Genomic DNA, 215,438 nt, shown 5'->3' with positions numbered 1-215,438 from the left:
TCCTCTCTAACCTTTGTCAAAAATGATGATTTCATGATTACACACAAAGCAAGCTGTCTACCCATACAAATGCAAAATTGCTTAAAAAAAAACGGTTTAAAATCATCATTATTAGGTCTAATCATGGTTATTATAAATTTCCCAAAATGATATCATGTACATGTGCTTGCAGAAAATGTTGTGATACCCCACTCAGTCCAAACACTTTGAGTTTAATGAGCCAGGCAGTGTGTGTGTTGGCGTACATGTGGGGAAGAGAGCGAATGTTCAGGGGAGCTGTGTAAACACAAAGTACTAAGCTACCCCAAGAGTCTACTTTCTCCGTGAAGTTAAGAGTGAGTGCACGTGTTTAATACAATTTCAAACAAAATGCAAATGCCATTAAACAAATGGGCTTGCGGTAAATTACCCAGGAATTTAATATTCGCCAAGCCTATGATATAGGACGTGTTGTTACGAGACAGTGGGCTGAAGTATCCGTCATGAGCTGAGCTTTTCATCCAGCCTGCTCTCTGGAGGATATTTGTAATTAGCATCATTTGCCTAATACTTCAGGTTAATTAGAATATTTAATTGAATAGCTCTAATCTTCGGAGATGACTATATTATAATCAAATTAGCACCACCACTAGGCTGGCTATTGAATGTGGCAGACTGCCTGGCTCCTGCTCTCTTATCTGCTCCATCTCCATAGAGCATTCTCACATACTTAATGGTCCATTTGAACCATGCTATCAACATTTGATTATTCCTGAACAACAAAGCCAGCCACAACCAGTAGGCATAAAAGAAAGGATGATAAAGAAACGCGCTATGGCTCCCATATGGCAGGTTGGGGAGCGCTCGCTCTGTGTGAAGCAGCAGCCCGAGCCAGGCGGCAGGGCCTGCGAGGCCATCAGGGAAGGGAGTCGAGTCAACTCTTACTTCCCTCCATCCGCTCCTCATCTACTGTGCCAAGTGTTTTCCAAGATAAGCAGATGAGGAGACATATGCTTGAGAGGCTTCTGGAGAACTATTGAGAGACTTTTAGTAGTTAAACCAGATGAAAGGCGGTCTGGAAGGCTGCGCTATTCACGCTACTGCGTACAGTAACTGTGCGTTTCAGGCGGGGATTGTGTTTGAATTGCAGACTATGCAACCAGAAATTCTTTTTTGAATGTATCCAAAACAAACTGCACCAAGAGCCGATATAGGCTCAGTGGCAGTGATGACTGTAAATCAGCCATCCTCAGTTTGCATCAACCTCCAAGTAGCAGGCTTGCACGCAACGATTCTCGCTCACTGGGTGAAAAACAAACTAAAGAAAAGCTAAATATTACAGTGTGTTCAACTGCAACAAACAGATGGCAGCTAAATTAAAAGAAATCACGTATACATTATCTTCCCTTTATTGCTTTGTTCTAATTGAGACCATTATAACTCCTACCTTTCTACTTTATAATGAAGTGAATGAATTTATTTCGGGTGGAACGTGTTGAAAATGTACTTGCCAGTATTTTGTGTCGAGTGTCTGAAGTGATCATTTTTGACAGTGCCATATGTTCCAATGGCAATATTTCTTATTGGTTGAGTTTTATTACATAATTTTATTTGTCCCTGTGCTGATTTCTTTATATATCTGCAAATGAACTCTTGTTGCAAATAGGTAGCCATATGCCACGAGGATACAGAGAAGAGGATAAAAAATATTCCTTAGGCCTTCTGCTAATTTGTTTTTTTTTTTTTTGTCTCGCTGTATTACATCTGAATCTGCATCTTGGCTATATAAAATGATAATGAATAGAAGTGTCATTAATTCAACCCCACCTTCAGTAGAGTCACTGAACAATTGCCACAAGGAGGAATGAAACCATAATTGTGTCGCAAGCCTTTTCACACACTGTTGGATCCAAGTGACAAAAAACAAATGCCACACCTTTTTATAGGGCATGCGTTTTCATTTATTTTTTACTATCACCTCTCCAGTTTTATCTCCTTTCCAGTTTATGTTGTGATTCAAGTTTACTCACCTATTCTACAGCTTGCATGTGTAACATTTTGTATAACATTTGGTAAACATGCATAATCAACTGAGATCCGCAAGTATTTTTTTTTTATTTTCAAATTTGAAATCATTTTAATGAATAATGATATCATGTTGGAATATGAATATTTTTATAGGACATAGCAAATGTAGTTAGCCGGTTTCATCAAGCAGTTTTGTTTATTTGTTTGCGTGTAAACATATGTAGAATTTAAGTGGGACAATTCTGAATTTGACTGCTATTGGTGATATCTAGGTTGATAGTCCAGATATTGGGATACAAATGTACCATATGTATGTGTATACATAGATGAATATATGTTTGTGTGTGTATGTAGGTAGATGGGACTGTACATGTGGTCAAGATGCTTATATATATATATATATATATATATTACAATATAGTACCAAAATTTATAAAGAAAGAGGAAATTCCAGCCTTTAATTCAAGTGTATACAATTAGTGGGGAAAAAAACCTGCATTAAGAAATAATTATTTTTCATTTAATCATGTGTGTCTCAATTATTAGCACCGCTGATGTTAACACTTTGTTATACCAGAGACTACAGAAAGAGGGATCTTTGACAAGTCCTCTTTGCACAATCTCTTTAAATCATCCAGCGATGAGGGTCCTCGCCTTTGCTCTCTCCTCTTAAACTCACTCCACAGGTTTTTAATGGAGTTGAAATCTGGGGACTGCGATGGCTATGTAAACGTGAAAATATATTCTCAGTCGCAGTAATTTCAAAGTTTAAAAGTGGCTGGTGGCGTGCAGCACATCTTGGCTGTAAACTCTTTCTGACTATTTTTCCTGTTGACATTATAAACCCTCTCATTCTCACACCTTTTATATTCTTCCCTCCGGGTGGAAATGTCTAAAACATACACATGAGCTTAGCATGCTTCCTTAATTATTCTTCATAATTACAATGTTGGTTGCAGAGTGGTAATCTTTCCCACAAAAATGCTATGTTCTCACATACATTTCATTTTTACAATATCTGTGTGTGATTAAAGATGATTAAAGTGCGCACCAATATTTAACTAGCAACAGTTTTATATGGAAATATGGTATTTAAAGTTGAGAGGTCGACATCAAAAGCGGTTTGATGCCACATGTTTTTATATTAAAAACCAAATAGCGTGGCAATTTAGCAGCTCCAAGAGTGTTGGTATGAAGTAGAAAATTCAGAACTTTATGTTGGTGGAAATCAACCCTTAAAGGCCCCATGTGTCTAATTCAAGGTGTGCATGCTTCAAGCTATACAATTTAAGTGACTTTAAAAGTTAGTTGAGAACTCCTCTTCCATAGAGAGGTGTGAAAAAGAGCCCTTTGTTACATTATATATATATATATATTTATATATATATATATATATATATATATATATATATAAATGAAGTCTACTTTGTGATGTCCGAATCAGTCAGACCCCAGTGTATGGTCAAAGACTCTTTGATGCTGGGTTTGATGGAGTATGTCAGTCCAATCAGCCCGGCTTCCAGAGTCTGATTGGGTCTGCCAGCCTCAGAGGCGGCCTCGATATTAGCTTTACAGCCAAGCTGACAGCCAGCATAGAGCGCAGCGATACGACACACAACAAAAAAGCCGACACACTGAGGGAATGTGCTTTGTCTGGGCCAGTGTAAAAGATAGAGGACTTAAAAATAGGAGAAAGTGGTTTTCAAGAGCTGAATGTAAGCTGGAGTGAAATAATAAAAAAAAACAAAAACACAATTTACCTCTTTGTCCATCCTCTGTACTTCAATATGCTCCGGTACAGCTTCAATTTACTACCACAATAAAAGACATTATACAGTTTCATGCATATCATAAACTGTGCTGGGGTTAATGTGTTGCAACACCATTACCAGTCTGTCTGTAGGACTCAAAGAGAAGTTTTGTTTAGTTTTTTTTTGAGAGCATGTCTCTTGTGGTAGGTGGAGATTCGGAGGCTTGGAAAAGTTCTGGGGAAAAATTTCTCCAAGGTTTATGAGCCATAGCTGATGAGTAGATGACCCAAGTTAATTATTATTGAATTTGTTTTCCCTGCTTCACTGATACTTACCTATACTCGGTCCTCTCATTAAAGCAAAGGATGTGGCTTTTATTGGGAGAAAAGCTTTATTTATGGACATGAAAATATATACAGCTGTCATGAGTTTATTTATATATATATATATATATATATATATATATATATATATATATATATATATATATATATATATATATATGTGTACTTCTATGTGATTAAACACTTCATGGCCCTGAAAACAACACTTCAAGATGTAATTAATTGAAGTTATAGTTATTTAAATCAAATGCCATGCTCTCAGATAGACTAGGAATAAATATGAAAAAATACTATTATTCTTTAATTTACGCCGTGGAAGCACATGGCAATTTATGACTATAAATTTTCATCACGTGTTTTACAATTGTATAACATCACCTATCAAAAACCAAAAGTGGCGCCAGCTTCATAGCGTGCTTTTGAGGCTCTCTTTCAATTGTTGTGAGCGTGAAACATTTTATCAGTTAAACAGAAATGCAGAATTCCAAACTGAATTTCCACCCAAATTTGCGTTCATATGTATAAAACACGCACGGATTTATTAGCTGGTCAGAATTAAAAAAGGTGATTTGGGTGATTATAAAATTATGCAAATCTTGGCCAGTGGAAGTGTAACATAACACTGGTCTTAATTATTTCTTATACATTTTATGTACTAATTAATGCAAATTGGAAATGACCAAACATTTTATTTTAGTCTGAACATATACAAAACAAATGAACACATTCTAAAAATTAAGAGCTGCATTATGCACAGTTTAATTCCAGTAATGGTCATTCTCTGCCATTGAAAAACAGCGCTTCGATTAATGTACCAAAATCAAATTAATGGGCAGGCATGGTCTTAGTTTGAATCTAAAAATCACTTTAACTTAACCTTTTTTGTCAGGAATATTCATTGTTGTTGGCACCAAATAAGTGGCGGAGAATGGTTGGATGGTTCATTTTTGTAGTTCGCGAAATGTGGACTTGATTTAATCATCGCTAACCACAGATTGAAAGGGGATGTGACCTTTAACTTGAGCAAACCCATCGCCAGGCTTCAATCTTAAAGGGCCAAATGAAATGCATGGGTGGCAACAATTATTATTAATAGACACTATTTACTTTGGCCCATATTTTTAATAATCCAATACCTACTCTCTGCTACTCTATTTGTACAGTAGTCTTGCGATTTCAGTAACTTTTTACATTGACTAGCTTTGCAAAAATAATCCTCAAAATTCTCTTTATTATTTAAACAACAATAAAGAAAACATTATTTGGTTATAGTTATGTCGTTAGATTGGCTAGAATGTCACATTCACCTGCCTGAGCTTTTGCCATACGTATTGGACTGAACAATTTGCAGTGCACTATTCTGTCTTCAAAAAACGAGCGTCTCGCCGCCACCTTCCATGTGTCCTCCAAACATCTTGGCCCATGTTTTTCTCACATCTAAACATTATTCCGCCTTTGCTCTGAGACAATATGTGGGTGCGTTTGTCACTGGTTATCAGGAGGATGATGTATAGTCTAGCCTGCAGAGAAACATGTGTTGCGCTTTAATCTCAAGTGCATAGGCCAGTATTCATGGCCAGCAGCTGGAGAAAATCACAGGAGACGAAGAGTCCATCGTAGAAAAAGGAGACATACAGCCTGCCTGCCTGGCAGATGCTGGTCCTTGTTATCAGTCCTACCGAAGTGTTATTTATGTGCCACTTACAAACATACTCACACCCCCACCCCAAAAAAAAATAAAATAAAATACACATCTCATTTCCCCACACTGACACATTCATATGACTAGATACCTGGTTTTTCGTTCAGGGTCAAAGGTTCTTGACTTTAATAAAATGTTATGTCGTTGTAAAAGCTTTGCACTATAATTGAGGTTAAATATGCACAGCTTTATAGAATACCCAAAGTCAATTCAACTGTGGCATAAATTATTTGTCCTGTGTCTGGTTCATACAACAAATACATTTCACAGAATAAACTGTCGAATGAAAAAAAAAAAAGTGGAAGCTAACTTTTTTAGATTTCAACTATAGTCGTCTCTATATTTACAATTATAACAAATGACTTTCGAGTCATATAATAGTTGCGGTTATCATTGTTGACTTGATAAATTATCTCGCGTCAACCTATTTCTAAATCTGGACCCTGTGTTCCCTAGACAATGTACCCTCAACTGATGTTTGGGGACACCGACTTCTATTTCTTTATGAGCATTTAATTAGTATCATGCTGGCAGGATTGCAGCAATAGGCATGTTAGTATGGACACGATGAAATTGTTAATTATGTTTAAACATAAATGAATGCATTCACCACAATTATGACAACTAATACTAGGACTGGGTTTAAAAATATGGTTATATCGATTTGAATCGATTTTTCTTTTCCTAGCCCGATATTAAGTCATAAAACCATATATTGATACTTTTAATAATGTCTTTTTCCACATAAATTAACAAAACCACGCATCACGTGAGATCTTGTCACTGGGCCAAAATAGTGTATCAAAACAAAATGGCGGAAGTATTAAGTCAACACCAACAAGCATGAAGGCAGATGTATTTATTGTTTTGATCAGGTCATGTTAAATAAAACGTACATGATTAATGTAATGTAATGGAATGTTGCTTTAAATTCTCATTTACACCAAGCAATTTGTACTAATAGCATGCATTGGTTAATCTGAGAATGCCTTCCATATGAAAGTAAAATTGGTACTATGTGAAATCCTTGATTAAATCAAAAATCCATTCATGTGAATGGAAAATTGAACTGAATCGGACACTTGCGTATAGAATTAAATCGATTTTGGAAATTTGAATCAATATCCAGCCTTAACTAATACATGATCTGCATCAAAAAGTTCACTAAAGAATATTTAATCTTAATTTTGATTCACTCTCTTGGAGAAATGTTAATTTACTTGCGATCAAACTTTAATACAGTATAATTTTTTGCGTTGGAGCAAATTACTCTACTGTCACAATACAACTCACCTAAATGATATTATGCAATGTAACACGTTGATCAGCAATATTTGATTGTCCTTTTGATTTCTTCTCACCATTTCGGGAATTCCATTTTGTTTAACACTCTGCATATTATTGTTTTTAACTTGCAATGTCATCTAACACTGGTGCATCACACTGAGAGGACCTTTTGAAGAAATGTTGATGCAACTTGATCATTGGATCTCATTATATCGATCTTGAAGTAAAATAACTAATACTATTTGTTGGAGAAATGTAATCTGTATTTTGCTGGTCAGGGAAAGTTAATTAGTCGTAGCCTGCCTCTCCAGTGGCTTCTTGTCTCAGAAGGAGGAAAACATCTGCTCTCATCTCAGCCCGACCCATACATAGTTTGTTTTACACCCCCTTTTTTTTTACGCTGGCGCTATCTTATTGGCAAGCACCTACTGTGATATTTATGTCACATATTTAATATGGACATGGGAATGATTATCAAATCCATAGTTGCCAAGAGAGTCCAATCGTCCTTAAATAATGGATGAGCAAAGATGCGACTCAATTTGCGAGCCTGCACAGAAAGACGGGGCAAGCGCCGTCATCGACCCCCTCACCTACACCATCACTTTCTCTCTCTCCGGAACGTCATTATCCTGGTCGATTTTTTTCCGGCCCTCGCTTGACACTATTCAATGTAATCATCCTTCAATAAAAGAAGAAAAAAAAACTGCTTGTAATAAAAGGAACAACCCAGTTCAATACGCCGAATATGGAGAAGGATGACCCTGTGCTTGGAGACAACATATAAATGGACCTCTTCATCAAAGCGGATAGCCAACCGGTGCTTAAACAGGAGTTCGACCATGGCTAGAGTTATCATTACTGTTACCTTTTGTATCATTGGTGTTTGTGCTGTGTGAATATGAGGAAGAATGATGGAAGCATTAATGAATCAATGGGCTAATGAAGCAGGCATTGTGGTAGTTTATTGAAATCCACGGTCATAAATTGAAGACTTCTGCAAGCATTTCTGTGATGGCGTGGGTGCTTGCACCGCCCCCAAAAGACTACAAATTATTATTAACATAATTTTAAAAATGACTGACTTGTATATATATATATAAGATTTCCCATAGTGCACTGCTCTCACCCTCTCAGTACACACGGGGACGTGTGCATTTAATTTCTACATCCATTCCTTCATTTCCACCGCAGTTAAATAACGAACAGGACACTGCACCATTCCCTCTTATCTCACAATCAATTGTTCTACTGTCGTGTGAAGCATACATTGACACGCTCCATTCAGGAAGGCTAAACATGGACAGAGTTTACAAGCCCCTTAAATTAGACTCTTTTGCGCATTTCAGAAGGTCAGGTGACTAGACTTTTTCCCGTTTTATCAAATGACATGTTTTCCATTATTTATGAGTAGATAATGTGGGACCTATGTGTTAAAATAAAAGTATCAAACTATGTCACAAATCTCTATTCAAAGATATGTTCTGTTTTCATATGTAGGTGGTTTGAAAATGTATATTGCATATCTACATCATGTAACTTATGATTTCAGGTTTTGGACAGGTGAGATTACTGGTCTGGCTGCCGTGTGCATGTCTGATGTTGCTCACAGTGGTCCAAGCGATGCTCAGGGAGTTTGAATACAGTTCTAGTTATATTTTAATAAGATGTATGTGCATGTAGTGTCGTTACAAGGTGAGGATAAAAACATGTCGCCTCTTCAGCAACATACAAACTAATCTAAAGGCACGATGTGTGGACTAAGGATGGTGCGAGGGTCAAATTAACTGTCAGGGTAATTTTGTAAGGACGACATGCAGAGCTGCTGATTATCCCTGAGCTGGCATCATTTTTGTTTATCAAAAAATGTTAATTGCCTGTTTTTACGAGTGGGAAGATTAAAAGTTAATAGAAGAGACTAAATAAACACAATGCAATTGCACAAGGCTGTAGAAGATGGTAATTAATTTGTGGCCACCCCTGAGCTAATTAGCTAATATAAAGCAGGAAAAAAGAAGTTAATGAGGCTTAATGTAACTGATACTCTGAAAAGTTTAGACTAATGGATTTATGAATGCATGAGAAATCAACTGCAGGCTCGTGCCAACTTTCACGTTGTGCGGCCCTGCTCCGTGATGGGAATCGTTGTTGGGGTTCTTCAACTTGATCACCTTGAATGTGCAAGTTTAGGAGTGCTATAGTGTTTTGTTTTTAAATGTCATAGCTCTGTTAGATTCAGAAGTACTGCCTCCATGCCGAGTCAGAGATGGTGGACCATAGGAGGGCTCCTACCCTTCAAGCAGAGTGTTTTTTTTGTTTTTTTGTTTTGTTTTGCTTTGTTTTAATCTTTAGGTTGTAGCTGGTTTGAGGCTCCAGCAGGAGGATATAAATTGGGAGGTCCAAGGAGGTCATTCTGCCTCAGATATAAGAAGCACGGAACATAACCTTCTAGTAGTCTCATGTGGGGGTACTTATATGGTGAAGATGGTCCAGTGGGGCTGTCAAGAGCAAATGCGCTTTAAAGCTTTCACAGTCTGTGTTGGCTCAGTGGCATGCGTCTTCTTGCATGTTTCATCTCCATTACCTCACTCTATTCACATGAGAAGTTCATTTTAAGAGACACCTTATCATTGGACTTATTACTGTGACAATGCAGATGACATTACTTACACTCAATCGGGCCACAATGACATTTACTGTTGACACTCTGGGCAAAGGTTCGTGGGTAATTTGAAAAAAATTATAGGGGCGTGATGAATCCAGCGGGAGGTAATCAGGTAATTGCAGCTTTCATAAATGTAATTTATCAGGTGGTCAAAGGCCAGCGTCGGTAGATGGCCAGCTTGCTTTGTGCCTCCTAAAACTGACCTGCAAAGCTTTCACCTTGTGACCTATGACTTTATGAGCTCTACGGAGGGATAAGGGGTGCTAAGACAAAAATACACGGATTACATAAATCAACTAAAAGTGATGATTTCAAATACTTTACTTTCTCGTTGATGGTATACAGATGATTTATCAGCTTTCCTATTAACTTGTGTCAAAGGGTATGCTGTGGTGTTGCAAATTGAGATCGGATGGATGAGTGACTATGATATGTAACCAGCATACCACAAATGTATACAGCACGGTTTTTGCTTTTCAAATGACTAACAACACAACATTGTTTTAGTCATTCAACAAAAACACTAACATTTGGCAAAATATTTACATCTGGAAGACACATGGTTACAATAATTGTTAATAAATACATGTAAATGATATTCAGTTTGTCCATGTTGTCCATATTTAAGTGTGCCTGGAGACAAGGAACAGGCAGCTCCAATTGGTCCAATGCGCTGCTGCTCCCCTCCAAACTGGAGCTCGTACACTCAAAAAAATAACTCATTGGATGAACACAATTACATTTCCATCCATTAATTTTTTGTAGCCCCAATTCAAACTAAAGACCTTCTTGTAAAATGACTTGACTTGGCCGAACTCATCTTTATCAAATACAGCCAAAATAAATAGAATACTGCCTTGTAATATGATTTAATTGAGTTGGTCACACTCATTTTAATCAAATAAAGCTATAATAAAATAAGTATGGTAACCGGCCTAAACTGATTTACATTTGTTCAACTCAAACTAAAACAGTTGGTCTGAAGCATTTTTTTTAATTTGACCCCCCATTACAGGCACAGATTACTTTTTATTCAAAACAGAAATTTATTTAAACATACAAATATACAAGCACTTACATACATATTTGAGTCCAGCCACAGCTTTAAGATGCGCAGCGCAAGTGGTTAACTTCATTCTTGACCGGTTCTGATTGTGTAGGGCTCAGTATTATTATATTTATGAAAACTGCTTGATTTTCTGCTGCTGTCCCTTTGTAGTCAGTTGTTGTCCATCCAAGTTCATAATGACCTTCCGGAAAAACTCACATCGTTGAATTTTTCAGGAAAGACAGAAAAGGCCAGATCAAGGGCATAAAAGATCCCAAACAGCGTGTTGGACCGCAGAGTGACACCTTCGACATTATTGAAGACTTTTAAGCCCTCAATCGCAACTCTCACGTCCTCTGACTGCATGTCCATCTCTTTGGCTTGCCTTTAGTCCCCATGACTCTGGTGGCGAAGTCCTCCACTGCAGAGGACTGACCAACACAGAAAAAAAAGTTTAATTAAAACACTAAACAAACATAAAATGATTTGGAAGATGTACAGTTTCCACATACACCAATTTAGAGCAACATAGCTACAGAAAAGAAATAAAAGAGCTGAGCTCCTCCAACTACACACCAGCCTGTTATGGAGGTCGATTTCATGATCTGTGTTTTTGTTGTTGACGTTTTTCTTTTTTTTTCATGTTTGATTAGAGCTGAAATTCACTTATTATTTTTTTTTTTTTCCAATTTGTCAAGACCATTGCTGCGGGACAGTTGTTGCAGTATACCACATACCGTACTTTCACGTCCATACGGCCCACCTGAAAGTCCTACATTTTCTACGACTGCGCTTGTCAAACGCTTAATGAGAGCCTGTGGTCAATGTTCACTGCGCCCGAAAGTATGAAAGGGATCATCCGGCACTGATGGTCCATTTTTCACCAACAAACTCAGTTTATGCTTTTTTTTTATCAGGACAATTATATTATCTTGGATTTTCAATTTTAACAATTTATTTTGGAGAAATCAGGAAATAACTGATCCCTGTAAAAACCCCTCATTGGAAATGAGCAATATGGCCACGCCCCACTCCCCTCCTTCCATATCTTGGTTGAAGTCACGACAGGGACAGGACACTATTTGTCCGTTCAAAAACATTGTAACTGCTTTGCAGTCATCATGAAAATGTAGCGGAATGATGTAACTCTTTGATGTTATTATTTGTGGTCAAACATTGGCGCGTATTTTAGTACAATTATATTTCTCTTGAACTGTGTTTCCTTAACGTCATAACTTGTTTTTCCACATATTGGCTGTCTGTGATTTTGGCATGTCTCACACAGTGTTCTGCTCACTTCAGTGTGGGTAATAAGTGCTTCAATGATATTAAATGTAATATTTTTACATGGAGTTCCTGCGCACATTTTTTTTTTTACATGACTCATTTTGATGGTTCAGAATTGATTTTTAAGATCGTGTGGAAGGTTTTGCACATGCCCCTGAAAATGGTGTCCAATGTATCATTTTCTGGTAAGTGCCTTATAAGAAGTCCACTGATGTTGTCAGTGATATTACAACCATCATTATGTCATTCGTTAAAGAAGGTTGAAATGGTGGATAATATTGTATGGTTTGTGATTTTTATGAAATTATGAGTCTAGCTTGCAGTTTTCAAGCTTGGTAAAAATGTCCGCCTTGTTAAAGTCCATACTATCAGTAAGCTCACATGTGTGTTAGAGAACTTGACCAATATGCATTTATAACAGCATAATCTCTACTTAATACAATGAGGAAGTTCAATGGCTCAAAGGCCACATATGGTGATATTGACTCAGCTCACATTAATAACAAGCATTTTAGACCTTAAATTGACAGCTTCATATAAACTAACACGCATCATATGGGCAAAATGAAACCAGTGGCTCAGTGGGTAAATAAATTGAAGAATTTCTATCCTCGGTAACCGTCTGCGGTGGACAGTGAGAGCGTCGCAAAGGCTTTCATTATATGTCACGTTGTGATTTCATACAGGCCTCCTACACAAGACTGAAACATGATAGGTCAAACACAGGTCTAAATGCCTTTTCCAGTTTTCTTATTTTTCCATTTCAACATATCCGCCTGGTGTCCACGCTCTCTCGCTTCTGTAATAGAACACTATTCCAGAAGCATTTCTCTGTCAGGCGGTGTCAAGAGGTCATCACTGATGTCACTGTCAAAGTAACCAGTGGCAAATAGGTCCTGACATGTACTCTCCAATGAGAGAATGAGAGTGGACAGCTCCTCTGGCTCAGCCAATTGATAAGCTATAGAAGCACATATGTGAGGCTTGGAGCATTGTGGCCACTTCTCCTGCCTTACAAAGTATTGCAATTAGGTTTTAAGAACAACTGGAGGATTGTCTGGACTACACTCAAACTAATAATACGTGTGGGTATACTGTATGTCTTTTTTTTTTTACATTCACTTTTGAATCTTTCGTCATTCAAGTAGTTGATTGTGCACACGCATTCTCGCCATATCACGCCGGTCAGTTTCAGTCGCTCTCGTAGCCCCCTCCTCATCGAAGCGATGCAGTGTCAGAGCGAGACAAATTCCTTTTGTTTAATGTCAGTTGCATGTCATGTAATGTGGCGTTTGCAATGCATGTCGGGTTCTGATTTCTACGCCTGTTTTGTTTTGTATGACCTCCCAGCATGACAGCGTCATGCTCATCTGTCTCCTGTCACGACAGAATTTCAATTTATTAGCATTGGTATGAGATTAGAAGAAAATTAGGACATAAAACCTTACCAGTCATATCAATCTGATCTTTTACTGAGAGCCCCAATTTTTGTTCCTGCACTAGCCCCCATCCATGTCTCTACTTGACTTCCTCTCCCTCTTTCTTCCTCTCCACACCAGTAAGTCTGACAAAGGATGACTGAATGAGCAGGAGACTGGCGTTTTCTGATAGAGTTACACCCCACAAATGGAGTCAATCAAGGACCGGGTGAGGAAAAAAATTCATTTTCTGGCCCTGGTGTCAGTATGATTGTCAGGCCTCCATGACAACAAATCCATAGCACTAAAAAGAAAAAAAAATGTGTTGGGGAAGGATGGGGCTTCAGTATTAAAAAAAAGCACAAAAAAAAGCATGGAGGAGTTAAAGAAGAACTGAGAGGCCAGACACAGTGTGAAAGAGAAATCCTTGGAGTGTATTCACAGTCAATCAGAGCACTTACCTCTCTGCTGTACATAACACTATTTCATAGCAATTATTACCCCCAGTGAGCAGGTGACAGCGCCGTGCAAATGTCTCGTAATCCTGAAATAACGGATTGGGAGGGAAACCTTGCAGTGAATTGTGACAAAGTAACCCAACGCGAACGACTGTACTTAGAAACGTGAGAGTAGTTTGTCTTCATGCCTATGGTAGCGCTCTAAGTTGATTTGATGCAAGGGTTTTAGTCCATCAGTGCCAACATTCTGATCTAGGCTGTTTCGTGCCATTCAAGTTCTAAATTGGAAAAACTGCTGTAGGGTGTCAACTGACTGTTTGCTGTATATCATTCAACACATGTCAGTGTAGTATAATATTGTGCAAAACGTAATTTTTTTCAGTGGTTCAATTCAAAAAGTTCAACTCGTACATAATACAGAGTCACTGCAATGATTGAAATATCACACGGCTATATTTTATTTTATTTCTTTTTTTACATTTTATATCATTTTGATGATTAAAAAGAAAATCCCAAATTTACCATCTGAGTATTTTAGAATATCACTTGTGCGACATTTAACTTGGCCCATCAGGGGTGGCCGCATCGGGTCAACTTCTCAGATTTGCACCGGTTGGGAATTGCACCTAGACCGTCTGCACGAAAGGCAGCCACATGTACCATAACAATACTAAGCTAATTTAAATGATTTTATTCTGAAATGATTCAATGATGAACATTTTTTATATATATGTTGAATGAAAGAATATGAGTTTAACTCTTACAGTTGAATTGCTGACATTTTAGTAATATTCCAAACTACTGAGATGCACCTGTTTGGTGCTTTCCTTTCACACTTAAATAACTATTTATTACCAGCTGTCACTTGTTGATATTGTGACACAGACCTTGTCAAATGTCAATGAAATTAAATGTCATATGCTGCAAGTGAGTATATCTCTGGCGGCATAAAATTGAGTGTTGCTCTAAATCAGTCACTGCAGGAGGTCATCACCCTCTGAGTGCTATTCTATTTGCATCTTGTTGCCTTAAAATCCCCCCTCTAGTGCTAAAGCAAAAGCACATACATAAAGATACACACTTTGCTGGACTCGTTTTCCCACTCAACCTCAATCCTCTCAGCTTCTCTGATTCTTTTGTTCTTTCATCTGAAATGTTCTGCTTGTTACATTTCTTGTATGTCAATGTGAGACATGGTCGTGCTGGAGCAGGATGTCAACTTAATGCAACTCCAGGGTTAAGAAAACATTTTGCGCTGACTGATAGCCTGTCACCCCTCACACAAAAAGTTTAGAAATTTGATCCACCTGTCATCTCGCCAGTGATTATGAATCCCTTCCTCTAGCGACGAGAAAGCCCATTCAAATGCACTCGAGCCTGGCCTCCCTCCGCATTTGTTACATGGATGAGAAAGCAAACGTTAAATCACTCCAAATGAGGAAGCAAAAGAATCCGGCTCATCTTAATGTAAACAACTGGCCCCAGTGGCGATCCCACCAAAATAGAGTTTGAGGTCTAACTTGTTTTTAAGTAGAAACTAAAACTTTTATTCCATTTACTTGTGTAAAATGAAGCAGGAATAGGATTATGGCGATGACACTAAAGAATACTTTCGAATTTCTTTTCTCGAAAAAAACAAACAAACAATGAAAACGTGAGCAACTTCCATGTAGCTTGAGTGTTTGCTTTCTCCCCTTTTCATCTCGTGAAGTTGAGAAAGCAAACAAAAAGAGAGTTTCTTTCTCTTTAACCTCACAGCGAACTATAGATGACCTTCAGAGTCAAATGTATTAGCTTTGGGGTGGTCAGACTAAAGATCTCCGTGTGGGTGTGTGTGGGGGGGGGTTTGTGTGTGTGTGGGTGCGTTTGTGAGCTGGGGGGTGCGAGAAGAGAGTTAGAGAGAGGGGATTTTTCATGTTATCCATTACAGTTGTTTGGGTTAGAGGGGTTAACTCAATGAGGCTAAATAAGTTAGTACTGTGAATCACGGCAACAGTCTTGTGCATTCACTTATACAAATGACATCCTTCAAAAGAGCTTTCCCAAACGTTACCCATTGTACTTTCCCGCTACTTCTGTTCCTGAGAAGTTAAGACCGATTTATTAAAGCTTTTCTGTGTTTTATTGTGTTGCCATGGAAGATGGGACTTCAGCTGCTCAAGGTGCTTTGGAGTTTTGAGAGCCCTGGCCTGGTTGCCCTCATTTATTTTTCTGATTGTGATATATGTTGTTGATATATGTTCTAGATTGATTTTGTTTGAGTAAGATCACGTCCTTAAAAACTTGTCTGCTATTTAAAAAAGAAAAATAGTCATGAAATGTGGTCTTTGTCCACATGTTCAAAAAAACACTATGCACTGAAAATTGTACAAGAGGGTTTGAGCAAATTTTATTCAATAAAGAAACAAAAATCACTCACAGAAGACTTTTTTTTTTACATAGCACATTTTATACACAAGCCAAAAAAATGCCTTCCCTTACTCAAAAACTCTTCTTGTAAAATATACTTCTATTAATTTTTGAGTGAAAAAAAAAATCAAGTAATTATTACTACCCTTTTTTTTTTACAGTATGGAAACATTTTCCAGAATTCTGTTGTCAGCCATTTTGTGTATACGGTGAAAGCCGAGTTAATTTGGCTTGTTGTGTGAAATGTGTGACATTATTACATGTACCTCAACTTTATTTAACAATACTGTTATTGATGGCACATGACAACATACATACGTATTGATGCCTATGCGATTTAAAACATGTAATTGCAATTAAATCAATGATTATTCACCTGCAATATCTATACATCTCACAAACAAGCTAGCGAAATAGGTAATAAGACGTACAAAGCCCGCTTGTCACATAGAGCGGCTCCTCACATGATGCCACCAGCACCCGGTCCGCAAAAGTTATGGAGTTGTATGAACCGGTCTATGAAAATGTTGGAGACCACTGTTAGAAGGAAAATTATACATTACAACCGAGTTGAGTAAGATTGTTGCGGTCATGAACATTTTTCCAAATTATCTCTGCCAAGCAGCTAATTTTTCTGTGGTTATTGGTTCTTAATTGGCATCAGAGTCATTCAAAAACAGAAAAAAAGGGCTGTTTGACCCAGCCCTAATATTGAATGAAATTTTACGTACTGTGCAAGTGATCATCATTTGGGGGCTTGTGAGCAAACAACGGGCTCTTCTATCAAGTAGCCATGACAACACACTAACAGAAGGACCCTCATTAGCAAATAATTCATTTGGAAGCTGTGAGACGCCATTATCATGAACCCACAACAGATCTTCCAACTTTTTGTTAATGCACATTCTGCAGATTGGTGGACTTTTTTTTGGACTTGATTACAAGGGCAAAAAGACAAAAGTGATATATTCCTATCATGATGACTTATTGGTGTATCTACCACAGTCATTAAATTCTTAAATTCCCACGTCATCCTACTGCATATAAATACAAATATATATATATATATATATATATATATATATATATATATATATATATATATATATATATATATATATATATATATATAAATCTAATCCATCTGAAAAAGTAACTCTGGATGATTACTGCTTCAGCTTCTACCAATTATCTAGAACTAGTCACAGACACAGTATATTCTTACCCATAAATAGCTGAATGAGAAATTAATTCTCTGGCAAATGGGAATACATCAATTTTAGCCCTCTTTTGACATTCTGCATACTTCTCCATAGCTAAGAGTGCTCAAGCACTGCAGCTTCCATTGGGAAATCGTAAAATGTAAGAGATCAGGTAGAAACCGCAGAGAAGGTGGGATAAAATGCCAAACTAGTCCCTTTTAACTTTTTAAAGACTTTTTCAGCATTTGTTCTGCACACTTACCTACGCAAACTCCAAGGGGCCTCAGTGACTGGGGTCCCATTTCAAGCCCAGCGTGGAGCCGGAGAGCTCCTCAGCTGTAAAATGAGAGCGCCGGAGCGCAGTGTGAAAATGGATTAGCCTTGCTGAGATAAGGGGAGCCCTCAGCGAGCACTGCACTCTTTCGATGGGGAAAAAGAACTGCTGTACAAATTGTTTTTGGTACATTAAGTACCTGTTACTTTATTTCACAGATGGAAAACAATAACACAGGCTCTGGGAATGGAACCACGGCTGTATTGAGGAATGTGAAAGGTTCACCCACCCCCACCTCTCTAGAGTTTGCCCCTTTTTTCTTAATATGCAAAGTGATTTTTGTGAGCGCTTGTGACTGAGAGAATTCAACAGATTGACAAACATAACATATGATGATAAATGACAGACAGCCAGGTTGGCTGCCAACAGGCTACTGAGGGAAATCATACCAAATATCCATGTTAATAGGAGTAAAGCAAAAAAAAAAAAAAGGTGAACGGTTCCACTCAGCAAACTGTGCAGGGATTTTTCATTAATAGCGCCGCTGCTGCGCCAGGCCCCCTAAATTAAATGAGTGTGTCAGATCCTGGATGATTTATTCATTTGGACTGATCTAACAGCTCTGTGGAACAGCTATGACACCCTGACACGTCAACAATGTATATGAAAAATGAGCCAATACCACACCACTAAATTTAAGACTTTCAAAGCCAAATGCACGCATAGTATCTAAAACTCTGAGATAGCTACACCCATAATGAAAATAAAGTGGGGTAACTCACAGTTTTACCTAAATCATTTTGTGTTTATATAAAACGAGTGATGGAGATAGATTGGTCCAAGTGGACTCTGCACTGCTTTATTTTACTAGTTTTTTTTTTTGTTTTGTTTTTTGTCATTGCATGAAGAGAATGTCACATTGCAGCTATATGAGAGTCTAGGACATTCTGCTGAAATTAAACTCCACAGGTCGTTCTGAGTCAGTTTTTAAACAGATCAATGAGACAAATAAAATAAAAATCGGTATGTATTTTTTCCACCACCTACATGCACAAAGAAGCTTTTGGAGGCCGTGTAGTGCCTGAAACTAAAGTCAGCATTTCTTCAGTGAACATGTGACACGAGCTGTGTTTATAATAATGTTGTGTGGAAGGCAATTGGCTGTGCTCACTTGTTTGGTGAAGTGATAAAAACCAACAATTGTGGGCTAAAGCATTTTTTGCTTTTCTTCGTATTGTCCTCTTAGCTTCTCATTCTATGTCTGATGAAAAACTGCACTCAGTGTTCCTCAGAGCTCAGCAGATTTAGAGGAAACAATTACCAGTCCGGTGATCTCTGCTTCTCCAGCCCCACCGATAAACGCCGAGTGCCCTAAGGTATGGTCAGAAAATGATACAGTTTTAAACGGGTCAAATTTCATTGCTTCTTCCCCCCCACCACCTCCCACTCATTCTCCCCATTCCCCTTCGCACCCTCTGAGGTTTTATTTCACAAAAGTCTGGACGCATTTTTTTGTCGATGAAGGCAAAAAAAAAAAAAGAGAGAGAGGGAGAGAGACAATAAAGAATATGAAAAGCCCATTTTCACAGAACATTAGACATCAGAAAATAACCCAAAGCTATGATTGGATATATCAAAAGTGACAAGTAAAAGTTGATTGCTACGTGGCCGCTGATTGAGCTATATTTCATTTGAAGAGCACAGCATCGTTGGAGACTTCACATTGTAAGAAACCAACTGCAGAGCATCTTAATACAGACATCAAGTAAATAGAGAAGAAACAATCCAATTTGTTTTAGAGTGTAACTTGTATTTGTACATAAGGTAGATTCATGTTTTCACATTTAACATAGATGGTGAAAGCATTTTCGGGTGCATAAACAGTTTTTGTCAGATACATTTTTTTATAATGTTCTTATTATTTTTTTAATACACTTGATTACATTTTATTCTATAAGATTGAAATGTTGGCAATGAGTGACATACCTTGTGTATTAAATGTGTGTGAGTTAAACCTGTCCTTTAGAGCAGCCAACCCATTTATTAATATAACAAAGTATACTGATATGACATATGATTTTGCTTATGTATAAATATGACTATTTACTTTCATTCCCAAAAGAAAGACCGATTGGCGGCGCTATAGCGAATAGTTAAAGATAAGCAGTGATGTCAAGAAGCAAAAATAGTGGCTTGGATAGAGAGGTGCTCTGTGTAGGTTTTCGAGTTTCTGTTTGGATGTGTCACATTTACTTATGATGGACACCCAGTGATATGATCATTTATTTGTGTCTTTATCTCCCACAAGTGAGCGGGAGAGACAGGGAAAAAAAGGAGATGAAAAATAGGAGAGATGCTGACAAGGAATGAAACGCTTGAGCTGTAGAAAAGGCCAAGTGGAGCGAAAGCAGCGCAGGCTGGGAGTGATTGAATGATCCCATTCTGGGTTCTTTGTTAGACACTAGGCAGCGATGTATGAAGATTGATACACAAGTGCTCCGCTCGCTTTGTTGGATCATCAAACGGATTGATATTATACTCCAGCCAAGGATGAAGACAAAGTAAGTGTTATCATACTCAATACTGGGGCTTGTCAGAGGCGGGAAATCATCCCGTGCCACTGGTTATGGGAACATTTTGCAGACTGTCATGTGAATTTATCTGCGAGATGAGGAGCTTCGGTGGCAGCGTGCAACTGATGGCGGAGGCCTATGCTGGCCTGTAAAGATCTTAGCTAAAGATTGAATTACAACATCATGCAATGAAGCACATTCATTTCATCACTATCATGTTTGTCCCCCTTAGACAGTAAACCAGATCTTATCAAGTCTACATTTATTGTCCCTCAAATAACAGTATTACATTGATATCATTATTTAGATAATACACAATATGTGTGTGTGTATCATGTTTTTTTTTTTTTTTTTCAAAAGCAAGAAAAAAAGGCGGTTGTAGTACTGGGAAAAAATCTGGATGAAAAATGCCATTATTAAAATTTAGCAGAGCAGGGCACTTGACCCTTTTTTGCCAGTCAGCGCAGTTCCGGCCTCGACTCTCCGGCCTTTTTCATAAACATTTTCGCTCCGTTCTGCCGCCCCCCAAAAAAACGGTGCCGCAGCAGGAGAGGTGATAAAGGCAGAGGTTTATTTAAACATCATTAGCAGGCTAATTTATTGTTCAAATCCGTGTATCTTATTATGGGCTTATTACTTTCCTGCTTCTTCTTTCTTCTTCTCAATCAATGGACCCAACGCAAGTAAATACACACAATTAGTGTTATGGGGATTGTACTATTGCCCCCATCTCTTGTAATGGTATATCCCAGTAGCAGGCTTGAGGGGCGGTTACATGATGTCAGAATAAGGAAATAAAGCATGCTTGAATACAGACTGCGGTTTCTTCATACACAAAAAGTTGGTAGTGGTGCTTTTGATGTGTTTTGAGGCAATTTTTATCGTTTGCCCATTTCGCGAGTAGGTTTATCACACGCACGAGGGCCGATTCGTAGGGCTGGACGAAAATCAACCTCCGGCCTTTGTTAATCAAACCCTTTTTAAATTTGTCACAATTTAAAATTCGTCACTATTTTACTTTGACATCAGCATAATTCATTGTTGGTCTGTCTGCAGTGAAACTTTACAGGACAGTTCTGGCAGCCAATTCAGATGTTGACCAAAAGCAATGTAACGAAAAAAATCAATTGGCTGTTTTGCAACCCAGTATTAAGTACATATGTAGGAGAAAATTGTCGTTGTTTTTGAAAGTCCAAATCATCATGAGGTGGACAAGCGTGTTGTTGGAATTTGGTAATAACATGAAATAATGTATATATATATATATGTATACAGTATATCAATGAAAATGTATATTTTATTGCTGAGTTCATTCAAAATGCATATTTTTTTTTTAAATTGGATTAAACTGTCAGGAAATTCTCACAAAAAGTCTGTCAGTCATACAAGAGCAAGACAATCTTCTCTGCATGGCATGCCATCGTTTCTTCGATTACATCATTGGTTTTACTATCTATATGCGCACAAGCTGAAAAAAAACACACACATACTCCAACAACAAGGATACTTGAACCACAAGGTGTTTGCTGTGATTTGGCCTTGTTAAGCCGTTAACCCAGAACATAGAGGATTGCTTTTGTTGGAACGTGTGTGCGTGTGTGTGTTTGTAGTAGGTTTGTGTAGCTGATGAGAAAAAGAGGAGGGATGTCCTAGCTCTGAGTTAAGGGGTCTATCAAGGGACAAACTTCTGTGGCACCACAAAGCCACATGATCCATCTCCCTTTTTAGCTGGTGTCAAGACCATTTTATGTGATGATGATTTGATGCTTGGACAACGGGTCTACTTCGCCTCAGACTGAGCTATGATAGAAAGCGTTGGGAACACTGAGCAGCGCAGAGAATAGAAGTGTCCTTCGACTCATTGTCACACAATGACAAATCCCAATCTACATTTTTTTTTGTCTTTCTCTTTTTTTTAGGTTGGCATGTTCTCTTTCTAATAACTAAAATATAAATATATAGTAACAATACTACCCATGAAATAAAGACTGCTGATTGGCTAGTGACCAGTCCAGATACCCCGCACCTTTGCCTGAAATGAGCTGGGATAGGCTCCAATACATCTGCAAGTTTCATGAGGATAATACTATTTTTTCCACCTTTGTGATATATTAATCTAATTTCTTCTTACTATAATTATTATTCATTTTTTCTTATTCTGCTGTTGTGACTGGGTACTCTTTGGTGGACTGGACAATTGATATCGTCTCAGTTTGAAGGAAGTAACGAGAGTTTTACACTAAATTATTTTGTCAAATGGCCGGGAGATATTTTATCCTATGAAAGAATAATACACAACCATCTCCTCCTCAGGCTGATCACCAGAGGTGGGCATTTTGCTTAATTTTTCTGGTCATTTTTTTGTGACGAACGGCATTGCCGTTCATCTGTCTGTAACTTTTTAAACGGTGTCCCGCCATTCGTCAATCGTCAGCAAAATGGCTAAGTGACGTAGGTCAGTCAGACCGATTGCCCACCTCTGCTGATCACCACCCTAGTGGCGATATCATTGTGTTGTTCACAGCACATTAAAAAAAGCAAAAAAAAGACACAAAAAATGTACTAATTCTTGGGGAAAAAAACACCAAATGTATCGCTTCAACAGGGCTCGTGCTCACCTTGGGGTCCAGGAATGTCAAAACATGAGTCAAAAGCAACAAAAAATACATGTTCATTCCAAGTGGGTCACAAGATAAAGGGAAAATAAAAATGCTTTCCAACTGCACAACATTCATTGGCAACAACTGGTGCATCCGCAAAGCAGCAGACGTTGCCACAACAATCTTCCACAACACTAACTGCACCCAGCATTGTTACCTTTTAAATTCTTGACTTCATCTTTCTTTTTGTTTTGCACGGCGCTAAAACACGGCAAGGGGGTGCTGTAGCCCCAAAAGAAATCAGTGCAGACCTGGTAAAGCCCCTGTAGTATTGTATTTTGATTTTTTTTGTATTCATGTAAAACATTTTCAAACGATAACAAGTTCATAAGTAGCCATTCTGATCCAATTCCCTGCTTCTTTTTTGTGCCGCACCTGTACTTACTTCATTTATGCAGTATATCATGCTTTTACTGAAAAAATGACAACCGTTTATGAAACAAGTGAAGTCATTAAAATCACATATAATTGATTAAGTCCTCCTTGAAGGGATGATTGCTGTTTTTTCAGCTTTTTGCGATAACACCAAAAAGAATGAATGTACATTTTTAATTGTATTTGCTTCTAAATGCACAACATTTAATGAAAAGTAAGAGATGCACAAGAATTCCTGGAGAAGAATAAAGTGGTTGAGTGACTGTCGTTTGACACGACTGCCGCAGAAATTTGACCGTTTTTTAAATTTTTTTATAAAAAAAATGCCCCTCAACATTTAAATGTACTAAACACAAGTGCTGTCATAGTAATAATTCAGACACAGAGATGATTGATTTGTGGCACTCTCATGTCATCTTTAATTGTTGACTCAATGCAATTATGAAATGGAAGAGCGAACATCATATTTCTCCAAACATTTTTCCTTCTTCACTCCTGTGTTTTTCTCCTCACTTTACATATCTATGATTCTCTTGGTCTCTTCAAAGAGATCTATGGTGGAAGGAACTTTACTGTACGTAATCAAGGATGTTGCAAATGAAGAAGTGTGACTTGGCCGCTGACTTGCCACTATGTCATGCAGTGATTACAAATAGTCTTAGCTAATTACATGTTTTATTTTTAATGTTAGATGTTTGTTGTTTGACCTTGATAAAATTGTTGAGTGTGTGTTTTACTTAATTGTTGTTTATCATTTTGTACCCGAAGTTGTTTTGTGTGTGAACATCGGGGCTCCACTGTTTATAAAATGTTAATTAATAATGAAGGGTATCATATTCTCCTTCTGATGCAAGGGATGTCAGCCTTTGCACAACATATTGGCAGACAAAACACACGCAGTTATCATAGTTATATCGTTGTCCAAATACATGGTGCTTACAAACAGTCTATGCTGTGTTTGTGTGGCCGTGCAATTGTGTAATAACTCTTTCCCCCATACTAGAGCGAGGGAGTATGTGTTTAAATGAGAGGGTTCTGCTACATTAGCTTCATAACACTATAATCCTCTCTCCATAAAACATTACATGCACTGCAACATTTCTGATTTATGAGGGGTAGAGAATCAATGGGGAAAAAATTAATGCTCGCAAAAACGTCCCTGGGACAATATTGAGCCGATTATAATTGTGATTCCTTTCAAGTGGCTGTTAGCCAGATGATGAATGTTAGCCAACCTTCCACTCTGCCGAGCACTGGAGAAAGTCTTTAATATGACAATTAAGTGTCTTTCTCGTGTATTTTATTGCATCATTCTCACATCTTATATATATTTCTTGTTTTCATCCTATCATACCTATCCAATTCTGCTTTTACCTTCAGCTGGGGTTTTATTTTCATATCGCTCCATATCCCTGCAGCTTTTTACACGGATTAAATGGAACTCCAGTTTACTCCATCTCGCAGCACTTACTTATGTTTTATGACACACAATAAATCAGTTTTATGCTGTTATTGATTCGCACCACATGTTATTACCCTCTTGTTTAAATCGACACAACCCATTTTGCCTTTTGCTCTGTAATTCTTACCACTCTTGTCTTTCCATGACCTTGTGCGGATAACCAAGACACTCAAAGGACTAAATGGGGGGTATACATAGAGGAGGAGTAAATGCGTTTGTGTGCGTGTGTGTGTGAGTACGTGGGCATGCGTGTGTGCGTGTGCGTGCGGATGGTATGATAAACACTGACTTTGCAGCCATGTTCACAGCTTTGCAAGAGTGACCTGGCAACTGCTGGCATATGAAGGGTGGTCAAACTATACGGCAGTTTAAGTTACTGTATTCAGCCCAAGCCTAGTGCAAAGCAGAATCAAACTGTAGGCATGAATGGAGTTTTCTTATTGGTATTTTCACAGATGAGCACTGATCGAAACCGGTCGTTTGCGAGGTTGTGGGAGTGAAATAAACACGCAGTAATCCTTCCAGAAAATAAAAGTGCAAAATACATTTATAAGGAACTGCAAGCAGACTTCCACAGGATGATCATGTGAAGTTGGCCAGGGGGCTTACAGATCACCTCTGCAAAGTGGACAGCGGGGGCCAGCCTTCCAAACTGATCTATTATGTCTCTGCGTGTGACGACCCACCCCCAAAAGTTGTACCGGAGGAGAGTGATTCCAAAAATATGATAATGATATTTATGTTAATGCATTGAATGAATTGACTTCTCCAATGATCCAGAGTGTTTGATGCACTCTGTTGTCATATTTACAAATGAAATATGATGACTCCCCCCAAACATGAACGCAGAGCTCAGAATCTGTCTGAGCAAATCCACCAAAATTGCATTACACAACCTGCGCCACAACTTAGACCTGATTTCAGATGGGCTAAAACTGAGTCTACTTTCACCTTTTAAATTGCGAGATGCACTCGGTGCATGTAAAAGAAAACGCTCATAGTCGTAAATTGTTAACATGGTGCCAAATTACCCAAAACGTTGAATTAGACTTACACAGCCATGAAAATCAAGATGCGCACTGTCAATGAAAATAGGGTCTTACGTCTCCATTGTTATGTGCCTCTTATCAATGCCGCTATGCAACAGACAGGAAGTCTATCTGTAAATGTAAAAATAAGGACAACTGCATGTAAATCTTACTGAAGTAGTCAATTTAAATAACAACATGTTCATGTTAATTAATCAGAAAAGTCATATTTGATTTACCACCTAAAACTGCGATGTTTGGGTATCTTTAACAGTTTTTATGCTTTTATGCTAAAATTTACAGGGTATCTGTAATGATTACTACATTTAATGTAATTACTTACAGGAATATTTTGGCCACCCAGTTGCCATATTTGTAACTTAAAGTTCACTATTTTTTTAATAATGGAGTGGTACAAACTGCTGACTGTTCAGCCGGTGTGGGATCACAGTATGCCTCCAAGACTGGTGGCGAGACAATCTGAGACTGTCTGGGTCACATCAAGTATTTCCCAAAAAAGGTTCAAATATAAAAAAAAAATAAAAAATTAAAATAGTACAATCCAAATCCAACCTTTCTTAGTAACAGTTTAGAATATTACGGGAACCGCACTAACATTTGATAAGTATGGGGGCTCAGAATATCATCCAATGGGCTACAAATAGCCTCTGGGCCACGAGTTTGAGACCCTTGGTCAACAGTATTTGTGCCCTGTCAACCAGTTCATGGCCCTGTTCAGGCGTCACCAACTCCAGTCCTTAATGGCCCCTAATCGGTATTTTTTTAATGTCTCCCTTCTCCAACACACCTTATGTAAATGATCTGGATCCTCACAGCGCTTCTTGAGGACCGGAGTTGGTGAACCCTGGTCTGGTTTATTTCAATCTACCGTCAGAACAGAACAGGTTGTTGGAAATAGATGGACTTTGCCAATCCAAAGCAAATCTTTTTTCCTTTTCCAGCCAACTAAAATAATTTTATTTTCTTTGTGAATTTGTCTTGTGTGTGTATTATGCTTGAAATAATAATTTTCTTAAGTTGCTTTCATTAAAAATGTTCAAATAAAAGAAAACATACTTTGGAGGGATTTCTGATTCACCTTCATCATTATAAGTGACGCTACTCCTGGCATGTGTGTTTATTCACAAGAGTGTCTGCAAACTGTGCCAACATGACTGAAGGACAAAATTGTATTTTATTCTGTTACAAGATGCATCTGCAATTCACTAAAACATAAGTGCAGATAATCAGCTAACAATGAAATAATGAACAGTTATAGCTAACCAAACCAGTGATAATTACATAAAAAAAAGATGAACATCAATAAACAGGAATCCTGCTTTACAGAAGACTAATGCACTACATTGCTTGAAGGAAAACGACATAACTGGTAAGCGCAGGGGTTAAATGCAAAGAGAGCTGGCTTGATCGCAATCAATTTGTCCCTCCGTCTGTTGGCAGGTGCCCAGGCTTTGAGTCCCATAGCCCAGAGTTGGCTCCAACAGGGCTGCCGGCAACAAGCAGCATCAATGTGAGCATTTAGAGAGAGATGTGTGCAGATGCAGCAGGAAGGTCAGGCCATTGTGAGGCCCTCTCGCCTCTCTCTTCAAGCCTCTAAGATGCTGTCCACATCAAAGTTGTTTTTGCCCCCGCAATCGGAAATCCCGGTTTGGCAAGGAGGTAATGCCCTGATAAAAGAATGAGGTCCTTGACCCATCATGGGGACTTGTGAGTACTTAAGAAGATTAATTATTGCATGGCTTTAACCCTCAATAATATTTAAATATTAAATGAGAACATGACAAGATTATTTCACTTTTTATAGCCCGGCTGATTTTTACTGTAATATTATATTAAACTATATTGTTTTGCAATTATTTTTAAGGTTTTGAATATTATTGAATATTGAAAAGTAAATAACAAATATTATATTATCGGGGGTTGTGTTGGTGACCTCTGATCTGTTGCACTCGCTCCATCCACCTGACCAGAGAGTGATCAATTTTTACCATGTGCAAATGACACACACTCGCACACGCAGGCACACCCCCACACACACATGTACACACGGAAACAGTCAGTGCCAATTTAAGAAGGAATGCATGTCTGCAGTCCCAACCTTGGACTCAGGGAACTCAACTGGCTACTGCCATGAATGACAGTTAGTGTAGCACGAGTGATAACCGATACCCAGAAAAGGTTCACTCTAAGGATTAATTCTATTTTTTTTTGTCCACATGTGACTTGTATCATTTTTTGTTAATGTGAACATTACAATTTAATTTTTTTTTAGAACCCAACCGAGACAGCATAGGTGCTCAAGTCGGTCCCATCCGACACAAAGGTCATCTGAAGTTGACAAATGTTATAATTGTTCAACAAAACACAAACTGGAAATAGAAATGAGAAGAAAACGGTCAGTTAAGTGTAGTTATGTTTGGGTTTTGTTTTAGAATCCATACAAATATGGGGTGGAGTCAGCTCAAGCACATAATCCTTGAAATTGCCACATATGCATCAGGACTGAAACCGAAACCGTGCCATTCAACAACATTTTTTACATTGACATGTTTTGTGTACATTGCATGGACGCATTCCGTTCACATCAGAAGTAACATTTGTTTTTGAAATGTGAATGATTACATAAAAAGACTGTATTCCACAAAAAAAATAAACAAAATACTATTGGCATCGTGCCTTGCATGGTGAACATGGGCACATGCTGACACTCTGAAACTTTTAGTGTTTTGAAATTAAATTATGACCAATTTTGGGGATATTGAGGTCTTTTGGTTCAGAAGGAGGTGTTGAACAGAAGTTAAAACTGCTCAGAAAAAGAACCATTGTTTTATTTGTAATCATGACACATCACAGATTTTGAGCTGGTGACTCACTGCAGTCACTGATAGTGTAGTGGTACACTCGCCTGAGTTGTGTGCAGGCAGCGTGGGTTCAGTTCCCACTCAGTGACGGTGTCTATGTCTACCCTGTGACTGGCTGGCGACCAGTTCAGGGTGTACTGCGCCTTTCGCCCGTAGTCGTCTGGGATAGGCTCCAGAACCCTCCCGCGTCCCTGTACAGGATAAGCGGTGTGGATAATGACATGACTCACTGCATTGCAGTCAAACTGCCTCCTTTCAAAGGAAGTTGGTTTTGATTAGATTTTTTTTTTTTGGGTGCGGGAGGGGGGGTTTCTGATGTGTGTCTACTTCAAAGCAAATCTAATGTATTTTGGGTTATGTAGTGATTAATAAGAGTCATTCTGAATAGTTCTGAGGTCATTGTTGTAAAAAGTAAGTCTAAATGGCAAGGACAGTGATTGGGCTATCTGGAGCAATACTCGGAATAATTACATCATCTATATGTGCAATAACTCTACATGTTGTAGATTTGTGTTCAATATTTAAGGACTACTGTTTGTATTGAATTCATTTAAATTTAGGTAAAATGTTATTTAACTTAAGTGCAATAAGACAACACCAGCCAAACCAGACACACACACATCATGAATAAGCACCGTGCTAAAGTTCACAATAATGCTGCAGTATTTTAATATTGGTCATGGTGGTGTTACTTCGAAAGCCGAGTATTTTTTTAGGAGTTACTTGGTGTAAACAGTTTGAACGTGAACTCTGGGTCTGTTTGCTGTTTGCAGAACTTACCCTATTACATGAATACAGGCACTGCGCCAGGATTTTTTCTCTCCGGGGCTAAGGGGGGCCTTGACCGATATGTGGGGGGCCTGAGAACAAAGAATAGATTTGCATGACTTCACTTACTTGAGAGGTTCTTTCGTTTTTCAGTAAAAATATGACACCACAAGCATGTTCACATGGAATCGTGGAACTACCAATGTTTAGTAAAATTTTTTGACTAGCAAACTCGTTCAAATGTATTTCCAAAGTATGTCCAGATACATTGATAGAATGCAGGCTGAATGCTAAAAACATGTAGTTTTGTGTTTTTAATTTCTTTTTTAAAGAATTTTAGCATTTGTTCTACATTATACCAATATGTTTGAAAATTAAGTAAGTAAGCATTATTAGTAAAATTGATGGTTTTATTATTACATATGTCTGCAGTGCCTACGTGAGTTTGGGGTTCTTAAGATTGCCGCTAATTTTATTTTCACTTTTAATTCTTGAATATTTTTTATTGCTGAAGTTCAGCTCCACACTTCCACTCATCTTTCAGTATAAGGTATCTTGAAATCTAGTGGAAGACAAAATGTGTGTAAATGGGATTATTTACTTTGCAAGTAGATTTGTGAATCCTAATTGTTTTATTTTCGGCACAAAAAATTCAGGTTAAGGGGTACTGAGCTCAGAGTAAGAAAAAAAAAGTTCATTGGAAGCCCTGCAGTTGTGGAATTTTTCTGTGACGACCCCTCTCTTCAACATGAGAGGAAAAGGCTGACATATTGACCGTTTCTGTCAAAATGAAATTGGCAATGGCCTTACAAAGAACGCATTGATCACCTGACACTCATACAGAAATAACAGCATTGTTATTTTGTCATTGATATTTGTGTTATATTTGATGTTGGTAAAATGTGTGAGGCAACGTGGTAAATCTCTATAGCCAGCAAATGAACATATCATTGATAATTGAATGCCTTCAGAGTGTGGTACCCACATACATTTTTTGCAGAACTAAAACACTAAATAATCAGAATTCTTTCTACTTTGAATTTGGAAAAAGAAATAATAAAGGGACTCATTCTTTAAAGACCCTCTCCACATTTCTAAACAAGAATTGCTCACATTGTTGGTCGGATAATAAAACAAAAGCAATTGAAACGGTGCCTTGCAGATGGTTCAATTCCTCCTCTGTTTGGCTTTTTTCAGCTCATGTGGAAAAGCATTTGAAATTATGATGTAGATTGACGTGCAGCAGCTGTCCCCTCTCCTGGGTCCTGTCCGTCACCTCACCGGTCACCGTTGACAGGACTATGATGGATTAGGAATTGTCATCCAGGACGTTTGTCACTTGTTTACAAGTCAGTCATCCCTCATCTCTCACCACAGGCCTTATAATCTGGCCGACACTCCTCCAACACCACCCCCTTCCCCAACACTGCTGCCAGACACGCTACACAAGACAACACCATACATTACAACTGTTTTTCCCCTCCTTCTAACCTCTCTCTCTTTCTCTCTCTCTCTCTTTCTCTGACGCCCCCTCAATCCCCCCCCCCCCCCCCCGCTCCACCCCTACCCACATCCCTGGGCTGAACACAGTCAACACATTTAATGCATTAATATATGTGTTGTGTTCGCCAATCTCCTGGGGACCGGGGCGATGTCTTCTCCTGTCAACCTCTACCCCTGAGAACTGACTTTGTTTTATACAAACATCCCAGAGGGAGTAGGAGGGAGGCTCAGGTCTAACCTGCATTCTGTTATTTGAACAATAGCTTTTTTAAATCTGTTGCCCAAAACTATAGGAGATACAAGCACCACGCAAATTTGTGTTGTGAAATAGACATAGAAAACTAAAAATAGTCAGTAGCATATAGCATACATAGATACACACACAGTACGTAAAAGAATGAGATCCAAATACAAGCAGCTTTAGTATATAAACACTATGACTTTACCTTCAGTTACATTCATTCATTCATATATATATACATATATACACACACACACGCACATATATATGTATATGTGACTTGTCTTGTAGGCTCTATCGTGTAAAGACTGGGTGCCTCCACTAAATACAGATGAATATCTGGCCATTGGACATTGGGGCACTTTGAAACATGAAACATTTTCATCTCACTCTGTAATCCCATAGGGATCAGAAAGTTACTCTCAATCTGAACATGTGATTTTTTAAAAGTATTTTTCACAATACTTTCCAGTTAATGCGCGTAAGAACTCATTCTCATACCCTGCCATTTGTTTACAAACTTGGAAAGCGGTCTATACGAGCCCAAAAGGAGCATGCAGAAAAAGCAGAATGCTGAGTGAGGAAATTGGCTTAGCTAGTAAGTTTATGACATGTGACTTGATTACAGCTGTTGAATCAAGATTACAATAGTATTTTGCATTAGCCCAAGTTTTAGCAAAATGCTCGCCCCCTCAATTGATTGACTGGTGATCGCCATTCATGTTTTTTTGTCATTATTGTCAGTTATAAATATGTAAATATGTTATATTTAACATTACTGTATAATCTTTAACTCGCTGATTGCTGATCATATATATATATATATATATATATATATATATATATATATATATATATATATGTACACACACACACACACACCCACACGTTATAAACAATGGAGAAACTTAGATCAAAGTGTTGCAACTCTTTCTACAATTAGACTTCGTTGTATCCTGCTGCGGAATTGGGTGAGTTTATTTCCCAATGCAGGCATAGTCCAAGCTGGAAAATGTACTAACCAACCTGTCTTTGCTCGGACTCAACGACGCCAGCTGTGATCACACAGAGAGAATGAGGGGATGCCATCTACCTTGTACTGCTGGGACGCTTCACACATTCCCACTGTGGCCCTTGAGAGGGGCCATAATATTCTCCTATCTGCGTTAATGGCTCCCTCTGTGGATGCTGAGATAGCAGACGTTGAGAGTGGGAGGTGGGGGGAAGGTAAGTATTTGGCATGCTGAATCCAATAAAGAGCATATTGTAATTAAATTGAAAATTTCTGAAGACTCCCTTGTTGGTAGCTTAACCGCTGCTGTGAGAGCAATCATAATTGGCTCTCAAAACATGCATAATTGCCTTCAGATGGCATTCTTTTACAGTTGACACTGTTGATGCAGTGGAGGGGCAATTAGCAAGATGAATACAAGGCTCATTTCACAATAGTTTTTTAATTGAAATATTTTAAATGGGAACGGAATTTACATGAATGCTTTAAGATAATCATCTGACCTGGGAGTTGTTGAATCGGCGCTCTACATCGGTGACTTTTGTTGCTGTGGGGGGAGAGCGGCATCAATAAGGTAAAAAGAACAAAAATGGTTTGAGGCTTTTTCAGGGAAATCCAGTATTTCTGCATTGATATTATCGTACAAACTTTTTTTCCTTCATTACCTCTGTCCAAGGAAATAAATGTGGTTTTGTGCATTTTATCCAGGGACTGTGTGTGTATCTGTCTATCAAATTAGACTAAAACCATACCGCTTTTCACAAAACTTTCAGATGTCACTAAGTATAAACTTTGACCAAGGTCACGCTCTACATTGGTTAGCATGTGATCTAACCCTTCACACCTATATTTAGTATTTAATAGTTGCGTCTTTGGCTCATGCTTTTTCCTCTTTAAAATTAATTATATTTGGTGAAATCAGGCAATGTATTGATTTTCAATGCATAAATCTGTCTTCAAACGATGAAGGCTGTTGCAAGTCTCAAGCAGTTTCATGAAGAACAGAAGTACTTTTAATGTTTTAATGTCCACACGTTTGTTCATCCATTCACTTTCCTTTTTGAAGTGGTAAGTTCTATTAAAAAAATATTTCCTAACCTCAGCGGACCATTGTTGGCTGAGAAAACTGCTTAAAAGAATGACGGCTGCAATCTTTGCCTCCTTTGCACAAAGACTATCAGTGGTTTCATAATTGCCGAGGTAAAAACCATGCACTTTCCCTCTGTCTTTAATGTATTGCTCCCTTCAACATTATCTTATATTTAGGTATAAACATACACACGGTGTAGCCGATAATATGCAATTAAAAACAAAGATCATTAAAAAGTTATTGGTGTCTGCCTAATTACTATAACTTTACCTCCTTTATAATGAGCGTATATGGGTATTGATTTGAAGCAAATCTCCCTTTCCTCCTGGAACATGCAGGTAGTTACTTTGTGTTAAATCATTAATATAGTAATGATTTTTCCAGAACACTCTCAATTAAGAGCAGAACAGAAAATGACCCAGGGGATTTGAAGCTCATGCTTTTCTGTGATGTTCTAAATATATGCTGCCTTCTCTCACAAGAGAATATGGATATGGCCATTGTGCATTTCTGAATCCTGTGTGACTTTTATTCCTGATATATATATACACGTATTTTCGCAGTCATAAGGCGCACTTTAAAGTCACAAAAATTCCCCTTAACAAACAAAGCGCCCTGTCAGTCGATGCGTCCATTAAATGGACAAAGTACCACTCACGTCCATCAGCCCTTGTCATCACCGAGCTGTTGGAAGTGCATGTTAGCACACCCTGCTGGGCAAAGAGTGAGTTGTTCATGCTTACAATCGACCGTGACAAATACACTATCTGACTATAATGTTTGGGTGATGGTGTTGGAAAAAGCTGGACAAAGGGCAGCTGTCCACAATGTTTTAGTCTGTCTTATCATTTATGTTATTGCAAGCAAGAAACGTCCCAGGTTTAGACAACAGACAAAAAGTCCAAAGCATAACAGCACATCTCTTTAAACAGCCATGCAAATCTCTCTAAACAGCTATGGGATTGTGGGTCTCTGCTCCCAGAATGCATTGCTTGAATTAGCTAAGGCTGAGTGGCTTTTGTGTTATTTTCATTTTATTTGGGTATATTGATGGCATGAGAGATACATGTTTGTGTTAATCTTATTTCTATGTTTCATTGTTTGCTTGTATGATGAGTTTTTTAAATTTTTTTTTAAACCGTGACTCTAAGGAGTGTGGTAAGCAGCCAAGTCCCTCCCCTGACGTTGCTTTGTAGGCTATTGCCAATGCACCTAATATTGGCCTGAGCAATTGTCAATGTCAGCTATTGTCAATAGAGATTTGGCGTCTGCTGCAACAATGGGGTGATTGCTTATGTTATTGGGGCATAGTAGGCTGCTATCGGCTGTGTCAGTGTGGGCAGCTCTGCCAAGTTCATGCTATGCTAACAGCAGCTGTGCTATCGTCTTGTCAGGCGGTGCGTCCAGTATATGTTACAAAGACAGAAATAGCGCCCTCAACAGGTGTTGCGCCCTTTGACACGGCGCGTCTTTTGGGTGCGAAAATACGGTATATATATATATATACACACACATTATAAGAACCGCTTATCCTCACAAGGTTTATCATACTAGTCATCGCAACAAATGCGTGACTTATTGTTTGATTAGCATCCATCTTAATTTTGCCGCAATAATGATTTGAGCACCAAAAGATGCAAGCCATTTGAAACTTTTAAAACTTTTCTGTAGTTAGAAGCAGAGGTTTCGTCCAACCGGAACTCATTTGCTGCCGGGTGCATTCAAAAATTCTCACTGATGCCCTAACACCACCCTGAGCGTGTTCAGATAGGCAGAGCTCGCACCCCTCCCATTAATTTCATAACGCAGCCCATGTGATTAACCAATCAGCAACTCATGCATGAATTGTTTCTGTCTGTACTGCCCGACGCACTCCTTTATAGGGACACTATGAATAATGGCCCATTTGAACAACACTCTAAATTCCTGAAAGTTCGGATCGCTTCAGCACGGTGAATCTGCATTATAAGTCATGACACGTGGTCACTCTGATTGGCTGTTTGCTAGCGAATCAACGCATGGGGCAAGAACAGGAAGTGACAAATGCGGATAAACTGTTAGCGTTGGAAAGCCTTAAGAATTTCACATTTGCAGCCTTAATTTTTTTACAAGTACAAAGTGAGGGTTGAAGATGTAAGTATGATACTGTGTCAGGTGGGTGAAAGTTTGCTTCAGGTGGGAGTGCATTGTGTGCAAAAAATTCATTGCTTATGTTTTTATATTCTGCCCACAAAAATAGCTTTCCGGCTGGCTTTTCCTAAGCATGAGGAATAGTGACTACCGCCGCCGATGGTATGGCTAGACAGTCGGGCCGAGGTTGGTCACAGTTGGCGTCGGATTGGTCTATCTTGGCCTATCTTTGCCTTGAACACTACTATCCTCTGTTTCAGCTTTTGTCAAATAAATGTCACGACAAAATGTTTTTTTCTTTTTTATGATGGATTGTGAATCCATGACGGTGATGTAGCAACAAGTAATATGGAAAAAGGCGAGACTATTGCCATACTCAACACTTCCTCAATTGGGGATGTATAATGATATTGTAAGGCAACATTTTTATTAGCATTTATTCATAGAACACAAATCAGCAAGTAGTAGGACGATTTGGAGCATTAAACGAGAACATGAGACCATTTGTATTTTTAATGCTTCCTTCTCTTTTGGTTTCCATGTCAAGCAGTGTTTGCACTCTGCATGTGTGCGTTCTCTCCATCTTCTCCAGTTCCTCCCAAATCCTAACACCATGTAGATGTTGTGACTCTACAGAAGCATTGACATGAGGTTAATTTTGTAACTCTTTAATTATTTCCCCACATGCAGCTGATAGTCATCAAAATGATCCAAGTGCATGCAAGCAAAACACTTGAGCTACTCGTGAACCAGGGTGAAACAATAGTTTAAGCCGTTTGCAAATAATTCTTCCATTTGGATGTAGGTGTGAATGTTTGTCTTTGTGTCAAGCCTGTGATTGACTGGTCATCAGTTGAGGTTCCATGCAGTCTCTCACCCCAAGTCAGATGGGGTATGCACAAGCCCATCTGTGACCCTGAGAAGCATAAGCAGAATAGAAAATGGATGGATTGGTGAACATTGTTAGTTTTTGTAATTCAAATCTTAACAATGTGTGATCTCTGGTCTGCCATCCAAAACCCTCGTTCCCAAATTGAAAACAAAAGCGTTCAACAATGCATAATTTGATCAATCTCAACGATAAATCCAAATTCCAACACACACAAAAGAAGCTATAAATTTTCCCCCTATGAGCCTTAGATATAATTTTCCTCGGAGGCTACACCAACGTACTTGTTGCGCTACAAACACCATGTGTTTCTTCCAGGAGTGTTCTGGGCACTGCCATCCCACAATGCATTGTGTCCATGCCAGGAGCCGGTGCCAGTTGCCACCCCTATAGCACCGAATATTTGTCCTGACCCCTTTATTCATTTCTTTGAGCCTTTCTGGGGCCCCAGTGCAAAACACATAGCATACAGGGTTCAAGTGGTGATATACAAAACCCGTGTCTCTCATTTTCCTTTCACTCAGGCTCGCAACCTTCAGGAGGACCAGGAGGGGCTTCAACAAAGACCTTTGCAAATGGGCGTAGATTCACTATACTCGCCGTTACCCCCAGTTTACAACGGCTTCCTTTTGAAATGCTTGACATTTTACTCCCTTTTTGTAGATATAGTTGTCTGGTACAGTGCGTCATCTTTGTTTGACTTCATCACATGCAAAGAGCCATTTAATGTCATTGCCAAGGTAACCAGTGAGTTTTTGCGAACAATGCACCAAACAGCCAGTTTGTCAATGGAATGTGCTAAGTGTCAATATAAATCTATCAGAGCCCGCTGGCTCCCATTCAGAAGATTATTTTTCATATGTATATGAGAAGTTTCGTTGTATGACTTTCTCACACATTTTGGACAGCCAGTGACAAACAGGAATAGGTCTTTTCGGAGGACCGGAGTGTGAAGTGGTGTTTTATGGGGTGTGGGTTAGAATCTGGTTAAAAGGGCAGACGCTATTACAGTAAAGTGCTCAATTGTGGGCGCTCCTGCATTTAGCTTTGGGTTTAGGATTGGTGGCATATAAATAAGTACTTCATCCCACGGATAATATTCACACAACAAATATCAAAACGTACAGAAATACCAAAGGTCTGGTCCGATCTGTGACCTGTAATGATTTTTAACTTGAGGGTCTGTCACATGAACGTGAGATTCCTTGGAGCAGACAGATCTGATAGCTGAAGACATCTGTCACAGCAGGGCCTTTATGCTCATGTGACATTATCAAAATGCTCGTATGACAGCACACCAATTATGAATCCTGACCAGAAAACATTGCGCACCTGACTTGACCTTTTACTGAAAACCTACATTCCTCCGATTAATGTCCCGTCTTGTGACATTTTTTTTCTTGTCTTATTCAAAATGTTTTCCTCCCTTTTCCCATTCCAAGGTAAATCTCTTTCAGTAGATGTTTTGTCATGGCTCGTGAATGTTTGTGATGCACTTGTGTTATTTATTGTCTGCTGACAGGGTCATGAATTCTGAGTCAAAGTGAAACTCATATTGTTATCAAAGGCATAAAACTCCTATCACTTTAGGTGTCACAGCGGATACAAGAAAATGAAACAGGTACTCATAAAGGCAGGGGGGGAATCATAAATCAGCGGAGGGACTCGTGCAAGGAGATGCTTGATTAAAAAAAGGAGAATTAGGTATTTTTGTAAAAGTGGCAAATAACATTGATCTATGCCCCTGTCAGTGGTGTGGCTTGACACTGTTGTTTATTCTTGATGTGTATTTATGGTATATCAATCTCTCTGTGTTGCTGACAGAACAATATGAGTGAGCACAGAGCCGCTTCTCCATGGCCTCCCATGACTCTATTGATGGAAAAAGGACATACGCAGGGTCACAGTTTGCCTCCTATCACATTCCCCGCAATTGAAACACATTTCTTAAATGCATCACTGTTTTCTAGGGTGAACCAACAGAATCAGACTGCTGTTTTCCAACACTGCCTTCGGCATTATGTCGTAATTTGAGGTCAGTCAGAGGTGAGACACTCCATGATACTGATATGTGACTGTAAGCTAGATTCAACCCAATTATGAATCGAAACCCCATCCACAAAATCATTTGAAGAATGAACCGCACTGTGACGAATTTAATGTCGCCTTTTATTTGAAGATTATTGCACGGCTAACCTTGCACAGTTGTACTTTGTAATTGCTATTCACGTGTATCGACACGGAAAGGATTTGAGCAAAAAAAACATGCTGTGAATTACACTGTGGTTAAAATGACCATTTTTTCATTGTATGGTTGGAAAAACTGTTAAGGAAATGTTTTAGATGTTTTCTAAAAATAAATAAATCAATAAATATATAAATAAATAAAAACAGTGCATCCCTCTTTGGATGTATGATTTTAGTCATGTTCCTCACTATTATTCTGAGGTGTCTGCATGGCTGATGGGATCACTGAACTCTGGAGAGTGGGGTGACGACCTTCCACCTCATCCATCACCCGGTGATGGACATGGGAAGCGGGTCTCTGACAGGTTGGTGGGTGGAGGTAGGCGGGTTGGATGGTAAAAATGGGGTTAAGGATAGGGTCGGAGAGGGACCTTGGTCACTCTCATGCTTGAAGAAATGAGGGTAGTATGTCCTGGCGCGAAGTTAGTTATGATTTTAGAAAAAAGACTTAAAAAACATGATTTTCCTGTTTACATCTTTTATGTGTGACCACAACAACAACAATATCTTTTCAGATATTTTCCATTAAAACATTGATTCAACTGACAATTATTTCATTCAATTCAAACAGTCAAGAAGGGAGACCACAAAGGCTATGTTGCAGGTCAATTCACTTTTTTTTTTTTTTGCTGCAAGGCGAACAGTAAAATTCTTTTTTTTTTTTTTTCAAATCTGACCCTGTATGCGTATAGAAATATGTTTCCGATGCGTCTGCAGTTTGAACGCTCAGGTCACGCCCTTCGGTATGGATCACGGAGGTTAATTTCTCCATAATATTTCTACCTCCTCCCGCCTCACTCCTCTGTCAATCTGAGATGAGCCACCTAGACACAGGACCGTATTTAACTTCCATAACCTAGTGGCATGTGACGTGCTTTTTGCTCATGCGTGTCACATTATGAATATGTTCCATTCACATGAAGTCATATGTGTTGTAATGTGAATAAGTACATAAAAAGATTAGCTTGAACAAAAAAATCTGAATTTGCAGTGTGAACATTATCTTAGTGTGGCCTAACAAGTCTCCAAAAGCCACTTGCATCTTTAAACCCATTGAAATGGCGACGCTTATCATCAATCATTACTTGACAGGATTTTGTGCCCCGTATTTTTGTTACATATGATGCACGAGTGACAGTAAATTGTAGGTACTGTACATGCTGTGCAAACAATGGAAATCAAACCTCCTGCTGACAAAGCAGTTATTGAGTGACACCCCACCATGAAGCAACAACGGTTTACTCAGACTCACACTCACGCACTCATGTGTGACATGAGTTCAATGTTGTTCGACCTCGGCTTTCCAAGTGCCTGTCTACACTATCAAGCAATACGTTGTGCATGACTTTGTAAATCAGATGTTCCTCCGTCTGGCCTCAACGCAATCTTGTCTAGACACCTCTGGCTTCCTGCTGCATACTTATATTGCGCACATCATGTAAAAACTTTTTGGGGAAGTTCAGACATGACTCCTTCCTCTCTGCTGACACACACTAGCTTCTGAATAGTGAAACCAGGAACTAAATATGGGTGACCTGCTCGATTCACTCTCACTCATAGTTCTGAGATTTAAGTTTTTCCTGGAGTGGATATAATTACTGTTGTAATCCGAATTTTAGTGGTTTGGCAGATGTTTTTGCTGAAATTTAAGACCAGCTTCTACCATGTTGTATCGGCACAGGAAGAGTGACACAAATATGCTGAATTTGAAGACAAGGTTTGAGCGGGCAGATTCTGAGCCGTGCCGAGATGTGTGGTGGATGTCGGATTTCATTCATAAAAATGACAACACCGCGTATCAAACACACTGAATCATTGCAGAAATAATTGAATGCATTATTATTATTATCAGCATCATCTTTATTATATATTGTTAAAATAATTCAATATACAGTAGCACAGCTATGGTGGACAGGGTGGGCTCGGGCTGGTCATGGATGGACAATACAGGTGGAAGGTAGTGTCCAAGTGCCTACTTCACAGTTCTTTGAGCTCCCTGTCCAACTAAACATTTGCATGTGGAGGTCTAGCCCACCCTCGCACAGATTTACACAGTTCATGCACTGGTCATGAAAGTAGATCCTGTGATGTAAATTAGGGCTGTCAAAATTAAAGCATTAACTCAGGTGATTAATCCAAAACATTTTAACTCAGTTAAATATGTTAACACAGTTTGATTTACTTAAAAAACTATTTACATACTTTGCAAATATTGTGCCACATTAGCTGTCTTTAGCACATCTCAGAACAAAACACTGTGTTTAAGTTACCACTGTAACCTTGCAAATCAACACTGCTGGAGTGTGGCGCTGGTGGGCAGTTTTGAGAAATGTTTTGAAAATAAATGTCTGCAAAGATGTCTCCATTTAGATCGTATTCCAGAATCCAAGAAAGATATTAGAACAGTCTTTGAATTAAATATACTTCATATTTGGTGATTTTGCATCAATTCCAAGATATTATTCAAGTAAATATCTCTTATAAGCTTCGCAAAAAATAGTAGTTGAAAAATGTGATTAATCACAATTAATCATGCAATTTTTTGTGATTAATTAGTGAAAAAATTATCACTTGACAGCACTAATACATATATATATATATATATATATAATAATAATAATAATATTCCCTTTATTAGTCCCACAATGGGGAAATTCGAGATTCGAACCCAGGCCTCCTGGGGAGACTGGGTCCTGAACGCGGCGCCTTAGACCACTCGGCCATCCTGGCAGCCACAATATTGCTCCCCTTCCCCTTCAATAACTAATAATGGACCCTCTTTAATGATTGATGTCACATAATTAAGGGTTGGGAGTGGCAGTAGTCAAAGAATACCAGGAGTGGGGTTCGAACCCACGAGGACTAGCATCCATTGGATCTTAAGCCCAACGCCTTAACCACTCGGCCATCCTGGTGTACAAAAAATTATAATAATATTCCCTTTATTAGTCCCACAATGGGGAAATTCGAGATTCAAACCCAAGCCTCCTGGGGAGACTGGGTCCAGAACGCAGCGCCTTAGACCACTCGGCCATCCTGGCAGCCAACATACATATATATATATCAATATATATCTATATATATATATAGATATATAGATATATAGCTTTCATCCCTGAAAGATACAACTTTTGGATTTGGCATCAATGCAAACAAACTGTAGTGTTGTACTGTACTGCAAGCTGTCATCTATCTCGATTCACACCCTCATTCTCATCCTGTAAACAAGGATAGACTGTTGTTCATGTTGTAAAGAAAACAACAGCAAAATGACGGATTGACACAGATACGTTATAATCTTCAGCAAGATTTACTCTGCTTCATGTGTTGTTGCAGACTCCTTCCAAAATATTTGCTCTTATACATGTAGCTGTACTTGCTTCCATTACATAGAGCAGGTCCATGTAATCATCTACACACCGATCAGTCACACAGTTGGACATATGTATGGTGCTTTCGATGCAATAGCATGTTGCCCTTGCTTGTCATTTGCCAGCCAGGACCTCAGTGGAATGGGTGTTTTGTGAAATGACAGGACCTACCAACAAATTGCATCAATTCTGCTTCTGTGGCCGAGGACAATGGGCCACCATATGCCAATGTGGGGAAATGAATGGAGCTCATTTGTACTGGCACCCAGAGTCCCTGCTCCACTCGACCCAGTTGGGGCCACTGTGGCACTGAGGATGACACAGACAGACGAGGCCACCATCTTGAATTTGGTATTTGGTTTGCACAATGTTATTAAAAAAAAAAGTTAACAGATGCATACGATATATATGTGTATAGAGTATCACAGAAAAATGAAAATGTATCTTTCTGTAAAATCAACCTTTCATGTAAGTTCATTCATTCTTTTGTTTGTGTGTATGTACGACTGGGATGATAGCAGATGATTAAGGAGTGGCTGCTCTGTTGACATGAGATACTAATGAGGATGAAATGAGAAGGTCAGGGCTCATCTCCAGGAGGGGGACACTGCATACCCCCACCATTATCCATGCAACCTCTCCACCCATACCACCACCTCCCTCTTCCTTCTCTTACCCCCTACTTTCCTCCTTCCTCAGGATAGAGAGTTAATCCTCCTCTTCATCAGACAAGACCAATACACACAAACACACCTCTGTCGACATTCATGCAGCGACAAACATGAATATACTGAGCCGCCTCTGATCTTGTACTGTGCAGCTTCATAATGGTGGTAATTAGCAGCTCAACAAGGCTCGCTCAGCATTATGATTAGTGTCTCTTTATGAGTGTATCAGTCTTACCTCTGTTGCAGATGAAGTCAGACTAGTGGTAGCTGACGTCAAACATTTAATCAATGGATATTGTTTCACATTGCTTGCAAAATCTTTTTCTAACTGTACAGCAAAAAGTGAGGGGTGTGACTGATAAGCCCAAAATAGAGAATCATAAAGTTTCACATCAAATTTATACAATGTATTACATGTGCTGTATCAGAGATGGGCATTTAGTCCCAGTGACGGAATGGTCCGCCTGTCTGTCCAGTACCCATCCCATTTTGGGGATGGAGGATGGATGAGAAGTATTTTAAAAAAGACAGATTAACCAAGGCCAGAAGTGAGTTTTCTTCCATCCCTTTAAAGTATTTGTCCAGCCAAGATGGCCCATTTTTTCACTAACAAACTCAGTTTCTATATTTTTTGATCAGGAAATTCTAATAATTTTTTTTTGTTTTTTTCATCCAATAATTTTGGAGAAATTAGAAAATAAGTGACAACATGAAAAACGCCTACTTTTAATGAGGATTATGGCCATGTCCCTCTCAGCTCTCCCCATGTTCCACTTGAGTCATTGACGGGACCGATTACAAACTCTCCATTGGAAATAATTGTACTTTGCTTACAACGTCAAAAAACGGTGATCAATCGGCACCAAAATTCATGTGGACATCCCAACCCTTGACCACTTCAACATATCAAAAGGATTGACCTCTCCGTGATTTATTTATATGAGAATGAGTATCTGGCGAAGTGAGCAGATGTACATAGATGTCAGTCGGCGTCTGCCTCCTGCGAGTTGACACAATTTTAGCGCAGCTAAATGTCCAAAATATGACCGGTCAGGGTTCGTGTGCGCATTCATGCTCTCGTCCGCTTCAGCTTCAGCAAGTGGAGAATTGATCAGCACGGTATTTTGTGGTGGTGATCACATGAGCTCAGGTTTGATGTCAATAAATCCAAACTATTCTGCAGAACGCTTTTATACATTCACAGATTGAAGTGGATAAGTGTAGAAATGTGCATTTTCATTTTAGCGCCGATCGGTCGCCGTTTTAAACAACAGAACTGACAATATTAAGTCGCTTGCCTCCCTGCCGTGACGTAGACAGCTGAGACTGTAAAAAAATAAATAACTGAGAAAGTTAGCCTATCGTCATGCACGACCACATATATAAATATATCATCTGAGCCTCAGTAGATGTACTTTGTCCAAGTTTTGAATGAAGACAAATGTGATAGTTGTCCAGTGATGCAGCAAAGCGACCTGTTCGAGTGCAGGGGAGCTGTTATTAATGGAGGTGTGTGTGGGTCTCTATCAGCATAGTGAACTGCTGACCCCGACAAGAGGAAGGAAGTGCTGGGCCAGCTGCACGCCATTTTTCATCTCTTGGTTAGATCTCAAAAGAAGGGGGCATAGGGTAGGTGGGGGGAGGAGCGGGAGAGGTAGGGAAAGTGGCGCAGGGACTAGAGGTGCAAATAAAAAAAGGAGTTAGTCCTATCAAGGCTGGTGAAGTGTTGGTGGCCTCCTCAACCAGTGTCCTTGTGTGTCTGCTTCACCTCTTTAATCAAAGGTTGATGTGTATCTCACATGCACGATGAGAGAGGTACAAACAAACACACGCACACACCTACACACACTATACATTTTGTCATTTTCACAGAGGTTCACGGGGAGATAGAAATGATGGTTTACCCCTTAGAAGACACATTCACCAAAAAACATGAACAATTTAAAATCGTTATGAAGCAAATGACGATATTTTGCGTAACTTTCACAACACTACAAAACACACACTGACACACATCCAAAATAGATACAGAAACATAGCCTGTCGTAATCATTTTAATTCACTGTGAATGTGTTGGCCTTCTCTGTCTGATCCCCAGCAAGTGAGCCAGAGGAAAAATGAGCCTGCCAGTGGTTAATTGAGCATACAGATTCCTAATGTGTCAGGTGGTGGCCTTGCAGATGAGCAATGGCACTTTTTCTCAATGCATCTTCCTTTGTTTCCTCTTTAAGGCTAATGAAGTCGGCCTTCCAGTTACCACCTGGACAAGAGTCTTTGCCACTAGAGACACTTCCGTGTCACCATTCACAAAGTCCACAACAAGTCATCGTTTTGCCAAGCAACAATGCATGCATGTATGTCTCATAGAGAGACATTGATTACACACTTTGCAAAAGACAATGCATGCACAGGGATTAGATTATTAGGTGGACACTCATGAAAACCACTTTGTCTGAGCCAATGTTTACAGCATATAAAGCCCCAGACCTGTTTATTTTCACTGTCTTAAAACAGCAAGTATCCATTATCCAAAGATTTTTTTTGGCGTCTCAGTTGTCTTTGTTTTTTTTTCTTCGTGCCTTTAGGTCACAAACTAATGAGCTTAGCACTGAGGAAACATGGAAGCGATTAGATGGGTTGGGTTGATGAACTGAGTGATGACATTGTACATGCATTTATTAAAACAGAAACAAGACCTAGGACATGAGACTAACTGGATTACACAGGTTTCTATTATATTCATGTAGTTTATAACTTGTTAATGTGGTTCATTGTTATTTGGCAAAGATCTAAATTTTCTTCTGATGGACTCCTTTGTGTCTTTTTTCCCTGACATCACAGGAAAAGAAGTTCGTTCAAGGTGCTCTATCACCATATGTTTGCTCATTGGGGACTGAAGCAGGCAAGAGCTGGACTCTTTGACCTTCACCCAGGTCGAGCAATGAACACTCCAGGCTCTGCTCACTTGGGTTCATGCCAGGTGAACACAGTAGTCGACCATCTCAACTAAGCAATAAGAGCCCAGTGCACATTTTGGTGACACCAATAAATAGGGACCAGACAACATGAGTTTTAGTAATTGAATACAATTCATTACAATTTTAGGAATCTGAATCTAAGGAGCTTGAATCTTTCATCAATGTGGAGACAATTCAACACACAATGGAGGTGATGTGTACATTCGCCAAAAAGTAGCAGAAATATATCACGCCCTCTCCTTGTGTCTAAATTAAGACTCGCCAACACGCCAAATGTGGGTTGAAATTCATTTTGATGGGTGTTGATAAAAACTTGCATAGCCAGTTTGGCCGGTGATAGATGATGATGCAATCGTATCAGTAAGATTTTTCAGTCGGTTTGAACCAGTGAACCAGCTCAAAGCGTATTTCCAAAGGCACTCATTGTTTTTGTACTCTTCTTCATCATCTCATCATTATCTGAGCTCTCCATTTAGATACTCCTCCCTGTAGTGCCTCTAGTGGTGGAACCAATACACCACAATATTGTAATATAAAACATTCTCTGTATATTTATATAATTTAATGTTTAGTTTTTTTTTAATTGCAGGTAGATTATTTTGACTTGGTCGCCGTAAAAGTAGTTTACATGCTGAAATGTATGAACACCATTGCTTTATACTACGTTTTGTTCTCGGTTATTTGTACCCCTGGCAGTGACTCCCACATTTCCAATAAATACTGCGCCGTAATACTATGTAAGGACATCGAATATGAGCATTGGCTGCTTGAATGCCAGTATTTCAACCAGATATTGCAACCAGGAACAAAACTATGCTTGTGGAAATGTTGATTGGTTGATTCCTTTAAAATGTCACCAAGCAGCTACACAATTATTAATTAATTAAGTCACATTATTATTTACATTATGTGTCTTGGTCTCATTTTTGTACATAATAAAAATAATAGCATCTTTAAAAGGGATGTGTAGACTTTCATATCTGCTTTATTTAGATGTTCCTGTGTTGAAATTTCTCTTTCACCACTTTAAAACAGCCATAAAATAGCTGCTGCTGCCGACACATAGACCCCCGCCTGCTACACGCACACTCACGCACACACACACACACTCCACGGTCCCTGATTTTGGATTGATAGATGGTTGGGAAAAGAAGGGGGCTGAAATACATAATCTCCTGAAAAGAATGAGGCCCTCTGGGATTTTCTCAAAAGTGGCCCCACTCTGCACTGTGGCTGAGGAGGGAGAGAAGGCGAGCACTGGTTTATGTGGGAGGGACCTAAAACAGAGCTACTTCACACTGTAACCTGAGCTTGAATGAGACCAATCTGTCAAATAATTAGCTGTTGCCCAGCACAAAGGTTTTATTTGCAGGAATTTAATCTGGGCAGGATTGAATAATATGCCTGTGTATTGTGTGGGGTCATGGGAACGTCATCTCTTACTGGTGGGCCATAAAAGATGGCTAAATGATAATGAGAAAAGGCTCGAGTGACTCTTGTATTGGTTTCCAGCTTCCTCCCCCTCCCTCATTTACCCACAGTCACTCTGTCCTCTTTTCCCTGCTCATCTTATTCCACAACAGCATATTGATGCTAAGATTATACGTTATGATTATTAAATCTAAATCACACTGCAGAGAAATTAAAAAGTTATTTTATCAGCCATTTTTTCGCCAATATATATATATATTTTTTTTATTTCAATGCTATATTTACGATTGAAGAGTATATTGTAACATTGATAAATTATGTGAAATCAAAATGTAAAGGAACTAAAATGGTATATTAGTACTAGTTCTATACCTTATAAACGCCCACAAAAATAACTAATTAATTAATTATAATTGAATAAATCAACTAATAATTAAGTCAACCATTATTACCAAACTGCTAAGTCCAAGAAAATAACGTAACCATATGCTTTCCTATTTTAAACCCACTTGCTCAGTTGTCTTTTTTGTATGTTGACCCTTAACCCCTGAGAGCAGCCAACCAGGAAGTGCATAGTGTTAAAAGGGATTGATTAGTCTGTGGTCTATAGATGATTGTTTATATCATTCCATAGTACCGGTTTGACCCCTAGTGACCTCTCTTTGGGCCAATCTGCTGAAAACCATGACCTGCATCCATTTGCAACAGCACTAATTAGCTTTGACAGGGTCTCCGTTTGCATCTGGGTTGTAAAATGAAGCCCTGCAGTGCCCTGATTGAGGGAAGACTTGGCCCAGCGACTCCACCATTTGCCTAACATTTCCTCCTGCCGAATGTCAAACACATTAAACTTAATGTACCAGCAAATCTTACTCAATTATTTGTATGTTGTTGAGGTATGTGTGAGTATATGTTTATGTGTGCGCCTGGTAAATGCTGGTCATATGTCAGTGTATGTTCAGCTGTCTGAGCACATTGATGCATGTTTGTGTTTACATGTGAGACTTTGCAATTTTACCGGTAGATCCACGTGGGGTAAATGCGTTCATCCACCAACACATTGCACAGGGATGAGGAAAGTTGTTTTTAAGTAGAATAATTGGATTATTGCTTCCTGTGATCTCGCTAATTATAATGAAAGCAAGCTTACAATTTCCCAATTATTATTCTATGCCGACTCCACTCCTCCTCTAATAAAGAGAAGCACTGATGCAAAACAAAATGCCACAACTCCATTTCCTGCCTATGCCTTAGAGCCATTTAGAGATCAGGGGACTATACACCCCTCAAATATCTCTGCCCCACACTCTCATAACAGACACAGGACACTCATAACATTACATACAATTGCATGCAGAAGAATTTCAGTCATTTTTAAATAGTGAGTAAAGTTAAAATTTATAATAGCTTTTGTTTACATAACGACAGCATTGGGAAAATGGCATATTCCACTCAAAAGTGGAATAAAATAAAACAATTTACCATTCATTGAAAGTGATGCTCAATTTTCATCTACGGCTGTAGCAGTGACCCCAAAACGACAATCTTGTTTTCATCAGTCCACAATCCATTGCAAATTGTAATTTCTTCAGCACATTTTTTTCTCCAGCAACGGGACTTTGCATTGGCTTCTTGTTGAAAGCTTGAATTCTTGTCAAGTGTCATTCAATCATCCTGGGCTGACAGAATGATGCAACGAAGATGTGAAGCACTTCTGAAACTTAATGGCTGAACTTAAATATTAACTGAGAAATTCACAGAAACGCGAACTCAAACATGGTAAAACTGACCATAAGATATAGCATATTTTAGTGCTCTGTTCTTTACTGCATCAAATCAACACAAGTCACAAATTGTGCTAGCAAATCATTAATATGTCCTCCCCACTCAGCTCCCCCTCCATCAGGCACACACTTGACTCTATGTATCAGTCACTTATTCACCTCTCATGCCTGGACTGTCAGTCTTTCAACAAATTCCCTGTATCACAGTACATCTGACAGTATTTCATCTTGGATTTGAGGATAAGTGAGAGGATTTCAGTTCAAGCTCAGAGCTTAGCATGAAAATGCCGCCTAGAGTGAAAAGCTGAGGATTTACACAATGTGGCATCCCCCCACCTCACACAGACCGTTTTTTTTTTTTTTCCTTCCGAATGGTACTCCCTCACTGCTTCTTTCTCTCCTTCCCTCTTTGCGGCGTTTTGTTGATTTAGCTGTGAGTGGCTGCCTAACACAACATTGGCCAACTCCTCAAGGAGCTAAATACCGCTAACCCCATTGCAGAGTTATTCTATCACTGGACTCCAAGGGGAGCACAAAAAGGATGTATTTTAATTAAACAAAACCCAGGGGCTTCAGCATTACTGTAACCTTACTGAGGTCAAGACGTTGAGGTGGAGAAAAAAAAGAACAAATGGGAATGTGATACAGAGAAGTTACAAAGTCCGCCTGAATTGTGTATACAATATACTCACGTTCACAAGATTACATAACAGTGGATATTGTTCTCTGCCATGATTTGACACTTATGATATCATCTCCAAGATCTTTTCTTGTATTGAAGATACATAAAGCATGCAGCGGAGCCTGTGATTTCTATGAATAGTGCATATTTGTCCAGCTCCATTCAAATTAAATTAACTGAACATTAAAGAGCTTTTTTTTTTTTTTTACAAGGCAACAGTAATCCAAAATAGTTCTCAGCTGGTCAATGCATGCATCCTAAACTTCTTTAAATGTATACAACAACAAAACCAGCTTTCAGAAAATCAGAAAGCCTAATTTCTAATCGTAACATTAATTTTGCAAATGTTTATGTGATGCATTTTTTTTAAATAAGTACAATTTGAACACAGTTTATTATTATTACTGTATATTATTATATATGCCATAATACACAATGAGCTCAAACAATAAGGAGAACATAGAAATGTTTTCATCTGGTCTGAAGACTACTCAACTTTCTGTCGCCAAATTGCCAGGTGCCCTGGAGGAGTGTTATGAAAAAAAAAAAAGAAATGCCCTCTGCCTTCCAGATTGTCCAACGAGATGTAGCACAGTCTGCAAAATTGCCAAACAGTAAACTAAGCTTGCCATGGAATGCAAATGGAAATGGAAATGCAACAGTTTTTAAGTCAAGTGCATGTGCAGTGCTCTACAGAAAGTGCTCTTTATTTCTATGAATCTCTGCCAGCGTTTACATTTTCAAATGATCATTTATACAAAATCTATCCATTTCAACATCTAATCCTCACTACGGTCGCAAATTTATACAACATTGCTTGAAAATTGTAATGTCTCATCACCTTTAGAACACGCCCGCGGGTTACTTATGTGGGGCGAACTGGTGCCCGGGGAAACTATGTTGGTGACCACAGTACAATAATATCGGCACAATCTTCACATATATACAATACAACATACCCACATAATTTAAATTGCGACCTTTTTATTGGATTCATTTGTTGAACATAGCATATTACTGACAAAACTGACCACCTACTATTCATTTTTTTACGTCTTAGATTAACACATTATATTCATGGTATTCTGTTAAATTATCAACATGCATTTACCATCTCATCACATCTTATACCTCATAAATTCCCTGTGATTGTTTTTGATAATGCTTTTTTTGCACGTTTATACTATGATGGTATGGTGAACGGTTGGTTGGTCTTACAGTGAACGGGCAGTTTTACCGATATAGAATGTAGCATACGTACTACAGCAGGCATGCCTAATTGAGTCTAACAACAGGTGAAGGGCTTGGGCTGACTCCCCCACAATAACACACTCAACTCGCTCTCTCTCTCACAAACGCACACACTTTCTAGAGCGTGGGTTAACCCTGGAACTAAAAAATAAAAGCAATACATTGAGAGCATGAGCGGAATCCAGAATGCCAGTTGCTGGTAGGAAAGATGGATTGCTTGAATTCTCCACCAATCACCAAACAACACATCGGCTGCAGCATTGATTGATGAAGTATTTAAGTCGTCAATCTCCTATCACCTTCTTTTCTTCTCTTTCTTTCACACAAATGGCTGCAGAAAAGCCATGCCGTGTCTGCAGATTGGAAGAACTCTGACCCAGCGGACACTTGAGTGATGTCCATCTTTTCTGTTTTGAGGATCGAAATGAGAAGCGTTGCTCTCAAGTTTAGTCATGTAAAAAAAAAAAACATAGTTGAAACAGTCTAAATTTTTAACCTGTTGACCACACGCGAGGTGAACACCCATGTGGTTTATAGGTTTGAGTATATGTATCCATTTCAACCCACGGAGTCCAACATAACAGGTCTCCTTGCATATAACTCAGCCCAATAATATTGATTGGAAATCATGATTAACAATAATGATATTGATAAAAATGGAACGTTAGCCCTCACCTCTGACCTTATTTGTAGACCTTTTTGTACTCGATGATGTATTCAATATCATAATCATGCTTGAGTACACTTTGCTTCAAAACAATCGATTTGTGTGTGCAAATAAGCATAGAAAGAGTGAGAGAGAGAAAGAGAAAAAAAGTCACACCTGCATTATATTGTGTTGACAGTGCATTGGAGAGCAAACACATCACCAGGCTTTTGGAGTTATGGAGATACCATTGATCTAGCAGTTAACACATTTTCCCGCATTGGTACAGCAGAAAGCCCCTTCCCCCGCCCACCTCATCCATTGTGTCCCTCTACTAATATGATACCCCCCGAAGGTTCTCCAAAGACCTCATTTCTAATCAATGCATGTGGTTGGTGGGATCATCCTGTCTCTGCAAATTAATGACTTCACTTTTTTTCCTGTGGTCTCATTCTATCGATTTGTTTTATTAGCCCATTGATCTCTATGCACCCACCATCACCCTGCAGCTCTCAAGCCAACACTCTGCTTCCTATTTGTTAACTGTATAGAGCAGATTATCTGAAAAACGGTATGCACTTTTCTTTGTAAACTGAAAGGTGTTACATGCCTGTTATGAGATTTAATCTGATGTCTTTTATCATGTCCATTTTGATCATAGTCACAGCATGACCTTCTTTTGACTCATGATTAAGGAAAGGACTTCAACCAAATATCCAGATTTTTTCCATGTTCATTTCTCCTCGAATTGTCATGGTTTTATCCATACCGACATTCAACTGGCCAGACCTCGGTGGTCTTATTACCAGCCATATCTAACTCTCTCCCCTTTAATTCCCTTTGAGATGTGAACAAAAGGATAGGAAGTGCTTTCCTCTGACAAGTCAGACTTCACTTCACAAGAGGAATTACTGCTTTTCATTTTCTGTCACTGGAGCGTTTTAGTGAGGTGCCCCACTACTAGCGTAACGATGAACTTTCTCACTTGTTTATGACTTGAACCATGCACAAAGGCTTGATTCACAGTGGTTGAATATGAAAGAAAAAGCTGGCATGTGTGCAAACATGTCATATTATTCATGCAGAAATAAGCACAAATAATTAACGTGGATACCTTGTTGAAAAACAACATGTACAGCTACAAGTGCAATAGAAACATGAAACGATTCGTAAAGACAACAACAATTTTAAATTCAGTCTGCCTGTGTTATCCCTCCCTAAAACTCCAAAAACATATGGATCAGCCATAATTTAAATTTCATTATGTGTTATTCATTTTACTTTCTCAGGGTGTTGTTATTTTGATCCTGACACATATACACGTTTTGTTGATACCCTTCTGTTTAGGAAAGAAAACCGCAATGGCCACTGAAATAACTTGAAATTGACAACACTGGATTGTCCTATAATGCATATTGACAAGCCACAATGCTTCTGGGGGATTGTACTTTGGATAGATGAGACAAAACGGAGTTTTTTTTGGCATGTGGCAACAGCTACATGTCTACAGATGCAGAATTGCAGCATACAAATGAAAAAAAAACTAACTGTAACTACTATGAAACACTGAGTGATCTGTGCTGAGTGCAATGAACTCTAAAGACTAACTGGAGTGAAATGCGCTGCCCATTGAGAAAAAAACATCTCAGTCATGGCCACAGGTCATGGGTCCTCCAAAAAGGATAACAATTTGTTACACAAAGCTAAAAAAAAAACAAGAATGACTTTTTCGCTGAGCCCTGATCTACAGGACATCCTATCAAGCAAAATCTGTGGAAGGAGCTGAAACATGCAGTTCAGAGAAGTCGCATGTCAAACTTGAGACAACTGGAGCAGCTTGCTCACAAGGAGTGCCCTGTCTAAAGATAGAATACAATTTTACAATACAATTTTATTTATATAACGCACAACAGCTGGAGCTGTAACAAAGCACTGACCGTATGCCGTCATATGAATTAGCAGATAATTAGAAGACAAATTAAAACACATAAACACATTTACAATAGATAACAGAATAATAGCAGAACAGCGACTGTCTCATGTTGAGTCGAAAGCTAAAAAATAAAAATGTGTCTTCTAACGGGTTGTAAAAATGGACAGAGAGGGGGTTTGCCTCACATTTACTGGGAGCTCATTCCGTAGGGAAGGACCGGCAATATAAAAGGCACGATCCGCCTAGTCCTCGGCACCTCCAGCAGCATTTGGTCCACAGACCTGAGGCCGCTGGCAGGTGCGTAGTGGTGGAGGAACTCAGAGAGGTACGCTGGGACGATGCCATTTAAAGATTTGAAGATGAACAGAAGTATCTTAAAGCGAACTCTAAAGTGCACTGGGAGCTAGTGAAGAGAGGCCAAGATTGGGGTTATATGATGCGTCTTCCGAGCGCCAGTTCAGAGGCAGCATTTTGGACCTTTTGGAGTCGCTTGAGTGAGGACTGGCTGACTCCAAAGTAGAGTGCATGACAGTAATCTAGCCTAGATGGTATCATTGAAATGATAGAAATATTATACAGTGTTTGTCAAAAGGTTGTGTGACAAACATAAACAAAAAGTTTAGAGTACCATCCTTTTTGTCTAGGGCAATTTCTGTTAGTCTGTTTTTTTTGTTTGTTTTTTCATTCATAATAATTATCTCATCTTATGAACCCTCTTTAAGATCATTTATAGTACATGGAAGTACCTCAAGAACTGACAAAGTTATAGCAATTGTGATATTTCCAGGTTGAAATCCCTAAGTTTGAGAAAAATGCGTTTTGGTAAGTTTTGCTAAATACATAGTTCCAAAGGGTCATAGCAACCGATACCTTCAGAAAAATACATAAATAGTGTGTTAATTTTTGTTGCAGCCTTGACAAGAAATTGATTTGTTATTTTATCATGGATATCAGACCTCAAATGCATTTGGGCACATAAAGAAAGCATAAAGGTTTTGATGGTTCAACAGAGTTTTTGTGCATTCCATATAATACATAAGCAACACATCGACACGTTGTACATTTTTATACATTCACTTTATACATTAATTTTTACATTCAGTATTTTCAAGTCACCAACATGCACTTTGGGCGCTGGTGGGCAAATGAGATGTTTTTTGGAAGGACCAATGGTGATCATCTTTTTATGTGCAAGTCTAATATTGTTGACATTTGATTTTAATTTGATCCCACTTGAAAGGGCCTGATGTGGAAATTTGTGGTGATAGTTATAACTCTGCTACACAGATGGTTCATATGTGACAAGAGTGAAATGGTAAACGAGCTGTCACTTGTATAGCGCTTTTCTACCTTCTGTACTCAAAGCGCTTCACACTCATGTGCCTACTACTAATGACGCAGCATAAGAAGCAAGTGGGGGTTCAGTATCTTGCCCAAGGACATTTCAACATGGTCACAACGGCCGGGATCAAATCTCATGTTTGGGAGATGACCACTCTACCACTGAGCCATGCCACCCTAAAATGACATGACTGACGTGGCGTGTCATATTTAGTAGACGTTGCTAGAAATCAGGACATCGATAAGTGACCAAAACATTCAACAGCCATCTCAAACCCTTTCTACTTATCCTGATTCACTTTTTGTCAAATCTCATCGCTCCTGGAAGGAATTTCTGGTGGGAGGCGCTCACATGTAAACAGAGGAGCAACCACAGACCAATGGAAATTGCAATTGGGATAAAATTGATGAGTCTTGAATAGAACGCCAAGTATGAGCTTGTTAAAAGTTTTTTCACATTCTAAAACCAACACAATCTAACATGAACATTATGTTCCAATGAGCGCACTGACCTTCAGCTGCATTTTAAGCAACCATGGATTCACCCAGTGAGGTTTAACTCCCATGATTACATTGCTCTGTGACTTTAGTGTCTCAGACAATGCAGAAACGTAAAAAAAAAAAACCCCAAAGAAAGCGATCACAGAACTGAATATTAACTCTATATTTGTGTTCAGGTCCCTTGATGACATTCACTTCTGTTCTAAGGTAGCCGTTGTTTTTAGGCAGCCCAGTCTTCACATCTTTACTTATTTCTTTTGTGTTTGAATCTTAACATTGATTTTAATCTGAACATTGACCACGCCACTTCCACACTATTTCGTGGTGAAGGGCCACATTATGTTTTATTTTTTTACTTTTATCGGTTGATATGTACATTTATATAAATCATTTGTGAAACAACACATGGTGTTCTGAGACTGCAGGAAACCGCCAGATTATACAGGAAGTGGACCCCAGAGACCTGTGAAGATTTGAGGGATGCTTCCAATGTACTAACTGAACATATTCTTGAACATGCAGGATTTGGGAGTCGACTATGTTATAAACCTCTGCTCACAGGTGGTGGCTCCTGAAAAAAATGTATGTTTTTTTTTTTTACCAACAAGACCTCGATCACAACAGCCTTAAGCACCAATTTATCTTGAAAGGGCATTAGCCCCTCCAGAAATCTGTCTAGACCCCTTTCTGTCCCGTCAGCAATTTATTCTTTTTCCAAAAACATAAAATATTAAGTTCACAAGTAGGTAGTCATTCTGTTCCTGTGCAATTCCTGTTTCCGTGTTTGTGGTTTGCAGCTGTCGCCCCTGTGTGTTTATGAGGGCATGGAGGGGCGGTGTGAGTCTTTCAGTTACTTGCGCATAGTGTTAGATCAGTTAGCTTACTGTCCATCTCAGCAATGGACCACTTTGTACTAAAATTTAAAAGATAAATTGAAAAAATTCCCCCCAAAAATCTACCACTCCCAAAGTGGGGCAAAGAAAAAGGGTTATTGGAAAAATTATTCAGGTCCAACTCCTGAAGGCGCACCAGCCGCAGCTCGTAAGTGTGGAGGCTTCAAATCCGATTGCAACAAGCATTCGCAAATAAGAACAGCAGCAAACAACGAGGATATGAGGGCGTACAATTTGAGGATGTGTCACACTGAGCCGTGCGCATGGAAAGATGGTCTCTACTTCTGTGCAGAGTCATAGCTTATATTCAACGTTCTACAGCACACACCAAGTGTGTATCAAACAAAAAACAGAGAACCTTTCCAGTTTGTGAAGTCATGAAAATTATAGCCCTGGAGTGAGTAGAGGAATTCTGGATTATATTGAGACCAAGTTTGCAGGTCCCTACAAATTGGCTAAAAACAAATAAGTTAATGATGCACAAACTTATCACATATATGCAAACACTTTGACTCCAATTTTAACTTTAGGCCTGCTGGGGAATAAAAATAGACATTGAGGTGTGAATCTCTACTTAAGAAAATGTTACCATCTGCTTTGCTGTTGCTCATTTTTTGAAACAAGCCCAGCAACATGCAGACTGTTTAGTCGGAGCGGGTCACAAATATGTATCTGTATGCAATTAATGTGCAAAATACCTGTATTTTATTTTTGGCAACTGTGTGTGTTGTTGTCGTTGTTTTAGGATAAATGCAGTAATTCATAAAATACTCACCTCCTTAACATATCATGTAATACTTGTCTTGGAACCTTGTGGTTTGACACAAAGATACTGTATTTTACATTTGCCCCAAAATACTACATTTCAGCAAAAATGTGCTTTCTAACCCAAAATGAAGAATGTGAACATTCACTGGATATGGTGTTTATGCAATATATCACCCAGCTCTGTGTCCATGATCAAAGAGCATCAGCACCCCTAACATCTCTTTGAAAAAAAATCTGATGTTTGTCCAGCTTGTGGGAATTCCAGCCTCTGTTGTCATGACGGGCTCCGTTGTTGTCCCATCCTACCAGACTCCTTTGCATAAGTGACCTCGCACACAGATAGACATTATATTACACACTTTACGTAAATTCTTCCACAATTAACTGGTAAATGTGAAAAATAACTTGGTGAGGCCACAAATTCAGTAGTTCTGAATTTTCATAAACACTTTTTCTTAGTCTGAAAAACATAATAAAACATTCACTCAGCTGAAATTATTAATTTATATCGCATATCAGCAATTTTTTAAGGTAAATTTGTGAAGAGATTTTGGTAGCTTGCTATCATGCTGAGTTTCTTTGGTGGTCACTCTCGGATATGTGTGCACTATTCATATGTGTGTCTGGATTTTTCTAATGCAGGGTTAACTGGATCTTACCAAATACTGCAGGATACGGTTGCTTTGTTTTAAAGATGTTTAGGTGAAAAATGTTTTTACCATGTGGCTCCATCAAGCAGTTTTTGTTTTGCTTAAAAACAGCAAGAATGTGTCAGCATGGGTACATTTAAAGGGTAGAAATCAGGCATGAGGCACTTGAGTCAGACATGAGTTGACATTTTTAGGACTTGCCATAAATTTAAGAAAGACTTGACTTGGTATCCAAGAGATTCAACTGGACTTACATTTGAACGACATGACTTGACAAGTCATCTTTATAGTTAGTCGTTCGTCATCGTTTAGAGTTGGAAATGGGCATTTTAACAGTTTGTCTTCAGGAAGAAAGAAAAAAAAGAAAGAAACCGCTACTGCCCTACGTTTAGTGAAATTGAAATCTGATTGTTTCAAAAAATAATAATAACAGCCATTGCTAATTGTGTGTATGTCATGGTTCAGCACTCCGGATTCTGAAGGCTTTGGCGAGATTACATTGAGATGTCAACCACAGAGATTGAAACCGGTTGGACAAAAAAAATATCTAAAATACAAGCTGGGAAGCCAGGACACATGCCTAAATGACATTAACAGATTGTTGGAACAACATTAATACAATTCCATGTCATAATGTCCGCGCTTGTTCGGTGTTGAGGCCCGCAATTATGTTTAGGTGCAGTTGTGACTGTGAATGGTTGTTTACCTATATATGCCGTGTAATTGACTGGCAACCAATATAGGCTGTTCCTCACATTTTGTTGATTTGCAAATACTCTGCGATAGGCTCCAGCTCACCTGTGATCCTAATGAGGCTAATAGAAAATGGATGGATGGAAACAAGGGAAGCTGATCTACCATGTAAGATTGTACTATACTGTGGTCCATAAGAGTTTATTAGGTATCGGGTTGGGGTGAACAAATATGATTATAGAGGAAAAAAAAAAAAAGCGAGAGACAATATTTTAGGTAGGAGTGTTCTGAGCTTTGTCTGCCAATCGAAAACAAGATACAGTCAAAAATAAGACAAGGGCATGGTATTGCTCACATATGATACACAGTGAGGTGAAGCAAACAATCACACCATTCATTGAATAATGAAAGATTGGATTTGGTAAGGAACACCTTTCAAGCAATTTGATCTGTGATAATAGAGATACAACATTTTCAGCCAGAAATGTATAGTCTTAGGCTAGCAACACAACATTAAGTCAGTCAAAAAATAAATGATTATGTTACTGAAAACAACAATCACTAAAGTTGGATGGAAAAAAGTGTCAATTATTGTTCAAGTTAAAAAGCTTATTCTACTTGATGAATGTAAAACAATTGATGGGTGATCAATTCAGGTTGAATACCACCTTGACCAAAAGTCAGTTGGGATCGGTTCAAGCTCAGCTGTGGCCCCCAGCAGGATAAATGAATGAATAAATTAACCTACTAGAAATGGATGGGTTAGTGGCCAAATCCCATGTACTGGAGCCGTGTCGCTTTTGTCAAAACGACCAAAGGACAACACAGCTTATCAGAGGGTTGAAACACTTCACAACACTGAATCCTTTTGGGGCTTCTGGCACCATTTCCCAGCCCTTTCATCTGGCTCCCTGATGGTCCAGCTATTACTGTACTACTACCCCAGTGTTTGAGAAGATACTCCGTGGATGTATAGGCCCAGAGGCTGCTGAAATCTGGGAACACTGGCACACTCAAATAGCATTGGCCAATTAGATGTACAGTCCAGAACAAATGTGGCAAACATTAGACACAACAAGGCTCTTCACGTATGAATAAGTTAGTGCTTAGAAAGCTACAAACATTTGTTTAGATGCAAGTTAAAAACGAATTATTCTAAAGGCATCAAACGTCTGAGTTGTAAATTGTTAGACTAAATTGCTTGATTAGTATTTGCAAAAAATGAATAAAATAAATAATTTAAGCAATTTGAGCATTTTATTAGATTTTGTTTTTGTCAGTTAACTCCAATTTGTGTTATCTTATTTGTAGAAAATTAAATGCAAAACGAGAAGTGAAACGTGCATTAGCATGTTTTAGTAAAAGAGAAATGGTAACAAAAATAAATGCAAAGCGATTCCAATATTTCCAGGAGAGAAAAAAAAAACAGACGCACTATTTAAGAACTTTTTTTATCATGTTATGATTCGAAACGCAACTTGAATGCTTGTACTGTGACATGTGCCACGTGGAGTTTTCTCAGTTGTGAGAAACATGACAGAGGCGGTTTCTCATGTAAGGGGAACACGATGAGAGGCCCCATTCTACTTTTGTGGTGAAAGGTGACATAACCCATAATTCCACTCTAACCACAATGTTCTTTGATCAGATGTTCCTCTGTGATACTGGGAAAGAGTTTCACATGACATAAAGGAAACCAATGATGAAGCATAGATTTCTAGAGCATTAATTTTGTAATTATAAAATAAAAAAATAACATTTATGTGATTGTCCGATTGAAAAACACAAAAAAAATGCAAAGGTAATACACATTTTATTGTTAAATGTGTTTTGCTGCCCTAATGACCTGTCGACGAGCGGTCGGCCTGTTATTGGTTGAAGTTTAAAGAGATGGCCTTTAGTGTGCCAGGTACATAAATAAGGATAATTATAGAAGGGAAATGTTCCAAACATTCATTGAAAGCCTATCAAATTACAATGAAGCCAAAATGAAAAACAGTTCATTGCAGGGAAGTATAAGTGATAATATGAAAAAGCGAGCAGCAAAAAAAGTATAGATGCTGCTTATATCTTTCAGGACAATAAAAAACCAGAGTACACATTAGCATAAATAGAAACACAAATGCCGGGAAAAAGGCGACGAGGAACAAGACACAAAATAACATTGTCAACAGGACCCCTAGTGAGGAATTCCTATTTCATATATTTAATTATCCCTGTCAGATAGAAAAGAAGTGAGACAAAGCTGTCTTTGTTCTCCCTCTTCATCCCCCGCATGTCTGCCAATTAATTTCAGCATGTGAATATGACTAATTGTCTCTTTGCAGCCACATAAATAATCATTTTGGTCCATGCTGAAGAGGGGGTGGTATGTTGATGTGCCAATTTATGATATTTTAGCACAATGGATTGAGCGCAATTCAAGTGATCATGTTAGCAGAGTGATGCAACCTCTTTGTAGGCATTGCCCTCTGCCCCAGTCTTGCAGTGAACATAATGCTGCTGTACTTTCCCCTCTTTTGTAAACAAGACCATTTGGAAATGTTCTTTGTTTGGAGTGCTGATATTAGCATCATAATTAGACAGAGAGATTTCAGCAATGACATGTAATGCATATTCATGTTTTTTGGATGCCGATCAATAGAATGAAACCCAAAGTGTTCCTAAACCTTAACCCAACTCTGCAGATTTCTTCAGATCATGCACAAAGTTATGTTGTTTTAATGAAGGGCTCTTGGACGTAAAAATGGTAGGGGCAAATAAGCACTTCTTCTACTTTTCATCTCAACAAACATCTTTAGAACATAAGAGAATTGCACTGAGGCTTGATTGATTGATTATATATATGAATTTAATGATTGCATACTTAATTAGTTTCCTATTCACTTCAAGAGGCCTTGTGTTCCCCCTTTGTTTGGAGGAAGGTTGAACATATGCACTCCGACTGAAAAGATGTTACTTTTATTTATTGACATGGGAATAACAAGTCCTTAAGAAAGCATAGTGCTAAAGTGATGTTGTTTATTTGAATAATTTCAGCAGAATATTGGCCAAGCCTTAACACAATGGGCTCTATGTTCTTAGAAGGCGCAGCTGTGCTTGAGCGTAAAAACTCGCTTATCCTGATTTCCGTGCCGATACACGTCTTGATTCGCTTGTCTGGGAATTTGGTTCATTTCTCTGCGCCATGATGGGTGACTCCTTTGACATGTGCCCAGCACACCTGACAGTTTGGTGGCTGAAACTTTCATCCAAACACAACTCTTGACGCAGGGAGTGTAATACTCACGCTGCAGGCAAACTGAGCTCTGTCTGGTCTCTATCAGCATATTTCGTAAATATGACAACAGTGTGCACTGAAACATCTGAATTGTTTTTGAAATCAGTGATAGAGTGCTAGGGTGGGTGCACGCAAGATACATACGATCAGAATAGAAAGTGTCCTCCGAGTGCCCACCGCACAGATCTGTGATCGCCATTGTCAACTTTATATAAAAATCGCCCGTGGAGGTCTGGCTCACAGTCTCTTGTGAACGTAATTTGCACACCTCATCCTGCCATAGGAATTGGGTTAAATTAGTTTATTCTTTTGCAGTGTCAAGAACTATTAGCGGGCCTCTTGCATGCGCGACTTAAAGGGAATGAGACGAGCCGCTTCAATTCGTGGCAAATCAAGTCTTCTATGTTCGCACTCACAAGAGTCTAATACTCGTTCTTTTTAAGATGTACCACACAGCACCCGTTTAAATGGGTGTACCAAAATAACAAAAGTTGGTCTACGCAACTCCTGCTTAGATTTACACTTCGCCTCATGCCAGACTTACACTGGGCACGGAAATAGAACCCAATCATCTAAATAAATTGCAGCATAGCTTCACAATCACTTATCTAATAACTGGAAAAATTTTGTTGTTGTTATCATTGTTGTTAATTTCATCAAATTATAACACCAGGTCAGGAACAGGAAGAACACAAAATTTCACATTTGATCCCCCCCCAAAAAAAATAAATAATAATAATTTACATTTAAAAACAACATGCATTTTCCTTTCCCAATAGTTTCCACATCGGCATGTAAATTTAAGCAGTACGTCACAAGCATTGTTCCCTCTATAGTGAGGCCAACTAGAACTTCCTGCATGACTCAGAGAGATGAACCAAATTCCCAAAACAAGTGCAGAAAGGCTTGAGCTTGCACGAAATATATGATATGCCCATTTTTATGCTTGAACGCATAATAAAGAACCCATGGAGTCAATATGTCACTTTTATCAAGTCACTAATTCTCGCTTGGAAATTAGTGTGCAGATTTGTGTATGTGGAGCATGCAGCAAACTCATCGCCAAGCGCATTTGCTTCCTTACACACGCACACCAGTTGTCGGGGATGATTAGCAATTAGAGGAACTACGCACCATTATGGACAGTGGTTATTTCGTTTTTCACTTGGACATGTCACATTCTTGCGAAAAAATGTGTACCATTGTCTTCTCCCAATAATCCCAACAATTCTCATTTCTATACCCGAATCTCTCCTTATAATAATTTTACACTTCGTAAAGCTTGCTTCTTGGGGGCCAGAAACTGAGACATGCTAGAATGAATAGGAAATGCTGCTTAAATCCAAGAGTTTTCAAAACTTTCCATCCACGTACATTTGCATTTTTCTCAACAGTCAAGTGTCCAGAAAACACCACAACAAAAGGAGTAAAAAAAATCAATTTGCATTTGGTGTATAAATAGTTCCAGGACAAGGGCTGTTAAGTTTGAAATTAACATGTAAACAGTTGGAAAGTCTGCCCTGCTACCCCCTATCCCTTGCCATAGCCCCCCTCCCCGCCCCTCTCCTGAATCCCTTTTAGTGCCTTGATAAATATACATAAAGCCTCACACAAAGACGGTCTTGTTTCCTTTGGATGGGATACTTTTTAATGGAGACATATATTTCCAGGATTATATCAGCATTCACTTGCAAATTTCTAGTTTTAATACTCCAGTTGAGTCAGTCTATGAATAAGCGTATCATTTGAATGCAGGGAACACCTGGTCCTGAGGGCTGGGCTATGAGAGGGCTTCAAGCTGACCTGGTGACAGTGCCAAGACTTCACTTGTTCCCAGCCATTCACATTCTCCCCGACATAGTCCCATGCTGCAGACTGTCTACATGTAACTATGCTGCCATTTGGCACAGCAGAATGGGAGGATGCGTCGATTGCACAAGAAGGACAAGATACAAATAGCAATTAAAAAGCAAATTTGATACTTTTCAATATATGCGAGCCAAGATCAGGTTGGTATTGTATGGAAAATAATTTCTGCATAAAAAACGTTGGTCTACATTTGTTTATGTCTTACAGGTTAAGTGAAATAAACTCCTAGTGTTTTACTGTAACTAGGAAAACAATTAAGTTGCTGAGAGTTTTTTTTTTTTTTTACTTACTTGGCTGCAGCAGAAGACCGGGGAGGGGAGAAAGAGTTGTACTATTTGGAAGCTGAGGAGGAGAGAGGAAGGGGCACATGGTCTATTCGTATGCACCCCACATCCACTCGACACACAATCAGGCCTGTATTGCGTTTTGCAAATTTATACCCAGGATGTTGGTTTAGAGTGTTTCCCTGGAAAAAAAAGAGAAGGACTTTTTTTTTTCAAGTGTCTGCTTTCATGACCAAGAGTGATTGAGGCACACAAACAAACCTTTGTTCAGAAGCTCACAGATGCAAAGCATGAGCGCGGACTTTTTGTGTTCCAACCCAGCTCGCATTTGCACTTTTTTATAATGCTCTGAAATCAAAAGAGGAGAAATCAGAAAATAAAAATTGTTACACATTTACACAGGAATTTGGATCATTACAAATCTTGTGCCCCAGGTTTCCCAGAAAATGATTTTACAAGCGTATACACAAAAATAAGTTTAGCATCCATTTACTGTCATTAGATACTCTTCTGTGAGGGTCATTTCATGCATGAAGACCATGGTTTTTTTCAATGGATCAAGTGGGCAACAGTGAAGTCAAGCATGAGGTCCTTGCAGTAAGTTACTTTCCGAATGCGACGCCAAGTGTGCTCAAGTAAATGGGAGATGGACTGTGGTAGGGTTCTTTAAAAATCCAATTTTTTCCTGCAGCAAATTGTCATTTTAGTTGAGCCATATTGTCAAAAGTGTACAAAAAATAATTGTTATCAAGTTGAAAAACCTTTCAAACAATTGGAATAAAAACGCCAAGATTCACCAAATCAACACGTTTGTCTAAATTTTGTAAGTAAAAGGGGTAATCCACGGTAATTTGAATTGTCCTGCAGTATAATCCAACAATTTGTTTATGTCATTCCTAATTTATAATTACTTTCATGATTAGAGCACTTGACACTTGGAAGGGAAAATGCACAGGCAATCTCATTTTCATAAATCTGCCATCTCAAGCAATAGGTTGAGGGGGCGCAGACTGAGAGCGAAAAAGGAAAGGAGGTGGAGGAATTATGGGACTCATATGTGTGTGATTGGCAGTTCCCTTGGCTCTCGGGGTGAGAGAGTTCAGAGAAAAGCCGATTATTCCTCTCCCTCAGGTCAAACCTTCATAAATAAACAGGGGGACCGCCTGAGGCTCAGTGTTTTAGTATGATTAGCATATCATACAAGCTATCGACAAGACACTTATCATATTACAGCACGGCAAGCCGCAGAGCACACAGAGGTTACATGTACAGGGCAGCTGAGCATACATCTCTGTTCATTAGAAAGGTCCTCGGGGAGAGAATAAATCATATCAGCGCGTGGCGATGCCAGTGCAAGCGTTTGATTCCAACTCCATAATGGATGTTAACAAGGGCCTTTCATAAACTGCAGTGGCGGTAAATTGGCTTTGTGGCTTGTATATTTTCACTTGGATTCAATGTGTTTCATTACTATCCCCCCTCCCCAAGAAAAAAAAGTCACAACTTTTCTATTTCCAAAGCGGAAAAATAATTCTTTCTGATATTTGACCAGACTTGGGAAAGTCATATTCAATCTCTTAACTTCTTTTGGGGGTTTGGGTTAATAAAAAAGCAGAAAAATGCCACCCTAGAAGGGATTCTACAAAACACTGAAATGAAATAACGAGGAAATCATCCCGGTCTGGCACACGCAATCTACGGTGGATGATGAAATGAGTCAAAAGTTACAATTCCTTTCCATGCTGCGTCGTATAACTGCTTGATGTAGTGGCAGTCGTCCCAAATCTCTGACACGCTGCTCAGATTTCAATTTGGGCAAACTTCTCCCCTTGGCTCATCTCACCAAGAACCACAATTAGTAGCTAGCCACTCTGACCAAGGAGAAAGAGCAAATGACATCCACACCTAAGCCCTCCTAAGCCAGAAGAGCCAGGGTACCGAGCAGCCGCAATGATGCCGCTTGCAATCAAGCATGGCCTCTTTAGGGGGGTCATATGCTGGAGAGGGATGGTCTGCACTAACTGGTTTGAGCAGTTTATTACCCCTTGAGAGCCAGAGCTGTAAGAGGTAAGCCAAGATAAGTTTATAATGCAAGAGCTGGATTTTTTTAGATTCATATTTTTCTTACCTTGTTCTCAGTGTGGGAGCCCAAAGCAGGCATGAGACTTGAGGTAATGTCATCTAATGTCATACTGACAGGCGAGCCATCCTAAATGGAAGGCAAAGGTTCAAATTGATGTAAATAGAGTTTGTGTGTACAGCATCACCCATCATTCCGATTCTCCATCACTCCAATGCAGGTTTCCCATTGCCCCTTTTGATGCCATTCAGCAAGCCCCCACCTCACTTTGACACCAACCCCCGTGTTTCCCCCTCCCGTCGATGCAAATTAGAACTTCACACGTAGTGACAATCTGCCGGGTACTCTGTGATTTTACACGACCAATTAAGGCCCACTTGGCAGTTGTGTGAACAGTTTCATTAGAGGAGATAATATTGCAAAGTGAAATGATAAGCAATCATTATGATTAATGCAGAGACATTACATTGGCCGTTAATGAGGTGTAAATGATCTCATTATTTTTGAAAGAGTACAGATTAGATTAAAGCGGAGTGGACAGCACTCCTCTGTGTTCAGACAAGTTAGTGTTAATTAGGCCCAATCTCCAGAAGCAAATGAGCCGCAACCCTTTGGTAAACAATTAGGCTTCCATTGCCCATGGCAAGATGGCCAAGGATAGGCAAGCGAATAGATAGATGACTGGAGAGACGGATGTTGAGGGAGTATTCAAATCTAAATCTGTGTCATTGTTACAAAATCTCATCCAGAGTTAGACAAATGATATGGGTGATGAGCTTCAATGATTCAATAATTTTCAAAACCGTGCTGTTCTGTTAAAATACACTCCTTATTTGAAGAGAAATTCATTGCCAAAACAAACCATTTCTTAAATCTAAATAATATTCAATCAGCACATCCATATGAAAATAAAAATAACAATGCAGTTGTCACATATGGAAGATTTTTAGCCTTCAGATACACTTTCATTATACAGCTCTTAATCACAGAAGAGTCTCAAAGGGCTTCACAAGCCCACGGTTGACAAATATTAACGGCATCCACTGATCCATCCACCCCACAGAAAGGGCAAGAGAAAACTCAAAAAAGAAGAGCCTGACTGGGCATGTTGATTCTAGCAAAGTCTTTCTAGCAAAAATGTTATTGGATGTACATGCTAAACTGGCCAAGCAAATCTGAGGCAACATGAATGATATCTCGTGAATATTTTGACACAACCAACCAGTCAGTGGATTGTCCAGCACATAGACTGGCCAATGACAATAATGAGATTTCGACCAATGACAATGGAGAGAAAGCAAATTTGTCAGCAGGTGCAAACTGTTGTCTTTATTTTGACTTTATTAATAAAATACTTTCAAGAGCTGTATTTTTAGTTGACTTTAGAGTGAACAAGATGTGTTTTGGAATATTATTTATAGAAATACATCATTTTTTTTTTTGTGTGTTTTTTTTTTTTTTTTATGGTGACGACGTTTCTTAGATTAATCCTGCTATAGCTTTTTATATGGACCCCAAAAAATGTTTAATAGATTGCTGATTTTCCGTAAACAGAGCTGGATACACATTAAATTTGCATGACTGCCTTGGAAGATTTTTTTTCTTCTTTTTTTGGGGGGGGGGCTACCCAAAACAAATCGCGACGTCTTATAGCTTTGATTCATATTCCTGTATCTAATCTGCAGACACATTGAACTAACATCTGTGGGAAATGTTTGCCTGTGACAACATTGATTTTTACTTGCACTTGCTTTGTCAGAAAAGATATGTTAAGGTTATTCAAGAAAGAGTGATGCTGTAATCCTTCTGCCATAGGAGTTTATGCTTTAGAAGCATAAGGCCCTTATCAGTGATTGATAATGCTTAACTCAAAAACATATAGAAGCATTAGGAATGTCAATATTTTGCTGTCGACTGAAGGTGACCCCTGGTTCCTCTGTTTGCTGTGTGTGCACAGAGGGCTTTGATGGTAAATTTGTAAGGGTGGTTATGTGGGGAGGCTATTATGGATTTGCTATCTAGCCTCAAGTGTTTGCGGCTGATTATGTGATTAAATCAATAATAATTTCTGTTTGGGCTCCTTTGCTCCTCTGCTTCATCTTCCTTTTCCTGTGTAGTTGAGCAGAACGGTGGGTGGGAACGCACAGACACACAATACATGCACCAGTCATTGCATTATTATTTTATTTATTAAAAACTTTACCGAAGGGATACTTAAAAAAATAGGCCAAAATGACATTGACATATTTAAATAATTGATTTAATTTGAAAAGCGGAATTAAATCCATCCGTGACTATTAGTGTAGTTGTACATAATTGGCCTGACTTGTGGAGGGAGCGAGCTTCAGTTCAGCTTCAGTGTGAATGTGAGAATGAATAGTCTATCTCTATACCTGCCCTGCAACTGACGAGTCCAGGGAATCGTTCGCCTTTTGTCCAAAGTCAACTGGGATAGAATTAGCACACAGCACCAAGAAATTGATGGATAGATAACATCCAACAAATTTGGAAAACTCCAAGTTTCCCACACCTTATCTTGTTATCCTAACCTCTTTCTTTATTCATTCCAACATCTTTCTGCTCGCTTCATACTTGGTTTGGTGCCAAATTGTGCCAGCCATTGAGCTGCACATGCTTGCCTCTCCTGTTGGATGTTATGTCTAGACTGCAGGAAATGCAACATTACATTTGTTTACAACCAACAGGAACTAGAAGCAGTAGTTGTTACGAGATTAAAGGGTGCTACCCAGCGAGAAAATGTGTGCGGCTCAACCCCCTGGCTTTGTCGACAATTGAGCCAATAAAGGAGAAGCAAAATGGAGAAACGGCGCAGAACTGCTGTTGCTATCTGTTGGATGAACACAACACAGCGTTGCCGACCAAGATTGTAGGTGCTGAATGAAAGTCAGAAGTTGTGTGTTTTTATCTTCACTCGTGGTGGCAGTAATTTCACCGTGTGACTATCACATACACTTAGTTTGTCTGTGGCCGTGTGTGTTGAGTGATTGTGTGTGGCTGTGTTAACTCAGAATCCCTCAGTAGCCTCTTAAATCTATGCCCAATAAAAATCAGTGCAGGCTTGAAAACAAAACTCAGGGAAACATCTGTAAAACATTGATTTTGCAGATTGCAAACCAGCTGCATGGCTAATGAGAAAAGAAATCATTTATGATTAATTAACCCAAAAACTGGTGAATCTACGATGCCGCGAGGGAGATGACAAGTGCTGCAGGCTCGATCACACAGGAGGAGGAGGAGGAGGACATGCCGCCTGCCAGCTTGCTCAAGCAGGGAAGGAGAAGCAAGGGGAATGCTACTGGAAGAAACGTGGCTCCTATTATGGAGATCAAAAAGAGGTTCAATATTTTCCACTCAGTGATAGAAGCCTGTTGACCCTTGGAATGTTGGTGAAACGTTGAACATTACAATGTTTAAATTGTAGTTGTTCTGTCTACTACAAAAGGGCAGCCTGGTTTGTGTGACCATGCAGCAGCATTAAAAGCTATGTACGATAAGACAGGACAAAAACTTTGGTACGCTTCACAATTTCTTTAACTGAAAATAGAAAAAGTTCTTACACTACACTTAGTGGAAAATGATCTTTGGCTCATCGCCCTCGTATGTGGGGTAAGCGGTTGTGCCTGAGGAGAGTTTGTGCAAACTTGTCTTTGCACTAAAATAATATTTATTTCAAAAAATAATTTTGTATGGCAACATTTTCCATTGCCAATGTACTTTTGTTAGCTTGATATCATTAGCTTGTATGAACATGTTACCATTGTTGATTTGTAAATGTGACTTTACATCACTGATGAACGTGAGAGAAGAGTTCCTGACTAAAGCTCCAAAATGACCAAGCTGCCTGTTGGGAACCGTGTCATTTTCCTTGTCTTTCTTGGAAGAATTCCCTTGTAGAGAAAGCATTTCTGACCGACTCAACATATTTATAATTATGTTCAATCATATTTAAATACGTTTAAATGTACTCGCAAAGACAATTAAATGTACTTGTAGGCTAAATGCTAAACACAAAAATCGAATATTGGCCTCCATTAGAGAAAAATGTTTGCAAATTAAGTAAGTCAGCATTGATTTTTTTTCATTTGATTGATTATGATGATAATTTATTATTACGTCTGCAGTGCTTTGCAAGTATGTTTGAATATATTTAAACACATTCAAACGTACTTGCAAATACGTTTAAATGTTTTAACACGGATTGGCAGGTCCACGCGTCAATGCTTTACTTTAGTCTTTGATAATTATTACATATTTTAGATCATAATAAACCAATAATGATAAACCAATTTCGACAAACTCTTTTGGTGGATGGGAAAGGGACAAAACAAGAACAATACATTTCAGTGTCTGGATTTTCTGGAAAAACATCCGGAACCTTAAGTCATCAATGCAAATTTGGTCAATTATCATAATTTCTCAGAAAAAAGAAACCTCTTGAATATTTTAATGAACGTGCACAATTATGTTGTTGTGACTTTTGACTTGTCCTCTCCGGGGTAACCGCAGGAACTCGCGTGCACAGATTTTACTTCGGGACACAATTTATTCATTCATTTTTAAATCCAGGCTTGGAACCAATCATGACTGGCAGTTGGGGTAAAAGGCAGCGAATCGAACCTTTGCATTTACACTTACACATCCAGTGGTATGGTAAAAATATTGTTTTTGTAGTTGTGGGGGAACATTTGGACGGTGGTCACAATTTATAGCCAATCAGCTTGCTCAAACTCATAGATAAACCAGGAGTGTGTGTCTCCACGCACACACACGCACACACGCAAGAAGGAGCTGAAGTGCACTCACAACCCAGCTGTCTCTTCAAGGCTTTTAAATTCTTGTTTTTCCATGTGTTTTATTTGTTCTCCAATAGTAGAGTAGAAGCCATAGTTAGAATGGAATCATAGTGCTTATGCATCCCAAATCTGTTTGAAATGTGTCCCTATCCTCGGAGTACCTTTTTATTTTTTTCATCAGGCATTGCCATCTTCACTATTCAACGGTCGAATCCTCCTCCTGCTGTCTGATAGTTAAACAGCAGATTATTGTTGAAAAAAGTGAAATTGCGACTAATTCACAACCTTCCATCCCATCCCAGAAGGCAATGTGGCACTATCTCGTCATTATCAATAGCGAGTGACTGATGAATAACAAAAAAGAGAAAAAGTTACATTCTGATTCTTTTTCTTTCTTTTTTTTAATCAGCAGTTACTTGAGTATTTTCCGGCTGGTTATAGCCCCAGCCTTTATGTTATTGTACCGCGCAATAAAAAAGTAAAATAAAATGAAAATATATTCTCGTCAGGTGCTAAATGTAACCTTTGTAGCAAACAGTCACTTTAATGCAAACATCTTACCATATCTATAACGTACTTAATCCTCAACCAGTCAGTAGCCAAATTCATTCATTATGACAACAGACTTTTCAAATGAGCAACGTAATACCCAAACACCATCAATGTGCAAGAGTCCGTTCCATGTCAGAGAGCCGTTTCATTGTTTTTTATGTTATATTCTTCTTTACACTGACAGACTTTGGTATTATCTTCCTTAAGCATTCACAGGGCACAAACACACATAAAGTCTGCTGACAGAGACTACAACATGCGCCCTTGCCTCCCTCATAAACTGTTCGCTTTCAGAGGAACTGCCCGTGATCTACACACAAATATATTAAACATCATAAATCAGCTTCATAAAGGATGCCTGGGAGATTCAGTGTCTTTTTGAAAAATAAAACAGCAGAGCGAAAGCTAAATCCTTGTGATTAATGCGTGCCTGAACACTCACATAGCCATGGTAACCGGCGCAGTTTGCCATGCCATTTAAAGGATCCAAGCACTGACATAAACGTACCAGTATTTAAGTCTAGTACTTTTTTTTCAATTTAAAGAGAATATAATGCCTCAACATGCCATCCGGTAATTGACCATATTCCAATGAACATAATGCGAGAAAATGTTTGACAAAAATTAAGTTGTAACTTAGCGATGATGAGTAACACATCCATCACAGTTTCATACAAAAAATTAAATAATACTAGGTGCAATTGTACAATATATCAAGCCCCCTGACCCAAAAAAAACCCCCAGCAAAATCATGTTTTTAGTAATTTACTTATGAGAGTGATAAAACAAAGGAATTTATTCCCAAACAATAACAAGGGTAAGCTCCAAATACAAAAATCAACAAAATCCTATTAAAAAAAATCAAAACTCGAAGTAACAAAAAAAAAAAAAGAGGCGGAAACATGACACTCAAGACGAAAGCGAGGTTAGTTTCATAAACACAAGATATATTTTCAGTTGGTTCTCATCTTATTTTTTTAAACATTTTCGTCATTGTTTTATTTTGTTATGAGCATCAAGCAGGTGGACAATTGAATGTTTTGGATGTCGTATTGATGCTGAATTGACATCAGATGCCCACTGGGATTTAAAGCTAAAGCTGCTACTGCTCTAGAATTCCAAGCTTTCAGTGCAGTATCCTCCAAAGGAAGAATAAGACTCATTTGCGCAAAGAGTTTCTTTCGCAATGGTCCAGGTGGATGGAGATAGTCGATGTCCCAATATGGGTAAATATCAAGATTTCTTTTGTGTTTGCAAAAACCACTTTGAGCAATTCAACACAGAGACATCATCAAAATAGTCTTGCAGGATTGTGCAGAAAAAGAGCATCACTTTAAAAGACCTTCACGTGATAGATTTTCTTATGACAATTAGGATTGTTTTTTTTTTTACTGAGGTTTGGTGTGATAATATTTGAAAAACGTTCAGCAATAACAATGAAAGTCACTACATTATAATTAAATAAGCATTTATTTAATTTCATTAACATAATTATGTTGGCAAATTTAGGAATTTGTTATTCTGTTGTATGTCAGATTTATTTGGTGCAACTCCAAATTTTGAGAGTCACGAGTACTTTCCTCCAAACTTTGCTGCATCATAAAGTCAGTGTTTGCTTTCAGAAAAAAAATATCAAAATCAGTGACTTATTTTTATCCTTTTCTCTTGTCTTTGTTTTGATCGAGTGTACAGGTAATCAAGATACATTTACTTTTGAGCTTTACGTACATTACTGTTTCCTGAAAAGCCAAAAGGTCTTGACTGCATGCCACCGACCTCAATTAAAGGAAGAGTGAAGAAGTGAGCATTGATTTAAAGAAAAAAAACAGCATTTCAAACAACACCCCAGAGAACAGAGTCCTGCTCTCAGAGTGATGACATTAATTCTTAAGGGAAATTCATGTTAGTTGGTGTCTAGACATTTTATTACTTAGCCAGAGCACCAAAGAATGTCTTCTCTTTCAAAGACTGCAGAATCTTAAAGGCATGCCGATGCCCAAATGTCATCTGCCACTCACAGAATTAAATAGTAACATTTGTTACAGTGATTCTTTGCTGAATTCTTAACAATCATAGTTATTATTTTTTTTCATGTTTGTCTTTACCACGAAGGCTGAAAAATACAAAAATCAGCTTTCCTTCGCTCGGCCAACTTAACTGTGACTAAATTAGGCAGCATACTTTGAGAATATAAAATAAAAACAGAACCAGGTTGGCATTACTGGTAGCGCTCGAGAATGGTTTAAATCCTATTTGACCAGCAGGACCTTTTGTGATCGCCTAGGTTGCTCTGAGTCCCACTCTGCCCCTTCGTCGTATGGTGTTCCCCAAGGTTCGTTTTCGGCGCCTTGCTGTTTTCTTTATACTCGCTGTCCATAGGTTCCATCTTACGAAAACACGGAATTTCTTGCTCATCTATTAACTGGAGCTCAGATGACGGATCACATCAACCAAATCTTGGCCTCTCTTTACTGGTTCTCCTTTCGAGTTTGCTTTAACTTCTTAACTTTAACTTGCTTAACAAATAAATATATTAAGTACAGTTGAGTACAACTTATATGACATAATAGAGGACTTTAAATGCAGTCACCAACTCCTTTCGTCCATCCATTTTTTGATGAAAAATCTAAATTGCAATTGACTGTGCTTACAAGATCACAGTAGGTGTTTATTTGAAAAAGTATGAGAACATAAATAGTTAAAATGGACAAAAAGACAAAAAGGGACTCAACTTATTCCCATCAAGGTTTTATGATTCAGAGACTGACCATGTCGTAGCTCGTCGTTTTTGTTTCCTGGCCTTCTGTTTGTTTTTGCCTCTGATGTCGTGTTGATATTTTTATTCACGGTTTTCACCAGCTTTGTTGAGTTTAAACGTTGTTACATTTCTTGCATATACATCCATCCATCTTCTGTACCGCTTCTCCTCACTAGGGTCGCGGGGGGTGCTGGAGCCTATCCCAGCTATCTTCGGGCAGTAGGCGGGGGACACCCTGAACTGGTTGCCAGCCAATTGCAGGGCACACAGAGACGAACAACCATCCGCGCTCACACTCATATCTAGGGGCAATTTAGAGTGTTCAATCGGCCTGCCATGCATGTTATTGGAATGTGGGAGGAAACCGGAGTACCCGGAGGAAACCCACGCAGGCACGGGGAGAACATGCAAACTCCACACAGGAAGGCCGAAGCCGGGATCGAACCCACGACCGCTGATGTCTCCTACTGTGAGGCCATCGTGCTAACCAGTCGGCCACCGTGCCGCCCACATTTCTTGCATAGTTTTTCCTCCCCACAAATGAGGGCCAGAATGCCAACCCACTAGGAAATCGCACGGTTGTCCAAATTACCCACTCCGAGCCTGCTTCAGGCGAAAGGTGGCCAACACAATTGACTGGCCACCAATCTACCACACAGCACAAACAGAGACAGACTCACATTCACTCTGTCAATGGGAACCTAGTATATGCTGCCAACACCGAAGTCCGGCGAGTGAACCACAACACCAACATGAACTAGAAACCATCGTGCTTAACTAAGTAAATACGGTATACTCATTAATAATTAACAAATAACTGGATTTTCTCACAAAAATGTCATTAGTCACCACGCGGACTGTATGACTACAAATTAAAAAGTTTGGGAAACAAAGTGACTCACTGAATGCATTTGCAATCATTTATCTTAGACAACAGAAGAGATGCGCACACACATGTTGATTTGCAAGGGCCCTTGTGAGCGTGTCATGTTTTTGCAGAAAATTATAGGTTTTTCAACAATTCCTCAGTCAGAATCCCATTTGGAGGTGGATTTATTTGAAAATCACAATTATTGTGTTCATTCTCTATTTTAATGGGCACCCCTGCCGCTTTGATGAAGGCACTTGTCTATTCATAAATGTATTACTGCTGGGTATCATCAACTTTTCGTTAGTGGTGCAAAATGGCTTATTGACGTGACATTATTTGACACTTTTGTTTTTAAGCCAAATACAAACATCCATATGCCTGAAACAACAAAACCTTTTTCACTGCTTTTTGTGTTGATCTAACTGAAAGGCTTTTGTTTACCACAAAATAAAGAGAAATGGGGGCTGAATTCAAGAAAATAATGATAATAAGAAAAAATAAAAACACTTTGTTACAATGGTTAATTTTAGACAGTACCCTGCAAATATATATCAGTTCTTTGTCAAGCTTAATAACATAAAAGCCTAGAGAAAGCATGCATATGATTATATGTCAGACATGATGCTTACACTGATGGCGGTTGAAGCAGGAAAGTCAGACAGTTTGCACAGATGCGGCCATCCTTGGTCAACATTGGGGGAAAAAAAAAAAAAGGAAAAATGAGCATGTGCCTCTGTGTCAAGTGATTCCTTGGCCTGAGAATGCAGACACAGATAAAGGGGGCGCATGTAAAAGTGTTTAAGTAGGCAGAAGCAGTAAAGGAGGAGAAAGCAGAGTCACTATTCACCACTTGTGTAATCCTTCTGCCTTGTTGAACTTTATTAAATTCTGCCATTTCTTTCTGTTTGCTTCCTTTTGTCTGCTTGTTCTCATGCGGAACACATACTTTTTCTCGCTTTCTTTTAAAGAGGTGTGGTTGAGGGTGCTCAAGCGGAAAGAATGTGTGGGTAATAATCATACAACAGTGAACAGTTCAAATCCAACTGAAAATCACTATTGGCAATTTGAAGGAGGGTATGCGTACCCACACAATGGCTGTAGCTCTATATTCTGATGAACAATGGAGGTTGTCATCTTATTGCCTGAAGTCCAAACCACACATGTTGAACCTCTGTCCACGAAGGTAGGTTGCGTTGAGGTTTCCAAACCAATGACTGCAATCATGACACACTTTTTGGAAATTTCACAATACATAAAAAATAATTGTGATAAAGATATCCATAAAAGAATAAAATGTTAATTGACATCAAAATATGCAAATAAAAGAGGAAAGTGTTATAAATATGCATGAATATTAATAACTGTTTAAGTTCAGTGTGATAACAGTCTAGAGGCAGAAGTTGCAGCACTGTAATTAGGATGTGCTCACACTGGGCCATCGGTGCGGTGCTTGATATAAAATTACAGTAATACATTTGCCGATCCTGCTGTTTCATGATAACCACCAGTTTCACAGTAATATAAATAAACAGAAAGACAAAAGAATTCAAGGTGAATGACTCCACAAAGTCCACACCACACCTTGTCATGCATACGGAACATACATTTACAAAATTCATATATTGTGCTAGCTCCCCTTTGTAGATATAAATTATAGTATGAATGCCATCTGGCACAATGGAAATAAACAGAATGAGTGCAAATTAAGGCTGTCGTTACCTTTGGAGATTAATTTGCATGTTATAAAGACATTAACTGAGTTTTATTTACTTCCTGTGGCAGTTGACCGCTGCTTACTTTTGCAGCCAAACGTAGAGCAGAGTCACTAGCGCAAAAAAAGACAGACGGACGTTTCCATTGTTTTACTTTAAAAAGTTGCTTGACGGGTCACTGGAATCAATCATATCAAAAATGATTTGCGCAATTCAAATTCAAAGCCAATACCAAATTAGTTCATATAAAAATACAATATTAGTTGTACGCCTGGCCCATCGTTCAACAGTTTCACACCCAAAGTGCAACACTGTTTAAACTTTATTTTACTTAAACAGCATTTGACCATTAAAGTAGGGAAAAGGAAGGAGAATTTTGCACCAACAAGTGCTGCATGCGAGCCCTTTATTTGTTGCACAGTACAAACAAGATAACAAATTGCAGATAAAAAGTATTTGGTCTCTAATACTGGTTGAGAAGGTTACTATGGCAGATACTCTACTTGAATTCTTGTCATAAATGTTTTCATTATCGCTGACTTTTTGTGAATGTGGTAACAGAGATGGCATCCTGATTTAAGACTTTCATTATGTTGAAGCAAAAGCAAACTCAGATGAAATGATCCCTTGGGTGCTAGCTTTTTCTTAATTTTGGCCATTGGTTTGGAAAAAAAAAAAAGAAAGCATATTTTCTGGTAAATGTAGCCCGCACGCTACCTGCTGTGCAGATTTAAGTTCACCAATTGAGTAAAATAACCACGGATTGGCAAAGCGTAAAGACATTTGCGTCAGAAGCCTGATTGGTGGAAAGTAGTGAAATGTTCCTAATTTTTGGCATCAACTTCTTCAACGCCGATCTAGAGCCGTGTTTCCCAGCTTTTATTACGTCAAGGCACATATTTCACATTGGAAAATTTTCCCGACATGCCACTTAAAACGATTCCCCAAAAGTGGTCAAACAGGTTAATTATGTATCTTCTGTCATCTAGTCAAAGTGAAATTGATTCTTCTGCCTAGGGACCCTGCCAGGGATTTTGATGCTCTTTTACATAAAACTATGCATTTTATTGATATTTTTGACTATTCCCATATTTATGAAAACAATATGACTACTTGTTAGCCAAAATACTAGAAATATAATGAAATTCACGTTGATTCGATTATTTGCTGCAAGACTATATCCCAAATCAATCTTTCTTTAATTTTAAAATCCTCAAGAAAAATTACCATAAAATCAAAACATAAATACTAAATAACCCCTTTCATTAAAATGAGAAGTAATCATAATCTGTGGAGAAACAAATAAAATCTCTGCCAACACCAGCAAAAACAAAATGGCCAATTGCCTTTTATGATTGAATGCAATTTGAACATTATCATCTATAGAACAAGAATCAACAAGCTGTTGCTCCAGAACCTTCCATCACATGAACCACTAACACACCTTGCATATGTAAGAACTGGGTGAGATATTGTCAACCCTTGGCTTCTTTCTCCTGCGTAAGCTTCTTCGCTTTTTGTTTTTGGCTACCGGACTTAAAGGAGTATCTTGCCATCTCCGCCTCCACTCACTGTCTCTCACCACGTGAAAAGCTGTCGTTCTCTGCAGGGTGGAGCTAGTGGACTAAACCATTTTATATACATATATATATATATATATATATATATATATATATATATATATATATATATATTTACCGTTGCCAATAATGCATTGTAAATTAAATATATGGGTAATTGTACGTTTTTACTGTGCGTCATTTTATTTGGTCAAGAATATAATTTTATTTGGGGCCCATCTGGGCCCCTGTCGATCATTTGACCCTAGAATCCTTCTCCTTATTCCCTGCTTTTCGGCGCCCCTGGTTCTGCCCATTACTGTACGTGGTGGTCTTAAATCAAATAACATTTTTTTTTGTAGAAAGTTAAATAAATTTGGTTCAAATAAAAAACATTGGATAATTTTCCGCAGCACATCTGATGATCTCTCATGGCACACTCATCTAAGGAACACTGATCTAAAGAGCAATGTCAGTCAGTTCTCAGTTTAATATAAATTTCATCATAAAATAACGATAATGGATTATAATTTAGTTGCATTTATGTAAATATTTACAGATTATTGTTATTAATTTATACTCTGTAATGGTTCTGAAACAACATTGTAGTATTTACTTGTATGCTAGAAACAGAAGAAATGGGGGTTACAGTTTGTTGTCAGTTATCTGCAAATTCATTAAGAAGGTATGATAAGAAGTTAATTAATAGAAGTCATGTTTAACCAACTTTTCTTCAGACACGATTTGCATATTCGAGTGAATGTAAACATGTCAACACTTATTCTTTGAAATTAACCACAGCATATTAACATGAGAATACCACGTATAATATCTTCTACTTTGTGATTGATTGCATATTTTTTAATTTGGTCTCAGAACGATCAAAGTACACAAACTTCACCTATAGGGATGTTGAGTATATTGTATCTATTTTATTTTATTTTTGTGCACTTCGGCCTTGAAGAAGTATCTTTGCAATCGGCCATTCATCACAGCCGTTCTAAAGCCAGCCTAATGGATATGAAAGTGCGATCAATTGGCCAGAAAAGGGAGATTAAAGAGGGATGAGTCACCTTATTCCTCCTTCTTGACAACCATGGCATGCCTTGCAGCCTCTCGAGAAAGGTCGCTGATTGATACCTATCTTTCAGCAGTTCAGCTTTAATCTGACATTGCATGTGATTTGTTATAATATCCGCAAGACGTTGATTAGCCCCACTGACATGCTTGCCCTTTCTCACCTGTGCAGCAGAGTATGTAAAAGAGAAACAAAAGTCATTAGCTATTGATGACGTTGTCAAAAATCAAGCAGAAATCTGGCTAAAAAAAAATGGATGTTTGGGAATTTGGGACACTGCATTACAAATCACCGGGTGTTCCGGCCGACCAAGGGCGTTTTCTGTTACACACGCCCGGCGAACGTGAACCTTTTCTGATGGACAGTAGACCAGACTACAGAACAGGTGCAATCAGGACTAAGTTGTGGCATAGGTGTTGTAAGATGATTTTGGTGGATTTGATCCAGACGCAGTCAAACATCATCATGTGTCAATTCATTTAATGCATTATTATTTTTATTCTTCTTATTGTCACTTTGGATATATTTTTAAAAGCACCATCATGAAGCAGAACACCTAGTGTATGTGTATGTCGGGTGGGGGGTTGTCCACTTGGTAGGTGTCCCATGTACCTCCCCCGCTTTGATTTACCTGGAATAAAGTCGGCTCTGTTCATTCCCACAACGGTGCACATGCCCATTTCTAACTACGACCGTCTGCAAAAATGCCAAAAGAAATAAAACCCTAGAGGTTGTCCCCCTCTCTCTCTCTCTCTCTCTGTGCCGTCCAAACAAACAGGGTTGAGACAGAGTGCCATCACTGACCTTTGTTCTAAGAAGCTGTCTAATCTATTATCACTTAATTAGCAAAAGCGGGGAGATTCTAACAGTGCTAATGGAAGACAACTTACAGGTGCTAATTAAAAACAAACAAAGAAAACAATTATGTCACTTTATGTCTATTAATATTCATACGGCATTCATTTTCAGAACCTTGGTATTTTCAGAGACATGTTGACGATATTTCCCCTATTGTGCTATATCGTACATGCTGTGAATGACTAGTTCTGGCAGTTTTAAAGTGTAAGAGCTCGGTAGCATAAACGTTTTCCTCTCTGGCTGATGGCTTTTCCCCACTCAAGGCTACAAGGTTTATGCAGACAGTGATTAACCACTGCTTTACAGGATACACAAACCTGCCATGTGTGCCCTTGAGGTGGCAAATACATTCATTTCCTCTTTGACTGTGACTGTTAAAAGCACCAAGCTGCTCTCCAAAACTGTGTTTCATGTCATATAATCTAGTGAGCATTTGATAGATAGCAGGTGGTTGTCTTTGCAACACCAGTGGGAAAATGTCACAATTATAATGATCTTATTTTGGAGCCATATTGGTTTATAATGAACAAATTGTGGCGAGCAGCAGTTTCTGCAATCAGCAGCATTTGCTCAACAAGTCTGAGGTAGCAGATTTATTCTGAAAACGAAAAATGCAATCTCTGTCCTGCTGAAAGCATATTACTACTTGTGCACCATTGAATCCGATCATAAAAAAATGGTTTAACATAATTATTATTATTATTTCATCTGAATAAGACCACTAGTGTCCCAGAACACATTGTGTTTATCCTTAGAGGTTGCGTTTTACTGCATGGTCCCACTGGGACATGACTGGGAATGTGGCGAGTTAAGACATGAATAAACATTGTGCAATCATTTTGTCTAACTATTTGCAGCGAAAAGAACAAATGATACAACAATAAACAGAATTTTCTTCTCGTATGATGCATTGAACCCAGTGGCTGATGAACTCAGCTTCAGGTTATGCCCCCTTAACAACATCAAAGCGCCTCTTGTGCAGCCAGTGTGTGGTCTGCCTCAGCAGGAAACAAATTAGCTTTCTTGACCTTGGCCCAGGTCCTCCTTCTACCCTTCACCAGCCCCCGCCCCCCTCACCCCCTTCTTCTCTGGCCTTCATCCGGCCACTTTAAGGGTCAGCTGAATGACAAGTCACCTCTGTTCTCCTCCACAGTGGGGATATATTCAAACAAGAGAGCACATATAGGCCTGATGTGCATTGTGGGAATTAAACTTTATGAGATCTATTCTGATTTGACGTCAACTGGAAGTGGTGAGAATGAATACCAGTCATATAATTGTTTTATAATGGCAAGGGGGGGACAACAGTAATTGTGGGAACTGAAAATACTTCAAGTGGGAAAAGATGTTTATCATTTTAGAGAAAAACAAGCTGAGGAGAAATCTCTAAACTCCTGAAAGGAGACAGCTAGATTAGATGGGAAGACTTTTGCAACCTCAGTCCTAAAATAAAGATTGCTGTTGCACTCACAGATGTACGCACACACGCACTTTTCAAACAAACTTTGAGTTTTGTCTCGGCTTCCATATCACGCACATTAGTACAGCCTTGAATGGTGCGTGGGTGTCATTCCTTACAATAATAGCGGTGGATTTCAGAAAGAATGCTAGTTTTGTTGTCATAGCGAGGCAATTGTGTTTTTTTTTTTTTGTATATTGTATAAAGTCAACAGAAAAATCTAATTCTCCCAGAGGATCTGAAAGCACGTTTGTGGCCATGAGTGTTATACGTGGGCGCTAAACAAAGATAGTGTGCTGTCGTGTGGGAAGTACCTGCACTTTATTAACGGCCATACTCTGCACTGATCTCTGAGGGCTCCTTAATCTTGTGGCGAGCTTCCTCCAACATATACATCATAATGTGAGCCATACAGCATCAATAATGCCGCTAAGGGCTTTTATGTCTTCATGCTGGCTCACAGCGCTTATTGAGTTCCGTGTGAAGTAAACACGTCTTCAACACACTTATTCCTTTCTCTCAATCAAAAGGTAAACCCAAAACTCTACTAAAATGACGCTAGTAATAACATTGAACATGACAAGTTGTTGATAACTAACTGAGACCACATGAGCGGTTTAAAATGTCTCTGTGGTAGCACAGGGAACACAAACTTGTGGCTCTTGTTGTTTCGTCTAAACCTATGCCAGAGATTATTTATTTTACGGTATGATTCAGCTGCTGTTCTGGGAATGGTTGACAAAACATATATACAGTAAAATGACTCAGGGGCATGGCTTTGGTAGTGTACCAAATTGACCATATCCTTATGACTAAACGCTAGCTTAAGCCAAGGCAATTTCCTCTCCTTTTCCTGCAGGCAACCATGTAAAAATGATTACAGAGTGAGCATTGAGTAAGGTTCAACAAATATGACTTCCTGACAACTTGCACTCCTGCATAATATTTTTTTTATTATTACACTTGCATTGCATTTGATTTGTAGGATTTCTTTTTATTCAAGCCCATATACTGTACTGTATGTCCAAGGCCAAGTCATGACATTCCATATTGTCAGACCTACATTATAGTGCGTCACTTCTATCCCTGGAAATTTGCTTCAATGTGATTTTTGATTCAACATGTTATATTGTTTCACATCCATCCATCAGTCTATTTTCTGTTTTATTTTATGTGTATATTTAAGTTCACAGGGGAACTGGATCTTATTCCAACTGACTCTTGTCTCCAGTACAATATCTGACTGAGAAACGACAATTAACTATCACATTCGCACCAAAGGGTGCATTTGAGTTTTTAATTAACCTAACATGCATGTTTTTAGATGTACCCATAGGCAAACGCCAGATATAAAAGACTGATCAGAAATTTGAACCCACTATATTTAACAGAGAAGCAATTTTACTTGGCACTGCCCACGTGCTCGATTCATTTTTCATAGATTTCATCTCATTTCCTTGATAATTTGAGCAATTTGAAGTGCATTGGCTTCCCTTTAGAAAAACTGATGGAGCCAGTAGCTCTTTTTTTTTTATTGTAGATGTATGTATGCCTTTTTTGAAAACAGCTTTCTAGATGGCATTTTCATTTTGGTTAAAAAAGATTAAACAATGTTTTTAGCACATATGTAAAAAACATTTCAATTCAAAACTAAATTTTTCAGTATTTTACTGTTTTTGTAAGGACATTTCCAAATCAATAATAAATGTTCATAATAACACCAGCATGAAGTGTGTGTGCAAGTGTTTGCTTGTTAGTGTGCAGACCTAAAAAAAAAACTGAGGTCTCGTGGTCAAGCAGACTCCAAAGCCCAGACGGTAGGAAGTGAAAGTGCGACCCAGCCACAATATAGTCCAGATCTGCGGTTTTCTGCATCACAGAGCAATCGCTCTTCTCATTTTACTCATAAAGTAAAGCAGAAATAAACGCAAGCCCTATATCATTCATGCTCTGAGTGAAAGCAGCTGGCTGGAAATGACACAAAGTTGCAAAAGACAATAAGAACATGTTTGCAACATTCTAAGGCATTCTAGTCATTCAGCATAATATGGAGACTTCTAATCAGATATGAATTTGTTAGAAAAAATATAAAATAAAAAACACATTTTATAGACTTTTGCTTTTTCTTTCATTACCAGCATGGACATACATTGACCTAATACAAATTCTCTCAATTTAAGCGGACATATTACATGTTTATACAAAAGTAGTTAGGTGTCTAAGGTGCCTGCCCACCCATCAAGTGTGAAAATAAACTACTAAGTGAATCTTTTAACAATTTTGAAAATGTGTTTGAGAGCGAGTTGTTTTGCAATTTTGCTAGTTAATAACAATAATAATAATAATAATAATGTCACTGATGTTGTAGTGGTGCACTCGCCTGAGTTATGTGCAGGCAGCGTGGGTTCAGTTCCCACTCAGTGGCGGTGTCATGTTATTACAGTAAGACAACTGCAAACAGTTTTCTGTTTAAAACAGGGGTCTCAAACTAAATTTACCTGGGGGCCACTAGAGGCAGACTCTGGGTGAGGCTGGGTTTTCCGCAAGAAAAAAATAAAATCTAATCTTCTCAAATGTCTTTTAAAAATAAATAAGGAATTAATAAGAAAATAAATAAGGAATTAATAAGAACATTAATCAGTAATAAATAATAATAATAATAATGAGTCAAATGTCTGTATTAACAGTTCTTTAATCTTCTTCTGAACATGAATTGTCCTGAACATGAGTGGAACATTCATCAATCAAACCCCTACTAAAACATAGGAAAAAAATTACAATCCTACCCTCGTTTTAAAGCTGAAGATGTGCCCAACAATAATCCGCGGTTCAATTTTATCCACTGTGACCAGGTAATCCTACATTTTATAATTAGTCCCGTCTGTGCTAGTGCTGATGCAAAGCTCCGTCAGACTGCACATCCTGTTCGCGCATGGGTCTCCTGTCAATCAAATCAAAATCTTGTCAAATAGCAGAGATCCTAAGCATAAACCATAGTTCTGGGATGAGTAGGCCTACTTCTGTAGTTATAAAGCTTTAATTACATTGTAATTAAAGCTTTATAACTACAGACTGGCACTTTACACTGTTTCATATCAAATTCGCGGGCCGCACGAACATTAAACTTCCATAATAAGGCGGGGGCCGCAAACTATCATCCCGCGGGCCGCAAATGGCCCGCGGGCCGCGAGTTTGAGACCACTAGTTTAAAATTTTGAGAACGATGCATAATATTTCCTTCAACTGAACAATAAGCAATCTTATGCTCAACATTTTGACCTTTTATCCCCTTGTAAATACTTCTCAAGTCATTGAAGGTCATAAATTAGAAAAGCATGTAGTGTAAATTGAAGAACTCCGAACTATTTGTTCGATGTTTTGGGGGGGACAAATGATAATTATCAACATTGACACTGTTTAAATTGATCTGAGTTGTATTTTTTCATAGTTTGTTTGTTTTTAATTTATTAAAGAAGCAATTTGATTTTAGAGTCAGTGAGGTAGAAATGAAAAATAGAAACACTTTGGGTGAGGTGATTTTGAGTAGCCTACCTGTATATTCTCCTCAGTTTTTGCCATCGAAAGATAACAGTGAAAAATACAAATAAACAAAAGGGAGCCAGCTATTGAAGAAAAGTATCAAAGCAACTTCACCCTGAAATAGTTACTTTAAAATAGGTTGTTTTGTACCAGCTTGCCCATCCAATTTTAATTAGTGGTTGGAAGAGATCTTTTATTTTATTTATATATTTTTCTTTTTTTCATCAAATTGTCACTTATCTCGCTTTCCTGATCTACACACAAAAACACTCGTTTCAGCAATGACCTGAAATTCTATCGTGCAAAAAACAAGGACAAAAAGCTGTTATGGAATACAACAACAATTTGTCTTTTACACACATTATCAAAAAGCAATGAGACAAAACCGTTGTCCCATTTCATTACATTTTTGATTGCATTTCCTGGGGGTAAAGGTAATAATTAATTTGGCTCAGGGTAACATACAATGGGGGACCGGGACTCATCCTCAACAAGCATGTCCCGAAATGTTAAAATGGTATTCTGCCTTTAATATTGAAAAAGCTATTTCATTGATGCCTTGGTAACTCTTGCAAAATATATGGAGGGACAGAGAATGTGACTAATTAATCACAAAACTGAAATCAAGCCTTATTTTAATTTTTTTTGGAAAGAAATACAATTCTGATACATCACAATATCTTAGTGTCTGATTTCAGATGGTTATTAACGTTTCTGTCTTCCGCCCTCAAGATGGAATGTGGAAGTCTTTATTTGAGCAATTTGAGAATACATTAAAAACATGAACGTGCTGATCAAATAGCCATGATAAACTAAAACTACTGATGTGTGGTTAAGCAATTAAATGTATTTCTATGTACTCCTGCTGCTGCATAAGAAAAGAAACTTGTTATATCGCTCCCCTTTAGTTTTGTGTGTGAGCTGTAGTGCTTATTCTGTCTCTCCCGCTTCGGGACTGCCTCTCTTCCATTGTTAGTCACCTTGTTTATTGGCTGCAGCAGCTGCGGCATACTGGACATCATCTGAAACTGCAAACGACAGGATGCAATAAGCTGGAGAATAGCAGCAATCTGAGGGAAGTTCTCCATTCACCAGAGCTCTCTAACTTTCTGTCTTCTTATCCTGAGAAGAAAATACAAAAATCAATATGGGCTCACAGGTCTTGATAAAAGTGGAGTGCCGAGAGAGCTACAATTCTGAATATAGTAAATTTTGGTCGCCTATATGAACGAACAAGTCTGTCTTCACAACCGTCCATCATCCTACAACAATAACGGACTTTTTCATGTTACATAACTTTCTTTTTTTGTCACTTGAGGTTCATAATGTTACAGGTTTGCTTTGCTAAATTCAGAAGTACTCAGTCAATTTAGACAACAGGGGGTATTTCAATTTTTATAACAAAAACAAACAAACAAAAATTTAATGAGAATGAAGGTAATAGAAATAATTTCTTCCACCATCAAACTTTCATTATAACAAAACATGTAACAACAGTAGAGGTATTTTGAAGAACAATTTCAACATTCTTAATAGTTACATACTAAATATACTAAAAAAATGAAAACGTTCATCACAGTGAAAATGACTTGTGTTACTGATGTGCTGTACACATCATAAATGATCACGCATGAGATTTAAAAACAACACAACACTAGCTTCCTTTCAATAACAAGAGTTTTGTTTTTTTCTGGATTGGAGGACAGGAGTAATATTTTCTCTCTTACTTGCTGAGGCTGATCCATCTTTGACACAAAAAGCCATAGGAAAAGCAAAACACAAGTCTCACACTTTTATTTGCTGCAATTATGCAAGAAGCCACACTTGAAGGTAACTCAACATTTCACAAAATTGCATATTTGTATATATGCATAATGTACATGCTTACATACATACAGTACCATCGATAGATACAAACATAAAAGGCCTGATGCTAAAACCTTATAAATGCCCTAACGTATATCGGAAGTTTGACTTTCGAAACACCACAATCCCTATTCTACATTTTACATCTGCCTTTCACAACATTTAACAAACAAATGATTTAACTCATTTGAGCAATTCTTAACTGGTTTACACAAATGTTATAAACCTTCTGCCCTAAGTTTCTTTTCAACTGTATTTTTGATGAGGTCTTCACCTATCGCGTGCCCAACCTCACACACTCTAATACAATTACAGTAATGCCAGCAGCAGCTGACCCACTCAGCTAACACAGCCCATGCCAGCCCCACATTGGGCCTCTTGGCACGTCTTGAACCTCGGGGATTAATTGGGATTGGCAGATGAAGTCCCGAATCATGGTGTGTGAGCGTTACCACAGAGTGGAAGTGATACATTGACCCAAGACAAACAATCGCATTTTGGTGATGGCAATGTGAGGAGGAAGAAACTGTTCAAATTAATAGGATATGTTTTTTTAAGATCTGGGACGTATTAATCAATTACAAAAATAAGTATGGAAAAGCAATTAATCCCACTTTTGTTTTTTGCACATGGATCGAGTTTTCTGTCTTTTTAGTATTTTGCTTGACTTTCCAGAGGAAGAGTTGGGCGTAACGGGGCGTTTGCGCCATTATTGGATGTCAGTAGTCTTTTTCTGGCAAATCCTTGCGGCATTGCTCATTTGCATCAAAATCAGGGCGATCTGAGCGCAGTATGGTCGATTGCTTAAGATTGCGGGAGCAGAAATAAAAAGCCGGGCATGACATCGGCAGGTAAATTAATTCGCCCAACCATGTGATGTCAGCATGTGGAAATATCCTGACCCTCCTGATCAAGCATCTGTGTGTGTCACACACCCCGACAGTAGTGACAGGTGCGCTGTTGAAATATTTTTAAGATGATAATGGTTAAAATCCATTCAATCAATTGATTTCTACACTGATAAAGAAGGATTCCCCAGGCTGAGGTCATCAATTGGACCAACTGTGCTACAAGTTAGTCTTGCTTTTCCCAAGTCCAAAATCTACAGTGGTCAACTTTTTGTAAATTAATTGTAGATGAGCTGGGGGGCACAGTAAGGCGTAGTGCCTCTACCAAATTCACAAACACGCTGAACTATACCACTGGCCCGGCACAATTTGCAGACTACTTTCTATTACCAAATTGTCGAATGAGTCGGGGGCGGCACAAGTCCGTGCGCCAGTATGGCGCAACATGACTCCAAACACGGTAGACAAGACTTGCGCCAGCACAATAAAGAAGTTCTGCCCGTTTATTTTACGGGCGCCAGTCAACCAAAAATAAGCCCAGTGTAATTTTTTTGGCCCTAATTCCTGGTAGACCAAAAATACAATTCATGAAGTGCATTAAGTGATGTCAGCGCACCAGAAACACATGATGCAAGCAGCAAGACTGCATTTATTGGCTGGGTGGATGGAATGTTAATCATTTTAAAATGTCCAATAGAAGCATGAAGAAAAGCATTTTTTTTGTTTGTGTGTGAAAATCGTGCAACCAATACGTTGCTTTACTGTAATACTTTAATTCAAAATAAATTAGAGCAAACACCAACAACAGCGCTAATATTAAGAGTTAGCCATTCTGGTGAGAGCAAGACTGGTTTGTCCCAGTAATTGGTTTAAAGAAGATAAGATAAATGTTGAGGTAGTAGGAGGCGAATGAGGTTAATACAATTTTGCAAAAACTGTGACTGCGGAGACTGCTATGATCGAACAAAAAAATTTATACAACTTTTATGTCAATTCATACAACTCTGTAGTCAATACAAAGTTCTTGAGTTCATAGAAAGATAGACCTTTAAAATCGCCAACATGAATGTGTGATTTTGAGCCCCCATATTGTCAGTTCATTACAAACTTTGCCAAAAACATATAAATAAAGTGCATTGTAACCTTTTTTCTTTTTTTTTAAAATATTCATCCATCTATCCATCAGAACTATTTATCCTCACTTGGGTCCAGGATGCGGTAGAGCCTATGCCAGCTGTCATTTATGAATACATTTCAGACGTAATTGAGTTGAAAACATGAAAACACATAGATTGTAATATTTGGACTGTGTTAAATTTAGACACATTTTAAAGCCTAACAGTTTTATTAAGTTCTGCATCCAACCAAATTCACAAAGATCCACCATAAACCTAAAAATTCTTTTTTATTTTGCTCAACCACCAGTGAGGTCTAATTACTCTTTTGATCACATCAGTCATTCATCACCAATTACAATTAAAAACAAATAGAAATCTGTTTAAAGCAAGAGTTGGGAATGTTTTTTTTTCTGCTCAACCTCCATTTGTGTAGGGAAATTCGTGTTTTGCGGGCACCGTGCTATATAAAAGAATTATTTAAATACATCAGTTCAGCGAGGGCGGCACGGTGGACCGACTGGTTAGCACTATGGCCTCACAGTGAGAGACAACATGGGTCGTGGGTTCAATCCTGGCTCCGGCCATCCTGTGTGGACTTCGCATGTTTGCCTATTCCAGTTGACAATGCGCACTCGGAACCGACCCACAGCCGTCCTACGTGGGCCGACATGCCTCCCGAGTGCACTGCTTTATTGATGTGACGAAGCAATTTGACGGTCTTATCCGTACGGAATAATACAAAGACTTGTAATTTTGTGACTACTTTTGAGAGATGTGCTCAGCATTTAGAGAAAGAAAATGGCTCTTTCAAGGAATGAACGAATTGTTTTGAGAATGTACAAACTGTTTTGGAAATGTCACTTCTGATCTGAGAAATGTACCACAGTGACTGAGACTTTAAAAGAAAATAAAAAAACAGAATGATGACAACTGATGCAAAAAAAAATAGAGAAAATTGTGTGTGCGTGTTTGTGTAGGTGTGTGCGTGGGTGTGTGTGTGCATGTCAGTGTGTGTACTAGCGTGCATGTGTCAAGATCAGCTTAAACAAAACTCACCACCTGGGCTGGCCCTTATTGTGGCCTAATATCCCTTTGACCTGGGTTAGACACCCAGACAACCTTGAGACATTTAATATCATCTGTAACACGGCCAGTAGGTTCCATTGCGCTCTGGCTTTTTAGATAGATAGATAGATATTGGATAGATAGATAGATATTAATGTAATATCAATAATGATGAATGATATTAAACATCTTCATACAAATCAGCCATCGACTGAACTGCGCCTGTCTGTTTCAATGTGCATATATTTTAATCTCATTTGAAACCAAAAAGATTACAATTACAAAGGGCAAGAGTCAATCCAATTGGAAAACAGTTGGCAGTCTCGTGTTTAAAACCTTAAGAAAAGATTACAGATGGGCCATCGCGTGCATATTCCGAATGCAATGACTTAAAAGCATCACTCTGGAACTATTTGCCTAAGTGTTTCTGTCAGAGGTACACAACGGCCAATTAATTGCAGGTCTTTACAATATGGTGCTGAGCAGTTCAGGGAATCAGCCATAAACCCCCTAAAGACGAGCTACAGTGCAGGCGAGCAACCTTTAAACACAAGTGTGAAGATTAGGATTAGTCTGCTTAAACGTCAGATAAACAATCAGATGAGTGGCAAAACAAACATGAAAACACTGTTAGATATTACATTATATTAATGCTAGTTAAAAATGAATAGTGCTTCTTTTGTGAGAGTTCTTGTAATTTATAACCACCCGGCAAACGACTTTTACGTGGCTAGGTGTGCACAGTTTACAGCAGTCGCTCCTGAAGCATTGCAAATCCCTATCACACATGATCGATGAGTGTGTTGCCATGTAAACACACACGTATGCGCCACCACCACTACACGCACACGCACGCGCACGCAGACACACACGAGTGAGCTTCATTTTGAAAGGGTCCTTAATCACACCTACAATATTGACTGATCAATGACAGATATGAGAAACAGCTAAGGAATTCTAACAGAACTATGTTGCCTTTATTTCGGTCCATTTTTATCACGGATTATATTTCACTCATTGTTAAGAGGCACAATGTGCCACTGAGGTATTAATTAAAATACTAAATATTGATCGATACCTTATCAGGGCAAAGCAGTAGGTCCTCAGGCTATTGATCCAGCCTGTGATTTATTATCATATTTAAGAAAAATCATTTTGTGTGATTATACAGAGTAATTGATTTCCAGCAAGGGGTGTAATTCTTTCTCTTTGTTTGTTTTTTTTGGTCTTTTTTTTTTTTAATTGTGCTTGTGATGTTTGGGTGGAGTAAATTGCATTCGGAGATCACTGATATCCTTGGTCTTGGTCTGCCTTAGGCCCCCTTCCATCCTTGCCCCAGCCAATGACGGGGGCCGGTTCTTGTGCAAACGAACGATACTGCTCTTGTCACTGGGAATAATGGGTTCTGGGATTACCTCTTTAATCACAACAAAGATTAACAGATGGCATGAGAACAGTTATTAGCAAACATCTTGCACTCATCAAATCAATAGGAAGATTTGTAATCAGGATGTCGGTGCAAGCAAAAAAGGGAGTCAGGCTTCTCAAAGTGAAAGATACTGGCAATCAGAGGTTTCTGTGTCACAATTACCTCTCCTCAAAATACTTGTAGGTGCTCTTCCGTCGCTATTTGGCAGTGCTCCAAAACACACAACAGACTGGAAGCGACGTAAGACATTAACGAGGCAAAACACATCGCGTGTCGCATTGATCAGGTGTTAGGTTGGTGTAACATGTTAGCGGGTTTCCAAAACAAGTCACGGTGGGAGCAAAGTATTTGCGTTTGGTTGGATGCATAGAAAACCTATGGTCTTATCATATTACTGTAATTGTAAAAAAATTCAAAGTAATATTAATCATTTTAATTGTTAACATCCGCACAGATGCCATTGCACTGGAACACCTGTTGCCTTTATTCTTCTCAGTGTTTCATAGCAATTTTCAGTATCTACACAAACACAATTGCGATTGTAATTAAAATAGTAATTTCTATTTTATTATTTTTGAATGATTTTTCTTTCAGATGAATAATGTGATTTTTTTGGGGTTTCATTTCTTTCAACACACAGGGGCTCTATTTTCCTGAGCGCCACCAATCCAGTATGTCGCATAGCACAAATCTGCACGGAGTTATAATAGAACGAACGCTGATAATAAAAAGGGAGTTTGCACAAACTTGTGGACGTGAACTCCATTCGCCACCAATCAAAGCAATCCCTCTCACTCTCTTTAAATGTGGTGCATATGTGTACAGAAAAGGACGCAGCTATCCATTCGTGACTGGAGTTGTCACTGCACTTGGCCGGTGAGGCAACAGACACATGACTGGGTCCCATCATTAAATATAGAATGAGCTGGTAAAAACTGGTGGTGGCTTAGATATGTCCGTGGACCTCATTCACGTGGCTCCAGTTTTGGCTGTATGCTAGACAGTATGGGGATGATTTACAAACTATAGTATATGATACTAAGAACAAAATATTCACAGAATTTGTTTTCACATTGATTCAGAGGGTTTGATAACAAGATTATTTTAGTGATTGAAAACTAATGAAATAACTGAAACTAAAATAATTTTTAAAAAATCAATAGAATAAAGACAAAATGCTTTTAAAAGGATACAGACTAACTGAAACAGCATTTTACGTTTATAAAACTACAATTTTAGTGAAATTGTCCAATTTATTTAAAACATGTTCTTGTACAGTAGGGTTGATGTCAGATATATTTATTAGTGTATTACTGCACGGCCGATAGCTGGAAGAAGAGTAGGTTGGACAGTTGTCTCGGAGTTGTAGTATTCTGAATGTTTGTCGCACAATGATCTCATCAAGCAGCAGCCAATGAAAAAACAGCCAGCAGATGATGTCGCTCCAGTGAGACAATTTTGTGTGCAGCGTTGGATGCAATTGCTCCACTGCTTTTGTCATTTAACTCAGCCCGAAATGCAACGCTAGATAAAAACGGCCTTCCTTTTTGTTTTATATATGAAAAAAATTATCCAGTATACAAAAAAAGTACACTGCACTGTTAAACGGTAGCATGTATTATCAAAATGTTTGTGTTTTATTTGCACACAATTAAAACACCAATTTATTTAAAAACTAATATGAAAAGCAATTAAACAAAACTACTAAAAACTAACAAGGCTGTCCTGAAAACTATTAACATGATTTAACATAAAAATCACTTTTTAATATGGGGGTAAAATGACTTTATATAATGCTTCAAATAAAATGTCATGTACACAAAAGTTAAATGATAAAAATTATAAAAATTATTTGAAAAGATTGAATGCAAGTATATTGCATTTAAGTAAAAGACAACATAACTGCACTTAACAAATGGACTGTAATGCTTTAAAATAAAATTTAAAAAATTAAGTCATTGTAAAATTATGTACAGTTAAAAAAATTTATTCACCATTTTCTTGTTCAGGCTTAACCAGAAGGTCCTTGAGAATCACTCATCTAACCAATGTAATGAGTGTGTCCTGCAAATTTGGAATACTTTTTAGCAACTCAAAAGTGTATTGTAAAATCACAGTACAACTACATCAATGCAAAGATGTTGCAATATAGCTGTTGAACTGTCTCTCATTAGATTGTTCTGGTGTCTTCTGATCACGATGGTGAACTGAAAGCATATCCCAAATATTCTCTTTTGAGCCTAGACGTAAAGCATAAATACAAAATAAGTTCTTGAATATCAGTATGGCTTCAAACACATCAAACAAGACCCACAAAAATGTATTTTAAACAACTGCTCGTCATCTTGCCCATACCAAGACACACAGCAACAATACACACAATTGGACTATTCGGTAGCAGCAACCGATTAAACTGTCATTAAATAAGAAACAAGATTCAACATAGAGATTATAAAATGCATGCCCTGTAAGAGTTCAACACTGTCACTGAGCTATGCACTTACCGGGATTAAGAAAGCCAAACAGTGCCAAAAACAATGACAGTATAAAGTAACTGATGCTGTTTAAAAATGCAAAAGCTTCTATTGAACAGACAGTGTGATACACATATCAGAGGGCCACAGAAGCCTGCAGTCCACTCTTGTAACTGCTTTCAAGAACACTCACAATACACACGGAGAGCTTTATGCATGTACTATATATGCATATGATGTTCAACTCCAGTGTGAACATCGTTTCATCTGTGTTTTTGCAGCATACTCATATCAATCACATGATGGCAGTTAGATACAGGTAGACACGCTCCCCTCCCCAGACACACACAACTATGGACACACACGCAGTCACTTGTCTAGTGGCTAATATCTTTCCAAGGTCAAAGCAGACAAGGAATTCCAATGAGATTAAGTGTCATCAGTGTGGCTTTAGTCCTTTTCTTCTCATTGCTCTTGGAAATGGCGTTAAAGCTGCAGATGACCGAGGCCTTGGAGAAGTAAAACATTTACTTCACACATAAGGGAGCAAGTTGCACATGTATTTAATAGAGACTATCCAATTCAAACATTAAACTGTTATAACTATTCTAAGGGAGTATAAAATGTCTTCACGGCATATTGAGCATATCAATGATTTTTTTTTTTTTTGTAGAGTTACTATTTAGAAAACCGACGGGGTCAGCCAATTAGTCAAGTTGTTATACATATTCTTCTTAATATTTCTGTCAAAAGCCAGCTTTTCACCAAAAACTACTCAAGGTCTTCCTTTTTTCTTTCAAAATATACAAGTACACAAAAGATAAATGATACTGTGAGTTGGCACTGGATAAATGATTTGAGGCCACTGCCTGATGCTGACAGCTTATTTAGAGATCATTACAGAATTTGAGACGGTCCGGATGATCACCTTATTGCTAAGTAGCAGGCTTGTCAGTGTGTCAGGCAGCATTTGGTGCACTGCATTTCACACTAAATTTGACACCTGGGCCTTTGGTGGCAACAATGAGGATTTTTGTCATCGCCTCTCAAGTGCCAGCTCCATGTCCAATTACACTCTGGCTTCTAACTTAATTACAGTAGGAGAAGAAATGGGTTGATTCAATTCATTTCAATTAGTTCAGATTGGACCAGTCAGATCAAATGTTGCTCATCTCAAGGTAGGTGCTATTCGTCACATTTTATTTCCACAGAAAAAATAAGTGTTCAAAATCCACAGAGGAGACACCAGCAGATGATCTTTGACACATTTACAGTCCACAACCTTCAGCGCATTCTCACAGACAATTGATTCAACTGGTAAAGTAATGCTAATTCATCTTGTCCTCCATAAGCAAAAATATATAGGCTGGTTCCAGTTCCCATATGTCATAAACCAAACAGCCCACTACAATCTTTATAAAGATAAGGACTCCATAATACATTTGTAAATTAAACATTTTTTAAACATATGTGGTCTTGAGGCTGACTGGTTACCACGATGGCCTCACAGTGCGGAGGTCGTTGGTTCGATTCCGGCTCCGGCCTTCTTCCGTGGAGTTTGCATTATCTCCCCGTACCTATGTGGGTTTCCTCTGGGTACTACGGTTTCGTCCCACATTCCAAAAACATGCATGGCAGATTGATTGGACACTCTAAGTTGCCCCTAGGTATGAGTGTGAGCGCGGATGGTTGTTTTCCATGCCTGCCCTGTGATTGGCTGACACCCAGTTCAGGGTGTACCCCGCCTACTGTTAGCTGGGATAGGCTCCAGCACCCCCCGCCATTCTTGTGAGTGGTACAGATAATGGATGGATGAATATGGTCTTGAATGAGTTGCATATTTTGTGTATGAAAAACGGCGGGACACTAGCCATCAAGGAAGGCCAGATACCAATAAAACTACAGAAAACTCTCTTACTGTCCAATGTGCTTATTTTACTTCCATTTTTTTCTTATCACAGCATTGCCATTAATTCAACATGTATTATTATTATTTTGCAATAATCCAAGATGGATGGATGGGTTACAACTCTATTAGGCCATTACAACCCCCCTGACATAATTTGCAACCTTCTAAATACTTGTTACTCATCAAATTTAACCTTAAAATGCAAAATGAAGAATAAATACCAAGGTGCATCCTGTGAGAGGAACGTGATCTACAAGCAGACAATTACGACGGAATGTTGGCTAATAACTACGTTAAAGTTTTCATTTCTTATCTTAAAATTGGCATCCCTTAGCAAGAATCCTGTAGTGCTCCTTAGCAAAAGGTGCAATCTGGTGGTTTAATGTGCGTTTTTAAGCCTTTGTTGTTGTAGTGCAAAGCAAAATCTACTTTGCTCTTGTTGCAGCTTATTCTTCTTTGTTGTCCTCTTTTTCTTCCATCTTCGCTCTCCTTTTAAACCCATGAAAAAGAACCTCTGTCGTCAGACGTAATCATGGCTTAACTTTCGCTTTGCACAAAAACATCAAGAAGGACCTTTGGATAAAACACAATGCGGGATTCTAGTTAAGGTAAGATGTTTAAATACAAACTTTAACAAACAATTAACATTTTATTTGCCAATGTTTCGTCACCCTTGTCCTGCTGAGCGAGCCGTGCTTGTCGGGTAGCTGAGTGCGCTTTATTCACAGCTTCTGAACACATCTGTTAACTATTCGCTTATCCGGATTCACTCTGACCGTGGTGAGTTTCCAAACGGAACGTTGTTCAAATGTGCCGTTCGTCTATTAACATGGACGAGACTCGCAGATAAAACGACAGAAGATGCGGGGATGATACACAGCCAATCAGCAAACAGGATACATCCGCTCGTGCTCTCATTGGTCTTTGAAACAATGCGTCCTTCCGCAATATTATTGATTTTTTTTTCTTTATATATATATATATATATATATATATATATATATATATATATATATATATATATATATATATATATATATATATATATATATATAAAAGCAAGCCAAGACAGAAGAAGTGACTAATCATTTGTCACACACAAGCAGGTACACTCATAGCAGAGCCTCGCAAAAAAACAAAATTTCAAATTGTTGACCACATTTGGTGTTTTTAATAACACTCCCAGGAATAAGGTGCTTTTCTGGCAAGAGCAAGGTCAACGTGAGGCCCCCACATGCGCATGCCAACGAGTGTGTGCCAAATGATTGGCACCTCATAAGTAACACCTTCAGGAAGTGATTGGTTGTTTTTCCTCAGGCGCTGTGGTTTCCTTTAAATCCAATAAGAGGCACGAGATGGGGCCAGCTGATTTTTTTCTGTTATTTATCATGTTCTACTGTCTAGTCATAATGTTTGAACGAGCATGAAAAATGTGTTGTTTTTTTAATTGCTAATCCCCCCTTTAGTGCATAAATGCCACTGGATTAATGTACACCAATGAGACAGTTAATAATAGGTTGTCTGATCATTTCAAGTAAAATGTGCTCTCAAGGTTTTAAAATGTAATGAATGCTTTTCAAAAAATGGATGACATAAAGAGGTATATAAATATTTTCTAAACTCAGCTTTTAAAATCTGCCCAGTGGTTAAAAAAAATATATAATTCATCAGAAGCACTGTCACGTTGATTCCAAAGCAGACTCTGCTCTCTGATTGGTGCAGGTTGACTCAGCACAGTTTGGACTGGCCATAGGCTGCGACAGTGTTGTGTATGCGCGTGTGCGTGCGTGTGCGCATTTGAGTGTGTCATGGCACAAAATGCAAATACGTCTCATACGCGTGCATGCGAGTGTTAAACTTTTATGTTCACTGCCTCGGCAATCTCTGACAATTGTATTAAAGAAATAATAAGAGAAGGCAATCTATCATTTACCTTTGCTGTCTTCGTCACTGTCCCGGCCTCCAACCTCGGTCTGTATCCTCAGTGGAGGAGAGACAAGCTGACGCAAACTGCTGCGAGGAAGAGAAAAGAGGCTATTGAAGAGAAGTGAGTCGGTGCATTCTGAGCTGCTGAGAGAGCGTCTGAACAACCAAAGCAGACCGTTTTACCGAACTCAAGGCATCCAAAGAGGGTGAAATGGGTAAAATGTTTGTTTGGGTGATTTCTTTTGCTCCCTCTCTCTCCTTCGACTCCGACATCCTACTTTCTAACCCCCACCTCACCGGAGTGCAGTCTGCGTGATGGGGCTCTGAAATGCGGCATTCTACTATAAGGTTTAGAATATGAAATGCTGCGTAAACCAAAAATATATAAATTTTACCCGTTTTATTTCATGTGTGATTATTCAAGATACAACCAGTAACATACTACGCTGCACGGCTTGGAGAAAAAAAAAAAGAATGTTCTCAAACATTCTCTTCCAAACCATGTGCATCCCAATCCCCCAGCGCATCTTTCCGACCCTCCTCTCCCGCTCCTTCTCTGTTGGTACACGTGCGCGTGCGTGTGGCCCACCCCGAGATTAAAAGGCACCTCGTCTTGAATGGCAACGCACACGTTTCCCCTCTACTTTCATCATCAGCAGACTCACGATTAGGCCACGGAGAAGATTGTAAAGGCGCACTTAGGAAGTGAAAAAAGAGAGAAAAGGGATCTTCATTCCTCCCGCCTTTGTGATGATATTGATGATGATGATGGCCAAGTGGACAGTTTGATTTTTGTGTGCCGAGCTAGTTATATAGAATCAATATTATATCAAGGGGGTAACTTTGGTGATAAAGGACTTCAGCCACTCCGGCTATTCATCATAAGTCTGTAGCAAGCAGATAGGTCAAAAGAAATTATATTGCTCTAAAGAGTGTGTCTCCTTATCTCTCGGTAGCAGGGGAGAGGAGGACAAGCCGATCGATACAGTAGCCGCCGTGGACTCTTTGCAATTATCAATAGCTGATTTTGTCTTCCAGGGGCTGCATCTATTAATACCAGATAATAACGGGCTTTTGGACAGAACTTCTACAGGGATGATCGAATGAGTGGAGAAAGAAAAGTTTGTTCCGGACGACCTTGTTGCCAGCAGATTTGTCTCTCGTATGAGTTGGAGACAGGAGAAGTCAAACAAACAAGTGGGGTGGGGGTGGCGCAGCTGAACCCTCTCAATGAAAACGCTCACGTTGTGTGAGTTGTTGAGAATGCCCAAATAAAATGCCAAAACGTCTGATATCAATGACAATAATAATTAAGGTAATAGTGTGTTAAGTTACTTTTGACACCCCGCCCACGCTAAATACGTTATAACAGCAAATTTATTTCTTCTTAAATACATGGATTTTTTTGGGCGTGGGGGGCTCGATTGTTTTTTCCGTCTCTGCTGTTATTTACATTTAATATTTCAAATTCATATTTCGTCCAAATCATTCATCGCTAGGCCTATCCTTTTTCAAGAAATAAAAAAGCATGCATAACGTAACTCAAATGTGAAAATAATGTTTCTTTTAATGCAATTATTTTAACTACACAATCCGCGTAAACTGATAAGCGTATATTTGTCCGCTAATCAGTCATATACATGTGATGAACCGTCAGAAATGATCACATCATCTCATCCCTAATAAAGAAAAAAAAAATCAAAGTCAATCTCCAATTCGTATGACAGCCCGCCAGGCGTTGACTGGTAGATGTGTCGGGGGCGTCATGAGATGGGAGGTCAAATCAAATGTGGGTGTTGACACGGGAGGGTGAGGACGGTCCATTCAACAGCAACGTGGTGGTACATCCTAGCGGCGGCGGGAAGCAATGGGCTGAGCCTGCTGCCTTGGTGGGGGTTAAACACTCACTCTCGCCGCTAGTCCCCACTCACACGGAGCCCGCCCGCGCGACCCTCCGCAAGACCGGTGGGCCGCTCCGAGGCAACTTTTGAACGGGCCTCGACGCGGAAGTCTCCGACGGTGACGCTTTTATCTAGGGGAGAAAAGTAGAGGCCCGGCAAATTAAAGAGACGACTTAAATTTTTTGAGGAGCGAAAAAAGGATCCAAAAGACCTGGCGAGGAGAAGGAGGAGGGTGCGCTGTCTTCGAAAGCATTCAGATCAAACTTACGCTGTTTTTTAAAAATTGTTTTTATTGCTGGGACGGAAGCGTTTTGATCACTCTCAAGGGAGCGTCGTGGGACTTTTTTTTTTAAATCGGAAACTTTGGAGAGCTCTGGTAATAACTTGTCGCTCTTGTCAATAACTTTACACGCTTATAAGCATGTGTCCCAATATTAAGTCGCTTGAAATGAGAAGTTCTAGCAGCGCACAAAAAACAACTTGCTAAGAGGAAAAAGTTCGAGAACATAGTCCAACAAAAACAAGTGCGAACCAAAGATGTCAGTGATGCAGATGAAGAAAACATCTTGAAGGAGCATTGAGTCCGTGCGCTTCGAGGAAAGAAGACGAGGAAGAACAGTCCCTGCACAAGACCCCCCGCCCCTCTTCCATCCCAAAGTGCTGGGCATAACAAGAGATTTGTGTGTTGTGTTGTGTTGCTGAGGGGGAGGTAAAGAGAAAAGAGACGGATAAAGTCCGAGAGTGAGTCGGCTAATTGCTCTGTCGCTCCCTCATTAGCATATCCAATGCGCGTCCTCTGGACTCAAGCCAATCCTCCCCACCTTCACACGGTGCCACTCATCTTCAAGCATTTTTCACTATCATAATTATTATACCGACATGCGCAATCCCACGCACAGTCGCGACAGCGAGAGCGGCTAATTCCACTGTTTGCCTCTGCACTCTGCCTGCACACTCTTTTTGGAGAAGAACTTTGGCGAGTCGACCAGTGCGCACTGCGCTGATGTGGTTGAGCCGCGCTCACACGACCTGCCCCGGAGCACCACAGCAGAAAGCAGTGGCGGAACCAGCGCCGCTACGGACGCCAGTCCCAGAGCCACAACCAGAACCAGAACCAGAATCAGCATGTCCCGGCGCAAGCAAGCCAAGCCGCAGCACCTCAAGTCGGAAGAGGACGCTCCAATGAGTGGGATCATTTCTCAACATGGTGAGTCCAAACTGTGCCTCCCCAGTCCAATAGTGTTTCTCTGCGTGTTGGCGTGTGAGTGTGCATTCCCCCCAACTCTCATCTTGTTTAAAATATTTTTTTTCTGGATGTGCTGAGAGAAACCATTCAGAAAAAGTCTATAATTAGTATGTTTCCAAGTTGAAACCCTTTCTCCGAGGTGACGTAACGAGCGTCGCGCGTCGGAACTTCGTATTTTATTTCGCTTAAAATAATGTCACTATGTATTATTTGTACGATGTTTTGAGATTATTTCAGAAATAATACAGTTATGGAAACAGCTTGCATTACAACAGGCCTTTTTAAAGGCCTGTAGGAAATGCAATATTGATAAAACACCTTTTTGTTATTTCGCCGAACTATTGTAATATTAGTATTGTAATATTATTTGAGTGGAAACGTGTCATTTTTTTTAGATAATGAATTGATGGTATATAAGTGCGCATTATTATAAACGTGCATATGACTAATGGCAACGTATTTGTGACACATTTTTGCGCATCAATTATTATTACTATTATTGTTATGATTTTTTCAAAGCAAATTCTAATAAAATCAACATTTAATAATTACTCTATAAAACCGTTATAGCTGCTGTGTTGCATGAGCGAGTGTGTTCTCCCTCTGCGCCTCTCAGTCTTCACAAGGACCACACACACAAAAAAAACGCTAATTCCGGTGCAGGTTGAAGGCTTGTTTTGTCATGTAAATGTTTTTTGTTTACCCCCCTCACACAAATTTAGCACACTTGATTTGTCGTCTTTTCTCTCACTATGTCGGCATTACAGATTGACACAGCTTGCCATGTGGGGGGGAAATTGACAATCATGTTTTAAAAGAACAGTAAAACACGCCAATAAAAAATAGAAGTTCTACCTTTTAAATGATTACTGAGGAAAAATCATCCACATTTACATGAAAATGTATTAAAACATAAAATTTAATACATATATTATTGAATGATGATAAATGTAGACCATTATGGTGTATAACTATTTTTTCATTATATTACTACAAGAATATTCGTTTATTTAATGAAGCTGAAAAAAACAAATCCACCTAAAAATGATATCAATCTCGAACTAATAATCAAGTTTGCAAATTTTAACTGAAGTATTTGAAAATTTTCACCATTTTAAAGTGTTGCACCCTTTCACACTCTCAATTTGCAGCCTTTTTAATGTAAAATGTGTCATTATGTAGCTGCTCTCTTTTGCACGTGCGTGTGTTTTCTGTGTGTGTTTGGGGTGTGTGTGTGTGTGTTTATTTTGTGGTTGTGGTCACACTGCTGTACTCCCTTGTGTGTGATTTATACTTTTGATTTCAGAATATTTTATTTACCCAAACATTGCTTCACCTTTAATATGCAAATGATGGCCCTTGAATGTCTTAGATACTCAAGGACTAGAAAGTTAATATAACGTTGTGTTTTTAATATAGTCCTTGAATATTTTCATTGCAGATATTATAGACAAATTCCATCTCCCTTTCGTGAAAAATTATGTCTCTTACTGGATGGTTCTGCGCATTAACATTCTGGTACTACATTGAAGTGCATCTGTGGTTGTAAAAGGACACACACGCACACACATAGCCTACACATACGCACACCAATAGTGTCTTCCATTGTTTTTAAGACTGCAACTGGCAGTGGAATGTTCCTCACTATCCTTATTTGAGTGCTAAATAGGCCCTCTTGTTTTTATGCAAGGCCGAAATTTCAGATAAACAATCCCCAACTTTTTTTTTTTTTTTAAGCTACCTGCTAGGTGACACGTCACTTTCGCGGCATGAAGCATGCTCACACTCATGAACTGCGGCCTGTTCATGCAGCAACATTGATTGCGAGCTTGGGAAATCTTTGAATAACTTTGAAATAAATCTCTTTAAGTCAAGCATCCGATTTAATGTTTTGTTGTTTTGCCCACGGAGACCAAGACTTCAAGTAGAGAACGAACCTACACTTGAACGTTGTTTGCTGTTTTATTTAGGATTGTCAATTTGACGTCACCTTTGTTATTTATGACTTGGGTAATCATGGCAACAATAATGATCAAGTTCCATCTATCCCATGTGTGGCATATCATGTGCCCCTCGGGCCTTCTGGACATTTGCCCCACCCCAGGGGTTTTGGGGGTTGTGTGTATGTGTTTGGATCGGGGGCGGGGGCCTTGGGTGTTTAGGAGTACTTTTAAAAAGCTTGCTGACTTAACCTTTGTCCAGCCTAGTTGAGCAGGTCCTGCAGCTCGGTGTCAAGATCCTTAAACAATTAGAACATGGATGCCGTTGACCTTGGCTGCGCAGCCTGCTGGCGTCCGAGAAAGTGTGAACAGTGACAGGCTCTTCATCTTGTCGCCACTTCCTGTGCAGACAGCGGATTTGAAAACGTGCGCGTGCATGTGCATGTGTGAGGGCTGAGGACACGCACGTTGCATGCAAACACACGTTGACCCCTCTTGTTTGAAAACTTGTGGATGTGATAGCTTCCATGAAGTTAAACACGGCTACAACATTCAGGTAACATATAGCGAATGAAGGCGCTGAAACGCCCTCTGAAAAATCACGTTGCACTCACCGTTGTGTGTGCATTCTTGCACAGCAACACATTCCATTGAATACTTTCCAAATTCTGCGACAAAAAAAATCTAATAATTCAATTAAAATAAAATGGAAAAACATTTTGTAATTTATGAAATATTTAAGAAGTGCTCGGATGCAATCAGTATAATGTAGTGAGGAGACCCCTGCTGACAGTGTTAGCATGCATGCCCCCCTACCCCTCCCCTTCCCTGCAGTGAGGCTTTGTTTGGCTTTTGTTTTAATCCCCTCTCACCGATGGGTGCAGGCTGGTGGACCACCCACACAGAGTGCAATAATGTCTTCAAGAAGGCACTTAAATATGACTCACTTTAATACAGCTCTGTTTTAATTACCTTTCTAGACTGAGAACACGTACAGTATTAATGCATCAAATGTAGCAGGAGTAAGTTTTTTTAATATACACTTGCTTGTTTCTTCATCCTTTTATTTAGATTTTGCTTGTTGATGACACTTTGTAAGGATTTGGAAGTGGTAACGTTCTCAAAAAGCTTCGTCCGAATCATTTGAGATGTTTTTGGGCCTGTAGACGAGGATCAGCCATGATCATTGCTTCTTCCTCATCTCAAACCTTTTTGTTTCTGAGAGACAGAAGAGAGCTGTTGGATGCTGTGTTGCAAATGCTTCCATAAACAAATCGTTCATGTTTTGACTGCGCCGCATCTGTAGTCTATATGACAAAGGCCTCTCTGTTAGTGCAGATATGACTGTACCACGCTGCAGTCGAGCTGACCAGGCGAATGGTACACACTTGAGCCTCTGCAGGTCGTCATGCGAGATGCTTTGTATGTGTCGATAAAGCCAAGAGGTCATTGGACTCGACGTGTAAGTCCAGAAATAATAAAGCAATAGGGATTTAGCAAAGCTACCTTTTGCAAAAAAAAAAAAAGGAAATTTTCACAACTATATTTTAAAAATGAATCAAGATAATGTAATTTTCAAGAAAATAATCCAAAATCTACAATATGTTCATTTATTTATTTTATTATCTTAATTTATTTTTGTAATGAAAAATGTCTGCCCATGCAGACCTCATTTTGAAAGTTAGCTATGCTGGCCTCCACTCACTTGACAACAACCAACGCTGATGCGCGTCTTTAATGCCACTTATCTATCCTCAGGTGCTTTCGACTAATGCGTTTGAAATGGGAAAAAGGGGAGCGTCGCGTTTATGAATAATTGAAAATTACAATTATTTCCCTGTGGCTTTTCCTAAATTTAAACCAAAAACCTTCATAAAGAAGAAGCCAACATGTAAATAGTTTGACACGATACATTTAGAGCACAGAATATTACTTTAATGAGCAGCAAACCTAACCAGTATAGTTTTTTTTTTGTGTGTATTCATTACGTGAGTCTGGATGCTTAAGAATGGTATCGTTTGTAATTGTTCAATATGCCAATGCTCCATTCAGTGCACAGCACTGTGGTTTTCACAGAATCAGTGGAAAGCATGAATACCTCATCTGATATGTCAGATTAGTGGTTTCAGTAAGCATGCCAAAGATTGTTGGTCATGATAGCAGACACACATATTCAATGTCCACAATCACACTATTGACTGTGTTCTGTTTAATATTTGCATGGGAGTAAATGAAGACTCTTAACATTTCAATGAAAAATGTATCGCAACCCCCCAGCCCTATCTTTTTCATGCTATAGGAAATTCAATACATTAACACACAGATGTGCACATGCCGTCATGCACGCACAGTCACAACATCTTACCTTTGCATTGTGAGCCAAGATGGCAAATTGAACCTTCTTTCTCAGAGAGCTTTCATCATTTCCAGTTGACGCACAAAGCTGGTGACTTTTGTGATATGCAGAATTTCTAAACCTCATTGAAATGCTAACATGGTGGGGACAGATAAAACACCCTTGCATGACAACAATTATAGCAAGCCTCATGTTTTTTTTCCTTTAATTTTAATTTTTTACAGTGATGGTGAAAGTTTGGTAATTTGCATTCATGTAAGTTGTGTGTGATACAGTACGAGGAATGCGTTGGGGTGCGCGTGTGTGTGTGTGTGTGCGCGTATGTTTGTGTGAGAGAGGTAACAGGCATACAAAGGTTTCCACTTGTAATTGCATGAAAGAGTAAAATAGATTGACAGTAATACCATTCTAATAACTAATCATCTAAACACAATGCCTACTCATTTGTGTTGACCTTTCAGCCCTCAATTATGGAAATGAATTCCTTGTCCGCTGAGGGGCTAAGGAGATTTTCAACCTGCTACCATGTGTCGCTGTCGTTCCTACTTACTTGTCCCTTTTTACTTGTTGATTTTTGCTTTGAATTACAAAATGTTCTTTGTTGCAAGTAAATACTTGAAAAAAATGTTTTTCGTTTTCTAAAATTTGGAAAACCTCGCTACAAGAAAAAAAAACTGGGATAGACCTTTGAAAATGTGGTGCACAGTTGATAAAATATGTGTTTATTTTTTTTGTCATTTAAGTGTTTGATTTATTATATTTACAAATTATTACTACAAGCATAGATAAATGTCAATTAATCTCATACCAAGTGAAAAGAGCAGCCCCTGACATTTTATAATTCTGTTTAAGTTATAAGTTTGAAATACGTACACTTTCTCAGAACACAAATTGCAGTTGTGAGTGTGTTTGATCAAAGACTTCATGTCTTCCTTTGCATATCCCACTCCACAATAACTTCATTTGTCGGCTACAGTGTGCAGACAGCAACATTATTTCTGACTAAAAGCATGGAATTTGTAACTGCTATAGTAAATAGAATATATAAATATAGTATATACAATTTAGTTCAAGTGCACTTTTCAAACAACCCCACTAAATTGTAAAAAGTTTTTAAAGTTTTTACAATTTAGTGTTAGTGTCTTATTTGTTAAATTGTTTTAAAATTATGTGACATGACATACATGAATACAAACTGAACCTACAATATTAGACAATTGAACAAAACATAATTTTAAAACAATTTAACAAATAAGACACGAACAAATAAGTGCAAAGTCTCGTGCTCTGCTGAAAGCCACAAAATAAATATAGGTTTCAAAGCGGGCTTAAGAAGTGTACAGTGAGGATGACTGGCGAATGTGAACATGACTCTATAGAACACATACAAAAAAAAAACTTTCAAAATGCAACAGCTGCCTTTAAGCACAATAAAGGGATTTCTATTCTATTTCTATAATGCAGCAGTTGATAAAAACAGCAAACATTGGAGCTACGTTAAAATATAAACCGATCACAATAATGGGTACAGTATAATACAAAAGGTTGAGGTGTTAAATGGGTCAGTGTTCTAAGCATGAATTGGCTTGTTGGACTCGGCTGGTCGCATGAGGAGGAGGAAGTGGCTTGCTGTAACTGTGATTAAACATGTGTAACTAATCAGAGACTTTGCTGCCTTCACACTAGCATGTAATTTGTTGAGTCTGGTTTAGTGAGCATGGGAGAGCAAGCAAGAGAGAGTGACAAAACTACTACGAATGACTTACAAAAAAGCAAATTTGTGGTTTTCCTTTTGTCTATTATTTCAAGGTTGGCTTCATTTAATTGTTAGTACTTTCTATTTTGAAGTACTTTGGCCAAAAACATTGCTCTGCAATACACGATAAACAGGCCTAGGCATTTGAAATTCAGCAGGCTGATATCAGAGGGGAATCCTAATAGGGCCGTCAAAGTCCTGATTTGTACCCAACAGACAAGGCAGCTGTGAATTGTATGAAATATTGGAAATCGATGGGCTCTATGGAATTTCATTAAGCGGCAGTATCCACAATTGATAGGCCCTCATAATTTGATGGATTGCACAAAGAAAATTATGTGCCGGCTCTAGAGACAGGGTGTGAATGCACAAACCCGCCTTGACAATTGGTGAACCGGGTCAATGTGTGGGGAGTAAAAAATATATACATGTATGTATTGATTTTTTTATGTTAAAAGAGAGAGAGACAATCTAAGGTTAAATCTTTTCAGCACTACTCTGCAAAATATATATGGTTTGTTGATTGATTTGTTATTCATGAATTCTTCTTTTTTTCCCCTTCCCCCCGCTTCTGGATCCCCTTTAAAACCCCTGACCTCCTACCTTCAGCTCGAGGTGATGTGCTGGATGATGCTGACAGCGGGAATGAGAGCCGCAGTGGCAGTGAAGAGACTCATGTGTGTGAAAAGTGTTGTGCTGAGTTCTTCAAGTGGGCAGATTTCTGCGAACATTTAACAAGCTGCACCAAGAACCCACTAGTGCTAATTGTAAATGACAATGAGGAAACGCCTATTCCCTCCCAGGAGTACCCAGAACCTTCCCCTGTACCCAGTTGCCCAAGTGAGCAAGCTGACAGCGATGATGCCAGGGATGGCAACCGCACACCTGCTAGTGAGGGAGATGAAGTCCCAGAGATAACCACGTCAAATGGGGTCAGGATCCTAGAAAAGGAGGATGAGGAGATGGAGGTGGAGCTCTCCTCTGAAAAAAACATGGATCTTGAAGAAAGAGATGGGGCATCACCTGAAGCAGATGGCTCCGTACCTCAGCTTGATGATGTTAGCCCCCCGAGCATTACGAGCTATACCATGCCAAGCACTAACGTTACCCTTGAAACTCTGCATGGCACCCGGGTAGCGGTTGCCCAGTTTTCTCAAAGTATTAAGGCAGCGGCAGGCAGCGGAGTTTCCACCATGGCTATCCCTATGATTTTGGATCAGCTGATGGCCCTTCAACAGCAGCAAATACACCAGCTGCAGTTGATAGAACAAATACGAAGTCAAGTGGCTCTGATGAACAGACAGTCTGCTTCACAGCCTGCACTTAACCACCCCAACACAGTGACTGGAAACCCCGGGCCGGTTTCTGCTTGTGCCCCCTCAGTTGCAAGTCAACTTCAGCTCCACAACTTTATCACTCCTACTGTCCATCAGCTGCCTGTTAGATTGCCGGCTTCTCTCAGCAGCCAAGGTTCTTCACCTCTGACCTCTGCAATAGACGGGACTCACTCTCAACCATCAAGTAGAAGTCAGCCATCTAATTCTTCAGTGCCCAATACGTCCTCCAGTAGTTCAATGTTTCCCCCACCCAGTGCCTCTGGATTGTCGGCTCTTCTTCCCTCCTGCTCAGCATCAGTCACCAACATAAGCATGAGCAATAGTGTGACAGGAAACGGTGGAATCAGTAGCAGTTCCACTCATCCCAGGAACGCCAACACCCCGCCATCGCTCAGTCACAACAGCCTTCTGAACTCAGCTTCTAATCTACCGCTGATACCTCACAGCTCATCAAGCAGCGTTATATTCCCAAACCCGTTGGCTAGCATAGCAGCTACAGCCAATGCACTTGACCCTCTATCTGCTCTGATGAAACACCGCAAGGGGAAGCCCCCGAATGTGTCTGTTTTTGACACTAAGCCAAGTTCTGAAGACCCTTTTTTCAAGCACAAGTGTAGGTTCTGTGCCAAGGTATTTGGCAGTGACAGTGCACTTCAAATCCACCTGCGTTCCCACACTGGAGAGAGACCCTACAAATGCAACATATGTGGTAACCGATTCTCTACCAAGGGAAATCTGAAAGTCCACTTCCAGAGGCACAAAGAAAAATACCCTCAGATACAAATGAACCCCTACCCAGTTCCTGAGTACCTAGACAATGTACCTACAAGCTCAGGTATTCCATATGGTATGTCTTTGCCACCGGAAAAGCCCGTTACCACATGGCTTGACAGTAAACCTGTACTCCCTACTGTTCCCACCTCAGTTGGGCTACAACTACCTCCCACCTTACCAAGTATGGTGGGCGGGTTTGGCGATTCTGCGAGCCTCACTCCCCTGAATAGGTCACCTCAAAGGCCATCACCACCATCAAGCGAGTGTGCGTCTTTGTCTCCTAATATTGTAATTGACTCTGGTATTACCACCACTTCAACTTCGCCCAAACCCGCCCCAGGGAGCGATGTACCTCCTGTCCTGAAGCCTGAAGGCATTCTCCTGCCCCCAACCTGCCCCAGTCGGCCAGGGGAAAACACCATTACCACAACAACCGTATCTCATGTGGTTCTTTCCACTAACGTCACCTCCACAACAATGTCAACTGGTTCCCAGGGTTCTGAACCCATCAACAGCCCAAACTCTTCTTCAAACCCAGTATCCCACCCTGTTCTCCCCATGCTCTCTGATCAATTTAAGGCCAAATTTCCCTTTGGAGGCCTCCTAGACTCTATGCAAACTTCAGAGACATCAAAGTTGCAACAGCTTGTTGAAAACATTGACAAGAAAATGAGTGACCCCAACCAGTGTGTCATTTGCCATCGTGTTTTGAGCTGTCAGAGTGCTCTCAAGATGCACTACCGCATCCACACTGGCGAGCGACCTTTTAAATGCAAGATATGTGGGCGGGCATTCACCACCAAGGGTAATCTCAAAACACATTTTGGTGTCCATCGCTCCAAACCCCCACTACGAGTCCAGCACTCATGTCCTATATGTCAGAAAAAGTTCACCAACGCCGTTGTTCTGCAACAGCATATCCGTATGCACATGGGAGGCCAGATCCCAAACACCCCAGTCACTGACAGCCTTCAGGAAATGGACACAGACCTGTCATTTGATGAAAAGAGCATAGATGCAATGAGCAATTATGATGACGATCTTCTGGATGAAATGGAGCAGGCTATAGATGATGACGATTTAAAAGAAGGTGAAATGGACCCATTAAAACCTTATTCACCTGGAAGCTCTCCACCTATTTCCATAATGTCTAGTATTGCTGCTATGGAAAACCAGATGAAGATGATTGACTCCACCGCAAAAATGACCAGTTCATTTAATCAAAAGCCGAGTCAGAATTTCTGCAGCTATGGAAGCGAGAATGAGTGTTTTCCTACTGATTCCCTATCTGCAGCTGGGGATGCAGAATCACAAAGCTTGGGGAGCCCTGCGCTGTCAGAGTCCTCTGGTTCTTTGCAACATTTGTCCCCAGCTCACAGCCACTATGAGAACCAGCAATCCAAGTCCCCAGCTACTCTCAATAATCACAGCACTGCCATGGTAGTAGAGGAGAGTCAAGAGAACAATGCATCGGGCTTGGCAACTGTGAAGTCGGAAAAATCTGAAAATCCATCTCCACTTCCTGCAACAGAAAGCAATGGGGCCCTGGACCTAACTGCCATTCAACCGAGCAGACACTTTATCAAGGAGGAGAGCCACTTCAGTATGCTGTTTCTAAATAGAGATCGAGGTATGTACGAGTACATTTGAAAAATGAATACTCTTTCGATTTAATCAAGTATTCTTTTATCACATTTTAGTGTCATCATACAGCGTTTAATGAATAGTAATGTCTGAAACAATTGACAATTCTGTTTAATACAAATATATTTTAAAGTTTCAAATCAGACAGGGAAAAGTGTGATGAATATATTCACACAGTTACATTTAAACAATAATTTGGTGAACCCTTTTATTAAAATTTGGACTTTTTTCCATTAGGTCTAAACACGCCTAACTTGGCAAGCACCGCATCAAATATGATCAAAATGGAAATGAATGGGCACAGAAAGTCAATGTCTTTGAGCGACAATTCCCACCTACCTGTGGGCATTCAGGTCCCCGGTGCTGCAGCTCCCCAAGCCACTCTGAGCCCTAGCACCAACCCCTTGTTGGCTCCCCCACCCCCACGACGTACACCAAAGCAGCACAACTGCCACTCTTGTGGGAAGAATTTCTCTTCTGCCAGTGCTCTGCAAATCCACGAGCGCACGCACACTGGAGAAAAACCTTTTGCCTGCTCCATCTGTGGAAGGGCCTTCACCACGAAAGGCAATCTAAAGGTATGGAACAAATACTACTGGTGGACTATCGTCGTAAGGTTTTAGGATTGATGTTATGACACAAAGATCAAACAATTGAAATGCTGGGCATCAGACATTTTCTACTTGAACCACAACGACAAAATGAAAAGAATTAACTTAAGTAAAATATCCATTGCTTGTTGCCAACTGTTTTCCATGACTCTGTGTCTGAAAGGTTGCTAGTGCTTTATGACCATCATAATTAATTGTGATGTGGTCTACTTTGTGTTTACTTATTTTAGGTCCACATGGGAACACACATGTGGAACAATGCACCAGCACGCAGAGGGCGGAGACTATCTGTGGAAAATCCCATGGCCCTACTAGGTGGGGATGCAATGAAGTTCAGCGAAATGTTCCAAAAGGACCTGACAGCTCGGGCCATGAACGTTGACCCCGGTTTTTGGAACCAATACGCAGCTGCTATCACCAATGGCTTGGCCATGAAGAACAATGAGATCTCTGTGATCCAAAATGGAGGTATCACCCAGTTACCCGTCAGCCTCGGTGGTCCAGGAATAACTTCACTGCGAGCCATGCCTAGTGCAATGGACCGGCTGCACACAGGCAGCAGCCCACCCATGACCGCAATTGAGAAAGCTACGCTCGAGGTCGGGGCAAGCCGTCCCTTCTCCAGGTATATGGAGGAAAACAAAGAGATTGGGATCAACTAAAGAAAGACAACTGTCTTGAAGCTAAGACTAAAAGTCTAACATGGAAAGAAACTGCTGATCCAGTCTAAAACTCATGTTACTATACATATATATATATATATATATATATATATATATATATATATATATATATATATATATATATATATATATATATATATACATACATATATATATATATATTATGTACAGATGAAGTATTTTTTTGCTTTTGGAAATATTGTATTTAGTGCTGATTAGAGGCTTTTTGCCTTCCACCCATTCCCTGTTCACTTGATATCAAGGAAGATGCTTCGTCTCTTGTTTGGGAATACAGAATGTTGTCTTGCAAGATTTGCATGATACTTACAGTTTTTATCTGTATGTTTGACTGCTTTTATGAATTGTTTTGAAAACTGGGATTTTGTCTTATTTACAATGGGCAAACATCTCGGTCAGGACTAAAATAGGAAAGAATGAATGTTTGTTCATAGGCATTCATTCAACCTTCTTTACGAGTGCTCTTTTCGATTGAAAAAGACTGCAGTATAGTGGTTCTGTGCTCGCCTGATATTTTGTTTCTCATGAACTAGAAAACTTGAAAAAAAAAGGTTTTAACTATTTTAATCTTTACAGTTAGTCTCCAAGCATTGTCTTATAATATTGTCCTGTGTCTTTAGTATTTATGATATTGAAAAAAAAAAGAAGCGGGTATACAAAAATATATTTAATGGCCCACACATTTTATCGATTTCATTGTTTTTATTTTCAAATCTACTGGCTTCACTTTCAATAAAAAAAACAGTAAGTCTTTTGAGTTTATCAACTGATAATATGCTGAGGTTTTTTTTTTTGTTTTTTTTTGGGATATCTGGTAAGACTGTATCTCAATAAATGGAGGTGATGTTATAAGAGGCTGGACAAGTCCAAAGCTGCTATGACCTCAGCCCTTCTTTTAACCTTTGTAAAAAAGAAAGAAAAAAAAAAAGAAATGATCCTTTTGAAGAAATATCTATGTATAGAAATGCAACAAATCTAAAACAGGTATGCATACAGTATTTTGTATCACATAAAGATAGACATCATGAGTTGAAAAGTATTTGTCATGTTTGTGAATGCACTTTTTAAAAATAAGACGTTTTGTCTGTGATAATGTTAACCTTTTGACTGAGCTATCATACGTGCTGTTTTCATTGTTTTCGGCTTACCACTCCTACAATTTGCAGTTGATTATTGCATCAGTGCTACTCTCTGGAGTGCAAACCCATAAATCAATCAAAATCTTCGTAAATAAAATAATGACCACAACGGTGTCTTTTGACTTATGTTCCTCCTCTGCATCATAGTGCCTGTTTGAATTGGATTTTGTCAAAATAAAAGGCATAGTGAGTGTTTTTAAAATGGTAAATATATTACATGTGCTTACTGGCTGAATAATTGTGTGTGGTTTAAATATTATGTATTTGTTCGTTTTTGCGCTTGATGATTTTTTTGGGACTACATCAAGGTAAGGACAAAACAAGACAACAATAATGGGTGTGTACGTGTTGTATCTACCTAGATATACAGAAGTCAAGAAGTGTCTTACTGGTCAGAGAGAGAGAGAGAGTAGGGTATTTTTACAAATTGACGGGAAATCATGTAACACATGATTAATAGGAATACCTAGTAAAAATGAAGATTGAAGACTTGTAAGACCGTTCGGAAAAAAAATTGTGTTGACAATGGTGTTCATGCAGCAAAGTGCACAAATTACCACTGAATTTGTTTCCTATGAAATTGTCTTGTGTGCATTTATGTCTGCGTGTGTGTATGAGTGTCTGTGTGTACACATGGGCCCCGCATATGGGGGTGTGTCTGTATGTGTGTGTTAGAACGATGATGAATTCCTCCCTGTGGGGTGTGCTTCGGGAGTTCGGAGTACCAAGCCCACTAATACGGGCTGTTCGTTCCCTGTACCACCAATGTCAGCGTTTGGTCCGCATTGTTGGCAGTAAGTCGGATTTGTTTCCAGTGAGGGTTGGACGCCAAGATTGCCCTTTGTCACCGATTCTGTTCATAACTTTTATGGACAGAATTTCTACGCGCAGCCGAGGCAATGAGGGTGTCTGGTTGGGAGGCCTCAGTATTGCATCTCTGCTTTTTGCAGATAATGTGGTACTGTTGGATTCCTCAAGCTGTGATCTTCAACTCTCACTGGAGCGGATCGCAGCCGAGAGTGTAGCGATTGGTATAAAGATCCATCCATTATCTGTACTGCTTGTCTTCACGAGGGTCGTGAGGGGTCCTGGAGCCAGGTATCCCAGCTCTCTTCGGGCAGTAGGCGTGGTACACCATGAAGTGGCTGCCAGCCAATCGCAGGGCACACATAGATGTAAAAGGTGAAGCTCTTGATTTACGTTCCAACGCTCACCTTTTGTCACAAGCTGTAGGACAAGACTGAACAAGATCTTGGTTACAAGTGGCTGAAATGAGTATCCTCCGCAGGGTGTCTGGGCTCTCCCTTAGAGATAGAGTGAGAAGCTCAGTCATCCAAGAGGGACTCAGAGTCGAGCCGCTGCTGCTGAGGAGCCAGATAAGGTGGCTCGGGCATCTGAATTGGATGCCTCCTGGTTGCCTCCCAGGTGAGGTGTCCCTCCGGCAGGATGTCCCGAGGACATCTTAGGACACGCTGGGGAGACTATGTCTCCGGATGGCTTGGGAACGCCTTCTTATCCCTCCGGAAAAGCTCGGAGACGTGGCTGGGGAATGGGAAGTCTGGGCTTCCTTGCTGAAGCTGCTGCCTCCGTGGGCCGACTGCGGATAAGCGGCAGATAATGGACGGCTGGGCTTCCTCTCTGCGTTACATTTAATACATGGTGCACATATGTTGTGTGTAAGAAACAAGACACTTTAAAGCCCTTATCTTCTTTGAATCACACATTTACAGTTGCATTACTTTTTAGCATAATAAATGCTCATAAATACTGAGAATGCATTCATAATTTATGTCAAGAGATCTGTCTGATCTCTGATTACATAACAGAAATGAAGTTCAGGTGACACTGAGTATTTTAACTTCCACCTTCTTCTGTGAATTCCTAAGTGAACACCTCAAGTCATCTAATGTTACTTTTTGTGTTTGTGTGTTTTTAAAGTTGTGAAATATCAAGGCTGCATAATATCGTCTTCAAAGCTAGTTAATCATTTATGCTATTAGCGTGTTTTTATGCTGCCCATTTGCTAAATCTGTATGCGTGTAAGTTTGCCATTATGTAAACGTTTTGTCTATTGGCAATTACTGAAAAAGTCAATAAGGAACAGTCCGGTCATCGTGCAATTTCCAGCATTTGGTTAGTCAATGTGAAGAAGAAATAAAAGTGCAAATATAAATGGCATCTGATTTCCTAAAAAAGATTAAACCCGACTAAGTTTCAAAAGAATGACATACACTGTACGTGGCCACGGATCCGGACCGCGGGATGGTTCGGACCGGACCCATGGCCAATCTATTATGAATTTTTTTCAGGGCGCATTCGCAAACGTTGGCGCTGCAATTCTAGTAAATACGGCAAAGGTGTCACTGATTTGAGACAATCAAATCTTTTGTTTACGATCCACTGCCAATTGCGCAGCAGACCCGAAGAGAGTGCTGCTGACAGTATGCCGTGCTAAAAAGTTAGCGAGGTCGATGCATCTTGTTTTCAATGAATGGACGGAGAAATTTAGTTTCATTCTGGCTGCAGCCGATTCAAAACCAGTGTGCATCATATGCTCCGAAACCGTCGCAACCTTTCGAAGCGCCACTACGAAACAAAGCACCGCCCTTTTGTGCAAAGTTATCCGCTGAAGTTTGAGGTGAGCGCACGCAAAAATATTGAACTTCGAGTGCAGTATAACAGATGTTTACATTTTCGTTTACAGCCCAGCGGCATGCAAACGAATGTTCACTAAAAGTATCATGGATTTTGGGGAAACATAAGAAAACATTCAGTGATGGGGAAGTTGTGAAGGAGTGCTTAAATGTTGTTGCACAAACATTATTTAAAGGAAAACACACAGGCCAGATGTGTGAAATAATCTACCAAATCCCAATGGCCCTGACTCCGTTCCAACCCAGAATTAAGTCACTGGCAGGGCAGTCACAAACTCATTTTTCTCATTAAGAGATGTAAAAAAAATATTAAAAAAAAAAAAAGGTCATGTCAAAGCTCATTTTGAATTAGTTTTTCATGAGGACAGCCATTTTTATTGATTGTGTACTGAACATGTTGACCTGGTTTACTTGGATAATTAGGCTTTCCGTTTTTTTTAGGCTGATAACTCTTTGATTTAAAAAAAAAAAAAAGGTAAAGGATGTTAACTCAATGCTTAGCACTTGTTATATTTCTGCAGGAGATATTTTAATGTTTTTTTCTGGAAGTGGCACCCTTAAATTCCTGGAGCCACATTTTCTTGAATGTGAAATAAACACCTTACATTTGTTTGACTGGCAAATGTGTTTAATGGGAACATTGCTAAATATTTCGTATACAAGTGTGCTCTGTTGAAAATGACTAAATATTGAAATTATATAAAAATGTGAACATAGGCTAGACATTTCTGGAAGTTGGACTTTGGTTCGGACCTTTTAATTGGAAGAAATTTTCGTCGTGGACCTCTGTGACTTTTAATTGAATGCCTCTGACATATGCTGTACACTAGACTTTTCATTTTGTAATTGTATACCAATCTACCTTGCTATAAAAATACCAGATGCCATCGTTAAGTATTCCCATAATTTAGTTATCACTGCTACCGTCAGGTTTCACATTCTTCCTGGGAGAAAGGAAGAAAAAAAAAAGAGACATTAACAATGCAATGGCTGACAATGCAGTCAGCACGAGGGCATCAAATGTGACGTCTATCTCAACTCTACATCCATAAAACAACAGATTAGCACAAAAATCTCTGTGCATCAGGTCAGGCATATGATAATTAGTCTCTGAAAATATTAGAACAAAACTCGCAATAATTTGGATTATAGCTACTCATGTGGCAAGATTGCCTTTGCCATTCTATCAGGAATTGAACAAACAAAAAAAAGAATAATTGTCACACATAGTCTGAAAATATTAAACCAAAGCTAGTCACATCGGAAGCTTGGATATGCATATGCGAGACAATGCTTTTGAAAGGCATTTTTTTTCCTTTGGTGTTTTTTTTTTTTGACAATTATTTGAATCTATATTTCAATACAGTTCTTCAGTAGTCATATCCTTACTGTAACCATGGATAATTTTGCTGATGACGGACCAGTCTGTGATTGTGAGCTCCCAAGGCAGAAATGTTAATACCGTATATGTGTCGCCTTTTAGAGGCCCATTGTTTGACACTGCCCTGTCAGCTAATAGCACTGGCTCAGTCTCTGGGATTGTCAAGTAATGAAGAAATTTCATACTGACTGTTTTTCTCCATTCAGCTCATATTTGAGAGGAAACTAAATACATTCCACCCATTCTTCAACTCATGTGCTTGCATTTAGCGGATGGAGACAGCCAGTATACGTTTATGTACAGACTTTTGTCTCACAAACTAAATGGCGATTCTTCTCAAATTTATCATATAATTTAATGGACTGGAGATGCACAATGATACTTCATAAAAGAGTGCTGTTGAGGCCATAAGTGATTTCTATTACGAGGCCTTCAAATTCACATGGGTTAGAATAAAGAACCTTTTCATAACAAAAGTTTGTATTTATTCATAATTTCTCCATTTCCATTTTAAAGAATGAATAAAGAATGTGCAATTAACCGAGTGGATAAAATCATATTTGAAATCGTCATTAATCATAAAATCATGATTCATCATAATGTAATGTCTTTTCTAATGCGTGTGTGTTCTCACGTGAATCCCTGTCGCATTTGGGCATGGCACAGTGTGAACAGACGAGCTAGGGCTGAGACAGTGCTTTCGGCTGTCCAGGCTGTTTGTTTAATGCCCTGCCGACTGAGAAAGTCTCTCTGAAACAGGTGCAGTAAATATCCCCATTGATCCAGAGGCAGGGGGCCCTATGATGATGTAGTGGCAAAGAGCCACAGGAGTAAATCTACCCGACAGTAATCCAATCCCATTCTCAAGGCTCTGGGATCTGAGATAGGTGCTTTAAATCCAAAAGTGTGTCTTTTTGCAGAATTTCCCTTCATGTTAGTGCTGCTTCTCCCGTGTTGTACCTCATGCCTCAGCTCTAGAGTCAATAGCTTGCTGAGGCGCTTCGGGAGCTATTCTTTAGACTGGTTTTAATTCGAAAGTCTATGATGAGGATGCTGCAAATTCAGCCTCATGTTGATCGTGCTGTTAAACTCCACACCAAACTAAAACCTGCTCATCTAAAAACAATGCAGTGAGCTCCTCGTGAAATGAATAGTTTGCAACGTGCACATTTTGTTTTATATATTTATGGAATACTGAAAAACATGTGCGGCACGGTGGTCTACAGGTTAGCACAATGGCCTCACAGTGCTGAGGTCGCGGGTTTGATTCCAGCTCCGACCTTCCTGTGTGGAGTTTGCATGTTCTCCCCGTGCCTGCGTGGGTTTTCCCCAGGTACTCCAGTTCACTCCCACATTCCAAAAACATGCATGCAAATATATGTTTCGATTCCCAATGATTTTCTCCAAAAGTCTCCAATGAAGTGTGAAAGCTGTTACAACTTTTGTTTGTCTGTGATCATTCTAGTTGATTTGATGGGCAAAAGCCTTCGCTTACCAGACAAAACTGCCATCAGGTGGGAGACTAATCATTAACACAGCAAAGTGATTCATATTCCATAGTTACCATACATAGTAATTCAGTGCCAAATCAGTCACTGAACATAAATAATGAAGGGGAGTCAAATGCAAATAACGAATTATACTACCTTATGAAAGTATAAAGTAACAACAATAAACCTTTGCAGCTCAGTGGGATAGGCGTTTTGTCCGAATTTCCAGAAAAAGACTATATTTGGTCCCAGTAAACAGGTCCTGGGTTGAGGAGGACACAAATGCAGGGAAGCTAGGCGGGAGTAACTTAAAGGGGTATCTAATGGAAAGAAGAAAAAAAGGCAAACAAGGAACTGGATTGAACAAAAATATCAAAGTGCAAAACAACATGGATCGAAGTTACAAACAAACATTACAAAATAACTTGTACCAAACAATGACTAAAAATACAACAATAACGTAGATCACATGTGGGCAAACTAAGGCCCGGGGGCCACATGCGGCCCGTTAAATGTTTTAATCCGGCCCGCTGAACTTGAAAAAAAATTCAATGAATAAACCTTGTTAATGTTTTATTTTCTAAATATTGTGGTTTTTCAAAGACATATATATTGTTTTAATGCTTTTGTTCACTTTCATTTAAAATTACATTTATTTTTTTTCTCCAATGAGGCGAGGTTACCAAAACACTCCATCCATCTGCTCCTGGTCCGGCCCCTCTGTCAAATTTTAGAACCCATTGTGGCCCGCCAATCAAAAAGCTTGCCCACCCCTGACGTACAGTGTGAACACTTCGAAAACGCTGAGGAATGGACGACAGCCACTTGACAGCAAACAATTAACCAATAAGTACTGAAAGCAATCAGGGAACTAAATACAAACAAATTGACAATACAACGAGGAACACCTCGACAAGACACACAGGGTTGGATGGCGCCGATTGGCTAACACTAGGGGCTGGGACAACAAGCACAGGTGGACACAATAATCTTAATGGCACAGACAATGAAACAGAATGCCAAACATGAATCGAAAGTCAAAACCAAAATCAACAAACACGGACCATGACAAAACCGAGTAACATTTGAGCGTAAAATATTCAGCGTAAAATTTACTATTCAATATTTTTTTCTGTTTACTGTGGGCAAATCTAGTATTTTTCAAACGCATGCTACGAAATTTACTGCATATCAAGCACGTGGCCCCAGGTGACTACCTGCCTTCCCTGCCCACTCCATGGAGTATTTGGTTAGGATAATCTTTTAGGAACATCCGGTTTTGATGAGAAATGGAAAAGAAATACTCCATATATCAATTTGTATGTATCCTGCTTTAGCTGAAGTCTCACAGGATGAGTTGAGGTCTTGCAAGAAATGTAGGAGCGCTTTGTGCTACTTTTGAGGAGTACCTTTCCAGAAAATGTTGGATTAATTACCACCTCAGGGTTATTTAACTGTAGCAGTCGCAATGTATTTTCTTCAAGTTCCACAGCTAGGTCTTTTATCAAAATATTATACCTCCGAATTGTGTCTATTGCATTTTTTATGCAATGGGCCCTATTTTTATAGACAGAAGCATATGCGCTGACATAAAAAAAGGTTTATCATCAAGTTTTAATTCTAGTTTGTGAATCAGGTAGACCACACTATGCCTTGAAAAGCGTTCCAGCGTATTGTATTGCAAGGCCCCTGGACTTCTGGCAATTTGGTGACAGAAAGTAGACTTGGTTTTAGACTACCCATAAACAGGTCTAATTATTGGCAGAGGTGGTGTAACGCAATTTTGTTAGACAGATTCTGAGCTCTGTGGATGTGGGGGAGGGGCGTGTCATGGTAGATCATTCCTCAATATGACAACAGCGTGCAACAATCCATCTGAATCATTGTAGAAATCAAGCAATTGAGCAAATTCTTATTCTAATTTTCTGAACTTTTGGCACAACTATGGATGGTTGTCACAGGGGCTGACACAAGGCATAATTGGGGGTGCAAGTCAGTCTCCAATTGCCCATTTCACATGCGCAGCTGACTATATCATCTGACAGGGGAGAGCTTGCATTTTACCAATGCAAACGTAATTAGCGCGCCAAAAAAAAAAAAAAAAATAACTCAATCCATGCGCACAGTTCGACATGAACTGGGCAGGAAAATAGGGTCCAAATATCATCATTTCAAATAAGGACACATTCAAACTTACCACAGTTTTGCAATTATGTGAAAGGAAGGGAACTCCTCTTCATAGGCACTGACCACTTCATGAAGTTTAACTATTCAGTAAGGGGTGCAATGAAGGACACATTGTTGGCATGCTGGTTGAGGAATAGAAGCAAGGTTGAGTTTATCTTGTGTCCATAAAATGAGAGAAAGGTTACCCAAGGAAAGTGGGGGTGCTTTGGTAAATCAATAAATGCATGGAAGATAGCGGTGGTCTACCTGAAGAAGAACAAGTCATCAATTAAACAAACTTGGCAAACAGGACCAATTCATCAGAGCGTGGCATGGATCAGCTATTGGGTTCAGCCTGACGTGACAAATGTTGGACCTCCTCTGTGTGCCCAAGGTTGCAAATCGATAGAGATCATCATTGTGATGTGGCCTTTTATCTCACAACCTGCTCCTCCAAGCCTTATATCATTCCCTGCAAAGAGATCTGAAAAGATGGGCAGAGCTTAGAGGGGTGTTTTAGTCTCACATCATATTGGCATTAATTGTTTAAACTGTTACCTTGGATTTTTGTTGATGATTTTTTCCCCTATGCATTCCCCGTTTTTGAGTTTCATAGTGCTTTCATTCTGTTATTAGTCAGTCATGCCTGTACTCTTGTTAACATGTTATTGCCCGCGGTCGAATTGAATCCTCTTAACACGTGCTCACTCCCACTCCGAGGTACTAATTCAAAAGTGTCAAATCACTTGGAGAAAAGCCTCCTGGCTGGCTGGTATTGATCTGTGTCATTATGAAATTTCATGCCAATAAGCAGTCATGACTTTCCGTAACAGTGCAGTGATTAGGAGCCTCTTCACTCACATGGAGAACCTTCCTATTATAACAGGCTATTATGAGAAATTCTACTTTTCCAACTAAATTAAAGAAATATAAACATTGCTTTATTCTACTCTAATAGACACTTTAAAAAAAAAAAAAAACGTCATGCACCTTTTGATTTACTGATGCTCAAGTGCTTACCAGATGGCAATGTGCTAACAGACATACAAAAAAACAATACTGACAAATCTGTGATCAGTGAAAAAAAGCAAAGCAAAGCAAGCTTTGGATAATAATTTTGCGGCTTGTTGCATTTTATCCTACATTCCACATTTGCAAATGATCAAATCTGTTCACTTCTTGTACTTGCTGAAATTGTACACCTGGACAGAGGTATAAAATATGCATGTGGAAAGTCCACTCATCACTTACATGCTTTTCACCTATTACAGTTCACAGAAATTGAAGTTATCACAACTGCCTCAGGTTGGAAAAATCTGATCTGAGAAAGTTGTTATTTTCTGTTCATTTTAGTCAAGCTCACAGCTTTAGTGTCAATGGCGTGACTTTATCATAACTAGCTTCTGTAAATACCAATTATGTGAATCATGATTGCACTACATATGGATATTATTTGGTCTCTAAATATTTACAATTAAATATATGAAAGAAAATTTGTATTTATTTGTTCATTTGTGTAATTAATTATTTGTTTTTCAAGGGGCCTTGTCATTCCAAATCAACTTTTTGAGCTTTGTTAAAATGCTAATTTCTCACCAAAAACACCCCACAAAGTGGCGTTTTCATCCGTTCACCCATTTCCTAGAGTTCATGCTTACTCCAGCTCCCTAAACACGTGCACCGCCTAATTCAAGAAAACGACTGGGTCCTCACTTTTCTACATCACAGTGAAGCTCCAGACCCATGCCAAATAAACACACACCAACTTTCTCAAACAGCCACCGGTATGCCTGACAAGTGTCTCTGGGAAAGAGGCACTATGAGCCAAGGTGTCGGCTTTGCCAGCGACAGACCATTCAGAAGCTGTTTGTCTGATCGTTATTTCTGTGCCAGCACAGGAGAGCATTCGTCAGTGCTTTCGTCGGCCTACAAATTAATTTCAGTATTTCAGGCCCGCCCAGTTGGTCGAGTCAGCCAAACAACATCGAGAACAGAATAAGTGGCATTACGTCCCACGCAGGTGCCACACACTCTACACGCAGTCAAATGAATGAAAAAATAAATCAGTCTTGTATACCTTTCAGCCCCACAGACCTTGGTGACACGTGTCCCATATTGTTTTTATTTCACTGATTGGCGACTGTGTGTGACGTGAAAATTATGTTCTCGAAGCCGACTGGCTGCCGCTGACAAGGGCCTGAAATACTAACGGGAATTACTGATAGACTGACGATGCCCACCTCTGTTTGTCTGTACAAATGTGGAAATTAAACCATAAAGCTGGCGCAATTACTACAATTAAACCTGCTGGACAGGCCAGGGCTTGATTTAAATCAAACCGCTAGCTAAATTGTGACATTATATTAACAATAACGCACTAACGTGAGCTTCGTCAGATTTATTTTGCTGTATTAAAAAATAAACTTGTTTGTTACACACATTACCATGTGCATGGATGAATAGCATATCTATGTTGGATAAAGCCACTTGACTCTGGATTGAGGATGTAAAGCTCCACAATATATCATATATTACTATTTACTGTTATGAGGGCGGTCCGTGGGATCGGCTTGGACATCCTGTTCACTATACCCAACTATCTTGGCTGATTTGCAACAAATGCAGGTTGAAGAATAGAATGTGCTCCCACTGTAGTGAGTGACCATGCTGGTGACCAGCATAAGAAGAAGATGCCAGGCTGATGCGGTTATGTATTCGATGGCAATCATACTCTGCTTTGCTGCTCATCTCACAAAAGGCTGTTCCTTACAATTGTGGCACTATCCGTCCATCCATTATCTGTACCGTTTCTCCTTACAAGGGTTGCGGACGGTGCTGAGGCCTATCCCAGCTATCTTCGGCAGTCGGCCTGAGACTCCCTGAACTGGTTGCCAGCCAATCACAGGGCACACACAGACAAACAACCACACAGGGAGAACATGCAAACTCCACACATGAAGGAATCAAACCCACAACCTCTGCACTGTGAGGCCAACGTGTGGAACTATTTAAAAGTGAAATAAACAATAATATGTTTTATTGTCAAGAAGCACCATTCCAACATGAAATTAGGCAGCAAATACAAATGTCTTAAATTGTCATAAGTTTAGATATGATTTTCACAGCATACGAGAGCAAAATAACTGTGATTTCTGTTTACAGTGGGTGGGAATTTTGACGTGCAGCATGGCTAAATCGCAAAAACAATCCAAAACCATTTAAATAAGAAAAAGCACCACTTGGGTCTCTTGAGTCATCAAATATTTAGATGTTTGCCTAAATGTATGCAATTCACGCTGATGTATGGAATTTGAAGATTTCAATTGTCACAGTTGGTGACTGACATGATGAGAGGATCAATGCAAAATCCGTCCTGCCAAGCAATAATCCATCCGAACTGATCACGCTTAAAATTACCTAAGGTTATTGATCACCTGTGCAGACCCAGAAGAGCTCGCGAGCAGTTTTTCCAATCATAATCAAGATGCTTCCCCCTCAAATCCATGTCATATTGTCTATATTTTACCCATGAATTATTTACCTTTAATAAATCTAGTGTGTTTAAGGTATTCCACTTTACTATGTAGACAGAAGTATACATTCCCAATTAGTACAACAATCTGAATTTCTTATGTATGGCAAACCTTAATCTTAATACTTCCTTAAAGGTCTTTTTGTCATGACCCGTTTCTGTCATGCCATGTTGTGTTTGTTTTCTCAGCTGAGTGGGGGCGTTTCCTCCAGCGATTGTCTCGTGCCATGTCATCAGGAGCGGAGAGACGCGCCCACCAGCTCCACACCTGACTCTCATTCACCTACTGATTACACACTACTTAAGCCACCAACACTGACAAGTCAGCGTCGGATTATTATCCCACATTGCTCATGTTCCGCGTATCGATAGTGTTCTTGCTTCGTGTGTTGTGTTCAGCGTTTTGTTCTTTTCGTCTCTAGCTATTGCTCGGTTAGTTTCTGTTCTCTTTTCACTCATTGGTCCTCTTCTTGCCCTTTTGCGGTAAGCCATTTTTCGTTATTTGTTTCCGTGCCTTTTGCAAGCGTTTTTCGTTCCGTCGTGATTCCTTTTTCCTGGTGTGAGTTATTCCACCAGCGCTTTGTGTTAATCGTTTTCATCGACGGTTGTAATTATAGATATAACCTTATACATAGATACCTCTATACCTAGATTTATATTTGGATAACTGAATATTCAGTGTAATAATAAATATCTTTGTAAACCATCTTTTCCTGTGTCTGCATTTTAAGAGTCCAGCCACAATTTTCCAGCGATCGCTGGAAAAGCCTCACACTTTTGGATTATTGTGTGATTAGAATTTCCTGGATACAGCATGACTTGGCCCAATGCACAAAGTGACATCCAAAGACAGGCTTTGGTGAGTTAGATATGGAAATAGTTGCATAATGGACTGACTACAACTTAATCTAATACTTGGACAAACTCAAACAGTGATTGTGAGCCAACAGCCCCTATTTTTGTAATATCCAGCAATGAATCGTATCATGCCAAAGAAAGTATCTTTGTGAAGTTCCATATAATTGCATTCAATTTCGGTGACTTGAGTGGGTTTTGGGTGGAGGATGCATTCATGATCAGAGAAGTGTCTAACACTTAGATTCTGCAAGTCACTCATGAATAATGCAACAATTGGTTTCCATGTCAAAAGATCCCAAATGAAAGATACACTTACTGATGAAGGCTCATATTTTACAAACCTAAAATAAACTTCTAAAATCTTGCTAATAATTTGAAATATCCCACAACCTTGTTTAGGATTTCTGAAATTCATCTCAAGTCTCAAGAGTGAATCTGTCAATTTTTATTCTCACTCATTGATGGCTTTACGATGAGTATGTCCAACAACGATAAATATTTTCTCCCGATGACCTGCAGTATATTCGTTCTCCGTTAGATGAGTAAACTCCCTCTTGTCTCCTACACTCTAACTGAATTAATTATTAAAGACTTATTTAGCAGTGTCCGTGTTCCTAAAGGTTAAAAAGTTAATTAAAAATAAACTATAACCAAAAGCACCCATCCTCATTTATTAAATCGTAATTCCAATAGAAATGAGTTTTGTGCAGCAAATCACCTAAAAATATGTTGTTCATCAGTCTCAAAAGATGAAGTAAAAGTAATACAAATACTCTGCCTGCTTCTCTAGTTCAGCTTGCTAGAGCGGATTTTATAGCAAATACGTCAACACCCATCCACTTCTCCACTCTCCCAGATGTTGTTTAGGCACAAAAATCTATAATGACTATGACAGCCACAGTATCTTTTTCACAACAGTCTGCTCATGTCAATCAGCAAGATGCTGATAAACATCTGTATTTTAATTAAATGTGTGCAAACTGCCCTTACTTCACACAAATGGCTTTGATGTATAACCATTTGAAATCATATCAGATGCTGCACGGCGCAGAAACAGCCAATCAACAGAGATGATTTCATAAAGAGGGCTCTTGGGTTACAGCGTCAAATATAAGTCACTCTGATCCCATATTTTTGGACTTCGTTCATTTGAGCTAGGGCTAGAAAGAGGGTACTTGTGACAAACATTATTACCATGGCTGACAAACCATTCTTGCTTGGCTTTTTGTGTCTTGGCAGCTTTACTTGAGATCATGGTTTGATATCCCAGGTTCATTTGTTCATTTAATGCTCGCATGAACAAGAATATATAAACGATGAATAGCTTAGTATGACTTTGAGCTGTCATGGAAATGTGTTTTGATGCATTTCAAGGGCACAGACACAATACAAACGTGGCTTTGGTTGACTATTTGTAATGATTAAAATTATTGAATATTATAGCATGATAACAAAGCGGTTAGCACATCCATCTCACAGACCTGAGGTTCAGTGTATGATTGTAGGCTCTGGGTAGTTTGTGTGGAGTTTGCAAGTTCTCCCCATGTTTGCATGGGTTTCCCATGATACTCTGGCTGCATCCCACATTCCAAAAACATGCTAACTAAACACTCTAAATTGCTTTGAGTGTCTGTACAGTATGTGCTCTGTGATTGGCTGGTCATCAGCCAGGGTGTTTAACACAACTCTCTCAAATTATATTGGGGTAGACTCCACTTCACTATTCACTACCCTCATTTTTGTCATTCTCACACTCCGTTTAGCAATTTGGTTTTAGCTAGGAGTACAGATGACTAAACTGGTAGTACAGATTACTAAATTGAGGGTACATATTAGTAAATTGAAGAGATACATTACCAATTAATATTATTTTTCACATATCTGGCACCAGTGGTCTCCATAGAAACATGTTTTATATGTGCAGTTTTTCTAATACCAGCAACTCACCAAGCAAAACTTAGACACTCCTTACGTTTCATGAACAAAAATGTTTGGCTATTGTATAATTAGATATCTGATCTTACCACCTACACTTAACATAGCCACTACACAGCAGATTGATGAGAAGGCTTTTGAATGTGTGCATTTACTGTGGTTTTGTGATGTACTAAATAGGAAATTCAGCTTGACCCTTTGCAGTTTTTATTTCCGTGACACTCTCAGATATACTGACCTATAATTGCCATGTGACATTTGATGGAAGTAAGCTTAGTTATGCAAATAGGAAAGTAAACATAAAGAAGCTCGCTTTTTTTTTTTACTGTAACTGGTGCCTATAAATCCTTTCTTTCTTAGCCACATCCTGTTTTCTAGATGACTGATGTATGACATGTGAAATACCTTAAACTGCGAAAACAAATCCCATAAAAAACTATTTCTTGAAACACTTCAAGAAAGTTTGTGAGCCATGGGAGTAGCAGTATACTATATCCCTGTTTTGTAAAGTATGACCTGTGGATATTATATAAAAAATTCAACTGTCCATCATCATGGCTATCTTGCCATCTTAAGTGGCTGTATGCTGATACCACACAGGCTTGAGTTTCAGGACAATGCAATTCAATACAGGCAACAGAAACTCTCATCAGTCCTGTCATTTTGTCTCTTCCCTTTTCAAATCTCTTGCAACAGGTTTCCAAAGGAGGCCAAGACTGTTCTCATCAAGGAGCTATGTGCAACAAAATGTACCTAACGACCACCAAGTTTATGGTGGTTTCTCATAAATATTTAACTCAAAGTCAAACGCATATGATGTGCCCTAATTTTGATGTTTTCTTTAGATTTACATTTAAGTTACGCCCCCCCCCCCCTCCACATACTGCATATGTAGAAAAGCTGACTTTTAATAAAAATTACAATAAATTGGGAGGAAATCCAATGTCATGATGGGAAATTTTAATGAGTCCTTTGTATGTGATCAGCTGGGTTGTAACAGGATCCATGTCTGATATTCTCAGACTTTGTAGTAGAATTATTAAAAGCTCATCCTCTTAATGCATTCATGATTTCCCCTTCCACTCAGAGACATTCAAGCAACTTAACTACTTTGTTTTATTTTTATTATTATGAAGGTATGTTGAAAGTGAATAGACCAGTTTATGATGAGCCAGTTTGAGTTGTGATGGTTAAATGAACCTTCTCATTGCAGTCAGGCACACGAAATGCTCCGCTCGATCTGTCAAAGTTAGGCATGAGTATTATGTATATGAGACCTAATTGTGAGTTGTTAGTGATACTAATTATATTATGGTGGTCATCAGTTGCAAAAATGATCTCAAAGTGGAGGTATTTTTGATACTAAGTGGATTTTGTCTCTTTGTGCAAAGGAGTAAGTCCCCTCAAGCCTGGACTAATTACATCTATAATCAAATGCATTTTGTGCCCCCTTGTTAATGACATTGATCTTTAGGAATATCCAAGCCTATATTCGGTGAGATTATTGGATAAAGTGCAGGGCGAAGTCCGTGTGACCTCAGTAGGAAGACGTCGTTTCAGACATAAGTAGGTATTAAATGGATATAATTGACAGTGACCCTTTCTGGCACCCGGCAGTGCTGAGGCCTCTGGTCCATGGATCATACAGCAGAGAGGCCAAATTTGCATGAGCTAGAAATGGCATAAGGAAAATGAAGAAAAGGCAAATGAACAGGGAAATGGATCAATGTTGAGCCGGCAGGCTTATACCTAATAGGGGCCACAGGAGCAGTGGTCTGAGATTCAATGATGAAATAAAAGTAAATCACGTGACAGGATTTGGAAACTTTAGCTCAATTTGGGAAGCCATGAATTATATTGGTATTCTTTATTTTCTTTAATGTTTGTATGAGGAGCTATGGATGCATTTGAAGAGTCCATTAGTATTTTTTTCATATTGACAATTAAAAGATCATGAACTTATCACACTAATAAAAAATTATAACGTTGACAGGTGATTTTGGGGTAAGGTAAGGTAACCTTTCACCTTATGATTTTAATAATGCCTACTGCAAAATTCTAGCAATTGTTATGCCAAGCCATGAGCTTTGTTTATAAATGCATTTAAGTAGGGAGCTCCATTACATTGACACATTTATCCGGTGATTGCTCCACCCATGCACTGCACCGGTGGGTCTCATTGTGGTGTGTCGCCAGTTTGGATTTGTGCTCAACTGCTGGCATGATGAGGGTAATTGGAGTGTTGATCTAGTGAATCAGTGCCAGCCTGAGTGGGTAGATTGCATATGACGATCATGTTCTGACCAGATGGCAACTTGGCACCAGAGCTTGACTGGGTGTGTTACAAATGTTTAAATGCACATTTATGGGCTCATGTATGCATAGTGTATGTATGCATCTACTTGGGGTGGCCAAAGGTGTATGATTAGCGAATAAACAGAATTGTAAAATAAACTAACTGTCAACATTACTATACAGCTGGGTGGAATACAATGTAGAAAATATTTTACACGCAAAATATTTGCGGTATGTTATAATCATACAATTTTTGTATATCTTCAATGTTTTGCTAGGTGTCAAATACTGGTTCTGAAGTCTTTGCTAGTAAATACGTGACAAAGCTTTTTCTTTCTTTATTTATTTTCAACCCAAACATGCTTTACACTTCACAGCTTTTGGGCAAGCAATTTTGCAAGAAGGCAGCATGCAGATAACAATTGAATTTTGAAATGCATTGTCCATTGTCTGCCTCACAGTTCAGAGGTGTAGGGTTCGGTCCCGGGCTCCGGCCTTCTTTTGTGGAGTTTGCATGTTCTCTCCATGCCTGCGTAGGTTTTCTCCGGATACTCTGGTTTCTTCCCACATTCCAAAAACATGCATGATTTAGTTTAATTGAACATTCTAAATTGTCCCTAGGTGTGAGTATGAGCATGGGTAGTTGTTTGTCTATTTGTGCCCTGCGATATGCTCGCAACCAGTTCAAGGTGAACCTCGCCCACTGCCCGAAGACAGCTGGGATAGGCTCCAGCACGCCTGCGATCCTCGTAAGGATAACTGGATCGGAAAATGGATGGATGGATTGTCCATTGGGGCAGTATAAAAGAATGATTGAGGATGTCACTGAAGGCCAATGCTTAGGCAACAAAACCAATGAAAATCAATGATAATACAAGAGTCTGTTTGTGGTTGGTGCCTGTGAAACCTGTAATAAATAATTAAATACATTCAAATTCAGTGTTGCGTTTAACCAGATACCGTATTAGCACTACATCATAATAATGTTAGTATTTACAAAATCAACAATAATCACATCCTTAGGACATATCAGGGATGGACGTAAGTGCCAAGTTGTAAAATTCCCAAGTTTTTCTGGTTAAGTCGCCTCAAACAGTTTCAAGCAAATCCCTTTTTTTTTTTTTTTACATAAACACTTGACTCAATGCATGTGATGTTACAAAAACTGTAATCACAATAACAATGTTGAGTCTTCAAATATATATATGTATATAAAAAAAAATCACAGTTTTAGTTTTCTATCACAGTCTAAATCAGCATCAAATAATTAAGTACCTTGGTCTTTTCTTTTTGGTCTAGTTTCTGGTCAAGTTTTGACAAAAGTGTCAGTTCAATATAATTCCTGAAAGCTGAGCACAGCTTCGCTTATGGTGAGTTGAACATTTTGGGTTTTACAGCCCATGCTTGCAACTCCACATTATTTCATGGCTTAGATCAGTGGTTCTCAACCTTTTTTCAATGATGTAACGCCTGTGAATTGTTTTTCAGCTAAGTGCCCTCTAACCCAAAAAGACTGAATACAGCGTGCAGTTCCATCAGTGTCTGATTTCTTAAACTTTGGAGCTTCATGTGTTCTGGTATTGCTATAAATATTCAGAAATTAAGAGATATAACTACAAAAAAAGAATGAAAAGAAAAAAACTGAGCAATAATCACGAGCACAACAATGTTATGTTCCACCACATGAGAAAACAACTTTTTTAGTGTGAATTCTGTGAGGGCTTTTCTGGAAACACAAATGATTAGTAAGCTTGTGTTTCTACGAAAGAATCAGTAGAACATTGCAATGTTACACTCGAGTCACACGCATGCTTGCACACTTGTAGTTGTTTGTAGGGTAATTATAATTAATAAATCCATTCATTCTCCCAAAATAATATTATTAATGTATTCATATTTATCATCAATAATAATATAATTGTGCTCCTTCATGCATTTGATGTGTCCCACTAAAGACTGAGGTCTGGGGACGAGGCGCTTGAGTGCAAATATATTTATCTTTTTGACTGTCGTCATATGACTCCCCCACCTGGGACTATTTCAAATTGTTACAACAGTAAAACAGTACCGACAAGAGTTGAGCACTAATTATCTATCAAAGCAGTGACCCAGCAGGAGGCCACCACGGAGAGGTCCAACTTCTGTTCTTGTCTAAAATACAAGCCGCTTGTAAATGTATTACTTTCGAAAATGATAAATGACCCCAGCAAAATTTTGCACATGAGGCCGGATAAGTTTATCTTTAGGGCACGTGCATCTGCCAACCGTGCTTGCAAGAAACTTTAATCTTTCCGCTCAGAATCTCACTTCCTATTTCTGCACAGGAGGCTTGATGAGAGGCAGACCAGGGGTGTTTTTGACACCCGTCAGGAAATGGTCACAGTGAGTGAATGGTTCTTTTGCCAAAAAGCCCGTCTACTGTGGTTCCTGTTGGCTGTTTCTTCAGCCTTCGCTACCTAATTAAAGGACTACACAAAGGTGACATAGGACCTTTCCGAGTTAACTAGCCATACAGCTACCGTCAGGGGTGGCCCGACCAGGCCAACACTGGCAATTGCCTGAGACCCTGAGATTTCCATGGGGGGCACAAACATCTCATAAATCTGATTAATAAAGTTATCTTCAATTTAAAGCAATTGCTATGAGGAAAGGACCGAGGAGAGAAATAACATTAATACAAATGTTTAATTAAACAATCGAAGAGGAGCAGGGTGAAGTAGTTTTCAATCAGCGTTCCTGCCCGGAGCATAAAATGTGATGCACCCTGCCACAGCTGACAGCAAACCAGAGGTAAACAAACACTGCTATCAAGTACAGAGAGGAACAAAGAGGCTTTACATAGGTTGGCCTACTACTGCAATGGAACAGATTGTGCAGGATTGAATCAGCCACATGAGTTAAAAGAGGAAGCTGGTAAGACGCTGCTTTATGATCAAGAGGCTGGTTAAGTGTGGGAGATTGTTCACCGTCGCTGGCTGAGTTACACACAGTGAGTCATGTCCGTTGAATTGACTATTGAGTGTACGGATTCCTAACATAGATTGTTGAATTCAGCATATTTATAAATGTATGACATTAGTTGCAATTTAAATGGTATATGGAAAGATGATTTTTTTGATTGAATAATTCACTTGACTCAATATAACTTTCATGAAAATGTTCACATAAAAGGGCAGACCATCTGAATTATTGAATGTACAGTAAAATTAAAAAGGTAAAAAGCGCAGTAACTCTCAGTAATTTCAAATTAGAGTATGTATAAATGTGTGCATTGCCGTACCATATTTTCTTGTGTTTTTTTTTTTTTCCCGTGATTTTTTCACCCAGTCCTAAAACTAGAGGTAAAACTACGTAATAATTCAAATGCACTCAAAGCACTAAATCCTTTATGTCCAGTAAGTATCGTGATGAAAGAAAATTATGTCACACTATACTGATTGCCAAAATAGAAGAAGAAAACGGAAACGATGCTTGGTCATTTAGTGCCAGCCAAATTAATTGTTCGGAGAATGAAGTGGAGAAGCTACACTAGGACTACATTTAAATGCAGTAAATAACACGTGTAGACTGCTCGTATTCTGGTTTTTAAAGGCCATATAAATGTGCGCCAAAACTGGAATACAGTAATATCGCGGTTAATGGGGACCGAGACCACCCGCGAAAACTGAAAATCCGCGAAGTAGCGGCGCACCTTCAAAAAAAATAAAATAAAATACTTATATATACTTCGCACCTATACATATATATATATATATGTATATATATATATATAGGTGCGAAGTAGTGGCGCACCTTCAAAAATGCTTAAAAAAAAAAATATATATATATATATATGGGTAGAGAGAGAGAGTGAAATTCATGTTATAACAAAAAAAAAAAAATTATTATTAAAACTTATTTTTTTTATTCCCCAGCCATTATTTTCGTATTTATTCAATCACTTCTTTTTGTATTTATTTAATTACTTCAACTTTTACCTGCTGGTACGCCGTCCGGTGTGCCCTGTGAATGTTATGATCCTCCAGCTCTGCTGGAGGATTGAGCAGGACTCTCCAAACGCAGACACGGGAAAAAAGGTGGTGATACAAAGATATTTATTATAATCACAATATAGTCAGTGTAATCAGCGCGTCTCGCAGCAGCTGACGGCATGGCGCGAGACGATCGCTGGAGGAACGCCCACACAGCTGAAAAAACAAAAACACACGCGGCATGACAGGCACGGATCATGACAGTGAAATGAAAGGTGGCATTCTTCATTTATTCATTCATAACTGACAGCCTCACGCTACACTCGTGCCCCGGGCGGAAGAGGTGCTCCTATTCGGCTTAACTGTGACACAAGCCCGCCCTCCTCCCCCGGAGCTTCCATTCGGTTAAACTTAGGGGCCGCTTGGAACCGCCCGTGCCCGGGGAGGTGCTCCTCTTCGGCTTACTGTGACGCGAGCATGCCCTCCTCCTCCGGAGCTTCTATTCGGTTAAACTTAGGGACCGCTTGACACCGCCCGTGCCCGGGGAAGGTGCTCCTCTACGGCTTAACTGCCACGCACGCCGGCTGGAGCTCTGGTACGGTCCGAACCGCGCGAAACGTCGCCACCAATCGTGTCCGGGGGAACGTGCTCTTCTTCGTCCACTCTCCTCTTCGGCGCACGCCGGCCGTCTAACCGCTCCAGCGCCCCCTCGTGCCGCTCGGCGAAACTACAATGCCCCCGAATATTTTTTAGACCCGCGAAGCACTGAACCCGCGAAAGGTGAACCGCGAAGTAGCGGGGTATTACTGTATGCTAAATATACCCCTGGGTTACCTCTTTTCTAACACGAATACTACGTCATATCACGATCAGGCTACCTTCTTCAAATGGGGCATTCATTTATGTTCCGCACATGCTCTTCCTCCATCCGCAAGGAATCTTCGGCTTTGTGGTACAGGAAGTACTTATCGTCGTAGCAAGCCCAACTTAAATACATCGTAATCTTTGCGGTCTTTTCACATTTTCTGTCTCCATGGAAAAACTGTCAGAGTGCATAATAAACACATATATGTGCATATAAATCCGTACGTCTGGTGCGTAACTCGCCAAAAATCTCAGCAGAACTAAACAATCATGACTAAAAGCAGAGATGCACTCAGCAGCACACTTATGGAACGAGGAGGAAACCGACTGCTTTATTAATGTCGTTAATTAAATGAATATAATGTGTTTTATTGATGGTAGAAAGCAACAAGCAGAAATGACGTCTATTTGCGACATGACGTTTTCCGTGCATTGCCATTTAAAAAGGGTTATCCAAATGCGGGGGCAGTTGCTTTAGCAGGAAGCCCAGAGTTACCTCTCGCCAGCCACTTCTCCCAGCTCTTGCTGGGGTATCCCAAGACGTTCCCCGGCCAGCCGGGAGACATAGTATCTCCAGCAGGTACTGGGTTGTTACCGGGGCCCCTGCCAGTGGGACATGTCCAGAACAGGGAGGCGTCCAGGAGGCATCCTAACCAGAAGCCTGGGTCACTTCATCTGGCTCCTCACTACATGGAGAAGCGTCAGCTCAACTCTAAGTCCCTCCCAAAGAACCGAACTTCTCATCCTGTCTCTAAGGAAGAGCCCAGAAACCCTGCGGAGGAAACCTATTTCGGCCGCTTGGATCTGAGATTGCATTCTTTCATTTATGACCACAGCTTGTGACAATAGGTGAGTATAGGAACGTAGATCAACCAGTAAATCGAGAAATAGCGGTTAGAGGGAGAGCTCCCTCTTTATCAGGACTGACTGATAAAGAGTTTGCATCACTGCAGACGTTGCACCGATCCGCCTGTCGATGTCCCGCTCAATCCTACCCTCACTCGTGCACAAGACCCCAAGATTCTTTAACCCCTCCACTTGGGGCAAGAGCTCCTCCCCGAACGGGATAGGACACGCCACCCTTTTAGAATTGAGAACCGTGGTGTCAGATTTGGAGGAGCTCCCAACCACTTTCCACTCAGTTGTGAACTGCTGCAGTAAAAGTTGGAGATCGCGGGATGAAGAAGCCAAAAGTACCACATGATCTGCAAAAAGCAGAGATGCAACACTGATGCAATACATCAACGCCTCTGCTGTGCCTAGAAATTGTGTTCATAAAGTTTTTGAACTGTGATAAAGGGCAGGCTTGGTGGAGTCCAACTCTCAATAGAAACTAATTAAATTTACTGCCGGCAATGCGAACCAAACTCTGAACTCGGTGGTATAGGGATCGAACAACCCGCATCGAGCGAATGAGGAGTGTGGTCGACTGATCCCTCCGTAGTTGTGACACACCCTCCAGTCCCCCTACTTAAAAAGAGGGACCACCATCCCGGTCTGCCAATCCCGAGGCACTGTCCCTAATGTCCATGTGACGTTGCAGAGGTCTGTCCCCCAGAACAGCCCCAAAACATTCAGAGCCTTGAGGAAATCTGGGCGGATCTCATTCACCCCCATGCCACAGAGGAGCTTTTTAACCACCTTGGTGACTTCAAACCCATAGATAGGAGAGCCCACCTCAGAGTCTCCAAACTCTGCATCCTCTCAGGAAGGCGTATTGGTGGATAACAGATGGTGAACCAGAATTTTCTCAAAGCCGCCCTTATGTCAGTTTCCATGGCCTCGTCAAACTTCTTCAATGGGTTTTTGCCTTTTTGGAAAAAAATCAGCGCTGTCATTGGAAGAAGGGCTTGATGGTGCAATGATAAGCCTTTGTAATGACTACTGGAGAAGAACAATGGCTTCTGTGAATCATATAACCTGGGATGTAATTCATGCTTGCAACTGTGGATACAGTATGTACCAAATCACAAGAGAACAATTTGTATTGTGTCGAAATAAAGATTTGGCGTGTGGCAACACCGTTAATGAAATCCAAATAGATCCTTCTTTATTTTCACATAAACAGACATTGCCTGCTTTATAATGGTCATGCCAGAAGCTCGTCATGAAAAGTTTCTTCCAGATGATGTTGCAGTTTCATTCCATCAGCAAATTGTAATTTGCCTGATCGCTGAGGCGATTCTCACCGGTCAAATTATATTAGGTACCCCTACACAATGTCATCAATGCAGGAGCTGTATCAAAATGTTCTGCTATTACCATGATGGTGGTGCAGTGTTTTTGACACTGTCAGGGTGAGACCTGGGGGTTGGGAGGTGGTTGGTCTTAGCTGGTTAACGTGAGTAATAATTAAACAACATGGTTATAATTAAGGCTGCGTTTTGCAATCGTGTAAAAGACTGGACTCACATGAAGGTGTTTCCAATACTTTTTGAGCTGCATGATACAATACGGTTTTCTACCAGTGTAAATGATAATAACAAAAAAAAACATGCATTATAATAATAATAAATAAATAAACATGCATTTTGACACTATCAAAGCGTGAATTTCAACTCCGAAAAGACAGAACCACCCATTCCACTCAATTACCGTGAATTATTATTGTTAATTATTCTTGATGTACTCTATATGAACCCCATTTGACTACTGTATACTTCAGCATGACTCTGACATTTCCTTCATTTGAAAAATAATTTGTTAGTTGTCAAGTCATTGATTAGATTAGCGAGGCATGGCATCATATACCTGACATCAGCAAAGCGCAAGATGGAAGGTAGCAATTATTAATTTAAAAAAATTGATTGTGTCTTTCTGCTGTGTTTGGCCACAAAGAAAGGAAAATGATAAATCTCCACAGCTCAACCCTACTGCTCCTCCCATCCGATTAAAAATGTATAAGATATATTGAATAAGTGTGGGAAACCCAAAATATGTGGCGTCTGATCTGATAGGGATTAAAAGTGTCATTGTGATTGTCAATAAGGGTCGGTGGTGACACGGCAGTATCACATTGACTCCTGCGTATTAATACTCAATGTCCTATTGGGCCATCAGCTGATTGTTTGCAATGTAAATGATGGTGCTGATGGCTCCGGTGACTGATGGCTTGAATTCCAATTAATCAATTGCTTCATCAGTTTCCCTAATTCAGATCAAATATCTCCTGAGTGCACACTCTTCTTTCAGTGGTATTAGAGGAAATAAATGCTCTCTAAGTAATTTTCATCAATCTCGTGTACATGCCAATATCCCTCACGGGCCCGGTCCACAAAGCAGACTTAATGTCTTAAGGGTGTGTTTGTGTGACTGTGCGACGAGGAGAGGGATTTGTATATGCAGGACTAATATGAGCATCGGAATACATTTGTGCTGTGTAGAGGGAAAAAAAGTGTTAGTTATGTTAATCTATTCCTTAGGTAATTACGGCCCTTATAAAGGTCGGATGGCCACACGGCAGATGTTTCAAGTCATGTGTCACACATGCTTCTTTTGTTTTCACTACATTAAATATTGTATTCAACTACCTTCACCAATTACAATTTGATGTGGTGCAGGTCTGTCCCATCTAGCCCACCGGTAGTAGCAATACATATTTGTATAATTGTATTTAATTTAATTCAGAATATTATTTTTTTCATTTATTTTCCTACTGTGAAAACAATACATTGCAATGAGGTACTGTATCACGACTAACTACAACCTCAATTCATATAATGTTAATTTGGTGTTATTCTTTTGCAAAACTCCAAAGTAATAAAGGAATTGAGGACCACAACACTTATAAGCACATGATAGCAAATGGGAAAAAAAAATAATGCTAAAACTGTATGTATTGAAAGCCGTATAGGAAGGACATCAGAGGTAAGGAATAGCAAACCTTGAATCAATTTGTTTTATTCGTCAAAGAAAAAAAAAAGTACTTCTAGATAATACAAGGCGTCTCTGACACATTCAATCAAAAGTAAACATTGTCACAAACGGATATTTAACAAAAGTTCCCCAAATATGAATCAAGGAAATTAAATATGAATTAATTATTTTGCCGATACTCTGTTATTATAATGTTCTAAACTCCTGTTTCCATGCCAGTGTTTTTTTGAGCTTCCAAATGCCTCCAGTGGAGTTGCAATACCGGAGGTCTACATGGTTGTAGCACACCTTCCCATAACTGTCATGTTGTTCTTTTTAACGCGAAGATTACAAAGACATTGAAACTATGAGAACTACCAGAGCTGTCATTTTGACGGACTGATCTCTGGCAATGATGTCATTGACTAAACGTATTACTTGCTGCTTGAGTGTCTTACAAAGGTATTTATTTTATTGAAATTCTGTTGTGAGTATCTTTGAATGTGAATTATGTCATAAAACTGAATGAGAAACAGTTGATGCCGCGCTTATGGTCCCCTGGTCACTTTTGCTCTTGCGCCGCGTGTGGCTCAGCTGTTATAAAATACAGCTGGTTTTCTGCCAAAGGAAAGGAAACACGTGATGCAAAAGATTTTATTGCACTTCAAGTCAAAGAAGAGCAAGTGAATGGGCACACAATACAACTTCATCCCAAGCGACCCCCCGCAACGCTTTTTTTCTATGTGGGATTATGTCAACAAGCACCACATAAGATCATTCTTTTATTGATTTGGACTTTCTGGCATGTCCAGGGGGACTTTTTTGCATGTCTCAGCTGATAATTCATCCTCAGACTCATCAATATTTTGAACCAGATGTAATGCCTCCTTTATTCTTTAAGATTTTTTATTTTTTTTTTTTAACATCATGGTGACCAACAATGAAGCCGCTGGTTGCTATGGACATTCGGCAGCGCTGTCCCAGCACAATGTGCTTAAGATTAAGTAGGGACGTCAAATTGACGGGCACGCCGTAGTTAAGGAGTAATGGCTTTTAGATTAATACCATAAAATTGTACCATGGGAATAAAATACATATAGAATTAGGCAAAGTCAAGAGGCCAGGAGCATCGTTGCTCTAATAATAATAATTACACATGAACGTTTGAAAACTGTCAAAAAAATGCTCTCCTGTTCAGTGAATCCTGTGTTAAAACTGGTTGAGATCACTTGTGCTTTTTTATTCAAGTACTACTGTACTCATTTTACCTCAATTGTTTCTAGACAATAACTCAACAAAATGCCATTGCTATACCGTTTGGTCGTTATAGTGTCAACTGGAGACTATCCCAGCTCACTTTTGCTGAGAGGCTTATTAGTAAACAGTAGATTTATCCATTATATGGGCCATTTCTAATTATTATCGTTGCTAAGTCAACATTACATTTTTCTGCGTTGGATCTCATTAGAAAAGGGCACGTGTAAATGTGTAAGTGTTTGGTAAGAGTAAGTTGAAGTAACCCTTTTCTTTGACTGGTCTTTGCACCAGGCAGTTATGACGGGTCATTAGATCCCAATGAAAAGCAACTGCATTGAACGATCATGATGTGAGCCTTGCCAATTGTGCAAAATCAAATCAACTATTCATAGGGAGGCTGTAATAGGATATCGGCTGACAGATTTAATAATTTAGTTTTACTGAGACTTAACTGGTATTAGTTTGTAGCTAATGGTTGACTTTGTAAAAAATTAATCATAGACAATGCGTGCGTGAGAAGAGACACATAATTATGCCTACTTCATTTACGTTAGCCGCCCTGCGCAATTTAAAAGAGACTTCAAGAGTGATCAACTAAGTGTACAGAAGCAAAGGGTACTGTAATTTGATTTATGAATTTGATCCCACCCCCTAATTTAATTCATCAATATTTCAGCAGGGCAATTATGCATTGTGCTAAAGCTCTTCAGCGCTCCATTATTCATCCTGAATATCTTTGTCAGAGGGTGTGTAATGGCATTGCTAAATATTCTATAATGGCTAGACAAGGACTTGTCCTCACAGTCATTATTGGTACTTCTATGCAGGTTAAACATCTTTTTTTTTTTCTTCTTTTTTTTAATAATCACTGCTGACAGCAGCAGAGCACAAGGGCAATGAAAGCATACGTTCTACTGACCTATGCCTTCCTCACAGTCCTCTAAATGTGCATCATTAGTATTAGCAGTACAAATATGAACCATCTCTAAATGAATGCCATGTGTTACTGTATTTAAGTATGGACTGCATCTTTGTTTCGTGATCATTCATACATTTGATGGTTTAATCTGTATTCTATTAATCAAATAAATACCACCCTCGGGACATAAATTATACAGTTGATGTGCATTATTCAGTCTCACATGCTAAAATAATATGAATAGATGGTTCAAATGACATTTTCAGGCAAAGAGAAACAGTGTAAGTAGATCTTAACAAGGCGAAGCAACGCATTTCCTCCCAACCACCTTTTCTGTTCCTCCACAAATGCTTACCGGTCGTGAACTACATCGATCTGGGTATAATTCTCTATGAAATTGATGGACGAGGGCATCCACTGACAGAAAGGGTAAGGACCACTTTGAGATGTCCCCTGTGAATAAGTATGATGGAAAATAGATTGTTGAAGAAGATTTATGTTTGTTCCCCACTGCCACAAGAGTAAGACTCCCCCCCCAAACTCTGATTCTGTCTACTCACTTCACTTCTGACCAATCAAACGCCATTGTGGGCTCATAAAAGTCAGCACTTCAATTCAGACGCCAACTTTGTGGGGAAGACACCGATAGATTTATCACGATGCTTGTTCTTGTTATGATTTGGGTTGAGAGTTTACTCCGGCACTCTGAAATTTGCGTTTTGGTGTTATTTTTGTTTTGCTATGTGAGTTTTGCATTCCTGAGTTTCCTGTTTGTGCCTAGCCTGCCCCTCATGCATTTGTCACCCCTGTATCAATCAGCTCTCTTCAGACATTTGTGTGTTTTCCATTTGTACCCCCTTGTCTTGTCGGTCTGTTTTTCTAGTGTCTTGTTTCTGTTCCATCCCTGTTTGTTGTCCATTGCGTTTTTTGTTGTTGGTCATTTCAGTTTCTCAGTCAGGGACAGATCTAATAGTGATATTTTGGTCCTGTTAAGTAACTCTGCTTCACATTTTCAAATGAAATGAATTATTATTATTTTTTTTTTAATTAACGCTACATTTCTACCTGCTTCCCTGCACTTGGGTCCATCTGCCTTTTGTCTGCACTCCTCCACAACGAACCACCACATGATCAAAAGACATATTTTTTAAACCTCCTACATGAGTCTGAGTCAGTCTCTGATCGGCATTTCTCTGGTGTATCCTAGTCTAGTTCATCTCAATTTTTGAGGAATTTGCTTTTCCTACCTGTCTTTAACTCAGGCATCCTGTTTAACCATTTACCTGTGTATGGGACCTCTGTGTGGTGACCAACAAAGGTCCTTGAGTAAATGTAGTTGTTCAGTTGCACCTATTCCCAACTCACCTCACTCCATTCATGTTTTGTCATTCCACACCTGTCTTTTCTTCATTTCGTTTTGTGACTGTCACTTTACATTTCATGATGCAAGAATTTTCACCTTTTCCCTCCTAATGCATCTTTTCAAGTGGCTACAGTGTCTGTGCCTTCCGCTATTGTGACAGATTGATGTAGGCATTGGTTTGGGTTCGGATCTTTGGCAGCTCAAGGCTCTATTTCTGGCTCTTTGTCTGGAGTCTCTACACCTTTTCTTGTTTCAACTGGGTTGGTGCACACGCTGGAGAAGTTATTTAACCCTTCTTCTGCAGCGCACATGCCGCCTTCCGTTCCTGCTCTGGTGGCGCACATCCTGCCTCAACAAGCCCCATATGCTTCGCGTCCTGTCAAGCGTCCCAGATGCCCACCTTACTTGCCCATGGGTGTCTTTCTCCTGACCTTCTGGTCGCCATTCAGAAAGATGTGGCGTGATGGATTGCACCGTACTGTAAATATTTCTTTTACATTAATAAAGGTGTTTCTTGATCGTAGATGTTTATACAATTGTAAGGATATCCACCTTCTCTAGACTATGACTAAGAGTAACATCAAGCATTTTTGATTATTCCTTTTTTTGGACTGTGAAAATTCAAATTTTCTTACTTTTCACTTTACGAGATCTGGTTTTTGAAGCCGATCAGCAATTTTGGAAAAAAAAAAACATAATTGATCACTGATTTGATCAAACTGCAAAGTGTAAAATATGAATCGATTTTGATGTACTCTACCAGATGGTGTAAAGTCTCATTTTTACATTATGAAATCTCTTCATTTGTGCATTCGGCACCATACCTTCACTATGTCTCGCTCCTGCCCACTTTAAAGTGGTGAAGACTTGTTTAACTGCCAGCAATGCAAGGTCAAAACAGTCCAAGCGATGACTTCAGATTTCTGTCACCTTCAACAAAAACAATTGAGTGCCTGACTTCATTTTATACCATACTGGCGTTACAAAGGCATAACGTAAACGATCTAAATCATGTATGAATTGCTTAGAGTAGAAAATGCAGGAGCAAGAGCACATTAATGCTCAATGTTAATGGAAACTCAATAGCTTCTTGGCTGCATATATTACATTAGAATATGTACATGTGTAATTATATAATGTTATGGGATAATACAGTATGAATGGTATGTGTTTCACTAATATCAATATAGCTCTGTTTTTACATCTGCAGCTGCCTAATTGTGGCGCCATTTCGGTCTGCCTTTCTGTCTCTACAGCTTATAGAGTTCAGAAGCAAAATTCCTGACCTGAAATGACTGACTCAAACATTGTGATTTCCTTAGATTGCTCTTGGAGTAATCATTTGAAAATGTAAGCATTTGCAGGGATTTATCGAAAAATTAAGATGTTCCTCTGCTTCCTGCCTTATTAAATTATTGCTGATAATTATTGTGTGAATTCATTAACATGATCAGTGCCTTCTAAAGAACTATTTGACTACCTGAAAGTGGCACAAAATTACGGCAAATAATGACATAATCAATCAACCTTTGACACAATTTCTCCCCCCCCCCAAAAAAAACATGCAATGACGCCGCCACGGGAGAATATGCTAATGGCAAAGTTATATTTTAACATCATTAGCCTTCTAATTTACTACTCAAATCTGCTTACCTTGTTATGGGTTTATTATTGTCTTATTCATCCCCTTCTTCTTCTCCGTTAATGTGCCCAATGCAAGTAAGCACGCACAATTGGTGTTATAGGAAAATAGAAAATATCTCTAATTAAATACAAATTACATGAAAACACACACTTGTATAGGATAAACGTATGGGCATATGTCCATGTGTTTTCAATGGTTTGGAGGCCCATGTCAAAACAAAATTAAAGCAGAAGGTCCGGGGTTAAAGAGAATATCAATAAGATCTTTTGAAGTATAATGGTACTTGTGTATGTGTCTCGGTGGTACAACCTGTCACTTGCTTCATTTCATGCTGCTAAGAGACGTGTGAGACAATGACGGTGTCCGGGTGGTGAAATGAGCTGTCACAAATACCCATCATCTTATATAAAGGAGTAACCTGAGCGATTGTAGGACACCGGGGATGGAAAACAAGGAGCATCCTCTCGCTGACGGCCCTTTACAGCCCTCTTACACTGAAATGACATCTTTGCTTTGCTCACCTCCCAAAGCACTTAATCTGATAACACAATTAAACTTTTAACAATTTGTTTGATGACAGACTGGTAAAGCAACTGAAATATCAAGCTAGAGTTCCTTGTGTTTCTCATGAGCAGTCATATCATGTTGGCATTTCATCACTCTTATTTTGTTCCATATTGAGTACATTACCGAGCCAATAGTCATCTAGCTTCTTGTCTCGTTTTAATGTGATCAGATAGATTTATGTTGGGCCATGAGGTCAGTGGGATTTTCAGTAATTGGAGTCAGGTTGAATTGTATTAACAGGTCCATAACACTGTAAAGAAGGGCATTTACATTTAATTACTTTTATCGAGCCCTTGTCATTTTATTTGGAATGAAGTTGGAACTGTGATTAAGCGGGAGAATGTATGCTATACAATATCTCGTGATCAGTGATGATACAACTACCGTAAATAATGTTGCTAATATGAAAATGGAAACATTTTAGGATAGTTTAACAGCCCAGGGATGTGGTGGACCTCCCACATGATTTGTATTCAAATGTATTAACTGTTTATTCTAAGAGGGATTTTCATTTTCACTTGAATTAACAGAGCAAGTTAATAGCAGAAGGATCAGTGTGAAGAGGTTTATGTTGCTTAAAGGGAGTGAGGGGGGGGGGACATAATTCTTCAGTACAAAGCATGTTTAATTTGAGGCACAATTGTAATCCTTTTGCAGTGGGTCGTAAAACTTTGAATGGCAGCCATGGTTTTACAGCTTTGAGATATCATTGTCAGCACTATCGGAATGGTGGTCTGAGTGTGCGTGCGTGTGTGTGAATTTGTGTCTGTGTGTCTGAATCTGTGTGTCCACGCTTTGCTTGGGCTCGTTAATGAGAAGCGTCCGGGTGGTCCGCAGGGGCCTGTGCAAGATAATCTTGGCCTATTCTGCAATGGAAGCTCTTCTGAACGTAACCGTAGAAACTCACTCAAAAGGCAGAGGTCTTGGCTGAATAATTCAGCATTTCCAATCAATTTCAACCCCCACCTCATCGTGACACCTCCCTGGGCTATAGGAGTGTCTGCAGACTCATCATGGGAATGTTGACAATTCCCTGTACAATGCACCTTCTGGCATTTCGGCAACATGAGATGTGGAAGCATTGAATATTTCCGTGAGTTTGCAACTAAGCATTATCCATTTTAATTTTTTTTTTAAATGCAATTTTTTTTCATATTTCTAAAAGCATTTGTTTACCATTTATTATTCCAGCTATAAAATATACTAGTGTAGATATTTGAATTTGCCCAGATGCCTTCAGAAAGACAGGGTACAAGCAAGACCCACCAGTCAATCGGGTACATGTGGACAAACATCCATTCACATGAACACCTGTTGGTTATTATTCTCCAGTTTACTTTAACATGCATAATTTAAGAATGTTGGAAGATGGACTAGCTGGAGAAAACACAGTACTCTTCCTTTGCTATATTGAGAGGCAGTTTGTTTACATGGTACAGCATGGTCCGTTTTGACATGCTAAGGAAACTAATGAAATTGTCAACTACGACTTGCACAGTATGTAATCACGATATTTATTTGTCAGGTGCACAGTAAAAACACAATGCATGGTAACACTGTGCAATGAAATTCTTACTTCGCTGGTTTGCCTCCACTCATACAAAGAAGATGGAAGAAAAACAATGATAATTCTGATCAAATAATGGAGCTGGAGGTCCAGACAATGTACATAAGAATGATTTTAAAAGGCAATTTAATAAAGACAACATATTACAGTCTGGTAGTAATTTAGCAAGTGCAAAAAAAAAGTTATTATACACTGTATATTCAGTGCAAACCCGGATAGTAAGATTATATTTTTTAATGTGTGCTAAGAGTTAAACTGACCAGGTGTCAATGTTCCAAAGGTGTGATCTGTCTTGTAAGCAGGAGTTGGGTGTTGTTTTGTTGTTGGGGCTGTTTGGTGCATTAATCAGCTATATTCTATTCAAGCTGCAGTATAACCATCCTGAGGATTACCTCAATTGCAGGTAATAACAGACAGGCAGTGGTGCAGACGGCTGACACAGGACACCCACTCCTTGTGTGGGAAGCCGTATGAATTATTTCTTGTTTCCCCACAGACTGTCACTGAGGAGTATGGCCCAGGTTATGAATGGAAGACAACAATGCTATGACCCAGATCGGGGATGACAATGTGGATTCATTGCTTCTAATGAGTCACTTGGACAACTCAATACTTTTTGTTTAGCTCTTCCTGAGATAAAATTTTAATATACTGACAAATACCTGTAAATCCATGACTCAAAATAACAAAGGACTAAATTGTAACTTTATATCAAATTGTTCCAAGTTAATGTGTCAGTCACCGGAATATATCTTCAAGACATTGATCCAAGACTCTTTGTCAATGACATTGAGCAAGATCATACCTGCTTGAATCATGATTAAATTGACACCCCATAGAGTGTCTCAAATCGGTGTTGGCCTCTTGATACTATGGCAGCACCTTATTCACATCTCACATTCAGTCTCACCTGTTATGCTGACATCATTGCATTCCAATTACATCGGGAGAGGGATGGAGAAAAAAAGAGAGAAACAATGAGCGAGAGAGAGACGCTGTGTCATGCTTTTATTGCGTCATCATGCTCTACGTCACGGGTTGTGCATGAGTTGCACACTTGTATATCACACAAGATTACATAAGATTTACTGTATTTACTGTTAACATCAAAACAAACATGCTCCGGTCCTCGAGGACCCCTCTCCTGTACATCTTCCATCTGTCGCTTCTGAAATACAATTGATTAAAATGATTTTGATCTCCTGCTGCTCACTCACTCTGCTCACTCATAGGCAAGACCGCAATAAACTTGAACTCTTCCTCTTGGGGCAAGATCATCTTCCACACCTGTTGATGACACTCTGTCATTTTCCGACTGACGACCATGACCTCAGATTTGCAGGTGCTGATTCTCATCCCAATTGGTTCAAACTTGGTTATAAACAACTCCTGTAAGAGGTGAAGATATCAATTGGATGAAACCAACAGAATCAGATCCTCTGCAAAAAGCAGAGACACAATACTGAGGTCACCAAATCAAACCCCATCTGTGCCAAGAAATTCTGTCCAATTAGACTGGCAGACCAGCCTCGGCAGAGTCCAACCTTCACTGGAAACACATTGCCTTACTGTCGGTAATGTGGACTACACTGATCGTACAGGGACTGATCGGCACATTCCCATAGCATTGCCAACAAGATCCCTTGAAGACCCCGCGAGGGGTACAACGGAACGTGTTCTTAAAGCCCACAAAGTGCATATACCCTGATTGTACTGAGAAATCTACGGCCAGAGTTGGAGCTGGCCTCCTCCTCAACGATGAGGGCACAGAACACAGCCCACTCAAACTTAACCACCTATTGGAACTGATAGTTGAACATCCTTCTCACAGTCAAGCCCACCACTCATTCCCAGAAACCCTCATAATTTGTTTGGGTCTGCTGGTCGGCTCAGCATCTTCCCCACAATTAGAGCCAACACATCAAAAGGTGTTGATCGGTTCACAGATTCAACAATGGAGGCATGCAAAATGACTTACTTCGACCCACTTCACACATTTAGTTCTGCCAGGTCGAAATGGCATCTTCTTCAGCCATCGGCACCAAGACAACACCAGGTAGGGATTAGTTGACAGTTCTCCTGCCAGACAGCCCTAAGACCTGTAAATTGATTCTTGATGGTCCTTATTAATGAGTATGGCATAGCCGACAGATGTTGTGAGTTTCACAACGTATTTCTAAACAAAGTCGCACCTACATGTAAAAGGAAATACAATCATTCAACCAGTCATATCATGCACCTTCAGACTGCGGACGAACAATAAAAAAATAACTTTACTACCAAATCCAGTATTTTGCCATGACGCCACGTTAACATCACATGCCGACATCCCACTATAGAGGAGAAGAGAGTGCGTCAGTCTCAAGAGGACTGTGTGTTCAGGCGAGCCCGAGTATGTTTCGTTGTAAAGTCAAATGTATTTCTATCGCCTTTAACTCATTCACTGCCATTGACGGATATTGACGTCAAAAAGGACTTTCATTTGACGTGGGCTGACAGTGAATGAGTTAATTGCAAAATAGTCTCAAAGGGCTTCACAGGCCGACGGTTGAAAAAATTAATGACACCCCTAAACTAAACCATAACATCTTAACCTCTCACACCAGCTCAGGATCCTGCCCTGTCAAGGGAGGTGATATTTCACATACCCATGATCACAGACACCTTGCGCACACTTTTGGGTGTTCCCCAACTCACAATGACTTAGACTACAGACAAACAAAAGCAACTTGACGTGAAACGGACAAATGAGCAAAGGCAATGAACCAACAAGGACTGAAAAGAAACAGAGAACTAAATACAAACAAACTGACGAGACAACACGGAACACCTGGACAAGAAACAAAGGGTTGGCGGAAGTTGGACGGGTAACAAGGGATTGGGTAAATGAGCATAATAAGCAAATGAAACAGACAAAGGAAAACATGAAACGAAATTCTAAGTCACAAACCAAAATTGACAACCACAGACAATGACATTGTGATTTGTTAAGAGAATAGGCTGGAATATTTTTTAATTAATTTTGATTGGATGTATTCATCGTTATATGACAGCAGCATTAGGCGTACAGTACAATATATTGGATGTTATCCTAAAAGACATTAAGACAAAAATGGTTTTAATAGCGTCAGCACAAAATTTAAAATATAGTCCTCTTCAAAGTTGTCAGTGAACAGCAAAGAGAAGAATAGAAGACTAACTTCCGGAACATCTGCTCCCAAGATCAGGGCTGCCTGAAACTGTTGGTATTTGCAATTGCTCTGAAGTTTAGAGTTCATGCTCCGTGACATATTTATTGTTTAAATAATTTAGTTACTGACATAATTCATTTTTTCTTTGTTCCTTTGAATGTTCCACATTTGTACTTAGGCCTGTGGAGATCCCTCAATGTGAATATTTTGTGGTAGTGGATTAATTTTTATTTTATTAGATTTTTTTATAGTGTTGTTTTTTCATGATTTGTTTGGACAGTTTAAAAGATGAGAAGTGAAAAAGAGAAGCTTTGTTTATAGCCATTTCATATGGCCTCAAGCAGAGTTTAAAGAGTATTTCCTGTAACTGATTCATGCTGCACTCCATGAATTGTGCAACTCACATCAAATGCATACTTAGGCTGCATACTAAGTCTTTAGTAATGGACAAATATTAAAAACAGTTTACATAGGCACACGCGCTTGAGTTTCTATCTGAAATGTATTTCTAATTGAACTTTAGATTTGACACTGGATGCGTTTAAATATGGACAATGCAACAAAACATTCAGTAGAAGTTAAGATTTTGCAGCATTTTTCATGTGTGTGGCCTTCTTGTTTTGGCATCATTCCAAACGTGTTTAGGGCTTGTTCACAACAATCTCACCACAGTCTGTCCTATTCGGTTTGAATGCGGAGAAAGTACTGACGTGGCCTGGGTACTTCCACCTCAATTTTGTTGTAATGTGCAAAATTTTTTTATTTACATGCACATTTACATAAAGGCAACACACACACTCTTGGAAGATCTTCCTCTCATCATTTATAAAGACCACAATGTGAAATTTAAAGTTGACCGAAGTTATCATCTGTGACTCTAATGAGGACAAGACATATAAAGAACATGGTTCGATGGATGTGAATACATTAATGAAGTTGCTGCCCTCTGTCTTGTGTTTGTCCTCATGCAGTTGTGGGGAACACCTGAGCTGTTTCCGAATGATGCCAGCATTGGACATGAGCGGCTGTCTTGCTAATGGGACACTTAGACGTCTGGGCTTATGTCATTCAGTCCCAGTGCGCTGCATTCAATCGCCCCTCTATCGCAGGGATCGAGCTCCGCGACCATCGATCTGTGGCTAGCCTTCTCCATCCCCGCGGTCACGGTGCAGGCAACCGGAGCCGGCAGGGTCCTAAGGAATCCCTCGAACCGTCTAGCTCAGCTTTGGGACACACAAACACATGCAATACTTTCGAATAGTCACAACAACTTCTTCATTTCTGACCTTGATCTGCATCTGAAGCAAGGAAGTTGCGTCTAAATATGCACGCTCATACATAAAAAGACACTTTTTGCGAGTAATGAGTTGAAAGATGTCAAAATGGGCTTTCTCCATTTTGCTGCCCAATACAAGTCTGGTTCCAAGCGTGATGTAGGCTAGAATAAGTTTCTGGTATTTTTGCAGTGTGGCACATTTTAAAAAGGGCATTTTGCGTCGTTGCGGGTGTGAACATGGGTGACTTGTGTCGCCACCAATCAAAGCAGCCCCTATGACTCTTTAAATGCTGTGCATGAGAAGTGCACCGATAGCCCTTGATATGGCGGAAGAAGACACTGATTTGAAGGTGCACAAATTAAATTTCTAAATAATGGAAAGATGATATCCATGGTAAGATGATATAAAGTTGGCTAGTGAGATCAGAAATGTGTGATGTGGTAGACTGCTTTCACCCAGATCGTATATGACTCCACACCCCTGCCCTCCATAGCTGTGCTGCACCCACTTAGATTTCAGCATTATTTAGTTGGGAATAATTATAACTTGGAGACCGCCCAAAATTATAATATTAATCATAATAATAACAATACATTCAATTAATTGATTTCTCAAATGATTCGGAGTGTTTAATGCACGCAGTTAAATGAAATACAATGACATCCACTATTGGTTAGTGGAGCTCAGAATCTGTCTGCCTGCACCTCAATCAAATTCACCAAAACTGCGTTGCTTTAGCTATACCTAATTAAAAGTGAGTTCAGCAAGTGGAAAGTTTAGTCATTTTTTGAGCCCCCAAATTGTCAGGTGCTGCAGGCGCACGTCAAAGGAAACACCCTTGGTATGCCAGAACGCCCAGAATGGCGCAGAGAGATGAAAACAATTCCCATCGATGCTTCTGTCGACACAAAAATCTGGGCGAGGGCATCAATTAAACAAGCATTGTCAACAATACAACTGATAAAATGAGTAAAAGGACATCACCACGAGTCATTCACTCAATCATTCACCAACTTTCAACCTCTTATGGACATGGTTCAAATAGGTTAAAATGTTGACCTTGTATTTCATCCACACTCCAAACATGCGAAAGTTAATATCCTGTATGGTGGTAACTTCTCAAAAAGAGTGACAAACATCTTTAATTGTTGCTCAAAACACAATCATCTGAACCATTTTGTTTTCGTGACAATCGACCACAGAGTCAATTATCCCAAACACTTCCAATGCCAATTTATAGATTTGTTAATTAACGACAAGCGGAAAACTTTTGACTTGAGGTATGTGCTTCCAGGCTGTGCATATTTTGCAGAGGTTGAATTGCCACAGGTACAACTCCTCATGACAAAAGAGTGCACAGAGAGCCAGAAAGGATGAAGAGTTACTCTTTGACGGACATAGACCAAGCAAAGCAAAGCCAAGCAGTGTGGCTCATTTTATTACTTTTAATTGTTGAAAATCAACAGTTAATTAACAAGTGAATTTTATTTTCAAGGTGAAGCTCAATTTTCACAATATCTGGGAAAACAAAATAATAATAGTCATTATTATTATTTCTGAGGTAGTTGATGCAATTGTTGAACCCTAAACACCCCCTGCTCCAGTGTCTGTTTGTTGTGATGGGTCAGATGCAAAGGTCACATTTCATGAACACGTGTGCACCTGACAAAAAAGATGAGTCTTATTCTTCATGAATGCTGATAAAAAAAAATAGATAAAAAAAAAGGTTAGAACTTGTTGATAAATGTTTGAATGCTTGTTTGCTATGAGTGAAAAAAATGCACATCCCAGAAGACGTGGAAGGCAAAACCTGTTTTTTCAACATTTGAGTGAATTCTTCCCAATTTTCTTCTAAATATTGTTGCTGCCTTTTGATTTAATCTTCGGTAATGAGTGACAGACTTGAGGTCGCACTAATAATCTACATATTGTCTCATGAAAATAGTGAAGGGCCATTTTGCAATCAACTGTGAATGTGTCTGTATAAATCTGAGTCCAATAAAGGACAGTAATGATGGGAAAGGTGAGGTGATACCTGGGCTTGACTCGCAATCAAGGGTTCCATTGAGAAAATATCGACCTAAAAAGGAAACCTTTGGGAAAAAAAAAACATTTTCATGTGGCAGTAATTGTGTGCATGTACTAATTTTCTCTGGCTTCATGATTTGATTTATGCGTAATTTAAAAATAATCTGCAATGTATCAAATCAAACTCCAATAAAACATCCTTATTTTTGTTCAAGCCATTACAATGTTTCCATGAATGAATGCTAGTTACTAACGTCCTGAGGAAATTTTATTCCATCTATTTTGCATACCGCTTGTCCTCATTAGGGTCATGAGTGAGCTGGACACAATACAATCGCAACTCACACTCCGATTAACCCACCATGCATGTTTTTGGATAGTGGGGGGAAGCTGGTGCACCTAGAGAAAACCCAGACCAGCACAGAGAAATCATACAAACCCCACAAAGGGTGGCAACAGTCGGGATTTGAGCACAAACCCGCACCGTCACTGGTTCTAATCCTCTATGCAATCCCAAAATGCATTCAGATATAATTGAAAATGAAGTCTGCTGAGTTGCTCATTTCCCTAGATATTTACAGAAGAGAGGCACTATGTCATTTTGTGCATATATAAAAGAAAGCTTAGTACAGTAAATGTTGGGTGCAGTTATCGACTTGTTTGCAGTTTGCATGCATCTTCTTTGTGCAAAGCTCTCCTGATACTTTGTGTGTGGTCCATTTTGGTCTGGTTTGCAAAGCGGAAGGCACTGCATTTTTTACTTCATTTTTCAACATAGGCCGGTGATGCTTACAATAAACCCAGATTATGAAAACATTGTGGAACTGTGATGAATTCAAATATCAACAAGGAGATATGACAAAAGGCCCCATAAAGTGCAGTGTGTGTGTGTATGTACTGGGTGTGGGTAGTGAGCGTGGCTGCCGGAGGGGGTGTGCGTGTGTGTGTGTGTGTGTGTGCGCGTGCATAAACAGCCACGGTCACTGAATCACAGGTCATTGTGATGATATTTGTTCACGTTTCATCATTCTATTTTCAGTTTGGTTGTATAAACAGTTGGAATTCCAAGGATTATACCATGATGAGGGTTTTAAGGTTATTCAAGTGTTTATCTCTTGTAAGTTCTTGGAGAATTATGTATTAAATAAATCATTTGTACCTTTATCGTACTTGAACAACATGGGCATTCAATTTTCCATGTACCTAAACCAGGACCACACCGCTAGAACAATGTCCATTGTCATTTAAATGTCATCTTAGTGTGGAAACCTAGAAAATGTACTAACAATCTGGCAATTTTGTAGTACAAAAACCCAATTCCACAGATGTTGGGACTTTGTGGAGGAAATAAGTTAAAAACAAAATATATTGATTCGCAAACCTTTTTCAACCTCCACGCAATGCACAAAAGATATTTCACGAAATTAATGAATCTTATTACTTTTTTCAAATATTCTATCATTTTAAATTTGATGCCAGCGACACAGTGATAAAAGCTGGAATGGGGCAAGAAAAAAGTGAAAAAGGAAAAAAACTAGTTCAACAATTTAAGAATAATGTCTCTAATCGGCCGCACGGTGGGTGACTGATTAGCATGATGGCCTCGCAGTGAAAGACAGCATCGGTCGTGGGTTCAATCCCGGCTCCGGCCATCCTGTGTGGAGTTTGCATGTTCTCCCCGTGCCTGCGTTGGTTTTCTCCGGGTACTCCGGATTCCTCCCACATTCCAAAAACATACATGGCAGGTCGATTGAACACTCTAAATTGTCCCTTGGTATGAGTGTGAGCGCGGATGGTTGTTCGTCTACGTGTGCCCTGCGATTGGCTGGCAACCAATTCAGGGTGTCCCCCTCCTACTGCCCGAAGATAGCAGGGATAGGCTCCAGCACCCCCGCGACCCTAGTGAGGAGAAGCGGTATAGATAATGGATGGATGTCTCTCGTCGTACAATTTCAAGGAATGTAGGTATTTCATCATCCCCGCTCTCTAACATCATCAAAAGATAAATCTCTGCATGTAAGTGGCCAAGCCAAAAAAAAAAAAAACAATATTGAATGCTCGTAACATTCATACCTTCAAACGGCACCCTTATTCCGGAGCCAAAGTTATGGATATACTGAACATCCGGTCTTATGTTCTTGACAACTTTCTACCATCCGTATCCTGGCGCATTGTCCACGTGGGGACGAACGAGAAAGTTCATCGTCAATCGGAGCAGACCAAGAGAAACTTTCATGCCCTCCTTGATTTGCTCAAAAATTGCAGGCGGTCAGTGTTGAAAAGTAGCGAGCGCTAAAGTCGCCTTTTAAGAAGTTAATACTTATTTCTCAGCTCGTACCCCCGCTTCTACCTCTACCCATAACCTGGAGAGGAGAGCTCTCCAGTCTTGTTGTACACTGAGTATAAAGACAATAAAGGACATTCTGATTCTGATTCTAAACTGAGACGTCCACACAGCTACTTGGTTCGTGGGTATGTGTGTGACTTCTGTCATGTGCAAACACTGTTGATTTATGACCTCGTTAAATGCAAGATCCTAAAAATTTACTGTTTTAAATTTCTTTGGGAAGTTATTTCATTTGGACATGTTACAATTGCCAACCTGTCTGACGCTCTCGCAACTCATATGCCACTAAGTGAGGTAGCTTTCTATCAGGTATAGTAGACTTGGGCTATTTAATAAGTATCTTTTGGCTTACTCTGAGTGTCTGCACATTGTTTGTGTGTCCTTGTTGCTCCAAACAATTTACGTTCTGCTGCAGCACTGAGAGAGAGAACACTGTGCACAGACAGAGCCTCTGCGTGTGTGTGAGCGTGTGTGTGCATGTGCGTGCGTGCGGCTCTTACTGCCACTCTGACTTCTAATAAAGCCAAAAAAACAACACGGAACATTGTGTAATATGAAATTAAGGTATTACTGCTCCATTTGACAATATTCATAGCTATGGATTATTTATTCACGTTGTGACGTATAGAGTCGGGGAAAATGAAGAAAACCGATCGTTTTGCCCAAATCCCTGTCAGCTAAAAAAAAAAAAACCAAACAAACAAAAAAATTTTTCTGTTTCTTGTGTTTCCTATTTAAATTATTGCGGGGATATGAATATGTATGCCGTGTTGTTGCCCTTTTAGTGATGAAGCTGTGATATTACAGCTGCTCACAATTTAAGCAAGGCATCCCCTGCTGCCAGAGCTTCCCTTTGTAAATAAACAAATTAACCTGAACATGTAGGCACTCCAAGCTCTGAAACAACACGGCTGATTTGGACATCTGGTGTGTTAATAGTGTGCCTTCCACACTTAATGACACTTGGTATCAAAGGGACTGGATGCAAACGTTTCAAGTAATCAGTTAAAGAGTTGGACAAAACCCGTGGCGCACAGATAAATTCAAATGGTTGATACAAGAAACTGATAAATCAGTGCATCATATACGCTGGTATCTCCTTCAAGCTTGGGTGCTCTGCCAGAGGTCCGGGAGGTTGAAGGTTCTGCGTAGGATTTAGCTGTTCGCAATCTTGCACCCCTCTGCACAACAATCTCTCTAGTTCTTCCTGCTGTCCTGTGGATGTCTTTTCAAGTTCCCTTTTCCAGGCCTTGTGAGCTTTCTGGATTACTACATTTGTCATAACAGCAGTCCCAGATCCAGACTGACACACTGGTGATAGCCAAACAGCATGACAGAGTGGTGGTGGATGAACATCAAAAGACAGCCCCAAAAGGGTCCTGTTCTGGCTGTTCTCAACCAACTGTGGAGATGTATGCCATCTTGTTTTGCGGACCTCCTCATTCATATTTGGTACAGACGTTACAGTACACTATCCCTGCGCCTTAGGAATCCCACTCCATGTGGGCCTGGCCTGCCAGTATCTTATACCCTACTATGATATGCTGCATTGTCTCTGGGGCTTCTTTGCACAGCATGCATTTGTGGTCCTATATGATGTGGGAGACCTCAACCTCTATTGATCTTGGGTTGAGGACCTTTTCTTGTGCTGCCATTATTCGTGCCAATGTGCTGTCTTTTACTCCAGCATTTTCCAGTCACTGGTATGTTCATTCAATGTCAGCAACTTCAATTTGTCATGCAGGGGCTTGTCTTTCCATAACAGTCCATCTGGCTCCTTCTTTGGCTTGCGTTGGCTGGGGGATACACTAAGCAGGTTGTACTTGTGAGCCATCATCATGATGTATTCTTGGAGGTCTGTTGTTTCCTCCTGGATGGTGCCTATGATGTTCAGTAATCGACGGGCTACTTCTTTCCACTTTGTGCACAGCCTCAGGATGCTGGATCTGGTGCCTTCAGCTAGTTCATGCCTTTAGTTGTGATAATTTTCCCAATGGTTTCCTCCTACTTTCGAAAAAGAGGTAGGTTAGTGGGACATGCTAAATCAGGGGTCTGCAATCCTGTTCCTCAGGGGCCAGTGTCCTGCCTGTTTTCCAACTCTCCCTGCTGCAACATCCCGAAATCAAATGTTGAGAATCATTATCTAGCTGCTGCAGACCCTGTAGATAATTTGATCATTTGAATCAGGTGTGTTGCAGCAGGGAGAGATGGAAAACAGGCAGGACGCGGCCCCTCGAGTAACAGGATTGAGGACCCCTGCTCTAAATTGTCCCTAGATGCGATTGCAAGTGTAGATGGTTGTTTGTCTAAGTGTGCCCTGCGATTGGTAGGCAACCAGTTCAGGTTGTACCCTGCCTACTGCCCGAAAACAGCTGGAATCGACACCCGCGTGTTTGCGACCCCCATTCAGGGACTCAGTGTCCAGCAGTGCTTCTCAAAGAAAGGGTCGGGCTCCCCTGGGACGGCACGGTGCAATGCTGAGGGGGAACGTGCTTTTTTTCCACTGTACTACAATAAAGTGTAATTGCAAAACCATTCCAGTAGTTGGCAGTGGCGCTCTCATTGCCCATTGTGCACAGCGAGTTTTAACTCTATATATATAATATATATATATATATATATATTAGGGCTGTCAAAATGAAAGCATTAACTCAGGTTTTTAATCCCCAAAAAATGAACTCAGTTAAATATTTTAACTCAGTTAACTCAGTTTGATTTACTTAAAAAAATAATTTGCATACTTTGCAAATATTGTGCCACATAGCCGTACATCTTGAGCACGTCTCAGAACAAAACACAGCATTCAAGTTACCACTGAGCCTTGCAAACCAAGACTGCTGGAGTGTGGTGCTTGTGGGCAGTTTTGAGAAATGTTTAGAAAATAAATGTCTGCAAAGATGTCTCCATTTAGATCGTATTCAAGAATCAAAGAACGCTATTAGAACCGTCTTTAAATCAAATGTACTTCATATTGGTGATTTTGCATCAATTCCAAGATATTATTCAAGTAAATATCTGTTACAAGCTTTGCAAAAAATAGTGGTTGAAAAATTTGATTAACCATGGAATTTTTTGGCGATTAATTAGGTAAAAAAAATGTATCACTTGACAGCACTAATATCTCTCTCTCTCTCTCTCTCTATATATATATATATTTATATATGTATATATATATACATATATGTATATATATATACATATATATATATATATATATTAGAGCTGTCGAAATTAAAGCGTTAACTCAGGTGATTAATCAAAATTTTTTTTAACTCAGTTAAATATTTTAACTCAATTAACTCAGTTTACTTAAAAAATAATTAGCATACTTTGCAAATATTGCACCTAATTAGTTGTACATCTTTAGCATGCCTCAGAACAAAACATCGTGTTCAAGTTACCACTGGGCCTTGCAAACCAACACTGCTGGAGTGTGGCGCTAATGGGCAGTTGTGAGAAATGTTTCGAAGAAAAATGGCTGTAAAGATGTCTCCATTTCGATCGTATTCAAGAATCAAAGAAAGCTATCAGAACAGTCTTTGAATCAAATATACTTCATATTGGGTGATTTTGCGTCAATTCCAAGTTATTATTCAAGTAAATATCTGCTTCGCAAAAAATTGTAGTTGAAAAATTTCATTAATTAGTTTAAAAAAAATAATCACTTGACAGCACTAATATATATATATATATATATATATAGGATATATATATATATATATAGATAGGATATATATATGTTCCTATTTATCCTATATATATATATATAGGAACATGAGTTTTAGACTTGATCAGCAGTTTCTTTCCATGTTAGACTTTTAGTCTTAGCTTCAATAGAGTTGTCTTTCTTTAGTTGATCCCAATCTCCCTCTATATATATGTTACATATTATGCAACACCATACAATTACCATTTCTCACTTTTGCTGCATTAAAATTTTAAAATTCCAATATGTGTGTCATCTTCAACACATCTTATGCAGTACAGGGTTGCGGGAGCCTATCCCAGCTGACTTTAGGCGAAAGGGGACATACAGACACCGTCACTGAGTGGGAACCGATCCCACGCTGCCTGCTCCCACGTTGCTTGCACACGTTAGGCGAGTGCACCACTACAACATCAGCGACTCGGTTGCCAATATGTTTGTTTTATAAATCTAATTCATAAATCCAATGCATTCCTCCTTTGCTGTGGCTCGATATTTGAATAACAGTATTGGATTTGATGGATTTGTCACAGACTTTCCCAAGTGTTTGCTCTGTGATTCTTCTCTTTCATAAACGTGGGAATGAGATTGTGTTAAAATTTTCAAAACAGTGAACTTTATCTTGTATGGCTGGGTCCTCAGAACTCCTAGACCTCTGATCCTCGAATCGTCCCTGCATATTTTAGACTTATATGTATATATGTATATATATATATATATATATATACATCCTTCCATGCTCACATTGAAGACTGGAGTCAGGAAATTAGCTAAAACTCTCTAGTCTACTGGTCAGTAATCAATCTGTTTAATACATAGTTTTGTAACCTTGACTTTTAAGATAAAGTTGCACCTATCTAGCGGAAAGGTCACAAGCGTACATTAATTAACCAAGAGGGAAATGAACTAATGGGGGCTCGCGAGTGGCATTTAATGTGACACCTAATCCCCTGGAAAGAAAAGAGTCACGGTAGACTATCCCTTATTTTATTTGGTTTACAGTTCCACAAGGAGTCATCCTAGATGACCTTTAGAATTTGCAACTAATATTGTAACCCAAAATTCTCATTTTTACAGCTAACTATTTTTACTTTTGTTTTTTTTCCCCTCAAGTCACACACAACACTCTAATGTGATGAGTAGTTTTTACTTTAAAAAAAATGCCATTGTTTGCTTTGTTGTTGCAGGGACACATGTATGATCTTTGCATTGGTACTTATATAATAGGTTTGCATGTACAAATGTCATCTGTACCTAATTCCACCCCCCTTACAGACCGCAGTGATTTAAGTCTTTTTTTTTGTGATGAGATTTACGACAAATTGACACGCCTGATTTTGGAGCGCGGCTTATTTCTTTCCGACCTCCGCGGTCCCTGTGACAGCAGGGATGCAAGCACGGTTATATTTCTTGCTTTGTCAGTTCTGTTGTCTAAAACAGCGAGCGATCGCCACCAAAACGCAAATGCACATTACTACTCTTATCCACTTCAACCTGCAAAAGTACAAAAGTGGTCTGTTTAATTTGGGTTCATTGACATCAAACGTGAGCTCATGTGATCACCTCCAAAAAAAACTAAAATACCGTGTTTATCTCTTAAGCCAGGCATGGATTGTTACACCCTCCTCACCCCCCATGGGTGATTAGTAAATTAACATCACTGCTCGCTAAACTGAGAACGTTAGCACAAAAAAAAACAATTTTGCTTCTTCTTCGTCCAGTTAGTACTGCGGACGCCTGTTGTCACTCATGCAGTCGAGTACGTTGGCGACCGCCACCGCTTGCAGCCACTTCATGAAGCTGTAAGCGTTGCAGTGTGAGTCGGCGTTGATTTCGGATACAAATTTCATCGAGGAAGCATGGAGGTCGTCTTATTTCAATGTTTCGCATTGCATGTGCTTTTAGCTGGGACTGCGGAAGCGTCAATGTCGGATAGCGAGCTTCACACCCACACCGGTTGTCGTGCCTTAGTGAAAAGTTGGACTTTGATAACACTCAGCATATCCGCGCACGACTGTAGTAATAGTGTAATAATGTAATAGTTAAAAAAAAGAAAAAGATAAATAATTTCAGTTTCCTGATGAAAAAATATACAAAGTGAGCCTGTTAGTGGGCCATCTAAGCTGGCTAATTCCTTTAAAGGGATACTTCACATATGTCCGCCTTTTGCAGCAGTAATATTTTGTCTGTAAATTATATTTTGTTTTCCATCCATCCCTACATCCATTATCTGTTCCGCTCCTCACCCTGAGAGTGGTGGGGGGTGAAGGAGCCTATCCTAGCTGTCTTCAGGCAGTAGGCGGGGTACACCCTGAACTGGTTGCCAGCCAATTAATCGCAGGGCACACAGCGACGAACAACCATCCGCGCTCACACTCACACCTAGGGACAATTTAGAGTGTCCAATGAACCTGCTATGCATGTTTTTGGAATGTGGGAGAAAACCGAAGTACCTGGAGGAAACCCACGTAGGCACAGGGAGAACATGCAAACTCCACGCAGGAAGGCCAGCGCTGGAATCGAACCCTGCACCTCTGAACTGTGAGGGCATCGTGCTCACCAGTCTCCCACGTGCCGCTTTTGTTGTCCGAATATACAATATAGCTGGCCATCATGTTAATTTCTTTAGCATTATAACCATGAGAAAATGAAGCCATATTGTTTTTAGCCAATACCATGAAATAAGTCAACCCAGTGTGATTCAATTTCTTTATGCAAAAAATGCAGCGCCAGGGGTCTTCTGATGGCCCAGAATACACTTTGGAGAACCAGTAGACCGGATGTGTGACAGACAGCATCATGTCTGTCATGTCTTTTTTCACTACACTGGCATGGACAATGCTGTAATTAATGTCCTCCTACCTTACCTGCATGACGATCAAAGTACTGCTTTGCTCCTTTGGATCAACTGCATTATTTACGTGCGTGGACTTTATGAACATGTCACCAACGGCAGGAATCACAAAGGGTTAAGACAAAGCAGATCCTCATTCGGGTAGTTTAGATTACTTCCCACTTCTTGTTCTTTAAAAATACTCGACAAGGCATTTGTGTTTAATGTCACCTGCATGGCATGTGTCTAACTGTCAATCACTCCTCATCCCGGAAATGTTCACTGCACATACGCATATGCCTGTCTCTTTTGCACTTGTGCATGGGGAAACAAGCAACTAAATACAAGCAAATTAGAGACAACAAGTAACACCTGGACAAGACACAAAATGTTGGACGGAGCTAATTGGGTGACACCAAGGACCGAGATGACAGAAGAGAGACACAAACAAAAAAGAATGTAAGTCTCAAAAAAACTATTTAAGACAGCATTATTTGTAAGTCTCAAAAAAACTATATGAGACAGCATTATTTGCGACAGCGTTATCACTATATAAAAAAAGAATATATATATATATATATATATGGCAATTAATAACAGATTCTCACTAACACATTCCAACCTGGCAACAGACAGCTGCTTTTTTTAATATTTATTATGTACTATGAATACAGTGTAGTATCCAGAATCATTGACTCATTCTGCTCTCATCCTCTTATCAGATGCGAGGGTCAGAACATCATTTTGTAAAACAACTGTGGTTTTAAACCTGAGAAAAGTTACAGTCTCTTGAACTTTATACTGTTACAAGTTTCACCACTTGAATGTGGAGGAAGATAGTGCACTGCACTCTTGGTTTGTTGCAATTTTTTGCAGGTGTTTTCCGTTTTCTGAGTTTGGAAAAGGGGATTAGCCATCGTGTTTCAATGACGCTGCTGCCACCCCAACGTGGCGAGGCCTGGTTAGTCAAAACAGCACAGCTAAGGTGTGCATGAACAGACGATACATAAAAATACACATTTGTGTTGTATTACAGAGTGAATGAACTAACAGAAATGTAATATCATGATAATAGAGATTTTTATTTGTATCACATTCAACTGAAAATCCTGCATCATATATTTTGTCTGGCACTTCTGCTCAGTTTCCTGTTCAGAAGACATGCAGATTAACTTCCAATTACACTTTTTGGAGTTAAAGAAATCTCTTAAAAAGAATGACATGGGGAGATTTTCACTAGATTAATGTTCACCTTAGTGTCTATTGATCAAAGGTCGAGACAAGTACAATGACAACACTTATTTTTAATGTCAAATATGGAAAATTTTGTGACAAACGACCAGTTTGTGCCCGATGTTTATAAATGAGCCAGTCTTATGAATTATATTTACAATTACCTGCATTTCAAAATACAAACACTTCAATAATTACAAATACACATTGATATTATCCACACATCCATCCAGGGTTAAGGTTCCGCTGATTCTGGGTGAAAGGTGGGTACACACTGGATTGTGTGTGTCATTTGCAAGGCACACTCCGCCAAAAACCGCCAAAAAACATTAACAGCAACAACAAAAATAACGTTGACTCAGATGGACATTAAGCATTTTCAATTATCCCAAAAGGCATAATTTTGTTGTGTAGGATGGCATGAGAGGAAGAATGCAAGCAGGGAGAAAACATGCAAATTGCCACAACAGATATTTCAAGGCACAACTAATGACTGTGGGGCAGCCTTGCAAAGCACTATTTCACCTCGATTCTTATATGCTTAAACCATTTGGATGAGGTGTGACATCTAATCACGGCCTGCATGGCACAATGTCCGCATAAAATACATTCACGTATTTCCTCATGCAAGATCGGATGATAGATGGGTGGAAAAATAGATCCTGTGCGGGAGAACATGATTCAGAAACACATCCAATGCAGAATACCAACACGGTACCCACATCCTGTTATGCTCAGTAGGACTTAATCATATCATTAACTGGTAATGCTACAAACTTTGGCAGACTTTTTCAATGACTGAGTCTAATGTCTGGCAGAGTGGCCATAACAGTCGGGACAGTACTTAGTGTTGATTTTCAGCTTGTATACAAAAGTGTTTACTCCAAAATCTTGCATCCGGTTTGCACAAGCCTTGAAAACTAATGTAGCGTGCACGACTCACATCCTCAACAAGCTGAGTTAAGGATCTACGTCACAGTGGTCCAAATGTAACGTGTAGTTTTTTTAATCCACTTGGTTTATATTTTGTTGTTTTACCACACAAACAACACTTGTTCGCATGATTTCTCATGATTTTCTCCTTTCAATGCTTTGATCATGTTTTTTCCTATCGTCCCTAACCCTTCCCCCTGTGACCCTTGTATCACCATCTGGTACGCATTGGGGACTGCCACTGTCATCTGCTGATAATTACTGTCACCTGCACATTGCGTGGTGCAATAAACACTTGGCATTACCAGTGGCAAGCCTGCATTTTGCACTTCCTTAGACTGCCTTCGAGCAGGTAGGGGAGAACGCATCGACGCTGACATGATATCATAACAACATATACCTATAAATGCAGGATTAGACCAGGTTTGAAACATCTCCTGCAACACAAATTGAAAAGCGTGCCCCTATTTAAAAGTTGTGAGTCAACCACATCCCTTGTTTGTCATCACTGTCACGAAGATTAGCTCAAAAGCACCGAGGGTTTCCCCACTTGCATGTTTATACTTCTAATTTGGTGACCTTTACTTGCGCAGGAAATCTCCACTGATATACAGTATTTCCATGATAAATACTTGATTTTAAATATTTATAATAGGTCCAGGAAGCCACAAGAGCATAATAGTTTAAATTAAACCTATCAAATGCAAGTGGCTTGTAAGACAATTTCCATTTTTGGACTCCTTTTTTCACACACTGTGGTGGGTATGAAAAGAAAGAAAGGAAAACCTTCAGGAGTGAAGGACTGTTATTAGAATGATTTAATGATGGGCTTATCCCCGCTGCAGTACCGTGTAAATCTTACCAGCCGCAGAATATAGAGTTGTCGCCTTTGGTGTTTTATTCTTCAACGCTTCCCTCTCTCAATCTGATAGTGACACAGACAATTATTTGACACTTATGAGAAAGTCGAACACTTCCTACAGATTAATGGGAGTTTTTAAATAAGATATTACATTTTTAGGATTGCAATACATGGCCTGACTTCCTTTAAGTCTCAATTAAGCTGTAATGTCGTCATATGTTCGAGTCTAACACACACTAATTTTACAAGCGCTTTGGTGGTGATCCGTTTCGCTAATATGGGTAACAATTGCACAACAAAGTGTTGAAAAGCAATTGAAATTTGCTTTAGTCATTCATTTAGGGCTGAATGATTATGGAAAATAATCTAATTGCTATTTTTTCCACCAAATTTGCAATTGCCTTTTTTTCTTTTCTAATGTATTTTTAACTATTAATCTTTAATACAACAAAATATCTCGTCTATTATGCATTATATAATCCTGAGGTAAAGTTAAATAAATAATTATTTGATATGAAAAACAGTTTATTTACCTCAATCACAGGTAATAATTTACCAAATACTATGACGTGCAGTTAGGTAAGCGTTCACCAAGACAACATAATTCTGCCACACAGGTGTGGTGTAACAAATATATATTGGAATGTAAAGGCACAAACTAAAGTGCAGATTACAACAATAATGCAAAAAAAACACTTTCATTCATGAAACATGATATCGTATGAAAATGTTGATTACACTGCTTAATCACTCAACTCCTCATATAAACTGATAAACGATAATCCAAAGGTGACACACATCCAACAACCATCAGTCACATGCGCTCAGACATATGACGGCACCCATTAGAAAATACATAAAACACTTTTTTTTTACACACACCGTATGTTTAAAGGATCAAGCATGCTAGAAAGCTGAAAGCTACGTGACTGAAAACTTGCGTGGTAGTTTAGCATTCAGTGTACGCTACACTGTCAATTAAGTGATGAAACTGCAGTCTCTGCCATTACGAAATCACACTTTGTCAAATCGTGATTATATTGCAAATGGAATTAATAATTACGCCCTAGTTAAGAGTTAGGTTTCAACTGTCTGCGAGGCCATGAATGTATCCAAGTGTCATTGTATGAGAGTGACTGAATCTGATTGGATGAATAAAATGAAGAGGGGGGGCGCAACCGAGGATGGTAAGGAAGGTGAATTAGTGAGAGGATTTGAGAACGCACACATTGAGTTTACAACTGAAAAAAATGCCAATGACGTCATTGAATAATCAACTTAAACTCCACTGCTATCTCCTTAGCGCCAACTACAAAATAATCGGAAGCTGTCCACCTCTAGTGGGGAGAACATGCAAACACCACAGGTGTTAATATTGGCTGGAATTGAATCAGAATCTGGTACTGCGAGGCAGCAGGGCTAAACCACATTTGAATGCTCAGGAGAACATGTTCCTGATAGGAGTTTCTTAACTGCCCCTAGTGGCTTGTGAGCATCTGATAATTGTGAGCAGGATAAATGTGTATATCAAATAGTTTACAAAATGAAGCCAGCTGTGTTTCCCATGCATACTGTGGCTTCCTGACACGCACCATTAAACCTTATTAGCTACTTCCTCGAACTGAGATCCTCCTCACCCCATCATCCACCCCTCATATTAACGTTATTCTATTCCTTCGACTGGAAATTATTTGCTTTATTGCCGAGTGTCAACCTCGCACTGTAGTTTTGTGACACAACATAATTAGCACTTCGGAATATAATCATGGATGAGAGCTGTCTGATTGTAGTCTTTAATGCTCAAATTTCAGTATCATTTGGTTCTGCCTTCACCCCCTGCCCGCTCCCCCCAGTTTCTCTGTGCATGCAGCTTATGTTAGATCCCTTTGCCAGTCTGCTTGTCTTCTCCCAAAGGTCCTCTTGTCAACGCACCGCTCACAAACCATTAGCTTTGAAATGATTCATAAAGAATCAATTGAAAATGATTACAACAGGGAGGGAATACTACATGGGCCATGAACAGATGTCATACACATGCGAAAGACTATAGAGAGACATTACCAGTGCAGCCAAATGGGGCTGATAATTGCATGATGCTGGCTTGGTTTACATAGATAGTAATACTGCAAGCAAATGACCATAATTTAAGTATGGCATTAACATGAGTAATTTATAGAATTTTCCATTCACCATAATAATTAATAGTGAACTACCACCTGACATTCACATACTCAATTATTTTTTATACGATTACGATAATAGTCTCATTTTTATTGATTTATTTCATGTACTTCCTGTATGAAACATGTATTATATCTAACTAATTTTCTAATAATTGTATTAACATAAATACAGGAAAAAACTCAATATAGAATATAGTACTCAAGTTTTGTTGGGTTTTTTTTGTTGTAGTTGACATCACCTGACAGTATATGTGCATATATGTGTGCTCTTTATTTAATAACCAAAGATGTCATCTAAATGGTATTGTAAGTTTTTCTAGCAAACGGTAACGTTCCGGACGGGTACAAAACAGGATAAAAAAAAAAAAATCCTAGACTAAGCTTAAAAAACAAAAGGTATTTACTATGAAAATCCAGGAACAAGGCGAGATAAAAAATGTGGCGAGATTTCTCAAAAATTCAACACTTGGTGACAAAGTCATGCGCAAAGATCCGACATAAAGTAGTTGGCTTGGCAGTCCTCAAACAGTCTGGTTGTTAAGATCGAGGATCCCAGAAAGTGCAGACACCACTAAGGGATGACAAAAATATGATTTATTTACAATACTATCCACGATTCAAAGTTCAACAAAATACTCTTGTAAAAGGCAAGGAATGGAAGTTAGCAAAAAGCGCACATGCAAACGTTGAAAAGATAACGAATTTAACAAACGAAGCAAGGAGTAACAAAAACTACTCAATGCACTACTACGAGGCGAGAAACGATAAAAAAAAAAAATGGGACAAAGAAATCAGGAAGCAGGTTCAAGGAGTCAAGACTGACATTGGCTTATAGAGGTGATTATGTGAATAAATCTGATGCCAAGTTATGGCTTCAGCTGCCTCTTTAAGGCAGCTAATTACAAGCTCCCACAGGTGTGTAGCCAAAGGAACTGCCCACATCGATCAGGCAGCTGCTGAAACAAAAAAAAAAAAAGCACAGCCTGAGAGCACAGATATGACAGTACCCAACCTCAACGGACGCACCCTGGCGACCCACTTTGCTTCAACAGATGGAGGAAGTGAGAGTCGCACATCAAAGACGGATTGAGGATCCAGGAGCAGGGAGTCCATGAATGCTTCTCAGGGCTCGACCCTTCCCCGTCAACCAGATACTCTACACCCCAGCCTCTCCGCCTGGAATTAAGAATGGCTTTGACATTATACATGAGGCCACCGACGACCAGTCGAGGAGGAGGCACCGTTGGCGGACACAGGCGACTAGAGGAAACTGACTTGAGCATGGAGGTGTGGAACACGGGTTGGACTTTGAGGGCAGGCGGAAGCTTGAGCTTCATAGAGACCGGGTTGTCCGATCTCAAACAGTTTGACGAAGCACGGGTCAAACTTCTTGGACCCCCCAGCCTGACGTGAGTCCCATGTGGAGAGCCACACTTCTCGACTAGGGAGATAATAGGGAGCTGGGCATTTTCAGTGATCAGCAACCTGCTGGTTGCGGGTAGCGGGTGTGAAAGTGCTGCAATTGCACCCGACAAACCCTCAGGAGATGATGCTTAACTGAAGCGATGGCCACTTCTCTTTCTTGGGAGGGAAACAATGGAGGCTGGTACAGGTTGGCTGTGATAAAGGGGGATTGACCTGTGGCCGAAGAGATCAGGGAATTGTGGGCATATTCCACCCAAGGTAAGTGGGCAGACCAGGATGCAGGATGGCAATGGCAGACACAGTGAAGGATAGCCTCCAAATCCTGGTTGACCCGTTCGGTCTGCCCGTTTGTCTGTGGATGATAATCCGAGAAAGACATGCTGTAGCGCCCAAAGCGGCACAGAACTTCCTCCACACCCTAGATAAAAACCGGGGAATGTCATGGCTCCAGAAGACAATGAATCGGGCCATCTTTGAGAATTTGTCCACCACGGTAAGTATAACTGTATTGTATCCGGCTTCTGGGAGGACCATAATGAAGTCCAGGGTTACATGAGCCCATCAATCCATTCATCCATTATCTGAGCATCTTATACTCACGAGGATCGCGGGAGTGCTGGAGCCTATCCCAGCTGTCTTCCGGCAGTAGGCGGGGCATAACCTGAACTGATTTCCAGCCAATTACAGGGAACACATTGACAAACAACCATCCAAGCTTACACCCAGACCAAGGGACAATTTAGAGAGTTCAATCAACCTGCCAATAATGTCTTTGGAATGTGGGAGGAAACCGGAGTACCCGGAGAAAACCTACGCAGGCACAGAGAGAACATGCAAACTGCACACAGGAAGGCCGGTGCCAGAATCGAACCCACGACCTCGGCACTGTGAGGCCATCATGCTAACCAATCACCCACCGTGCCGCTACATGACACCAAAGGGCGTGAAAATCCAGCCAGTGGTTGATGAGAAGGCTTGTTGCAGACGTAAACCAAGCAGTCATTAGCAAATCCTACAATGTCTCTCTGGCCACCGAAACTTCTGAGAGATGAGGAAGTGGGTGCCCCCCCACTCAGGGGTGGCAGGTGATCCACAAAGTATGTCCCCATTGTAGTACTTCAGAGCACAACTGCTCTGGAATAATCAACACCCTCTGTGGACATCTCTCTGGGACTTGAGCATGATACAAGGCTCTCTGGACCTTCTTCTCCACATCCCACCGCAAGGCTCCCACCAATCGGTCACCAGGAATGATGGTCTTTGAACTGGTGTCTTCCACAGCCAGATCATGAAGCCTGGACAAAGCTGGTGGTTGATGGAGAATCCACATGTCAATATGAAGTTGAACCGGACGAGTAACAGCTTGCCGTGAGTTGAGTCGTGTTTCATTTCTAATGTAGGTCTTGTGGTTTGAGAAAACTGGCAAAAATGGTCTAATTTTCTAAAGCAGTGATGCCCCAGTTAATGTTGGGTTATGCAATTTAAGACACGGTAACCCCGGATTGCAAAGGCATAACCAAACAGCATCGCGATTCCCTGCGGTTACCAGAAGTTTTTAACTTCAGGGGGGCTTTAATGCAAGTGACTTCAGCCAGGAAGCGTTCGTCGAGATCTAGCACCTGCTTAGGTTCACAAAGTTGGAGGGTTCGACACCCAAGGACAAGCAAGACGCCTGGATAGATAAAACAAGCCTCCGACCCTGAGTCGATTAATACTGTGATTTGATATGCCCTAGTCCCGAGATCTCTCCCATCAGTTTGAGTCTCTTGGCATCATAGTCTGTCACCTGGTTAAAATGTTTCGAACGAACGTCCATGCACTCACACTGTTGACTTGTGCTGGAACTGGCTGCCTGGGTTTCCGCTAATCATTGGCTCCCCAAAACCCAAGACGAACCTGATTGACGTGGAGTTCTGTTTTTTATTGAAAGCACACTGCAGGAATAATCCTGACGTTTCCAGATACTGCTATGTCCTGACTTTTTGTGTGCTGATTTGAATTGCTTGGTTTTTCCCACCGTAAATTGGGATTTTTTTTCTTGCGCCTCAAGTGAGGAAAAGCGGTGCGGATAATGGCTTATTATTATTATTCTTTATTGTTGTTTTCAGTCACAGATAGTGTAGCGCACAGGTGTCAAACTCCAGTCCTGGAGGGCCTCTTTCCTGCATGTTTTCCATCTTTCCCGGCTGCAACACAAATTCAAATGACCAGGATACTTAGCAGGCTTCTTCAGTGCTTGCTGATGAGCTGATCATTTGAATCAGGTGTTCCAGCTGGCAGAGATTGACAGCATGCAAGAAAGCGGCCCTCCAGGACTGGAGTTTGACACCTATAGTGTAGCGGTACACTCGACTGACTTGTGTGCAGGTAGTGCAGGTTCACTTCCCAGGCCTGATGGTCTGAATGTTTAAATGGTTGTCTCTCTCTCCCAGTGACTGACTGGCGACCAGATCAGACTGTAGTCCACATTTTGCACAGTCAGTTGGGATAGGTTCCAGCACCCGCGCAATCCTGAACAGGATGAGCGGTGTTGGAAATGGATGGGTGGATTCTTATTATGATAAGACTTGTCACTCACTTTGGACTTTAGTCGTAGATTGTTACTTACACCAACCTGTGATGAAGTCAGATGAGATTGTATTTGTATACTGTAATATGAATGCATTTTGACCTTTAACAGCAGACATTCTTTACAAACTACGAAGAGAGTGACGTCCACCACTAGCTCACATTATTGGTCAACTTTCTACATTCCAAATTTAAAGTTTACCTTCACTTTTAACACTAGACACCAGCTCGGTTCTGTAAAGTTGAGAAACAAGGGAGAAAAATCCTTTATTTTCTCAGAGGAGTTTGCTTGTCCTTGAAGTCTACAAAATGTAATTTGTAAATTAGATTAGGCAGGTATTACAGACTTGGTATTTCTCTTGGTGCCATGTGATCAATTAAAGCACGACAAAAACAAATGTATACATTTAAAGGTATTTCACAGCAGTGATAAATGATTTTACCCTTGTGCTATTGACATTGTCTGGGAATAAACTATGTCTGTCCCTGATGTGTATTCTGTTTGTGGGTCCCTTCCTCTACTTGGGCAGTCTGAGGACATGGCAGAAACATATTCATCATTAACATGTTAGCATGCATGAAACACACGCACACAGACACACGTACACACTCACAGATATACACTTGCATTTTCACAGGTGGCTTTTTGGTCAAGTGAAAATTTAGATGTAATCATTGTTCTTACTTATAATGGGGTTTAGAAAGAAATATTTGTGTGCTTCTGTTGCCAGCTGATGCAATCATCAGATAGTGGTAATTGGAACCCCTGTAGTCAACTGAATGATGATTGTGAGCTCTCTTATTAAGTGGGACAAGGAAATTGGAGACTCTGTGGTAACATGTTCTTTGTTCAAGGTGGTGACATTCTCTCTTCTCATTAATTTCTCAACTCGCTTCTGTCTCTCTTGTATTTGTTTCTCAAGCTGCACACTTTATTCGTATCTAACATGAAAATTGGAAAATATATCTTTTAAACCACTTGTTGGGATTTTATTCAGTGCTTTTGTGTGTTACCCGGTTCATATGATTGATTTGTTGGGAGCAGCGATGGAATCATAGTAATGAAAGTCATTAACCCAGTTAGGGGATCTAATATTACCAACTGCGAGAGTCTGAAAGCTCCATCAATAGGTGAGATATTCTCTCGCAGTGAGGTGGGGTGACACATTTAACATATTTCAATAACGTAATTTTCATGTGGGGCAGGTCAGCTCTGAGTACAAAGGGCAATACCGTTGGACTTGTCACTTGAATTGCGGCGTATGCTAAGCAAATCAATAAAACATTAATGGTAGCATGCAGAGAGCAGCCCATTCGGTACCTGTCTGCCAAGGGCAATGGTCTAACCACTCAGAAAAGAGAGAAGGATTGGAGTTGCTGGGCTTAAAGAATGCTCTCGCACCAACATAATTGGAAGGTAGCTGCCTTATGACTGCAAATTGGGTTTTTGCGCCTCATCAATAGGCATTTTGACAAGCTGCGTCCATCACGGTGCATCTCACTCTTGCTATGCCTAGCAAAGAAAGAGTCTTAATAATTCTATTAAACCGCTGCCTCATACCACCGCCAGCAACCTTTGCTATTGTTGGACTAAAGCAATATGGTATAATTAGGTTTTAACTGGATGTAGTGGTAGTGGTGACAGGAAACAGCGCTTTAGATATGTTGGTAGATGAAGGAAGTTACCATAGTGACTTATCTACTGGTATGTAAGGCACATGAGACTTACTGTATAGCAGCGGGCCGTGCATTTCACACATAGGCCTTCAGTAAAGTCCTATTTAATCCAACTTGAATAAATCCCCCTCATAATACCATCATTTATGACGCCACGGCAGGACTAATATTATACAGAATCACACTTACAGTACTGAGTGAGTGTTGGACGACCTAGCTTCTCTTGAAAGGTCCATCTTGAAAATGGCTTCGCAAGTGTATCTGGGATAGTCTCCAGCATGGCCACGACGCTCGTGAGGAGAAGCGGTTCTGATACTAGATGGACGGATGAATTTCAAAGATGACCAGTATACCTAAAAAAAAAAACACGTAAAAAAAAAAAGGGGGGGGGGAGCATGCTGCATAATCCTATTGTAATCTGTTTTGTCTTTCAATATTTATTGTTTTATAATATATTTAATTTCAGAAAGCCCTAAATATATTGAGCTGAAGTATTTTCCCTAAATCTGATGTTGTAAGCAGCTATCTTTTAATACACCCAGGAGTAAATGAATAATCTTTACACATTTCTGATAAATTGTAAAATATAGGTCCGCTGGATTGCACAGCACGACAGCCCAAGATGTATAAATCCATGAGCAAAAAGACAAAATCACCTACTGAGAATTAAATCCATTTAGTTTATTTAGCTCTGCAGCATCATGTTCTGGATCTTCAGTTTTGTTGCCTCCATGAGCCCTGAACAACTATGATGTCTTCGGTCAACAGCAAGTGGCAAAATGGATGCCTACCTGAGATGGATAAAAATTGATGCATTTTCCTGCTTAATTCATGTTCATATTATATTATATTTATCTATATCTATTAGTGCTGTCAAGTGATTAATTTTTTTAACCAATTAATCACATATAATTTCCAGGATTAATCGTGATTAATCACATTTTTCACTACTATTTTTTGCGAAGCTTGTAACCGATATTTACTTTAATAATATCTTGGAATTGATGCGAAATCACCAAATATGAAGTATATTTAAATTCAAAGAGTGTCCACACAAGGGTTTGTGCAATTTAATTGGTGAATCTAGGGTTTTGACTTTCTTTTTATGTTCAACCACCCGTTCTTTATTATTGTTTAGTTAATCCTTTTTATGGTGGGTTTTGTAAAACAAACATGTTAGAATGAGAATAATACAATATTCTCTTGTATTCTATTCTTTTCAATACAGTACTGATTGAAAACAGGTTTCTTGTCACTGACCAATGAAAATCTTAACTTGAATATTTGATACACATACAGGAAAAAAAACAAGATGTGTGTTTTACCAGACCATATTGTGACGGTTTTCTCATGTTGCTCCAGCCTCATTATCATCATCATCACCATCATCATCATCATAATCGCTGCCTGCACCCACACACGGAATCCGCAGCTGAACGCGACATGCTAACACAGCAGGGTGAAGAGAATAGTATTCATTATAATAAATTATAAGTTCTCAAGATGCAACCCCTGTACTGAACATTACAGACTCATAATAAACGAGTCACATAAGATCAGATGAACCCACTTTTGAAGCAAATTATACATTACCATGTTCATGCTGGAAGACCACTTTGAGATATTTTGTAACCTTTCCTGGTTATTCCCAAAGGAGACGGGAGACAGCTTTTAGCAATGGTTGGTGCATCAGTGAACCAGTCCATCACTCTGTCATCATTATTTTTGATACGCTTCCTTTATTGCAAAATTACATTTCGTTACTGCTGTTTTAAGTATAACAGTGCATAATGTTATCAATTCAGAAACACTTTACACAGAAACATGAATAAATTCATACAATTATTGCTCCTCGTTTTGCTTCTCATCCCAAAATTGCCCCTCGTCTTTGCTTTTCGGGTTCCTCAGTGTCCAGGAGACGGACAAAAATCGCTTCAGTCGGCATGAATTTCGTCACTGTTTCACAGTCACCATCAGTTGTCAGTCTGCCAGCTAAAACAGGAGTCCATCATCAATGATGGGCCCTCGGACCTTCCGACAGGTGATTGGTGTAAATGTGCACCTCTGGTGTTTTATCGTTTGCAGTGTACTGATGATTTTTTTTTTTTGTTCATTTTTATGACATTGTTTAGAGTATTATGGTTCACCGTACTTTCCCTTTGACATGTATCCGGTGCATCTGACAATTTGGTGGCTAAAAGAACTCTAAATTTTACACCTGGGGTGGAAGGCAGTCTCCAAGTACCCAATTCACAGATCTGTGATGTCCTTGGCCAACCTGAAATCCTCCTCAACCTTGGTGGAGGCCTGCTTGCTGTTCCTTTTGAACGTATTTTGTGCGCTTCAACCTCCTGCATAAACTCCAGTAAATCCCTTTCTTCTTCCACAATGTCAAGGACTGCACTTGCAGATTTTAAAGGGAAGTGAGGAACTGCTACAATTGGCGCCAAATCGAGCCGCCCGTGTTAACCCCGACAACGGCAGAAAATGCCCGTTTTTAACTATGCCAAGCTGCATGTGTCTGCAAAACTATGAAAGCTTTTTCGAGCCTGCCCCTGCGTAGCTTTCGACCGCTCCTCACACTAGTTTTGCACTGGGCACGGAAATAGAGCTTAATGTCTTATAAACATGAAATGAGTCAAATAAAACAACAGGAAGTATATGACCGAAGGCTATGTTTGGTGCAAAGTTGGATGTTTCATCACATTCAGTTTTTGAATGTTTCTACTTGTGTTTTTGTTTTGAAATAATGTAAACTCCTTGCAAGTGAATGTTTAGATTGATTAATGCCTGTTTAGTCATCTTAGCGTTTGTTATTAGCAATTTGAAGACATGCAATAATTGCAAATCCTATCATGGAGGGACAACGTGGATTTGATGAACACACACTTGAATGGGATTTGGATTTTGAAATTTAAACTGTGATTGGAATCCATTGAAAAATAATATTTGGGGAAAGCAAGGGCTTCCTGGTATTATTTTGTTGTCCCATAAACCAGCTGCTCAGTTATCTAAAACTCCAAACTGGGGCTGATGTGTGATTTTCTTTAACTGCTTGGAAAAGTAATAAAGCAATTGTTCAAGCATTCTGGAGGTATATTTAGTTCAAATAGGATAGTCCGGGGATCTGCAATACACCTAAGTGCTTGAATGAAGAAAAAGCCCCGTTTAAAAGCTATCCACCTTGGGGAGCACGCCAATGGAAATTTTGTGGCTCTTGTTACTTCATCAAAGTGGCAAATTAATCTTGAATACAACCCATGTACACGCAGGTAAATGAAGACAAAATCACAGTGGACCAAGGCTACATGCCGTTTATTGTGCAGGCCCTTGATAAACTTCACCTCAAGCCTTGCAAATGGCTCAGTGGGAGGTATGTGAGAAACGGACTCTTAATAAGGCTGTCACTTAACAAACACACGGAGGAAAAATGAAGTTGAAAATCGGTTTTGTACGAAGCACTTTTCTTTGCTTCAAAAGTGCTTCACATTTGTCTCAGAATATAAGAGGAAAGCAAAGCCAGCAAAATGACCCATGCTCCAATTATTTTCCTCTCATCCCTCTGAATAATATCCACAAAATCATCCATCATATGGCCATTTTCACACGGTGATTAAGTCCCTACTCACTGTCATGATGAAGAAAGGCATAAAGTACAGTGGAAGCTGATGGCTTGGAGTCATAACTCAGGAGAGACTGGTGTGAAGATACTTGGTCTCAGCATTAATATCAGTTGTTCCTTGTTCCATGTTTAATCCAGTAAAAATACTATTGCGGGGTTGTTTCATACAACAAAAAATTGGGCTGTTTGGTAGAAAACGACGGCAGAATGTGGGTCATCTTGACCCAATTGGTGGATCGCTCTATTTTTTACGTAAAATTCTGTTATTTTTAACCCAACTGTTTTTAGAGCGTATGAAAGCAGTTAAATGTTGCCTTTGCAGTGGAACAACACGCAGTTTGGATTGGCACTGTCAGAGAGCTAATAGTTAGTTAATTAGTCTGTTGTGCATTCATTATTGTGGTTGTAATTTATGGTATACAACTGTACTGCATTACAATGGTATAGGTATGTCTAATCTTCTGGTTGCCACAATTGGTTCTACTTTTTAAGAATTTGGGTAAAAAAAATGGACCTATCCTCTATTTGGGTCCATTTGACCCTACTTTCTCAAAAAATAACCCCAAAAAATGGGTAGTTTTGCACAAAACAATCAAATAGTTGGGCTGTTTTATGCAAAACAATGAAACAATGTGGGTCAAAGTGACCCAGTTAGTGAATAGGTTATTTTTAATCCAACTATTTTTAGAGTGGAAGGAGTGAAAATATTACAAACAACAGATTTCATAATGATGTTTTACAGCTCCATGCCACTGCGAACTGTCCATTCATCCAAATTTTCTTCATTACTTATCAGGTGCAAAATTGAGTGGAGGTGGAGCCAACCCAGACCCATGACTGTGACAACCTTTCACGCTCACGTTTCCACAATCACATAAAAAAAATATATATTTATATATATATATATATATATTATAAATATTTTTAATAAATATTTTGGTAAAATTGATATTTGTGCATGCAATTGATATTTACAGAAATTTCACATGTTTAATACGCAATGTAGACGGAAAAAAAAGACACTTACATTCAACATGATATTTAATATTTAATCATCATAACGATGGTTGTTTGCATTCCAAAAGAATTATACCATTCCTGGTAGCGGGATGGGCCTAGGAACAATTTAGCCACACCTATGGACAATTTAGAGAGTTTGATCAACCTACGATGTATGTTTTTGGAATGTGGGAGGAAATTGGAGTACCCGTAGAAAACCCGCACAGGCACGAGGATAACATAAAAACTCCACACAGGAAGGCCAGAGCCGGAATCAAACCACGCACCATTGCACTGTAAGGCAAACCAGTTGACCACCATGTGGCCGTACACTGAATATTTTACTCTCAAATTTTACTTAACTTATTTCAAATTAATGGAGTAAAACATACACTCCGACATTTACTGTGTATCTGTAAGTACATGTTCTGTGCTTGTATCCTGCACTTGGTCCGTAGTCATGCGTCATTTAGCTACATAAGCCCGCTAGTATTGGCTGCAAACCGTTCACAGCACTTTTATAGTCAGAATGTTTAAAAGCAACATTTATAAACCAACATAAGAGTTGAACACATTTAGATGCAATGTAAATAAATAAAAAGTAGTTTACTAAAATGTCAAAAAGCACACTGTATAGTGCAAGAACAAAATTTGGGAAAACATCATTTTAAAAATGCTTTTAAAGACCTGAATTGCAGGTATGGGAAAAGACCTGAACTGAAAAGCATTTACAAGTAACTGGCATGTTTTGAATTTTCATTCATTTTAGTCACTGTGATAAAGATAAAGATGTCCTTTAATAGTCCCACAATAGGGAAATTTGCAGTGTTACAGCAGCAAAGATATAGATCACACTGAGGCGGCGGCGTAATGTAGCTGTTAATGTATCATATTAGCAGCAGACATTCATAAAAAGCATGTGACTATACACAGTATATACGTATATACACAAATCCACATGTATATACACACATCCCACAACATATACAAGTGTAAGGAAACACTCCTAATGTCTGTCCATGGTACCTTGATTGCTGTTCAATCGCTAAATCTTTGTTGGACATATGAGGGATATTGTGGATGCGCTTCGAATTGTACAATTTGAGGCCAGTTGACATTGGAGGAGGCACAAATATGTCTCAATGTGTTTAAGTTTATAGTGTTTATTCCACTTCCACTCTATAAGCATCTTTGATTTCTTTGTGTTTTTTAATTTAATCTTACTTCAAGTCAAGTCAAGTCAAGTCAATTTTATTTGTATAGCCCTTAATCACAGACAGTCTCAAAGGGCTTTACATAGCCACAATCGACATCCCCGATCTTAACCCCCTTCATAATTTAATTCATTAATTCCGATGAAAATTTGCAGAATGACCCCTGATTTATCGGTAGGAAGTCCTGCGCGCCAACTGTCACAGCCAGGGGCAGAGCTATATGGTGGCCAGTAGTGGCCATTACCACCCCGTGTCAATCTCTGACCACGCCACTGGTCACTACTAGGGGAAAATTTTGATATGTTCCTTTCACATGGATGCAGTATTCTTAGTCGCCTTGATACTTTATAGAAATATACAATACAATTGAATATACATTTGATCTGAATGCAAACTCTAAAAGATTCTGTCTTTAGTAAAAAAAATGTTTGAGTGTTACTATCAATGTCAATCAAAATCTTTAATTTCACTCCATCGCAAGGACCCAACATCCACAGTCAATGCAAGCAGGAACAAATCTAAGTAAAAAGCAATGTTTAGAATTGTGAAGAATTAACTGAATTTTCTGTCATTTTCCGAAATGATTTAAATGATTGAGCCATTGATCATATTATGTGACATGGCGTCGGCCGTCAATGACAAGTGATTACTCTGATTGGCTGCTAGCTAGCAAATCAGTGCACGGGGTAGAAGTTGACAATGAGAGAAGTAACGGCAAAGAAAATGTTTTATTTCATGAAACTGTCAATGATATGAAAAAGAATAAAACACACATTTATTCATAACCACCCTTGGCCACGCCTCTCTAAGGTGCTGTATCACCCTTACCACATCACTGAAAAATGTCAGGTTACGCCACTGTTCACAGCTGCACAACGGCGACATATTTAATCCCCTACAGGCTCAGAGGATGCGATAACACCCCAGGGATGACTTCCGTTTGATAGCTGGCCTTGAGAGCTTCCTGCCACTTAGTGCAGTTTGACGGCATCATCACTGTGACCATTGATCTGTTTGCTTGACTCTGCATTATTAAGATGACAATTGTGTGCGTGGGTGCACGCTGTGTGTCCCCACTGTAATGCATGTCTCCGATCCATTATAACCCAATTAGATTCCTTTCTCCTGAAAGTGCTGTTCTGTGACAGAGGGCATAATCTTTAATGGAATTTGTGCAAAATTACATTATACAGGCATCAATAAACATAACATAATTCAGAAGAGTAAATGGGTGTAATTTATTGGATGGGCAGGCATAATGGCACCGGTTTGCGCATAATGAAGATGTCAAGTGAACAGGTTTGAAATAGTGGAGCACAAGGGAGTTGAAAAATACATCAACAGTGTGCATACAATATGTCCCTGTGTATGCGTGAGGATGTGCGTGTGTACGTACATACTTATATTTCTGTGTGTGTGGGGGGGGGGGGGGGGGGGGGATTCAATATTCAGGGACAAGAATTAGAAACAGCAGGGAACTGGCAGATTCCTTATCCACATGAGTGGGTAAAGAAAGTTGAACCTTTTATTAGAGAAGGCTGTAATTTAATGGGCCGGGTGTCACACATGGGCGGAGATTTCCAAGCAAGAGAAGACATAGCGTGGCGGGTGAGGGAACACGAAGAGGAAGACAAAGATCATATTGAGTGACAGATGCAAAGATAGCAAGACAGCTGAGGCAAGTACGACACAAGATCGGTGGCTTGAGGGAGGGTGGAGGTTTGGGTGGGGGGGGGGGTGCTGGAAAACGTATTGAGGCAATGGGTGAGGAAGAAACTGTGTGCATTTACAGGGGAAGATTTGATGGATGGCGCAGCTGCAATCGACTGGGAATCTGGAGAGGTTGTCATTTTGCATTTTAACTCTTTCGGGAAGGTTTTCTTTCCACGTTTGTGTTTATGGGGGATCGTTGTAAGGTTAATAATCAAAAATGATGTGCTTCACTAGAGCAGATAAATAGTGTCAAACACAGCTGGGACAGAGAGGAACTGACTGGCCACCGCAGAGCTAAATTGATGGTTGCAGCTGCAGAGGAGAGAGGGGGGAACGCTCTCTGGCTCTTCTGTATGACTTGAATATAGGTTTCTTTTTCTGTAGTGTCTGTGATGAGCTGCAGTCAGAAGACACTCACTAAACACGCACACACTAAAACAGCATCTTAAAGATATGTCCAGGGTGCAAGTAAATGTTGACCCTTGCTGAAGATTTATGTCACAGTCAGAAATGCACATACAGGACACAAAAAACTGTTGGAATCCGTTGGAGACATGTGAGGCTCTAATTTTCAGCCAGACAGCAAATATGAGCAGCTATGTTGTGTGCATTTGAAGGGTTCAACAGAGGAATATCAGGTCAAACATTGCAAACACAAAAACACGCACTTCGAACGTACTTTGTGGCATAGTAGGGTGTGACAGATGATTCCCATCAATCAAACCAAATCTCAGCTTGTTAATATCTGAGTGGTAAAGAACTCAACAATTGCATTTCCTAATGGCAAAATCTCTGTTATCATAAAATAAAATGAAGAGAGGAAGCCACCTATGGCCTTCCCATGGGTGAAGGTCCGGTTGTCACCAGCTCATTCTGTTAGTTGCTGAGATTTCATATTGCCACATCATGGCTAGAGCATTGACAATGCTTCACTGACATCTACATCGTCCTCTTGCACTCAGAGATCTCTCTGTCAAGATTTTCATTTGTGTCACATTTGAAGTGACTGAGAAGATTCGCTTTGATTGGCGACAACTTAAGTAGGCTGAAAACACTCCCACAGTGGCGCAGCCCACCTACCCGCAGATTCGCTGACTCCACTGATGCGTGCAGCTAATAACATTGGACACAGCTGCACAGTTGCGCCACCAGCCACCCTGGATATACGCCAATCACGAAACTAGAACCCACAGTGTTTAACAAATTCATTTTAGCACCACCACCTTACATATTTTTCTCAAAGACCATCCAGCATGAAGTGCTTTAGCGACTACTCTTTTAAATCCAATGAGCTGGACATTTTTCCCAAATTTAGCCAGCTAGGATTTAGCTAGTTTTTCTCTTAACACCCACCCACTATTACTGATTTCTTTTCAGTATTTTGAAAGATAGCAGCAATATGATTTTTTTTATTATTCATAAACAACTAAAATATATTTTTAATGATGTATACTTATTATCAAATCTATTCTTATTATCTGATTAAAGAGGTTCTACATCCAGGTGAAGATAAGCATTCCAAATATGTGAACAAAATATTTTATTAATAACCAATGCAATTAAATAAAGACAGTTGTGGTTTCAAACTTCCATTAAATGGTGGTTTAATACATTTATTGAGCACTGTATTTTATTCTCACATTTTTTTTCATCCTTCTCCTCCTAGAAGGTCTGACTGTTTTTGAAAGATATACTGTCCACAAAAGCCTCTTCTCCTTTATCCCATAAATCTGTCAGTGTGGCGGATAAAAGGAGATGGACTGAGAGGAAAAGAAAAGCAACTGTGTTTGCTTTATCATCTTTCACCCTCCCACCCTCTGCACTCTCTCTTTACCTACTCCGCCACCAGATTTGTGGCCATAATCGAAGATAACTTACAGTATAATCTTGTTTGTTCCTTTCTTAAATGGAACGATAGCATCTCTCTGCATCGCAAGGACAATGACAAGGGGTCAGGAGGGGTGCATGGGCGAGAGTAACAGGGGAGGTGGGAAGGATAAAAAAGCCTGTTGCACCTCTTTTCTTTATGAGGAAATACTATAGCGGTGGCATTTATGAGCAGTTGCCCCGGTGCTACCACTCTGCTTTACTCACCCTCTAACACACCCTAGAAAGCAATTCCCTCACAATGCAGCCGCAGCGTTATCTGGAGATGAGATGGTAGTAAATATCTGTAATTATAGGAGGTCAAAAAAGGTCAAAGGCAGCAAAAGATTTGCTGTCATAATCTGTTTAGGGACCTGCATCTAATAGCTGTCTTGTGTTTGTGTAAGGGGGGAGCGAAAGCCCTAACTTTTTTTTTTTTTTTGGTGTAACATGCTTGTCAAAATTGTTTCTTTAAAATACAAACAATACAAAATTCATTATGATTACAACTGGTTTCAGTAATTAATTGTTATTAATTATGTATCCCGCCAAACATTTTCTGGATTTAATTGTACACTTTAAGATGTAGGTGGGTAAAATTGATACGACTAGGGAAGTAAATTGTTACTTGTGATCCGTACATAAATTAAATAATACCAGGGACATGAATAATAATAATTCTGCAGTGCATGAATTGATTGCCATATAATTAAACGTCAATATCTTTGTGAATCTACGCTAAATTGACTTTGTCATTACAACAGCATTAATTACAACAATATGTTTTTGTGTTATTTGCAGAACTGGGAACTTAATCCTTTTTTCCGGTCAGCCCTATAAGCCGCAATCTCGGTATGGTCCCGGCCATGACCCTCTGGTCTTTGTCGGCGCCAAGCCCTGTTATAGCCCCATTTGGTTGTTTTACAGTGAGCTCACAGTGCATCGTACAAGGATATTTTTCTATTAGTTTAATGTTTAATGCTCAGGCTTGTATGGCAATTCATGGGGGATCACTTCAGATAATCCCGGCTAATTTAAGCGTGGTACAAACAAACTGACACTCTGGCCAAATTTTGACATTTTCCCTTACTTGCGATCAAGGTTAGCAAAATTCCCTTTCTTCGATGTCACAATTTGATCCTGAGTCATTATTCCGTTGTGACAAATCTTAAGAACGACTCCGAGACCCTCGACCCCCAATTTTTTGTGAAAACATTAGGGGCCGATAATCGTAAACGATAAACCTGTTCAAATACTTACCTGTGTGATCAACAGCAGGACAGTTTGGCAGAGCTAGAGACTGTGTGCGATAACCTGAAATTGAATACCAAATTACAAAGCGACCTGAAGGTTGTGCTGTTGCCAGACTGCACAAATTGCAGGGCTACTGGTTGCGTTTGGCATTTCTATTACATGTCTCACAAGTCATTCAACGTGATAAGAATGATAAGCAAAGTTTGCAACCACATCGTCGTGACCAGATAAAATAACACTTAGTTAACAGCGTAACTTAAACTATTTCTCATTCTACTATTACACTTTCTTTTTATTATGTTTCCCGGCACAATGGATGGCCTGTGGCATCATTCTGCCCGTCACAAGTCAATCTTTGTACTATGCCTAACAATGTGCACTGTGTTGGTCATCTTGAGTACACCGCACGCTATGGCCCTTAATTACTAAGATATGGTGGCAAGCTAGGAGTTTCGGACCGGGGCCTTTAGTGGGTATTTAAGTGACCTAATCCATCTCTTAATAATCACGTTGCTAAATATCGTAGGAAGCATGTGGCATTAATGAGGACACAAAGACATTTTGTGTATTTGAGGATGCATACCATTATTAGATCCTCACACACAATCACAAACTTGCAGTTCCTTAAACACGTACTTTGCGAATGCCAATCTCCTCCGCGAGCTTCATCGAGTCTGTCATGCTTCTGGATAGTAGACAGAGCACATCTCTTGCGCTGAGTTTAAAAGAATTGGGGTGATCTTTGATTGGCCAGAAATCAAGTTGGCAGCATTTCCTCCCTGCAAAGAGCACATTAAATTTCTAACTGCACCCGGCTAGGAAAATACCCCAAAAAAGAGTATTCTACGTATACGCACATTTAGACTATACTTTGTGCGAAACTTGCACTGTGCACAAAAATAGGGCCGAAAGTATTTAACACAAAATCAACTACTCAGGTATGATTCATCATATGGTGCTGGCTAAATTTATCTGTGCATCATCATCATCCCAGAATATGCGTAATTAATGTCTGGCATATTTGGCAATCTTTTGTGCGCCTGCGTTAAAATTTGTTAGCGTGAGCAATTGAGTTTTCCATACTTTTTGAAAATAGGGCCCTGTAAGCCGTGAGCACACGTGGCCATTATCTTCCTATGTCGTGTGGGTTAAAATCTGTTCAGATATTAAAAGTTTGTACCCCACTTTTGTGTAAAATCACAAGTCAATTGGAGGGCTATTCTGAAAGTCACATTGATGAATAAGAAAGTCTGATAAGTGAACCATTGTGCTACCAGTAACCCACATGCTCGGTGTTAAATGAATAAAGAAGTTCATATATTGACTCTTATTTGATGCATCTATTGTTTGGTGAGTGCATGCGTTTGAAATATCCACACTGTCAAGCATCTATATGTCAAAATGACTGCTCCCTTCCTGTTTACAAAGCAACAATATCCATCTATATTACAATTCAACTAATATAGCTCTTCAGCCTCCAAGGATTATTTTTTTTGCATTAGAACTAGTACAATAGTGCAACACCACCTGTTTTGAAATGAGCGTACATAGTGGCCATACTTGGTCATGTTTCTGTGTTGCAAAATTACTCTAGTCAGATTCTTAAAACAGGCATGAGCTGTATTCCATAATATGTGATTTGTACACGACTGCATATAACAAACATTTACGAGTTGCAATAGAAATGGCAGCTTTGAGGGGAAAAAAGGAACTTGTTTAAACAATTGTTTGGCTTTGTCTGTGACCAATGCTCAAAGTACATTTTGTCGTTGTTTTCAACTCAATGTTCTCTTTGGTTTCTTGTGTTGTCTGCCTTAAGATGCCCTCATATTAAAGCTGTTCTTCATGCCAGAGTAACAAATCACATCTCTGATCTTTTAATTATTTAAAAGGGTGTGTAGGCACTGAAGCTTTACCAATACGCCAAAACAGAGATGATGGGATGGATTTTTATCTTCCAGTGAAGAAATGTGGTAACGAAGACCCTTGACTTTTATATAAGAGCCAACCAAGACCTTCCCCGTGTTCAGGGTGTGGCTGATGGATGGTTCTGCATTTCCTGAGCCTGGAAATCACCCCCATAAACACACACACCCTTCCTCTCGCCACACATCTGTAGCTTGGACAGGTGATACAAGTGTATATTTATTTATTTTCTTTAATACTCTTCTTTATCTCCTTTGTTGTTATTTGGCCTGGGAGATTGATCAATATTTAATTTTCTGGGAGAAGAAGGGGCGAGGAATAAGGGCTGCAGTGACACTCTGGAAATTTTCCTTTGCATACCAGCTTCAGGCCACCACCTGCTCCGATCTCTTTCCTCTTGAGTCCCTCATTTGACAAGTCAAAATTGTACTAGTTTGATCGAACACCGTTTGTCAGTTTCATTATGATTCACTAAACTGGATTTTGTTTTGTTTGCCCTCAACGAACATAAACATAAAGGCAGTGTATTACCTATAATTCATCGAAAGACCTTAACGGCTGTGACCTCTTTCAAAATAGTCAGATGAAGGAACAGGGCACTCTGGTGACCTCTGACCCCATATTATCATTGCCCAGTACTTGGATATGCTCTGTAATGACTAAGCAGTCAAATCAATGGAGCATTTTTCACCTTGAAGGATGGGAGGTCTTGCCTTTTGCTATAAGCAACAACGAAGTGCACGCTATACCAGAGATGGATAATAAAGTAAGGAAAATCAATAGAGTCATTTTCTCTTTTCAGAGACATTTGGAAGTCCCTGAGATTTTGGTGGCGCTCAAGGAAGTTTACTTTGCAAAACGCAGAAGTTGAATCGCTCAAAATAAAGGAATTATGAGTCCACAATGTTATAACAAAGCTGTAGTTTGGCAGAAAGAAGGAGACAGATCTGCATACCATTGCTTAGGAAACTACAACTATTTACCTTTTTTGAGTCATTGAAATTGAAACAAACAAATTGTCATCCACTCCACTGGATATTATTATTTTAACGCCCCTCCTCAATTCAGGAATTCATTTGTGCCCAATATTGCAGACTCACATCTGTACTTAGAGGTCAGACTGAAAGTCCCAAGTCATTGCATGGTGAAGTACTGTACAGTCAGGCTTTATTTTTAATTTGGTATGGACGTGTTGAATATTTTTTTTTCCATTCAAATGACTTGATGAATTTCAACAAAGTGATATCCAATAGCCTCTGTGCAGTTCCATAAATGCTCTTGCAGTTACTTTAAAAAGATGACATCTCCTCATTTCATGCCGCACGCTATCTGTGTTGCTTTACAGTAGACGCTCATAAAAGGGGAGCTGATGGTTTTGACCGCAGGCCAATTCAGCAAAGAGGGCAGTGCCACACTTGCTCTCATTATGCACCCTGTTCCTTTGCCATGCTTGGTAATTGCCACCAGAAGGGTTTAGGAATTTCTATGCACATGGTGGTGGTTTCTTTCTCCTTTCAACTGCTGCTTCTTATTGAGCAGTAAGGAATGTACATTTTTTATTCATGAGGAAGAGAAATTACCGTGCCCATAAAGTTGTTCCTGCTGCAAAGAGTTTGCGTGGCTTACAATTGTTTACACTTAGACTTTTAAATCTAAAGTCTAAACTGTTATCTGTAAGGGAGAAACAAATAAATACAGTAGATATAATGCAGTTTGATGTTTTTTATTTTCCTGTAGAGGAGTTGGTTTTATCTTTGTCTCGCCATGATCTGCATAGTTGTCTAATAGCATAGAGACGCATGTAATCTTTGAGGCTTTAAACCAAGTGTTAAAGTTGGAGACACTCCAACACCTTGCCAGCTTCAACATTCAGAAACACATTTAAACCCTACTTTGCCCACTTGACTCTTTCGTAATCTTCATTAAACGTACTGCTTTACAAAGTGCAACTCTTCCTGTTGAATCTGGGTAGAAATTTGATATGGCCTCATTTGACAACATTATAATGAATGAATAAATGTAAGACTTAACTATTTAATTGCGTCAGTGTTGAAAGATTGTGTGTGCGCGGGCGTGTTTGTGCGTTATTGGATGCGCGCATGTGAGCATACAAAGCACAAAACAAAATTTGGCCTCGATAGGAATTGTTTTTGTGCTTGCCCTTATGTAGATGCAGAAATATCCCCGATAGATTGCATCTTGGATTTTTACCAGTTTGTTTTACATTATTTATTCTAAATTAGAACATAAAAATGGTTTCATGAGAGAATGTTAGAGGTATCCAACTGAGAAACATGGACTGCAGAAGAGATTGAGAAACTCTGATCCAAAACACAATACAGTAAATCCATGTCGATTATTCGGAGAAAAATTACATTTATCAAAGCAAAAACATAAATTGTGTCCGGTAAAACAAACCCAATGGCTCTGTCCAAATTTATTCAGCTTAACAGAGTCTGTAATTAATGAATGGCATGGCAAGATAATTCCTTTTGTCTCATTTTGGTAACGAGCTTTTCAAAGGTGATGCACAAGTGGAAATAAAAAGATTAAAAGGTCAAATAGGGAAGAGAAGAAAATGCAGGAGGAATATGAGATGAACTTTAAAACAACATACAAAACCTCAATGAGCTCATCAATCGGACAAAATAGAGGAATCCAATCAGTGCAACGATACAAATTAGTTTGTCGTATTAATCCCGTGAGGGAATTTACGTGCAGTGTTGCTGCTGCTTTCAGTGGGGCACTGTAGTCTCATTCATCGAGATGCTATTGCTTAATCACATTCGAATTGTAATTTCGTAATATGCAGTTTAAAGTATTTCTATTCAATGCTGCCTGGCCCGTGTGGAAAAGTACTTGCCTTCTTTGTTAATTCATTCATTAACAGTGGGTAGTCTTTTTTTTTTTTTGAAAGATAAGTTAATTTTTACTGACCCAAGCCTGATTACCTCCAGACCAGTTCTATCAAGAAATCGCTTAAATACTTTATAGAACCTGTCTGACAAAATTAAGTTAGGGACAGATGAAAGCCGAGTTCTAAATTAACACCCGCCAAATGCGGGTTGAAATTCATTTGAGCAGGAGTTGATAAAAACTGACCAGCCAGTTTGGCCCATGATGCAATTCTGGTGAACCAAAAGAAGAACTCCTGAAGAACTCACCTCAGTGGCAGGATTTGGATACATTTTACAAATAACAAATTTAACAAAAGGGTGGCACGGTGGCCCGACTGGCTAGCACGATGGCCTCACAGTGAGAGACACCAGCGGCCGTGGGTTCAATCCCAGCTCCGGCCTTCCTGTGTGGAGTTTGCATGTTCTCCACGTGCCTGCGTGGGTTTCCTCCAGGTACTTCGGTTTCCTCCCACATTCCAAAAACATGCATGGCAGGCCGATTGAACACTCTAAATTGCCCCTAGGTATGAGTATGAGCGCGGATGGTTGTTCGTCTCTGTGTGCTCTGCAATTGGCTGGCAACCAGTTCAGTGTGTCCCCCGTCTACTGCCCGAAGATAGCTGGGCTAGGCTCCAGCACCCCTCGTGAGGAGAAACGGTACAGACAATGGATGGATGGATGGTCTAACAATGCCATTTACTTGCAGTAGAGAGAAATGAGTCCACCAGCAGCCATCGTACGTTGCCAATCGCTAAGCCTGCCTAACTTGAATACATTGATTTCATCGTGGTGTTGTCACCTTATATTCTGTCTCTACGGTGAAAATGCCACAGTGTATTGCATACTGTTATAACCAATATGTTAAGAAGAATCACCATGATTTCATCAATATTTCTGATATGATTCAAATTTTCTCTTATGAGGTATATCTCTGAGTGCTACTCAAAGATTCGTCTGTTTTCAGAACCATCAACAAGTCCATCGAGACAAAATTCGCTGCAAAATGCAAACCTAACCTCTGTCAGTCACAATTCACAATACTTAGATCATATACACTGAATGGTCATGAATGAAGTTCGTTCTTTGAGAGGCTCTCATTAATCCATGCAGGAATCCTAGGGTAAAACACGCACTGATAACAGTTTTTTAAGCAAAAGAAATAATAGATGTCAGTAACAGTGGCAGCGTAACCGTGTTGCCCTCTGGCTTCAGCTGCGGAGGGCCTATTGATAGTCCAGCCATATTCACGTTTTTCCTATGCCTCATGTGCAGTTGTGTGAATAATGTGCGCAACTTCAGATTTGAACCGAAAACAGCGTTTTGTTTACATGGTAATTGTTTTTCCACTTTCTATCACAGTTACAGACTTAAACAATGTGAGAATGCCAGTTGTTGCAGCTTGGAATAGAAAACCTCCCTACCCATGTCGTAGGTTAGGTAAAGAGACCTGCGACAAGGTATGGTCATGCTTCAGACATGAGGCATTGAGCAATCGCAAAAACTCTGAGGCATTTCAGTACCTACACGATAATAAATTTGGTTGTGTTTTGTTAAGAGACGGAACACTGTCGTGTTTAATGAGCCAGCCAAATGTACTGTACTTGCCAATGCATGGTAACCATATGACTGGGACACTTAATATAAACAAGCTTCACGTCGCTTGATGCCATAAAATTGCGATAAATCTTCACGTTTATGTGATCATCTCTACTCATGTCAACTTCAAACTCTATAATATTAGAGATGACTCCAAATCACACCAATCCAGGTCTCACTGTCATTGCCCATGTGAGCATTGAAGTTCCCAAGCAGAAGGATGGAGTCTCCAGGGGGCGGGCTCTCCAGCAGACACTCCAAGGACTCCAAAAAGGGTGGCTACTGTGAAATCAATGTTGCCTTTTCATGTTCAGCCCGGCCAATCATCATGGGTGCAGGCCCGGCCGCCAGCTGCTTGCAAACAAGCCCCACCTTCAGGCATGGCTCCTCACGGGGGCTCTGGTGAGCAGCGTCCAGGCATGGGGAAACGAGTGCTACATATTGGAATCAGCATAAGGGGTCTTTTCAGACATGCTTTGACTGGACCCTCACCTCGGCAACCCTGCCAGGGTCATACTGTGAAGGAAGCATCATTGGGCCGCGCAAACCCCTCCACCTCAGGGGCAATATAATCCACCCGTTGTTGGACATCTCAGGGGGTGGCCATTTTTCCACTTGCTGTCAACTGAAAATTACATCACAGTTGCTCAGAGCTCAGGTAATGACCAATCACGGCTCGCCTATTTCTTGAGTTTGATTGTGACATTCACAAACTGTGGCGTGATTGCTCATTACCTGAGCCCTGAGAAACTCTGAATATTTATCGGTGGATTTAGTGGCTTAATTCATATTCCACAAACACAACATTAATCCAAATACACTGCTGAGATGAGTGGGGCTGCATAGATCATATTGGAAAGAAAATTTAGCGGTTTTACTTCCTGTTTAATATTAAATATTATATTAGTATTCTTGTCATATTATTATTATATTCAACATGTTCACGTGATAAATGTTAACGGGTTTCAATACATTTTTAAATAAATGCCCAGAGTGCAGACCATACAAGTCTTGCGAGCTCAAAAGTGGCACTTTGTATTCTTCCCTTTCACTGTGGTCCACGGGCATCATGTACTGATCAAAGTTAACAGGATTGTAATGGGTCCATGGAGACTGGTAAGGAACCTTCTCAGGCCAGTCAGGGCTCTGTGTTATGCTGCCCTCTGGCCAAATATAGTCTCCCTTTGGTCTACCTACAAAGGGGGCCCAAAATGAGATGAGGATTAAAGGGAAGATTCAATTTACAGTTCAAATGTAACGCCGCACAGAGAGTGTTCGGATTGAAGATTAACCTTTGCATCTTGGAGAGACGTTTTGTCATGGCAGGAAAGGACGTTGTTGTTGGGGGGGCATGGTGATGCAGCCAGATGTAGCATTCTGGGGGGCTTCCGTCATTTTCTTTCCTCTTTTTGTTCTGCAATAGGCCAAGAAATGTTGAATAACTTGAAGTTTTGGAAAACAAATTATTTTAAAATAATTTTCTTTTTTAAATAATAATTTTCTAAAATATTTTTTTCCTTCTTTTTTTGCCAAAGCTACGTTTCCCTGTGTGTCTGAGGCGAGAGTGTGTTTGCAAAACAAAATGCCACTCATTTTTCATAGAATTATGAAATCCAAAAACAAATGAGTCAAGGTCCAGTGTATTTTCCCCTTGGATTAATGTATTTATACAAATAGGCTGGCCTCTTTCACTGTTCCTGGAACATTAATCCATGCCCTAAACCCCGCTGCAAGAAAAGGCTTATGATGCTAACCTTGTCATATTCAGCAGCTGTCAGCAAAATGACCACTGTACCGGGCCACCCTGGTAAAGTGGCCTATTCATTATCCTAATCTCATTAGTTAAGATCTGTTAAGTAGAGATCAGTTTTAATGCATGCTTTTCCGTTTTAATTATTGACCATAAATACATTGGAGTGCATTAGGGGTCGAGAGAGAAGAGCAGAGCAGCTCCTAATAGATTAGGGGACAAACACATTATCTAAATGTACATATCTAACTAATCATGCATTAGCAATAGCCATGTAAGCATTGTGACATCCATTGCAGTTTGACATTTGACCTTTGCTCCGGCCTCTTGGAGACTTAGCCCTATAAATGTCTCAACTCATATGCTCCAAATTTTAGTAGAATTATGTCAATAATATGAAGGCCCAAGAAACCGGTGAATATTAAGAATATTTCTGAATGCTGACATGGCATTTTTAAATTGTTCCGTTGTTCATCATTTTACAGAATAAATCAATTAGTTTCTTTACCGCTTCTCCTCACTAGGGTCGCGGGGGTGCTGGAGCCTATCCCAGCTATCTTCGGGCAGTAGGCGGGGGACACCCTGAACTGGTTGCCAGCCAATCGCAGGGCACACAGAGACGAACAACCATCCAAGATCACACTCATACCTTGGGGCAATTTAGAGTGTTCAATCGACCTGCCATGCATGTTTTTGGAAATGAGGAAGGAAACCGGAGGAAACCCATGCTGGCACGGGGAGAACATGCAAACTCCAAACAGGAAGGCCGGTGCCGGAATCGAACCCACAACCTCTGCACTGTGAGGCCAACGTGCGAACCAGTCGTCCACTGTGCCGCAATTAGTTTCCAGTTCTTGAGAAATAAAGACACCAAACTAAATTACATAAATAAGAAAGGCTATTTTAAAAATCCACAATACTGTAAATGCCAGTGAAAACCTAAAAAGAGCTTTGAATGAAAATATGTGTAGGAAGTCAAACAAACACCAACTGACTATTGACTGTACATATAAGCTCATCACCAAGATGGACAAAATTGCAAATTATTTTAATAATTATTTTATTTATCGGGTTAATAGTTTGAAATCCAGCATGTATGTCAATTGACATGTATGATAATTAACGGTATTATAATGGACTAAATAGGTTCTATTTCATTCAATACACATTAAACAAGATTCTGCAGAGAAGATAATGTACTCCCAGCCAGATGATGCATCCCATGCTATCGAGAATTATGGTAGAAAAGTGTTTCTACTTGCTGCTGGACTCCTCTATAAACCAATATGTCATATCTTTAACATACTAAGTAGGATCCTTCCCGTGCAATGGAAGGTCTCTGAAATTATACACTTACCAAAGGATAGTAAGACAGGTTTTATGCTTTGTAATTGCAAACCAGTGATTAGGAAGATTGAGCTCAGCAGCTGAAAACTCCGTCACACCCAACTTGAAAAGTTTTCAAACACACATACCTCCTCAGGGTGCTGAGGGAGCACACCTGACAGAACACAGCACACGTTTTTCTACCCGTGGAAATATGTCTTCTGGGCTCCCACAGGGAAGTTGTTTGGGACCACTTTTATTTTCAATTGTTATGAATGATTTACCCTGTGCTGTTAAAAATTCAGATTTGATAATGTCGGCAGATGACGCAACTTTGTTCTATACATCACCGTCGTCAATTGTACTGAGAGAGAAACTTCAGGTTGAGTTGTATTAACATTATGAAATGGCTGAGAAGGAATCGGCCGGTATTAAATATTGCCAAAACTAAACTTATTGTATTTGGAGCAATTATTCTCCTGTTGATGCCCCTGCACTCAATTTGTATATTAATAGGGTGGAAGTATAGAGCAGGCGTCTAAGGACTTCATTTTTAAGCTGTAGGCTTTGATTTCCAGATTTTTTGGAGGCTTGCGAATGTTCTGTGAGCTCTCCCGAGCCTCATACCGAGGTCCTTGATATCTTGTATTGGATTGTGACGTAAAATCCATCTATCCATTTGCTATGCCACATATCCTGTTCAGGAGGCACAAATGCACTTACACAAACATTCATTCTCACATTCACATCGATGAACAATTCAGTCTTCAATCCACTTAGCATTCTTGTTGTATGGTGTAAGTTAAAAAGAAAGGACAAGTATTCATCTTGGGGAAGATAAATGGGCAGAACGAGCAAACTCTACATAGAAAGGTCTAAATCGAGGGCCAGCCACATGCCCCACAATACTGTCCACAACAGGAGACTATTAAATAAAAAAACATGTTTAACGGGACTGGTCAGGAGGGAGTGAGATGTGACAATAAGTGCAGTAGCCGTATGAACAAGAGAAGTAGAGCCCAATTAAGGCGGACTCACCTGAGACCTGATGAAGACTATGCATTGACAATTACAACAATTGAAGGAGTAACTAATATGAGCAAGAATTACACCATGAGTAGCATTTGAACGTAATCAAATCAGTTTTGTTCAGCCATGGGTGATAATGGCATATTACAAATTAGCGCAGTTTTGTTAATCCAATTTGCATTAGACAAAAATGTTTAACATTATCAACTCTAACTGATATGTTTGATTTTCCTAGATTTACTAAGAATGCATTTTAAATCTGTATATTGGGCCTACTTTATATATAATGGTAGCTGTTACATTCCTTGCTGTGAGGCTAATTTATAATGTGCAATTTTAGTAATTTTAGTGAGATCTTCAATTGAGACAACATCGCTTAGCTCGTCATCAGTTTTCTAAATTACTTGTTCTCATTCGGGTCGTCTGTGAGCTGGAGGCCATCCTATCTGACTTGGGAGGAGAGGTGGGGTACACTTTGGACTGTCTCCGGTAACTTGCCCATCACAGTCCTTTAAGACATAAAACAAAAATAACTTGATATTTTATCTGCATTACTATTTTGTGATTATGTGATTGCTAATAAGATGACAACACGTGAGGATAACTGAATTTCATCTGTTGCTCAATTATCGACAGGTTGCTCCATACATTGTGCTCTAATTCAACTGAGTCAATCGTTAGCTGCCCGCTAACATGAATGGATGGATGTCTGGGAGCGTCAGGTCATAACAGTCATATTGAATCGGCCATATTAGTGAGTCAATAAGAGCCCCAGGCAGGTTTATTTAATTACAGTAGGAGACTGATTAGAATGCTTTCCCTGGAGTAAGTATAGACTATATCTCATAATCATAACAATGGTGCAAATAATGAACAGGTCAAAGTAATATCCCTTTGTGGTTTGTCACTGGTAATCATCCTGGTAAATTATTGCAGCATGATGTGGATTCGTGTTGCGCCTGCAGTGCTGATTTGACAAACTGCAAATAAATCAAAACAAATAAATGCACCATCCTAGGAACGCAGGCAGGACAAATTAGAATCCTGATGACACCCTGGAGCTTAAATATTTTTGTTTCCTGTGACTGAATACTCAGAGATATGTTCAATGAGATGCTCTATATGTTATGTTCACAGACATGTATCCACACAAAAGCAAACAATATAAATGAGTGCATGCGCCCATGTATGCGCAAGTTGCTTCTTTTGCAAATTAAGAATTACAGCCTAAAACTATTTGCGCAAGCAATATAATTAATTTGGGAATTTTATTAAAATATAATTTACATGTAAATATGTCTTTTCAATTAAAAAAACAAAACAATAAAACGCAAATTTAGATAAATGACACCCTCAAGGCCACCATTTTGTTTCCAATTGTTTTCAATGGAAAATGGTTATTTCCGGGAACTTTCCTCACTGTGGGCTTAACGAATTAAAGCATTTTTTTTTAATTCATGAATGTCAAGTTTGATTCTGCTGTTTAATGTCATCATACACGCTCACAGCTAATGGCGGAAAATGTTACTTTTTAATGAAAATTAATGTGTGGTGTCTATTAAATTTGATTTATTATTTTTTTCCTTTGTAGATGTGTCCAAATTCAATGGGTTAGTCCTCCGAAGGCCAATTTGCAGGCGGAGTCTTTCAAAGCCTTTGAAGGCTCTTCCTCAAGTAGCCTCCTTAGACCGTATAAATCGTAACGAATTTAGACATACTGAATAGCTGTGTACATATTCATAGGCTTTGGCCTCCAATTTGTCGGCGACATTACATTGCTTTCGGTACAACTGGACGGCACGCCGGTGTTTAAATCGACCAATTGCAGATCTTCGCAATTGGTCCCAGGGTGCATTACGGGGGTCAATGTAGAAAATTATGATTCGGACCATTTCAACAGCTGAAAAGTTTAGTTTTTTTATTTAATCACTTTGAAACTGTGTCATTTGATAGTCCGTGCAATGACCGTGATGATTATCCAGCCAGGATGGCCCATTTTTCACTAGCAAGATCTGTTTATGTTTGTTTTTTTTATGAGGAAATTAAAATTATTGATCCATTCATTTGGGAGAAATTAAGAAATAAGTGACGACTTGAAAAGAACCTCCTTCTAATGAGGAGTATGGCCGAGCATCCCTCCGCTCTATGTCTCGGTGGGAGTCACGAAAGGGACCGATCACACACTCCATTGGAAATCATTGTCCTTACATTGGCTAGAACGTCAAACATCAGTGATCAACATTTATGTGGACATCCCTATTTATGATCACTTCAACATATCACAAGGATCTTTATATGAGAATGACGAAATGTGTAAGTGAGAAGACAGAAGGCAGAGCTTCATATATGTTGGCTGGGAGGACGCACACCCGTTCACTGCTTCTTTTCTGTCCATGGTAAGTCTACGATGTGTCTATCAAGCAGATTCCACCCAATTTAGGAGCATGAGTCCCCAGTCAGTCTGTCCAAAAGTTTTTAATACAGACCTATGTTAAACGTAGTCAAGTGTCCCTTTAATGGATTTTTTTAATGACATTTTATACAATGCAATACAATATAACTTTGTTTATATAGCGCATTTCACAGCAGCTGTCACACAGCGCTAAACACAGAGAATAACATAAAATAGCAATAATTAAAAAAAAAAAAGAAATTAATAAATAATTAATAATACTAACACATATACAGTAGACAGCAGAAAACAGAACAGTGAACATTCTCAAGTTGGGTCGAAAGCTAAAGAATAAAAATTCAAAAGAGTTTTAAAAATGGACATAGAGGGGGACCAGCAACAGAAAAAGGCTCAATCCCCTCTGAAGCTCCGCTTAGAAGTCGGCACCTCCAGGAGCGTCAGGTCCACAGACCTGAGCAGGTGCGCAGGGGTGGAGGAGCTCAGAGAGGTAAGCTGCGGCGAGGCCGTTTATAGATTTGAAGACAAATAAAAGTATCTTAAAATGAACTTTAAAATGCACAGACAGCAATACAATATCATGTACTATAGTGGATTCAAGTGTATAAGCTGCTCGTTAATATTACACAGGAACTCTCAGACAAAATTCAAGCATTTTTATTAAGTATTAGTAGTTTGGAATGTGTTTGTGTTTATTTACCGCAGGACTACCCTCGAAAAGAGGCAGCCATCAATTGCCCCAGGAGCACTTGAAAAGACCGGTGCCTCGCCAGCCCTGCCAATCCCCAACCGGGTCACTGCCTGAAAGTTTTCTGCAGTGTTGGGCAAGTGGATGACTTCCCAGTGACCGTGTGGACGGTGTAGTGGATTGTGGACCGTGGCACCCCAAAGACTCGTGAACCACCCGTTATGATGCCCCACTCGCTGGAAAACAGAACATTTTATTATTGACATTCTTCAAAGTAAGGCACCTTTTGCCCAGATAACAGCTTTTGCACATCTTGTAATTTTCACAATCAGTTTTATGATGTGATGCTTTATGACTCGGAATGACTTTTAGTTCACCGTGACTGTGCAATATTAAGAAGTCGTAGCTTGAATTTCCTGACTTTGAGATCATTTGAATTTGAAGGTGCCTCCAAAGTTTTGACTGGTCATTGACACTTGTTCAATAAAGTCATTGTATTTGAAAATTAACAAGTATTTTATGGATCGTATATAACTATTTCACTATCATTGAATATTACTTCTAAAAATAAAAAAGTGTATTAGTGCAGATGTTACAATTTAGTAGGTTGGTAAAATTCAATATGTTTGCTATGAGGACAACATGAGATATTGTCGACCCCCCAAGGCATAAATATCCCAGCTCCTCCAGTGCGCTTCTCAAAGCCAGTCCTCCTAACCTTTTTTTCCACTTTCCCGTAACCTCTGTTGGATGACGTTATCAGGTTCAAGGAGAGAAGAAAAGGTGTCCAATCTAGATCCAGAAAGTAAAAACCCTGCCAGAGTTTGGCTTGAGCCACAAGGTGCTTCTACCCAACCGGTTCCCAGGGTGCCTACTGTTGAGTAGAAGCACCTGTAGTTGACGCCAAATTGTGGCAGGATTTTTACTTTTTGCTCCTGGATTTGCCATCTCTGGCTGCTTCCTTTTGAAAACAGGAAAGGACAGCACTGTTTCAAATGAATTTTACTCCACTTTTTCAAACTGACATTGTCTTCTGATGATGAATATTGCTGACGTTAGTCTCTAGATTGCGGACTTTACAGGCAAAATATTAGCTTAATAATAAAATTAAACAGTTACTGCTGCTAATTGTTGTTTTTGAGACCGATCATTCATGATGTTCATTGGAAATGTTCTCATTCTCTTTCTGTTTGCTTTGAATGTATAGTTTTTGGCCCTCATTGACATCCACTTGCGACAAAAACTTATTTTTACTATTTCTTTTATCTAAATTATTTGTTTAACATTATTTTGAAAGTCTTGAATCTAAAACACAAGTGTCTTTGTTTAATCTGCCAACTCCGTCGGCGTCCTGTTGCTTTAAATGTTGTTGCTGCAAAGAATTGTGGGTAACGTCCTTTTATAAACATTGAATAGGAGCAACCTTTGCTAAAGTGGCTTTAAGGTTGTATCCAGGCACCTTTCTACAGCTTTTGTAGAATGTCCTATAATCTTGCTCAAATTGGATAGGAAAGGAAAATCCAAAGAGGCCCCACTTTGTGTGTCTCTGAAGCGTGTATGTATGTGTGTATATATGTTAAAAACAGCATTTCTTTCTGAAGCCTTTGCATCACCATCCAATCAATTTAGGGTTACATGAGAGGAAATATCTTTCCACATGGTGGCAGCAAAGTAATGTGTGAATTTGCTCCTGATGCCAGCTATACGCGTGTCATGTGTGCACGTGTCTATGCCATCACGTTTGACAGCCCAGATTGGACCCATGCTAATGACACATCTAGACGTGGCTGACAGGATAAGAAAAAGACCAACGATTTCCCCTTTGCCTCCATTTATGGCTCTTTAAATAGCCCAAACACAGACTCCCTCATGTTTATTAGTCATGTTTCAAAAGCAGCAGCTGATAGACATGGATGCTCATTATCAGTTACTGTTGCTTCAGAAGAGACCAATCTGGGCCCTGCAAGGGTTGTGATGCAAAGCAAAGCAAATAAGCCAGACATCGCCATGACTTCATCTCCATAAGGAGCTGTCATTTATATTTAACTGATTTAAAATCATTAATATTTAACTGATTTAAAAGGATGACCTAAAGAAGAAAATAAATCACAAAAGTCGATTTGACGCTACATTGTGTCAATGACAATAACCATAACTGGCAGATTAATACCTAAACATTCTTTGTAAAGGGCAATCTTGGAAAATTTTATTTAATTATATTATGTACAAGTTAAATTTCACAATACAGTTTCTCAAGGATTGCAACCATAGAATGTGACATTGTTGGTCTGGAAAAGTGGAGGGACTGAATTAATACACTCTGTGGTGGCAGGTGCTCTTTGTACGGTAGCGTCTTATGTGCAGTGATGATGTCATTTAAACTAGTTGGACACCATCGCAGAGAAAAAAAGTAAAACAGCCAATCGTGGAAAATGACTTGATTTAGAGCCAGAAGGAAAACTGAATGACAATAACCTTTTTGAATACTGGACCTGCACTGGATGGCTAAATGACGGCTTCTTTTTCCACCAGATGGTGCTAGACTACACAAGTCAGACAGAAAAGTCTTCCTGTGTGACCCATCATCCATTTTCTACAGTGCTTGCCCTAATTAGGGTCGTGAGTGAGCTGGAGCCCATCCCAGCTGACTTTGGTCGAGAGTCGGGGTACACCCTGGACGGCTTAGTCAATTAGTAGACCAAACACAAACAAGCATGCACACTTACATCCACAGTTAAGGTTTTCAAATGAACATAACATGAATGTTTGTTTGTTTTGAATGTCAGAGGACATCATACTCTATAAGAACAGGATGGCATGAGCTCATATTCTAAACCAGAACATCTCGACTGTGTAGAAAACATGCGAAGCACGACTTCACCACTCTGCCCATAACATACAATCATATGAATATAAAATGAGTGGTTATATTTAAACCGCAAAGAAACGCAAATTTTCATGAAACGACATTTTGTCATGTAAATATTAGATTGCATAATTATTGTAACAAAATCAATAAAACAAGTATATTTTTAAAATCATACTTTACATAGCTTATATGAGGAAAAAGCCAAAAACTATTGAATTATTATTATTATTAACATTATTGTTATTATTATTATCATTATTGTTAGTAGTATCATTATTATAAGTAGTATCATTATTATTAGTAGTATCATTATTATAGTATTATTATTATTATTATTATTATTATTATTATTATTATTATTATTATTATTAATGGATGATTATCTGGAGAATCACTGTTGGTGTAGTGGTACACTCGCCCGCTTTGTGTGCGGGCAACGTGGGTTCAGTTCCCACTCAGTGACGGTGTCTATGTCTGCCCTGTGACTGGCTGGCGACCAGTTCAGGGTGTAGTGCGCCTTCTACCCGTTGTCAGCTGGGATAGGCTCCAGCACCCTCCCGCGACCCTGTACAGGTTAAACAGTGTGGATAATGACATGACATGATTATCTGGAGATACACAGTAATTGCAATTTAGCTGTGATACAGCAGATGGCACCATTATTACATTTACCAGTAGAAACCTGTCAACGTGAATTATATCAATTGCATGGTCACGTGCTTACTCCCCATAATTTGACCTAATTTTATGAAACCATTAAATAAAGAAATATACTTTTATATTTAGATCGCAAACCTAAATTGCCTTGCTCACTTTCTCTATTTTATTTTTATTAGATTTTAGCAAACGGTGGTTAGGTTGAACACATCTGCTTCACAATTTGAGTTATCAGCTTTGGCCTTCATGTGTGAAATTAGCTTTTTTCCGGCATTCCAACTTCCTCCTACTTCCCAAATACACACTTTAGATTTTTCCATACATCCATTCTCTTATTCAATCTCTTATTTATCTAATTTATATATTTATCTGAATTATTGTTGTATTGCACTGGAGAGGGGAGCTCTCTAATCTCGTTGCACACTTGAGTACAATGACAATAAAGGGATTTCTGATTCTGATTCTGATTGTCTGAGTTGCTTCTCCTCATTTAAACTCTTTCTATTTTTGATTTGCTTTATATTATTTATTTTCAAGGCAAAATATTGATTTATCCTGTGACACTTGTGAGGAGAACTGGTACAGATAATGGATGCATGTATATTGATTTATTATTTTTATTTTAATGTTTCACGGGTTAAAAAAAGACAATAAATAAGAATTAAAGAAATTGAATGATTTTCATTTAATAATCATTCGTGACGTTCCACGTTTGGCGAATCATCAAAGCGTATGAGTGAGGGTGTACTCATAATGAGAAAAAGGTTCGGCGTTACACAAGGCATAAGAGGTGAGCTAAGCCAATCTCCATTCGCCTCTCGAACACCAATTACCCTCACGTCTTCCCGCATGACATCTATCAACCTTTCCTTAGGTCTTCCTGTCACTCTCTTTCCTGACAACTCCATCCTCATAAACTCACCTATTCTCCCAGTATAAATGGAAGATTTTTAATATGGCAGCAAAATAATGGCCCGAATAACATGTTCAGAAGCAACTAAGTTATTCGGGGGCAAGAGGTGGAAGGTTTATAGTGGCGAAGTAAATCTGCGGACTAAAACCCAGTAGAGGGAGGGAATACCTGGAAATAAAATCTAAACTATTGATCTTGTGTCTCTTTTATTTCATGATAAAATTTTTCCAGGCTTGAGCAAAAATACAGGAATTGGCCTACTCGCTGCAACTTATGCATGGTTCCAATACTTTCGGAGTGTAGTATAATCATTTCTGTCTATTTTAGTACTATTCAATATTTATATTGAAGCCTTACTTCATAAATTGAAAATTCAAAAAGCGCATTATTTCTTTGTCAGTAGTATTGTGTTGGTCATGGAACGCGGGTGACCCAGATTTATTAATTAATTGATAAATCTCCACTGTCATGACTATATTTTGGAAATTGTTTCATAAATTTGATGCACTGTAATGTGAGTTTGATGCTTTGTTGATAAACTTTTGATAAACGGAAGCTTGATACTGTCTGGTTTCCTCGTCACGTGTTTGCATAAAATACTGTGATTAGCACAGTATGGCACAGTTTATTTTGATGCACGTCACTGATGGTGCAGTGGTACACTCGCCTGAATTGTGTGGGTTCAGTTCCCACTCAGTGACGGTGTCTATGTCTGCCCTGTGGATGGCTGGCGACCAGTTCAGGGTGTAGTGCGCCTTCTACCCGTTGTCAGCTGGGATAGGCTCCAGCACCCTCCTGCGACCCTGTACAGGATAAGCCGTGTGGATAATGACATGACATGACATGACATTTTGATGCATCACGCAGTTAAGAAAAAATAGATAAGTAGATTAGAAGACTCAAGATCAAGCTCCATCCACAATGAACTAAACTCAGATAGTAAAACCTTTTTGATAAATGAGTGCCTCAAAGCCTCTGTATGTTTATACAAAGCAGAAATGCAACCTGACAAATTGTGCTAATGTGGAACTCTGACACGTGCGCGCCATGACCTACGTATGAATACTTTCAGGACAATTTTCCAGTTTAGCAATCCTACAAAAACCCGCAGAGGAGACACAACAGTAATGTGTTCCGACTGGAGGCAGACCTTCATCAGTGCCAAAGTGGGAAATCTCCTTCATCTGGAGGTCTCCTCAATCGTGGCCTGGCCAGGCTTTCTGGGAAGTGAGGAAAGCCGAAGTATTGAGTCACACTGGTTGTTGGGTCAGGGTGGTTTCAGACTGTTGGAAAAGAATTATCTTGGAGAGGCCGGTATGGAGTGTGTCTTCTCATAAGGGCAAGGAGGGATTCCCTTTGACAAGACCCACACTTTATTTTCTTATGGAGAAAAGAGGAGGTGAGTGGGCAGGGGGAATGTTAGAGGGTGGGGGTGAGGAGGTGACGATGTGTGAAATTATATTGTCCAGATGTATTTACACGCACAACCTCAATCGCTTGAGAATAGAGAACCATTCTATTTGGCAACAGATCTCAGCGCACACGTGTGCAGCAAGCTTTGCTTTCTGTATGGTCATACATTTATTGGAACATATGTGCATTTCTCGTGAGCTTGTGTATTTTCTTTCTTTTTTTTGGCAGAGTCGTTGCTACTGATCTCTTTTTACTGGAGAATGATTAGGGGCCCAGACAGTTTCCCAGAAGCCATCGCAGTTATATTTGTGACACATGGGAGCTGCTGAGTAACGCTGCCTCCCGCTGCTCTAGCTGACGAGCCAATAAGCCACGGAGGCATCTTTCATGTGTCATAATCACAAACTCATCCTGTATGTAGCGTCAGTAGAGAGTAAAGCAAGACAATATGAAATATGCAGGGATGACACAAGCGCCATCAATTTTCTATACCACTTTTCCGGTACATGGTCATGAGGAAGCTGGAGCCTTAGCTGAATTCGTTGTGAGTAGGTTGGGTACACCATGGACTGGTGGCCACTCAATAATACATATCAGACATATCAGGCTATGTCCCTCCAAAAGTACCAGGAACTAAAATGTTCCGTGGCCCAGCCGAAGACACTGAACAATTTATTAAAAAATAAGGCTGATAATACCATAAAATAACTGCATTACATGGAGGTCGAAAAAAAAGACAAACCCATCCGAGGGTTAGCAACAAGGTAGATACTACAATGTTTTGTTCAGTTCATTTTCATCAGGCATGGTGCAATATTCTTAATTGCAAGAATATAATTGAATAATCCATAAAGGAAAGACAAATCATGTCTGGACTTACTCGAGCAAATCACATACCATTCACTATTTAGAAGTATTCAAATTACGTTTTTGTAGAAATAAAACGCGATACGATATTCAACAACATATACAGTACTATGAATTGTAAATACATATATTAAGCTATATTAATTCTACTAATAATGTTTTGTTATGGGTGGCATAGTGGGCAAATGGTTTGCACGAGTTGGGATGTGGGTCGTGGGATCGGCTCCGGCCTTCCTGTGTGGTGTTTGCATGTTCTCCCCGTGTCTGCGTGGGTTTTTTACGGGTATTCCGGTTTTTCCTCCCACATTCCAAATACATGCATGGTAGGTAGGTTGAACATGATTGTTTGGCTTTGTGTTACCTGCGATTGGCTGACAACTGGTTCAGGGTTTACCCCACCCACTGCCCGAAGACAGCTGGGATAGGCTAAGTTTTTTGGTTTTTTTTATTATTAGGGAATGTTTCAGGTAGTCAGTGACAGACTACTCTCCTCTGTTTCATTTGGAATGAGAGAATGCAGCTGCTGTGTCATGCACATGTGTTATTATTAAAGCAGAGGGGATATTGACAAGCTAACTGACAGAATGCCCATGAACATTTTAACGCCTATTACGACACAGAGAGGGAGGAGATAAGAGAGAATTTTCCTACAAATTTTGCATTATTATTCATCAAACTTAATTCCTGTTAATTAATGTGCTTTTCATGCTGTGCATTCTATTTCATATCCAAAAGTCCTAAAAATCTTTACATTTTTATTGTTTTTAAAATGTGACTATTGGGGATGATGACAAAATACATATTGTTAATGTGTACTGTATATAGCGCTGCTGCTGTATCAGAATGAGTTGTCTCTTCCCAGGAATTAGTCAGGTTCGAAAGTTTGTTTTCTAAATCAAATGCATTTCTTTTTCACTGATGCTCCACATTTAAATAACCAATATCATATTTGATGGTTTAGTCATATGTATTTTCCCCCAAAATGTTTTGGCCACACTTTCATAAATATAGGACTGCAATTGGGTTTAACTATACAAAATGAAGTGGCTCCCCTCATTCTAATTAAAATATCGGCGGTCGAAGCACACACAGTCAGTCTGCAACACATTGCAGAAGCAGAAATTCATTGGCTGGGGTCCTTGCATGAAGTAAATTCCCCTTGAGGATAATATAGTCGGCCGCGCATGTGATGTGGCAAATTGGAGTCTGTATTGCACCCACTATTGTGCGTCCAAATTTTTGTTGTTCTTTTTTTTTAGGTGTGTGTATAAAGTTCTAAACAAAGGTATAAATAATCCAATTCAGGTTTGGAGTGGTGAAAAGGTTTTGATTTATTTGTTGAACTAGATAAGACAATTGCGAACCATTTCTCATCTACATTACAGACCTTGAGACAATTCTGGGCCCAAGGACACAACAGCAGACGGCAGTTGGAGCTGGGATTCTAAGAAAAGACTCTCCGTTCACTGCATAACCTGCTCTACCAACTGAGCCACAGGAGCCCAACCATTTTCAAGATGTAGATTACATTCATGATTTAATTAACGCATTTGTGGGTCACTTAGACATGAGACAGATTTCACTGAAATCTGTGGAATTGGATATCGCAAATCACTGGACCACAGTACCGTCTGTACCAATGTATCGTCAATATACTGAACCAATAACACTCCCTAAAAATAAACAATGGAGAATACGTCCCACCCATTGCCTTTGTATAAATAACGATCTGTATGTACACAGCATACAAAATGCAACTTCAGCCATGCCCAGTTAGAAAACACACAAGTATATTTAGTGTTACATGCATGCACGATGTCTGGCAATAAAAACATCAAGATCGAGGAATATGGGCATAGACTTCAACGATACTATTGCAAAACTCGCTCTCTCTCTCTCTCCCCCTCTCTGTCTTTCTCTCTCTCGCTCTCTCGCCAGCCACCATTCATCACTCTTGCATTTGTGATTAATTGTTTTTGAAAAAATTAAAACGCTGATTTAGACTGTAGATGACCATTTTGACAGTGATATTGGCAGCAACTATACTGTGAAACAACGAGAAAGAAAAAAAAATCCCAGTTCCCAACCGTTGTTGAAAAGAAATGGTAATCTGACAATTGAGACTCCTTACTTACTTATATTCCAAATGTGCTTTTATAATAAACCAAATAAGTGATCAGCAGCAGAAGAAGCCAGTTTTCCTATGTTTTATGATGAGGGATCCCTTATTACATGATTATGCTATTAGGTTTCAGTGCAGAGGGTCCAAACTGCAGCATCAGGGTATTCCTCCGTATTGGGCTCACTGTCTGAGGTCAGAAGAGCCACTGCAGGATTCAAGTGAGACATGAACTTGCCAGAAACCAGTGATTTGCTTTCGGATGCAAAGAGAAAGCAAAGGCCGTCAGACTCAGCCACGCTGCATGGCTGCACAATCTCTCCCTGTGGAGCACCACTTAATTGTGTCAGGTTTCATCTCGGCACAAATTCATTGGCACAAAAAGTATTAGAGAGAAAAATAAAACTGGAGCTCTACTGGTGTTGATGGGTGTATGAAAATACAAGGGAATATTTGAATCGAGCAACTTGTGACTCATTTGGACCAAATGGTTTTTTTTTTTTCATGTGGACACTCTGGACTCTGTGCCTCTATCAAGCACATGCCAATGTATGGGGATGGTTGTTAATTAAGCAGAACACAGCCTGATGGAAAGCCGACATCCATGCTATCAGTACTTAAGCGATGTGAAGGATGTGAAGGTCAAGCCTCGGCCTTAGATGTCACCCAAACCTTGAGCGTCACACTGTATGGCTTATTCATCTTGTGATACATTCTCACACCACTTGTATCAGCGCCAGATGGGGGTGAATCAAATGCGGGGGCTGACTAACACCAGGGTCTGACTCACATTACTTTTAACAATGCTTTATTCAGTTGCTGTGAATGAAATTGAAGCTAAGTATATTACTGATGGAACTTTAGTTTTTTTAAAGTCTTTTAACACTGATTTGAGAACTTAAAAAGACAACCATCATTTTTACATTAAAATAGGTCTCTTGGCTAATTGTGCAAATGCAACGAGTCAAGTTTTTACACGAATGTTAATGTCCATCCATTTACAGTATGAACTGCTCATACTGTTCAGGCTTGCAAAGGGCTGCAACATATTCCACCTGACTTTGGGCGAAAGGCTGGACTGATCAAACTGTGATCTCCAGCTCAGCGGGACAAAACACAAAGAACCAAAACCCATTTATGCGAAGTTGCACCTGTGTAAGTGGAGCCTCAGTGTTAAAAGATGGAGCGACAAATGCATTAGTATGTTGATCAACTTTATGATTGTTCGACCTTAGGGTTGCATTGTGAGTACAATTCTAAAATACATTTTGTAATCATGGCTTTTGCATCGGAATGGAACATCCTTCAAACCTGTTTTGACGGATGTTAGGGTATACACAATTAATAGACTTTATGGGCCCTATTTTGATGACCGGTGCAAGTTTAAGTTCTATGTAAATCTATGCAGGGGCGGGCTTAACTGGGTTACAGCACAGTTAAAATCTGGCGTTTTGTGACGTTATGGGCTTAAACGCGGCCAACTTGATTCGCAGCTAATCAAAGCGGCCCCTCTCATTCGCTTTATAAAGGCATAGGACTTGAATTATAGAAGACTGAATGCGTTTGCAAAAGTCAATAAACCTTTTAAAATCCAAATATTTCAAAATATGCCCTTATTTCGATTTTTACGATTCTGATTGGTTACTCTTTTTCTAACCCAAATATGAGCAAATGGATACAGTAATCGGAATACCCCGATCTTACGGCATGATCTGTGCAGGCTCAACCATAAGGAATCTTATACAATACAATGCAACTTCATTTATTCATTTGTCTTTGTTATACAAGAAGAGCTTGTATGCATGTGTTTGGCGTGCAACCCACTGGAAATTTGTGAATTAAAATAAATATTGCAAAAACTACAGTAAGTACGACACCACATTTTTCAAGCGGAAGAACAAGTGGAGATGTCGTCTAATCACATTGTTGTCTCTGTGTCGCCTTTTCAATCAGAATATTTAAATGTGGGCGGTAACTCTATCCGCACAAGCCATGTGAACAGGTTATTCAGAATGACTCAGAAAAAGAATTTCATAATACAATATCATTTTGACCTTTATTTGAATATTGACTGCATGTAAACATAATCACCTATTTGCTGGAGTAAATGCAGGACGTCAAAGCGTGCATAGTAAATTTATAAGGAACTGTTAGTAGACCCCAACAGGTAGATGATGTAAAGTTGGCCAGGAAGGTCACATATAAGTAAAGTGAGCAATTGGAGACAGTCTTCCACCCCTACTGTTAAGAGGCAACAAAAGCGGCTCAGAAATACAGACATTCTGAATTAAAAAAAGAAATAAAAACACAGGGTACATTTTGCAAAATGCCAGCAGAAAAAACATATGCTTCCTAATATACATGGACCCCTCACCATCAGTAAAAACAGACACGCAAAAAACACCCCCCCAAAAAGTACCAACTGGACGGCTGCCATGGTTTCCAAGCAACTCACACTAACAACAGGAAACACAAGAGGGGTCCCATCACAGTGTGCATAAAAAAGACGGTACTGAATCGAGAAATTAGTGAAAAAAGAGGAAGCAGACACGAGTTGATCTCTTCTGACCCTCCACCCTTGCCCCCAGTCCCACCCACAACCCCAGAAATAAATGCCCTGGAATGAATCTGTTTTTGCTCCAGAAAAACAGTACAAGGTTAGGGCGCTGTGCTACTTGCTAGGATTAATAATTTTATCTCTTCATCCAACACAAGAGAAAGGACAATAGGTTAGCCTCAAACTCACCTGAGAAAAAAATTGTAAATGTTCAGAAGAAAAAAACTTGTATTGCTTTTTTCCTGCTGTCAATCAATTGTCACCCAGATACACTTACAGTGGCCATGTTCAACTTTGAATTGTAGCTAAAGAATGCAGCTCAAAGACCCAATAGCTGGCATCATGTTTCAACATACCATGTAAGATATTGAGATGTTTGAGAGTCCTACTACAATACAACAAGGTAATAAGAGGCCAAACCATAACCACTACTATATATACGTTGAAAAAGGGGAAACACACATGGAAAGCAATACAACTCTTGTACATCACAGAAATTACGAATTCTATTTTGTCAGTAAAATGCACTTATTGTTAAATCATGGAATTCCAGCTGACTACAAATTTAGCTTAATATATATATATATATATAAATATATATATATCGATGTTGCACGGTGGGCGATTGGTTAACACGACGGTCTCACAGTGCAGAGGTCGTGGGTTCGATTCCGGCTCAGGCCTTCCTGTGTGGAGTTTGCATGTTCTCCCCGTCCCGTGCCAGGGTGGTTTCCTCCTACATTCCAAAAACATGCATTGCAGGTTGATTGGATACTCTAAATTACCCCTAGGTGTGAGTGTGAGCGTGAATAGTGTGCCCTTCGATTATTATATATACACCCCGCCTATGCCTGTGACCCTAGTGAGCAGAAGTGGTTCAGAGTCACTGAGAATGCTGTTGGCTTGTCATTTGTCTGTATGGCTGTATTTTTCCGCACCCAATCCCCATCCCAAACAGATTAATGGCATTCACATTCATTTCAATGGAAAGAGATGCTTTGCATATGAGTGTTATGAATTATGATTGTGGTCATGAAATTGACTAAACCCGCATCTCAACGCACCACTTGGTATAGTATACTGCATATAAAAGTATTTAATCACTGATAGTATATTGCAAAGATGGGCAACCAAAATGATGGAAATAATAATATAATCAGATGCATGACATAAATGCCATTTTTATTCTGGACCAAATGCGTGCATGTATATGTAACTTTAATTGAACCATTGATCATCACAATATCTCAGTACATTTTAACGTTACAATACATGTATACAATTCCCTTTTCAACAAAAAAGGGTTTTGCAAATAAAAAATGACCAGATGATGTGATTTTTTCCCCAAGAATCCAATTTGCTTATGGAAAAAAACTCACTCAAATATGTTTGTTCTACTTGTCATAAAAATCCTCAACTTAATACTTTTGAAAGACACAAATTTGAGCATCTCCTCATTTTATTTGCACTTTACTTGCACAAACTGTAAATGTTTCATGAGGAGAGAAAAAACACCTTTTTTTAATTTTAGAAATTTGGGGGGGGGGCTTATTTGATTTTCTTCCACTCTGCATTTATAGTATAAATGGGCCAGTGAGGGTAGAATACTCTATGTATGTAAAGAATATCTAACTTCTTGGTTGGAAAACGCTTCAGACTGACATTTTTTGTCATATTACCATAGTATCAGCCTGACAATATGCACTTTTCAAAGATCTTGCTTGAGTTATCATCTGTGTTGAAGTAGGAAAAATGTCTCACAGGTCAAATATCTTTGACCTATAGAAAGTGTTATTGGCAACAGACTTTGAATTAGCTGCACATGTGGGTAAGATAAGAGTAGCCATGGTGGAGCTCTTATCACAACTCACACTGTCAGCAAAACCAGTAGAAGCAAGGGAAAAAGAAAAAAGAAAAACTTACACCAAGTTTAGTAATAGGTCATTAGTTAACAATGTGCAAACATTCCGACCCCACAGAAGAATTCTTTGTCTAGACATTAACAAGTAATGAGCATCCTCAACAGACCTTTATGATTTTGTTTACTTTATTGTGATGCTGAAAAAATAACACATTATGGTACACTCATTTACCAGCTTAACTAATTAATTTCATCTTCCAAATTGTTTCAAAATGCACTACAAATTCTAAAGTCTAAAAACCTATTTCTCTTGCCAAAGTGTCTGCACCTTTATTTAGCTAATGTGGTTTCATTAACGTGTGGGTTTTTTTTAGCTTTGAATGAATGCAAAGTGCACTATTAAGTAATTAAAAAGTGGGGATCTCGACTCTTATTTGTTGCATTAATATGACTACACTTACTTGTATTCTTTAGTTAATATTTCTTGAGAATGTTATGTCAAGAAATGCAACATCCTTGTTTCTCCCCATTCTCTCGTCAGAGGCCATGTGACGATGACGGCCCTGCTTCTTTGTTTTACAAGCCAGACATGTATGTTACTTCCTGTTCATAAGCGGAATCTCTGAAAAACCCAGTAGCTAAACATACATCACAGTCCAGACATGCCTAAGATAGCTCCTAGCAGTAAATTCTGAAGAGAGGAAAAGGGGGAAGTCAAGTAAATCTTATTAGAACCATTTCACCATTCACATCTTTTAAAACAAACCAAAAAAAAAGGTGATGAGTAATCATGTCTGTGGTTACAGTTGCCATTGACGCTGAGGATAAACAACTGGCATAATTGAGTAATAGAGTCATGATGGACACAATTGAGCATTAAAAAGGATTAAACACTGTCTGATTCAGTTTGTGATTAATAAAAATAACAACAACAAAAAAATGATAATATTGTAGAAACTTAAGACATGTGCACATGCGCCAGTGAATATATTTTTCCGGATATGTCAAACAAAGATTATACACATACAGTCATGGGAGAGGCTCAACAGGAGAAACTTCTTCCCTCCTTAATTTAAAAAGGATTTCCCAAATATTGGATAGACGTTTTAGCATCCGCCCTCACCGACATAGATGCAAAGATACAAAGTTATGCGTAATTCTGAAAAATAAAATTTTTGCTCCAAGCTGATGGGTGCAAATTTTCTCGGGTGAGGTCAACTTGTATAGACGGCTTGCTTTGCCAAACCACATGTAGCAAACAGAGAGGCTGTCAACTACATTACTATTAAAGGCAAATCCACTCTTGTAATTTATTATATCATCAGAACAACTGGTGATGAGGACTGGATGTACTACAATGAAACAATGTAGCAAGCAAAGAGGCACTTATGGCCAAAAACTCAGCCCGGGAATGTTTAAATTTGCACTGCTTGACAATAAACAATTCCCTTTTGCAACAAAATGAAGAAGCATAAGAAAAAAAAACACGAAAGCCGCATGTGTCTGTTTATGTGCAGCGATCACTTTGTGTGTAACACGAGCAAGGAGCAGGCTGCTCATAAATCTCAGCATGTCGCTCATGCTCTCCACAGACATGTTGTGGCTTCTCTGTACGTGTGTTGTCACAAGGCCAGATGCAGCAGCACTGTAAATTCAAATCTAACATTTCCGAAGAATATGTTAAGCGCTTCCAGATTCTGCATCTAATCTGTTTGAACAGTTAACTCAAAAGCATCAAAACATCGAACGGGAACAAAAATAATAACAACAAATAAAAATAACAAGAAGTATGAGGTTGAGCTGTTATGATTTTGCCTTTATATATTACCACAATGAAGCTCCAAAAACATTAATAACAGAATTTCAGGGTCTCAAGAATATTTGAATAATTTTAGATCATGTTAATTGCATTTAAAAGCCAGAAGGTGAACGTATAATTTCTGTGAAACCTCTTAAATTCAGTTGGGCTCAGCTTGGGCTCCGTTAGTCTTTTAATAAGTGAGGAGTGTGGCCTTTTGACCTGCAACATGTGTAAAGTTCCCTGAGACAAGTTGTTGACAAAATGTGATTTGACTCAATATAAATAAAACCGAATCCAATTTTGAATCTCAAACTTCAAATGCATGTTTTTATTTGAAATCTATTATATCATATCAAAAACCGCGACTTGCCAAATACTTCGGACCAAATGCTTGTGTTGTACAGGTGTCATCTGCCGGAAGGCTACCCAGATTGCAGCTGGAGGGCGGGGGACTGACCGGCAAAAAAGGGGCAAGTGAACAGATCTGTTCATTTCACATTGACTTATTTGCCAGTATATTCACCTGTTAAGTGGAGCGGGCGCACACTGGTGGCTGCCTGGAACTGTTTTAAAGCCTATAACCCCCAGAAGTTTTACTTTAAAGTTTGGCTCACTTTAACCAGAATCCCGCGCCACATTCCAACTAAAAGTACAATCCTAGTGGATGAATGTGGCTTGTATTTGTATTTGTATTTATTTTTGAAAGTATACAGGGACAGTGCATATTAATTAAACAGTTTCCTGTAAATATGCCAGATTATAGCCAATGGCTAATTTGCATCCGTTGTCCCTGTAATCGGCCTGCCATGCATGTTTTTAGAATGTGGGAGGAAAACGGAGTACCCGGAGGAAACCCACGCAGGGACGGGGAGAACATGCAAACTCCACACAGGATGGCCGGAGCCGCGATTGAACCCACGCCCGATGCTGTCTCTCACTGTGAGGCCATCGTGCTAACCATTCGGCCACCGTGTAAATCTTTGTGAAAGCCGAAACCAAGTTGCCATGATTTTTAATAATGCTTTCTTGGGAGCTATATTTTTCATCTGTCCTTTGGGAGCATGGGATTTTTAATTTCACAGCCTCCTATTTAACCAAAACCTATCCCAAAATCAGAAATAGAAATTTAAAAATTAACTCACAAGAAGTCTGTAAAGATGTCTCGTGTATTCAAAGCTACTTTCTGACCTATTGGCTCATTAATTAATTGTCTTGCCTAACTATACTTCCAACATGATTCGAATGAATCTCTCGCTCTCTCTCCTTCTCGCGCTCTTTTCTTTGTCTTTTGTTCTCTTTGGTTCCGTCAGTCCCCGTTTTGTAGTTTCTTGTCAACAAAACTGCGTTCGTCAGTAGCATACAGGCGGACCTTCCGTCAGTACTGACGGAATACACACCTCTGACATATGACAAGAACAACAACCTGGGCTATCATTCAATAGCAACTGTGGGCTGAAAGGGAAGGCCCAGTCAACAATAAAAATAGACAGTCTGAAGAACCCTTTAAATACCTTTTGCGTACCATGAAGGTAGAAGAGTGCAAGGCTATTCTAATGAAAGCCTTTACAACCTAATGTCTTGAGGGAAAACCAGTCAAACTAGATACAGAATAAGACAAAATAATATCTCAGAAATGCGGCTCAAGTTGTATATTAGTTTAAAATTTTGGCAGTGAGTTCATGACAATCAAAAGTGTCATGTCACTGCTGTTAAAAGCACATTTTATAATCAGTAGACTTGAGTTCTTCCAAAGAGCACTTTGCCCAACACTTTAACGTTTATGTTGGCACAATAACAGCCTCGGTATGGATATTCTTTCATTTAAAAACCTTGTCTCATGTAGAATTAACTTTTAGTGGGGGATTTGAACATAAAACCAAGTCCAAATTCCACAACAGCACGGCCAAGCTTTTGACACAATACATATAAAAAGCTTATGAAACAAACATAGCATTTATTAAAAAGGGAACAACACCAATTTCACATGGAAATAAGTCTTTCAGGCCCGGCAAAAAAAAGGAGTCTTACAGATCCCCTCAAAAGATGACACATGTCAAGGAAGAATTAAGTATCGTTTAAAAAAAAAAAAAAAAAAAAAAGTCTGACTCTTGTATATCATTTTTGACTCATTTTTGCAGTTGTTGAATCAATGAATATTTTCGAAGGCCGTTCACTCAAGACATGACTGCATATTTACGGCACGCATTACATCATCAGGTTTGAGAATATGCACATTTTATTGAAGTATAGGCTGCTGAATAGCTTAATGAGTTGTTGCTTCACAGAGGGTCTGAAATGCTCTATTGTTAACAGACACTGGAGCTAATGATACTTTGCTCAGTAGCACGGGATCCATCAAGATAAGACAAGCGACTGCTACCGAACCGTGCCACGCCACAAGCTTTTTAAAACTGCCTGCCATCTAGTGAAAGCCCATCCTGCTGACGGTGCCAATCAGTTGCGCAGCTCCTTTTTTTTTTTTCCTACCGCAGGTTCGTATCATAATTCACGATGACTGTATGATGCTTCTTTTTCATCTTTGAGCTCACACGTGCACATCAGCCAAGCCACAGCTGACGCCAGAGACGGAGCTACTGCAGGCAAAGAAAACACTAGACACTCACTTTCTCCCCGTGCTGTCTGCGTGTGCCTACCTCCTAACTTGCGTCTGCTTCTGATTATGTGATCATCCTTTGGGTTTGCCATCAACCTTTCAGACCCACAGCAGCCCCAAACCAAAATGTATTACATAGGAGCTTGTCTAAGCCGTGGTTAATTGCCTTGTGGCAAGCGATAGTCCAGCTCATCTTGATGTATGGCTTTTTCTTTAAAGTTATAAATATTTCCACACTGTTCATAAGCCACATAATATGACTGTGTTCTGCCATATACATTCATTGTGCCAATCATTAGACACTTTGCTCCAAGTATCATTATGTTTCACATCATTAAAAATTTCAAATTTGAATTATTCATGTGAGCTGACAACTGTTTTGCTGAATACTCAACTCTTATAATCCCTGCAATATTCCAATGTCCACAGGGAACTAATACAATTACATTTTCAATAAACAAGTCCTACATGTGGTTTCAGTTATCTGTACTACCTAAAAATCACGATTTATATCAGGGTTGCCTGGTTTACTGAATCTACAGTGTAGAGGTGGTTATAGTTTAGCAATATGTGATCTACACTGAACTCCATCCATGTCAATTGTACTGTTTGTCATTTGTGAATATTTGTTCAGTTTTGTTTGTGAAATTCCCAGTATATTAAACACAAGCATCAGGTATGTTTTTGGTATATTTTTTTTAACCTTATAAAATTATTCCATACTAAAATATAATTCTTTATAATAAAATATTTGTCTGATTTTAGCGCGGGCAGGGTGGGTTCAGTTCCTGTTCAGTGACAGTCTGGATGTGAGAGGGATTGTTTGTCTCTCTCCATAAGTGGCCTGCGACACACTGGTGACCAGTCTTGGGCTTAGTCTTCCTTTTAGCAAAGACTTCTGGGATAGGCTCCACCTACCCTTGACATTGGACAAGATAAGTGGTATAGAAAATGGATAAGATACTTTTGCATCCTATTTTATTAATGTCCTTGACTTTAAAAGTGTGACTACAGCTTAAGCAATTAATTCATTGTCATTGAATTATTAGAAACATTTCAGGCATCCTACACCCTCCTTAGGCCTCCATACATCCACACATCAAAATGTGTATACGAGCAATGACCACCGGACTATGGGTGAGAGGCACGCCACACCCTGAACAGGTCGCCAGCCAATCACAGGGGAGACTTAGACACCTTCACCGAGCGGGAACCGATTCCACGCTGCCTGCACACAAGTCAGGCGATGTACCACTAGACCATCAGCGACACTCCGTGGATAAATTAATAAATGAAAATAATGAGGTCGAAGGACATGAACAAAGAGCTCAGAGACAGAATTGTGGCAAGGCACAGTTCTGGCCAAGGTTGCAAAGAATTTCTGCTGCACTTCTGCACTTTTTGATCGTTCCTAAGATCACAGAGGCCTCCACAATTCTTAAAATGGAAGATATTTGACTCTTCCTATAGAGCTGGCCGTCTGGTCAAACCGAGCAATCGTGGGATAAGCGCATTGGTGCGAGCAGTAACGGAGTACCCAAGATCACGGTGACTGAGCTCCAGAGATGCACTAAGGAGATGTGAGAAATGTCTAGAACAGCAGTAGGCATACTACGGCCCGGGGGACACATACGGCCCATAAAAAGTTTTAATCCGGCCCACAGAACTTGAAAAAGATTAAATAAATAAACGTTGTTAATGTTTTATTTTCAAAATACTGTGGTGTGTCAAAGACATATATTTTGTTGGAATGCTTTTGTTCAGTTTCATTTAAATTAAATGTATTTTTTTTTCTCAGATGAGGTGAGGTTACCAAAACACTCCATCCATCTGCTCCTG

General features: G+C 39.4%; 1 protein-coding gene, 1 long non-coding RNA gene and 1 other non-coding gene across 8 annotated transcripts; 1 reads left to right on the top strand and 2 right to left on the bottom strand.

Annotated features, from left to right (window-relative positions):
* Positions 1–10,395: 10,395 nt before the first annotated feature.
* On the bottom strand, positions 10,396–98,041 carry LOC148329579 (uncharacterized). 6 transcript variants are annotated; one of them, XR_015845647.1, is made up of 7 exons: positions 97,659–98,041; positions 85,997–86,138; positions 65,864–65,944; positions 63,997–64,083; positions 63,742–63,917; positions 29,613–29,692; positions 10,396–11,235 (listed from the first exon to the last, which is right to left on the bottom strand). It is a non-coding gene; the product is annotated as an uncharacterized LOC148329579 (long non-coding RNA). The 6 variants fall into 6 exon arrangements; XR_015845648.1 differs by lacking the exons at positions 10,396–11,235; positions 29,613–29,692 and adding an exon at positions 36,343–36,492 and having other exon boundaries at positions 63,742–63,793; positions 63,892–63,917; XR_015845644.1 differs by lacking the exons at positions 10,396–11,235; positions 29,613–29,692 and adding an exon at positions 36,343–36,492.
* On the bottom strand, positions 41,545–41,627 carry trnal-uaa (transfer RNA leucine (anticodon UAA)). Its single transcript has one exon. It is a non-coding gene; the product is annotated as a tRNA-Leu (tRNA).
* A 1,341-nt stretch (positions 98,042–99,382) lies between the features above and the next one.
* sall3a (spalt-like transcription factor 3a) lies at positions 99,383–113,163 on the top strand. Its single transcript, XM_088307572.1, has 4 exons — positions 99,383–100,759; positions 107,460–110,591; positions 110,843–111,183; positions 111,447–113,163. Exons 1-4 carry the CDS (start codon positions 100,678–100,680, stop codon positions 111,876–111,878), a joined length of 3,987 nt encoding a protein of 1,328 aa, XP_088163698.1. The 5' UTR covers positions 99,383–100,677; the 3' UTR covers positions 111,879–113,163.
* The last annotated feature ends 102,275 nt before the right edge of the window (positions 113,164–215,438 follow it).

This window comes from Idiotropiscis lumnitzeri, chromosome 10, assembly GCF_059441095.1.
Source record: "Idiotropiscis lumnitzeri isolate Australia: NSW breed Sydney's pygmy pipehorse chromosome 10, RoL_Ilum_1.0, whole genome shotgun sequence".
Taxonomy (NCBI): domain Eukaryota; kingdom Metazoa; phylum Chordata; class Actinopteri; order Syngnathiformes; family Syngnathidae; genus Idiotropiscis; species Idiotropiscis lumnitzeri.
Note: the sequence above shows the minus strand (reverse complement) of the source record. Positions and strands in the feature narration are given on the sequence as shown.

Excerpts from the sequence above, each read along its gene's own strand:
- sall3a (XM_088307572.1), top strand. The coding sequence starts at position 100,678 with ATGTCCCGGCGCAAGCAAGCCAAGCCGCAGCACCTCAAGTCGGAAGAG. Across the intron at positions 110,592-110,842 it reads GTTTCTAAATAGAGATCGAG|GTCTAAACACGCCTAACTTG; the intron begins GTATGTACGAGT and ends TTTTTCCATTAG. Across the intron at positions 111,184-111,446 it reads CCACGAAAGGCAATCTAAAG|GTCCACATGGGAACACACAT; the intron begins GTATGGAACAAA and ends TACTTATTTTAG.